This window comes from Podarcis melisellensis (assembly GCF_964234715.1).
Source record: "Podarcis melisellensis genome assembly, chromosome: 8".
Classification (NCBI taxonomy): Eukaryota; Metazoa; Chordata; class Lepidosauria; order Squamata; family Lacertidae; genus Podarcis; species Podarcis melisellensis.
The window spans coordinates 21,193,503-21,407,266 of NC_138540.1; the positions used below are offsets into that span (position 1 = coordinate 21,193,503).

The following is a 213,764-nucleotide window of genomic DNA, read 5'->3' on the forward strand; positions in this document are numbered from 1 at the left end:
AGAAAGGTAATTCCTTCCTGAACCCAAATCTTAATAAGCACCAAAGAACATCCCACCCTTCAGCTGAAGAGGCAGTGTGGTGCAGTGGTTAGAGTGCCAGGCTGGGACTGGAGGACCTGAGTTCAAATCTCAGCTCAGGCATGAAGCTCCTTGGGTGAACTTTGGACCCACCACCTAGCTTATACCACAGGGTTGTATCCAGGATAAGAAGGGTGAGAAGGAAACAATGGATACCACCTCCATGTTCTGGAAGGAGCTATTCACTGAGTTCATCCTGGTTTGGGGAGGGCTAAGAGAAATCTGGGTCTACCTTTTAGGAAATGGATGAGGGAAGCTGTGGTCCTTCAGATCTTACTGGACTACATCTCCCATCATCCCTGACCATTGGATATGTGGGCTGAGGCTGATGGGAATTGCTGTCCAACACCACCCAGAGGACCACAGCCTCCCCACCCTCCCTTTAGCATCTCTTTCATTTGAAGCTGTGTTTTCGTGTCCTGTTTCCAGCTGGGCCCAGGAGAGGAAGTCTAAAAATAATCCGAAATGGGCTGTTTGCATGGAACTTGAGCCCAAGAGGAAACATTTGGGGAGAGTTTCTGGGTGGAGAACATTACAACATTTCCATCCTGAGTCCGGAAGACCAGAGAACTTCCCCCACAGGGCTTTGCATTGAAGTGAACCAATCACTCACTGCTTACGGAGAATAAAAGGCTACCAGCCATGAAGGCCAAGTCCTCCCTCCAAGTGTCAGAGAAAAGGTGCCTCTCAATACCATCTGTTGGGAATCCCAAGTGGAGAGAGAGGCCCTGTGGAATTCAGGTCCTGCTTGGAGGCTTCCCATTGGGGCAACTGGTTGGCCAATGAGAGAACAGGTTGCTGGACTAGATGGGCTCTTCTTACATTCTCAAGGTCTATAACTATTGCAATCGAATCATTGTTCCCAGCTGCTTCTTCCATCTCTTTGGAGACCTCAAAACTCCAACTTTCCTTGCTGCTGAAAGAATGGAATACCAGTTCAAGGCATTGATGATGATGTATTATTTATACCCTACCCATCTGGCTGGGTTTCCCCAGCCATTCTGGGTGGCTCCCAACAGAATACAGTGGTACCTTGGGTTACATGCACTTCAGGTTACATACGCTTCAGGTTACAGATCTGATCTTCCAGTAATATGTTTAAACACTGTCTTGAAGGGAAGGCCCCTTGGGAATTCGAGAAGCCAGGACGGTCCCGGCATTTTCGGGGCAGTCGGAGGGTAGGACATCCAGACAAGGAAGAGGCACAATCAGAGTTCAAGGATACATTCCAGCCTGGCAAAAGCCCTCGAGGAGGGTGTGAAGCAGGACCGATGAGGGGTGTGACCTGGGGGGAGTCCCAGTGGTCAGATAGGGAGTCTTGGAAGGTTGCATCTGGTTCCCAGGCTTGGGGTTCCTCCTCTCTGCTATACAGAGATGGCCTTACCCTCGAGCTATAGTTAGCTGTCGGTGGGATTGGCGCACAGCAGGAAAGAATATTATTGGCACAAAGAATATTATTGGCACAAAAGTGGAAGCAAGAAGAATTACCGACAATAGAAGAATGGAGGATGAAATTGATGGACTATGTAGAATTGGATAAACTAACCGGAAGAATTCGAAACCTGCGGGACCAGAGATTCACAGAAGACTGGTGTAAATTTACGGACTATTTGAAAAGTAATTGTGATGACCAGATTACGTTTGTAGGTTTGCAAGAAGTTTTGTGAGGTAAATTATTTGAATTATTGCAAAAATGGTTAAAGAGGTGGACTATGAGTTAAGATAATTAAAGGCAATAGGAATTTAAGAAATGCAGAAGAAATGATAAAAATGGTGGATCATCAAGGTGCTGATGGAAGTCCAAAAAGATTGTATAAGATGTGAAGTTCTGTGGAATGTATAATAATTGGTATGTTGAAATTAATAAAATATTATATATATATATATGGAAATCTTCCTGCTCAAATCAGCAGCAGCTTCACGAGACCACGAGGTGGAGTGGAGTTGCGAACTCTCACCGGGCCTTTTGGCCACATCAGATTTTGCCATAGTCATGCGCAGGGACAAGGAATTCTTTAAAGGTTGCACATTCCAACCAGATTATCTGCTTTCACTGGATAAGACATCCCTGGGTTATGTTTAAATTGTGAATCAGAGGAATGGGATGCTAAAACCTTTCGGTGACTCAGGAACATGTTATATACATTCCCCATCTTTGCAAAATCTATCCAGCAAACATACCCTCACTCCCACCCCGTCTAAATCAGTCCCCTTTCGAGCTTGCTGCTTTTTTCTTTCTTTCACAAATTTGTCTTAAAGACTTGGGATAAACAGCTTTTATGGAAAGAGATTTCTTCTTCAGAAGCCCAGCTCACTTACGATTCTATTAATTTATTTGGATGTGATTGAAGAGTACGTACATAGCACCCCACTACCTGTTTTAAGGGACGCGGGTGTCACTGTGGGTTAAACCACAGAGCCTAGGACTTGCCGATCAGAAGGTCAGCAGTTCGAATCCCCATGACGGGGTGAGCTCCCATTGTTCGGTCCCTGCTCCTGCCAACCTAGCAGTTCGAAAGCACATCAAAGTGCAAGTAGATAAATAGGTACCACTGTGGTGGGAAGGTAAACAGCGTTTCCGTGCGCTACTCTGGTTCGCCAGAAGCGGCTTAGTCATGCTATACGCCGGCTCCCTCAGCCAATAAAGCGAGATGAGCACCGCAATCACAGAGTCGGTCATGATTGGACCTAATGGTCAAGGGTCCCCAGTGGCATAGCGTGGGTTGTCAGCACCCGGGGCAAGGCAAGTAATTTGCACCCCCTAACCCGTGGATTTGCGCCCCCTAACCCTAACCCCCAGATGTTGCGCCCGGTGCGGCCAGCCCCCCCTGCACCCCCACGCTACGCCACTGAGGGTCCCTTTACCTTTTACCTGTTTTAACCCATAATTCAATTTAGTGGTTCATCACATCGGACAGTAGCCTGCAGATTATATGTTCTCCACACCTCCTGGTTATCCATTCCAGCTGTCAGTGACCTAGCCCTTCCCTTCCCCCAGAAAAACATTTCCAAGAAACCATGCCAGTCCACTTTGCTTAGACTAACAAGCTATCCACAGCCTTGGAGAAGCCAAGTGGGAGATGAAATGAGGAATAAACACTCCTGGTGAGATAACCTCTTTGAGATGCTTTCTTTGCAGCCACTGATGCAAAAGGTTTTCTGTGTGCACATACAAGGTTTTCGTCCCCCTCAGTAGCAACTGATTAGCCAAGCGGAGGAATGTGAGGGAGGCTGTTTTGCATAGCGGCCCCCAGAGAGAGAGAAAGAAAACTATAGAGAGGAGGGGTTTTTTCCTAGGTGCCAAGAGGTATTTAACTCTTTCCTGTTTGGAGTTCGCCCTTTGGGCTAAACAGGGAGATGGAGGACTTCATCTCCCTCCTGCCCCGGCCAGCATGCCTAGTGGTCAGGGACAGTGGTAGGCAACAGGGGTTGTTAGATGACAACCGGAGAGATGGGGAAAATTTGTTCCTGTGCACCTTTTAATGGGAAATGATTTAATTCGCACTTCTTGAAATGGTACATAAACCAGAATGAAGCCACTCTTCCAAACTTGCACTTCTTTGAATTTTGCAATGCAGTTCGCGAACCAAGGGATGTGTTCAAAAATTCCTATTCTAGGGTAAAGCATGCTTGAAAATAACTGGCGGAAATGCCTCACGTTAAGGAAAATTGCCCTCCAATATGGGTACATTGGATAAAGCTTGCCTACAAAAATGTATATACAGTGGTACCTCGGGTTACATACACATCAGTTTACATATGCTTCAGGTTACAGACTCCGCTAACCCAAAAATAGTACCTCGGGTTAAGAACTTTGCTTCAAGATGAGAACAGAAATCGTGCTCCGGAGGTGCAGTGGCAGCGGGAGGCCCCATTAGCTAAAGTGGTGCTTCAGGTTAAGAACAGTTTCAGGTTAAGAACGGACCTCCAGAACGAATTAAGTTCTTAACCCGAGGTACCACTGTATATGGAGAAATAGGCACTAAAATGCTGTTGAATTTTTGTGAGGACTTTTGTTTTTAAAAAATAAAAATGGCAAACTACAGTGGTGCCTCGCAAGACGAAATTAATTCGTTCCGCAAGTCTCTTCGTCTTGCGAGTTTTTCGTCTTGCGATGCACGGTTTTCCATAGGAATGCATTGAAAATCAATTAATGCGTTCCTATGGAAACCGCCTTCCCCCGACCTCTTCTGGCGGGCGGCATTTTAAAATCGCCCGGGACAGCGGAGGACTTCTCCGCTGTCCGGGGCGATTGAAAAGCCCCTGGGAAGGCAGGCAGGGGGAACAAAGACTTTTGCCCCCCGCCTGCCTTCAGAAGAGGTCCAGGACAGGCTTCGCGGACCTCTCCGCAAGCAGCGGGAGCGCTCCTTGCGGAGAGTTGCCAGCGCGCCCAGGCTTCGCGGCCCCGCCGCCCGGCTTCGGGACATCGTTCCGAAGCCGGGCGGCGGGGGAGGCTTTCTCGCCCCGCCGCCCGGCATTGGGACGATGCCCCGAAGCCAGGCGGCGGGGGGAAGCTTTCCCGCCCCGCCGCCTGGCATCGGGACGATGCCCTGAAGCCGGGCGGCGGGGGGAGGCTTCAAAAGCCGTCCGGGGGCTTTTAAATCGCCCCGGACAGTCCCGGGGCGATTTAAAAGCCCCCGGTTAGACAGGCAGGGGGGGCAAAGACTTTTGCCCCCCCCTGCCTGCCTTCAAAAGCCGTCCGGGATAGCGGGAAGCGCTTCCCTGCTATCCCAGACCGCTTTTAAAATGCTGGCGGTGGGGAGCAAAGCCTTTCGCCCCCACCGGCCTTCCTGGACCTCTTCTGAAGTCCGGAGGGGGGGAGAAGGCTTTGCTCCCCACCGCCAGCATTTAAAAAAAGGTCCCCGAGATTTCCTTATGGGCTTTCGTCTTGCGATGCAAGCCCATAGGGAAAATCGTCTAGCGAAGCGTCGCAAAAACCGAAAAACCCTTTCGTCTTGCGGGTTTTTCGTCTTGCGAGGCATTCGTCTTGCGGGGCACCACTGTAATGTAGAAATGTGGAACAACTGAATTTAAGATGGTGCGGGGAGATGAGAAATCAAGGCCCCATCATGAAACAGCTATGGCTTCCCCCAAGGAATCCTGGGAAGTGTAGTTTGTTGAGTTGTTAGAAGGCCCCTGTTGCCCATCCATCAGAGTTCCCTGGGAAGAAGCAGTGACTGTTCAATGACTCTGGGAACTGTAATTCCCAGGGAACTCTGGGAATTGTAGTTCTGTGAGCTGAATAGGGGCCTCTTAACAACTCTCAGCATCAAGCAACAGTTCCCAGGATCCTTTGGGGGTGCCACGCCCATTTAAAGTGCTATCACAGTGCTTTAAATGTATGGTGTGAAGGCGGCCTGAAGGAAACCAGAATGGACAAGTTTGCCCACTCTGAGCTGTGGTGATCCTTTGAGTAGCCGTGCTTAGTTGTCTGTGTAGGATAAATATATGTGGTTGATCCACAACGTACAGTTGACATGCATCACCTGCACACTGAAAGCTCATGACTCCCCACAAAGAATTCTGGGAACTGTCGTTTGTTAAGGCTGTTCGGAATTGTAAGTCGGGGGGGGGGGAGAACCCGTAACTCCCAGGGTCCCTTGGGGGAAGTCACATGCTCGAAATGTGTATTGAATGCACTTTAACTGTACAGTGGTACCTCGGGTTACATACGCTTCAGGTTACAGACTCCGCTAACCCAGAAATATTACCTCGGGTTAAGAACTTTGCTTCAGGATGAGAACAGAAATTGCAGCAGCAGGAGGCCCCATTAGCTAAAGTGGTGCTTCAGGTTAAGAACAGTTTCAGGTTAAGAACAGACCTCCAGAACGAATTAAGTTCTTAACCCGAGGTACCACTGTAAGATGTGAATGTGTGCTTAAAAAGGGACCCTTTTGTACACTCTCGCGTGCTGCGTTTTGACACCGTTTTTGTCCCAAACCAGCAAACAATTCGCTTTGCAGCTTGAGGGGCGAAATAACTGTTTTGCTTCTCTTCGTTTCATGCCTGAGGTTCTGTTTACGGCTCCTTTAAAAAATCTCCCCCAGAGTTTCAGACACTGAACAAAAAAGTCACCGCCTACAATCTTCCTTTTTGTGTGTGCCTGTTGTTTGTTTGATGGCTTCAAGGATGTCTGGTGAGAACACAAAAACCAAGTGCGTTGTCTTGGAAAGAGCTTTTTTCCTTTCCTTTTCTTTTCACCGTTCAGTCTCCAGATGAGTTAAGTAGCATTGGGGAAGTCTCTTTCTTTTCTGAGCCAAGAAAGCATTTAGATGCTTAGTTCTTGCAAAACATAAAATCCCGATTGGATCTGAGGCGAGAGGAGAACGCCTCCAGGGAGCAACTGCTCTTTCTCAAAGGCAAGACAGTCTGAGCTGCTACTGCCATCGAAGAGGAAGGAGATTGCCACCTGCTATGCTTCCTGTTCGGTCCCTGCTCCTCCCCACCTTGCAGTTCGAAAGCACGCCAGTGCAAGTAGATAAATAGGTACCGCTCTGGCGGGAAGGTAAACGGCGTTTCCGTGTGCTGCTCTGGTTCGCCAGAAGTGGCTTAGTCATGCTGGTCACATGACCCGGAAGCTGTACGTCGGCTCCCTCGGCCAATAAAGCGAGATGAACGCCGCAACCCCAGAGTCGGCCACAACTGGACCTAACGGTCAGGGGTCCCTTTACCTTTATGCTCCTGGATCTCATGGCAAGAGGAGTTAGCTTCAAGGGAGGCACTGCTCTTTATCAAGGGCAAGAGAGCCAAATCCACCCCTGACATCATCTGTAACTAATAATAATAATAATAATAATAATAATAATAATAATAATAATTTATTATTTATACCCCGCCCATCTGGCTGGGCTTCCCCAGCCACTCTGGGCAGCTTCCAACAAAGATTAAAAATACATTAAAATGTCACACATTAAAAACTTCCCTGAACAGGGCTGCCTTCAGACGTCTTTTAAATGTTAGGTAGTTGTTTATCTCTTTGACATCTGATGGAAGGGCGTTCCACAGGGCGGGCGCCACTACCGAGAAGGCCCTCTGCCTGGTTCCCTGTAGCTTTGTGTGTGTAATCTAGAGCAAGGGCAGTAAAGTTGTTGTTGCCGTTGTTTTCAATCACACCAAAACAGCTGAGTGAACCAGGATAAATAAGGTGGCGGTGGTGGGAGCTTTCCTTCAGAGAACATTTGAGGTGTTCCCTCTTCCCATCCAAAATGTATTCCTGGAGAACTCCTCCAAAAACAAGCAAACATCCCATTGCAGAAGAAACCCGATTTGTACCTTTTCTCTTCAGGAAGTTGAAACGACACCGCCTAAGCCAGTGACCCTCACCATTTCTGGCGGCAGTGAGTTCCGCAAGTTAACTCACCTTCCTTGTTGTAGCTGACTCTTGACCCACTTCCTTAGGTTATCCCCTAACACCAGTTAGGGACAAAGGGGAATAAACCCCCTTCCCTCCACACAGAAGGAATAACGCCGGGATGAAAGGGAAGGGAAGCCAGAAATGGGTCCAATTTTCTCTTTGGACAGGTGCCTTTCTTTAGCATTAGTCATTGCCATGAATATATGTCTGTGTGTATATACACATACATATGATATATAATGACTTAACGGGCTGTGTGCCATTCATGTGATTTTTCTCTCCATAGTTTACATTCGGGGCTTGGAACGGCTAGTGTTTGCTTAGCATTTAAATGGCATCATTAATTCCAGCGCTGAGTCCCAGGCTGGATTTCTCCTCCCTCCCTCTCTCTTTCTCCCTCGGCCTCTGTGTGCGTGCTGTGCAGTAAGTAACTCCTCCATCCCCTCCATCTCTATCCATCAAAAGTTGCTCATGAAAATGCCGTCACGGACAGGCCTCTGGCCAGAACCGAGCGCTGTAATGAAAACACCATTCTTCTCCGCTCAGAACCTTGCCTCCCTCCGGTGCCTGGCTGATGCATTGGCTCTGACTGAACTCACTTTCAAAGCTCAGATTGCGGGGAAGCTGCCATGACGGGCGAGAGGCGACAAGACAAAAGTTCGTAAAAAAACAGGCACAGGGTAAACTTGAATCTCCCTTTCTCCTGGTGCCAGAACTCACAGGCACCCAAGGAAACTGATTCAGGGCAGACAAAAGAAAGCCCTTCTTCACACACCGTGTGAAACTGTGGAACTCAGTCCCACAAGAGAAGCAGTGATGGCCGCCAACTTGGACAGCTTTAAAAGAAAAATTCATGGAGGAGAAGGCTCTCAAAGGCTACTAGCCATGATGGCTATAATGCTGAAGCAGGAATGCTTCTGTTTGTCAGGATTCAGGTACATTAGAAAGAAACAGCCATTTGAAGGTGCTACAAACATGCAACACCAGATGGCGCCAAAGAGCAGGAAATTTTAAAACACGATTTTCCATAAAGATTTTTTTTCTTTTGTTATAGCAATCTAATTTCTGTTTTATTTATAGCGGGGGTTTTTCCTTTGTTTATATCCATCCCCAGTTGCTGGAAACCTATCGATTTACATTGTCAAAGCTACTCATTTTCCTAATCTTAATTCAGTTTTCTGCATTGCCACAGAAATTTGTGGGGGGTTTTAAAAATAAAAAACCCTCATGGAAATTCATTAGCATTTTAGTGCCAATTTATCACAATTAACGTATTTTTGTATGCAGTTTCGACTAATATACATACACCTCTGCATGCAATCTCCCTGAATACAATGCACTTTTGCATGTTCTTTCCATTAATATAATGCATGTTTATGTCCGCTTTACCCTAACATATGCATTCTTGCACACATGACGGGAAGGTGCATTGCAACATTTGGAGGAGCATGCATTTTAAAAGATTGCTGCGTTGCACTTCACACATTGTTTCAAGACATATGAGTTTTGGTAGGTTTGCCTTTAAAATGTGAACATAATCTAATTTCCCCCAATCTCAACATCTCAAGGGTTAACATGTGTGTGTGTATCCAGAATACTCATTAAGGTGTGTTATTTTTTTTTTTGTCCTGTTCAAGTCTTGAACAGAACAAAAGATATAGCACAGCTTAATAATTATAAGTCACTTCCAGGAGGTTCTACTTCCCTCCCCCGCCATCCCAAAAGTAGCCCATCAGTAAGAGAACAATTATAAACCTGTGAAGCCATGTAATTAAATAAGCCGTGAATGCTTTTTCTGCAATTAGCTTCCCTGTTATTATGGGGGTGGTAGCGTCATCCGTTTTCAGAGACTTCTTATATGCTGGATTTCAGCCAACCCATTTCCATATACTACACAACCTTTGCTTTAGCTCAGTGTTCCTCAACCTTGGGTCCCCAGATGTGGATGGACTACAAAGCCCATCATCCACAGACAGCTTGGCCTGATGCTCAAGGATGATGGGAGTTGGAGTCCACACTCACCTAGGGACCTAAGTTTGAAGAACGTTGTTTCAGCTTGAAGTCAAGGCTCCTTGTTTTGAGTCCATTGGCTGCTTTGGTTCACCTTCCCATCAGCAGTATCTTCAAATAACAACTTTGCTATCAGTTATGTTGGGCGAAGGCTTATGAATGGCCCGGGAAAACCTTTAGCCTGATTGGGGGAAGGGACACAGCTCAGTGGTTAGAACATCGGCTTTGCATGCAGAAGGTCCCAGGTTCAAATCCCAGTATCTCCAGGTAAGGCTGAGAATGCCCCCTGCCTGAAAGCCTGGACAACTGTTGCAGGTCCGTGTAGACCAGAGTTTCCCAAACCGGGGTTCCCAGTTGTTGGACTACAACTCCCATTATCCCTAGCTACCAGGACCAGCGGTCAGGGGTGATGGGAATTGTGGTCTCAAAACTGCTGGAGACCCAAGTTTGGGAAACCCTAGTGTAGACAATACTGAGCTAAATTGATGGTTGTTCTGACTCTGTATAAAGCTGTTTACTGTGTTAAGGTTTAAAAGACTCTTGCGGTGTACCCCTAAAGCATGTGATATAGTCCTTTCTGGCCTTTCCCGAACTAGACCACTTCAGAGTAAATGCTGCAGACTGCATTTTTCACATTTTCTCTGCTTGTGAAATCCTCTTCCCATGGAAGGCCCTGCCATCAATAGGACCCCATCCTGATGCCAAAGCTCTCAAATCCATTACGTCTGCCCTGGTGCCTACATATAACAACAACAACAACAACTTATTATTTATACCCCGCCCATCTAGCTGGTCTTCCCCAGCCACTCTGGGCAGCTTCCAACAAAATATTAAAATACAGTAATGCATCAAACATTAAAAGCTTCCCTAAACAGGGCTGCCTTCAGATGTCTTTTAAAGATAGGATAGCTGCTTATTTCCTTCACATCTGAAGGGAGGGCATTCCACAGGGAGGGCGCCACCACAGAGAAGGCCCTCTGCCTGGTTCCCTGTAACCTCAGTTCTCTTAGGGAGGGAACCACCAGGGGGCCCTCGGCGCTGGACCTCAGTGTCCGGGCTGAACGATGGGGGTGGAGATGCTCCTTCAGGTATACTGGGCTGAGGCCATTTAGGGCTTTAAAGGTCAGTACCAACACTTTGAATTGCACTCAGAAACGTGCTGGGAGCCAATGTAGGACTCTGGCTTGGTGCCAGAGGGCAAATGGGGGGCGCCCTCCCTCACTTGGCTGGTAGTTTTAAAGTCAATAGCCAGCATGGGCTAGAAGCAGGCAGAAATCTGAGAGTGAGGGCCATGCTTGATTTCTGCTTGAATCCAAGGCTGTTGCTATGGGAGAAGCAAGACCTTCTGGGCTGCCAATGCTGTGAGCCCCTGCATCATAGGCTCAGGTTGTAAAAGGTAAAAAAGGTAAAGGACCCCTGGACGGTTAGGTCCAGTCAAAGGCGACTACGGGGTTGTGGCGCTCATCTCAGGCCAAGGGAGCTGGTGTTTGTCCACAGACAGCTTTCCGGGTCATGTGGCCAGCATGACTAAACCACTACTGGTGCAACGGATACACCGTGATGGAAACCAGAGCGCACATAAACACCTTCCTGCCGCAACAGTACCTGTTTATCTGCTTGCACTGGCGTGCTTTCGAACTGCTAGGTTGACAGGAGCTGGGACAGAGCAACGGGAGATCACTCCATTGCAGGGATTCGAACCACCAACCTTCTGATCAGCAAGCCCAAGAGGCTCAGTGGTTTAGACCACAGTGCCCCCCGTGTCAGGTTGTATAGGTGTGTAAATAAACTATAGAGCATAAAGACACCATGGACTCTGTTGTCCCTCATTCCAAGGAAACTAAACCCTGGGTAAATACCTGGAACCCGTGAAATTTCACACCACTTTGAGATTGGAGTGGCATACAACAATATATAAAAGCTATGCTGTGAGTGAAACACACACACACACAGTGGTACCTCGGGTTACATATGCTTCAGGTTACAGGCGCTTCAGGTTACAGACTTTGCTAACCCAGAAATAGTACCTCGGGTTAAGAACTTTGCTTCGGGATGAGAACAGAAATTGTGCTCTGGCGGCGCGGCGGTAGCAGGAGGCCCCATTAGCTAAAGTGGTACCTCAGGTTAAGAACAGTTTCAGGTTAAGAACGGACCTCCAGACCAAATTAAGTACTTAACCCGAGGTACCACTGTCTGTCTGTGTGTATAGTGTCCACCCTGAATTTACCAACATTCAGCTTCTTTGTATATTCACAGATTCTAGTGTTATGAGAGAGGGAGAAAATATTCCCTCTGTCCACTTTCACCATGCAAGGCATCTAGTCTAGCATCTCTTTCTCATAGTGGTCAACCGGATGGTCCTCTGAGAAGACCAAAAGTGGGGCCTGAGTGCTCCTGTGCTCTCCCCACTTGCGATTCCCAGCAATTGGCATTCAAAGGCACCTTTCTCTGTTAATACCCTCCCTCTGGTTATCTTCCGCCCCCCCCAAAACCCTGCTACATTTATTCTCCTCGCTCCCCCTCTGGAGGCTGCGTCTCCAAGCAGTTCTGGGAACCCGTGGCATGAACTACTGGCCTCATAAATATTTGGAGAATAACAAGCAGCCCACAAGTAGGTGAAACTCTCCTTCCTTGCCAACCTGTGTCCTTGTGTTTTATCAGAGATCTGGCTTCTTGTTTCGCTGCTGAAGTAAACAAAAGCTCCCTTGAGATCTTCACGCTTGCAGGCTGTTTTGTAGCAAAAAAAAGGAGTGGGGCCCGCTCTCTCCGCAAGCTGCGTCATTTGTAAGGGGGTGGATGGAATAGCTCCTTCGCCTCATTGACATTTCCTTTGGGGACCAAGAATGACCCAGAGAGGCTCAAGAACAACAGATGCTTATGAGCAAAAGAAGCATGAATTGTCTGGCTTTTCCTTTGTGGGTGAGGTGGGGGCACCCAAAATTTCCCCTGCCAAGAGAATGGGAAACATTTTTCCACTCTGACATGGGGGAAAGTCAAGGTTCTTGGGAAGTTTGTGGTTTTGCGTTCAACATTGGTCCTACACAGAGTATTGTTGTAAATAAAAATTGCCCTTTTCCCTTATGGGGTATCCAAGAGCCCATATAGAGTCCTTACGTAGGTTCCCTATTGGTAGGAGAAAATGACAGAGGCCAACCAGAGAATATTGAGAAGCAAAGCAGCTAGTAAGCTTGATCTTTATTGATCTGTTGCAACAGGGTGCTCCCCTCACATGCAGGAAAGGAGGAGGACATAGAAAAATGGTGTGCAAGGTCTTATAAAGACTTTTGAAATTCCCACCCTGTAGATCAAGACCACCCCCAGAAACATCATACATACATCACAGAAGGGGTGTGACCTAAGACCACCCCACAGATACATCACACCTACATCACAGAAAAGGTGGTCCAAAATAGAAATTTTAATATTTTTTTTCTCCTGTCTGGCAGGTTACTTGATTGGATTTCCTGGGTAGCCTGGCCAGTCTTTTGTAATGATAAATACTTAGTTCCTGGGCCAAGTCACAGGCTCACACCCTATTCAAACACAGACATACCCTTAAGACAGGATTTGTGAAGGAAAAAACAATGGGGAGGCTTTTCCACTTTGACCATGCAGAGAAAACATTTGCTCAGTTTAGGAATCAAAATGGTTCCAGGTTGGCCTTCCTGTGCTGATCTATGTATGTGCTTGGTTGGTACACTTATGAACATTACCATTTATCTAAGACCTCAAAATTCCTATCACAATATACCCAATGAAATGAATGGGCACGGCCAGCTTGAACCCATTTCCACATGTAAATAACTTCCTCTGTCTCTCTAGCCCCAACATCAGCTTTAAGAGAACCTGTTTGTGGCAGACGTTGCTTCCCGATTCAGATTGCCTTGAACCCTCTCTGGAGACATAGACTTAAATGCCCCATTCAGGGGAAGCGAAGGAAGTCACAGTAGCCTCTCCGAAGGTACTCTATTTTTAACTTTTTGCAGACTCCTTCCTTCTCAGCTGGGCTCCTGGCTTTGCCAAAGGAAACACAGAATCTGTGTTGCATGCACTCCTCTGGGGCTGGTTTGAAAGTGAGCGAACAGAGTCTGAAAAAGGAACTGGGCATGCCAGCCTAATAAAGCAAAGTTCCAGGGTGCCAACAGAAAGCAAACTAAAAATGCTTTTGCAGTTCGTCCAAACTATCCAGCAATATCAAGTTATAGGAAAACTGGTGCTATTAACAGTAATCCTTCTAGTTGGTTAATTGGTTCGGCAACTTCCATGCACATGATGAGGGATGCTAATTATTTCCCCCAAGAGTTAGGTAAAGGGGCCCCTGACCATTAGGTCCAGTCGTGACCGACTCTGGGGTTGCGGCGCTCATCTCGCTTTACTGGCCGAGGGAGCCGGCATACAGCTTCCGAGTCATGTGGCCAGCATGACTAAGCCGCTTCTGGCGAACCAGAGCAGCACACGGAAATGCCGTTTACCTTCCCGCCAGAGCGGTACCTATTTATCTACTTGCACTTTGACGTGCTTTCGAACTGCTAGGTTGGCAGGAGCAGGGACGGAGCAACGAGAGTTCACCCTGTTGCAGGGATTCGAACCACGACCTTCTGATCGGCAAGCCCTAGGCTCTGTGGTTTAACCCACAGCGCCACCAGTGTCCCAAGAGTTAAATGATAGCTACCGGTAATCAGAGGCAGCTACAGGAGAGCTATGAGATTCAGGTGAAGGTCAGATGCCTTGTCAATCGCAGCAGGTATATCAGAGGACGACCCGGCCTGCCCAGGCTGCAGTTTTACTAGAAAATCAGAGGTTAAACTTTCCAGCCCTGGGAGGAGCGTGGGGAGTATTTGCGCGACACACCTGCACACTGCAGTTGACACATTAATGTGTCATGACACACACTTTGGAAAGCTCTGTTCTAGACCTCTCTCCCTGGTCCTAGGTGATTCTACCCAAATCAAGAGTCCCACTCCAAGCCACATTATTGACTGGCTTCCTTTGCACCTCACCTTGTGTGTTCCTGCCTGGTTGAAATGTGTCCTGAGAATACCTCTTGCTCGTTTGGATGGAGGATAGAGAGGGGCGTGTGAGCATGTGCAGAAACTTGCCTCCTGTACTAAGGTGAAATTTGCATTCCTTCCTCCACCCGTCTCCTCCTCAGGTGCCGCTCACCACTAGCATCCGGCCCTCAGAAAGTCGCCCAGAAGCAAATGCAGCAGCCCTCATGGTGGAAAACGTTCTCCCACCTGGAGTCATGGAGAAGAGTGGGGAAAGACAGAGGAAGTTCCCATCAGATACAAAAGAAAACAAAACAAAAGCTTTGGCCTCAAATAGCTCAAGAAGTTGAGCCTCAGACGCCCTGGAATCTTGGCTCTGATCTAATGGAGTTTCTGAAGCGTGAGGGGAACTTGGCTGTGCCTGAACAAGCAAGGCTCACCTGAATCAGGTGCCTGCCTTTAGTGTTCAGCGCCACAGCTGCACACACCCCTTGTCCCCGGAGGGGATTTACCTCATGCAGTTTCCATGACGCTCCCTGCTCGGGCCTGGGCACACAACCCATGTGCCTTGGCTTGGCTGCTGAGGAACAAGTTGGCCATTCTATTTTCATCCTGGCTGGGTCACAGCCCTGCTAAGCGGAGCAGGCAGGGGGGAGGGGAGAGAGCATGGAAAGGGGACCTTTTGCCCAGCCAAGGTCACACAGGGCATAGAGAAAGTTTCTGTGGCGTCTGAGCTTTGGTTTCCCAAGGGCATTACGTGGTCAGCTTCCAGAGCCTTCCTCTTCTGAGCAGAGCAATGACCGATGAGTAGTAGTAATAATAATAATAATAATAATAATAATAATAATAATAATAATAATAATAATTTATTATCTATACCCCACCCACTCTAGGCGGCTTCCAAAAGATCACTAAAATACAATAACTTATTAAACATTAAAAGCTTCCCTAAACAGGGCTGCCTTCAGATGTCTTCTAAAAGTTTGGTAGTTGTTTTTCTCTTTGACATCTGGTGGGAGGGCGTTCCACAGGGCGGGTGCCACTTCCAAGAAGGCCCTGTGCCTGGTTCCCTGTAACTTGGCTTCTCACAGTGAGGAAACCGCTAGAAGGCCCTTGGAGCTGGACCTCAGTGTCCGGGCAGAATGATGGAGGTGGAGATGCTCCTTCAGGTATACTGGACCGAGGAGCTGCTCCTCATTATGGCCAAGCACTTACCTGCTGTTTATCCACTCTCTTTGCATGCAGAAGGTCCCAGGTTCAATCCCAGGAATATTCAGGGCTGGGGGGTGAATCCATACCCCAAACCCTGGAGAATTACCACACAATAGAGAACTAGGTGGGCCAAGGATCTGACTCGATATACTTAATTAATTTTTATTTCACAAGATTTATATGCTGCTTGATTGTACAGTGGTACCTCGGGTTACATACACTTCAGGTTACATACGCTTCAGGTTACAGACTCCACTAACCCAGAAATAGTACCGTGGGTTAAGAACTTTGCTTCAGGATGAGAACATAAATCGTGCTCCCGCGGTGTGGCAACAGCGGGAGGCCCCATTAGCTAAAGTGGTGCTTCACGTTAAGAACAGTTTCAGGTTAGGTGATGGATTACATGGAACTGGCGGAAATGACTGGCAGAATCCGAGACCAGGGAGAAGAGTCGGTAGAAGAAGACTGGAAGAAATTTAAAGACTATCTACAGAAACACTGTAAAATTAAGGAATGTTAGAAGGATGCTGGAATGAAGTTATGTGGTTTTAGCAGTAATGCTATAAAGGGTTAAGTAATAATGGATTGTCAACAGCTCAGAATGTAAAGTTATAATATATTAAGATAAATTAGTAAGATAAAAACAAGGATGGAAAGGATTTGCTGAAATAACCAATTGAACTAGAATACAAAAAAGGGAGGTGTGAGGAGGTCAAGGAAACAAGTAAATGAAAGACAAGATATGGAAAGATGGATTTGTTTTTAATTGTTTCTATATATTTTTTGTATTTTGTATTTTCTGTTTTTCTTTTTCTTTTCTTTTTGTAATTTTTTGAAACTTTAATAAATATTATTTTATTTTTTAAAAAAAGAACAGTTTCAGGTTAAGAACGGACCTCCAGACCAAATTAAGTACTTAACCCAAGGTACCACTGTGTGTGTGTGTGTGTGTGTGTGTGTGTGTGTGTATAGTGTCCATCCTGAATTTACCAACATTCAGCTTCTTTGTACGGACCTCTGGAATGTATTAAGTTCTAAACCCGAGGTACCACTGTAGTAAAAACCTTGAAGCAGCATACAAAAAGATGAAATGACGAAATCAAGAAAAAAGACCACCATGCTTGAAAGTATACGGAAGTTAAAATACTAAAACCAGTTAAAATTGCCTCAACTTTCTAAGCATCCAGGGAGGCTTGTCGAAACAATCTTTTTAGCAGGTGCCTAAAAGAGTACAGTGAAGGCAGGCACTCAATTGGCAGGGAGTTCCAGTGCCGGTGCTGCCACACTAACCAATCAGATTCTTACATGTGACATCTTCCTGTGTTTCCTATACTCTGTGGGACTGGTAGGGCAGAAAGCAGACCCAAATGATAGGCAGGGCGGGGCCAATGAATTCTAGTTTTGTCCCCATTCTCCTCCTACCTGTCAGTGATCATTAGGACTGGTAGGGCATAAAGGCAGGAGGCCAACAGCAGGTGGCACTACAGCCAATGACTGACAGAGCCAAGTAATTCTAGTCCCCCCCTCCTCTACAAGGGCAACACTGAGGCTGAGGAGGAGGAAGCTGGCAGCCAGGGCCAGCCCTTGAACTGGATGTTCGCAAGAAAGCAGGCCAGTGAGGACTGACTGAGGGCAGACTGAAATTTCTGGGGCAGTGCCCCTTCTGCCCTAACGGATCAGCCTTCACTGCCGGCACCATCAAAATGGGGGAGCAGAGCAGGCAGGGAAAGAAAGGAAACATTCACCAGTAAACTGTGGTTGGCCCACACATTTGGGAGCTCTGAAGACTGTTGGAGTGCTAAACCAGGGTTAGGGAAATCAATGGCTTGCTGTGTTTTCTGAACTAAACCTTTAGACAGCATCTTAAAAAGCAGAGACATCACCTTGCCAGCAAAGGTCCATATAGTTAAAGCTATGGTTTTCCCAGTAGTGATGTATGGAAGTGAGAGCTGGACCATAAAGAAGGCTGATCGCCGAAGAATTGATGCTTTTGAATTATGGTGCTGGAGGATACTCTTGAGAGTCCCATGGACTGCAAGAAGATCAAACCGATCCATTCTTAAGGAAATCAGCCCTGAGTGCTCACTGGAAGGACAGATCCTGAAGCTGAGACTCCAGTATACTTTGGCCACCTCATGAGAAGAGAAGACTCCCTGGAAAAGACCCTGATGTTGGGAAAGATTGAGGGCACAAGTAGAAGGGGACGACAGAGGACGAGATGTTTGGATAGTGTTCTTGAAGCTACCAGCATGAGTTTGGCCAAACTGCGGGAGGCAGTGGAAGACAGGAGTGCCTGGTGTGCTCTGGTCCATAGGGTCACGAAGAGTCGGACACGACTAAACAACTAAACAACAACAGATCTTTTCTGCCATTGTTATGATGATTTGTTGGTTCCCTGACACCCACTGCCAACATTTGAGCCTCACAACTAGCTTGGTTGCATGACATGGGAAGGCAGAGTTCAAGCAGCATTCCTGAGCCTACTTCCCAGCTGACCATCCGTCAATCGAGGCATCCGTTTACATTCTTACGGCCCCGGTGCTGAGAAACATTCACTCAGAAACGGGGAGCCTCTTGCCAAGAATAAAGTGACACGCAGGAAACATTTCCTGTCGAGAGAGCCTCGGTGCTCATCAGCCCAGCAATTAAAACACGCAGATGTTCACAGCCTCGAGAAATTACGAGATGGGCCCTGCCACAATGAAATGCGAAACCAGCTTTGATTTCTACAAGAGGGTTTCCAGCATCAGATCGAGGTCAAGGCTGGGACTGAACATGGTGCCCTTCTCACTCTGCCTTCCCTGAGCCAACCCTGCTTTGGTAGGCTGGCATCCTTCCAGCCTTGCAAAGCTGCTCAGGGCTGACGTCACTTCGATGGCCAAGGCTGGGTTGGCGTATGGCAGTCTCCCAGCCACGGTGAACGCATGCTCTACCACTGGACGGAAGTGCTTTAGGATCCTGCTAGAGCCCTTTGGGTACCTTCTTGCCTGCATTTGGAAAGACATTGTGAATGCAGGGGTGGCGGTGGGCAAATTTTGGCCTGGCACATGGTGCCATAGCATACCTGCCATCCCATTTTTTCAGGCAAGAACGCAGTGGCCATTTTGAGTGCCGTGCTCTTGCCCTGAAAAAAAGCTCTTTTGGAGAAGACTGCGATCTCGTACAGCTCCCCCTAATCCACATCTTTGGGTTCCGTGTGAGATTTTGCCCCGAGAAAAGCACTTTTTTAAAGCCAAGAGCAAGGCGCAAGTCACGTGATTCGCTCAAGGGCACGTCCTGTAAGATGCACATCCAAGTTTTGGGTCTGAAAATGTTGAACGGTATGCCATAGTACCCAAGTCCACCACTGCTTGGAGATCCCTCTCTGGGAACCTAATGAGGAGGCAAGACTGTTGGAGGGTTCATGCTGGGAGCCCCTTCACTCTGTGCTCAGGTATTTTTCTATGTGTGTAAATAAGACCATACAGTGGTACCTCGGGTTAAGTATTTAATTCATTCCGGAGGTCTGTTCTTAATCTGAAGTACCACTTTAGCTAATGGGGCCTCCTGCTGCCGCCGCGCTGCTAGAGCACAATTTCTGTTCTTATCCTGAAACAAAGTTCTGAAGCACTATTTCTGAGCAGGGTCCGTAACCTGAAGCGAATGTAACCCGAGGTACCACTGTATATCCTGTTATAAGGAAAACTTTTTTTTTTAAAATATTTTTATTGAGTTTTCACATTTTATAGACATACACACACACAAACACAAAACACAAAACAAAACATATATAATGTTCATTACCCTCTTTCCTTGACTTCCCCACATCTCTCCTTCCCACATTCCAATTTCAATAGTTAATTCAGCAAGTTATTTCCTCTTCTCTCTATTGTATTGTTATCCTCTGTTCTTAATATTTGACATCTCTTGTTAGGCTCAAGTTTACTTATCCTATTTTTACACATTAGCTCCTTTCTCTAAGGTCGGCCTACCCTCTCTCCCACGAAATCCTCCCTTTTTATTAAACATATCATATCAAAATTAGAAAAAACAAAAATCATAAATTTTTACTATTCTACTCTCCCCCTCCCTCCCTGGCCCGGTTTCTGTCCCTTCCCAAATCACTATTCTAAAAGAACAGTTTCAGCCCGGATTTCTCACATCCGAGGCTCTCAAGCCCCAGTTAGTCTTTCTCCGTCTGTTTTGTTGCTTATTGGCCTTCAGTTCTCGAAGGAGTTGTGTCCCAAGTTCCGTCTTCTTTCCTTCCACCAAAGTCAGTAGCAGTTGCTGCCAAGGATCTGCCAATCTCCCATGCTCAAACTTAAAGAAAAGGTCCCAATCATGCTTGTTCTTTCCTTCCACCGAATCAGTCAATAGCAATTGCTGCCAAGGATCTGCCAGTCTCCCATATTCGAACTTGAGGAAGAAGTCCCAATCATGTTTGTTTGTTTTTTTGTATTCCAGTATTCCAGATATTCCAGGGGCTTCTTCCTTTGTCCTTCTCTCCTTTTGCAGATTTACGGTCCACTGGTCTTCTTCTTCAGTTCCTTTGTTTCCTAAAGCTGCAGGCTTTTGGTTGGTGCTTTCCATCTGAACCTCCTCTCCTTCTTCTTCTTCTTCTTTTCCCCCCATTTCCAAAGCTGTCTCTTCTTTTCCGGCTGCCAGGTTTTTTTCCAACTTTGTATCGTCAGCAGAGTAGCTCAGTTTCAGATTCAAGGTCACAAGTTGTTTACTCATATCTGCAGTCTGCTCTTGTAAAGTTCCCACGAGAAAAAACATCCTTTCTATCTCTGCCCATAATTTTCCTTCTGCAGCCATTGCAGTATCCTTTGTTCCCTCCAGGGGGATTGCCAGTCCAATAGTTCTTTTCCAGCAATTCGTTACTTTGTTGTTCAAAATACTTTGTTTCCAATCAGTTCAGATACAATATATCACCTTTAATCCAAAAAGAAATTTCTAAATATCACAGTTCCAGCCTCTAATCGCCCGTTTGACAGCTCTTTTGACAGCTGTCAAACTTTCTTTCTCTTTTTCCTCAGGCTCACACGCAGGACACTCTCGGGTCCAGAATGGGGGGGGGGATTACACAAAAGCTTCTAATATTCCTCTCTCCTCTCCAGCACAATAACTTTTAGTCCATTTCGTGCAAGTTGTCTTTCTAAACACAAAAGTCTTTCCACCTTAGTGCTCCTCTCCTTGCTTAAATCTTTTTGTGGGGGGGGGGGAGTGTGGACTTCCTTTTAGCACATCCCCCGGTCGTACTCCAATCAAAGGTAAAATTTTAGTGTCGAATTTTCATTTTACTCACGGGTTCTTTGTTTCAGTCCAAATTTCAGGAAGGAAGACAGCGCTCTCCGGCCATGGCTCGCGGCTTCGCTCCGCGGAGGTAGCGATGGACTCTCAGCACCGCGCCGCACCCCAGTCCACTCTGCAGCCTTTAAAAAGGCTCTTCGCGGGTCGGGGAGGGCGTTTAAGGTGCCCACCGAGTCACCAAGTCTGCAGGCTTCAGCGCCTGCGGTTTTTGAGGGTCCCCGTGTCGCCGGCACGGCAAGACCCGTCCTCTGCGGAGCCGATTCCCTCCGAAGCTCGGAGGGAATCCGCCATTACCGGATCGCGCTATCCCGGAAGTCCTGTTATAAGGAAAACTGCTCCCTTTTTCCTTATGGGGTATTCTGGAGCCTGTATAGAGTCCTTAAGTGGGTTCCTTATCGGTAGAAGAAAACAGAGGCCAACCAGAGTATATTGAGAAGCAAAGTGGCTAGTAAGAAAGAAATAAACTGTTGTAACAGGGTCCCCATTCATCGTACACAGGGGCGAGGAGAATCCTGAACAATGGTGTGCAAGCCCTTATGTAGACCTTTGAAATTGCCCACCCTCTAGCCCAAGACCACCCTCCAAAACATCATCCATACGACACAGAAGGAGGCGGTCCACAGCAGAAATCCTGTCTGCCAGGATACCTGACAATGGTCACTGATCGCATTACCTGGGCAGCCTGGCCATCCTTTTGTTAATGCTTTAGTTCCTGAATACAGACCACAGGCTCACCCTATTCACACACAAATACAGCCTTAAGACAGGATTTGCAAGCAAAAAGACGATGGGAAGGCTTTCCCCATTTGCCTCCCCTACTGCAGAGGAATATTTGAGGTCATTGGGAGAGTCAAAATGGCTTGAGGATCCCATACTATTTCAGACACATGGTTCATATATTTAGATATGTGTGCATTTATGAATAAAGGTAAAGGGACCCCTGACCATTAGGTCCAGTCGTGATCAACTCTGGGGTTGCGGCACTCATCTCGCTTTATTGGCCGAGCGAGCCAGTGTACAGCTTCCGGGTCATGTGGCCAGCATGACTAAGCCGCTTCTGGCAAACCAGAGCAGCACACGGAAACGGCTTTTACCTTCCCGCCAGAGCGCTACCTATTTATCTACTTGCACTTTGACGTGCTTTCGAACTGCTAGGTTGGCAGGAGCAGGGACCGAGCAACGGGAGCTCACCCCGTCACAGGGATTCGAACCACCGACCTTCTGATCGGCAAGTTCTAGGCTCTGTGGTTTAACCCACAGCGCCACCTGCGTCCCTCATTTATGAATATTTACCCTATATTTGAGACCTTAAAATTTTTAAAACAATCCTAAACACATCACAGCTTCCATTGACCTTCGTTTCAAGGAAACCAAATCCTGGATAGACACAGGAACCCTTTTCACCATTTGAAGATTGGGATGAGAGCAACATTATATTCTCTCTAGGCATTTGTGGGGCTGCGCGAAACACACAGCCCTTGTGGAACAAGAGTTCAGCGCGCTTGCACAATGCAGCTAAATCTTCCTTTGCCAAGAAGACAGAGGAATAAATAAGGAAGGCTGATCACCAAAGAAGGAAGCAGAACCGGCAACATCCCAAAAAGATCCCCATCTGGGAGAAAAAAATACAGTGAGCTGAGTCACTGTCGTAAGGCACAGAGCGAAGAACAAAGGATCCTGTCCCAGCTCTTTTGAAACTCCCTGATGTCTGGAGTTTGTCGCCAAGACCTGGTTCTCCAAGGTCCAGAAGGGTCTTGGGGAGGGTTCTTTCATCTTTGATATATTCCTTATCACAGCAAAATGACAATAAAATATTTTTTAAAAAAACAGAAGGAAAAATGTAAAGGTCACTTTTTGCAGGACCTGCCGATTTCATCCCCCCGGGGTTGGGTTGGGGCTAAATGAACCAGCTGCAGCTGGGCCTCATCCAGCCTGAGTAAATATTGAATCTGGCTGGCAAAAAGAGAGATTTCTAAGGTGTTGGTTGTTTAGTTGGCTAAATTGGGATGTGCCCTTGTGCCCTCTGCTTTCTTGGTTTTTTTAAAAAAAGAAGAAGTCTTTTTTCAGCCCTGGGATATTAAAGGCCCTTATTTGTCCATATCATGCAACCAAAGAGATTCAGAAGATATGTGAGAGATATGAGAGCCAGTGTGGTGTAGTGGTTAAGAGTGGTAGACTCATAATCTGGGGAACCAGGTTCGTGTCTCCGCTCCTCCACATGCAGCTGCTGGGTGACCTTGGGCTAGTCACACTTCTCTGAAGTCTCTCAGCCCCACTCACCTCACAGAGTGTTTGTTGTGGGGGAGGAAGGGAAAGGAGAATGTTAGCAGCTTTGAGAGTCCTTAAAGGGAGTGAAAGGTGGGATATCAAATCCAAACTCCTCCTCCTCCTCTTTTTCTTCTTCTTCTTTGTGACATCCTGGAGCTCCCTTCCCATCCTAATCCTTGGAAGACTTGCTTATTGGCCACACGTTAGCCAATCATATTGGAAAACTGCAGTGTGGTCACCAATAAGATCTACACGACCATATGGAATCTGCAGAGGCTGGTCCATTAGGGTGAAGGGAGCACTATCTCACCAACCCGTCTCTGACTCCACTACCACAGTCCCTCGTTGAAATTAATGGACCCAAGGTGGCTATGTCCATACTATCCACTGGGTCTGCTCTGTTACAGCCATAAAAGGATTTCAGTGGATTTTGACACTTACAGTCTACAGCTATTCTTATAGTTTTTAATTTATACATGACTCAAAGGGACTTGCAAACACAAGAGAAACACTAAAACCAATTACAATAAAGACAAGTGATAAAAAACCCCGGGGGGAAACCAACAGCTATACAAATAGGCTTAGCGTATCGTTCCCGGCAAATGAGTCCACAAGGACACTTCTGCACTAAGGAGGAGGTGGGGTTGCAGGCTTCACGGCCCCTCCACGTGCGCAGCGGCCCCACGTGATTGGGGGGATTCCTGGCCACGTCACCCCCTAGCTGGCCAATCGGCTGGCTTAGGGGCGGAGCCTGCCCTATAAAGGCAGGACGCGGCTGGGGATCTCCCTCTTTGCCACCCGTCAGCTGTTCCTGTTTATTTAAATACCCTTCAAACGAAGAGCCAAAAGCCCAGGTAGAAAGGAACGTTTTCAGCTGGTGCCTAAAACTGGACAAAGAGGGTAGTAGGCAAACCTCCCTGGGGAGAGCATCCCATAAGCTGGGAGCCTGCCCTGAATAGGCCGTCTCTCGTGTTGCCACCCTCCGGACCTCCCATGGAGGTGGCGCATGGAGAATAGCTATAGGTGATGATCCTGGGGTCTTGGTGGGTTCATATGGGGAGAGGCGGTCCTTGATGTGTTGGGGTCCTGAGCTGCATAAGGCTTTATAGGTCAAACGGAACACTTTGAACTGGGCCCAGAAACTAACAGGCAGCCGGTTGGGCCAGGATTGGCATTAGGAGCTAAGACTGTCTTGCCAGGTGAGAAACCCAGCTGCTGAATTCTGCATCAGCTGCATTTTCCGTACAATCTTCAAAGGCAGCCCCATGTATAATGCACTGCAGTAATCTAACCTGGAGGTTACCAGAGCATAGGCTACCCCTGCCCAGGTTGGGGAGTAGCTGAGCCACTTGTCTAAACCGATGGAAGGGACTTGTGTCACCAAGGCAACTTGAGCCCCAAGTGATAGGGAACCAACCAAACTATATTCCTTTGGAGGGAATATAACCGCATCAAGACCTAAGCCAAGCCCAAAGCCTACAATGAATGAAACCAGTCTGAAACCCTGAAGAGCTAGTGCCAGCCAGCACAGACTGCAATGTGGTATCCCTCCAGATGTTGTTGGGCCATTGGCCATTCTGGCTGGGAATGATGGGAACTGGAGTCAACAACATCTGGAGGGCACCCTGGTGGACAATTCCGTCCAAGATGGTCCAATGGTCAAGAAGTTTCATTTAAAATAACTTGAAATTATGGATGAGAAGAAGATATAGCAGTAATTATGAATCTGATCATGGTTCCTAATTTGGGAGAATTACATAAGGAGAGAGAGAAAATTCTATTGGGCCCGTCTAATCCATCCATGTTTGTGGTCTGCTCACCAACTCTTCTGGGAGCAAATCCCATCCTTTCCAGAAAAGGACAGGCAGCTGCCTGTGACTCCATCTTTTCCCTTCTCTCCTCTTTTATCCCAAGTTGGCCTTCATTGACACCGCTTTACCCTTGTACACAATGCACTGTTTGTCACAGGAAGTCTCTGTCACCAGCTTCCTCATATTTGAGAGCTGCCGGAGCACACCCAAAGGAGTAAACATCACACAGTCATCCCTCGATTTGTGCCACGTTTCCCGACATGGCCGGGTCATTTGTTGCCGTAACATCCGAGAAGGAGAACAATACCCCAGCATTAAAATCTGCCCTCCAGGTGACCTGCAGAGGCTGGGTGTGCTGGTATCCTGATTCTATATCTGCACACAGAGCACTGGAGGCTCAGGAGGTCTTCCAGGGTCTTCTAACGGTGGAGTCAGAAGATGGCACATCCTCTGGCACTGGCCCTTCCAGCTTCGTCTGGTAGCAGGGCCTCTGAGGAATAGGGATGGGAGGTCCTCACCCTCAGGTCTGGAGCCCTAACAGGACAAGGAATTTGACCCCTGACTCCTGATGCTCTCTTTGCATCATCATGATCATTAAATTATCTCCTGCCTTTCCCCCCATAACTCTACTTGCCATTGCTGCTGCTACCAGGGCCACACAGTAGCAGGAAATGAGACATCAGTTGGGGGCGGTGGGGGGGGCACCTTCCTGTTTCACCTCAGGCGCTGGAACAGAACAGAACCAGCTGAGCCAGGGCTGGGGCATGAGCCTGAAGAGTTCTCACCTGTTCTGGATCCTCAGGTGCAGGCACCAGCTGAGTCTGTTCTGGCTCCTGAGGTGATGGAGGACCCATTGCCTGCAGGTGCTCCACTCTCAGCCCCGTCAGGGGAAGCTGAGGTTGCCTCTGGGTCCGGTAACCCTCCAGCCTCTCCTGAGCTGCAGAGGCTCAGGGCAGAGAGGCGGAGGGAACTAAGTTCCCGCAGGAGGAGTGCTCACTTCCAGGCCAGGAGAGGCGAGTCACCTGAGGATCGGGGCTGCCCTATGTCTCGGGGCAGATAAAAGCCGGCCAGCCCCAAGTTGCAGGAGCAACATTGTTGGTTGCTAGTTCCTGCCTGAACCCTGTCCTGCTTTCCTGCCTGAGCTCCTGATCCGCCCTCGCTCCCTGCTTGCATGCCTGTTCCTGACTTCACCCAACTCCCTGCCCTGCACCCAGCCAAATTCCCGTCTCATCTCCTGGCCCCTGGTTTTTTGTTCTGAAGAGTTTGGCCCTGTTTCGGGAGACTTTCACTGCCTATTTTATAGCCTGTCGTCCTCTTTGACCGCAGGCATCTCATTTATCCCCGGGAAATATACCAAGATTTTTCTTATTCTTGCAAGTTGAAAGATTTGGACATGATCCCAGGGAACAATGGTTTGGGCTGCTGAAGAGGAAAGAGTCCCCGAAAGAAGCCAGTCTGCTGTGTGCTTATTTCAGAATCTATCTCCAACACCCCAGACAGCTCTTGAAGACACACACCACTTTCCCCCCTTTAAGTTACATCCAGATCATCCATTAAAAATGTTCAAACACTCAAGACTCACCTCCAAGGATCCTGGAAACTGTAGTTTGTTAAGGGTGCTGGGAGTTGCTGGGAGACTCTTATGAAACTACACTACCCAAGATTCTTGCGCTGGGGGGCCATGACTTTTATGTAGAATAAGAGTGATTTAAATGGATGGTATAGGTATAACCTTGAGGACAGAAAAACATGATACAGTGGTACCTCGGGTTACATACACTTCAGGTTACATACGCTTCAGGTTACAGACTCCGCTAACCCAGAAATATTACCTCGGGTTAAGAACTTTGCTTCAGGATGAGAACAGAAATCATGCTGTAGCAGTGCGGCGGCAGCGGGAGGCCCCATTAGCTAAAGTGGTGCTTCAGGTTAAGAACAGTTTCAGGTTAAGAACGGACCTCCGGAACGAATTAAGTACTTAACCCGAGGTACCACTGTAGCTCAGTTGGCAGAGCATGAGACTCTTACACAGGTCTTGAAAGACATACATTGGCTCCCAGTACGTTTCTGAGCATAATTCAAAGTTTTGGTTCTGACCTTTAAAGCCCTAAACGGCCTCGGTCCAGTATATCTGAAGGAGCGTCTCCACCCCCATCGTTCTACCCAGACACTGAGGTCCAGAGCTAAGGGCCTTCTGGTGGTTCCCTCACTGAGAGAAGCGAAGTTACAGGAACCAGGCACAGGGCCTTCTCGGTAGTGGCACCCGCCCTGTGGAACGCCCTCCCACCAGATGTCAAAGAGAAGAACAACTACCTTACTGTTAGAAGACATCTGAAGGCAGCCCTGTTTAGGGAAGCTTTTAATGTTTGATGCATTACTGTATTTTAATATTTTGTTGGAAGCCGCCCAGAGTGGCTGGGGAAACCCAGCCAGATGGGCGAGGTATAAATTATTATTATTAATTATTATTATTATTATTATTATTATTATTATTATTATTATTATTATTAATAATAATAATCTTCGGGTTGTGGGTCCAAGCCCCACATTGGGCAAAAGATTCCTACAACAGATTCTCCTTCCAACTCTATGATTCTATGAGAAGAGCTCTGCTGGATCAGGCCAAAGGCCCGTCTAGCCCAGCATCCTTTTCTCACAGTGGCCAACCAGATACCCATTATGGGAAGTCCACAAGCAGGACTCAAATGCCTAACTCCCCACTTGCAATTCCAATCAACTGTTATTCGAAAGGCACAAGGTCTCCAACTATGGAGGCAGGGCGGAGCCATCAGGACTAGTAGCCACGGATAGCCGCTGCCTCCAGGAATTTGTCCAATAATCTTTTGAAGCCATCCAAGTTGGTGGCCATCACTGCCTCCTGTTTGACTATGCATTGTGTCCTGTTATCTTTCCAAAATCTTCCAATATTCTGTTGGATGTCCCCAAGTTGTAGTGTTATGAGAGAGGGAGGAAAACTTTTCTCTATCCGCGTTCTCTATGCCATGCATAATTTTATAAATTTCTAGTAGCAGCTGCTGTGCTGAAGGAGGGAGAGGGCATGCCCCCCCAATTTGGGGCCCCCAATCTAACTTTGTTATTTTGGATGTCAGTGTGTGTTGTGGCTGCTACATTCCAACATATCTGGGGTTGCAGCCCAACTCAGAGCAGACCCACTGAAATTAATAGGCATGACCCGTTGATTTCAGTGACCCTACTCTGGGTAGAAATTCGCTGGCAACAATCCTTGGAACCCGTTTTTGACAACTGCGGGGAAAGTTTTAAGGGCGATAAATTAATTCTGATTTGTACCTCGCCTCTTTGTTTTGTTTCCACATGTAATTTTGAGTTCCATCAGAAACAAAACACAATTTTTTTGTTTCTGGAATACTTTTACGCTTCGTTTAGATGTATGTTATTTTGATATGCCCTATGGGCTAATTCAATAAGATTCTATTCTATCCAATGCTATTAATAGAAGGCTGTCATGTTAATTTTGCAGAAGCAAATTAGAATGTTTAGAGATAGATGCTGGAAAATAGCCAAGAAGGAAATGGTGCTCGCTGTTGGTTCAGAGCAGAAAGTTGGTGAGACATTCAGTTCAGTTCACAATTTAATGCAAAGTAATTCACATTTCTTGTTTTTTAAAAAAACGGCTGGGGGGGGAGGATATGCTCCTGAGAGAATTGTTTAGCTCAAATCCTGCTTGATGATGCCCTGTTCTTGCTGTAATGTTTACAGCTAACAATGCTTAATCTAACAATGTTTATTCTTAGGTTAACTATCCTTGACACTCTTTTAAACAATCAAGTATTCAAAATATCTTACATCCATTATGGTAATACTGTAATCCTTAAAACAACATTTTACGCTGAACTTGTAGTATCATTCCCACACTGCAGACTAGAGGCTGTGCCTCTGCTCACATTGCCTGCCAACCTTGCCTATCCCCCCCCCATGCCAAACCCCACCCCTTACATCTCACCAAACCCCATACCCCTCCCCTTACAGATCACCCAAACTGTGCTCCCTTCCCTTACAGATTACCTAAACGCCCATCCCTTCACAGATCACTCAAACCTTCACCTATTGGTGGCTATGCGAAATGCAGCGTGACAACAGCCTTACAGTTTTATTATTAAGTAAGATAGGGGGACTGAGAAAATGCCATCTTCATAGAATCACAGAATTTGGAAGGAGACCTTGAAGGCCATCTAGCCTAGTGAGGGAAAGCCAGTCTATTCCTCTAGGGTGTAGATGGGGAACCTGTAGCTCTTGACATGTTGTTGAACTCCAACTCCCATCAGTCCCAGCCAACACGTCCAATAGTCAGGATGGGAACTGTGGTCCAGCAACATCCAGAGGACCACAGGCTCCCCATACCTGCTCTAGGGAATTGGTTCCATAGTCCAACTGCTCTTACTGTCAAGAAACATATCCGAATGTTCAGTTGACACCTGCCCTCCTGCAGATGAAGCCCACTATTAGATCTAGACCTGCCCCCTGAGGCAAGTAGCAAACAAGTCACAAGAACATAATAAGAACCTGAAGGAGCATGCCTGTGTTGGTCCCAAGGGTTAACCGTGCGGCGAGGTCTGAGTCCAGTCCAAGGTCAAGGGTGCGGTATGGAGGCAGTCTGTCAAAAGTGAAGCTGGGTCCAAGGCAGGGAGTTGGGTGAGGTCAGGAGCTCCGGCAGAACAGCAGGACAGGGTTCAGGCAGGAACTGGCTACCAACAATATTGCTCCCACAACTTGGGACTGGGGCTGGCTGGCTTTTATCTGCCCTGAGGCATAGGGTGGCCCCGATCCTCAGGTGACTCGCCTCTCCTGGCCTGGAGGCAAACACTCCTCCTGCGGGAACTCAGTTCCCTCCGCCTCTCTGCCCTGAGCCTCTGCAGCCCAGGAGAGGCTGAAGGGTTACCGGACCCAGAGGCAACCTCACCTTCCCCCGACGGGGCTGAGAGTGGAGCACCTGCAGGCAATGGGTCCTCCATCATCTCAGGAGCCAGAACAGACTCAGCTGGTGCCTGCACCTGAGGATCCAGTACAGGTGAGGACTCTTCAGGCTCAGGCCCCAGCCCTGGCTCAGCTGGTTCTGGAGGCAGGGAATCCTGTGCAGGCTGGGATTCCTCAGGTTCAGCCTCTGAGTCCGAATCCCAGGCCATCACACCTGCCCTCCTGCAGATGAAGCCCATTATTAGATCTAGACCTGCCCCCTGAGGCAAGTAGCAAACAAGTCACAAGAACATCCTAAGAACCTGCAGGAGCATCCCAATGGCCCATTTAGCTCAGCAGTCTGCTCTCACAGTGGCCAGAATTTGAGTGCAAGAGCCCTCTCCCATCCTCGGTTGTCCAGCAACTGGTATTCAGAAGCATTACTGCCTCCATTCATGGAGGCAAAGTCAAGCTATCGTGTTTATTGGTAGCCCTCCATGAATTTGTCCAACCCTCTTTTAAAGCCATTCAAGTTGGTGGCTCATCACTTTCTCCTGCGGGAGCAAGTTCCATAGTTTAACTATGTGCTGTGTGGAGAAGTAATAGTAACAGTAATTTATTACTTGTACCCCACCCATCTGGCTGGGCTTCCCCAGCCGCTCCGGGCGGCTTCCAACAAAGATTAAAAATACATTAAAATGTCACACATTAAAAACTTCCCTGAACAGGGCTGCCTTCAGATGTCTTCTAAATGCCAGGTAGTTGTTTAATCTCTTTGACATCTGGTGGGAGGGTGTTCCACAGGGCGGGCACCACCACCGAGAAGGCCCTCTGCCTGGTTCTCTGTAGCTTTGCTTCTCTCAGTGAGGGAACCACCAGAAGGTCCTCGGCACTGGACCTCAGTGTCCGGGCAGAATGAGGGGGGTGGAGACGCTCCTTCAGGTATACTGGACCGAGGCCATTTAGGGCTTTAAAGATCAGCACCAACACTTTGAATTGTGCTCGGAAACGTACTGGGAGCCAATGTAGGTCTTTCAAGACCGGTGTTATATGGTCTTGGCGGCCGCCCCTAGTCACCAGTCTAGCTGCTGCATTCTGGATTAGTTGTAGTTTCTGGGTCACCTTCAAAGATAGCCCCACATAGAGTGCATTGCAGTAGTCCAAGAATTGCTTTCTTTTATCTGTCTTCAACTGTCCAACATGTCCAACTGTCCAACATCCAACCATTGGATGTCTGCAAGACTTTTAGGTTCCCCATCACTTCTCTAGCCTTTTCCAGCAAGGTTCCCAAGCATCCACTTTGCTCTCTCGCAGTATACCTTCCTTCTAGAAGCTGAGGTAGGAAAACACAGCCTTGCCAGGCACTCGCTTGGCTTCCTGCACCTTCTTGGGAGTCAGCCTAATCTATTCAGACAACGACTCGCATCTGCGGTGAAGAAGAGGAGGACATGGATCTGTTCTGACAGCGGGGCCCTTTACAAGTTCTACCCACTCAACAGGGCTTAAAAAATAATAAAAAATCACGTAGATGGGAGGAGGTGAGAGCTTCAGTGAAGCAATTCTCCGGCTGACCTGGAGAACAGAGAACCTTTCAACTGCATGACTTGAGTTCTCTTTGCTTTACGGCTCTTGCTCATTGTTTATTTCTCTTGATTTTCCCTAGTTTTGCAATAGCCCTGCAAGCATCACAGAGCTGGACCCCTGCTCTCCTGACGATGTAGCCACCTTCGTTTTTGGCAAACCATTGGTCCATCTGGCTCAGTATTTGGGGGACCATTTTCTAGCCCAAGGGCCAAATTCTCTTCTGGGCAACCTTCTGAGGGCCACATGTCAGGGGTGGGTGAAACCAGAGGCAAAAAGTGGGTGGAGCCAGAGCCAAAAGGTATTGGGCATAATATAAAATTTTCATCTTGGGAAAGGTTATGGAGGGAAGATTTAAAACCTACAGCTGTACGTTGAAAGAAAACTATATGAAAATGATATACCGTTGGTATCTAACACCTACTAAATAAGCAAAAATGCATAGAACTGCTTCAAATATTTGTTGGAAATGTAAGAAGAAAGAGGGCACATTCTTCCATATGTGGTGGATGTGCAAATTAACAAAAGCATTCTGGGGAATGATATATACTGAGCTGAAAAAATGTTTAAAATAACGTTTGTGGAAAAACCCAAAAGCTGTTCTATTAGGAATTTTAGGTGCAGAGATACCAAAGGGACAGAAAAGACTATTTATCTCCGCAACAACGACAGCACAGATACTTTTGGCCCAAAGATGGAAGGAAGATAAAGCCCCGACCAGAGAAGAATGGCTGATAAAGATGATGGAAATCAAGAAAATAGAAATTTTACTAAGGAATGGGGAAAATTTATAACTTAGCTTGGAGAACATTGTAAACAATTAAAAACTTTGGCAGGACCATAACAACACTTGTAATGTAGCAAGATCTATGGGAAGATAGGGAATTTTAAGAAAATGGAGAATACTATAAGATGCAATGGGAAAAGGGAACGTAAATGGAACCCATGGACGGGCAGAGGAAAGTCCAAGGATTCAGGGAACCCTTTATGCATATGATTATGATTATTATTTGAATATAAATGTAAACTGCAAAAATCAATTAAAAAATTGTAAATAAATTAAAAAGTCAGCAAGAGGCATGCTCAGAATTTAAGGGTGTGTTTCAACCAGGCAAAAAATACTATCGTAGCAGAAAGTACAGTGGTACCTCGGGTTAAGAACTTAATTCGTTCTGGAGTTCTGTTCTTAACCTGAAACTGTTCTTAACCTGAAGCACCACTTTAGCTAATGGGGCCTCCCGCTGCAGCGTGATTTCTGTTCTCATACTGAAGCAAAGTTCTTAACCCGAGGTACTATTTCTGGGTTAGCAGAGTCTGTAACCTGAAGCTTCTGTAACCTGAGGTACCACTGTAAGGCCAGTGAAGGGTCTGTCATGGATAATGTTCTGAGAGGTAGAGAGGCTGGGAGGATTTTGGCCACTGGCCTGGGGCTCCCTATTCCTGACCTAAGCTGACTGGCCACATTCTTTCCCATCGTTCCCAGTTCTGTCTATAGATGCCAGGAATAATCTGGGGTTTTCTGGGCACAAAGCATGTGCTCTACCGCTGAGCTTAAAGCCCCCTCCTTACAAATGTAGCAGCGCTCATTCTCTTTCGCCGCTTCATAATCCTTTTGCTTCTCTTTAGCAACAGGCTGTGGAGGTAAAAATGAAAGCGAGGAAACAACAGAGCGATGTAAGAAGAACCCCGCTGGATCAGAACAAAGGCCCGTCTAAGTCCAGCATCCTGTTCTCACAGCAGCCAGTCGGATGCCCACAATGGGAATCCTGCGAGCATCAATGGGCAAAGAGATCACATCCAGTTTGCCTCGCCTGTTTTCTCTAAATGTCCCTCAGATTTACAGACTCACAGAAGTCTCTGACTTCAGTCAAACTGACTGATTCACTGAGCAAGGCAGGAGAAAAGAAGCAAAGGGGAGGATAATTTATATATAGGACCAGTGCTTTTTTTCTTAAAAAATAAATAAATAGGGGTACTCTCATTTTGACTCAAGAAAATCACCATTTTATAGTTCAAATCGGGGAAAATAAATACAATAAATGGACAAAAATACAAAGATTCAAAAAATGTTTAGGGGTATGCGTACCCCTGTGTCCCGCCAGAAAAAAGTTCTGTGCAGTGGTACCTCAGGTTAAGAACTTAATTTGTTCTGGAGGTCGGTTCTTAACCTGAAACTGTTCTTAACCTGAGGTACCACTTTAGCTAATGGGGCCTCCCACTGCTGCCGCACGATTTCTGTTCTCATCCTGAAGCAAAGTTCTTAACCCGAGGTACTATTTCTGGGTTAGCGGAGTCTGTAACCTGAAATGTCTGTAACCTGAAGCGTCTGTAACCCAAGGTTCCACTGTATAGGACCATCACAGTATCTCACCCAGACACAATCCATACAAACCGATGATGTTGCCCTGTCAAAAGGCTCTGAAGATTCTGCCCCAAACTTTCAGAAGAGGTGTGGTCTTCCCCACTTCGTTGGAACTGAATGTGTCAATTTAGGTTTCGCTCAGTTTTCCATTTTTCCATTCTGAAGTTGAGCTCTCGACACCTCCACAACAGTTTGCAAAAATTATTATTTTTGAAGTCCTCATGAAAACTCACCAGCACTTTTAAGATAGATTTTCCCCATAATATAAACATTTTGGGATGCAATTTTGCCTAAAGTGCACATTTTTGCAAAGCGATTTCCACTAAGGCGTGCCCATTCAAATGCTTTGATTGGTAGAACTGGCGCTCCTGCAGCTGCCACATAATACCCATTCCACATCTGTAAGAACTCAATCATTTAGTGTGGCAGCATCTACTCTTTGGAACTCCCTGCCCATTGAGATCAAGCAGGAGCCTTCTCTGTACTCTTTTCAGAGCCTGCTAAAATCATTCTTGCTTAGAAAATCCTACCCAAATGCTTTGAAAATTGAGGCAATTTTAACCTGCTTTAGTATTTTAATTTATCTATGTTTTAAAATGTACTTGATTTTACTGTCTTATCTTTTGCAAACCACTTTAAGGTTGTTGTTGTTTACAATAAAGTGATGTATGAATTTTATGAAAAATTAAATATAATATAATGCACTTTTGTAGGTTGTTTTCAGCAACATATGCATTTGTATGCACACATTAACCTAGAATTGTTTTTGTATGCCCCACTGGGCTGTAGAACTACATTGAAAATTCAGAGAAGTGTGAATTTTAAAAGATGGCTGAGTTCAGTTTGCAAATCATTTTGGAGATCGCAAGTCTGGTAGGTTTGCCTTTAATATGTAGGTTTGCCTTTAATACATAGGTTTGCCTTTAATACGTAGGTTTGCCTTTAAATCAAATTTCTCCCCCACCTCTCATTGGAGCCAAGGCCTCCAGAACTGAGTAGGGCACATTTATGAACCAATAGCCTTTCGGGTGGTGCTGTGGTCTAAACCATTGAGCCTCTTGGGCTTGCCGATCAGAAGGTAGGCGGTTTAAATTCCCATGACGGAGTGAGCTCCCATTGCTCTGTCCCAGCTCCTGCCAACCTAGCAGTTTGAAAGCACGCCCCAAAGTGCAAGTAGATAAATAGGTACCGTTCCGGTGAGAAGGTAAATGGCGTTTCCATGCGCTGCTCTGGTTTCAGTATTCCATTGTACCAGAAGTGGCTTAGTCATGTTAGCCACATGACCCAGAAAAACTGTCTGTGGACAAACGCCGGCTCCCTTGGCCTGTAAAGTGAGATGAGTGCTGCAACCCCAGAGTCGACTGTGACTAGACTTAACTGTCAGGGGTCCTTTACATTTTACCTTTTTTAGCCTCAGCACTGGAGGTGGAGCTAGAAACCCTGACCTCCCTGCAGCCTGTTTACTGCCTCAGTCGGTTTCGAACCTTTGCTGAAGCAACATCTTAAGTCTGCTGCTCTTGGCTGCCTCCCTCCAGCCTGACTCCTGCACTGCTTTGCATGGAGCTGTCCATGGTCCTAAGTGGCCTCCAGAACTTTGCTGAAGCAACATATTCTACCTGCTGCTCTCAGATGCCTCCCTCCAGCATGATTCCTGCATATGGAGCTGTCTGTGGTCCTGTTCCCTCGCCTGAACTCTTTCTTCAGCTTCCTAGTCTTCCCTGAGCACTCTGCCAAGAACAGGATAACAACACAGGATGTTCACATGAATGCTCTAATACAGATATTGTTAGATTACAGCTCTCATCCTCCCTGACCATTGGCTATGCTTGCTGAGGCTGATAGGAGTTGGTTGTCACCTATGACTGGGGAGTACCACATTGGCTATCCTTAATTTAGATCACAGTCATCCAATGAAACCATTTGGTAGAAGATTCGGGGCAGAAAAGGGAAACGTCTTATTCATACAGCACAGAGTTAAACTCTGGGATTCGCTACCATGAGACGGGATACATGGGTTTCATACACACAGGGGAACTTACTTTTTACAGTGTATGTGGTTTCCCCTTTTCTCCTCACAACAACCCTGAAAGGTAGGCTAGGCTCTGAGAGAGAGAGACTGGTCTCAGATTACCCACTAAGGGATAGGGCCAAATGCAACCAAGAGGATTCAATTGTCTCCCCCACCCCATTATTTTATGTGTTTAATTAGGGTTTAAAATCCAGGGCTAGATCTGGGACAGTTGTCCTCGTAGCAGGAGCTGGCTGCAAACACTCTGCCGGGGATCTGCCCTCCTCCTCTCCCAATTAACCTCCATCTCCAGGGTCTGCCTCCATGACATCACCAGGGGCCACCCCTAGGTTTCAGGTTGGGCCCTGAAACTTCAAGGCCCAAGATGCTCCTCACCTCACAAGCCTAGCTGCACATTCTAAGACAGTGTAATCCTCACACTGGTTTAATGGCAAGCCAGTGATGTGGGAGAACTTCCTCCAGTGGTCACCCATCCAAGAAGTAGCGAGATCAAGTGTGACAACCCCAGCTGCCATGCACAAATCCAAGGCCTCATTTGTTCCAAACAATTTGCAAAAACCCTGGATCTTCTTCCAGGCTCTGCTCAATAAAGCAAAAAAACAAAACCTTATTCCAGCATGTTCAAATTCCAACTCATATAGACTCTTTGGAAGTTCTGGAAGCTGTTTTGCTCTGCAAACGCAGCATAAACTTGGCCCAGAGAGGCCTCCTCTGATTTGGGGGTTTGTTTTCTTCATAGGTCTATTCCCCCCTCCCACTTCCTCCTCCTTTGTACAAAAAGCCCATGGTGTCCTTTCCAGCTCGGAATGAAATCATGTGTCGCTCGCTCGCCTGCCTTCAAGGGAAGCCAAGAAAGCATCTGTGTCTGGAGGGGATCGTAAATATCGCTGGGCACGTCCCTCCCTGCTTTTGCCAAGCTCCTCTTTCTCTCAAAAGGACACAGATGCCATCCATAAATGCACATAAATTGCTACAGGTGGCGACCGGCCAACCTTGCTGCTGGAAAGAGACAATGGGGATGTTCTGGCATAAAAGGAACAATCTACACGCACAGGCCCCCAACAGCGGCAGACACTCTCCAAGTGCTGCAGTGGTGGGGGCTTCAGCAGAGATTAAATACTCCACAGTACTCCATTGTGAACCAATAAGGGACAGAGGGGGAAAACCAGTTCAGTTCACATTTAAGGGTGCACCGAACCTAATTTGCCGAACCTCCAATTGTCCTCATTTTCCATGGGCAGTTCCGGATTTACAGAAGCCGTCCTGGTTTCTGATTTGATCCTGGAATGTCCCACTTTTCCTTAGGACGTCCCTATTTTCATCAGAGAAATGTTGGTGGGTATGGAGTTATGTGACCCCTGAGACAAGGAGATAAGTACAGTGGTACCTGTGGCTGCAAACAGGATCTGTTCCGAAGCCCCGTTCACATCCTGAAGCAAAGGCAACCCATGACTGCACGTCTGCGCGTGTGCGGGTCGCTTTTTGCTGCTTCTGTGCATGCGCGTGACATCATTTTGAGCGTCTGCACATGTGCAAGCGGTGAAACCTGGAAGTAACACATTCCATTACTTCCGGGTCGCAGCGGAGCACAACCCGAAAACACTCAACCCGAAACTACTTCAACCCGAGGCATGACTGTAACTATACAACCTTTAGATGACATCTGGAGGCAGCCATGTATAGGGAAGTTTTTTATGTTTACAGTGGTACCTTGGTTTAATAACAGCTTAGTTTATGAACAACTTGGATTAAGAATGCTGCCAACCCGGAAGTAGGTGTTTTGGTTTGTGAACTTTGCCTTGGAAGCAGAACATGTTTGGCTTCCTGTTGAGTGTGTTCCATTTGTGAATTGAGTCCCCCGCTGCTGTGGGAAAGCACGCCTTGGTTTGAGAACGCTTTGGTTTAAGAACGGACTTCCGGAACGGATTAAGTTCGTAAACTAAGGCACCACTGTATTATGTTTTTATATGTGTTGGGTGCCACTCAGAGTGCCTGGGGTAACCCTGTCAGATGGGCAGGGTAGAAATAATAAAATCATTATCATGGAATATTACATCCCTATTTTCACTGGAGTAACGTTGGAGGGTATGAATTTGCAGCTCCCGAAACAATATACAAAGGCAGGTCCTGTGGAAATAAAATAAAAAACCAACCATGCACAGATTCACCTTAGCTCTTTACTCAGGTACCTGAGAGAGTGGTCTCCAACCCTGTGGAAGTCACAGAGTCCTCGGCACATGTAAAACGCAAGGAAGATTTTGTAGATTGTTTGACACTTGAGGTTCGACTTTTGCTTCCCCAAATTGTGCTGGAAAAGCACAAAGCAAGTTTCAACTCGCTTTCAATCTTTCCTTTAAAAAACTGCTCTGCATAGCTATTGCCTTCCTGTTCCAGGCAGTTTGCGGTTACACATGTAAGAACATTCTCCACGATATTTGTTCCTTTCACAGCTAAGTGGTCAACTTCACCTTTTGTACCAGATCACGCTGCTTCACATTTTAACTCCCCGTTTTAACTGGTTCAGTATCTTAAAATCCTCAATCCTAAACCAAATTGATTGATTTCCCTGACATAAGTTTTCAGTGTTGCACCTCCAGTCAGGAAGCTCTTTGTTCTTAAATGGTTCCTGCTCAGTTCTGGAGACCTTGGTTTCAATCAGGGCTGGGGGAGAAGTTTGATTCCATTTGCATTTTCAGGCAAACCTACCTAAATCACACTCTCTGAAATAATACATGAACGAAATGGAATATACTCGGAGTCAAGTGTGGATTTCATGCTCTTTATTCAGCTCATAGTGGTGAGGAGGAATGGAAGTTCCCCCAGAATGTCTGCTTTATATACATTATTTACACAATGGGCCCCACGTGATTGGCTAATTCCGGGATTCACCTGTAGGCCTATCAGGTTGCGGATTCACTACCACCTGGAGCTGGATTGGGTGGCTCCTGTGGACCAATCAGACTGCTGCATTCTGAATCCTATTATTCTAGGACCAATCAGACTGCTGCCTTTTTGATCCTATTCACCTCAGAACATAACACGAAACATAGCCATTCTTTGAAATCTGCATTTCTCCAAATTTTGCAGCGCAGTTCTGCAGCCATGTGATGTGTGCAAAATTGCATATACTGGGGTAAAGAATGCTTGAAAATACATCAGTCAGTGAAAATAATGTACAAAAATGCAATGTGCTGTGGGAAAATGGCTTTGCAAAAAAAATGTGTATCTGTTACGGGGACGGCATAAGAAAGAAATATGCATGTTGGCAGTATAATACTGGTGAATTTTCATGAGGACTTAAAAAAAATGTCATGAAACTGATGTGGAAAAGTGGAAAATTGAACTTAAGGTTGGAAATGTGAGAAAGTGAGAGAAAGTGAAATTGACAGATTCACCTGTGCCCAAAATTAACCTTACCAATGGATCTTTGGGCTGGTGGATATATAGTAAATAGATATCATCTCTACTCTTTTCTTCACTTGAATCAGACCAATACCATTCCTGCTACTTTCTATAATCAATCTATCTATCTAATCTATCTATCTATCTATCTATCTATCATCTATCTATCTATCTATCATCTATCTATCTATCATCTATCATCTATCTATCTATCTATCTATCTATCTATCTATCTATCTATCTATCTATCATCTATATCTATCTATCATCTATCATCTATCATCTATCATCTATCTATCTATCTATCTATCTATCTATCTATCTATCTATCTATCATCATCTATCTATATCTATCTATCTATCTATCTATCTATCTATCTATCTATCTATCTATCATCTATCACCTATCTATCTATCTTCTATCATCTCTCTATCTATCATCTATCTATCCATCTAATGTCAGCCAATTAAATAATGATAGGCTGTTTGTTCATCCGACATTCAAATTAAATGCATTTGCATATAGTCAAAGCATCAGCGTGGCTGCCCTTTTTGAAATCTGGAAGGGCCTGTGCAATCAGATGGAGGCTGTTTTGCCTAACACACCACTGGAAGGTCTGCCTGATCCAAAACTCTCCCCGAGGGATCGCTGCAGAATTGTTTCCTTGCCAGCTGTAAACATCTGTCTTAAATCTTGCACAGAGGGCAGCTGTGGAGGTCAGTCACAGCTAAATACTAAAACCCTTTGGACTTGTCAATATTGTGTCTTTTAAAGTGTTGGAGGATTAAGCTTCTCTCAGTAAGTGATTATTTTCCCTTGGCATTTTGGGGGGCTATGATCGCCAGCCGCTGTGCTGGGATGGGGGAGAGCATGTGGTCTTACAGATGTGGTCAGACTACAACTCCCGTTGTCCCTGAGCGTTGGCCATGCTGGCAATGGGCTGATGAGAGCTGGGGTCCAATCACATCTGCAAAGCTACAGGTCCCCCATGCCTGTGCTTCAGGAATAATATGGTCTCCTGAAGTCCAGGGATTATCAAATATCAGAATGTAAGAAGACTGATTCTGGACCGGAGCAGAGACCGGCCTAGTCAAGCACCCTGCTCCTCAGCCTTCACCATGTGAAGCCAGAACTGACATAAATATGCAATATTTCTCTTGGAAAATAAGCAAGGTCCCAACTAAAGAAAATGGCAACTTAAGCTGATGGTATATGCACAGCTCGCTGACTTAACATACAGAATAAGAGAACAAGAAGAACATAACGTTTAGAGAAGATTGGAAAACGTTTATTGAATATATGGGGGGAAATTGTGTGCACCTGAAAACGTTGGCAGCATTAAGATGAATTCAGCAGTGTGAATAAGTTTTGATGGATGTAATAGTGAAATACTGAAGGGTTCTGTTTATGTAAAATATGCAGGGATTTATGATATGCAAAATGAACCATGGAAAGAGAAGAAGGCAAGTCATTGATATTTTAAGGATGTTTAAATGAGTATTCTAAATTGTAAAAGAGAAAATTTAATAAAAATTACACATATAATAAATAAATATCCAAATTTTGTCTGCTTGTCTGGTCATCAAAGCAGGATTGCCCGCTGCTATGTTTTCAGGACCAGATTCAGCCTCCAGCAGCTACATAGGAACCCTGCAGTGGTGTGCAGTGAAATTTTTCGTAGGGGAACAGTTAGGGTCAGAGGCACCGGCTTCTGAGGGCAATGGGGGGGGGTGATGTTGTGGTGAGCTGACGTTGCATTTGTGAGCATCGTACCTTCCTCCATAAGCCAAGCAGAAGCTGCCCAGGCTTTGGGAAGAAGGCTCCAGGGGAACATTTAAGGAATTAACCTAGTCCCCCTAGTCCACTGACCACCTGCCACTGGAACCCTGGATTGTTGATAACACATGATTTGGGTCTGGATCCAGCCCTGGCTCCATCCTGACCCTAACAGAGTGAAATCTAGACCAGGCTTCCTCAAACTCGGCCCTCCAGATGTTTTGAGACTACAATTCCCATCATCCCTGACCACTGGTCCTGCTAGTTAAGGATCATGGGAGTTGTAGGCCAAAAACATCTGGAGGGCCGAGGTTGAGGAAGCCTGATCTAGACAAAGCTGGACCACAGTTACTTAGGGGAAAGGCTGTAGCTCATCTGCCCTGCATGCAGGTCCTAGATCAAATCCCTGGGTTCTCCAGGTAGGGCAGAGCTGGAGACAGGACTACTTCTAAATACCCATTGCTGGAAACCACAGGAGGGGGGGGGAGAGTGCTCTTGTGCTTGAATCCTGCCTACAGGTTTCTCATGGGCATCTGGTTGGCCGCTGACAGATGGGCCATTGGACTGATCCAGCAGGCTCTCCTTTTGGCTGGGGATACCCTCTGGTACGAACAGCTTCTCCCTGTCAGTGTAGACAGTAGTGAACAAGATGGAGCAATGGCTTGACTAAGTACAAGGAGGCATCCTATTGTGATGGCCTGGGAACCCGATTCAGAGGCTGAACCTGAGGAATCCCAGCCTGCACAGGAGTCCCTGCCCCCAGGGCCGGCTGAGCTGGGGCAGGGGCTTGAATCTGAAGGGCCCTCACCTGTGCCGGATCCTCAGGAGTAGACACCAGATGAATCCACTTTGGCTCCTGAGGTGATGGAGGACCCATTGCCTGCAGGTGCTCCTCTCCCAGCCTGGTCAGGGGAAGGTGAGGCTGCCTCTGGGTCCAGTAACCCTCCAGCCTCTCCTGAGCTGCAGAGGCTCAGGGCAGAGAGGCGGAGGGAACTAAGCTCTCACAGGAGCAGTGCTCGCCTTAAGGCCAGGAGAGGTGAGTCACCTGTGGACCGGGGCCGCCCTATGCCTCAGAGGAGACCCTGCCAGCACCCTGTCCTGCTCTTCCAGAGTACCTGACCGTGCCCGGCTCCTTGCCTTGGACCCCGCTTTGCCCTTGACGGACAGCTTCCATAGCCTCTTCCATAGACTCAGACCGCGCCGCACGGTAACCCCACCCCCCTCCCAGGACCAGCACACCCATGCTCCTATGTCTTAAGGGACAGGCTGTCACTCAGTGGTAGAGCCTCTGTTTTCCATGCAGAAAGCCCCAAGTTCAATCGGCAGATATGGCCAGAATTGCTCCCTTCTTGAACCCCTGGGTGCCATGATGCAAAACTCTGCTGAAAGTAGTGAATTCTCTGCTCACAAAGTGGTGCACATTCCATCAACGGTGTCACTGAAAAAATATCTGAAATTTTTTTACACATCACTTGGGAAGACAGGCAAACTAATGCCAGTGTACTGGAAGAAGCAAAGATCACCAGCCTCAAAGCAATGGTTCTTCAACATCAACTTCGTTGGACTGGTCATGTTGTTCGGATGCCTGATTTGTTGTTGTTGTTTAGTCGTTTAGTCGTGTCCGACTCTTCGTGACCCCATGGACCAGAGCACACCAGGCCCTCCTGTCTTCCACTGCCTCCCGCAGTTTGGTCAGACTCATTTTTGTAGCTTCGAGAACACTGTCCAACCATCTTGTCCTCTGTCATCCCCTTCTCCTTGTGCCCTCAATCTTTCCCAACATCATGGTATTTTCCAGGGAGTCTTCTCAAAGCAGCTGCTCTATTCCGAACTTAAAAATGGAAAGCGTAACGCTGGTGCTCAACAAAAGAGATTAAAAAAAACTCTCTCATGCCAATCTAAAAAAAAAGTAGTGTAAACACTGATAACTGGGAAACACTGGCCTGCGAGCGCTCCAGTTGGAGAACAGCCTTTACCAAAGGTGTCATGGACTTTGAAGACGCTTGAACTCAGGATGAAAAGGAGAAACGTGCTAAGAGGAAGATACGCTTGGCAAATCCTCACCTTGATCAACTCCTGCCCGGAAACCAATGTCCCCACTGTGGAAGGATGTGTTGATCCAGAATTGATCTCCACAGACACTTACAGACTCACTGTTTAAAACCATGTTTATGGAAGACAATCTTACTTGGCTAAGAGGGATTGCCAAAGAAGAAGAAGAAGCACATTTTGCGGAGTGTGTGTTTGAGTGCAAAACTGCCCACATTTCCAAGAACGTAGCCATTGCCTTCCTCTCCTTTGGAGAGAACCACCTGACACTTACTTCATCCTGCTTCTTCTCATTATCGGTCTCCTAATCTGTTCCAGCTGGTGGAGGGGGGGGACAGAGAAAAATCAGGCTGTCAACACACTACTCTTTCCTGGCCTCCTCACAAGCTTCTGTCTTGGGTTGTAAATATCCCCGTCTATTTTGAAATGGAAATAAAAAGCCTTTGCATTATTAATTTTTTTCCCAAAAAAAAATAGTGTGAAGGGGAGGAATGCACTCATCACAACCTTCCATTCCGTAAACGAAACATCACAACTCAAATCAATGTATATATTTTTCCGTTGCTGGGCCCAGAGGGGCTTGTGGAAAAATGTGATCATTCTATATAGGCTGTGTGACTGCTCAAGACTCTCTAAGCAGGATGCAAGGAAGAGATGTTTGGGTGGAACTTCGAGATTTTCTCTCCATAGGCAACAAATTAAACCTTAGGTCACTTCCTAGCCTCAGGAAAACAGACAATTTGCTTGGCTGTCGCACCTTGGGAAGCCGACCTGAAATGTGGAGTCGATTTGGAAGCACGTAAAAATGAATCAAGGAGGAATGGAACAATAAACACGGATCTCACCATTCAAAGCTTTCTGCAGCCAATATCCCCCCCCCCCGCACTGAGACGTGAGAAGTTGAGAACAAAGGTCCACCTACCTCTGAGTTGAGAACTGCGTGCTGGACTACAGCTAGGAAGGGGGAGACAGATTCGATTCAGCTTCCATTTAAAGGCAAACCCAAGTAATTCACACTTTCTGAAACATTGTGCAAGTGGAAATGCACATTGCAAGAGGCCTGGCCTACAGGGCCTTTCGGTCCCAACCCTACATTTCTATGAAACGCAGCTATCCTTTGAAATTCACGCTTCTTCAAATTTTGCAGCCAAACAAATGGATGCAAAAATATACCAGGGTAAAATGTGCATATAAATTCACCCATTGGTGAAAATAACATACAAACGTCCATTGTATTAGGGGATGTTGCTTTGCAAAAAAAAAATGTGTGCATTAGGGGGAAAGTGCATACAAAAATTTGGTGGTGGTGGTGGTGCTAGGGTGGGTGAAAATTCAGAAGAAAAGCAAATTACAGCCCCAGGAAAGGGTGGGTCCTGAAAACACCTCTCAGGTGTCAAAGGCCAGGTTAAAGAGGTGCATCTTTTTAATGAGGACTTCTTGTTGTTCCTTTGTCTTAAGGGGAGGGCTGTAGAGTATCTGCTTTGCATGCAGAAAGTCTCTGATACAATCTCCAACATCTCCAGGTAGGACTAGGGGAGACTCCCTGTCTGATACCCTAGAGAGCTGCTGCCAATCAATGTACCGTAGACCAGGGTTTCCCCAACTTGGGTCTCCAGCTGTTTTGGGGGTGTGTTTTTTCAAAAAAAATATTCATTTTCTAACACAAATAAAGAACACAAACAGAAAAACAAACAATACAAACAAATTCTTGTCATATCCTTATTTTCCTAAACATTGTTAGGTAGGCTTCCCCAAGTCCCACCTATTTGATTTTCATTTTACTTAATCTTTAGCAGTTTACAGTGGTACCTCAGGTTACATACACTTGAGGTTCCATACTCCGCTAACCCAGAAATAGTGCTTCAGGTTAAGAACTTTTCTTCAGGATGAGAACAGAAATCGTGCTCCGGCGGCGCTGCGGCAATGGGAGGCCCCATAAGCTAAAGTGGTGCTTCAGGTTAAGAACAGTTTCAGGTTAAGAACAGACCTCCGGAACGAATTAAGTACTTAACCCGAGGTACCACTAAACATATATCATAGTTTCTAACCATCTTTTTTTTATTATACTTAAATTAACTTCACATTTTATCACTTACAAATAATATCATTTTAAAATACACTATCTTCTGCTTCTAACCCTACAGCCTATATCCACTTCCAAAGCTATTCTAAGATTTAAATATTAACATTTTTTTTTCAAATATTCCTTAAACTTCTTCCAGTCTTCTTCCACCGTCTCTTCTCTCTGGTCTGGGAGTCTCCCGGTCAGTTCGGCAAGTTCCATATAGTCCATCATCTTCACGTGCCATTCTTCAATAGTTGCTAAATCTTGTTTCTTCCAATTCTTCGCTAGCAATATTCTCACAGCTGTTGCGGCATACAGAAAAAAGTAACATCTTTTTTTGGGATTTCACCCCCCCCCCCACTATACCAAGCAAAAAGGCTACCAGTTTTTTAATAAATGTGTTTTTCAACACTTTTCCCAGTTCATTATAAATCCTTTCCCAGAAGTCTTTTTACCTTGGGGCACGTTCACCACATTCCAGCTGGTTTTTTGGACTACAACTCCCATCATCCCTAGCTAGCAGGGATGATGGGAATCGTAGTCCCAAAAACAGCTGGAGACCCAAGTTGGGAAAACCCTGGTGTAGACAACACTGAGCTAGATGAACCAACTGTCTAACTCGGAATAAGGCTGCTTCCAATGTTCCTAGGGAAAGACTCTTCCTTATACAGTGGTACCTCGGGTTACAGATGTTTCAGGTTACAGACGCTTCAGGTTACAGACTCCACTAACCCAGACATAGTACCTCGGGTTAAGAACTTTGCTTCAGGATGAGAACAGAAATCGCGTGGCGGCAGCGGGAGGCCCCATTAGCTAAAGTGGTACCTCAGGTTAAGAACAGTTTCAGGTTAAGAATGGACCTCCAGAACGAATTAAGTTCTTAACCCAAGGTACCACGGTACCTGTCGATTCCTTCTCTCTCTGTGCTTATCCCACCTCCATCCCAGCGGCTCTGGCGTTCCTTTGTGACTCAAAAGTGGAACGTGATTTCTCTCCCCCCCCCCCCCGCTTCCCCATTCTTCTTCCCCAGCTCCCTCGGAATGCCACGTCACTTTGGGTTTTGCCACTCGCCCTGAGTGGTTGGCATGGTGCGACAAGCTGGCTGCCCTCGGGCGTCCTCAAGTGGCTGGCACTCTGATCCAAAGCGATTTTGCGGACCCGCCACCCGGTGCCAGAGGCAAACGGGAGACAGGAGTGAGCAGGCCTCTGTTCACTTTTCTTTGCTAGGGAGTCACTCAAGGGGAAGCAGAACTGTAGAAGTGTCCACCTAAGATAACCCCCTTTTCAAAAACTATGCATCTTATTACTGCTTCCTTTACGAGGAACCAAAACCCAGGTGGGCTTTCTTAGTAATTTTACAATACTTCTTAACCCCTACCCTGAACCATTAAGCTCACGGAGTGGCTTGTAACTAAAGACAGGGGAATATGTCAATTTCAGCTTTTCATTTTTCCACTCATAATTTTGCTTTAAAAAAAAAAAGGTTCAAGAAGTCTTATGGACATAGAAAGTTGTCTTATACTGAGTCAGACCTTTGGACTATATACTGTATTTTTTGCTCTGTAAGACTCACTTTTTCCCCTCCTAAAAAGTAAGGGGAATGTGTGTGCATCTAATGGAGCGAATGCAGGCTGCGCAGCTATCCCAGAAGCCAGAACAGCAAGAGCTTTTCGTGCTTTCGCTGCACAGCCATCCCTCTTGTTGTTCTGGCTTCTGAGATTCACAATATTTTTTTTCTTGTTTTCCTCCTCCAAAAACTAGGTGGATCTTATGGTCTGGTGCGTCTTATAGAGCGAAAAATACGGCACCTCAGTATTGTCTACACCAAGGCCCCATTTGTGACTAGACATTTGATGCAGTATCTTCTTCTTCTTTCTTCTTTGGCGACCACTCATAGCTGAGTAAGATTCTCTTTCATAAACACGGTTTTAAAAGCGTGTCTGCGATTCTCCAGTGTTTTGACTTCACCCCAAGAAGCACACTCCATTGTCTTTCAATAGAAACAGGTGCCAACAATACCTCTTTAAACAGTAATGGCTTCCCCCCAGAGGATCATGGGAGCTGTCCTTTGTTAAGGGTGCTGAGGGTTGTTAGAGGACCTCCATTCCTCTTGCAAAAGTTGTGTACACACTATACATTTAAAGCAAATTCTTTCCCTCAGAGAATTCTGGGCACTGTAGTTTGGTTAAGTTGTTGGCAATTGTAACTCTGTGAGGGGTAAACTGCAGCACCCAGAATTCTCTGAGAGAAAGAATGTGCTTTAAAGGTAGAGTGCATAGAATTTTCAATGTGGTTTAATGATCAACCCCTCTTCCAAAGGAACTCCAGGAATTTTGGCTCTGTGAGAGTGAACAGGTAGCCTCCTAACAATTCTCAACACTCTTAACACACTACACTTCCCAAGATCCTTTGGGGGAAGCCATGACTATTTAAAGTGGTATGATACTGCATTAAATACATAGTGCAGATGCAACCTACGCAAACCCTCCAACTGTGCCTATTTTCCAGGGACAGACCCAGATTTGCAGAAGCCATTCATCCCAATTTCTGATTTGATCCTGGAATGTCCCGCTTTTCCTTAGGACGCCCCTACTATACAACCTAGGGATGTGGGTGGCGCTGTGGGTTAAACCACAAAGCCTAGGCCTTGCCAATCAGAAGGTTGGCGGTTCGAATCCCCGCAATGGGGTGAGCTCCCGTTGTTCAGTCCCTGCTCCTGCCAACCTAGCAGTTCAAAAGCACGTCAAAGTGCAAGTAGATAAATAGGTACCACTCCGGCGGGAAGATAAATCGCGTTTCCATGTGCTGCTCTGGTTCGCCAGAAGCGGCTTGGTCATGCTGGCCATATGACCCGGAAGCTGTACGCCGGCTCCCTCGGCCAGTAAAGTGAAATGAGCGCCGCAACCCCAGAGTCGGCCACGACTGGACCTGATGGTCAGGGGTCCCTTTACCTTTACCTTTACTATACAACCTTTAGAAGACATCTGAAGGAAGCCTTGTTTAGGGAAGTTTTTTTATAATGTTTTATAATGTTTTTATATATAGTGGAAGCCACCCAGAGTGGCTGGGGCAACCCAGTCAGATTGATGGGACATTAATAATAATAATAATAATAATAATAATAATAATAATAATAATACACTATGATGTCCCTATTTTCATTGGAGAAATGTTCAGGGTTCTCTCCTAACCTACTTAGATACACTGAGAGTCGAACCTGTGACCTTCTATGCAGAAAACAGATGCTCTGCTACTGAGCTACAGCCCTTCCCTTATGACATCAGAAGACAGGAAGCTGCCTTATAGTGAGTCAGAGGACTGGTCCACCTGGCTCAATATTGCCTGCACTGACTGGCAGTGTTTCAGGCAAGAGAGCTTTTTGTAGCCCTGCCTGGAGATCCCGGCAACTGAACCTGGAACCTTCTGCATGCAAAGCAGATGCTCAGTCACCACCGAGTGACGGCACTCCCCCCTCCAGTAAAATCAGCCATAAGGGATGTACAACGTCATTATTTGGCTTGGAGGTGTCTCAGGGCATCCGCAAGCAATTAAAAATAGCTTTGGTGGACCAGCCCAAGAGTGCGATCAGAGTCAACGCTGTTTCGATGGTCTGAGGTGTCACCTTTCAAACTGGTGCCCCAGTGGCTTGTGGGGGAACTTATTTCATTATTTACGGCAGAGTTGGATTCCACGCGAAAGTGATGACAAGTGACCTGCCTGGACTTCGACACTTGCTGCCAGAAACATTGCAACCTGGTTTTCACCCTGCTGTGTCACTCCCTGGGTGATTAGTTTACAACTAGGTTGTCCATCATTAGATATATACGGACGTACAATTTATTTCGTATTTATTTCAACTGTTTATATACCAACAGAGACTCCATCTCCTCAGAGTATTGCGAAAGAACGATGTCAATCAACAACTGATGATCTCCTTCTACCGGTCCACAATAGAAAGTGTCCTTTCCTACTGCATCACAGTGTGGTACGCTGGTTTGACATCAACTGATAGGAAGTGCCTACAGAGGGTGGTGAATACAGCACAAGATATTATGGGCTGTCCCGTGAACCCACTGGATGAAATAGCGGAAGAACGTTGCCTCAGGAGAGTGAGGAAAATTCTCAGGGATGATTCACACCCTGGCCAGCACTTTCTTGATCTCCTGCCCTCAGGCAGAAGATATAGAAGCATGATTAGTCACACCAACAGGGTAAAGAACAGCTTCTATCCCTGGGCTGTTAGGCTGCTGAATGAAAAAATAACAACAGGGCAACTGACTTTCGGGTTTGGTGGGTGGGTGTCAGTAAATTAAGGGAATTAAGACTAAGAGAGCTGAGTGGCGGGTGCTCGTTTAATCTCACTGTATACAAGTTGTACAAGTGACAATAAAGTATTTCAATTTCAATACTGCTTAATGCCGGCATCCCTTGGCTCTGCATGATAAGTTAATGGGAGATACAATAAAGATGCAATCAGTTAAAATCAACCAGAAGATCAGAAAATTTGCTTTAAATGCCTGCGGAAATCAAAGGGCCCCTACAGATTGGTCCAGATTGACTGGAAGTGGGATTGCATATATATAACCAATATGCTGGGTATGTGCCTTAAAGGTAAAGGGACCCCTGACCATTAGGTCCGGTCATGACCGACTCTGGGGTTGCAGCGCTCAACTCGCTTTATTGGCCAAGGGAGCCGGCGTACAGCTTCCGGGTCATGTGGCCAGCATGACTAAGCCGCTTCTGGCGAACCAGAGAAGGAAACGCCGTTTACCTTCCCGCCGGAGCGGTACCTATTTATTCTACTTGCACTTTGACGTGCTTCCGAACTGCTAGGTTGGCAGGAGCAGGGACCGAGCAACGGGGGCTCACCCCGTCGCAGGGATTCAAACCGCCAACCTTCTGATCAGCAAGTCCTAGGCTCTGTGGTTTAACCCACAGCGCCACCCACATCCCGGTGTGTGCCTTACCTTGTTGTAAAGCGTGGAGGAGGAGAATTATGTGTGGGCCACCTTGAACTCCTTAGAGCAGCAGTGGGAATCAAATATAAGAAATAAATACCAGTACTACATGTGAGATTCCCTGTTTCTCTCTCCCCTGTTTAACCCTCTCTCGATAGAGTGCTTCCTTAAATTTGTGGACTTATTTTGGCTGGTCTGAATGAATGGGCATGTGAGTCTGAGTCACTCAGATAGTATTACTGAACTCAACATTTGACCGAGCCAGCTGCAACCCTAGGCCAACTTTGCAACCTGCCATTGACTTCGTATCATAACAACCAAAGGACAGGGCGCTTTTGAGTGCCACCGATTATTTGGTTTCCATCTTTTATGGGCTGCCTCAGACATGCCCATGAGAAGCTTGGGAAAGATTTCGGCAGCTCAATCTTTGGCACTTAGGCTGCAATGAAAACCTGCAGTTGCCAACTTTTCCACTGGACTGAAATTGCATCTCTCCCTCTCTCCAGAGCAGGTTGTGTTGTTCTCTGTATCCCATCCAGGAATCTGGATTTGGCAACCCCTACCTGGATCAGGCCACGGATAGCTTGCAGATGGTACTGTGTGTATGCCAGTTTATTTCCAGGGACTTGCCCTGGATTGCAATCCAGTGCCTAATTTTCTAGAAATGTTCTGGTGTCAGTGTTTACTAGCAGATCCCCCGGGGACTGTGGGATGCCCACACTTCCACCCTAAAGTCCAACCCATACTTGAGGGAATTTAAACACTTAAAAAAAACCAAAATACCCTGAAACAAACCCTTTCATATTCTCAAAACCAGAAGGCTTTTAAAGGGGGAAAGTCAGTTGTTAAAATTCCTCTGGAATTTAATACCAGGAAGTTTGTGTTGACAAAAATGCCATTGGGGTGTGTGCGAAAATATGATCCGTCCGTAAGGCCTTAATATGTTTTTATGAAGGGAGGAGATAGGAAATTATGACAACTCTTTCAATGCCCAGGATGGATTTGCGTGGGCTGTGAGCAGAGTTTCTTTTAATGGGTTTTCCACTGGGGAAAAGTAACACGGAATAACAAGCCGTAGATATGGAAAGATTTCTCTCCTTTAACGGAGAGAAGGCTTCACTCCCAGGGAGATTATCAATTTTGCCCAAAATTCTACCAACTTTTTTTCAGAAAGGGCTCCGGTGCATTAAGGCAGTTGTATTGCAAGCAGAAACCCATCCTGTACCCTCACTGTGTCTCCATGCCAGGAAAAGCTTCACCTGATGAGTAACACTGACTTCCCTAGGTGCTGAAGGCATAGGAGCTTTGCCACAGGGAAAAGTTGGCAACCTCAGGACCGTGATGACACGTGTAGTCTCTTGGGAAGTAAAACCCCACTGAAATCAGTGGGAATATACCTCCAAGAGAAGAAACACTCTCTCTCACACACACACACACACACAGGTTTCAGTTGCACCAGGTCATGTTGTAGGTTTGCCACCTTTTTCAAACCAGCCAGGTTCCTGTGTATTTAAAAGTACCTGCTAGAAGTGTAGCAGGTAGAGTAGTGCAAACAACATCAGGGAACTTCACCAGCTACCAATTTTTTTAAAAAAAAATAAATCCCTGTGTGTCTTAAAGGCAACAATTGCCAACTTTTTCAATTGCTAAAGGCACTGGAGCTTTGCCAGAGGAAAAAGTTGGCAACCATTTGTGAACCTTTCTTGCAGAGGAACAACAGCTGGGTTTACAGCATTTAGCAGGTGACACTTTAAAAAAAAAAGATTTTCCTAATGCAATTTAAGTACCCCCCCCCAAAAAAAAACCATTAAAACAACCCCTGAAGCACAGACATTAATTGCCTATTAATTGCCTCAAATCGAGCCGCTGCTCCAGACACAGCTACAGAATCCAGGGGGGTAGTTGGCAACTCTACTCAAAGCGCAGGAACTTTTTCTCTTTTTTCTTTTTCCAAGGCTAGCATCCCAAGGGACTGGCCTGACCATGCCTGCTTTTTAGCTGTCCGCAATTCCGCGGAGGCTGGCCTAACTTTTTTTAAAAAAAGAAAAAAAAGTCAGCAGCACCCACAAGAGGAGAAGGAGGGGGTGTGTTGTTCTGCAAGCCACTCCTGTCAGAAAGGATTTACGACTTGGAAAAAGAAAAGGGGAAGAGAGCGAGGGAGAGAGAGAGAGAGACGGAGGAAAAAACTGACTTGGATATTTCGCAAGAGAGCAGGGAGATTTTTCTCCTCTCTCTCTCTCTCTTCGCAAAGTCTGGGGAGGGTGGGCATCTCAGCTCAAGGCGAGAGTGGCACAGCAAGCACCAATCTGAATTCTCTCTGCGTGGTCCTCTTAACATGACTGCGCCCAGACTTCCCTTCTGTCTCTCCGGCGGCGGCGTCAAGGTTCTGGGTTTAAGGTAGCTGCGCTCGCAGGAGTTGCTATGAGTTCCAGAGCCCTGCTCTTCCTTCTCTGGCTTCATGTTGCGCTGGGACAAACCCTCCTTCAAAGAGGTGAGTGAGTGGCTGGCTACGGAGACAGTCTGTTTTCCTCCAGCTCTGAGTTTTGCTGCTTCTTTACTTCTTTATCTCGGTTTTCGTGTGTGTTTTTTTAAAGAAAAAGGTGCGTTGGGTGTTCTCCAAAGTCAATATTAACTGGAGTTGCTTTCGCACACACAATTGAATTTGTGCGCTTTCTCCCCTAAGAAATGCCAAGGGGAAGAAAGGGTGCATAACTTCTATTATTTATTTGTTTATTGCATTTATATACAGTACCTTCTTTTCCTGCAAGGAGACCAAAGCAGCAAGCATGGTTCTTCCCCCCTCCTCATTTATTTTATTTTTCAATTTTTAAAATACTTTTCAAGTTTATACATTTCACTAATTTTTCAATCATTTGAACATTTCAAAACTTGACTTCCTCCCCCCTCTTTGTGTGGTTCCTTAAATTTATTTTTAATAACCTCTGCATATCCAAATTAACTCAATTTTCTCATTTATTCTTCTACTTTAAATATATACTCTTATAAAACTGAAGGGTGTTACAACATGGTGGGATTATTCTCCCTCCTCATTCAATCCCCACAACAACCCTGTGAGGGAGTTTCAGCTGAGAGGCAGTGACTGGATTCCAGTGAGCTTCAGGTCCGAGTGGGGATTTGAACCCTGATCTCCCAGGTCATGGGAATTGTAGTTCACCCCCTAACAGAACTGCAATTCCCAGCACCCTTCACAAACTACAGTTCCCAGAATTCTTTGGGGGAAGCCATTAACTTTCAATGTGCTGTACAGTGGTACCTCGGGTTACATACGCTTCAGGTTACATACGCTTCAGGTTACAGACTCCGCTAACCCAGAAATAGTGCTTCAGGTTAAGAACTTTGCTTCAGGATGAGAACAGAAATTGTGCTCATGCGGCACGGCGGCAGCGGGAGGCCCCATTAGCTAAAGTGGTGCTTCAGGTTAAGAACAGTTTCAGGTTAAGTACGGACCTCCGGAACGAATTAAGTCTTTAACCCGAGGTACCACTGTATTTGTTTATTACATTTATATCCCATCTTTTTCTCCAAGGAGCTCAAAGTGGCATACGTAGTTCTCCCCCTCTTCATTTGTCCCCCACAACAACCCTGTGAGTTCGGCTGAGCTGAGAGTCTGTGATTGGCTTCCAAAGTCACACTCAGTGAGTTTCATGGCCTAGTGGGGGGATTTGAACCCTGGTCTCTCAGGTCCTAGTCTGACACTCTAACCAATGCACCACACTGCCTCTTCTTGAGACAGCCTCTTCTTATTTTCCTAACGCACACCCTCCTCTCAGTGCACCCATGCTCACAGTTAGGAGTGTAACACTCTCAGAGAAACCGAGATGAAAAGATGCTGTCCGTTATTCACGCAGCGCCGGCCACATGCACACATGTGCAGAGAGTCACATAGGCAAACAAACAAACAACAAACCTCTGCCCCAGTGAACTTACAGTCTCTGCTTCCTTGGTTCCCACCACTAGAGGAATGCAGGCCAATGCAGTGACGTGTATTTTACAACTTTGTTTCGGTGGGTGAGCGTTAAGAGGGTTGTGTCTCGATGGGAGACTCAAGGACGCTTCCAGAGACTTGATGCTATTTTGCAGGTGTGATTTCATCACGTCTCAGGAAAATTTAGGCTGTGCCATGAAAGTTGCTTTGGTATTTCCCCACCAAAACTGTTTTTTTTTTTTCAATAAGGAAAGTGATGGGGAGATGTGCGTTAAGGTTTCTCGAGGCAACACTGTTGAACCCCTTTGCAAACATATCTGGAAAGAACGCTTGGTAAATCACCCATGGAATCTGACCGGCAAGTTTTCTGCAAGTGAATCGGGCTGAATTCTCAGTCAACAGGTCGTTCCGAAGCACTAAGGTGCTTTTTAACAAGCAGTTTCTGAACATTTGGCAAAGTCCCTTTCAGTTAGTCCAAGCCAAACAGTTTGCTGCCGGAAGATCAGTCCCATCTGCTGTGGAATTTGACATGGCCACATGTTGTTTTGTGGGTAAACCACCGACAGCACCACAGCTACTGGTAAACAAGACATCCCTGCTGGGATGGTTCCTGCTAGGAATTATAGCCAGTGTGGTGTAGAGGTTAGACTGCCGGACTAGGACCTGGAAGACCTGGGATCGATTCCCCACTCAGCTGGGAAGGTTGGGCCAGTCATGATCTCTCACCCTAGTCTACCCCACAGGGCTGTTGTGAGGATAAAATGGGGGGGGAGGGAGAACCCCAGGCACCGCTTTGCACTCATTGGAGGAAAGATGAGCTATAGATCTATTGAATCAAAATAAATTAAGAGACATCGAGAATCATAGAATTGTAAAGTTGGAAGGGACCCCACGGTTCGCCTAATCCACCCCCCTGTGATTCACGACTGCTTGAACACGTAAAGAGAATAATATCAATAATAATAAATGTTGTTAATAATAAATCTAAATCATAATAATGGGTTGTAGCCGATGCTAGTCCTGCTGGGAGTAGATTACAGTGGTACCTCGGGTTACATACGCTTCAGGTTACATACGCTTCAGGTTACACACTCTGCTAACCCAGAAATAGTGCTTCAGGTTAAAAACTTTGCTTCAGGATAAGGACAGAAATTGGGCTCTGGCGGCACGGCGGCAGCAGGAGGCCCCATTAGCTAAAGTGGTGCTTCAGGTTAAGAACAGTTTCAGGTTAAGAACGGACCTCCGGAATGAATTACCGTATTTTTCGCTCTATAACACGCACTCGACCATAACACGCACGTAGTTTTTAGAGGAGGAAAATCCATAGGCATGTCACCCGTAGGCATTCTCTCCATAACACGCACAGACATTTCCCCTTACTTTCTAGGAGGAAAAAAGTGAGTGTTATGGTGCAAAAAATACGGTAAGTACTTAACCCCAGGTACCACTGTAATTGAAATTAAGGAACCTTAGTTAGTAAGGACCATTGATTTCTATGTGACTGAAGCTGATCTCAAACTGACCTCAAACTGATTTTAAATAGTATGGCTTGTATTCTGGTCCTAGTCAGAGTAAACCCATTGAAATTAATAGCCATGACTCACTTAAGTCTGTTGATTTCTGTTCTGACATTGGATACAACCCATGTAAGAATAATGTAATCATGTAATAAAAATAAAACAGAAGGAGACTCTGCAGGTGGTGGTGGGAATTGAGAACAACTCGTTGAACGTGCAAAGTTGGACAGGAGAAGTTCCTGCTAACTCTCACCATTTAGAGAGAGCTTTTTAATTTGGCATTCTATGCATTTTGTTCTCCGTGGTTCTCAAAGACTTTGAGGCTACTCAGCGCTATTTTTCTGGGAAAAGAGGTGCTGGAACTCATCAGGAACATCTCACTTGCTCTTTTAGAATGGCAGTGGCTCCCACCTGAGAGGTGCAGGAACTGAGTTCCTGTGAGTTCCGGCCGACAAAAAGCCCTGGGGCCGCCACTCCCTTGATGCCAGAAAGTCATCCTCACTGGCCCCTACGCTATAAAAAGCATTATTCAGAATCGCAGTTTGGACAACCTGCTGAGGGAGATAAGAGCACAATAAAATTCAAAACAGTCACAGTTAATTGCGCACTTATTCAGAATCCAATTAAAACTATTTAGTTTAATGAATTCAGCCAAACTGAGGGACTTGATCCAGTGATACATGCTTTCCAAAGTCTGACAGTCGTTTACACCTCCAATGCCCCCCTGCCACCCACTCGCCTCTTAGCTGCCCCCTAAATAACCCCACTGCCCCCCCGGCAGGTAGTACTGCCCCCTTTGGGAAACACTTTCCCCCCCAAAAAATTGTTTTATTCATTTTATAGCACGACTAAACAACACAAACAGAAAAACAAACAATACAAACAAATTCTTGTCTTATCCTTCTTTTTTCTAAACATTGTTAGGTGGGCAAGTCCCCCGTCTGATTTTCATTTTACCTCATCTTTAGTAGTTTACATATATCATAATTTTGAACCATTTTTTTATCACGCTTACTTCTACCATAAAATCTTCACATTTTATCACTTACAAATAATACTATTTTAAAATACACTATCTTCTACTTCTAACCCTACAGCCTATATCCACTTCCAAATCTATTCTAAGATTTAAATATTAACATATGTTTTCAAATATTCTTTAAACTTCTTCCAGTCTTCTTCCACCGTCTCTTTTCTCTGGTCTGGGAGTCTCCTGGTCAGTTCGGCAAGTTCCATATAGTCCATCATCTTCATCTGCCATCCTTCGATAGTTGGTAAATCTTGTTTCTTCCAATTCTTTGCTAGTAATATTCTCGCAGCTGTTGTGACATACAGAAAAAAGTAACATCCTTTGGGGGGGGGATTTCACACACACCCCCGGGAAACACTTATTGATAAATAAACATGTGGTCATTTAACTGGAGATAGCAAGGAATGGATTGACCTTGGGGCCTTCCTTTTCCAAAGCATGGGCTCTATCACTCAGAAAAATCCTTCAAAGGGGTCTGAAAGGTCCTCAGATTTATCAGAGACTGACCTGGAGGTTGTGACCCTGATATAAGGCAGGTCAGTTTTGCACACAAAGCAACACTGGTTCTAATATGCAGCCAGACCCCTTTTTTTTGCAGTGGGGAAATTCAACTTATTTTGCAACCGGTGATGCGAATCACAAGGAACTCGGTTGTGTACTTAAAGCAGACTTTGACAATCTGGTGCTGTCAGGGTTTCTGGGAGAGAGGAGGAGATGACAGAGGAGACGGAGAGCGAGTGGGAGGAGGGGCAGAAGGATGAGGAAGAAGATGACGGAATTCTGAGGGAATCCACGAGTCTGAGCAGCGAGTCAGAGGATTCTCAAAAGGGGGTTACCTTAATCAAGCAAAAGGGAGGAGAAGGGAGAAGCGGAGAGGAGCCCAGTGGAAGACAGACGCAGCAAGAGGCGTCTCAGCCGGAACGGAGTAAAGGGGGTGGAGTCGTCAGCCTCTCGGAGGGAGCAGGATTAGGAGAGAACAGAGAAAGGGGGTTGGAGCAAGGTGTTCAGCCGGAAAGGGTGGAGAGCAGAACAAGGGGTGGTGTAGCGGTCGAAAGAAAGGTCAGCAGCAACATACGCGCGCCAAGTTCAAACGTAGAGGCGCGCGGAAGTGGAGAGAGCTCAGGGGAGGAGCCCGGCCCTAAAGCCAGAAGGAGGGGGGAAGAGGCGGCAGAGGATTCAGCCTCAGGCGAGTCACGGAGAGAGGGAACCCAGGGGGGCAGGAAGACCCTGCGGAAAAGAAAGGAGAGGAAGAGGTGGTCTAGAGCCAGGCTATTAAGTTGGTGTGGAAGAGGGGAGGAGTCAGAGGGGACTTCAGCGGTCTAACGTGACAGACGTACGGCCACGATGCTGAACTGTACGAGAAGCAGAAATCTTCAATAAACTTTTCCTGTAAATAAACTGCAACGGAGTGAGGTCTCTTGTGAGCTGGGACCCGTCCTGGGTGGCCGTGACAGTAAGTCCCCTCTCAGAAAGCAAAAAATTTTTTTTGCGAAGCTCACGAACGGGAGCAGCCATGAGCGCTGAGGAGCAGCTGGTTGCACTGCGGGATCAGGTTACCGCTCTCACATCGGCAGTCATTGCTTCGCAGAAGAAGAATGACGACTTGGAGAAGACGTGCCAGGATTTGCAGGCAAGGTGGGAACACGCGGACAGGGCGGGGGCCCCAGGTTCCAGAGCGGAGGGCATTGCGCTTGGACGGAGGGGGGGTGCCCTGGTTCCGCATTTTAATGGCAACTTGCAAGACTATCCCAATTTCAGAGCGGACGTCGTATATGCACTGCATTTACTCCGTCACGATTTTAAAGATGAGGAGGAGAAAGTGGGGTTCATTGTTTCGCACCTGCATGGGGAGGCCAGGGCTTGGCTACGCAATCTGTGGCGCGAAGATGGACCGGCCCGTCGCAATTCAACTGCGTTCATCAAAGCGATGGATTCTTGTTTTCAATCCTCTGTGGATGTGGACATTGCGCGCCGTCAAATGCACGGGCTGAGGCAGGGGAAAGCGACTGTGCGCCAATACCACTCTAAATTTTTTGCATTGCTCACCGCCTTAGATTGGCCAAAGGACAGTAAGCCGGTCAGAGATCTTTTTTGGGAGGGATTGAGCCCCCCATCAAGGATGAGATCGCTAGGGGGGACAGACCCCAGACCCTAGAAGACGTGGTGCAACGGGCTTTAGCTATTGGAATTCGACATGAGGGACGTCCGTGGCACGAGGAGGACGGGCCCCAAGCGCGTGCGCAAGCGAGGACTCTCCCTTTTGTGCACAGGGATTTCAGCCGTGCGCACCCCTCGCCAATGGGGAAGGACAGCGAGGAGCCAATGGAGATTGGTGGTGCTAGGGCTCAGAAGCCATCCCAGAGCCCTGTCCCTGGTGCAGCCAAAGCGAAGCCTCCTAGAGGAACCAGGAAGTGTTACATCTGTGACAGTGCGCACCATATGGCGAAAGAGTGCCCCCAGAGGCTCCAGAAGCACACTGCAGCACTGGCAACTGTAACAGCAGAGGTGCAACCAGGGGAGCAGCTTCAGGGAAACGACAGTGCCTGGCTGGAAGCAGAGCTACTGGGGCTCAGCCAGGCGGATCTGTAGACAAGCCCCCAGCATCACTGCAGAGCGTGGACCCTTTGCCTCCCAGACCGGCAGTTCTGCTCACAGCAACACTCCAGTTGCCTGATGGGAGACTCCTCGAGGTTCCAATAACGATCGATTCGGGAAGCAACGCCGACTTCGTGGGACTGCAGTTCGTTAAGCAGCACAACATGGCGCTCCTGCCTGCAACGACGCCTCTAAACGTGGTCACGGTAGACGGCAGGAAGTTGCTGGGGGGGCAAGTGGTGCAGCAAACCCCTCCCATGATGATGCAGATTGGCAACCATCGAGAACTTATTAGTTTCAATGTCACCCACTTATCGGACACACCCATCGTGTTAGGCATGAGTTGGCTGGAGAGGCACAGTCCCGCGGTTGCGTGGTACCAGCGGCAGATCACCTTTTGTTCATCGTATTGTGCTCAGCATTGCTTTCAGACCGATCAGGGAGGAGAAGCCGAGCAGCAGTTGCATCTGGGTATGGTGCAAACAGTGCCTCACAAGTACCAGGACTTCTTGGAGGTTTTCTGTGAGAAGGAAGCTGACAAGTTGCCGCCTCACAGACCTTACGACTGCGCGATTGATTTAGTGCCAGGGGCGCAACTGCCTGCTGCCAAGCTGTACTCCATGTCGGAAGACGAGATGCAAGAGCTTCGGGAGTTCATAGACCATAACCTCAAGCGAGGTTTCATCCAGGAATCTAAAGCAGCGGGTGGCAGCCCTGTGTTCTTTGTGAAGAAGAAAAACACGCCCCAAAAACGGCTTATAGTGGATTACAGGTTCATAAACAGCTTGACTAAGCCCAAAGCTTTCCCCATGCCCAAGATTGACGACCTTTTAGCGACCGTCAGGAGGGGCAAGATTTTCACCAAGCTGGACCTACGTGGAGCTTACAATCTCATCCGCATCCGGAAAGGAGATGAGTGGAAGACCGCCATGTTCACCCCTCTGGGCACATACGAATACAGAGTCATGCCTTTCGGTCTCCAAAATGGCAGCCACGTTTTTCAAGCATTTATGCACCACGTGCTAGCAGGTCTCCTCTACAAGAAGTGTGTCTGCTTTCTCGACGATATCCTGATTTTCTCGGAATCGCCGGAGGATCACGATAAGGACGTGAGGGAGGTCCTGCAGAGGCTGAAGGACCACAGGCTGTACGCCAAGTTGGAAAAATGCCAGTTTGATGTCAGAGAGGTTGATTTCCTTGGCTACAAGTTGTCCGACGAGGGACTGGCCATGGACAGGGCTAAGGTTCAAGCGCTGTTGGACTGGAAAAGCCCTCGAAATCGGAAAGAGGTTCAGAGGTTCATCGGCTTTGCCAATTTTTACCGCAAGTTTATTAAAGGTTTTGCGAACGCGACGGCGGCTATCACTGACACCCTCAGTTCCAAGAAGAAGAAGTTCGTCTGGACCGAACAAGCGGAGCGGTCCTTCCGGACGCTTAAAGGTCTTTTCGCCTCCGAAGAGCAGCTGCTCCACGTGAATCCCGGCAGACCCATGCGGGTAGAGACCGATGCGTCAGACAGAGCGGTTGGGGCCGTTCTTTTGCAAGAGGATTCACAAGGCAACTGGAGACCGGGTGCGTTCTACTCCCGGAAGCTCAGCAAGACGGAGCGCAATTATACCATATGGGACAGGGAGTTGTTGGCCATTCATGCAGCTTTCAAAGCGTGGCGACACTTCTTAATAGGAGCCAAGCACACGGTGCAAGTCCGCACGGATCACAAGAACTTAGAGTATTGGCGGACGGCTAAGTTACAGACCCAGCGACACATGCGCTGGGCGGAGTTCTTTGCGGATTTCGACTTCAAAATAGAATACATCCCAGGAGACTCCAATGTTATTGCAGACGCGCTGTCCCGAAAGCCGCAATACTTGGAGGAAGCAGCTCCAATCGCAGCAAAGCACATTTTCGCACCGCAGGCGTGGACGTGCGCTACCATCGCAGTCGACCTGGACGCGGTGCGACGCGCGTTGCAAAGGGATCAGTTTGCACAGTCCAAGATGGAGGAGCTACGCGGAGGGTCGCGAGACAACGATGAGTTCCAATTGCAAGATGGACTTTTGACTCGTAAGGGTGCCCTTTACGTGCCCACCGACGATCTTCGAGCCAAGGTTCTGCAACAATTGCATGACGCCCCTAGTGCAGGCCATTTCGGCAAGGAGAAGACGATGGAGTTGGTGGCTAGAGACTTTTGGTGGCCCCAGATGAGAGGAGAGGTGGCGGACTACGTCGCCAGGTGTGATATCTGCCAGAGGTCCAAACCAGTGCACCAGAAGCAGGCGGGATTGCTAGAACCGCTGGAGACACCGCAGCAACCGTGGGAGAGGGTAGCGTTGGACTTTGTTACGGACCTGCCCAGCTCCAGAGGTAAGACGGCGGTGTTAGTGGTGGTGGACTTGTTCACCAAGATGGCGCATTTCATCCCTTGTGCCAAGGTGGCGACGGCAGAACAGACCGCAAAGCTCTTCATCGATCACGTCTTCAGAGTGCATGGACTTCCGCAGTCCGTCTTGTCCGACAGGGGGCGCCAGTTTGTTTCCACTTTCTGGCGAAAGCTTCTGGGCATCTTGCACGTCAAAATCAACCTGACATCGGCGAGACATCCACAAACCGACGGTCAAGCGGAGAGGGTCAACGCGATCATGCAGCAGTACCTGCGGTGCTACGCCAACCAGCGACCTGCGGCGTGGGTGGACTATCTGCCGATGGCTGAATTCGCCTACAACAACACGAAACACGCATCCACCGGGGTGACGCCTTTCTTCGCGAACAATGGCCGTCATCCCAGAACCTTCCCGAGATTTGCGGCACCAGGAGGGGGGGGGGCCTCAAGATGCCGACCAGTTTGCAGCGGAGTTGCAAGAGGTGCACGAGGAGCTGCGGAGACATTTGGAGCTGGCAAAACAGGCGTATAAGGTGCAGGCCGATAAGCACAGGAGGGCGGGAGAGGACATCCAGATTGGGGACTGGGTGTGGTTAGCAGCCCACGCGATGCCGGCCAGGTCATTGGCCAAGAAGAAGTTAGGACACAGGCAGCTAGGGCCATATCAAGTTGAGGCTAAGATCAATCCGGTGGCTTTTCGTCTAGCCCTTCCGGAGGGTTCCAGGGTGCACCCGGTCTTTCATAGGTCGGTGCTCACTCCCTACAAAACCCCACACAGGTTTCAAGAGTCAGGAGCACTCCCAGAGCCACGTAGGAGGGCGCCTGAGGGGGGGGAATCGCCAAGACCAGAACCTCTTAACGAGGTCACAGAGATACTGGACTCGAGATGGGGGGAGGAGGGAGTTGAATATTTTCTAGCCAGGGAAGGCACTCCGGCCTCTGCCAATAGCTGGGTGCCGGGTTACGCGTTGGACGAACCCCTGTTGAAGGAGGAGTTCCATGCACTTTTTCCGCACAAGCCCATGCCCGAGGAGTATTTTGATGATTGGCTTTTCACGCCCACTTTGTCAGACAGCACGTTCGAGGGTTTCTCCTCACCCGAGGGCCATACGCCCGAAACAAGCCCGACCAGGGATCCGAGACTGGGGGGGGAGGAGACAGGCCCTTGTTGGTGGGTGGATCAGCCAAGGGAGGCATGGAGTCAGAGATGGATGGTAGGTCCTTGGCAGGCAGCGCCAGGAGAAGCAGTGATGGAGGAAGAGACTGTGATGTCTGTGGGTGGGGAACCCGAGTTCGAACACACATATACGGAGATGACAGAGGAGAACGTTGAAGGGGACAACTTGTATCCTGAACCGACCCCGGAAGAACCACGTTTTCCTCAACCTGCACCCGGCGAGCGGGAGGGGGGAAGGGGGGGCTTCGAGGGGGGGATGGATGTCAGGGTTTCTGGGAGAGAGGAGGAGATGACAGAGGAGACGGAGAGCGAGTGGGAGGAGGGGCAGAAGGATGAGGAAGAAGATGACGGAATTCTGAGGGAATCCACGAGTCTGAGCAGCGAGTCAGAGGATTCTCAAAAGGGGGTTACCTTAATCAAGCAAAAGGGAGGAGAAGGGAGAAGCGGAGAGGAGCCCAGTGGAAGACAGACGCAGCAAGAGGCGTCTCAGCCGGAACGGAGTAAAGGGGGTGGAGTCGTCAGCCTCTCGGAGGGAGCAGGATTAGGAGAGAACAGAGAAAGGGGGTTGGAGCAAGGTGTTCAGCCGGAAAGGGTGGAGAGCAGAACAAGGGGTGGTGTAGCGGTCGAAAGAAAGGTCAGCAGCAACGTACGCGCGCCAAGTTCAAACGTAGAGGCGCGCGGAAGTGGAGAGAGCTCAGGGGAGGAGCCCGGCCCTAAAGCCAGAAGGAGGGGGGAAGAGGCGGCAGAGGATTCAGCCTCAGGCGAGTCACGGAGAGAGGGAACCCAGGGGGGCAGGAAGACCCTGCGGAAAAGAAAGGAGAGGAAGAGGTGGTCTAGAGCCAGGCTATTAAGTTGGTGTGGAAGAGGGGAGGAGTCAGAGGGGACTTCAGCGGTCTAACGTGACAGACGTACGGCCACGATGCTGAACTGTACGAGAAGCAGAAATCTTCAATAAACTTTTCCTGTAAATAAACTGCAACGGAGTGAGGTCTCTTGTGAGCTGGGACCCGTCCTGGGTGGCCGTGACAGGTGCGTTCCAGATATTGAGGAGTACAGTTCCTGAAAGGTTTTTTTCTGCTCTCCTGCAAATCTTGGGGGCTCCTTCTGTTAACAACACCACTTAAATTACCCAGACAGTGCCCAGAGAGAAAATAAACCCTGAGAACGCTTTACTGAGGAAACAGAACAAAAACAATATATACTGTGAGGGGAAAGGAACAAAAAAAGGGTTTGCATTTCTTAGCTCAGGCCTCAACCAGACATGCAGAGGAAGGTTGCAGTGCAATTATTCTCCATTCAAGCAATGTGTACAGAAAAGTATATATTAGGGGGAAATGTGCATATAAATTAGTGAAAATAGTGAGGGGGGAATGTGCATATTTGTCAAAACTGCATACAAAAGTGTGTTTATCTGGAGAAAATTGCAGTGAAATTCTTAAGAATTGCAGTCATCATCATTTTATTATGTATACCCGGCTTTTCCTTAACATGAAGTTTCACTCCACAGATGAGGAACATTTCTTAGACTGAGGGCCGCATTTCCTTCTGGGTAACCTTCCAAGGGCCACATGCTGGCAGTGGTTGAGGCCAGAGGCAAAAATGGGTCGAGCAACGACTGTGAAATTCTTACCTCTGTACATTGCTCTCTCTCCAAGCAAGAGTTCAAGGGCCCATTCCAGCCAGGCAAAAACCTTCAAGGAGGGTCCAGGGCAAGGCCAGTTAGAAAGGTGTGGCCAAGGAGGGGGTGTGGCCTGGGGAAGAGTCCTGAGGGCCAGCTAGACAGGTCTGGAGGGTGTCATCTGGGTGCTGGGTCTGAGTTGCAAGGAAAGGCCAACAGAGACTGAGCAGAGGGTTAGGTTTGAATCCTGACAAGACAGAAGTACTATTTTGGGGGGACAGGGGGTGGGCAGGTGTGGGGGACTCCCTGGTCCTGAATGGGGTAACTGTGTCCCTGAAGGACCAGGTGTACAGCCTAGGAGTCATCTTGGACTCACAGCTATCCATGGAGGCACAGGTCAATTCTGTGTCCAGGGCAGCTGTCTACCAGCTCCATCTGGTATGCAGGCTGAGACCCTACCTGCCTGTGGAGTGTCTCTCAAGAGTGGTGCATGCTCTGGTTATCTCAGGCTTGGACTACCGCAATGTGCTCTATGTGGGGCTACCTTTGAAGGTGACCTGGAAACTGCAACTAATCCAGAATGCGGCAGCTAGAATGGTGACTGGGAGCGGACACTGAGACCATATAACACGGGTCTTGAAAGACCTACATTGGCTCCTAGTACGTTTCCGACCACAATTCAAAGTGTTGGTACTGACCTGTAAAGCCCTAAACAGCCTCTGCCCAGTATACCTGAAGGAGCGTCTCCACCCCCATCGTTCTGCCCGGACACTGAGGTCCAGGGTCCAGCGCCGAGGGCCTTCTGGCGGTTCCCTCACTGCGAGAAGTGAGGTTACAGGGAACGAGGCAGAGGGCCTTCTCAGTAGTGATGTCCGCCCTGTGGAACACCCTCCCATCAGATGTCAAGGAAATAGATAACTTTCTGAATTTTAGATGACATCTGAAGGCAGCCCTGTTTAGGGAAGTTTTTAATGTTTGATGTTTTATTGTGTTTTTAATATTCTGTTGGGAGCTGCCCAGAGTGGCTGGGGAAACCCAGCCAGATGTGTGGGGTATAAATAATAATAATAATAATAATAATGACAACAACAACAACAACATATTATTATTATTATTATTATTATTATTATTATTATTATGTGCCTTGGAAACCGAGCTGCTTCTATGCTTGTTTTCTGACACCCAAGAGGGGATGGAGCACACAGCTCTGGCGCTGTGCCGGGATTCCTCCCGCCTCTGGCTGCCCACATTGCTGTTGCATTGTTGATTGCCCTCTGCCACCCATTTGCCTGCTATTATGGAAACGCAGAGCACTGGGCTGACGCAGCTGTGTTTTGCAACAGAAACCCTTGGCCGGGCAGCAGAAGTACATTACACATACAGAGAGAGGGAGAGAGACAAAACTGAGTTGCTGCACCAAAACTATAAGGGCTAAACAAGACTTCTGTAGCAGCAGCTACAAAATTACTCAGCGTGGCACTTATGTGAGTGGAATTGACTGCAGGATTTTTTGTTATGTAAACTTCAGCTGCTGGGGAAGCCTGAGCACCCTCGGGACTATAGGGGTGGGGGGATGAAGAGGGCCGAATTTAACTCTTCCTTTCCTTTACATGGTCACAACAAATATTGCCTCTCCAAAGCTACTGTCTGCACTTCTTCCCACATGCTTGAAAGGCGGGCAGCAGGTCATGGAGACAATTGATAGTGTGTCTCCCTGGCAGGTAGAGAGATCTGCTCAGATTTCCTCAGGACTATTTCTGTGGTGGTTTACAGCGCTGGACTAAGTTCTGGCAGATCCCCCGCCCAGCTGGGTGACCTCGGGCCAGTTGCGATCTCTCAACCTAAACTACCTCACAGGGTTGTTGTGAGGATAAAATGGGGAAGTGGTGGGAACCATGTACACCACCCTTGAGCTGCTTGGACGAAAGGCAGGGTGAAAATGTAATAATAAAAATAATAATTAAAAAGATTACAGGAAAAAGCAACACATTCCTGCAGCTAATGTTGTGTCTGGATGTCAACTAGAGAAGCCACCCGTATAAGGTGCACTTTTAAAGTGGTATCATACCACTATGAAAAGTCATGGCTTCCCCCCCCCCCCAAAGAATCCTGGGAACTGTAGTTTGTTAAGGATGCTGAGAGTTCTTAGAGCTACAATTCCCAAAGTGGCTTAACAATAAATACCTCTGAGAATTGCAGTAGTGTGAGAGGATTGGTGGGGGGAGGGGTATCCTGACCAGCAGAAATGAGAAAACAAAGGATGAGTACAGCCCTCCGTGTCTAATTGAGCTTCGATGGGTGCCTGGATGTCTGCAGCTTGTCTTTCCCCGGGCACTGGCAACCCATGCTCTGTCACTGAACAAAAGTCCTGCTGGATCAGAGCAAGTCTCCATTTCCTCCCACTGTCCTATTTCCCACAGTGGCTTCCACGAAAGAGGCCACGAAGGCAGCCATCCTCTCCTGCTGTTGTTCTCCAGCAATCGGTATTCAGAGATAGGCTGCCTTTGAACATGCAGGATCTATTTAGCCATCCCTGGCTCACAGCCAGAGCTGCACTTTTCATCCTTTTTGCTTTCCTCTGCTTGATCTCGGCCGCTTTTGCCACGCATCGCAAAAGGGAGGCCCACAATTAGATAAATTATTGTTCCATCCGCCTCGCTCTTTCAGATCAGCTGGCAGCATCGGATCAGATCTGGCTCCGCTATGAGATAGTTGTCAGCATCAAGCATCATTAGAACAGACCCAGCTGCTTCTGTTTGGGGGGCTTTTTGGAAAACCCGACCGTTCCTTCTGGCAAGGCTGAACTCCAGGACTGGGATCGTAAAGCACAGCTCCAAAAAACACCAAGAGCCAATTGGCTCTAGGTGCACTTCGCAGAGCAAGAGACCGCTTTGCCCCCTCTCTATATTATTATGGGGAATGTGACGGTTTAATTGGCAGCCAGCATCCTGGAATCATAAAGCTGGGAGATGGAAAGCCAAGACATTAATGAAGTGGGCTTTTCATCCTCCAGAATATCCCCAAATTAGGCCCGTATAGCAGCTTCTAGTCAGCAAGTCTGGACTTCCAACCCTATAAAAAAGAAAAGAAAAAGGAAACTTTCGCTACTGGAGCCACAGAACAACTTATCTCCCCCAACTGGGGTCTGTTTTGCTTACAGCATGTTTACATGGACAGATGTACCACTGCGTCAGCTACAGTGCATCTGCTTTGCATGCAGAAGGGCGCGGGTTCAATCCCTGCCATCTCCAGGTAGGGACTAAGAATGGTCCCCTCTCTCAACATCCAAAGAGCTCCTGCTGGTCTGTGTGACGTTGGCTACGACTTGCCATGTTAACCCACAGACACCTTCGTTCAGTAGATGAATCAATTAACCCACTAAGCCTTGCAGAATTGGTCAAACGATCTTTCATCCCTCCTGGTTTTTAAAGCATGTCATTGTATTGATCGGGGAAGTGATGGAGGTTTGAGGTAGCTTTGGATACGACAGAACAGGAGCGGGCCACCTTTTTATAGACAGGGGGCCACATTCCCTTGCAGACAACCTTCCAGGGGCCATTCACCGCTGGTGGGTGGGGCCAGAGGAGCAAGTGGGCGGGGCAGTAAATGTCAATAAAGGCTGGTTTCTACGCACCCCTCTTTCTATCCTTGCAAGCAAGCAAGCAAGAGGCATTTAAGGACATGTCCCAAGCACTCAAGTGGGGAAGCAAGGCCGTACCGTAAGCGGTGGGCCACGGGGAGAGTCCTGAGGGCCAGACAGAAAGCCCTAGAGGGCCAAACGTGGCCTGAGGTTCCTCTTCCCTCTGACAGAACACAAATTTGAATTGTTTTTGAGTCACCGCTTCAAACAGACCCTGCCTTCCAGCAGGCAGAGGTGGCTGCGATAGCCCGAGGCAAGGATGAAACAGCACCTTCTGAGGTTTCCCGATGGGATATCAGGCAGTTTGTTTTCTGTTCTTCCTCCTCCTCTCCCTGCTGCTCCCTGCGGCGCTTTGTCACGTAGCTGGTATGCCTCCCTCCCCATCCTTTGATGATTAAGAGACCCAACCTGGAAAGAGGTTAATTAAATGGCTAGGTGGGGCAGCTTCCATTGCCTGAGGAGGGTGTGCCATTAACCGGGGTGGGGTGAGGAACGGCATTGCAGTGATCCCAAGACAGCTGTGCTTTGGGGGTCAGTATTAGGAAGAACTTTCTGGTGGTGAAAGCTGTTCAACAGTGGAGCAGATTCCTTCGGAAGCTGGTGAACGCTCCTCCATTGGAGCTATTTTAACAGAGGTTGTATTCTGTCAAGGATTCTTTAGCTGTGATTCCTGCATCGCAGGCATTTGGACTAGATGACCCTTGGTGTCTCTTCCAACTCCACGATTCTGTGATTCTGTGAATGGGCTATTCTTTATTCCAACTGCAAGCTCTTCACCTAGAGCAGCCTTTGTGAGCCTGGTGGCTTCCAGATGATTTGGGACCTCAGTGCCCGTTACAGTGGTACCTCGGGTTAAGAACTTAATTCGTTCCAGATGTCCGTTCTTAACCTGAAACTGTTCTTAACCTGAAGCACCACTTTAGCTTATGGGGCCTCCCACTGTCGCTGTGCCGCCGTTGTGCGATTTCTGTTCTCATCCTGAAGCAAAGTTCTTAACCCGAGGTACTATTTCTGGGTTAGCGCAGTCTGTAACCAGAAGCGTATGTAACCCAAGGTACCACTGTAGACCCCTAGGCTCCTCTGTAGATTAGAGAGGCAGAACCTGAAGAGAAACTCTTTGGTGGAGAATTTGTTCTAGCTGGTTTCGCCTGCATTCAGCGAGTCTGCTCTGGGTAGGGCTAGCATTCATTGGACACAAACCACTGCCTCCAACATTGCTTGGATCCTGCTTGGTTGGGGACTACGTGGGGCTGCTCTTGAGACTGACCCAGAAACTCCATCGGGTGCAGAATGCCGCGGTGAGACTCCTTACGGGGTCCTTGCTGTGGGATCACATTCACCTGGTGCTACCCCAGCTGCACTGGCTCCCTGTGGAGTACAGGATCAGGTTTAAGATGCTAGTTTTAACCATTAAAGCCCTATACGGCCTAGGACCCTCGTACTTACGGGACCGCCTCTCCTGGTATGTCCCACGGAGGACCTTACGGTCTTCAAATAAAAACATCTTGGAGATTCCGGGCCACAGGGAGGTTAGGCTGGCCTCAACCAGAGCCAGGGCTTTTTCAGCTGTGGCTCCAATCTGGTGGAACGCTCTGTCACAAGAAACTAGGGCCCTGCGGGACTTGACATCTTTCCGCAGGGCCTGCAAGACAGAGCTGTTCCACCAGGCCTTTGGCCAAGGCACAGTCTGACCCCCTCCTTCTGTAATCTTCATAGAACTCTAGCCCAATGGTTGCCATTAATTTGATTTTAGAATGAGTTGATTTTAGAATCCATTTCAATTAATTGATTGTGATTTTATGTAAATTATGTTACTTTTATTGCTGTTAGCCACTCTGAGCCTGGCTTCTGCTGGGGAGGGCAGGATATAAATAAAATATCATCCTCATCATCATCATCATTATTTGGTTGGCCACTGTGAGAACAGGATGCATGGCTTGATCCAGCAGAGCTCGTCGTATGTTCTTATGAAATTGGAAAGAGAGCAAAACCATTGCTGGTCTCTTAAGCAGAACAGATGAACAGGGCCTGCTTCCCTTTATTTCCTCTGCTGCCAAGCCTGATGGAATAGCTGCTGGTATGGCCACATTCTAAACATGCAAAGGATTGCGATGATTTAATGATGAAACCAGCACTTTAAATTTTGCTGGCAAACTGATAGCTAGCAAATGCAGATCTTGTAAGACCAGGGCAATGAGATTTGATCTTTGGACCTCATGTAACAACGTGCTGCCTGCATTCTTCACCAAGTTGACATTTCCAGGCTACTTTTCAAGGCTGCCCCACAAGAAAGCAGAGAGATCTTATCTTTGAAAGGTCAGTCACACGGTCTGAAGAAAGATCGGAGCGGCTGGGAAGGCAGGGAGTGCAGGCAGGTTGCAAACTGGGTCAAACTTTCAGCAATGGGTGGTGCAGAGGAATGGAATTTTGGGCTCAGGGAATGGAGGCACCCCCTGGCCTCTCTTTCCAGATCTTGGGACTCCCTACAAGCGATGCTCTTTGCCAGTCTGCTTTCCACCTGGCTGGAATCTCTTTTGAACCACAAAGATGCCCCTTGCTTGCTAGTATGAAGGATGTGTAGCAGTTGTGTAGCAGTTTCTGACTTAAGCATGGTCTACTATACAAGGCAAGGGCGGAGAAGAAATTCAGTTCCGTTCACACTGAAAACTGAATCTCTCAAATTCACACTTTCCGGAATAATATATGCACAGCCCTCCTTCGAAATTCTCACCCATCTGAATTTTGCGACCCAATTCTCCAACCGAACGATGTTTCTAAAGGTGCATTTATCAAGGGAAGGCGTGCAGAATTATGAAGATATTAGTGAAAATAACTGAGAGAAGGAAATTCTATCAGGGGAAATTGCTTGCAAAAAGGTGTACGTGAATCAAAGCCACCTCTAAAATTGTGTTCATTGGGCAAAATCTGCATGAAAATTGCTGTAGGAATATGGAGAACTGAATTTAAGATTGGAAGAAAATGAGAAAGTGGGAGAACTGAAGCCAAGAGATATCTTCCATCCCTTGTACAAAAAAAGAGTTGCATTTGTAGTTGCTCCACCCACTTTTGCCTCAGGCCCCTCCCACCATGGACATGTGACATAACAGTGGACGGTGTCCCAAGAGGGTCACCCCCTGCTTCCACTTGTGAAAGGTTGAAGGGTAGATTGCATTTCTCTTTCCCTCTTTCTTCAGCTGCATTTTTTCCCTCTCATAGTTTCTCCATCAAATGTAATTTAAGGCCCCTGAGAGAGTCTGAGGTTTTCTTTACAGCTGCGTATGACCAACCACCCATTTCACAACTGTGGTCAGTTTCCTTCATCTTCCTCCTCCCAGCACACACATTCTTGGCATGGTAAAACTGAGTCAGTTGCAATGCCAGCGCTGAAACTATATCCCTGTTTTCCTTCTCTCCATCTCCTAGTGAGGGGTGAATCTATCCGTGTGTGTGTGTGTTTGTTTCTGGGCTTTTCGTTCTTCCAGTTGTAAGTTCCATTTTGCACACCAGCTTGCCATTTTTCTGAAAAGTCCTCATAAAAACGCGGCAGCATTTGAGTGTGAATTTCTCCCGATACACATAAGAAGCTGCATTATACTGAGCCAGACCACTGGATCCATTTGGTTCAGTATTATCTACACCAGGGTTACCCAACTTGGCTCTCCAGCTGCTTTTGAACTACAATTCCCATAATCCCTGATGACTGGTCCTGCTAGCTAGGGATGATGGGAGTATTAGTCCAAAAACAGCGGGAGATTCCCAGGGTTTGGGAAACCCTGATCTACACTCACCAGTAGGAACTGTCCAGGGTTTCAGACAGGCGACATTCCTGGTTCTAGCTGGAGATACTGTGAATTGAACCCGGCACCCTCTGCATGCTGAGCAGATGCTCAAACACTGAGCATTTCCCCCAAATTATTCAGTGCAGTTTCTTCTAACAGGCTCGTTTTTGCAATCTATTTTTTCTAGTATAGATGTCTGCCTACACACTTTGCCCTAGAAATATGCATTTCTGTACATATTACAGTGGTACCTCGGTTTAAGAACAGCCCTGTTTACAAACTATTCGGTTTACGTACTCCGCAAAACCAGAAGTAGTGTCCTGGTTTGCGAACTTTACCTCAGTCTAAGAATGGAAGCCGAATGATGGAAGGGCACTGGCGGTGAGAGGCCTCATTAGGGAAAGTGTGCCTTGGTTTAAGAACGGTTTCAGATTAAGAATGGACTTCCGGAATGGATTAAGTTCGTAAACCGAAGTACCACTGTACTTAGCTGGAGAACTGCACTGCAAAATTCAGAGAAGTGCAGAAAGGTGGCTGCTTTTCGGTTCGCTTGCATTGTTTCAGGAAGTGTGGGTTAGGGAGGTTTGCCTTTTTTATCATCTTTTTTATTTGATTTTTAAAATACAGCTTTATAACAAAACCAAATACATTTCCATATACAGAGATTTCTCTGCATCTCATGACTCCCTCCCCATCGCCTCAGTGGGTCCTAATGTCAGCGTTTTCAACTGCACATTGTATCGTAATCTACATTTTATATCTATCCATATTATCCATATTATCCATCGTATTTGCTACACTACAAGGGTTATAATAATCCTGCTAATGTTTTCATCTGCTTATAGTGGTCTGCTAAACAAATTATATAAAAATATCCCAATCTTTCTTGATGTTTTTGTCTTCTTGTCTCCTGAGCTTTCCAGTCAGCCTTACCATTTTGGCGTAGTCCATTAGCTTAGTTTGCCATTCCTCTCTGGTAGGGACTCATTCTTCTTTCCATCTCTGGGAGGTTTGCTTTTCAGTAGGATCTGAATCAAATTTCCCCCTCAATCCCTACTCTCAGCCAAAAAGGTCTCTGGAGTACACCCCAGTGCAGGTAATACCTTTTGAGTGGCTTCCATGTCTGGAGGAAGGAATTACAGTGGTACCTCAGTTTAAGAACAGTCCTGTTTACAAACAATTTGGTTTACGAACTCTGCATAAACCGGAAGTAGTGTCCCGGTTTGCAAACTTTACCTCAGACTAAGAATGGAAGGGCACCAGTGGCAGGAGGCCTCATTAGGGAAAGCACGCCTCGGTTTAAGAACAGTTTCAGTTTAAGAACGGACTTCTGGAACGGATTAAGTTCGTAAACCAAGGTACCACTGTATTTCTATTTCTCCTTAGAAAACTCAAGCAAAACCTAAGAGAATCCTCTTTTGACTCTGGCATTTCGACTCTCACAGTTGGCATGCAATGTTCGAAATTTGCCAGGCTCCAGGCGCATTTTGAGCCAGGCTATTGGCCACTTGGGACGTGGGTGGCGCTGTGGGTTAAACCACAGAGCCTAGGACTTGCCGATAAGAAGGTTGGCAGTTCGAATCCCCGCGATGGGGTGAGCTCCCGTTGCTCGGTCCCTGCTCCTGCCAACCTAGCAGTTCGAAAGCACGTCAAAGTGCAAGTAGATAAATGGGTAACGCTCCAGCGGGAGGTAAACGGCGTTTCCGTGCGCTGCTCTGGTTCGCCACATGACCCGGAAGCTGTACGCCGGCTCCCTCAGCCAATAAAGCGAGATGAGCACCGCAACCCCAGAGTCGGTCACGACTGGACCTAATGGTCAGGGGTCCCTTTACCTTTACCTTTATTGGCCACTTGCAACCTCAGGATGCTGCCTGACATCTTCACCATCTGGAGACGTATGCCTGGGGAACATTGGATCTTGACTGTTTTTACACACCAACAACACATCCTGTAGTATTCTCTCCATGATAGTTTATGTGCACAATCAGAACGGATTTCAGGAACCCAAAAGTCATATAGAAAAATAAGACTTTCAAACTGTCTGGCCCCAAAATGGCAACTTGATATTATTCCAGTTTGGCGACTGTAACCCTGGTTTAAGGAGCCATTTGGTGCTTAGCTTATATATCTGAGTTTCTCACACTGCTGACATGTGGTCCCCAACAGAAAACAAAGTTGCCCACCCATAATCTAAAGCAGCATTTCTCAAATATTCCCTGGGTGGAATGAGAGAGTTTCAACTGGCAGAAGGTGGAATAATTTATTTATTAGTTTTTTTAAGCTGCAGAAAACAATTCACAGTATTATTAGAACTACCCCCAAATGTTGGTGACACTACCCCTTCTCAGGCAAATATAATTTGGGGGTAGGTTTTCCCATATCCCGCAGCAAACCCTGCTTACAACTGGAGCAAATTGACTTTAGCTGCTTCTCTCCCGTTGACACACAGGATGAGGGAACATATTCCCAGCTCGGGACAGTCCGTGGCCCAGCCAATTTCTTGCCTCCGGCAGAGTATGTGAGAGGATATATGCCAGGAAGTTTACGGCTGGAGACTTAAATTGCCTTTCATCGCTTCCAGGCACGATTGTCTAGCGCAGAGGAGGAAAGGGATTAGCAAAAGCAAGGCACCTGTGGACACGACTTCCTCCAGACTCTGTCTGTTATTCATTGACAAGGCCTCAGTGTTGGCTAAGTCATGAGAGCTATATTGTTCTGCATGGTTCTCCACAAGGCTATACCAGATCCGTTTCCTTGTGAGAAGACACGTGCTGGATATGTGTGGCCCTTTTTTCGTAATACTATTTTTGTTTTTATTTTGAATAATAGATATTTATCAGAGGTGGGGAACTTCAGTCCTGTGGGGCCAAAAGTGGCCCTTTCAAGTCCCTCGATCAGGCCCTCAGAACTCTCCCCAAGTCACACCCAAATCCCATTTTGTACCCTCTCTCAAGTTTTTTTTCACCTGCCTGGTGAACTCTAGTCATGTCTCTATCCTCCTGGATAGAGGATAGAGAGGGATGAGTGAGTATGGCTGGAGAAACCAGCCTAGAGGGCAAAGGTAAAATTTGCATTCATTGGTCCACCCATTTTGTTTGTTTTTTAAAAATATATTTTTATTTGGTTGTACATATTTAAAATTATAATCACACCACAACATATCCACAGTTAAACGATTCCTCCGAATCTCTGGACTTCCCACCTTCCCCTCCACAGGTTCTCTTGTTAAAGCTTTTCTACTGCATTTTTTTTCAATAATCCAAGTTTTTTCTAACTCCACTATGTCTATAGTTCTTGTTACATTACAAGTGTTATTGCAGTATGCTAGTGTTTTCATCTGCTTACAGTGGTCTTTAAGGTAAATTATAATTCCTCCCCATCCTTTGTTAAAGTATTGGTTTTCCTGGTTCCTGAGCTTTCCAGTCAGTTTTGCCATCTCGGCAGAGTCTATCAACTTAATTTGCCATTCTTCTCTGGTAGGAACTTTATCTTCCTTCCATCTCTGGGCTAATAACATCAGTGCAGCTGTCATCCTTTTCTGCTCTCTTGGAATTTCAGCACCTACAATTCCTAATAAAAAGCCTCTCTTTTTTTAAATAAAAGTTATTTTAAACATTTTTTCAATTCATTATATATCATTTCCCAGAATGCTTTTATTACACGTCCACCACATATTATAAAAGGTGCCTTCTTTTTCTTTACATTTCCCGCAGATATTTGTACCTGTCTTAGACATTTTTGCTAACTTACTGGGAGTTAGATACCAACCATCCATCATTTTCATATAATTTTCTTTCAACGTACAGCATGCTGAGAATTTTAAATCAGCTTTCCATAACCTCTCCCAAGATGAGAGTTGGATATTATGCCCCAAATCCCTCACATTGCTCTGCCCATTTTGACCCAGGACCCTGCCCACTGCCACCATATGGTCCCCAGAAGCTTGCCCAGAAGGGAACATGGACCCCAGCCTGTCAGAAGGTGTCCCCCCCCCCCCGTTTCAAGGATGAGAGTTGGAGAGGAGAGAGATTTTGTCCCCCGCTTTGCCCCACTCTCTACCCCTGAGAGCTTTCATGAGGGAAAACACTTGACAGGCTTATTGGGCTGAGGCTTAAAAGATTTCCTCTCTTCCAATGCAGTGTCCTGACTCTCTGTTGATGCTACATGGTGTCAGAAGTGAGATATCGCTTGGGGAGGGGCGTGGGCAGGGAAAAGTCTTGAATGGCCAGGCAGAGAGGCCATGAGGACCACATTCTGCCCCTGGGGCCTGAGGTTCCCCACTCAGAAACAATAATCCCCCCCCCAATAAACAGTCGGAGAGTAGGTTGTGGTGGGGAAGGAGTTAACGTTGTCTGGAATGGCAATATGTCCAAGGGGGTAAAAGCAGGTGGAATAGGGAGCCTGATTCTCTAACAGGGGAAGGAAAGACTAGGTCATAGGCAAGGAATCACAGCAGCAGCAATACATCCAATCACTGCAGTTGGGAGCGAATTTTCTTTGGGGGGGGGGATATTTTTTATTTCATTTTATGATGTACAGTGGTACCTTGGGTTAAGTACTTAATTCGTTCCGGAGGTCCGTTTTTAACCTGAAACTGTTCTTACCCTGAAGCACCACTTTAGCTAATGGGGCCTCCAGCTGCCGCTGTGCCGCCGGAGCACGATTTCTGTTCTCATCCTGAAGCAAAGTTCTTAACCTGAAGCACTATTTCTGGGTTAGCGGAGTCTGTAACCTGAATCTATGTAACCTGAAGCGTATGTAACCTGAGGTACCACTGTACATACGTAAGACAGAGAGAACAATTATAACAAGAGATGAAAATCCAAAGACCAAACCCAAAAAATATGCACATATAATAAGTGCAATTTCAACATGAGTTAAGTAATGGAGTCTGAGCAATGAAAAAATAAAGAAGGAATATTTGTGCTATTTGATTGAGTACAGTTCCAGATTTTCCAGACTTGCGGCGGGGGCTTGAAAACGACAGTTCCGCTCTATATGTGATAAAGCAGTCATATTTTAAAAGCGTCTGGAGGTTCCAGGCCTTGTTGAAATCTAAAATTATGCGTCATTTTCTCCATTATCACTATATCCCAAAGCGAGTGGTAGCTGGGAACGATTTGACCCAGGCAGACCACTTTGCAACAGTAATGACGAAAGATGTATTACATTTAATGCATGAATTGAGGCAACCGGGAACCTCAGATGGTTGGATTGTTGTTGTTGTTTTTTTCTCAATCCCTAACTGAACTTCGGATTGAGTGGGTGAGGGAAAAGGTTTGATTCGAGGCCCAAAATCGAATGTGTAAAATTTAAGATTTGTTGCTCAAATGGAGCAAAGGTCCTGCGCATGTTTAGTCAGATGTAAACCCCCTTGATCTGACTCCCTAGTAAGATTAGATCCTACATGTAATTTTTTTTAATGTTCTGCTTCATTAATTCTCTTACGATTATGATTATTTGTAAAATATTTTTTTATTAAGTTTTATGTTGCAAATTTAAATTCAAGCATTAAACACTAACATTTAGGTCATTTAGGATTCTCTGAATTCTTTGATTCCCCTCTGCCCTGGTTACTATTATCCATCTTTTTTCATCTGCTTCACTTATTTTCTGTTTTCCTTAAATAACCCATTTTTACCTGAATTTTTAGTACATTACAAACGTTACTCAAATCCCGCCAAGGTTTTCAGTTGTTTACAGTGTTCTCTAAGACACATTGTAAATTTTCCCTGTTCCTTCTTAAAGTTCTTCTCTTCCTGGTTTCTGATTTTCCCGGTCATTTTCGCCATTCCTGCCCCATTAATTCTCATCCTGTGCCTGTTCTAGGTCCTCGTCCCATCGCTCCGGATTTAGAAGGGGACCTTCTCTTCCTCCTGGACAGCTCTGGTAGCGTCTCCTACTACGAATTCTCCCGGGTCAAGGAGTTCATTGCAGACCTCCTCAGGCCGTTTGCCTTCGGCCCGCACGATGTCCAGACTGGGGTTGTCCACATCAGCACCATGCCCACGATGGAGTTCCCCTTTGACCGCTACCTCTCCACCGGGGCGGTCCAGCATGCCATTCGCGGCATCCAACAGGTGATGGGCGACACCAACACCGGCAAAGCCCTCTCCTTCGCCAAAGACATGCTTTTCAGTGGGAAGGCCGGGGCGCGGGCTGATGTCCCCAAGGTGATGGTGTGGGTGACTGACGGCTTCTCGACAGACGACATCTCCCAGCCAATGCAGCTCCTGAAGGACATGGGAGTCACGGTTTTCATCGTCAGCACGGGGCGTGGGAACTACTTGGAGCTGTCCGCCGCTGCCAGCCAGCCTCCAGAGAAGCACCTGCATTTTGTGGACGTGGACGACCTGACCATCATTACCAAGGACCTGAGAGACTCCATCGCAGGTAATTGGGTAGCGTGTCAAAACAAGCAAATGCCCGACCAGATCAGAACTAGATCCGTTGGGTCTTGTCTCTGGCCTGCCCAAGTCCCAGAATGCAGTTCAGCGGACGTCCCAGTACATTGTGGGTACATTAAATTGACACATACACAAAGCCTCCTATAATATATAAAAGGTAAAAAGGTAAAGGACCCCTGAACGGATAAGTCCAGTCAAAGGCGACTATGGGGTTCATCTCGCTTTCAGGCTGAGGGAGCTGGCATTTGTCCACAGACAGCTTTCCGGGTCATGTGACCAGCATAACTAAACTGCTTCTGGCACAATGGGACACCGTGATGGAAGCCAGAGCACACAGAAATGCCGTTTACCTTCCCACCTATTTATCTACTTGCACTGGTGTGCTTTCGAACCGCTAGGTTGGCAGGTGGTGGGACAGAGCAATGGGAGCTCACCCCGTCACGGGGATTCGAACCGCCAACTTTCCAATTGGCAAGCCCAAGAGGCTCAGCAGTTTAGACCACAGTGCCATCCAGCTCCCTTGGCCTGAAAGCAAGATGAGCACTGTAACCCCATAGTCGCCTTTGACTGGACTTAACCGTCCAGTCCTTTATCTTTTTTTACCTTGTAATACCTAACTATGAATTAAGAATGACTCTCTCAACTTCATTCCTGCAGTTCTGCTTTGAGAGAAGAATCCCATTCATGTCATCTACTTAGAGGTAAATTCCACAGGGTTATCTTCAGTTAAGTCCAGCTCAGAGCAGACCCATTGAAACGGATGAACCTATAATAATAATAATTTATTATTTTTACCCCGCCCATCTGGCTGAGTTTCCCCAGCCACTCTGGGCAGCTTCCAATCAAGTGTTAAAAACAATACAGCATTAAATATTAAAAACTTCCCTAAACAGAGAATCTAAGTTAGTCATGTCCATTAACATCAATGGGCCTACTCAGGATCAGCATCCACTATACCCCATGGTTTCCAAACTGTGGGATGTATCCAATGCTAGACCCATTGGAATGCCAGAGTTAGGCCATATTCACACCATACTATTATGCCACTCTCAACAGTCACCTTCATCATCATCATTTGTACCCTGCCTATCTGACTGGGTTGCCCCAGCCACTCTGCGTGGCTTCCAACATATGGCTTCCCCCAAAGGATTCTGGGAGCTGTCATTTGTTAAGGGGTGAGGAGAGCTGTTAAGAGACCGCTTTCCCTCCCCTCCCAGAGCTACAATTCCCAGAGTTCCTTGGGGAAAAGGAAGGACTGTTAAACCACTCAGGGAATGCCAATGGAAACAAAAGCAGGGTTGGAAATGGCCAAACAACAAACATGATCAGCGATCAATCTTGTCATTGCTTTTAGTCCGCAAACAAGGCACCCACCCACAATTTGAATTACACATCCTTTGCTTTGAAATGAATGGGGCAGAATAGCATGACAGTGTCGCTTCCATGATCCGTGACTTGAGTTACATGATTTCAGCACAGCAGATGATGAGATGAATAAGCTAACTTTTGGCAGAAGACAAATTGCAGCAGAATGGAAACTGGGCGCTGAGCGCAGGGCAGAACTGGAAAACGATGCCTTCTTAAATCCCTGTCTCTTAAGAGGTCCGTCTTTCGAGAAGGGAATCCAGCGTGCTCCAGATCACAAGCCTCGTTCCCCAAGCAAAGGCCGAAACCCCTTGATCCGGCTTGCTTGCATGTCTATTACCCACAAGGCACCTCTTTGCTCCTTTATTGCTTTCACTCTGGCCATTTTCCCCACAGCTGCAGGCAGTTCTTGGGGCTGCTAATGGTTTGGAAACTCACGAGGGTTACTATGGAGCTGGGAAAGCTTCCACCCATTCCTTGGCAACTTTGCACTCCTTAATCTTAGGGGATGGTTTTTATTTCATGCATTTTTATTTTATTTTTAAGTCCTTTCTGCATCTTGAATAGTTGCTTAGCACTAAAGTCTTTCCTCAGCCTTGTTTTGCTCCACAGCTCTGGCACAAATTCATTTTGCCAATAATAATAATAATAATAATAATAATAATAATAATAATAATAATAATAATAATAATTTTATACCCCTCCCATCTGGCTGAGTTTCCACAGCCACTCTGAGCGGCTCCCAACAGAATATGAATAATGATGATGATAAAACGACAAAACATCAAACATTAAAAACTTTCCTAAACAGGGCTGCCTTCAGATATCTTCTAAAAGTAAGGTAGTTGTTTATTTCCTTGACATCTAATGGGAGGTTTGTTCCACAGGGTGGGTGCCACCACCAAGAAAGCCCTCTGCCTGGTTCCCTGTAACTTCGCTTCTAGCTGTGAGAGAACCACTAGAAGGCCCTTGGAGCTGGACCTCAGTGTCCGGGCTGAACAATGGGGGTAGAGATGCTCCTTCAGGTATACTGGGCCAAGGCCGTTTAGGGCTTTAAAGGTCAGCACCAACACTTTGAATTGTGCTCAGAAACATACTGGGAGCCAATGTAGGTCTTTCAGAATTGGTGTTATATGGTCCTGGCGGCCACTCCCAGTCACCAGTCTAGCTGCCACATTCTGGATTAATTGCAGTTTCCGGGTCATCTTCAAAGGTAGCCCCACATAGAGCGCATTGCAGTAGTCCAAGCGGGAGATAACTAGAGCATGCACCACTCTGGCAAGACAGGGCACAGGCAGGTCAGCCAGAGAGACCAGATGGAGCTGGTAGACAGCTGTCCTGGACACAGAATTGACCTGTGCCTCCAAGGACAGCTGTGAGTCAGTCATGGGCCAATTGGGGCCCACTAATCTTTGCCTCTCCAACCGTGTCGCTGGATGATGATGTCACTGGGTGATGACAGCCAATGTGACATCAGCTGATGGGTAGGGCTCACTCCTGCTTGACCAGCAAGTTTGGACTCTCCTCTCGTCAGCTGGGTAGTGGAGGGTCTAAATCCTGCTGGGTACTGTGGGAAAAGCACTTGGGAGTTAGACCCCTCCCTCCGTCCCTTGGATCAAGTCTAACAGATGAGCAGGAGTGCCCACTGATTAGTCAGCCAGCCAACTGACATCATGTGGCCCTCCAAGTCTCCCTCTCTGGCCCTCAGATCTGTACCCAGGCCACACACCCTTCCCCTCAGCTCCCTACACCCTCCCTGCCCCACACCTCCAGTATGGCTTTCATGAGTGTCCTGGAATTCTGCTCCTTCTTGCATTCAAAGCACTTATAAACCGTTTGAGATTTAAACATCTCTCAGCAGCGTACAGCATAAAAAGAAGGGACGGCGTCGTTAACACAGAATGACAGCAAAAATACCAGCAAAGTAAAATCATGCAAGAATAAAATGAATTGGAATTTAAAAGGATAAAAAAAAAAAAAATCTTGCTTGTTTGGATGTAGGATAGAGACCGGAGGGGGGTGTCAGTCTGTATGAAAAGCACCTTATTGCCCTAAGGTAATAATCAGATTTGTTGCTCCCCCCGCTCCGCCTTGGATGGAGAAAGGTTCCAGGAGACTGTTCTCTGTCCATTCAACCACTCTGTTCAAAAAAGGTCAGGCCATAGGAGGTTAACAATCTCCACTGCCATGGAAACCTCTGTGGCCCTTGATTCCTTTGTAGCACATGGCTGCGGCCTTCAGAGCAATGGCGGGGGGCTTCCATTTTTCACCCCAAGGCCATTCGCCATCTTGCACCCACTGGCACCCATCAGGACTCCTCTGAGCAGATAAAGCCAAACTGGTGCCCTCCAATGTTTGGTCTCCCAAACCCCCTGGAGGGCACTAGGTTGGCGAAGGCTGCTGCAAAGCCACAGATCAGAATGATGACCAGCTTCTGAGCTGCGGGGCTGGGAGGGCGTCCGAACCACCCAGACTTGGCTGCCCGGGAAGACGCCCAGAAGTTGCACTATGATATCATAGGAGGCCTTTTTTTCAAAGGCCCCCTTTGTCGAGAGGCACAAGACGGGCATTGTTCCGCCGAGCTGGGCTGGTTTCTCCTTGAATTCCCCGCATCTGCCAGCAGCTGGTTGGCATTGCCCGCAGGGCTGGCTCAGCTCAAGCCAAAGCAATGCTTCCTGGCTGCCCATCCCTCCCTGCCCCGCCTCCGTGGACTCCCTTAACCTGGAAGAGGCAGAAAGGAAGAATTCTCCTCGGCTGCATATGATCTGCGCAAAGCAGAAAGGGCAGCCTGTGCTTTTCAGAGATAGATACACCACGGGGTTTTGGCCTTCGATCAGAGCTGGATTTTGGAGAGCACAACCAGTTTGCCCGTACTGGGTGCTGAGCTGAGATGGCGCCGTAACAATGACAACAACGGAAGGCGAGAGGCAGGGGGCACCAAATTTTGGCGTCGCAAAGCGAGCTGCTGAAATTTTCAAGCCCAAACTCTGTCATTGCTTCCATTCCAGGGTGCAGGATTCCCCCAATACTTTCTTTTTGCTGTCCCACAGGTGCAAAGAAAGAGAGGGAATGACAGGGCATAGAATACAGAGGGTTGTTGAACTCACAGGCTGAAATATTATTATTTTGAGATCTGGGCAGTGGTGCCCTTTGGGGCTGGTAGGATGGAAAGCAAGGAGCATGACAGTAGGTGGCGCCAGAGCCAATAAAAGGCAGAGCCTACTGGTTCTAGTGTTGTCCCTCTCATCCTCTTCGCTGCTGAGATCCACAAGGGGCAGCACTGAGACTGGACAACATCTTGGACGGGTTGTAAGAAGGCAGGCAGGTGGTGCAGAACCTTTAATAATAATAATAAAATAAAATTTTATTTATATCCTCCCCTCCCCAGCCGAAGCCGGGCTCAGAGCGTCTAACAACAGTAAAAGTAACACAGTTTACAGAAAATCGCAATTAATTGGAATACATTCTAAAATCAGCCTGAGGGCCACATCTCCTTCCAGGGGCCACATGCCAGTGTGCGGAGGGCCAGAGGCAAAAGTGGCGAAGCAACCAATATTGCAGCTGTCAGTCAATCTGAACAACTGTGAACGAGGTGCCCTTGACGTGGTATTAGATCAGATCTATGCCTTAGATTCGTTGAAAGCATGTGGCTTCTCCCAAAGACTCCTGGGAACTGGATTCTGGGGATTGGAGCTCCAGGCATTTGCAGGTTTCTAAAGGAGCCATGGGACGCGGGTGGCGCTGTGGGTTAAACCACTGAGCCTAGGGCTTGCCGATCGGAAGGCTGGCGGTTCGAATCCCCGCAACAGGGTGAGCTCCTGTTGCTCGGCCCCTGCTCCTGCCAACCTAGCAGTTCGAAAGCACGTCAAAGTGCAAGTAGATAAATAGGTACCTCTCTGGCGGGAAGGTAAACAGTGTTTCCGTGCGCTGCTCTGGTTCGCCAGAAGCGGCTTAGTCATGCTGGCCACATGACCCGGAAACTGTACGCCGGCTCCCTCGGCCAATAAAGCAAGATGAGCGCCACAACCCTGGAGTCGGCCACAACTGAACCTAATGGTCAGGGGTCCCTTTACCTTTTTAAAGGAGCCATTTCCTCAGTTTGTGAAGATTGGCTGCAAGCAGGCAAGCAGGCCACTCATGTTGTGTCCAGGGCGCCTGCCAAGGTTTGATCACCAAGTTGACAGGGAGGCAGGGCGTGTGTCATGCCGAGAATGAGGTGCAGCAGGAAGGCACGGTCTGAGGTTCAGATGCCAATTGCACGTTTGACAACCTGGATTCCACACACCCCCACACACTTGTAGCTGCTTCTTCTCAGGCTGAGTGATGTCACATTTCTTCCCCGGGGCTGTCCGTGTCTGCAGCAACAGGGCTGAGCGACCACAGACAGGAACGGTGCAATCTCTGTTCCCCTTCCTTTTATAGCAGGGGAGCCCCCTTCATCCTGAGAGCCACCTTCCCTTCTGGGCAACCTTCTGCAGTGTGGGCGAGGATGCCAGGGGTGGGTGGGGCCAGAGGCCAAAGTGGGCGGGGCAAGAAATGCAAATGTGGATTTTAAAAACATAGTAAACTAGTTTCTACACACGTGGTCCTTCGCTCCTCCTCATTCTTCAGCCAGGCAAGCGAGGGACAGGATGAGAGTTCTAGCCAGGAGAAAACACTTAAGGAAGTTGCAAAGCGTGTCTGACGAGGGGGCGTGGCCTGGGGAGAAAATGGGTGTGGCTGGCGAGGGGTGTGTGGCCTGGAGAGAGGGGCGTGGCTGGTGAGGAGCCATGGCATGGGTCAATATTAACTCAGCGGCAAGAGGGAGGGAGTCTAAAAGCCAAATAGAATGTCGAGAAGAAAATGCCCTAGAGTTCGGTTTTTTAAGAGATGCTTTGGAAACAGCTACTTCAAGGGAGAGAGAGCTGCTCACCAGCTCATAGAGGAGAAACGGCACAAGAAAGCTTTAAGACAATGAGGGTTTGAAGCAGAAAGAGCGAGGATGCTATCAGGCAATGGTGGGGAACCTCAGTTGTTGTTGTTGTTGTTTAGTCGTGTCCGACTCTTCGTGACCCCCTGGACCAGAGCACGCCAGGCACTCCTGTCTTCCACTGCATCCCGCAGTTTGGTCAAACTCATGCTGGTAGCTTCGAGAACACTGTCCAACCATCTCGTCCTCTGTCGTCCCCTTCTCCTTGTGCCCTCCATCTTTCCCAACATCAGGGTCCTTTCCAGGGAGTCTTCTCTTCTCATGAGGTGGCCAAAGTATTGGAGCCTCAGCTTCAGGATCTGTCCTTCCAGTGATCATTCAGGGCTGATTTCCTTAAGAACGGATAGATTTGATCTTCTTGCAGTCCATGGGACTCTCAAGAGTCTCCTCCAGCACCATAATCCAAAAGCATTATGCTGCTTTTGAATTATGGTGAGCCTCAGTCTGAGGGGCCAAATCCGGCCATCGGGACTCTCCCCAAGCCACACTCTTCAGTGGTCTGGCTCAGCACCCTCCTTGGGTGTTTTTGCTTAACTGGAATGCATGCTTGAACTCTGATCATGCCTCTTGCTTGTCTGGACAAAGGATAGAGAAGGGTGTGTTTAGAAACTAGCCTATTAAAAACTTATATTCATCGCTCCGTTCCCTATTGCCTCTGGCCCCATCTACCACTTCCACACTTTTCATTGCAATTCCCTGATACATCCCTTCCAACAAAAAATAAGGCGATTCCCCACCCACCCACCCACCCAAAGCATTTTTTTATTTTGATCTTTTTTGCACAAGAGCACCAAACCCACTTTAACTGAGCAACCTGCATTTATTTGCCTGTAGGCAGTTGACTCTCATCTGCAATGCAACCACAATGTGGGTGTACCCATTTTGCAGATGGGAGGACCGAGGCTAAGAGAGAGGAGAGGGACAGGGAGAATTTATGCATCGCCTACAGCTAGCTAGGAAGCCATTAAGATCCGATTTCCAAATCTCAGCTACGGAAATGAATGAAGCTTTCAACGTTCTCAAGTTTGTCAGAGGGCTTGCATCTGTCTGGACACTTTGGGCGGGGAGCGACGTGATCCTGCGCAGTTCTAGCAACCTGGCGGCCCTCTGGGGTAATGTCTGTACAGTTTCAAGGCCTGCCGAGCGTGCTGGAGAGCTTTCCGTGCCTTGGCAGGGCCTGGCTTGGGATGGGCTGGAGCCTGTCTCTGTACAGTAGCAAGCAGAAAACTGGCCGGGCCAAACACAAGGAGCTCACACGCCCCTGGCCTGCCTGGTGCCTGATTTTTATTTTTTAACTGAAGGCAAAGCAGACTTAAAGTTTCCTCCAGACCTGCAGCAAGCCCCTTCCTCCCTCTTATCGATTTCCCTCTTTCACTGACAGCCATCAACAGGCCTGCTTAGGAGCCTGGCAGCTATCGGGGGTGGGGTGAACAGAATATGTCCTTTAAGGGGCACCATAGGGCAGGAGTTTGAAGCATGAAACTCGGTCTCCATTCAGCAGAATAAGAAAGACATCCCACCTGCCACTATGGCAGGGCTGCCTTACAACGTATGGTGTAATAAACATTGCTTTGTTGTATCCAATGCTAGACCTTCCCAAAGTAGACCCATTGAAGTGAATCGGCATGCCTAACAGAGCTCCATTCATTCAAATGGGTCTACACGGAATGGAACATCCCATCGCCACCTAAAACGAGTGAGGGACCTTTTTCACCCCTGCAGATCAGGTCCTTTTCTCTCCCACCCCACCTCTTGAAGGCCGAGTGTCACTGGTGGGTGCTGGGCTGCCCACCTGTCAATCAGCTGGTGTCGCACTGATGTCAGCCGACCTTTTTGTCACATTAAAGTCTGGTTTGCTGGACTCTCCTGGTGCCGCCCTCATAACCAGGAAGGGATTTAACCTGGGGGTAAATCAAGGTCTTGCTTGGATCTACAGGGAGATGTTCATGCAATTGAATAGGAGCCAAGGATGAACATCTGGCCGTTCACTCCAGGAGTTGGGAACATCTAACCCTCCAGATGTTGCTGAGCTGCTGTTCCCCATCAGCCCCTGCTATCGAGGTCCAAGGCCAGAGGGATGCTGGGAGTTGGAGTCCAGGAACATCTGGAGGACCACTGGCTCCCCAACCCAGTGTAGTGTAGTGTAGTGGTTAAGGACGGTGGACTTGTAATCTGGTGAACCGGGTTCGATTCCCCGCTCCTCCACATGCAGCTGCTGGGTGACCTTGGGCCAGTCACACTTCTCTGAAGTCTCTCAGCCCCACTCACCTCACAGAGTGTTTGTTGTGGGGGAGGAAGGGAAAGGAGAATGTTAGCTGCTTTGAGACTCCTTCGGGTAGTGATAAAGCGGGATATCAAATCCAAACTCCTCTTCTTCTTCAAACCTATCCTAGACCCGAGACTGAAATGGCAGTGATTTAGGAGTAGCTCACAGCCCCAAGAATAGTCCCTAAAATCCAATTCTTGGGCCCAAGCTTAAGATCTGCAAACCCTGCCCCCTGGAATATCCCCAGGCGTTTATTTATTTTTATTTCATTTGTTGAATTTGCATATTGGGCATTCTCTCCCTAATAAGAAGGGAAGAGACCCACCAATTTCTTTTCTTTTTTTAAAGTAATATTTATTAAAGGTTTAAGGATTACAGAAAGAAAAAAAGAAAAAACAAAGTTAAACAAAACAAAACAATTCATTACAATAAAGGGGGGGACAGAAAACACTACTTAACAAAACAAAAACAAAAACAGAAACAATTAAAAACACATCAAATATTCCCATAACTTATCTTTCATTTACTTGTTTCATTGACCTCCTCACACCTCCCTTTTTTGTATTCTAGTTCAGTTAGCTATTTCAGCAAATCCTTTCCATCTTTCTCAGTTTTTGTCCTATAATTTGTCTTGACACAATCTAACCTTACTTTTCCCCCTTTAGCCCATTAACAATCTGTTTTTACTTAATTCTTTATAACATTTCTGCTAAAGCCATATAACTTCATTCCAACATCCTTCTAACATTCATTAATTTTACAATGTTTCTGTAAATAATCTTTAAATTTCTTCCAATCTTCTTCCACCGCCCCTTTCCCTGGTCTCGGATTCTGCCAGTCATTTCCGCCAGTTCCATGTAGTCCATCAACTTCATCTGCCATTCTTCCCGGGTGGGTAGATCTTGTGTCTTCCAGTGCTTTGCAATAAGTATTCTTGCTGCTGTTGTAGCATGCATAAAGAAAGTTCTATCCTTCTTTGGCAAGACCCGCTAATTTCTAACCTTCAAATTGCTCACACTGATGTAGATAATGTTGTCTCTGCTTCCACCTGCTGGTCTTGGAGGAGAGATGCAGAGAGCAGAAACACACTTGGGGGGGGGCATGTTTGACTCACCTTAGCCTCTCCTTTTACTTAATAAGTACTTTTAATCTAAATATAATATCAAGTTGTGGGGCTGTCTGCAGCACTAGTCCTATTCAGAGCGGACCTTCTGAAGTTCATTGCTATATCGGGGTCTGGAAATGTAATTGAATTGGTTTCTTTAATGCAGTGGATCTCCAACTTTTTTTCCTCTGGGTCACACTTTAAGAATAAAAAATTTTATTGATAAGAAATACATTGGAAAACAAAAAGAAACGACTCCCAGCAGTGCTTGATTTATAACAGAATACAACTACAGTACTTTACAATATGTAGTCGATATGGGACATCGATAAAGTATAAAGCAATTAAGTTACATAAGAACACAAATCATTCCCAAAATATAATTATAAGCAAGCCTCTTACATGTGCACTTTAGTATGTATACAAACTCAAGGAGAGGTGTGAGCTTATTTTGCTGGGTAATTTCATTTATATTAGGTCTAATTTGAGACAAACATCTCCTCATCAACAGAAGGAAACCTTTCTCTTTTCTGATCTTAATAATAGTAGTAATAAGTATAATAATTTATTAATTGCATGCCACCCACCTGGCTGTTGCCCCAGCCGGCTCCCAACAAATTATAAACCAAAGTAAAACATCAAACCTTGAAAACTTCCCTATACAGAGCTGCCTTCAGAAGTCTTCTAAAAGTCAGATAGTTGCTTATTTCCTTGATACCTGTCAGTTTGAAAATCCCTGTTCGCAACAATATATCATGGGAAACTGCAGAAGAATAGCCAATGTGTGGGTGCTGTTTCTGGTTGTAAATCCAAACAAGATTATTTTGATACTATAGTATCAGTGTAGTAACCCTGAAATGTTTAAAAGTTTCTTTGATTGTCCTTCAAATTTTCCACCACACTTTCCATCCTCTCCTTTGAGAACCACTGGTTTAATGGCACAGTTAATTGGTTGAACAAATGGTGTCTGAGAGGAGCAAGTCGGTTTTCTTTTGCCTAGTTGTCTAATCATATTATTTCAATACTCTCCTGTTGATTTTCATTTGTCACATTTTACAGCTTGTTTTGAGGCTGTTTTCTTTCCTTGTTTGCCATGAATTTCCCTTGCTTTCGCAGCCGATTCTTACATGCAATGTTTCTTTTTGTACTAAAGAAGATGCTGTACTGTACTTAATTGTGCTTCACGAAATGTAGAAACCATCTGATATTTTTGGATGTTTGCTGTTTATTTAAGATACCTTAGCCTATGTTGCAAACTGCTCAGAGTTTTGTTTAAACAGAAGCAGTGTGTAAATCGTCTAGATAGGAAAATACAGTGGTACCTCTGGTTAAGAACTTAATTCGTTCCAGAAACTGTTCTTAACCTGAAGCACCACTTTAGCTAATGGGGCTTCCTGCTGCCGCTGCGCCGCCGCTGCACGATTTCTGTTCTCATCCTGAAGCAAAGTTCTTAACCCAAGGTACTATTTCTGGATTAGCTGAGTCTGTAACCTGAAGCGTATGTAACCTGAAGCATATGTAACCCGAGGTACCACCGTAAATCATTTCATGGACATGTCTAACCCAGAGAAACTGGAATGGATATATTCACCCTTCCCTACCTAAGAAAAAACATTGATCAATGAATCACTGTGCCTTTCTCCACTCCAGGTGTCATCCAAGCCAAGCGTCTACGTGCGACTGATATCTCAACAAGCAGCTTCCGCCTTATTTGGCCCAAGTTTTTGACACGCGAGACGGGTTATTATGTCCTGGAGTATGCCCCGACCGGAGACCCCAGGCGGAAACTGACCAAGCAGCTGACAGGTGACCACACCAGCTTCCTGGTGAGCAACCTGGTGCCCCAAACCACGTATGAGGTCGCCCTCATTCCCGAGTCCAACGAGAGATACATGCCACCCCAAACCACCAGGGTCACCACCTTGGAAGGTAAGACAAAGAAGGTCTGGAGGGGGTGGGCACAATGGAAAGCCATCCTAACTGAGCCAGCGGCCAACTGAGAGGCCGAAGTTCTCTGGCCATTTTTACTGCTTGGCTCCTTGTTCTTCTGTCTATCTTCACTGTGGTCGTGCAGTGTGGCATAATGGTTAGAGCAGTGGTTCCCAACCTTTTTTTGGCCATGTCCCTCCTAAGCATCTCTAAAATCCTGATGCACCCATCCCCCCGATATATATTCTTCTTATTCAAAAAGTGAACTCCTATTCATATGGTAAAGGTAAAGGGACCCCTGACCATTAGGTCCAGACATGGCCGGCTCTGGGGTTGCGGCACTCATCTCGTTTTTTTGGCTGAGGGAGCCAATGTACAGCTTCCAAGTCATGTGGCCAGCATGACTAAGCCACTTCTGGCGAATCAGAGCAGCGCACGGAAACCCCGTTTACCTTCCCGCCAGAGCGGTACCTACTTATCTACTTGCACTTTGACGTGCTTTCGAACTGCTAGGTTGGCAGGAGCAGGGACCGAGCAACGGGAGCTCACCCCGTCGCAGGAATTCGAACTGCCAACCTTCTGATCGGCAAGTCCTAGGCTCTGTGGTTTAACCCACAGCGCCACATGGAGGGAGCCTAAAAGGCCATTAACTGTTAATAACTCATTCTTGAATTGCCCCCCTTAAAAATCAAATTGCCCCCTTGCGGGGCGTGCGCCCCACATTGGTAACCATGAGTAAGAGTGTCCAGCTAGGACCTGGGAGACTAGGGTTCTAATACCAACTCGGCCACAGAGTTTGCTGGTCACTGCCACTCGGCCTAGCCTACCTCACCTTTGTACAGTAGGCTGGTTTACACACAGAGAGAGACCCCTTTCTTTCCTCCATCCAGGCAGCTAGGCATTACCTCCTATCCCTGAACTATGAAAGGCGGTCTTTCGAAGAACAACTGCTTAAGAACTGGTCCCATGTTTGATTCCCTTCCCTTTTCCCTTCCTTGTTGGTGGTTGTTGTTGTTGTTTAGGTAGTAAGTCTGCAGGAAGGGTCTGCCTCGTTTAATTGCATGTCAGCTAGGACTGCCATATTTCAAGAAGTCAAAAATCCAGACACAGTTGCTCAGCTTTTCTGAGCGACCGTCCAAAGTCGTTCAGCTATTTTAGGGCGACCGACAGCAGCAGACGGCAGGGTGGCGAGCGGACTTATGAAATCGCCGTCTGGGAGACGACCAGGAAGCAATCGCTGCACAGCGCTTCCTCCTGGGAACAAATGGAATCCCAGACATTTGTTATTAAATTAAAAATTCTCCCTGGGCATCAATTTTGCTCCTACCCCACCCCATACATTACTGGAATTTTCCTGTTTATATGGCCACCCTATGTAAGCCAACCTGGGAGCCTTTGGGGCTGAAGAGCAGGGTTCAAATGCTCTGAATAAATGTTGTTGTTATTTAGTCGTTTAGTCGTGTCCGACTCTTCGTGACCCCATGGACCAGAGCATGCCAGGCACTCCTGTCTTCCACTGCCTCCCGCGGTTTGGTCAAACTCATGCTGGTAGATTCGAGAACACTATCCAACCATCTCGTCCTCTGTCGTCCCCTTCTCCTTGTGCCCTCCATCTTTCCCAACATCAGGGTCTTTTCCAGGGAGTCTTCTCTTCTCATGAGGTGGCCAGAGTATTGGAGCCTCAGCTTCACGATCTGTCCTTCCAGTGAGCACTCAGGGCTGATTTCCTTCAGAATGGATGTGTTTGATCTTCTTGCAGTCCATGGGACTCTCAAGAGTCTCCTCCAGCACCATAATTCAAAAGCATAAATTCTTCGGCAATCAGCCTTCTTTATGGTCCACCTCTCACTTCCATACATCACTACTGGGAAAACCATAGCTTTAACTCTGAATAAATAGTAATGAATAAAAAATTGTCAGAGTTCAAGGATACATTCTAGCCAGGTAAAAATACTCTAGTAGGGGCAAAAGAGGATCAGTGAGTGTGTGCAGTCTGGGGAGATTTTCAAGGGCTACTCAGAGAAGCCTGGTAGGACACATTTGGTTTGACATGAGGTTTCCTCCTTCCCCAAAACTAGATGGTCACATTATCTGATGGGACATAAGGGCCTTCCAATGTTCCTATGGGATTAAAAAAAATAAATCAATTCATCCTTCCCAAGATTTGCTGACCCATGCAATAGATGTGGAAGCGATTCATCATGTTTTCCTTTCATTCACTGCAATGACAGCTCCAGGATTTTAAGGGCCGAGAAATTATTACCTCTGCTTCTACCAGAATAAGCAGGTTTTCACGTCAGGCACCTAATTCTTGCCATTGGTGAAACTCCTCTCAGTAGGGAAAAAAACCCAGGAAGCAGATGGTGAGATGAGGCTTGGCACAGCTCAGTCTCCGCATTGTGTTGGAAACTGCTCTTAAGGGGGTTATTATGCGATGCTAGTGCCATTCCACTTTGGAGCAGCTCTTACACTTTGTTCGCTTATGTCACAGCTGGGATAGATAAAAGGAAGGACTTCTTCATGCAGCCAATAACCTAAGTATGGAATTTGCTGCCATGAGAGGCAGCGAAGGTCTATAACTTTTGGATGGCATTAAAAGAGGGATAGAGAAATTCACGGAGGAGGAGGAGGCTGTTGGTGGCAGCCAGCCACAATGGCTATGATCTGCCTCAACTTTCATTTATACCTAGTTTGGGAAATAAATTAATAATAATAATAAATTTATTAATCATATCCCGCTATCTGGCTGGTTTTCCCCCAGCCACTCTGGGGCAGCTACCAACATGTACAAAAACATAATTAAACATCAACATTGAAAACTTCCCGATACAGGGTTGCCTTCAGGTGTCTTCTGAAAGTTGTGTAGTTCTTAATCTCCTTGACATCTGATGGTAGGGCATTCCACAGGGAGGGCACTACTACCAAGAAGGCAACTGCTGAAAAGTTGTCACAGGAACCCCAATATCAGGAGTCCTTGCTGCTGGTTCATATTCTACAATGTCATAGATTCCCTGAGTTAGAGATCTCGCCTGTGTGAGAAGACAGGCTGTGGCAGCAGACAAGACCAATATTGGGTCCAACGGACAAGAAGGCCTTTTCTGCACATGCTGTAGAGCAGCGGTTCTCAACGTGTGGGTCCCCCAGATGTTGTTGGACTACAACTCCCATCATCCCTGACCTCTGGCCTTGCTAGCTAGGGGTGATGGGAGTTGTAGTTCAAGAACATCTGGGGACCCACAGGTTGAGAAAGGCTGCTGTAGAGGGAAGTGAAGGGCAGATGGGGCTCATCAACCTGGGAAGGGAGCCCATCTGAGAGAAGGAAGACTCAGGTTCTAAACCTCCACTGCCTTGCGAGATATCTTTGGGAGAAGAAAAGGCTAAGAGTAAACCTTACACAAATCCAGAGTGGAGTCCCTAAGATGGTTGGATGGTGCCTTGTATGATACAGTGGTACCTCGGGTTAAGTACTTACCGGTAATTTGTTCTGGAGGTCTGTACTTAACCTGAAACAGTTCTTAACCTGAAGCACCACTTTAGCTAATGGGGCCTCCCACTGCTGCTGCATGATTTCTGTTCTCATCCTGAAGCAAAGTTCTTAACCTGAGGTAATATTTCTGGGTTAGCAGAGTCTGTAACCTGAAGTGTATGCAACCTGAAGCATATGTAACCCGAGGTACCACTGTAATAATAATAATAATAATAATAATAATAATAATAATAATAATAATAATAATAATAGTAATTTATTACTTATACCTTGCCCATCTGGCCGGGCCTCCCCAACCACTCTGGGTGGCTCATTCCGCCCAGAGTGTATACCTCATTCCAGCCAAGCAGGTGGCAAACGTTACTCTGCTTTCCTTTGGTCTACATCACTGAGACTGAGGGGAAAGGCTTGTTTTCTGGGCAGCCCGGGAGCCCCTTACACTGCCCAGGCTTGCACCCTGCTGGGGTCACTAATACAGGTTTGACTTCACCCCCGGAGGCGCACTCCATTGTCTCTCGAGACAAGACAGATGCTGAGAACAATAGGCAGGGAATGGCCGAGGTTTGAGCCCTCCTTCTGTTGTTGTTGTTGATGTTTTTGTTGTTCGGAATAAAACCTTATTCAATTGATACCACAGATATGGCCATGATTGCCCTGCTCCCATCTTAACTGAGGGAGTGTGTCAGAAGTTGCCTTGCACCAGATCTGTCTGTGCCTGTCAGGCATGGAGAGTCCTCCCCTCCCTTCAATAACTTCGCAGATAGGCTTTAAAAAAGTAAAGGGACCCCTGATCATTAGGTCCAGTTGTGACCGACTCTGGGGTTGCGGCGCTCATCTCGCTTTATTGGCCGAGGGAGCCGGCGTATAGCTTCCGAGTCATGTGGCCAGCATGACTAAGCCTCTTCTGGTGAACCAGAGCAGCGCACAGAAACGCCGTTTACCTTCCCGCCAGAGCGGTACCTATTTATCTACTTGCACTTTGAGGTGCTTTCGAACTGCTAGGTTGGCAGGAGCAGGGACCGAGCAACGGGAGCTCACCCCGTCGCAGGGATTCAAACCGCCGACCTTCTGATCGGCAAGTCCTAGGCTCTGTGGTTTAACCCACAGCACCACCCGCATCCTTTTGTTGCAGCATCATGTTGCGAGCACAAATACACAGCTCTCCACAAATAGGGCAGTTGGCTAGTCTAATCCGACTTCCGACTTCCACAGCATTTTGGGCACCAAGGAGAAGTTCCTCCCTCCCTCTGACTCCTTTGCTCTTTTATACGTTCGGACCACCAAGTCCGTGGTGAGTGGGGGGGGGTCCCCCACTCTCTCAAGAGACGTCTCAACTAGCTGCTCCCTCCCTTCTGGTTCTTTGGTCATTATCTCATAACTGGGTAACTCCTCTCTTCTTTTTGTTAGGACGTTTATTAATTTTCCAATAAAAGACATCCAATTAACATATCAAATCATAATCCAATAAAAATAAAAAACTAAATTAAAAAAGTTCAAATTATCTCCAAACTTCTTTGTCTCTGGCTCTGCAATCCTCAATCGTGTGAGAAATCAGATAACCTTTCATCCGTCGAGTGCAGATTTGTTTGTGTAATGTACCTTTTCGACTGCTTTTTACCTGAATTTTGGCACGGCTGGGGTCCGGTCTTGTGGGAATCAGCCATTTCCCGCCACCAGAAATAGGAAGTCTGCGTAACTCCTAAGCTATTCAGCTTCTCTCTCTCTCTCTCTCTCTCTCTCTCTCTCTCTCTCTCTCTCTCTCTCTCTCTCTCTCTCTCTGCTTCTGAACATGCTGTGGACAAGGAGGGGGCGACTCTTTCCCCGTCAGCTCTCCATCAGCGAGAAGCTGGTCTTCATTCCCCAGTCCTTGTCTTCAGACCATTCTCTGACAGTGCCCCCTTTCCAATCTGTCTACCTTCTCTCCACAGAGCCCATCAGCCCAGCAAGAGTCCTCATCTCAGATTCCAGGCCCCACAGCATCCGGGTCAGCTGGGCCCCCACCCCGGACAGCGTGTCCGCCTATCAGGTCCTCTACGGGCCCCTGCCTGGGAACGCAGTCAAGCTGGTGGAGGTCGATGGGAGCCTCAACTCCACCATCTTGGATGACCTGACTGCCAACACCACCTACTTGGTGACTGTGTCTGCCATTTATAAATCGGGCAAAGAGAAAGCGCTGTCGGCCAAGGCATGCACGGCAGAAGGTGAGGCGGTACCCACGCCCTCCACAGGGACAAAATTTGGAGACAAGGGAGGAAGGGTAGTGCTGATGAATTAAACTGGTGGCACAGGTGCATTTTCTATAGGCTCGGAGGCCCCAAACCAAAAGGGAATGTGTCTCAAGATGCTGAAGAAATGTGGATTTTCCCCTTTCCAAAATAGCCCAACGTGTTCTGTCTAATATGTGGCCACCAAGGCCATATAACACCAGTCCTGAAAGGCCTACATTGGCTTCCAGTATGTTTCTGAGCACAATTCAAAGTGCTGGTGTTGACCTCTAAAGCCCTAAATGGCCTCGGCCCAGTATACCTGAAGGAGCATCTCCACCCCCATTGTTCGGCCCGGACACTGAGGTCCAGCTCCGAGGGCCTTCTGAAAGTTCCCTCCCTGAGAGAAGTGAGGTTACAGGGAACCAGGCAGAGGGCCTTCTCAGTAGTGGCACCCGCCCTGTGGAACGCCCTCCCATCAGATGTCAAGGAAATAAACAACTATCTGACTTTTAGAAGATATCTGAAGGCAGCCCTGTTTAGGGAAGTTTTTAATTTTTATCGTGTTTTTAATATTCTGTTGGGAGCCGCCCACAGTGACTGGGGAAACCCAGCCAGATGGGTGGGATATAAATAAATTATTAATAATTGTTGTTGTTGTTGGTATTGACAGATCTGCTTGTCCCACGGCAAAATGGGTGTGGTTCATGAGAAGGGGTGGAGCTTTGGGAACCAGGCTGCCAATAGCATATAGTTATTTCTGTTGACATTTGCTGATAGAAATCCACTGTCTTTATGCTCTCTTTCTTCCTGCTGAGCAGAGAACTCCAGGATAAAGCACCTGCGCTTCGAAGACTTGAGCCCCACCACCGTGAAGGCCTCGTGGGAGCCTGCCGACGGCAGCGTCCTGGGCTACCGGGTGAGGTGCCGGCGGCAGGCCGGCTCTTCGACCCTCCTCAGCGTCTCTCCGCAGATCCACAGCGTGCTGCTATCGGACCTGGCGGAGGGCAGCACCAACAAAGTGTGCGTCAAGCCTGTGTACAGGAACCAGCAAGGGAAAGGCGTGTGCCGGATGGTCCACAAGCAGCCGGGTAAGCTGTGGGGAGACTGCGAAGCCCTCCAACGTAGATGGCCTTGCCTGAGAAGGGGATAAGATGGGTCCATGGAGGAGAAGGCTGGCAGCATCTACTAGTTGCAGATGCCATTGTTGGAGGCAGCTATGCCTCTGATCACCCGTGACTGAGGAGTCACGATTTATTAATTCATCCTGTAAAATTCACACACCCCAATTTGCTTGAAACTTTGTGATATTAGTATATTAGGTTTGATTTTGGTATGGAGATCTGCTCCTATGTGCTTAGCTCTAGAGATCCCCATTTCCTTAATTTTGTTTGGCATCTGTTACTATACTTTGTTACACACATACAGAGGTCTAGATGTACGTACATGTTTCACAAAGAGAACAAAACAATAAAAATATCAGTAAAGTAATAATAATAGTTTTATTATTTAAACCCCTCCCATCTGGCTGGGTTTCCCCAGCCACACTGGGAGGTTTCCAGCATATATAATAAAATGTAATAACATGTCAAGCATTAAAAACCTCCTGGTACAGGGCTGCCTTCAGATGTCTTCTAAAAGTTCTGTAGTTCTTTATCTCTGTGACATCGACAGGGAGGGCACCACTGCCAAACAGGCCCTAAAAATCATAAAGCAAAAGATATAATCAGCAATGAACTAAAAACAGATTAAAGAGTACATCCGTATTCTACATAGTCTGCATAGGTTGGTCTAAGCAAAAACGTTCTGGGCAGTCACTGAAAAGAGGACAATGGATGTGCCAGCTTGGCGTCTATAAGCAGGGAGTTCCAGGGTGTGGGTGCTGCCACACTAAAAGATTGCTTTCTTACAAAAGTGGAAAAGGTATTACGTGGCAGTGACAGTTCCGCCTGTCAGCATGACAGATGTCAGGGACCATGGGAGTTGTAGCTTAACATCTGGAGGGCTACAGGTTGCCTACCCCTGTAGGCCAGAAGAGCCAAACAACTACCTTTCTTTTTTCATTTTACAAAAAGTTTTGGGCCTAATTGCCTGCCTGTTTCTTTTGCTTGCCCCAGGCGAAAGGCCGAATAGCTGTTTTGCATGTTCATCGACTGCCAGAACTAACCTCCTGCGCTTTATCCCGTTTCCAGCTTCGGCAGTGGGAAGCTACAGGCACAGACAGAGAGCGTGAGTGTTAAGAGACTCGAGGAGCCCCTCTGCAGAGCAGAGGGAAAGACTGGACAAGGAGGAAGGCCGGAGGAACCCGTACGAGGTGGTTGCCCTCCCAAGCCTGCTCAAGCCCCCCCTGAAGCACTCTGGCTCCCTCCCCCCAGCAGCCATCTTGCCTACAAGATCCCAAGCTCCAGTTTGGTGTTCAGAAAAAGGGCTCCACCTGGAAGATGAGATTCCGCTGCAGGGATGAGCCAAAAAAAAAGACTGGGACTCAGAATTCCTCTTTCCTTACTGTATTCTATTTATTTGTGTTTTAGTATGTGCTATAGCTGGGGAAGAATGTCACAGGACACCCCTCCCCTCCCCTTTAAGCCAACACTTGCTATATGATGTGCTCCTTAACTGATACAGCTGCAATTCAGTCGGAGGCACGCAGTGTAGAGGTGCGAGGAAGATAAAGATGGATTCCATTAGGACCTAGTTAATGCCAGAGTTAATTAAGGATGGGAGAAGGCATCGTTTTCCATTCTGCCCTGTATTCATTGCAAGCAGCACTGTTTTCCTTCGGCTGCAGTTGGCCTTCCTCCAAACTCTACATCATTCATCTCGCTGTCTGCTGTGCCAAAATCCCGCAACTTCTCTAATTCGCGTAATTAATTATTACATAGGTTACATTGCCGTTACTTTATCCCGCTCTGTTCATTTCATTGCAATGGAAACACAATGCAAATGGGGGAAATGTAATCAGTTTCATACAATTTGCGGACTGAAAGCAGCAGCAACAGCAAACGCCTGATAGTATCGGGATTGATTTCCGTTCTGGCCATGGGACAGATAAGATGATGTCAGGCCTCCAAGGCAGATGTAAACCCTCATACCATGTATTCCATAAGAGCTCTTTGGAGAGGACGACCTGGATTTTCCCTGCATCAAAAATGTCCCCTTCCTTATTCTTTCTTGTAAGCCGGAAAGCGTTTCACTCTTTTGCACAACTCTTCCATGTGTTGTTTTGCTAATGTGGTAGAGATTGCCTCTCTGTCTCCTTATATTGCATCCCTTTGGAAGTCAGTGAATTAAACAAGAGAACAGATGACATGTTTGATTTGGAAGGCATTTCCAATTGGGACCTAAGCTAGGTGCCTGCTGGGTTTCCCCCCCTAGCTTTCAAATCCAGTATTTTAGGGGAAATATATTTTGGAATAGCATGGTCCATGAAAATGATTAATCCAGGGCTCTTGGATGGTGGCAGACAGGGGCAAGGAGAGGGAACAGAGCCAGCCCAGATTACAGTAGAATCCCAGATGAATAAATTGCTGCACTCTAGCGCCACCACTGCAGGTGGCCACAGGGTAGTATTGCAGGTACCAAATTATTACGATTATGATTTGGGTACAGTGGTACCTCTGGTTGTGCATGGGATCTGTTCCGGAGGCCCGTTTGCAACATGAAAAGCCCGCAACATGAAGTTGTTCTGCACCGGTGCGCGGCGTGATTTGGTGTCTGTGCGCATGCGCGAAGCACGATTTAGCACTACTGCGCATGCGTGAACAGCAAAACCTGGATGTAACCCTTTCCAGTACTTCCAGGTCGCCGCGAGACGCAACCCGCAAAAACATAACATGAAGCAAACGTAAAATGAGGTATGACTGTATTTATTACCCATCCTTTGTCTAAGGTCCCGGGGCAGGTTACAGCATTAAAACGCAAAATTAAAAACCACTTTAAACAACTTACAATCACTTACTTACAATTAAGGTGGGTCCTAAAAATATACACCTCAGGTGACAAAAGCCAGGGTAAACACATGCAGCTTCAGCATTTGCCAGGAGATGTATAATGAATGTTCTATGGGGAGGGAGTTCCACAGGTTAGGAGCTGCCACTGAGAAGGCCCTTTCCTAGACCACGGACACCCCTGAACTGCCAAGAGGGCCCACTCTGCCCATCTCAGCACCTGAGGGTCTGCAGAAGTTGTTCTTTTAGATATTGAATAGGGATCAGGTGATATGAAGGAGCAGTAGTTCCAATAGTCCTATAAAGCTTCTGTTTTTGGCCTTGTTCTTCAGAGAGGCTGGACAGCTGGGCTATCCTATCTGCTCAGTCATTCATCTAATGAGTGATTTGCCCATTCCCCTGTTCTGTGGTGTTGCTACTTGCCTAGTAAGGGGTTGTGGGTACCTGTTTCTCTCCTGAACATCCTCCTCCACAGGCTTCTCAGTGGAATGGGTATAAAATATAAGACAACTGGTCAGACTATTTCAGGTCATTATTTTGCTTGCACTTTCTTGGGCTGGAAGGTTCGTCATCCAAGTCGCCTTTCCAGTGGTTCAGGATGAAATCAATGCGTGTGAAATCCCAGTGAAATGGAGGACTGGCTTCTCAACTCAACAATTGTGAGGTGAAGAGGGAACAACCACAATTATTCAACCAGAAATCTCAACTTTGGATGAAACTCGGCTGACCTGTTAGCCCTGAAAATAATTGACTTGCACAGTGCTGCTACAAAGACACCTTGGGGGAATCTTAAAAGGCACATTAAAGGCTGGCTTGCTCATTTGTTTATTTATCTGGAGAAACTGTACCCCGCACTTCAGCCGAAAAGGCTCCCAGATCAATTACATACAGTCAAAACAAGGCAGTCCTTACCTGCAGGCTTACAAGCTTAATAAACACACACATACACCGCAACATAGAAGGGGAAAGGGACAATAAGGGAGGAGGAAAATGAAAATGAAAAGCTCTAGCAACCATTTCTGAGCAGTTTTCATAGAATTGTAGAGTTGGAAGGGACCCTGGGGATCATCTATCCCAGGGGTTTGCAAACTTTTTCAGCAGGGGGCCGGTCCACTGTCCCTCAGACCTTGTGGGGGGCCGGAATATATTTTTTTTTGGGGGGTGAACAAATTCCTATGCCCCACAAATAACACAGAGATGCATTTTAAATAGAAGCACACATTCTACTCATGTAAAAACACGCTGATTCCCGGACAGTCCGCGGGCCGGATTTAGAAGGCGATTGGGCTGCATCCAGCCCCCAGGCCTTAGTTTACCTACCCATGATCTAGTCCAATCCACAGAAATGCAGCTGTCCCTTGTGAGGATCAAACCTGTGACCTTGGTGTTCTCAGCACCATGCTCCAACCAACTGAGCTATCCAGCAGTAGTCAAGTTGTTCCCATACTGACCAGTCTGTACAGTTCAGGGGCAGGAGGTGCCTGGTGTAGAAGGAGCTCCATCAAAGCTGATGAAATGAGCCTTCTGCTTCCTATCTCTCCCACGGAGGCAGCCTGATGGAGTAGCTGCCTCCAAGTGACAGGGGAGGGGAGGCCCGATGGGTCTGGCCTGTCGATGCAGAGTTGATGCAGAGTGTAACTCTCCTGGTATCACCCTCATAACCAAGGCTACGTAAATACTAACCGCTTTGCTGCACAAAAATGTAGCTTTGCGCAATCCAAAATCATTTGTGCTTGACCTCAACCTGCTGTTTTTAATCAAAAATTGGTCATGCCACCAAGGTGGGTGTGGTTGGCTGAGGTCAGGTCAAGGCATTGGCTGGTTCCCCCAAAGATTAACTTTGTTTGCCTATCCCAATTGGTGGCCCTCTAAATATTTTGGACTCCCACCAGCCAGCATGGCCAATGGTCAGGGGTGATGGGAATTATAGTCCATAACTGCACCATTCAACACAGTCCCCTGCTGCAACGCCCATCCTCCCTGTCAGGGAACTGCCATCGGAGCTAGAGGCGGAGGCAAGGCTCCAAAGTGATGCTGGAGAAGGGCCCAGCAGGGAGAGAGGCAGCTCATCGGCTGGGGAAGGAAATCAGCGTAACACCAGGGATAAAGGGGGGCAGATGGGGGAATCGGCAAGGGGGCTCCAGGACTCCTCGCCGGAGACCAGCGGGGAGAGCACAGGTCCTCCGCTGCCCACACCCACCCTGCGCAGAAGACTTCCGCGCAGGGAAAGTAGATGTAGACTTGGCGTCAAAGAACTTCTGGTGCCCTCCAGGAACTTGCTGGAAGAGGTTCAAGAAACGCCCACTGACGGATTCTGCTAGCGACTGAACTGCCACGAAGTGAAGGGCTGTCCAGACAGAAAAGGTTTAACCAGGCAACCTAGCTAGGAGTGGCAGCAACTTACACACGAGCAACCCCTATAACCATCACACTCCCTAACCGTGAACTATGTTGTCTGGGGATGATGGGAGTTGTAGTCCTCAACTTCTGGAAGACACCTCATTGGTCCAAGGCACCTGGAGGGCACCAGTTTGGGGAAGGTTGACTTGCCCACTCTCCGTTGGACCTCCACCAGCGACAAGGAAGACAGAATCAAGATCCTCACCCAACAATGCAGGTTTATGAAGACTGATCTTTATCCATGGGATTCCAGGTGGGTGGAGCAGGGCTGCTGATGGAACTCTTTGGAGGCTGCTGCCAGCTCGTGCCTGTAGTCATAGACGGACTGTACATCCTGGCTGTTTCTCAACAGTTCGTTATTCTTGCGGGCTTCGTAGTGGAACTGAGAGTTCCGCATCTCGTACCTTGAGAAGGGGGGGGGATAGAGAATTGAGTCACTTAGTCTGATCACAAATTGGGGTTTCCTGAGGTTAATTCATGCAAAGTCTGATGGTCTGGCTGATGGTCAGGGAGGCAACCATGCAGGTGAGAGGCATGGAAAGGCAGCCCAGATCATTATACCCGTCGGGTGTCAAAGTAAGCCACACAAGTCCAAGCCACAACAGTTGGAACAATAAACCCAAAGAACTGAAGTTCCAGGAAAGGCCTGGTGCTTTGATGTAAAGGTAAAGGTAAAGGGACCCCTGACCATTAGGTCCAGTCATGGCCGACTCTGGGGTGGCAGTGCTCATCTCGCTTTATTGGCTGAGGGAGCCGGCGTACAGCTTCCGGGTCATGTGGCCATCATGACTAAACCGTTTCTGGCGAACCAGAGCAGCACACGGAAATGCCATTTAACTTCCCGTCGGAGTGGTACCTATTTATTTACTTGCACTTTGACATGCTTTCGAACTGCTGTGTTGGCAGGAGCAGGGACTGAGCAATGGGAGTTCACCCCGTCGTGGGGATTCAAACCGCCGACCTTCTGATCAGCAAGTCCTAGGCTCTGTGGCTTAACCCACAGCGCCACCTGCGTCCCTTGCTTTGATGTAGGGAGGACCAGAAATGAGAAATGCTCCTCGTTTGCGTAGCCCCGCCTGTGAAGCAAGTGGGAGGAGCACCCATTGTCCACCACAGAAAGAGAAAAAATGAAAGGGATTGCAGAGGCTCTGGCTACACGTTTCCTGGGTTCTTAAAAAATAAATAAATCTATGCTTATATTCTCACTCCATCATCATACACATCTAATCTCTCTAATTCAGGCAAGAGAAAGAACAGGGGCAATTAGCTACAAAAGTAAATAAGGATAGCATAAACTGGACATGGGAAATGGTGGCTCATGACTCCAAAATCTCCCCCAGATTTCTCTGCCTGCCTCTTGGGTGGCCTTACAATTCATCAAAGGCAAAACCTGACTTAGATACTGCTAGTCTCTATGTGACTTACGCCAGCCATCGCCTAGGAATTTTAAGAAACCAAAGAATCAGTGCAGTTCTGAAAACAGTGGTTAAAATAGGTGAATCAGTGGAGTTTTGAAAAGTACAGTCCGCCATCTTAATTCAAAATGGCACCCAATTGTATCCAGGATAGATGAAATCCAGGGATAGATGGTCTCAGGAACCATCATGCACAATTTTGGTTACAATATCTTAAGTGGTGTCCAAATGCATACTGTAGTGACCAAAACAAATACATTGCAACCTGTATGGGAGCTATAACAATGAACCTCAGTCCGTACCCAAGAAATAAGTTGTTCTGAAATGAGGAACCAGTTAGAATCTTTATAGCTCCAAGTGGCTTTCCTGCAAAACGGGAAGCCGCAATAAAACTGTCTTCCACAGCAATTGCAGCAGAGAGCAAACCAATAGCTCCCTCTGCTGCCTAGTGATCTACCTGCCAGATTCCCTTGCTTTTAGACTCCGCCACACCTTACCACTCCCCCACAGCCGCACCCCACAGCTTGACAACCACCACTTACCATTTAGGCTTGGGACCCCGGGTCCGTTCCAATTCCTGCTGCCTCTTCTGCTCTAACAACCACGCCTCTTCCATACGCAGACTCTCGAGCCGGAGGCGAGCCAGCTCTCGCTGGTACGGAGACATCTCAACCAGGGCTCTGCCGACATCACCTTCAGCAAGAGTCTGCAGGAACCTGTGGAGCCAACGAGGCCTTGTTGCGGTTTCTGCAAGGCCTCCAAGCAGCCTTGAAAGCATTTGGCGCAGATTTGCCAGGCGAGTGACTCTTTTCAAGCCTGCTTTCAAAGCCATCTCCTAAAGTAAGGCGGGGATATTTTGCTGGGTGAATTGTTTGTTTCTTGTGGGTGATAAATGACTAATGCAAGCTAGGGGTTTTTCCTTGGGGTTGCCAGACCCTCCAAGTGTCCCTATTTTCCAGGGACATCCCTGATTTAGAGAAGCCGTCTCGGTTTCCTGGAATGTCCCACTTTTCTTTAGGATGTCCCTATTTTCCTTGGAGAAATGTTGGGAGGATATGGGCTGCTGGGGGTTAGTCAAATGTTTTCAGGCCTGACAACCTATTTGCTATGCTCTCCAGAGGGTTGAAGAGAGGGGAGTATTTCACAGATCAAGGAATTCCCCAGGGGACTTTCCTTTCCTTTCCTGGCTCTCTAGGCATCTCTCTCTTTGGCCCTTGGGACTATCACTGGCCTTGCTTCACACTCCACGTGTTTTTGCCTGGCTGGAATGTGTCCATGAACTCTGATAATGCCTCTTGTTTATATGGATAGAGAATGTAGGCATGGCCAAACTTGGCCCTCCAGATGTTTTGGGACTACAACTCCCATCATCCCTAGCTAACAGGACCAGTGGTCAGGGATGATGGGAACTGTAGTCCCAAAAATATCTGGAGGGCCCAGTTTGGCCATGCCTGGAATAGTGTGTGTGTTTAGAAATCAGCCTGCAGTATGAAGGTAACATTGGCATACATTGCTCCACCCACTTTTGCCTCTGGCCCCACCTAGAACTGCCATGTGGCCCCCAGAAACTTGCCCAGAAGGGAATGCAGCCCTCAAACTGAAAAAGGTTCCCCAGCCCTGGTTATACAGCTAGATAATTCACCCTCTGAACCTCTCAGGGAGGGGGGACATAGAGATGGGCCTCAGATGACAAGCACAGAGTCCGGCTCAGTTTGTATGCAGAGAGGCAGTCCTTAAGGTATTGAGGTCCTAAGGCAGGTTGACTGCAGATGCTGACTGCTGCTACCATCAGCCAGGAGAGGCAACAGTAAGGGATGATGGGAATTGTAGTCCAGCAATACCTGGATGACCACGATTCCTCATCCTTCCTTTAGGGCATCATAATCTAGACTGTCACAAGAGCAGAATGGAGAACTGTTGAGGGCTAAAGCCGACTGGGCATCATGGCAAATGTTTCCACTTACTGTTCATTGAGCTCCTGGGCTGTGGGTGAGGAAATGGCAGCAGACGGCAAGCTGTAAGGAGTCCAAGGATTGCTCCGAGCTCCCCTCTCGATTGCCTTGCTGGGAATCCAGGATCTGGAGGCTAATGTCCCTGGCCTGTATATCCTCGACCGTGAACGCCTACTTGACCCGTTTTGGCTACCATTTTCCCTGGACTTGCCAAGCTGAGGTGGGGGCTGCGCACAGGCATTCGCCTTGGCCGAGTTGGGTCTCCAGACGGGCTTTGGAGACTGAGATCGAGATCGGAGCCAGCGGGTGCGTTTGTTGGCAGGCTCACGGTTGGTCCCAGAAGAACCGAGACTGAGCGAACGGCCTCTGTCGAGGGACGAAGAGGTCCTTTTCAGCAAGGATGCTCTGACTGGGGTCTTCGGAGGCAACAAAGACTTGACGCCGATCACATGAGGGGCTCCGAGTTTCAGAGGGAAAGCGAAATCCGCCGAGGGGTGCAAAGAGTTTTGACTTGCAATCTCGCTCCCCAGCAGCCCTGCCAGCCGGTTCACTGGGGACGTGGTAAAGGTTGGAAGGCCCAGGCTCGTCAGGGCTGAATACTCTCCTAAGGATTTGAGCAAGTGTTTTGGCTTCAGGAACCACTCCGTCTCCACCGGGGTCTTGGCTGGGCCTCCAACACCTGACTCCATATAGCTCCCAGCAGGAGCCGCTGGCCACCTGGAACTGAAAGGACCCGAGTCAGCTGCAGGGTGCAGGTCAACGGTGCGTTCGTGATTTGGGTGTGAGCGGAGATTGGATTGGATTGATCTTTATTACGGCCATTGGCCCATCACACGACAGTTTCCCATACCACCATAATGTACTTGAACCTCCAAATTTAAAACCTCCAAAACTTACAAAAAACTGACAAGAACCAAAGAAAAACAAAAACAAAAGACCAACATCATACATTACAAAATTTGTAACATAAACATCGCCCACTGCTCATAAATTAATAGAAGACATCAATGGTGATAATACCTAATTACATCCTAAAACATAGATCATGGTTTAAAGGGATTATCCGAGCCACACAAGAGTCCGTTTCTCTTCTTTAGGGATAGGACGCTGATCAAGAATCTGGCAACCATGAGTGATCTTAGGGGGTCATCATCATTTAATAGATATCTCAGTTTGGCTTCAGTTGTATCATCGGCAATTCCCTTAAGATATTGAGCAAGAAACTTGCTCCTGGCCGATAAGTGAAAAGCACAATCAAGAATTATGTGATGCAACGATTCCGGTGCCCCACAATTACAATCACATAAGAGCGATATCTGTCCATTGGAGAATCTATTTCTCAGCACGTTTGATGGGAAGGTGTTGAATCTTGCCTTTACAAAGGCATATCTATGAGCCGAAGAAGTTAAGGAATTCAAATAGTTTGGGAGCCTTAAGAGGGGTAATAAACCAAGGTTTAGAGGTGAGCAGGTACCGTTGCCCAAGACCATTTTCTGCTGCAAGTCCATCTCCTCTAGTTTACAGGTTACTGTTCTTTTAGCTGGAACTATGTCCTGCTCTAGTAATTTGGATGGGGAGATTCCCAATGCTGTAATTTTCAGCTGTAATTTTTTTACCCATGGGCTCTGGAAATCATCTCTCCACATACATTGTATCAAGTACAAGTTTGGGAGATTGTGCCATAGAGATAACCAATGACAAAGTATGTGCTTCCACAGAGCGTTTTCCAGGGATACAGTGTTAAGTTCCATGCGTAACGCTGTATTACTTACACAGTTGGGCAGTTTCAATATCCCTCTTAAAAACTGATTTTGAATAACCTCTAGGTGAGATAGATTGACAAAAGTCCCCCAAATTGAGATGGCATAAGCAATTGTCGGAATCACCTTAGCCTTGAAGACTTTCAACGCCGATGGGATATGAAGGGCCCCATCGGTGAAGAAGAATCTCAAGATCGCCAAGGAGATAGCTTTGGCTCTATTTGTAACATAGGCTACATGGGCCTTCCATCTAAGGTTATGTTGTAACCAAACTCCCAAATATTGGAATTTATAGACTTGTTCGATGGCTCTCCCATCAATTTTCCAATTATGGAGTTTCCGGCTCTTTGAGAAAACTAGTATCTTAGATTTCCCATAATTAATTGTAAGGGAATTTGCGTTACAATATGATCCAAAAATTTTCAAGGCCCTCCTGAGACCTACTCTAGAAAAGGAAAGGATGACTGCGTCATCCGCATATAGTAACAAGGGGCAGCGATAAAGTGCTAGGCGGGGTGCATGAATCCTTTCTTGAGCCTCTATTAGGGGAGTCCTCATGTCGCTTATGAACAAATTGAACAGGAATGGAGCCAATATACAACCCTGTCGGACACCTCTGTTAATGGGAATTGAATTGGTGAGATCACCCTCCGGGGTGAATCTCACTCTAGCCGCTGAGTTCTCATGGAGTTTGATTATTAGCCAGAGAAGCCTTCTGTTGATGCCCCAGCGGGTGAGTTTTTCCCAGAGGATGTTCCTGGGGATACTATCGAATGCTGCCCTTAGGTCAATGAATGCCACACAGAGTTGGCCACCCTTTGGGGTGGAATATTTCCAGGCAAGATGCTGTAAAATTAGAATATGATTAATTGTTGACTGTTTTGGGCGGAATCCAGCTTGTTCGGGCCCAATTAATTTTTTCTCTTCGGACCACTGGATAAGTCTGCTCAGCAGGAAGCGGGCATATAGTTTCCCCACTATTGAGAGCAGACTGATATTTCTGTAATTCCCCGGGTCATCTGGTGAGCCCTTTTTGTGGATTGGAACGATAACAGCGTCCTTCCATACTTCCGGGATCATTCCAGAGTTGTTAACGGCATCGAAGATGGTCGCCAGGACTTTGGCCCACCAGTCCGCGTGGTATTTTATAGCTTCTGCCGGGATCAGGTCTGGCCCAGGTGCTTTCCCTGTTTTGAGTTTAACGATCAGATCATGGATGTCTTCCGGATCGGTGGGGGGCCAGAGGGGAAGCTGATCTTGGAATTCATCTCTTGTGTTAGCAATACAGTCAGTTGTGGCAAAGTAATTTTTTAAGTAAGATTCCCAAACCGGGGCAGGAATAATAGTCAAAGGGTATTTTTTAGTTCTTTTATTTACAAGGAGCCAAAATTGTCTGGAGTTCCGTGATGATGAGGCTTCTATGATTGCCCGCCATTGATTCGCTTGCCATTCCTGTCTGGCTTCCTTTTGAATTTGCTTGTAGGCCGATTTTGCTTGGAAATATTCTTTTGGCAAGACCGTTGCCCCGGAGGCTTTATACTCTTTGTAGATGTTACCAAGAAGTTGTCTAGCCTGTTTACAAGCACTGTTAAACCACAATGCACCTATCTTCCTTTGTGTTCGGTTTATTTTATGCGTCGGGACAGAGAAAAAAGACCTTAGATCTTCCGACAAATTCGAGAATAGTCTTAGAGTTTGGTCATAATCATCATAATCCTCGATTAAGCCTGAATATGCTTGTTTTAGTCCTTGTTGAAAATATGCTGAGTATTTTTGGGCCTGTAGTTCGGACCATTTGACACTTTTGATTTGCAATACTGAGTTCGTAATCAGATGTGTTGGGTGTCTGTCTCCATCTGGGGTCCAGTCTATAGTCATTATGGCGACCAACGGTAGGTGGTCGCTCAATTGAATATTTTCAACTTTAAAATGGGAAAATTTGGGGAATATATCATGAGATACTAACATATAATCCAGGACACTGTTTGCAGAGGAGCTTATGTGTGTAAACTCACCCGGTACGTCAGGCGGGCAATTCCCGTTTAGAATCACTAGGTTTAGACGTAGTACCAATTGGTAAAGAAGGGTTCCTGCTTCATTTACCCTTTTGTCTTTGGAAAGTCTTTGATTATGGAGGGAGAGGTCATTAATGAATTCTGGGCTTATCCACCATTTGGCTTTGATTAAAGACTCCCAGTTGGTTGCAATGCGAGCATTGAAATCCCCTGCTATAACATTGGGTATATTGGGGTATTTGGAGTGACAAAGAGTAAGATGTTCCTCCAAGATTCCCCATTTATTGTATAAATCTGCAATGTTGCCTCCAGGAGGAAGATAAACATTTGTTATAACAAGTTCAAAGTTTTTCCCCGTAACCAGGGCTGTAATTGCAAAGGTGGAAGCGTTTACAAGCGTGAGTTTTGCCTGTATTTTCAAGGAAATTGCTATAACTAATCCTCCACTAGGCCGGCCTCCTTTAGTAGACGGGCATGCCGGTAATGATGTAACATCAAAACCATTAATATCTACTCTCCCCTCTTCCCATGTTTCCTGCAAGAGAATTACTTGGTGTGAGTTTATTAGTTTTACAAAGTCCGGGTCAGATTTTTTTCCCTTCCAACCTGCTATATTCCAGCTTAGAAGGGAGAACGGGGGAAGATTTGACTGAGGTTTGGGTAGTCACAATGGAGAAGGGGGGAACGCTGATCTTGGTGGGTTGTCAAATTTAAAGAAGTCAGTAATTTTCCTTTGACTAATGGTAGATGACTTCTCTCCTTTTGGCGCAGGTGTGCCTCTTGAGCTATTGTGAATAGAGATAATATTTGACGTTTTTAGCTGTCGGGCCCAACTAGGCCCTGAAGAGGCTCCTGCCAAGTCCACTGGGTCCGTCCTCTTTGGGGATCTAACCAATCCACTTGTGATCATTTGGTTTATATGTCCTGCTGGGTCTTCAGTCCACTCTGTGGTGACTCTCGGCATTGTGGTGTCTTCCTCACACGATTGTTGGATTTTTGGTGCAGAAGCCTGGCCTGAGGTGGCCACTGCCGTCTCAGGACGTGGATGGTCTTCGATGTATGTTGATTCCAAGTCCGGCATGGAGGGGTGAAGGGACAACAATTTATCCAGGGGGGTGTTATCCTGAGTTCCATTCTTGGATTGGTTATTCACGGAGGGAACAGATAAGTCTATTAAAAGCAGGGATGAGTTACCAGCGTGAAGGGGAGGAGAAGAGTCTGCCTCCAGCAGTGGGACCTTCCCATCCACTGCAGAAGGCACCTTATATGCTGGGTATTGGGGAATTGTTGTTTCCACCTCCATTGGGCATGGCACTGCTAAATTAGAGTGGGTATCATTCGTAGGAACTCCGTTGCAGGCGATCCTTAGGAGCTGAAGTTTAAGTAAATCCAGTCTATTTATAATTTCTTGTTGCTCCATCGCTGGTAACTCTCCAAAGGAGGCGATAAGCTCTCTTTCCTCCTGGGGTGTCAAAGAGTTACCGGCACACTCGTAGTGTTTAGTTGTAGGAGTGGGGGTACCATGAGACTGGCCCAGACATGGGGTGTACAGCTCAGCCCTCTTTTGTGGTTCAGGGCGGGAGGGTTGTACCGTCTCCTTGGTTAATCCCTCTGATAGGAGGGGTCTAATTTTGGAATCCATGAAAACTCTCGTTGGAAAAATACCAAGATTATTCAAAAAAACTTTTTGCTTAATAATAAGAGAGGGGATTTTTGCAGAGTGGAAAGCCAGCATCATTCTCTGATATCTGTTCTGGCGGACTAAGGGAAGCACAGCACAAAGATCTATTTGTGATGCCTCGAGTTTTAGAAGCCATCTGAGGTGCTCTTTAGTCCCATGTAGCGTTGTCCAACTTAGGTCCCTTTCCCGGAAGGTTAAGGAAATCTTCCTTGGATGTAGAATCAGGGATTGGCGATTCAGTGCAGGGTTGAGATTGTATTTGCAGTTCTTCATACGATCAGTGTTTGGTGGAGCTTTCTGCCGGCGCAATGGAACATCTACTGCCCCATCTTGGGCTGTCTGTGCCGGCAGGTCATCCAGTTTTTGCTGAAGGCTATGCAGCTGAAGGGATAGGCCGTCAATTCTCTTAAATATACAGTTTAGAGTTCTAATTATTAGATGGAGTTGCTCGCATCCTGTGCAGTCCGATTCAGCTACCAACTCCTCCTTCGGATAGGGACCATCCCCATTTGTGTTACCATTAGCGTTTCCAATTTGTAACGTCTCAGGGGCCTCATCTTCTGATGTTGTTTGAAGTACAGTTAGAGGATCGAAACGATTTTGAGTTGCTATTGAGTAGGTACATTCCTCGGGGCCTCTCCCTCCTTTAGGTGAGCCCTTTCTTAATTGCTTAGGCCTCGGAGAGGATAATGCCTCGTCAGAGTCTCTTGGACGTTTTCCATGACCCATAAATCAATTTTGCAGGAGAACTGTCGTGGGCACTGTGCTGGGGAGCTCCTTAAATCCTTTAGTCTTCCTCACAAGAATACTACCACTTCCAGGAGAGTGGTGCCATAAAATTACTCACAGTAAGGCAGTCAGTTCAAGCCTCTTCCTTCCCCTCTTCCTTGTTCCTAGGGTTTTCGAGAAAGCTCGGTTCCAGCAGTCGGGCAAAATTCACTTCGTAGTATGCAATAAACTAAAAGCTAAAGGAAAGAGCTGGTCGACAGGGCAGAGGATTTATGCCCAGGAGAACCTTTCACTTATCTCTCCCAGTTAGGGAGGCGGCGGCAGCCGTGGCAGCAAGTCTGGGCGTCAGAGCAACCCAGATAAAAAGAAAACAAAGATAAAACAAGTAGCGGGATACTAAAAGATACTAAAAGACAGCCAGCACAGCCAGCAGATCATTAAAACTCACGGATAAAAACAAGGGAGGATAAAAACCGCTTAAAACCACTTAAAACTTTGATAAGGGTAAGCGAAATTACCCGGAAACTACCTTCGCCGCCATGTTGGATCTCCCACCCACTGAGATTTCCTTCATCCAAAATGCTTTTTGCAGGGAGCAGCTTTTTGGCCGTGTGAGCGGAGACTGGAAGCCAAGCTATCCACTTGGAGCTGAAGCTTCCGCAAGCTTTCTTCCAAGTTGTCAATGCTGGGGATCTCCCCCTTGCGGTGAGATGAGTAACTGCCTAGGTGGAAGGAAAAAACATTTATTTAGAAGAAGCAACAACCAAGAAACGGTCAGCAGAGCAAACCTGACACTGCCCCCAAACACCTGGTTTGCATAACACCTAAGCCATGGTTTATAAAACATGGTTTAGTTAACCACAGTTAAAAATTATTGTCCAAACCCAATGGCTTAACTATGCTTTACTAACTGTGGTTAACTGGCATTCATTAACTAAGGTTTGTAGTTAATTTAGCCATTTTTATTCAACAATATGAGAGGGGAAATAATTTTTGATCACAGTTTTGCTTGTAAAGGAATATGTGTGAGACTACATGTTAATTTCATAGATGTTTTGTTGCATCATTACATCAGAGGTGAGCAGGTTACAAATTGGTTTAAAGAGGTATGGCAGATTGCACTATTACAAAAATTGACAAATAATTCAAGACTTGCATGAGGACAAATAAAAAAAATCACTGCAATCTGGGTTAACTTTATAGATTTTATGACTGTAGTCGAACATGGTAATCTTCTGGCATCAGCTCTTCATATTGTGTGGTTGACATAACATTCCTAACTTCTGCTTCTTTTGTGAGCTAGGCTCACCTATGGAAAAAATAACATCTCTTATACCGCTAGGTGGTGCTATAGTTATGTAAATATTCTGAATTAAGGTTTCATTATTTTTGTTACTTCAATCCATCTCAAAGCATTTTTTTTTATTTTAAAATTTTACACTATGGTTTGGTTTGGTTTCATTTTCTATGTGTATCGTGATTTAGTATATAATATTATTAGTTTGATTAGTTTCTCATATTCCTTTTTATTTATTTTGTAAGCTACACTGGCTTAACAACAAATATGGTGTATGTTACTACTAGGGAATTCCAAAATAAGTTTTTTCCAGCTCCTATTTTTGATATATGATGTATTGTTAAGAATTTAATAAAAATATTTAAAAATACAGTACAGTAAATATATTAAAAAGTGAGTGTGAACTCTAACGTAGCCCCAAACAAAATAATCAATGCACAAGAGAGATCAGCAAGCTTGAGGGAACCCCAGTACAGTGGTACCTCGGGTTAAGTACTTAATTTGTTCCGGAGGTCCGTTCTTAACCTGAAACTGTCCTTAACCTGAAGCACCACTTTAGCTAATGGGGCCTCCTGCTGCTGCCGCACTGGAGCACAATTTCTGTTCTCATCCGGAAGCAAAGTTCTTAACCTGAAGCACTATTTCTGGGTTAGCAGAGTCTGTAACCTGAAGCGTATGTAACCTGAAGCATTTTCAATCCGAGGTACTTGTGGAAGCAAGGCGGGGAGGGACTTTAGCAGGGAAAACCCTGAGGGATGATGACCCAAAAACAGTTAAAGGAAGACAGTGAATTTTCATTGGCAAAGAACTGTGTTCATCTAACTTACTATTGTCTATAGACTAACAGCAGCTTTCCAGGGCTCTCTCCCCCAGACCTACCAGCAGATGCCACTGGGAACTGAACCTGGGACTTTCTGCATGCAAGGCAGATGCTCTTCCAATGAGCAATGGCCTTCTCTCCTGTCAGGCTAGAAGAATAAACCCCACCCCCTTGACTTTTACAAAGCAGGCTGGCAGGAGAGGGACCCCCACCTCAGCACAGCTCTGTGAGGTAGGTTAGGTTAAGAGATGATGACTAGCTCATGCTCATCCAATGCCCTTCATGGCTGAGTGAGGGATTTGAACCTGGTTCCTAGTCCAGTCTTCTTACCATTTTCTCCTTCAACTGGCGATGATCTTCCCTGCTTATCAGGAGCCTGGTATCTCCCTAGGCTTGAGAAGCTAAAGTTCTGTGTAGTGTTGGTTCTTTGGCTGTTGCTAAGGCACACTTTTGGCACCTCCCTTTAAAAGAAAAAACAAACACTGTTCACCAACAAAGTTCACCAACATTTCCTGTCATTCTCTTGTCACCGTAAAGAAACTACTATTTGTATTAGTTTTTATAGTGCTTCACATACTTGCCCCGTCTCCATGGGGTACAACTGAAAAAGCCAGCCCATGTATCCCCAGCCAATGGACTACTAAAAGGGTTTACCCACAGATCTTTAACACAGTGGCAGGAGGATATGGTATTTCATTACCTTGGACCTAGTTCATTTAGAGCTTTAAATGACAACATAAGCACCTTAAATCTGGCCCTGGATATCTGTATTTAGACCATCCTAATTTAAATTCTGAGCAGACATACATAGGACTGCATCACAAGCCTTGGTGTACTCTGTAGGTTGCAGCCAGTGTTAGTTCTACTCAGAGTAGACCCAGTGAAATTAAAGGAAATGGCTCATTTTGGTCTATTAATTTCAGTGTGTCTACCCTGTGTAGGACTTAGTTGGCGGCAACTGGGATTTACTTCTAAGTAGATGACGTACACGGGATTCCACTCTCAAATCGGAACTGAAAGAATGGAACTGAGAGATCAATTCCCACAATTTCCCCTTAGATTTAAAGCCTCAAATTGGGATAATGTATCCCTCCTTCCTAAACCAAGTCCCATTTTTTTTTTAAAAAAGGGGGGGTGTCTTTGCTTGTAATTTTGAGAACTGTAAGGGCATGTGTTTGAGTCTGCTTTCCCCTCTACCCTCCTATTCCTATTTTCCTCATGTGTCATGACTTTTTAAGACTGAGGGTCAAAAACAGACCCAGGAGCTGATTTGTAATACATCCTGAGAGCCATTTTGGGGGTAAATGCAGTAAATATACATAAGAAAACAAAACTTACCCACCTCCATTTCTCCAATTAATTTATTTAAATACATAAATAAAACATACAATAAATAAAAGATAGCCTTCCCAGACTCGCCCGTCCCTCTCCCAGCACCTGAGGGTGACTCCACTGCCCCGCACCCGCAAAGCTCCAGCCTCCGCCATGCGCGCCCTTCTCTGCAAAGCATCACTTGGCATCCTCCTTAGCGACAGCCTCAACATTCCCGTTGCTAAGGAGAAGGACCGCCTCCTTCTTTGCTACAGGTTGAATTCCCCTCCCTCCCTGCCTCTCTCCTCAGGTCCCACCCTTCTTTTCAGATCACCCAATCGCATCACAGTGCTGAGAGTCAATAAAAGATGAGAAGAGTCAAAGGCACGTGATTTAGGAGTCCCGCCTTCTGCTTCTGCTTTAGCCCAATAAGCATTCATGAAAGGGAGGACCTGCAGAGATAGTAAAAGTATAGAGCAGGCATCCCCAATCTCAGCCTTTCAGATATTTTGGGACTTCAATTCCCATCATCCCTGACCACTGGTCGTGTTAGCTAGGGATGATGGGAGTTGCAGGCCAAAATCATCTGGAGGGCCAAGTTTGGGGATGCCTGGTATAGAGTGACATTGAATAAATTGCTATGTTGTTGTTGTTTAGTCGTGTCTGACTCTTCGTGACCCCATGGACCAGAGCACGCCAGGCACTCCTGTCTTCCACTGCCTCCCGCAGTTTGGTCAAACTCATGTTCGTAGCTTCGAGAACACTATCCAACCATCTCGTCCTCTGTCGTCCCCTTCTCCTTGTGCCCTCCATCATTCTCAACATCAGGGTCTTTTCCATGGAGTCTTCTCTTCTCATGAGGTGGCCAAAGTATTGGAGCCTCAGCTTCAGGATCTGTCCTTCCAGTGAGCACTCAGGACTGACTTCCTTCAGAATGGATAGGTTTGATCTTCTTGCAGTCCATGTTACTCTCAAGAGTCTCCTCCAGCACCATAATTCAAAAGCATCAGTTCTTCGGGGATCAGCCTTCTTAATGGTCCAGCTCTCACTTCCATACATCACTACTGGGGGGGGGCGGAATTGCTATAAATATATCTATATTTCTTTCCCTTTCCCTTTCCCTTTCTCTTTCTCTCTCTCTCTCTCTCTCTCTCTCTCTCACACACACACACACACAGAAAAACCTGGTGGGGCGCACATTCTCTATCCCTCCCCTAGCCTTGCTAGATTCCAAGTCCCACCGGCATGGCCGATGGCAAAGGATCCATGGGAGTTGTAGTCCAGCAAATACTCACAGGACTTCCGTTTCTGCGTCCTTGGCTCTAAAACTACACTGTACGGATGGAGCAGGAACGAGCCCGTATGTCCCCCAACTCTATGGTTCCTCACGCTCTTTTTTTTTTTTTTGGCGCGCGTGTTTCCCACCAATGGCAACGCGCCGAAAACCGGAAGGGGCGGCGACGGCGCCTGCGCAGTGTGAGCGGCGCTGGGTCCGCGTGTGCACCGCTGCTTGCTGCCTGCCGGCTGGGCTGCAAAGAGGAGAGCGGCGCTCATGTCGTGGCTCTTCGGGCTGAACCGCGGCGGCGGCGGCGGAGATGCGGGGCTGGGAGCTCCCCCCGGGGCCCCGCCGCTGCCGCCTTCCCCGGCGGGGGCCTCTGGGGAAGGGCCGGGCGAAGGGGGCCGCGCCAAGGACAAATGGAGCAACTTCGACCCCACCGGCCTGGAGCGCGCGGCCAAGGCTGCCAGGGAGCTGGACGCCTCCCGTGAGTCGGAGGAGGGAGGGGAGGAAAGCCAGGGCCGCGGGCAAACCTAGCCCCTACTCAGGAGTAGACCCGCAGAAGTTAATGGAGGCACGGCTAACTGGGGGCCATTGATTTCAGTGGGTCTACTATGAATAGGACTTAGTTGGATGCACACACACACAAAAACCTTTTAAGACGTGGGGCATGAATGCATGAGCGTGTGGTGGGCAGGTGCTGGGAGTGTATGGGTTCCAGATGGAGCAGGGAGCTGACTGTAGTGTAGAAGGAAGGTCATGTGTAGTAGTAATAATAATAGTAATAATTATTTATTTATACCCCGCCCATCTGGCTAAGTTTCCCCCAGCCATTCTGGCCAATGAGATGTTAAAAACAGTACAGTGGTACCTCAGGTTAAGTACTTAATTCGTTTCGGAGATCCGTTCTTAACCTGAAACTGTTCTTAACATGAAGCACCACTTTAGCTAATGGGGCCTCCTGCTGCTGCCTTGCCGCCAGAGCACGATTTCTGTTCTCATCCTGAAGCAAAGTTCTTAACCTTGAAGCACTATTTCTGGGTTAGTGGAGTCTGTAACCTGAAGTGTATGTAACCCGAGGTACCACTGTACAGCAATAAATATTAAAAACTTCCCTAAACAGGGCTGCTTTCAGATGTCTTTTAAAGATAAGATAACTGCTTATTTCCTTCACATCTGAAGGGAGGGTGTTCCACAGGGTGGGCGCCACTACCTAGAAGGCCCTCTGTCTGGTTCCCTGTAACCTCACTTCTCGCAGTGAGGGAACCGCCAGAAGACCCTCAGCGCTGGATCTCAGTGTCCGGGCTGAACGATGGGGGTGGAGACGCTCCTTCAGGTATACGGGACCGAGGCCGTTTAGGGCTTTAAAGGTCAGCACCTTTGTAAGCGGTGGTGATAGGGCTGGTTGGATCTACAGGGCTGGAGTGCTTCTTTGAAAAGCAGGGTGTGAGGCAATAAGTGTATGTGTGTGTAAAGGGTTAACTGGATCTAAAGGATGCCCACCTTAAAAAAATCCCTTCTTTAAAACGCTAGGGAGGCAAGAGCCACATGCGACCAGCATCCGCAAGGTCCTCTCTCGTGTGCCGCAGAAGTTCGGTTTTTACAGGACAGAAATGGGAAAGCCATAAACCAGGCTCCAGAAACTACTTCAAAGTGCCAGGAATGTGAGTCTGAGGGCACATTTCTGAAGCGGCGTTTGTGCCCTCATGTTTCAAACTCTGGAGAGCCGTGTTGCAGTTTCCCCAACAGTGGTTGCATCAGTGCTCAGCCGAGGGAGGGTTGCCCTTTGACCTTGCAACAGTCATGTGACTCCAGCAGGCTCTGTAAATGTTCACCAAATGTTCAGCAGCTCTAAGATCTCTTTGTTACAGCAAAGGGGCTACGTCACCCCAAAGTTATTGCTGTTATTATTTTATTTATTTACTTTCACCCTTCATCATAGGATCACAGGGCAGTTCACGATATAAAAACACAAAAGCATGTAACATAGTAACAAACAAAAACCCAAAAGGTTGTATGGAAGAGAATGAGGCCCTCGGGTCAAAATTTTTCTGAAACTCCTGATTTATAGGTTTGGTCCATACTTAGTCATGCTTAGAGTAGGCCTATTGGAGTCAGTGGGGCCTGGGAGAAACCTGCTCCATCTTAACCACAATTATCTTATTCCTTGTTATTTCTGCTGCCTGAAAACTGTGCCTCAATGTCTGAACTGCAGATGAGAGACAGTGTTACAACTCCGCTCACCTGAAGCCCAAATAGTTGACCATTTGCAGTACCTACCTTGAAGGGGCAGCGCAAGCTTCACAGAGGAGCTTTTGTTCCTAAGAGAAGACTGTGAGTTAGGCTCGAATTAGGCTGTATCTGCACCTTACATTTAAAGAGCATCATGCCACTTTAAACAGTTGTGACTTCCCCAAAAGAATCCTAGGAGTTGTCGTTCATTAACGGTGCTGAAAATTGTTAGGACACCCCCTATTCCCCCTTACAGAGCTACAATTCCCAATGTTCCCAGGGAAGAGGGATTGATTAAACCACTATGGGAACTGTAGCTGCTTGGTGGGGGGGTCTCCTAACAACTCTCATCTCCTGTGGGAAGCCATGCAGTGTTGATACTCCTTTTAAATGTATAAAGCAAATGGCTTATTGGAATTGAACTGTTGGGGGCGGGGGGTCTGATCAGAACCCTTGCTGTGCTCACACTAGGCTGTGGTCACCCAGCTCTTGTACAGAGGGATGCCAGGTGGCGGGGGGTCAATTTCTTTACAGCTTAAACGGACTAACTGGGACACACTCTTTTCTAGGACATGCAAAAGAGGCCCTCCACATGGCCCAGATGCAGGAACAGACCCTCCAGTTAGAACAGCAGTCCAAACTGAAGGTAAGGCCAGTTCTGGAAACCAAATTGCACTGTGTGATCGCCTTTACCCTTTGTTGTTGTTTCTTTGTGACGTCGTATCTCCGTGCTAGAGGCCATGCTCCCAGATTCTGTGTCTGGCATCTTCAGTACCAAAGATCACAGCAAGGCCATGAAAGACCTTTGCTTTAGCAGACAATAATAATAATAATTTATTATTTGTACCCCGCCCATCTGGCTGGCTTTCCCCAGCCACTCTGGACAGCTTCCACAAAGACCAAAAATACACTAAGATGTCACACATTAAAAACTTCCCAGAACAGGGTGTCTGTTGATGTGCAGAAGATCCTGGGTCTAATCCCTGGCATCTCCAAGTAGGGTTAGGAAAGATCTGAAACCCTGGAAAGCTGCTGCCATTCAGCATAGACAATCCTGATTCAGTATAAGTCAGCTTCCTACGATTCGACCCTCAATCGCTTTAAATTTTGGCGGAAGGGCCATAGCTCAGTCTACGGTTTAGTCCCCAGCATCTCCAGGTAGGAATGAGAGAGACTCCTGGCTGAGATCTGGGAAGATGCTGCTGGTCAGCGTAGTCAATACTTGAGTAGATGGACAAAATAGACCAGGCATAGGCAAACTCGGCCCTCCAGATGTTTTGGGGCTACAACTCCCATCATCCCTGACCATTGGACCTGTTAGCGAGGGATGGTGGGAGTTGTAGTCCCAAAACATCTGGGAGGGCCGAGTTAGCCTATGCCTGAAATAGACCAATAGGGGAAGGGCTGTAGCTCAGCAAAAAAGCACCATGTTGCATGAAAAATGCCTCAGGTTCAGTCCCGGACATTTCCAGGTAGAGCTAGGAACATCTCCGTCCAAAACGCTGGAGTGTGGCTAGCAGTTAGTGCAGACTATACTTGGTTAAAGGCAGCTTACCCTGTTCTTGCAGAAACCCTCAGAGCTTTTGCCAGTGAGAAAAGACACCACACAGTCTGGTTGAAGATAAAGCATTTCTTATTTATTTCACTGAGCTTTCACAGAATATTTTTATCTCATATTGCTTACTCTGCCACCAGTATTTTTGTTTCCTTTTTAAGTTGACTTCATTAGTTTTTTGTTTTTTTTAGTGGATTAAATAAGTTAATGTATTTTATTATTTCTGCCTGTGTTTGTCGATTTGGCATACTTGTATCCTGCTGTCGAAAACGCTTGCATGACAGTTACTTAAAGCAAGACAGCCCCCACCCTCACCCCGGCTTAACAGACTAAAAACTACACAACGCTAAAGGAAAAAGGAATGAGGAGGGAAGAGGAAATAAACCTTGGTCCCAATTCTTAAAAGTTAAAACAGTACAGTGGTACCTCGGGTTACATACGCTTCTGGTTACAGACTCCACTAACCCAGAAATAGTACCTCAGGTTAAGAACTTTGCTTCAGGAGGAGAACAGATATCGTGCTCCGGTGGTGCGGCGGCAGTGGGAGGCTAAAGTGGTCTTCAGGTTAAGAACAGTTTCAGGTTAAGAATTCTTAACCCGAGGTACCACTGTAGTAATTTTAATGACTAGGTGGAATGAATATAGTTCAGGGACAGGAGGAATCTGATGGGACTGCACTTTTTCCACTGTGGCACCCTCCTGGAATTCCATATTATCATTTATATGATATATAAATGAGGTTTCTTCAGCATTTCGAAAGGAAAGGCGGCGGTGATGACAATGGTATTAAGATAATTGGCACCTGTATTGGGTGCTCCAGTTTTCAAATCCCTTCTAGTGTATTATTTAGTTGTAATTCTTACAACCACCTTGTAAAGTAGATCAGTATTCTCTCCCCATACTGCAAATGGAGGGACTAAGAGAGAGCGAGAGCACTTTTTCTATGACCACCTAGAAGAGCAGGTGTGGGGAAACCTTTGACCCACCAGACATTTTTTGCTGAAGCACAACTTCCACCATCCCCAGCCATTGAATAGGCTTGCTGGGGTTGATGGGAGTTGTAGTCCAGCGACATCTGGAGGGCCAGAGGTTCCCCACACCTGACCTAGAGAGTTCATGGGAGAGGCAAGATTCAAACAGGGAACTTCCTGATTTACAGCTTGTTAGCCTCCAAAATTATCCTTTTTTCCAGTGGCGCCCCTCCCCAACTGGAAAACTCAAAGAATCCTTGGGGTCTTTTCAGAGGTTCGTCATTGACTAGGACCATAATAGTAGACAAGGTTCCATGAACAGGCGGTGCATCTCCTACTGATCTTTCTCTCTTCCTATCCTAAGGAATATGAGGCTGCCATAGAGCAGCTGAAGAACGAGCAGATCCGTGTGCAAGCTGAGGAAAGGAGGAAGACGCTTACCGAAGAGACAAGGCAGCAGCAAGCGGTACAAGGCTGGCTTTTGTTTTTTATTTCTTTAGCAGCATGGATAAACTTTTATATTTGTGTGTGTGTGTAAAAAAATCAGTGTGTAATATATTTATACACATGTTTGTTAAAAAATACAGTATCATTAACTCATATGGAATGGCAGACGGGAGTAAAAGAAACCATTGATAGGTATTTTATTTTATGTAATGGCTGTGAAGACAGGGGTTTTTTGTACTTAACAAAATTAATTCATATTGCTATTTTGATTTAATCGTAAAGGTTTGAAAAATTATATATAATTTCATAATTAAAGTTTGAAAATTTATTTTACCTTCATAAAAAACATTTGAAAATGATATATAGTCCATTGTTCCAGAGGTTACTTCGCAAAGCCCTGTTTGCTTGGTTCATTGTGTTCTTGTGTATGGAATCGATTTTCCATGTATGTTTTTTTTTCCCCCCTACCACCATGAAGAGAGCGCAGTACCAAGACAAGCTGGCCAGGCAACGCTACGAAGACCAACTGCGACAGCAGGTCAGTCCCGTCCGTCTCCTGAAAATTTCCTCCCATTTTTCCGTTTGTGCTTAGACTGCCATGAGTTGCAGGGACAAAATCAAAGCTTTCATTGCCGGAAAAGGGGGAGGGTCTAGAATTCTTAATTGAAATATGCCTCTAGAGCTAGCAACCCTGAACCCATCTACTTCTCCTTTGAAAACATTGTACAAATAGGGTTCTCTGCCATTTATCAGCATTCTTTGAGTCATGCAGTCACTCACGCAGAGATGCGGCAGACAGCCTCCTTTCTGAATGCAGTGCTATTTGCAGGATTTAGATGCTGTTTCTCTTTTTTTTTTATAAAAATTTTTATTAAGATTTTTTACAGATACATATTTAACAAACAGAATAGGTTTAATAACATCCTTTCATTCTATTGTGGACTCCCTCACGTCTCCCGCTTCCACTTTCATCATTAAAAACGAATTTTTCCAAGCAAATTATCATCTTGTTTATAATCTTAAGTGCAGTATTTAGGTTAAACTCAAATAAAAAATTATAATTTAATGGTAGACAGTTATTTCTGCTCTGGCTTCCTTGTTAGGATTCAACCAAATTACAATACTTTTGTAAATAAATCTTAAATTTCTTCCAGTCTTCTTCAACCCTCTCCTCTCCCAGGTCGCGGATTCTGCCAGTCATCTCAGCTAGTTGCATATAGTCCATCAGCTGCATCTGCCATTCTTCCAGTGTGGGTAGATCTTGGGTTTTCCAGCTCTTAGCAATAAGTATCCTTGCCGCCGTTGTAGCTAGATGCTGTTTCTCGGGAAGACTTCACAAAGAAGTTTCACCAGATTACGAAAGGAAAGCATCAGTTTGTTTGTTTTTTAAAGAAAGTTGCAAAAAATGGAAACGATAAGTTGTTTGTTTAGAAAAAAGCTTTTACTGTTGTTGATTCTCCTCAAGGAAGGACAGTCCTTCAGGTGGCAGTTGGGTGAAGAGAGAGGCCACGATGGGAACTGGTTGGCAACAGTTCCTGCTCCCATTAGCCTTTAGTCTTGGGATGGGGGAACCTTGCCCCTCCAGATGTTTCTGGACTCAAACTCCCATCATCCCTGACCCCAGGAGCCATGCCAACAGGGGCTGATGGGAGATGGAGTTCAACAACACCTGGAGAGCAACAGGTTAGGAACATATGAAGCCCCCTTTTGCAGAGTAAGGCCATTAGGCCTGTCTACACTGACTGGCAGCAGCTCCCCAGGATTTCAGAAAGGAGCTCTCTACCAGCCCTACTTAGGCATAGTGTGGATTGAAGCTGGACCCTTCAGCATGCAAAGCAGATGCTCTACCACTGAGCTGTGTCCCTCCCCGCCCACTTTAAATGGAATCCATTTAGCGCCTTTCCCTCCTTCAGTCTTTGAAACGACACTAAAGGCTCTCGTCTTAATTCAGAAAATATGTGCTTCTGCTGTCAAGAGTTTGGGTAGCCCTGGATTCGCATTTTCCACTGACTTTTCAACTCCTGTGACAAACTTAGAGCCCACGAACAAGTGCCTATAAACGTAGACTCGCCGTGCACAAATTTAACGACACTTGGAATTCATTTTTTATAAACACTGTATTAGGTTACGTCAGGGGTCAGCAACCCTTTTCAGCTGTGGGCCGGTCCACCATCCCTCAGACAAATTTCGATGCCCCACAAATAACCCAGAGATGCATTTTAAATAGAAGCACACATTCTACTCATGTGAAAACACACTGATTCCCGGACCGTCGGCAGGCCAGATTGAGAAGGCGAGTTGGCCGAATCCGGCCCCCGGGCCTTAGTTTGCCTAACCCTGGGTTACGTTTAGGTAAACTACAATAACAATCATGTAATGTTTATAAGTCCCCCCCTTTTTTCACATCTTATTTTACCTTGTGCCCTTATAACTTGGTACTTCTTATTTCTCAATAAAGAATCTAAAAGAAAACCTCTTGGTTGACCCCATTTTGTGGTTTCTCTCCCTCCCTTCAGCAACTCCTAAATGAAGAGAACTTGAGGAAGCAGGAGGAATCGGTTCAGAAGCAGGAGGCAATGAGGCGTGGTAAGTGTCAACTCTTAGGAGTGGGTCCCCTTTTGCGGCTACCAGTCACAATGGCTATATGCTTCCATATACTAGCTGCTGGAAACCACAGGCGAGGAGAGTGCTCTTGTGCTCAGGTCTTGCTTGTGGGCTTCCAATAAAAGGCGTCCAGCTAGCTACTGCAAGAACAGGATTCTGAACCAGAGGGGCTGGGCTATCCTTGCATTCCGATGACGCTGGAAGCAAAGCAATAGGACTCCTATAGCCACGCAAAGAGACACCATTTGCTCTTTCAGTTATAGTGTGGGGGCGAGGGTGTGCCACCCACATTTTCTGAGCCATGAAGAGCAAAGAGCCCCCCACAGGCCCAAGGAAGGCAAAGCTGTTTCCTTTTTTCCTTTCCGGGGTGGGGTGGGGAGGGACAGCTCACACAGGCTAGTAGTTGAAAAACCACCTTTAGCATCCTTGGTGGATGAAGGCAGAGTCCCCAGATGCTAACGGTGTCTCTGTCCGCCGTTCTTCCAGCTACTGTGGAGCGGGAGATGGAGCTCCGGCACAAGAATGAGATGCTGCGGATCGAGGCCGAGGCACGCGCCCGTGCGAAGGCCGAGCGGGAGAACGCCGACCTCATCCGGGAGCAGATCCGGTTAAAAGCAGCCGAGCATCGCCAGACGGTGCTTGATTCCCTCAAGTACGTTTGAACAAACCCATTTCATTCCATTCCATGCAGGCCTGTGGTTTTGCAACTGCAGCTTCTTTCCTTTCCAGACACCCCTCCTTCCTCTTCCTGCTCCTCCCCATCTCCCATAATTGCGAGCTGCCCTCTTCTCCACCGTCAGACTCTTTACAGTCGTACCTTGGATCCTGAACGCCTTGCGAGTCGAACGGTTTGGCTCCCTAACACTGCAAACCCGGAAGTGAGTGTTCCAGTTTGCAAACGTTCTTTGGAACTAAAACGTCTGATGGGGCTTCCGCGGCTTCTGATTGGCTGCAGGAGCTTCTTGCAGCCAATCGGAAGCTGCACCTTGGTTTCTGAACATTTTGGAAGTCGAACCGACTTCCGGACTGGATTCCGTTCGACTTCTGAGGTACTACTGTATTCACTATTATTGATTAATTAAATTTGTATACTGCCCTGTGCTCACAAGTCTTGGGGCAGTTCACAACATTAAATCACAAGATAAAAACACAAGATATGTAATAATAAATAAATAAATGTACAACCCAAGGTTCAAACCCTTGACTGAAATGAACTAATCAAGCCATTCCACCTTTCTCTCAAGCTTGGATTCAAGGTGGCCTACAGCATTTAGGAACACCGGCTATAAAATGCAGAGTAATGAGAACGAGGTAGTTGAGAACAATAATCAAAGTAGATTACGACGTATCTGATACCAGGAATTAAAATATAATTTGCCCTGATAGCAGCCCAGAGACCAGCATCGTCTGAACCTTAGTTTCCCATAGGCCTGTCTGAACAGGAAGCTCTTAGGTTGCCAGTGGAAAAAAATAACAAAGAAAGAGCCAGTCTTAAATGTTTTTGGGAGAAAATTGCATGTTCTGGGAGCGGCCGCAGAAAAGGCCCTGTCTCATGTCATCACCAACTCTGCTCCTGGTGTTGATGGGGCCGAGAGGAGGTGCTCATTTGAGGATCAGTTCCAGCTTGCGGCCTGATGTGAGGGTGATGGTAGCTCTCTTTGCCTCCTTCTTGACATCTCTTGCTTGTTTGTCTCCCTAGGACTGCTGGGACGTTGTTTGGAGAAGGGTTTCGTGCCTTTGTGACTGACTGGGACAAAGTGACAGCTACGGTGAGCCAGGGTCTGGTGGGCAGAGGCAGAGGAACTGTGCAAATGTGCAAATACTCGGTTTCTCTCTCTGTGGCCTGGGAGTGGGAGGTGACCAGGGGGCTGCTGAAGTAGAGAGAGAAGGGAAGCAGAAAGAAATGGGGAGGGGACGTAGCTTACTGGCAGAGCACCCGCTTTCCATGCAAAAGGTCCCAGGTTCAATCCCCGCAGCATCTCTCCAAGTAGGATTGGGGAAAGCTTCTCTGAAACCCTGGAGAGCTGCTTCCAGCCAGTGTAGACAGTACTGAGTTAGAGGGTATAATAAGTTACGAGAACACTCATCAATATACTTCACTGGGAATACTTTGAAACGTTTATCTAGTTAAGTTCAGTGTAACAAACTTTATTCCTTCTTTGTCTCTCTGTTTAGTTTTTGTTTTGCATTGTCTTTGTATTATTGCAAAAACAATTTCATGGTGGGTGGGATACAAAATGCCTTTATATTAGAATATATACCATTTATTAGAACATATAAACATGCACACAAATGCACAAGATCTGACACAGTTTTGCACAGAAGGTAGGCCATGGCTGGCCCTCCTGTTGTAAGAAGAGCAAAATCTTCACACAGAGAAATAAACAGTCCATCTGTTCTCAACCAAAGTCTTTCCCACTTCTTCCTTTGGCTTTTCTTTAACTCATCACACAGCATTAAATCCCAAGCTTTTGCACAGGGTAATGCAATATAATAGTTTCACCAAAACATTGAAATACACGCAATTAAAATGTGCAATAAAAACCAGCCCGTTGCAACAGTGCAAGGGTTTAGAACAGCAATTAAAACCATTAAAGCAGGAGGATTTATGTTGGGAGATCAGGGAGATGCTTGTCTGAACAGGTGCATCTTCAAGAGCAGATGGGATGTCGGTAATGTATTTTCAGCCGGGAGAGCTTAAAGAGCCTGTTTAAAAAGATGTAAAAGGCTGGGACAGTCACAGGATCAAGTGTTTCCTTAGCGTATGTATAGTTCTGGGTTTTTCCTAGCATGCTGCCCTTATGGCGGAATGAAGTCAGCCTTTCCAAACGGGGCCTTGAGTCTTCCTTGAGACGACATTCTTTATTTTATATCCTGCCTTTCTCCCAGTGCAGAACCCAAGGCGGTTTGCGGTATAAATTAAAACGAATACAGCTAAAGGCACATCATACATATTTTAAAAGCAATAAAATAAGTAACTCTATGAACAATAATAACCATTGGAGCAGCACCCAGGTAAGGCCTAACAATGAGGGCCTGACTCTACCAGGCCTCAGGTATTGGCCTGATCAGAGCCAGAGTAAAATTATCTTTTTACAGATGGTCACTGATAAGTCTTGGACAGAAAACATACCTCGTCTGCCGTCTTAGCATTTATTAATAATAATAATTTATAATAATAATAATAATTTATTATTTATACCCCGCCCATCTGGCTGGGCCTCCCCAGCCACTCTGGGCGGCTTCCATAAAAACCAAAAATACAGTAAAATATCACACGTTAAAAACTTCCCTGAACAGGGCTGCCTTAAGATGTCTTCTGAATGTCAGGTAGTTGTTTATCGCTTTGACATCTGCTGGAAGGGCGTTCCACAGGGTGGGCGCCACTACCGAGAAGGCCCTCTGACTGGTTCCCTGTAGCTTTGCTTCTCGCAATGAGGGAACCGCCAGAAGGCCCTCGGCGCTGGACCTCAGCGTCCGGGCCGAATGATGGGGGTGGAGACGTTCCTTCAGGTATACTGGACCGAGGCCGTTTAGGGCTTTAAAGGTCAGCACCAACACTTTGAATTGTGCTTGGAAACATACTGGGAGCCAATGTAGGTCTTTCAAGACTGGTGTTATATGGTCTCGGCGGCCGCTCCCAGTCACCAGTCTAGCTGCCGCATTCTGGATTAGTTGTAGTTTCCAAGTCACCTTCAAAGGTAGCCCCACGTAGAGTGCATTGCAGTAGTCCAAGCGGGAGATAACCAGAGCATGCACCACTCTGGCAAGACAGTCCGCAGGCAGATAGGGTCTCAGCCTACGTACCAGATGGAGCTGGTAAACAGCTGCCCTGGACACAGATTTAACCTGTGCCTCCATGGACAGCTGTGAGTCCAAAATGACTCCCAGGCTGCGCACCTGGTCCTTCAGGGACACAGTTACCCCCTTCAGGACCAGGGAGTCCTCCACACCTGCCCGCCTCCTGTCCCCCAGAAACAGTACTTCTGTCTTGTCAGGATTCAACCTCAATCTGTAAACCACAAACCTCACATATTGGACTGATCAAAGCAGGCATTAGCCTGAGAGCATAGGAGCCAACTCCTAGGGGCCGAGGGGTTTTCATCCCCCCTAATATATTTGAGGGAGCCAGCGCCTCCCCAAAGTTGATGAGCGTTGCTATTCAAATAGTGTGTGTGCACTGCATCATGTGATTGATTATGTGGGGTGGAGCTTACCTAGCCCCCTCCCCCAATATTTTATTCAGCTTGGCACCCCTGCCTTAGAGTAATATACAGTCTACAGGATAGACATTAAGCACTACTTGAGAATGTGGGCCCAGACCTCCAGGCTCGGGATAAGGTGGGGCGGAGGACGGTTTCAAACTGGCTCCAAGCAGTCCCTGTTTCATCAGATATTACGCTGGCGGGAGCTCTATATTTTTGGGAGCGCTAATCAAATGCTGGCTGGTGAGACATAGGAAGAGAATTGTGTAGCAAGCAGCTCTTCCCGGGGTTTTATATAGGAATAGAAAAAGGCTCCCAAAATCCTTCCATGCGTGTTGGAAGTTATTTACCTGTTACAAGGGCATCGGAAGCCATTGGTTTGCCTAGTCCAGCATTGCAACACTGACTGGCAATGGCTAGGGTTTCAGGCCCAGAGTTTTTCCTAGCCCTAGCTCTGGAGATGCCAGAGATCTTATTTTATTTTATTTTATTTTATTTGAGATGCCAGAGATTGAACCTGGGCTCTTCTGCACACAAATCAGACGCTCTACCAACTGAGCTGTGCCCTTTCCATTCACACTTCCTCCAACGAGTTCAAAACAATGTGCAGTCGTACCTTGGAAGTTGAACGGAATCTGTTCTGGAAGTCCGTCCAACTTCCAAAACGTTCAGAAACCAAAGCGTGGCTTCTGATTGGCTGCAGGAAGCTCATGCAGCCAATCGGAAGCTGCGGAAACCCCGTCGGACGTTCGGGTTCCAAAGAACATTCACAAATCAGAACACTCACAAAACGTCTGAGTACCAAAGCGTTTGGGAGCCAAGGTATGACTGTACTTGGTTCTCTTCCCCAGCTCCCTCTCCTCTTCTCAAGAACCCTGCAAGGTAGGTGAGGTGGACTGTGACTCCCAATAAGTCATTTGATGAGTTTCATGGCCGAGGGGGGGAAATTTGAGCTTGGGTTTCCCTGGCTGCAGTCCAGCAATCTTAACCGTTATACCACACTGGTGGTCTCCAACAAACCTTCTTTACACTGGGGCAAAAAAAAAGGTTTGTTAGAGCTTGTATTTTGCCTTGCGGATGGGACACTGAGAGAAGCATTCAGAGATATGACACTCTTAAACAGGCTTCCTCAACCTCGGCCCTCCAAATGTTTTGAGACTACAGTTCCCATCATCCCTGACCACTGGTCCTGCTAGCTAGGGATCATGGGAGTTGTAGGCCAAAAAACATCTGGAGGGCCGAGTTTGAGGAAGCCTGCTCTTAAAGATGGGAGATCATTGGGGTGGAGAGACATGGTGCGATCTGATTTTTCTATCCCTCCCTGCATTGGGTTTTTGATACAAATCGTAATTGCATTTTAGGCACACTAGGTAGCGCCTTTGCTGTTTTAGTGGCGCGATCCACCTGAACGCAGTCACTACTCTCCCCCCCCTTTTTTTTTGCCACTGCCAGCCTGGTAGTGGAGCTTGAATCGTGCCTTTCGGCTTGCAACTGATCATCAGCTGCTGCCGCAGCGGGAAAGCTGTTGAAGCAACGCTTTTCCCCTCTCTCCCCAATGCCAAAAATATAGCCCTTGTGTAACACTTCGGGCATTAAATGGAACAGGCATCTCTTGAGACTGCTGGTGTTTCGGATCCCAGCTCCTTCCCAGCCTGTTTTTGCCGGAAGCCGATGGGCAAGGGAGAGAAGGGGGCCTGCCGCAGTTGCCAGGCAACCGCCAGAGGATTTTCCGCAGCTGCTTCTTGGCCCAGGAGACGGTCCCTGGCTATTGTCTGTTTCCAGGTGGAATGAGAAATCCCTTGTGGTGGGAAGACTCAAGCAGCCTAACCCCAGAAAAGGCCAAGAACGGCCTCAGCAGTTTTCTGGGAAATGCACCGTGAATCTCTTGTGTCTCCCCCAAAGGTTGCAAGATTCTCAGGGCAGGTCCCCTCTTGCTTACGTGACTTTGCCAGGCAGGAGTGGGGAGCCTCAGGCCCGGGGGGCAGATGTGGCCCTCCAGGCCTCTCTGTCAGGCCCTGGTAACTCTCCCCCAAGCCACACCCCTCGCTGGCGCTTTTTTCACAACCAAAGTGCTTATTAAGCCTGGCGGGAATGCAGCCTGGTAACGCTGATAAGGCCTCTTGCACATTCGCAAAGCTAAGCAGGGTCCGGTATGGTTTCAGAGTGGATGGGGGACCGTGTGTTGAGATCCCTGCGTTGCTGGGGGTTGGACTTGATGACCCTTGGGGTCCGTTCCAACTCTACAATTCTGTGATTCTTTTTAAAAAATACAATTTTTATTAAGTTTCCAGAATTTCACAAAAAATTCAGATCATGTAATTACATCTTCGTTCATAGATAGACTTCCCACCCATACCTCTGCAGTGTTTTTATTCAAACCCTTTTCTACTGCATTGTATTTCAAGCTCTTTATCAAAAAACAAGTCCCTCTAATACAATTATTTTGTCATTTTTCTTCCCCTGTTCGTATCACGAATCATGCCAGTGATTTCATTTGACTACAATATTTTTTTTAATAGTCCACAAATGGTCTCCACTCTTCTCTAGAAAGTTCATCATTTTGATCAATTAATTTTGTTGTCAGCTTTGCCATTTCCGCTCCGCCCACTTTTGCTTCTGGCCCCGCCCACCACTGCTATGTCATTCCCTCCCCCAAAGGCTGTCTATCACTGCTTTGCTGCCTGTGATTTAGCAACTTGTTTCTAGCCACGCCCTCTTTTCCCAGGCCACACCCCCTTCTCACATTTGCTTCATGCCCTCCTTGAGAGTTTTTGCCTGGCTGGAATGTGTCGTTGAAGTCTGAGCATTTCTCTTGCTAGCCTGGATAGAGGATAGGGAGGCTTCTGTTGTTCTGCTGTGCAAAGCTAAAACATAAGCTCATTGTTCTGCCCAGACTACATGTGTCAGTTGCCTGATCCAGCAGATCTCTTCTTATTTTCCTAATGCAGTCCTCGACCAGGGGGGCGAAAAAGCATGCATGTCAACTTTATATACTGTCTTCCAATCCGTAATGTGCAAGTTGGAAGCACGTCAATACAGACAACAATAAAACAGCAGTATGAAAATCCCCCAATTAATCCGCAGTAACGTATAGAACAGGGGTCAGCAAACTTTTTCAGCAGGGGGCCGGTCCACTGTCCCACAGACCTTGTGGGGGGCCAGACTATATTTTGGAGGGGCGGGGAGAACAAATTCCTATGCCCCACAAATAACCCAGAGATGCATTTTATATAAAAGGACGCATTCTACTCATGTAAAAACACGCTGATTCCCGGACCATCCGCTGGCCAGATTTAGAAGGCGATTGGGCCGGATCCGGCCCCCGGGCCTTAGTTTGCCTACCCATGGTATAGAACAACGCAACACACTGTTCATAACTGGCAAGGACAGGTCAGTGTCGAAAGCCGTCTGTTAATCACCTCTGCAACTTATTTCTTTGGAACTATGCAATGAAAAGTATTCCTAAGCAGGCAAGGAGACACAAGTTTCGAGATAATTAAACAGCAGCAATCCCTTTTCCGTTTCATCAAAATATGGCGGCCAGCTTCTTCCTCCTTAGTCTAAGCATTGCCCTTGCAGAAACCGGCAGGAGGATGGGGACAGAACTAGAATGAGTTGGCTCAGCCCTGTCTGTGGCTCTGGCATCATCTTACCATTGGGGTCCCTGTTTTCTGAATATCAGATGCGGGAAACTGCAGGAGTAGAGAATCTTGTGCTTCAATCCTGCTTCCAGGCTTCCCAGGGACCTCTGGCTGGCCACTGCGGGAACAGGACACTGGACCATTGGCTTAATCCAGCTCTTTGTATGTTCAGTCTGACCATTGGGGGGCAGATGGGATTTGGAGCCCATCAAATCACAGTGTCGTTTTGCGCAACTTTGCTGTACTGTTGTTTTCCCCCTCCCCTCTTTTCCATACCTCCTTTTGATCCGGTGTGTATTTTCCTTTAACGAGTGCCGCTGGGCATCAGGAACCTTGGCAAGGGGAGAGAGTTTTATGTAGCGGCAGCCAGCCTGAGACTCTTTGATGGCATCGGAACTGCCCCTAGCGAAACAAGGGAGGTCAGACACCCCATCGAGCCCAGCCTTGCAACCCCTGTGACAGCCGTACCCTGGAGGCGGGTTGAGGAGAGAGGGGGCACGGGTTCATTTTCAGCGTGCCGTGGAAGGAAGCGGGAGACCGTGTTCCGCATCGTGCCTGCAACTCTGGTGAAGTTATTCTGCATAACTCAACAGGCACTGCGAACATCCTGCCAACTGGGACCCTCTGCCTGCAGCTGTAATTTGTTGATGCTTGTGTTAAAAGGGAAGAGAGGAGAGGGAGAGGGAGAAAAGCTCTTAGCGACATCAAAATGGCCCATTAATCAACCCTGGCCTCCCTTTGTTTTTATTATGATTCCTTCAGCTTGAGCAGAGAGGCAAAGAGCATCTGCAGCGGAGGAGCCTGGCAGGTTTTTGTCCTCCTAAAGGACAGGAACTGAGATGGGGAGGGGGGGTTAAGGGGCCTTGCGGCATGCGTGTCTTGGAAGCAGAACGGGGGGGGGGGGGCAGAGCAAGGGCTGTGATGATTCATCCACGCAAGAAACCCTTAAGCCTATCATTTCATGCACACACCAGCAACTCAGGATTGGCCGGCTTAGATTGGAAGTCTGAGGATCCTAGCGTTTTGTCTTTGTCTCAGGTTTCTAGTCCTCACTGTTGCGGTGCAAAAACATAAAACCTAAGAGGGTTCTTCAGGGCAAGACTTCCACCGTTTCGAACAGAACCGCCTAAGGAGAGCTTTTACAAACAGCCCAATAGTTTCTTGTCGCATTGCAGGGAGAAAGGTGGGGTGGAATAATTATTATTATTTATTAATACTATATCATTTATTGGACTTATTAGTCACATTTTAAACAAAATATAAACTCAGAGCAACTTGAAACATAGAATAGGTTTTATCCATTGGGTGGTATCGAAGTTCTGCTCAGCATAGATCCACTGACGTTAATGGACCTAAGTGAATTATTCCAGTGGGTCAACTCTGGGGGGTGCAAGGCAAACTCCAGAATTCCCCACTCCACCCCAAAAGGAAGGCTTTCATTTAGTTTGTATGAAATTCAGATTTGTCAATATCTGCCCATGCCACCCCCAAAAAAGTCTGATTTAAAACATGTTTGTTTGTTTTTTAAAAAACCAACCATCAAGCAGGTTTGGGGGTTTGTTTGCTTTTTTGTAAATTACAGTGGTACCTTGGGTTAAGAACTTAATTCATTCCGGAGGTCCGTTCTTAACCTGAAACTGTTCTTAACCTGAAGCACCACTTTAGCTAATGGGAACTCCTGCTGCCGCCGCACCACCACCACGATTTCTGTTCTCATCCTGCAGCAAAGTTCTTAACGCGAGGTACTATTTCTGGGTTAGCGGAGTCTGTAACCTGAAGCGTATGTAATCCGAGGTACCACTGTAACTTTGAACAAAACTGGCAAATCTTCTTTTCCCTTCCTTCCTTCCTTCCTTCCTTCCTTCCTTCCTTCCTTCCTTCCTTCCTTCCTTCCTTTCTTTCCTTCCTTTGACAGGTGGCCGGCCTGACCCTCCTGGCTGTTGGCATTTACAGCGCCAAGAACGCAACTGCGGTCGCTGGCCGGTACATAGAGGCCCGCCTGGGCAAGCCGTCGTTGGTGAGGGAAACCTCTCGTTTCACCATCCTGGAAGCTCTCAAGCATCCCATTAAGGTAATCCCTTCTAACGTACCGCACGACTCCTCTCATGAGGTAGTGGAATAACCAGGTGGAAGGTACATTCAGCCACATCACAACCAAACGCATTTGTACTTAACTTATTTGTGGCATTTATATTCCACCATTTCCCCAAAGATTTTGTCAAGTCCGTGGCCATGCCCTGCCACTACAGTTACAGGCAGGAATGTGCCTGAATACCACTTGCTGGAGCCCTTAGGAGCGGAGAATGCTCTTGTCCGCGTGGTCCTGCTTGCAGGTTTTCCCCCACACAGTTGGTTGTCCAAGATGCTAGACTACGGGCTTGATCCAGCAGGACAGTTATGTTCTCAATTTTCAAGCCCAGGGAGATTCTGAATTTATAAACAGAAGGGATTTTACGGGCTGAAACCAATGCACCTGTTATTTAGTTCTATATATGCATGGAGTCTTCACTCCGGATTTGTGTAGGTTTGCTCCTTAGCCTTTCTTCTCCTGAAGATGTCCCTCAAGACAGCAGGTACATACCGTATTTTTTGCTCCATCAGACACACTTTTCCCCTTCTAAAAGGTAAGGTGAAATGTCCGTGCGTCTTATGGAGCGAATGTGTGGTCGATCACTGGCTCCTTTCTGGCCCTGCCCCCTTGCCCAGGCCTCCATTGCTGAATGTTCTGCAGACAGAGGCTGTTTGTTTCCCCGGCAACATGCGACTGGCTGATTAGATTATCTGTGTGGAAACTGTAGAAACGGCTCCCTTTCCTTTCCTAAAGAAGCTGCAGAACTGTGAGTTGAACCCCATAAAACCAGGATTTTTTTCCCTTTGCAAAGTAAGCTCAACAACTTTGAGCTAATCCTCAAAAAACCGGGGCTTTCCTCCTCTAAAAACCAGGTGTGTCTTATGAAGCGAAAAATACGGTACCTCCTTCTGGCAACTCCTGCAGCCAAGCTGGTGCCAAATGTATTGCTCTGTTTCCCTTTGGTCCACATAAACAAGGCCAAGAATGGGGTCTTGTAGTTTGGGCAGCCCAGGACCTCCATTCACAGCACCCCAGGCTTGCGCCCCAGATAGGTCATTTTGGTGCTGCTAGTGTTGCAAAAACAACATGGGAGGCAGCAGCTACAAGTTATCCATCTCTGCAGCCGCAGCAGGTGCTGTGATCCTCAAGCGGCTTGACTTCACCCCCGGAGACTCAACATAGAATCATAGAACTGTAGAATTGGAAGGGATCCTTAGGATCATCTAGTCCAGGCATAGGCAAACTCCGGCCCTCCAGATGTTTGGGACTACAATTCCCATCATCCCTGACCACTGGTCCTGTTACCTAGGGGTGATGGGAATTGTAGTCCCTAACATCTGGAGGGCAGGAGTTTGCCTATGCCTGATCTAGTTCAAACCCCTGCCATGCAGGAATAGGCAGCTGTCCCATTTGGGGATCGAACCTGCAACCTTGGCATTATCAGCATTCTCTCTGGAGACAGACAGATGCCAAAAACAACATATATGGAGATTAGTCCTGTCCTGCCACAAATACCTTTCGGTATTCATATCGCCTATAGATATGTTGACAATAAAAACTGAAGGGGAAGGAGCTTAAGATACCATTTACGTGATTGCCACCTAGTGGCCAAAAGGTGAAATGTTATAAACTGAAGGGGGAGGAGCTTAAGATACCGTTTACGAGATTGCCACCTAGTGACCAAAAGATGAAGTGTTGTCCTGGGGGGGGGAGTTGGAACTGAGCATGCTGCATAACAGAAACTTAAGAAATTAAAAGCGGGTATTGGTGTAGCCTGCATGCGTTACAAAATTCACAGGGTGGGGAGGTACTGGCTATATTCTACCGCCATTGTCGGAGGCAGTGTGACTCCGTAGACCAGTTGCTGGTGCAAATGGCCAACCAGATGCCCCGTTTGGAAGCCTGCGAGCAGCAGCAACTGTCCCCACCGGCAGTGACCAGTAGCTGGTATTCAGAAGCATCCTCCATCTGACAGTGGAGATAGAGCAAAACTATCATAGCTCATGGCCACTGGCAGCCTTCCGTCCCATGAATTTGCCTAATCCTCTTTCAAAGCCATCTTGGTTTGGGGCAGTGTGTCCCCCCCAGTGGGAAGGAGGCTTCTCCCATGCCCTTTATCCATTGCCCACCACAACAGGTAACCTGACTGCCTTCACTTTGTTTCCTAGCTTGGCAAGCGGCTCACCAGCAAGGCCCAGGATGCCCTCGAAGGAGTCATTCTCAGTGTGAGTAAAAAATTATAATAATTAAATTTTAAAAGACTATTTGCATAAAGAAGGGATGGCTAACCTGTTGCCCTCCAGGCATTCCTGGACTACAGCTCCCATCAGCCTCAGCTAACACATCCAATGGCTGGGGATGGATTAGGTGGGCCATGGCCTGATCCAGCAGGGATGCTTTTGTGTTACATTTTTTGGTCCCTGCCCAGAGCGGTGTGATGGGGAAGAGGTGCCAAATTCCAACAGTACCTCGGTTTTGGCCGAATTCGAGCCACATCTGCCAAGGGGCCATTGGGAGTGCGCACTAAAGGCTTTAATTTTCCTGTGCCTGCCATCAGGTAATTCGCCAGATGGTGTGAATTGGCCCCAATGGCCACAGGATGAAGTTTTCCCCACCCCAGTAAGTGCTCAGCCAGGACGAGATTTGAACCTCGGCTTTCCGCTTCAACTGCGCCAACTTCTGAAAGAGGAGTTGGTCTTCTCCTTCTGCTCCCCTTGAAGATTGCAAAAGCAGCTTCCTCGGGGTCAAAAAAGCGTTTCCCAGCTTTGTTCATTTGCCAAGACTGTTGGAGAGAAACGTCGCTCGAGAGGGGTCGAGTGAGTCTTTACTCCGAGCCAAGAATCCACATGTGGGGAACCTTTGCTCACCTCCGCACAGCAGCCAGTGAAAAATCCCTGAGTCAGCACTCGCAAGCTTTTTCCCCTCCTATGCCAGCACCTTAATGGGCTAATAATTTCTGCCTGGGCGCCGTTTGTCGTGGATAATTGTGGGAATAACGCCACAGTTCGACAACTCTCTTTTCCTAGCGAAAAAGCAAGCTGGTCAAAGTTGAGGCTGCCCTTTGCTCTCACTTTGTTGTTTAGTCGTGTCCAACTCTTCGTGACCCCATGGACCAAAGCACGCCAGGCACTCCTGTCTTCCACTGCCTCCCGCATTTTGGTCAAACTCATGCTGATAGCTTCGAGAACACTATCCAACCATCTCGTCCTCTGTCGTCCCCTTCTCCTTGTGCCCTCAATCTTTCCCAACATCAGGGTCTTTTCCAGGGAGTCTTCTCTTCTCATGAGGTGGCCAAAGTACTGGAGCCTCAGCTTCAGGATCTGTCCTTCCAGTGAGCATTCAGGGCTGATTTCCTTAAGAATGGATAGGTTTGATCTTCTTGCAATCCATGGGACTCTCAAGAGTCTCCTCCAGCACCATAATTCAAAAGCATCAATTCTTCGGAGATCAGCCTTCTTTATGGTCCAGCTCTCACTTCCATACATCACTACTGGGAAAACCATAGCTTTAATTATATGGACCTTTGTTGGCAAGGTGATGTCTCTGCTTTTTGTCTCTCGCTAATGGCACCTTATTCAGGAATTTTGCCATTTCTTCAAAAAGAGCCATGTGTCTACGCTTAAAAGCAATGGTGGGCACTGGGTCTGGCTGACGGATCGGATGGTTATCTCCCCCACTGCTCGTGGGCCACTTTCGGCAGAATGGCATCAGGTGTCTGGCCGGATTGTATGGATCACTTTGCTATAGGGCTTCTCAATTGATTGTTGGGTCTTGCAGAGCACTTTGCAAGAGGCTCCGCAGGATCCAACCACAATCAGCTGACTGCTCAGGGGCTTGGCGAGACCCTCCAGTCATCTGTCTTGTCAGAATTTGTGCCTACAACCTCCGTTCTGGCTGACCTGGTGTCAAGTGTAGCGGGGCGGTCAGCCCGTGGTTTGGTCAAAACGACCTTGCGGGCCAAATGCGGACTGATTGAGCCTGCCATCTGGAGGGTCCCCACCCCTGGCTAAAAGAGCCTTGGGCATTCCTTTTGCCAAAAAGCTCCAAGGATGCTTTGCGGGAGCATCACGCCCAGGAGCCGGTCCCGCCACACATCAGCATCCACCTGGGCTGTTCAAACCACCCACAAGCAAGCCTGCGCATTCACAGGAGTGAGTAAATGTAAACGAGGCCATAGGCAAGAGCATGCCATCTGTTCCCAGCATGCACCGGGAGCTGCTCATCCCACACGCTAGCAAGCAACGAAATGCAAGCATGTTCATCTATTTTTTTACTTCGTGAAAACTGTGTGCCCCTCGATTGTAAAGAAAACTGCAAGGTCGTTTACGGAAAGAACAAAACAATGCAGTTGCTGGGGAAAACAACTATTTAAAACTTTTTTTTCCAAAGTTAAAATCAGTTATAAACTACACACAGATCAAAACACGTTTTTGAGCAGTATGGTGGCGACACCTGCCTGGTATCAGTAGGCAGGGAGTTCTAAAGCGAAGATGCTGATGCTCTAAAAGAATGATTTCTTACAAATGCGGTGTCATGCAGCTGCAATAACAGCGCCAGATCCACAGATCAAAATGGTCGAGTGGGCAGATATGGGGGAAAGCACTCTCACAGGTCCCAAGTTGCTCAGGGCTTTACCTATTATTAATGGTAGCAGCTTAGTAGCAACGAGTATTCTGTGTGGGTCTCTGAGCACAGCTATTCCATGCCGACCAGGTCTCTCTCCTGCCGGCAATCGTGCTGCAACATTCTGCACAAGCTGCAGCTTGCGAGTCAAGCACAAGGGAAGCCCCACGCTGCTTCTGGCATGCATCACAAGAACACACGCGTGAGCAAGCACCAAAGATGGTTTCCTCCATGCCCTGATTGTGGGCGTCCCAGAGGCATCGTGACGGAAACAGGATACTGGGCTAACTGGAAATTTGGTCTGAGTCCGAGGGCTCATGCATGGGTAGAGTCCCTGACCCACCCGCTGTTTATTCCGTGTCTTGTTAGTTCAAGCTTGCCTTTTTTCTTTTTTTTCCTTTTGCAGCCAAAGCTGGAGGAGCGAGTGAGAGACATTGCCATTGCGACACGGAACACGCGGAACAACAAAAGCTTGTACAGGAACATCCTCATGTACGGCCCCCCTGGGACGGGGAAGACTCTCTTTGCCAAGGTAGCCCCAGTGGCATCATCGTGATGTGATCACTGCCAGCAGTTCAATTGACAGCCTCTGGGGTCACCACTCCTGAAGGCAGGGGAGAGCTCTTCGCATCAGGGCACACTTATAAATCCTGCTCTGGTCAGCATCAGACCAGAGGGTTGGGGCCCTCTGGTCGGCTTAAAGTTGAGGGTCGGAGGCTTCAAGCTATTTCGAGTCACTGAGCCTTTGATAGGACCACCTGAGTATGTTTCTGTGACCTTTATTCATGAGGGCTAGGATGCTTTTCTTTTTTTGTAAATGATACTTTTGGAATTTGGGGTTTTGCAATAGATTCTACAGAGCTGTGTAAACACCATAGGGCAAATGTTTATTATTATTATTAATATTATTATTTATTAAATTCGTATACTGCCCTATACCTGCAGGTCTCAGGGTGGTTTGCAAGACAAGATCACAATATAAAAACACAGACTACATAATCAAAATAAAAACAAAAACAGTCCAATAACTCCCCCTGCCCCAACACATTTTTAAAGGGCATTGGGTGTCAATGTTTATCATTGCTTGATTTTCTTTCTCGCTCCTCTAGTTGCTGAGCCTTTGATGGAGCCCCTGAGTATGTTTCTGTGTTGTTTAGAAATGAGGACTAGGAACCTGCTTTTTAAAAGTATTTTTAAAAAATATTATTGGGAAGATAGTTTGTGTACAAGACAGTTAATTTCAGTCGCGAACAACTCTGGGGTTGCGGCGCTCATCTCGCTTTATAGGCCGAGGGAGCTGGCGTTTGTCCGCAGACAGTTTTCTGGGTCATGAGGCCAGCATGACTAAGCCGCTTCTGGCGAACCAGAGCAGCGCACAGAAACGCCGTTTACCTTCCCACCGGAGTGGTACCTATTTATCTACTTGCACTTTGAGGTGCTTTCAAACTGCTAGGTTGGCAGGAGCAGGGACCAAGCAACGGGAGCTCACCCCGTCGCGGGGATTCGAACCGCTGACCTTCTGATCGGCAAGCCCCAGGCTCTGTGGTTTAGACCACAGCACCACCCACGTCCCTTTATTTAAATACCACAGGGCAAATGTTGATAGTTATTTAATTTCTCCTACCCCACCCCACCTCCCTCTTTTCTCTGCTCCAGAAATTAGCCATGCATTCTGGCATGGATTACGCCATCATGACTGGTGGTGACGTCGCCCCCATGGGGCGGGAAGGAGTTACTGCCATGCACAAGGTCTTTGACTGGGCAAATACAAGCCGGAGAGGGTAAGCTTGGATCTATTTCCCACGACTTTCTCGGATCGAGAGTTCCATCTTGCTTTTACACACACACACACACACACGTCCCTTTTGTCTCAGTGCACAATCTGTTGCAGTTTTCAGTTGCTTCATTTAATCTCGGTGTGGTCTGGGCAGCTTCCAACAGAATATTAAAAACACAGTGAAACATCAGACATTAAAAATCACCAAGTGGTGATTGCAGAACTGTTCATGGGCCGGATCCAGAGGGCAATTGAGCCGGATTCAGCCCACGGGCCTTAGTTTGCCAACCCCTGCCTTACACCGAGTCAGACCAATGGTCCATCTAGCTTGATTCTGTCTACACTGACTGGCAGCAACTGTCCAGGGTTTCAGGAAGAGAGTCGCTCCCAGCCCCACCTGGAGATACTGTTCAGGATTGAACCCGGACTCTTCTGCGCACACAGCGGATGCACTGCCCCTGAGCCATGGCGCTTCCCCGAAACATAAAGCCTACTGTGCAGAGGTTAAGTTGACCTTCTTGGCCCCGCCTACTTTTGCCTCTGGCCCCGCCTGCTGCTCGCATGCTGCCATCAGGTTGAAAGAGATTCTACATTCCTGCTGTTGTGGTGCCCAGCATGTTCTCTACAATACAGTGGTACCTCGGGTTACGTACGCTTCAGGTTACAGACTCCGCTATCCCAGAAATAGTGCTTCAGGTTAAGAACTTTGCTTCAGGATGAGAACAGAAATTGTGCTCCGGCGGCGCGGCAGCAGCAGGAGGCCCCATTAGCTAAAGTGGTGCTTCAGGTTAAGAACAGTTTCAGGTTAAGAACAGACCTCCGGAATGAATTAAGTACTTAACCCGAGGTACCACTGTAAAGGGAAAGCAAATACCTTCCGCAGTGATGGTGCTGTTTGGCTCTTCGTCTCTTCTCTCCTGCACCTCCAAGCGTCTCCCAGAGACCCATTAAAACCGAATAAGAGAAACCGGGGGTCCGGCGCTGTGTGCCTATGCCGTCCTATTTTGTGGGGGGTGCCGAAGGAGGGAGGTTCGGGGATGGCGCTGAGCGTGGCTAATTGATGATATATGTGTCCCTTGATTGGCTCCGACAGACATTCGCTCCCTTTGTCCAAACTGATACGCAGCCACATTCATCACCAGAATGTTTCTATTTTCCACCTTTTTCTTTCCTTAAAAAGAAAGGGGGGGGGGAGAGACAGAGAATGGAAAGCCACCCATGAAATGAAATATTTAGAGCACGGCAAAACAAACTTCCTTTTGCAGAGGGTTTTTCGTGGCCCACCTTTTTGCGGGGGGAAACGGCAAGAAAAGCTGAAACGCTGCATGTGTTTAAAAATGCATTGGCGGTCCATGTTAAATTATTCACCGGCCGGGGGGGGGGGGGGAGAGAGAGAAAGCCAGCAGAATTGCAGATCCCAGAATGTGACAAAGCAGCCTCTCATAGCTCCCTGAGTGACTTCTGAAACCCTCCTCCCCTTTGGTACTTTGCAAGCCAAACCCTAGAGCTATGGTGTGTTTTCATGCTATTCCATCCTTAAGGAGTCTTTTTAAAAATAAGAAAAGCATTGTGGTTTGTATGCCAGGGAACATAGGAACACAGAAAAACATATCCATGGTTTTATTAGTCTAGTTCACACCTGGCCATTGGACATGCTGGCTGATGGGAGGAGTTTGTTTTTGGACTACAACTCCCATCATCCATGCCTATCGGCTGCGCTGGCAGATGCTGATGAGAGGAGCTGTTGCTACTGTTGTAGTCGCTTTATTTATTTACAGTGGTGCCTCGCAAGACGGAAAACCCGCTAGACAAAAGGGTTTTCCATTTTGGAGGTGCTTCGCAAAACGAATTTCCTATGGGCTTGCTTCGCAAGACGAAAATGTCTTTATTCAGCTGATCCGCTAAGCCGCTAATAGCGCTAAGCCGCTAATGGGCTTGCTTCGCAAGACGAAAAAACTGCAAGACGAAGAGACTACCGGAACGGATTCTTTTCGTCTTGCGGGGCACCACTGTATTTGAATTGTTTCCGTGCATTGTTGTCGCTGCTGCCGCTGCTGCTGTTATTTAATCTCGAAAGCTGTTGACAACCCAGTTTAAAGCACCAAGTTAAAAAATTACACAATATCAGAACAAAACCTTAACAGACAAAGCTTGCGTATGTAATGTGTCTTTAAAGCAGCATAACGGACAAGAAAGCAAAATTCTCTCTTAAACCATATCATGGATAAAAATCGAAGGCTTTCATGCAGTCCTCAGAACTGACCCATGGAAATTAGCAAACCTAAGTTACTCATGTTAAATTTTAACGGGCCTACTCTGAGTAGGACTGACTAACGTAGGTCACAGCCCAAAAGCAATAGATGCCACAAAACCTACTCTGAGCAAATGCGTTGAAATGAATGAACTTGTCTAACTTAGGTCCTCCGGTGGGCACGCTTCGAGAAGCTCTTGGTTAGGCACAATCCCATATTTGTTATTTTTTTACACCGAAGCGTCTTGGGTGAACTTTGGATTGGTGATGGCCCAACTCTGCAAGGATGGTGGGCCCATTTGCTTGACCCACTGCTCCTGCCAAGCTCACCCAGGTTATTCATTTTCTTTAACAGCCTCTTGTTGTTTGTGGACGAAGCTGATGCGTTCCTGCGGAAGAGGTCGACGGCAAGTACTTCACACTCCCTTCTCTCTCTCTTGCATGTTGTACGCATGTGTCAGGGGTTCAGGAGCAGAGGCACAGGGGAAAGAGGAAGCGGAGAGCGAAGGAGAACAATCCGAGGGCAGCGTAGGTGAGGATGACAGTGGGGGAAGAGATTCCATGAGCCTGTCCAGTGATTCGGAAGATTCCCAGAAGGGAGCACCGATAGCCAGAGCAAGGGGGGTCCCGGGAGGGACGCACCAGAAGCAAGGGACCAGCGGTGACTCCCAAAGCAGCAGCTGGAGATCGGGACCAGTTTCCCCACCAGAGCGTAGCGGGGGGGAAGAGTCCCATGTGTCAGGACCGGCTTCCCCTCCAGGGGAAAGAGAGGATGAGTCAGGGCTGACCACGCCCCTATCGTTGAGTGAGGGAACAGAGGGGAAGTCAGATCCAGCGAGCCCCCCCGAAGGGGGAAGCAGTGACAGAAGCAGCGTAACGGTCAGGAGGAAGGTTACCGGCTGGGCGCGCGCGCCAAGTTCAAATGCACAGGCGCGTGGGACAGCTGGGAGCGAGGATTGGGAGCCAGGTCCTAAAGCACGCCGGAGGCAGGGGGAAGAATCCGGGGACTCTTCAGCATCAGAAGAGTCCAGAAAGGGCAACACCCCGGCGGGCAGACGGACCCAGAGGAGAAAGGAGCATAGGAGGAGGTGGAGCAAGCTAGGGTCTTGAACTGGTGTCTGGGGGGGAGGAGATTCAGACGGAGCTTCAGCGGTCTAGGGTTGAGATGTAGAGCTGCGCGCCGCGGCTTTGGAATCAAAACTGAACCTTAATAAAGACTTTTGTATATAACAAGAACTGGCGTTGGTCCTCTGTGAGCTGGGACCTTGGGCAGCTCTGACAGTATGCTATCGTTTAGTTTTTACTGAGTATTTATAAACCGCTTTTCGTGGAATGTTTCGCAATCGTAGGGTGGGGAACCACGAAATAAAATAATTAAAATATGGCTATACAGAAAACACACACACATTTAGTTAGTTTCGTTATTCCCTGCTTGGGATTCTGGAATATTCCATGAAAAGCAGGTTATAAATACTTGATAATAACAAACTGAAGGAGTATGTGTTTTCTGTATTTTTATATTTTAATGCATGGTTAATTTAATTGTGATTTCTCCTCCTTTGCAGGAAAAAATCAGTGAAGATCTACGAGCCACGTTGAATGCCTTCCTGCACAGGACGGGGCAGCACAGCAACAAGTAAGATTCAGGGGAAACGTAAGAGCCATCTTCCAATATCTGAAGGTGTGTCATGCAAAAGATGAAACAGACTCTTTGGGTTGTGTCCAACATTTGTCCTACTCAGATTAGACCCACTGACTTGCAAGGTCGCCTTACCTCCATATATAGCCGCTCAACCACTTCAATTGGTGCCACATAATACCAGTTAAGCATCTGTAAGAAACTGGTTATCTTTGGAACTCCCTGCCTATTGACATCAGGCAGGCACCTTCACAGTATTCTTTCTGCCCCCTACTAAAAGCATTTTTGTTTAGGCGAACCTCCCCAGATGCGTTGAACGTTGACACGTGTATTTAATCAAGGTTTTAGCTGGTTTTAGCTTCTTGTTGAGTTTAAATTCTTTGCTTTTTCCAGTGTTTTACATACCGTATTTTTCCGTCTATAAGACGCCCCCTATTTGGGGGGGACTCAGATTTAAGAAAATGGGGGGAGATGTGCCCGTGTATAAGACGCCACCTAATTTTTGACATGTTTCAAAAGGGGTAAAAACCTAGTCTTATACATGAAAAAAATACGGTAGTTGTTTTTAACATTTCATTTATTTTTTGTTAATAATTTAATTCTTTTTATAAAAAAATCAAGTAGTATATAAATCTTGAGAAATAGAAATAAGTAAATGGAAGTTTATTCATTCGTCCTACCCTGCTCTGGAGGGTAGGACTCGAACCCATGGCTTCAAGTTACAAGAAAGGAGCTTCCGACTAAACGTACAGAACAACTTTCTGACAGTAAGAGCTATTCGACAGTGAAATAGTCTCTCTCGGAATTTGTGGGCTCTCCTTCCTTGGAGGTTTTTAAGCAGGGGTTGGATGGCCATCAGTCATGGATGCTTGAGTTGAGATTCCTGCATTGCAGGGGGTTGGACTAGATGACCCTTGGGGTCCCTTCTAACTCTTATGATTCTATGAGCCTAAACGTGGTAGGGATTGGGGACCTCAGGCATGGGGAACAGGGGGAAATGTCCCTCCAGGCCCTTGGTGCTCAGCCAATCTATACTTTTCACCCTCCTTGAGTGTTGTTGCCTGACTGGAATGTGTCCTTCAAGCACTGCTGATGCCTCTCGCTTGTCTGGATTGTGGCCATAGCATGGTGCTTGACAACATGTGTGTAGAAACTTAACGTACTGCACAAAAGTAAAATTCACATTACTTGCTCCACCCACTTTTGCCTCTGGCTCCGCCCTTGTGGCCCCTGGAAGGTTGTCAAGAATGGAATTTGGCCCTCAGGCTGAACAAAGTTCATACCATAGACATACACATTACTCTTGGATTTTGAGCCTTCTCTGGGCATAGCCAACCCATTTTGTTTTAAAATAAATAAATGATGAAATGGGATACTATCTCAGCGTTCCTTTCCACTGCAGAATTCCTTATTGCCTGCAGGCCTGGCTAATTATACATTTGGCTTCACTCTAGTTATCCTGTTTTGACGGTTCTACTCCCCCCCCCACCCCCCAAAAAGCAAATTTGATTGGTGCATATCTTCATTTAGGGAATAGTTCTGGGTTCCCTCTTAAAAAAACAATGTTCTGCAGAGCCTGTAAGGAATTGACTTCAGTCACTCAACGCCACAATAACGTATGCGAATCCACCAATAATGAGCCCCCCGGGAGACAGTTAACTGGCAATTCTGCCTTCTGTCAGAAAAATGTGTGCTTTTAAGTAGCCAATTTTACACTTCTAGCAAACCCTTCAGGAATGCCGAATCCTGGACGTTCAGAGTTACTGTTTCCAAGAGCAACTGGTTGGGTCCAAGATGGCTGCCCTCTCGTCCTCTTCCAAAATGCCTGCCAGTTCTCTTATTCAGAGTCCCCCCAGAAGCGCAAACGGGAGACGCCTCTCATTCAAGCTTTTTTGTGCTTGTGAAGTTTGGTTAAGGTAAAAAGGTAAAGGACCCCTGGACAGTTAAATCCAGTCAGAGGCAACTATGGGGTTGTGGCACTCGTCTCACTTTCAGGCCAAGGGAGCCGGTGTTTGTCCACAGACAGCTTTCCGGGTCATGTGGCCAGCAGGACTAAACCACTTCTGGCACAATGGGACACCGTGATGGAAACCAGAGCGTGCGGAAATGCCATTAACCTTTCTGCCGCAGTGGTACCTATTTATCTACTTGCACTGGTGTGCTTTCAAACTGATAGATTGGCAGAAGCTGGGACAGAGCAACGGGAGCTCACTCTGTCACGGGGATTCAAACCGCCGACCTTCCGATCGGCAAGCCCAAGAGGCTCAGTGGTTTAGACCACAGCGCCACCCGCTTCCCAGAAGTTTGGTTAAACCACCATTTGGCCCCTGTAATTCCTGTTTTTGTTTTGCTCTGTGCATTTTTACTTTAGTTTGAGGAGTGAATCTGAGGTGGTCTGGGGAACCTTTATGAATTTTAAACGTGATAGAGAAATTCGGTCAGAAAAATAGTAGTGTAAGAAGCTGTGTCAGACAGGCTTGTGTACACACCATGTATTTAAAGCACATGACATTCCCCACCCCCAAGGATCCTGGGAACTGTAGTTCGTTAAGAGTGCTAGGAATTGTAGCTCTGAGGCATAAACTACAATTCCCGGGGTTCTTTGGGGTTGGGAGTCATGTGCTTTAAATGTACGGTTGTATACGTCCTCCCTAGTCAGAATTGGCCCATCTAGCTCAGTATTGTTCTTTCCTTTCAGATGTTGTTGGACTCCAACTCCCATCAGCCCCAGCCAGCATGGCCAACAGTCAAGGATGATGGGAATTGTAGTCTAGTGACATCTAGAGTTGGAGAAAGCCAGTCTATGTTGATAGACAGCATCTTCCTAGAGTTTGTGGTCAGGGTCTTCCTCAGCCCTGCGTGGGGATTTGAACCCTGATCCACGGCCCTCCTGGTACCTGCTGTTGAAACCAGCCACTCTGAGGTTCTTCATTTCAGGGCCTGCGCTAGGAGTGTGCTAATTGTGAAGCGAAACAGCTCCAAGACAGTCTAAATAGTTTTCTTGCTCTTATACTTTGCCTTAGGCTTGGAAACATTAATTAATAATACCACAGATTCTGCTTATTTTGGTTAGGAGGGGAAAGGGCGGACGTTTCCAGTTTGTACCAAATGTGCACATCCCTAATAAACTATTTATTTATTGGCTGCTGTATAAGCCAAGCTATATTTGTGTCCATCTTGCCACGGATTAAATGGAACAAAATTTACAGTAAATCAGTATAATGCAGTTTATACACCTTATAATACGCCTTGTAAAATAAGGTATCACTATAAAAAGGCAGAAGAGAAGGAGATTTTTGTCGGGTTAAAGCCATTGAAATGAAAAGAGGAGAAATAAAAACTCAAAAGAGCAGCCTTTGAACTGTAATAATGCTTCTTGCTTGCCTTGTTTTTTGTGTGTGTGTGTGTGTGTGTGTGTTCTCTTCCACTCCAAGTAGACTAACATAGAAATATTAATTTTGTCTGCTTTGAGTAGAACTTAGCTGGATGCAGCACTAAGATTTCTGCACGAGTTGTGCATCGGCAAGGGTCAAGTCCATGGCTCCACCAACTTTTGGCTCTGCCCTTGCCCAGCCCTGTTATGTGGCCCCCACAATGTTGCCCAGAGGGGAATGTGGACCTCGGGCTGGGGGAAAAAAGTTCCCTACCCCTGAAATAAATAAATACCTTCTGGGGTTTATTGTCATTATCGGAAATATTCTGTTAAATATTGTGCATCTTAAAAGGATTTTATTTAAATACCGTATTTTTCCGTGTACAAGACAATCCCCCCCCCCATTTCTTTTAGTCAAAAATTGGGGGTCGTCTTATATGCAGATTTATACGGTAAGTCTTGGGTGAGCTGGCAGCTCCTGAGTCACTTGAGTGCCAGAACAACTTTTTGGGGGGCAATTTTCAAAAGAAAGAAAAAGCGATTTGGGGCGATTTCTTAATTTTGGGGTCCCCAAAGTAGGGGTCACCATATACGTGGGGTCGTGTTATACACGGAAAAATACGGTAACGGGTAAGAAACTGCCCCCTTTTTTGTCATTGTTGTCTGGGAAAGCATTTAGGGCTCCGGGTCATTGTGTGTCTGTCCCTCTGGGATCTCATCAGGGCTGCGTAGCCGCAAGCCAGGCATGGGGCAATCTAGAAAAGTAGCCACTTTCCGAATGAATGTGGAGATGTGGCACCCCCGGCCTTTTCTCCCCCGCTGACCCCAGGGGGGCCATCTCTGAACAGATGGCGAGAGTGTCGCCGCCAGCGCCCATTAGGAAAACAGGCTGATTCAAATCATAATACGCCATTAAATCAGGGCTTATTGTCAGTCGGCAAGAGAGAGGGCCGGAGGGGGTTGCAGGTAGAAGAGAGGCGGCAGGCGCTGGCTGTGAAGCGAAAGGATGCTTAAAGCTGTGCGTGAAGTTTTGGGAAGGAGCTGGGAGAGTTTTGAGAGAAGTAAAGGAGGCAAGAGGCAGAAGAAGGTATTCCTTAGTCTGCGGTGCTAAACACACAAGTCCTGGGAAGTGAGACCCATGGGATATAAAATAATGAGTAGATAGGCGTAGGATTGTTGCTTTTAAGCTTCACCAGCATATACTCATTGTGTGTGTGTGTGTGTGTGTGTGTGTTTGTGTGTGCGCGCGCTTGCGCTTTTTTGGGGGGGGAACCACTTTGAGGGGTTTTTTTTACCCGATACGTATCCAGAGGTATCACTGTATGTGACTATATAAATTCTTTTTAAATGCCATTCAATATATATCAAAATATATCATTCTATAGACCAACATGTCATATAAATGAAACATATTATGAGAAATTAAAGTCCAGCAGATTCATCAGGAAATACAGTCTATTCAGTTCTTATATTGGCAATATCCACAGTGTGGAATTCTTATATCAATCTTGTAGTGTTCCACGTCAAGATGCTTTTAAGAATTCTAGCGTTCCTTGTCTGCAGGTACTTCGTCTGATTTCTGTTGTTACCAGTTTTGTATTTATGTGACAAAGGGTATGGTAGTGTTTTGAATGAGTTTTGGGGGTTTTCTACCAGCAAGTGGTGTATAAATTTTAGGAAATATATAAAAATACTTTGATTCTGCAGAAAAGCGGAATGTGGTATTTATTGGTTAAGAATGAGGGAGAAATTCGGTTTGATTTGCATTAGTGTGCTGCCAAAACTTTCTGCAGTGGGAGGAGGGTGTGTGTGTGCGCGCATGCGCGCATTTATTAGGGACTGCCTTTTAAAGAGGGTGGGGGAGGTTCTTCTGAGAGCAGTTTTTGGAAGCACCTCAAACCCTCTGTTAGGCCTTCCTGCAGCCTTGTATAATCGAGGGGACAGGCACTTCCCAGAGCAGTTCGCTGCAGCCACATGAATTGCATTTTTATGCCTCTATGAGGATGTTATGGGTTGTACCCAACCAAGTCCCATTCAAATCAGTGGACCTAAGTTCGTGAACTTCAGTGGATCTAATCTGAGTAGGGCTGGCATTGGATACAAGCCTACACACACACACACACACACACACACACACACACACACACACAATGCATGCCTTTCTGTATTGAACGAATGAGCATTGAATGGTTTTATGGTGTTTGGGGATGCACACTTGATCACTGGTACAGTCCCTCAAAGTATTCCCACCCTCCCTGCGTGCACAACTCTTGTTTGAAGTGGAAGGGGTTGCGCATGTGGAGGGGGAATCCCAATAGAACTGCCTTGCTTTATAAGAGAGCGGGGAAATGATGGTTCTCCTCTTCTCTCCCCAGGTTCATGCTTGTCTTAGCCAGCAACCAACCGGAGCAGTTTGACTGGGCCATCAATGACCGGATAGACGAAATGGTTAATTTTAAGCTGCCAGAGCTGGAAGAGAGAGAGCGTCTGGTCCGGATGTATTTTGACAAGCACGTCCTGAAGCCGGCCACTGAGGGAAAGCAGTCAGTATATTTACTTATTTTTAATTAATTACCATATTTTTCCGTGTATAGGGTTTACCCCCCCTTAAAAATAATGTCAAAAATTAGGCATCTTATACATCTCCCCCCTTTTTCTTAAATCTGAATACCTCGAGTTACAAACGCCTCAGGTTACAAACGCTTCAGGTTAGAAACTCCGCTAACCTGGAAGAGTTACCTCAGGTTAAGAACTTTGCTTCAGGATGAGAACGGAAATTGTGTGCTGGCGGCGCAGCGGCAGCAAGAGGCCCCATTAGCTAAAGTGGTGCCTCTAGTTAAGAACAATTTCAGGTTAGGAACGGACCTCCGGAACAAAATTAAGTTCATAACTAGAGGTACCACCGTAGTGGCATGAAGTCAGGAGAGGGTAGGTGAGCAAAAGGGAACGACAGCAGTGGATGCAGAGCAGCATTTTGTCACAGGCCTAGCTTTGAAGGTTGGCTAATGTTACTACTGGGCCCTGCTGCTCCCGAATATATCCTATTTGGGTTATGAAATCTGTTGAGAACATGAGTCACTTGTCATCGTTTGCAACTGAATAGCGGAAGCAGAATAGACAAGAGGATTCCCTCTGTATCGGGCAAAGATCTCTTGCAACAGGGAGCACATCTTAAACCTTTTCCGGTCCACTTCATTCAAGATCCCGCAGGAGTGGGAGGAGGGGTGGCCTTGTCAAGCTCGTCTCCTGCAATCGCTTGGTCTACGCAGGCAGATTTTCATTTGTACAGGGCCGGAGTTGGCTTGGCATCAACCCTCCCTATCTGGGTAGCTACAGCCTCTTGTGGGAGCGAATCCCATCGTTCTAACTCTGCACGAAGAAGTACTTCCTTTTGTCTGCCCTGTATCAAAAAGCAAGATGATAAAATAGAGTTCCCCATGAATTCAGCTGGAGGACAGCTGCTTGGCATGCAGAAGGGTCCGGACTCAAACCCCAGCCGCATCCCCAGGAGAGCTGCTCCCATCCAGTATAGGCAATACCTAGGAAGGTGGACCAGTGAGCCTGAGTTGGTATAAAGCTTCTTCGCGGTTCCTCTTTTGTTAATCCTCACAACAGCCCTTAAGGCGGGTCAGTCTGAGGGAATGAGGAGCCAAGTCGTCGCAGACTGAGCAGGGGTTTGAACGTGGGTCCTAACCGAACTGCTTCACTGGCTAGCAAATCATATACCCGTATTTTTCGCCCCACAGGACGCACCGGCCCATAGGGCGGGGAATAATATTTGGGGGGGGGGGGAATAAAGAAAAAGTCGTGCCGGGCTCCCAAGGCTTGCGGAGAGCTGCCCGAAGCCCGGGGCACACTCCGCTGCGTTCCCCGGGTTTCGGGCTGCAGGCTGCTGTCCGCAAGCCTTGGGAGCCCGGAGGGAACTCCCGTGGGCTCCCAAGGCTTGCGGATAGCTTCCTGAAGCCTGGAGAGCGAGAGGGGTCGTTGCGCACCGACCCCTCTCGCTCTCCAGGCTTCAGTGAAAGCCTGCATTCGCCCCATAGGACGCACACCCATTTCCCCTTCATTTTGGAGGGGGAAAAGTGCGTCCTATGGGGCGAAAAATATGGTAATAGTTTTATTTACTGGATAAAGGGTTGCATCCAGCGCTGGCCCTACTCAAGTGTGCTTTCATAAATTAATCAAAGTGATTTAATTTTGCCCATTAATTTCAGGGGGTGAACTCTTTTGATGGGTACGTAGTTGAATACAACTTACAAACCTTAGACCGGGGTTTTCCAAACTTTGGTCTCCAGCTGTTTGGGGACTACAATTCCTATCATCCCTGACCACTGGTCCAGCTAGCTAAGGATGGTGGGAGTTGTAGTCCAAAAACAGCTGGGTACCCAGTTTTGGGAAACACTGCCTTAGACCCTACCTACGGTGTTGCAATAAATATAACATGGCAGTGTTGATGCGAACTGGTGTGCTTTTTCCTGTCCAGGCGTCTGAAGCTCGCCCAGTTTGACTATGGGAAGAAGTGTTCAGAGATCGCCAAGCTGACCGAAGGCATGTCTGGCCGAGAGATCTCTCAACTCGCCGTGGCCTGGCAGGTAAGTCCAGCATCCTATGAGAGAGCCGGCCCTTCGACCGCAGTCTTGCCTGCTCAGACCAGTCTGCTTGGTTTCAGCTAGCGCTGGCTGAGCTCAGCACTGGGGAACCTTTGGCCCTCAAGATGTTGCTGAGCATGCTCTTTCTTCCCTGTAACCATAACCCCACATACACCTGGGATCAGGGGAAATGGCTTCTGGTAGTCCACTTCGCAAAATCATTGTGATGATGGAATGGAGTGGGGAGAGCTGGGTTCGCTGCCTTGACCTTGGAGGAAAAGCAAAATATAATTGCAGTAAATGCATGGATTCAACACAGGAATGGGCTAAGCACACAGACCGGATTCCAGGCAGCTTTGCATTTTTGTTGTTGCTAACTCGTTGCCTGGAGGGAGACTAGAGACGGAGTATTTATTTATTTTTATTTTGCTGTTTATTAAATTTGTATACCACCCTTCACCCCTAGATCTCAGGGCTGCTCACAACAGAAAAACACAATGTGGGGGGGGGGGAACACAAAATACATGATCAAAACAAAAACAAACCCATAGCCTCCACACACATTTAAAAGGGTATCGGGTGTTAAGCAGCAAAAGGCCTGGTTGAAGAGTAATGTTTTCGCCTGGCGTCTGTAGAACCCCGGTAAGACTGATGAAAACGTTCCATGCAGTTTATAAATACCTTTTGGAAAAAAAAGCAAGCCTTAGGCAGGGCTGGTGCTCCCACACCTCATCCAAAATATTGAAGGTTTTCTGTTTGAGATTTCTGTAAGTTGTGCGAGCTTGCAAATTTGCTTTGCGCAAGCTTCAGTTGGTCTTTTTTAAAAAAGAAAGAAAACACTGCCTTGGCGCATCCAGCCCCTTGGGACCGATTAAGGCAGCCGCAATAAAATTGCCCATTGACTCCTTTTTCCAAAGAGCCTCGGGTTGCGTAATGCCTCCTGAAAACTCTGCTTTTCCATCTCTTGTCGTATGCTGAAGACAGCACCTTTTTACTCTGGCCTTAGACATGTGAGAGAGGAGTTTGTGTATATATATATATTCTTTATTTTTAATATTTTGTTATTAGTTTGCAAATTGTTATGGAACCACAGGGGCAAGTAAACAATAACAAAAATTCAGCATGGATATAATGACTGGGCATACCAATGTACCTGAACATATTAAATAATAACACCCAATCTAAGACCAGAACAACCATATTATCTCTAAAAATAAATCCCCACCAATCTGGATATTTATTTATTTCATTCATATCCTGCCTTTTTTCGTCCAAGGAGCTCAAGGTGGTTTTCCCCCTCATTTAATCCCCACAACAACCCTGTGAAGTAGGTTAGACTGGGAGAGAGGTGGGTTCAGGCTGTACTTTCAAGTTAATGGTATAATTTGTGTGTTTTATGTTGTAGGTCACTTAGAGATTTTTAAAATATTAAGTGATTTACAACAATTACGAAATATCAGCAAAAAAAGGACAATGTGGGCCAGATAAAACTGTATAATTAATTTTGAAAAATACATTAATAAAACAGCAGCTTAAACTTCAGTAAATAAGACATGACACTACAACATTTAGCATTCTCCCAGGGCAAATTTGTTTTTAAATAACCGCTTGTGTTGTCGGGGGTCAAACACCAGCCACCCCACAGATACGCACAGAGCTTGTGAGATTTCACACGCTTTCAGGCAAAACTTTGCAGATGCAAGGACTGCTTTTGAAAAGAAGAGAGAGCTGACATTTTCTACAAGTTCATTTCTTTGCCCCGTGTTACGCTATGTTACACTGCAAGAGAGAGAGCACTTGTGAGATTTCACATGCTTTCAAGCGGTCATAAGGACTGTGAATGTCGTTTTGAAAAGAAAAAGAGAGCCAAAACTCTTCATAAGTGCAATTTTGTGCAGTTTTCGCTTCTATGGAATTGCAACACACACAGCTGACTAGTGCTGAGATGAAATCCCTCCCAAATTCATCACCCCATTCACAACCGTGGGGAGAATGGGGTACTATTGGTGCTGGCGGGGAGCTCACAAAGAGTTTCTTATGTGGTGACAGGAATTCTTGCCCCCAGTGGGGGTGTCTCTGGCAGCATTGTTGTTATCCTCTGGGGGTGAGGGGAGAGAAACAGCCAGCCATCATCAGGAACTGTGGCAATTATATATATAGAATTTTGGGGCACCCCTTAAGAACCTAAGATGAGCCCTGCCAAATCAGACCAAAGGCCCATTTCATCCTCCATCCTGTTTTTACAAGAGCCAAGACCCTATGAGTAGAACCTGAGCACCATGGCACTTTTTGAGGGGTTGTGGTTGTTTAGTCGTGTCCGACTCTTCGTGACGCCATGGACCAGAGCACGCCAGGCACTCCTGTCTCCCACTGCCTCATGCAGTTTGGTCAAACTCGTGCTGGTAGCTTCGAGAACACTGTCAACACTGTCCAACCATCTTGTTCTCTGTCGTCCACTTCTCCTTGTGACCTCCATCTTTCCCAACATCAGGGTCTTTTCCAGGGAGTCTTCTCTTCTCATGAGGTGGCCAAAGTCTTGGAGCCTCAGCTTCAGGATCTGTCCTTTTGAGGGGAGGGGAGCCTAAATCCATAAGGGGAGGGAATTCAACCCCTGAAATTTGGTCTTAACCCAAACCCATAAGGTGCTGGGTTGGGGAGCCTAAGCCCTCCAGACATTGAGGGACTACAAAGCCCATCATCCCCGCCTTTTGGGTCCAGGCACATCTCGAGGGCCACAGGTTCCCCCAGCCCTTCATCCTAAGCCTAGCTAGGGATTGAATTTAGAGAGGGAACCAAGGCTGTTCTTTGCCTCTTCTGAGAACGCTGGACATTGACGCCCGCCAGCTTGTGACGCGATTGGGTGGCGCAGAGTGACTTTGTCACCTTCCCAGGTCCTTTTCCCTCCTTGTGCTTGCGTTCCCTGATCTTGACAAACAGCAGCTGTGGCGAGCCAGGTGCGGCTGTGCGCATCCTTCAAACAGCCTTGACGCAAGTGGATGCCTCGTGGAAGGTGTTTTAGAATTCCTTCCCCTGCCTCAGAGTCTCTCTCTCTCTCTCTCTCTCTCTCTCTCTCTCTCTCTCTCTGCCTGCCTGCCTGCCTGCCTGCCTTGGTCTGTTTCCGACAGCCTTGGGGTGGAGAAGGAAGGGCACTGTGGTGCTTTAAAAGAAAAGAGTCTAACCAGGAATGAAAGTTCACAACCTGTTTTTTTAGCCAGCACCTCAGGACAGCGAAAGCCACGATTTCTGCCTCCTGGAGCCAAACGATTTAATGAAGCAATTTCTCAAACCTTCCCTTGGTCAGAGCACCTTCAATGTAATCCCAAAGGGGGCAGGGGAGGCTTAATTGCTGCTAACGACTGCTGCTTAATTCACCTCCAATTCGTATTTTCAATTAGTTTGCCTCGGCACCATCCACATTGCAGCATTCTCTCTCCCCACCTCATTTTGCAGGCTTAGAAAACCTCTCTGGCAGACTACAGTTTGGTCCTACTCTATGTAGGTTCATAAAAGGGCAGCCAGAATTCTCAAGGGACGGGGCGGCACTTCTGTACGTTGCAGCATCTGGGACTTTTTAGTTTAGAGAAAAGGCAAGTGATGTGAAATAAGTTCACTGAAATATGCATATTATGGAGAAAATGGGTAGAGAAAGGTTATTCTTCCTCGTAACGCTAGACCTCATCGCCATCCAACGAAGCTGAATTTTGGGATGAAATAAAGTAACGTATCTATGCATCCCATGGTAGAGTTGCCATATGTCCTCTTTTTATGGGACATGTCCTCTTTTTCATGGGTGTAATCATAGCAATCCATAGTTAAAAGTAGAAGTCGGCAGATGTGTTCTCTTTTTTGCTCTTCAAAATATGGCAACCCTACCAGTTAAAGTTTTCCTTAGGCATCTCAGCCGCTTTGAGAACAGGACAGTGGATTAGGTGGGACCTTGGCCTGATCCAGCAGGTTCTTTTTATGTTTATGTTCTTTGGCAACTAGGGACGTGGGTGGTGCTGTGGGTTAAACCACAGAGCCTAGGGCTTGCCGATCGGAAGGTCAGCGGTTCGAATCCCTGTGACGGGTGAGCGCCCGTTGCTCGGTCCCTGCTCCTGCCAACCTAGCAGCTCGAAAGCACGTCAAAGTGCAAGTAGATAAATAGGTACCGCTCCGGCGGGAAGGTAAATGGCGTTTCCATGCGCTGCTCTGGTTTGCCAGAAGCGGCTTAGTCATGCTGGCCACATGACCTGGAAGCTGTACGCCGGCTCCCTCAGCCAGTAAAGCGAAATGAGCGCCGCAACCCCAGAGTCGGCCACGTATGGACCTAATGGTCAGGGGTCCCTTTACCCGTTACCTTTACCTCTTTGGCAACTAATTCCTACTCAGAGTAAGCCCATACGAAACAAAGGAACGTGACAGACTTGGGTCCATTGATTTCAGGCAATCTGCTCTGAGCAGGGGCTTAGTTTGAGGCAACCCATTGAAACGGATTGATTTCAATGGATCTGCTTTGAGTGGGACTTAATTGGGTACTGTGCCTGTCCATCAAAGCTGGCCCATGGAAAGGGTTGAAAGAGACATGGATGGGTGGCACAGCAGAGCCAGTTCCCTGCTGTGAACCCTCGGGGGGGCGGGGGGGGCTGCTGATAACAATGTGCATTGGATGTTGCCGTTGTTTCATTGCACGACATGTCAACCAGACCAGGAAATCTCGTATGATTTATTTATGATTCCTTTTTTCTATTCCGCCCTCCCTCCCAGAGGAGCCCTGTGCGGGGAAGGCTCAGAGTGTTCAAACAATGCAATTTTAAAATAAAAAGGTAATTTAAAACATTTCAGAACCATTTAGAACCGTTTGACACACGTCAAATGCATCTTAAGAAAGCTGCCGCGTGCCTTCACAGTTTCACCATTACAAAGTTGCTCTGTATGGTATTTTGCAATACCTTTTCCAGATACCTGCCCATGGGAAACCCACAAGCAGGACCTGAGCAGAGCAGCAGCTCTCCCCTCCTGCCACGCTGACTTTGCTTCTTCCTCCACCATGGGCAATATTTCTGAATATCAGTTACCAAAAGTCACAAGTGGGGAGAGTTGCTTTTGCACTCAAGCAGGCTTCCCATTGGTATCTGGTTGGTTAGATGAGCTGATGGCCTCATCCAACAGGCTTCTTGCTGCTCAATTTGCATACTTCATGCAGGCCTAAATGTTCTGCAGTTGCAGAATACCTCTTTCTCGCATACATAGTACAGAATGATGTTCTTTGGGGAAAACATTACAACCTTTTACTCGCGGAAGAGGCGGTGGTTGAGGAATTGGAAGCCAATGGGGCTATTGTTCTGTGTTCCCACAGTTCCTCTGTGCCACACAAAATCTAGCTTCTTGAAAACACAGCTTTTATGGTTGTTTCTAAGTTTCTAGCCCTCATTATTAGGACGATAGAAGTAGAAGGGAGGGGATTGTTGAAATGACAGGATAAGAAGTCCCAGAGCCTTTTTGTCTCAGTGAGACGTCCAGCCTGGTGAGTGGTGCGGTGTTTGCATCTTAAAAAACGGTGAAAAAGCCCGGTGTGTTCAATTTCAAGGAGTTAAAGCTCCTCCTGGAAGGGGCATCTGCTCTCTCCCACTCCTTTCCTGACAGTCGGGGCCCCAGGCAGATCTATTTTTAGAAAGTCATTGAGAGAACCAGCCAAGCGTGCATCGCACGGCCCCAGCTGGAGTCTTCACAATAAAAATTTGCAGGCGGTCTGGCCGGGGGGGATGAAGGTTGCACCCTTGTGCACACACACACCCTGCCAAAAACACAGCAAAGGGAGAGCACTCGGCGGCCATTGAACAGACACTGGATCCTTCCTGGCGCTGAGCCCCGTCTCGCCAGGGAGCACCTGCATTTTGCAGTTCCATTAGTGATGGGCACCTGGGCAAGCTTTGAGCATGCCAAGCCATCAGTGGCTGCCTGCCCCCGGGCATCTTGCATTGTGAAGTGCTCTTTTGAGGCAGCGGCTCCCAAGCATCATTGGGCTGTCACTCCTCTAGGTGACAAATCCGGGATGTAGAATTCTACAAAATGTTGCATTGCAGAGTGCCCGTAGCCCAGGTTCCCCCTAGCCATACCCTCTCATGGGCTACTCCAATCCATTCCTCCTCCCTCTCCCAGGCTACTCCATTCCATTCCTCCCTCTCCCAGGCTACTTCATTCCATTCCTCCTCCCTCTCCCAGGCTATGCCATTCCATTCTTCCTCCCTCTCCCAGGCTACTCTATTCCATTCCTCCTCCCTCTCCCAGGCTACTCCATTCCATTCCTCCGTCTCCCAGGCTACGCCAGTCCATTCTTCCCCCTTCTCCCAGGCTACTCCATTCCATTCCTCCCTCTCCCAGGCTACTCCATTTCTCCCTAGTTTTCTCAGATGTTTTTCCTCCCCCCCCCAACAGTTGGTATGAATGTCAAGCCCGCTGAATGCCTACAGACCTCAAAGGGATTTTTCTGGGGTTCCCACCCTTTAAGGCTCTCTTTGAAAAATGGTTTCAATTTGTACTTCTCCAAACCACCTCCCGCTTGCGTTTCATCTACACCAGGATCCATACACTTGAGGAGGAGTTCGCTGTTCGTGTGCAGCAGAGTGGGAAGTGGTTTTCAGCCTGAGAGCCACATGCCAGTGGTGGGAGGGGCCAGAGGGAAATGTGGGCGGAGCAATGGATGTAAATGTTGCCTTTGTGCGCTGCGCAACTCGAACCCCTCTCTCCATCCGGCATCCAGGCAAGCAAGAGTCGCAAGGATACATTTTAGAGAGGCATGAACACTCAAGGGAGCGTGCAAGAGCTAGGCCACTGTGGGGTGCGGCCTGCAGAAGAGATCCGAGGGCCAGACTGAGAAGCCTGCAGGGCCATTCCCCCTGCTCTGTGTTGGGGGAATGGCAGCTTTGCAAGTCAGCAGTGAAGGATCCTGGGACAGAAATGAGGCTCACTTAAAAGCGGGGCTGTCGAAGAACCAATTTACCCATGCCATGCAGAAAACGTCTTTTCCCACCTTGCGGTGCCAGTCAAGGAATGACCAAACCACGTTTATTTCCCTCTCCTCCTCTTCTTCAGGCCGCAGCGTATGCCTCTGAGGACGGCGTCCTCACGGAAGCCATGATCGACGCCCGGGTGGCCGATGCCGTTCAGCAACACAAGCAGAAAATGGAGTGGTTAAAAGCTGAGGGGGTGGAGCCGGGCAAGAGCCAACCGTTACCTCTCACGATGGGGAAGGGCCTATGAGGAAGCTTTGGGGGCGGGAGAGGGAAGGACAGGAGAGAACGGGGAGGACGCAGCAGACCATTGCGACGTGTGGAGCAAACGATGCTGGGGAAACCGACTCTCGCCTTGCAGCCGCGGTCCAGCTGGAATCATGGGGTTATATATATATATATATATATATATATATATATATATATATATATATATATATATATATATATATATATATATATACACACACACATACACACCTCAGGGTGACACCTTGAATAACCATGTGTGTGTATCAACCAATACATTAAAAAAAAGAGTTCTTTTTGCCAAACGGCACCCCACCTCAGCACCTTGTGCTTCTGTGTATCTGTTTCTTCTGAACATGACCGCCGTGAACCATCATAAGCAGTCTTGGTTTAGATCCTGCTTGGGAAACAAAAGAGGCATTTTCACTCAATAGATTTTTATTTTTTTCGGTCTTTTCGTTGTAGACTAAGTCTTGGAGGAAATTCATGGAGCCACAGCAACTATATTTTTCCCTCCTCTGTTGGAGGCAGTAAATAGAAGACATCTGAAGGCAGCCCTGTTTAGGGAAGCTTTTAATGTTTGATGCAATGCTGTACAGTGGTGCCTCGCAAGACGAAATTAATCCGTTCTGTGAGGCTCTTCGTATAGCGGTTTTTTCGTCTTGCGAAGCAAGCCCATTGACAGCTTAGCGGATTAGCGCTACAGCTGTCAAGCGGCTTCCAGCGATCAGCTGTTAAGCGGCTTATCAGCGGAACAGCTGATAAGCGGCTTAGCGGCTTTAAAAAAGGAAGAAAAAAGTGGGGGGAAACCGCGGGGGGATGCAAGATTTTTTTCGTCTTGCGAAGCAACCCCATAGGGGAATTCGTTTTACGAAGCACCTCCAAAACGGAAAACCCTTTCGTCTAGCGGGTTTTTCGTCTTGCGAGGCGTTCGTCTTGCGGGGCACCACTGTATTTTAATATTTTGTTGGAAGCCGCCCAGAGTAGCTGAGGAAGCCCAGCCAGTTGGGCGTGGTATAAATATTATTATTATTATTACCTCTGAATGCCAGTTGCATTCAGAGATCAGCTTTCGTGTCCTGTATGAGAGCTTCCCGTTTGGGGCATCTAGCTGGCCACTGTAAGTGCTGGACTAGAAAGGACACTGGCCTGATCCAGCAGGGCTTTTCTTCTGTTCTTAGCTTTCTAGCCAGGAGCCCTGGAAGCAAACCAGCCAAAGTGGCCACACAGTTAATCTAGCTCAGTTTTATTTACAACAACTGGCAGGATTTTCCAGCCCTACTTAGAGGCCTTGTGATTCCGCCTGGGGCCTTCTGCACACAGATTTGCAGCTCCCTCCCCCCAAATTTTAGGATCGCAGCACCAATACATAGGAAGCAATCTTCTGCCGGGTCAGACGCTTGTTCCCAGTAGCTCAGCATTACCTACGCTGACTGGCAGCACCTACCTGGAGATCCTGGGGGAGTTGAACCTGGGACCTTTTTTTCTTTTGCATGAAAGCTAGATGCAAACGGGATCCGTTCCGGAGCCCCATTCGCATCCTGAGCATTTGCTGCTTCTGCGCATGCTCATGACATCATTTTGAGCATCTGCACATGCTCGAGTGGCGAAACCCGGAAATAACCTGTTCCGTTACTTCCGGGTCGCCTCGGAACGCAAGCTGAAAAAACTCAGCCTGAAGTGTCTAAACCAAGGTATGACTGTATTCTGGGACACGGGTGGCGCTGTGGGTTAAACCACAGAGCCTAGGACTTGCCAATCAGAAGGTCGGTGGTTCGAATCCCCCGTGATGGGGTGAGCTCCTGTTGTTCGGTCCCTGCTCCTGCCAACCTAGCAGTTCGAAAGCACGTCAAAGTGCAAGTAGATAAATAGGAACCGCTCCGGCGGGAAGGTAAACGGCGTCTCTGTGCGGTGCTCTGGTTTGCCAAAAGCGGCTCAGTCATGCTGGCCACATTACCCGGAAGCTGTACACCGGCTCCCTCAGCCAATAAAGCGAGATGAGCACCGCAATCCCAGAGCCGGCCACGACTAGACTTAATGGTCAGGGGTCCCTTTACCTTTACCTTATGACTGTATTATGAAGCTGTCATACCAGTTCAGACCACCTAGCTCAGTATTGCCTTTGCTAACTTAAGATTGGCTCTCTGGCTATTACAGTTTTCAAAGAGGTAATCATTCATAGTCTTTCCTGTGCGTAATGGCTGTACGGAACTGCCACGTTCAGTGTGCCTCAATACCAGAGAACAACAGAAGAAGGTGGTTGCCCTCATGTCCTTAACAAAGGCATCTGTTTGGTCTCTGAAAAAGAAGATTCTGGACTAAATGGAGCTTTCAGCAGGGCTCTTAGCATTGATTTCTTGAAGCTGCAGACATGTCCCTTTGATGTGAGGGCGCTTAATCATTCCCCTCTGGACTAACAGCCTCATAGGCAGCTGTTTATGTGTTGCAGGGCAGGTTAATAAAACAACAACTACCTCTTAATTTGGAGTTGAACGCAGGCTGACCCAAGAGTTCCTGGGGGAGGAAGGCATGTTCCTTCTTTTCTGCCCATGCCATGCAGCTTTTTATGTTTACCTTCCTTACCTCTCTGCCTCCCACACACACCTGGCATCAGATTTTAGACTACTACACTAAGTGACAGGGTTCTCTGCTCTGGCCACTTTGCTGAGAAGTGCTGGACAGCTCTGAGGAAATTGGCCTTGACAGGAGCTCTGGAAAGAAGCGAGGAGGACAGCCGAGGGCAAGTGGAAATAACTCATTTGGCACCTTTCTTGCATAATCACAAAAAGTAAAAAAGTTCCACTCTTCTCCACAGCACAGAGCTTGCTGTTCTGGTTATAACATTCTAAGAAGGGATCTAAACTAGATCATACATGACCGATATATCCAACCCTTGCTTAAAAACCTCCAAGGAAGGAGAGTTCACCACTTCTTGTGGGAGTCTGTTCCAGTCAAACAGTGTTTACTGTTCTTCCTGATATTTAGTCAGAATCTCCTTTCTTGTGATTTGAATCCGTTAGTTTGGGTCCTACAGGCTAGCTTCCCATGAGGCAACCCTTCAGATATTTGAATCAGCCCTGAGTGCTCACTGGAAGGACAGATCCTGAAGCTGAGACTCCAATACTTTGGCCACCTCATGAGAAGAGAAGACTCCTTGGAAAAGAGCCTGATGTTCGGAAAGATGGAGGGCACAAGGAGAAGGGGACGCAGAGGACAAGATGGTTGGACAGTGTTCTCGAAGCTACCAGCGTGAGTGTCCAAAGTGGGAGGCAGTGGAAGACAGGAGTGCCTGGTGTGCTCTGGTCCATGGGGTCATGAAGAGTTGGACACGACTAAACAACAACAACATCATATCATCTCAGTCTTCTCCAGGCTAAAGAAACCCAACTCCAGACCTTTTTTCATCTTGGTCACCCTCCTCTGCACATGTTCCAGATTGTCAACATCCTTCTTAAGTTGTGGAGCCCAGATCTGAACACAGGACTCTAGGTGTGGGCCGGCCGAAGCAGAATAGAGCAGCACTATTGCTGGTGGCGCTGTGGGTTAAACCACAGAGCCTAGGACTTGCCGATCAAAAGGTCAGCGGTTCAAATCCCCTCGACAGGGTGAGCTCCCGTTGCTCGGTCCCTGCTCCTGTCAACCTAGCAGTTCGAAAGCACGTCAAAGTGCAAGTAGATAAATAGGTACCACTCCAGCAGGAAGGTAAACGGCGTTTCCGTGCGCTGCTCTGGTTTTCCAGAAGCAGCTTAGTCATGCTGGTCACATGATCCGGAAAGTTGTCTGCGGACAAATGCCGGCTCCCTCGGCCAGTAAAGTGAGATGAGCGCCACAACCCCAGAGTTGGCCACAACTGGACCTAATGGTCAGGGGTCCCTTTACCCTTTACCTTTATTGCTTCCCTTGATCAAAACACTAAACTTCTGACGATGCAGCCTAGAATAGCATTAGCCTCTCTTGCTGCTGCATCACACTGTTGACTTATGTTATGCTAATGGTCTACTAAGAACCCTAGATCCTTTTTGCATGTACTACTGGCAAGCCATGTGTTCCCAAAATTACATTTGTGCAGTTGGTTCTTCCTACCTAAGTGGGTCCAGTTTCTACATAATGCAGAATGTACCTCCTGATTCCATGGTGTCCGTATGAGGCTCTCACCTGCAGTGATCAAATGGAAACATAACATGAGATTAACTTTCACGGCTCTGTGTACCAAACGCAGCACCTTGAACTTAGCTCAGTAGCTCATTGGCACCATCTACCTTGGTCAAGGTGAGACATCGCCACAGATTCTTGCTCCTCTGGCCGTCAACTAATATTTTCAGGGGGCCCTCACCCCCCCCAAAAAAATGCACCAAGCATCCTTCCAACGAGGCGTCACTTGGCACCTTAGAAATAGGCCGGTGTTGACCTGGCTTTGTGTTTCTGGCTTCCTGGCACCTGCTACAGCAACAGATTGCCCATCTTTTATACCTGCCAGCGTTATCCCGAGCAAAATACAAGCCTGTGATTGATGGCGAAGCCGAGAGGTGGCATGAGAGAAAGAGAACCAATTAGTCTGTCTCCACGATGTGATGCTATCCCATGTCAAAGGTACATTGAGCTGGTATTGGTGGCGACTGCTTGTGATGGATACTCTAATTTCCCTCACCTCTTCCCCACATTCAACCAGCTGGCAGGGAATACAGTTATAATAGGCTTTCTCTACAAGCTCGTAAGTCAAATCATGTCTCCAGATTCAAAGAGTTCTTTCTCTCTCCAGTCCTGGATTGCTTCCATCCTTCTACCGGGCCTGCTTATTTGGTAGTCAATTTAGCACCCCGTTTTTTAAAAAAATTGAATCCAAGAAGGAAAAAAACACACCAAGAAATTAGACCTGCTTGGATAATTTCCGATCCAGCTAAACTGGAGGGAAGGAATGTTAAAGCTACAATCCTTCAGTGCCTGGAAGACGCAGCCTTTGCTGGGCAAAAATGTAGACTCCCAATATTTTAGTAAGCAGAGAAGGCAAACGGGAATTTGAAAGGTTATCGGCCTGGGGGCCACATTCCATCATAGGCAACCATCCAGGGGCCGCATTCTAGTGGGGGTGGGGCCAGGGTGAAGTGGGTGGAGCAATGGATGTGACCTCAATGTTATAGGCTAAATTTCAACCACACACAAGTTGGAGAGATCCATACACACAGAGTAGGGACTCTCACCCCCTCCCCCCTCCACCTGGCCACCTCCTTCCTTTACACCTGGGGGGGGGAAACCACCTCCCTTTATACCTCACCTTTCTCTTCACAGCTCTCTCAAACCTCTTTTAAGGAAGGGGGGAGGCGCTTCGGAGAGTAGTTTGGCAAACAGCTCTTTGAAAATGCCTTCGCCGCTTGCCTGGGTTGCCTGCTACTGCTTGCTCTCTCACCTGTCATCATGCTGGAATAGAGGCGGCTGCGTCGTGGCGGCCGCATGAACTGCTGTGTGACGACAGCCTTGCCTTTATATATATATAGGCAGATAGCGTACTAGAAGAGCATCAAGCAGCACTTTACACAGGCTTCCTCTGGATCGTCGGGGATCGGAGTTGCTCAGCCTCACTTATACACACACAAGTGCCTGTGTTTTTAATCCTGCCACTAATACCCACTTCCCTCAGGAGGCTTCGCGACCTCTTAGGAACGTGGCTAGGCTTGAAGTTGGACTTGAGATGAACACCACTACCAGAGGCAGGATAAATTTACAAGTGGGCTTATTAAGGGGATCTTTATACACCAAGGGAAAAACTAATGTCCATATTGGGGACTTAGATGGCACTTTCCACATACTCAAGAGCCACTGCTACTGACTCTAGCCTCTGAATGTCTAGTGCCTTAAACTAATACTCCACCTCAGCCAATTAAGTTCTAAACCTCCTCTCTCCAACCGGGCATTGATGTTCAAGGATGCCCTCCTGCCAAGCAAAAGCAATAGTGTGCTGCAGGTTGGGTGAGGGGTCTGGCCTGGGGAGACGGAGGGCAGCCCAGGGAGAGATGGAGAGGTTTGCAGGGCCACATTCAACCCTTGTCTCAGAGCATTGGAGTTTTCTCACCTGCTCACTGCAAGAGCTGCATCCTCCTAGTGGCAGCAGGGATGCAGGTGGCGCTGTGAGCTAAACCACTGATTCTTTTCTGCTTGCTGATCAGAAGGTCAGTGGTTTGAATCCCCGTGACAGGGTGAGCTCCCGTTGCTCTGGCCCAGCTTCTGCCAACCTAGCAGTTATAAAGCATGCCAGTACAAGTAGATAAATAGGCACCACTTTGGCAGGAAAGTAAAGGTTTCCATGCGTTCTGGTTTCTATCATGGTGTCCTGTTGTGCCAGAAGCGGTTTAGTCATGCTGGTCACCTGACCCAGAAAGCTGTCTGTGGACAAACGCCAGCTCCCTCAGCCTGAAATGAGCACCGCAACCCAATAGTCACCTTAGACTGGACTTAACCATCCAGGGGTCCTTTACCTTTTTACCTACCTCCTAGTGGTGCACCAATGAAACTGCTAGCACATTTGCGAAGCTAAGCAGGGTCTGGTGGGGTTGCAGATTGGATGGGGGACCGTGTGCGTTGAGATTCTTGCATTGCAGCGGGTTGGGCTAAATGACCTTTGAGGGTCCCTTCCAGCTCTATGATTCTGTAGGCCTGAATGCACAAAAGAAATGACTTCTTAACACAGCACCTAGTTAAACTATGGAACTCACTCCCACAGGAGGTAGTGATGGCCACCAACCTATGCTCTTCCTACACAGTCAGAGGCGGTATGTTTCTGAATACCAGTCGCTGGAAACCACTGGTGGGGAAATGTGCTCTTGCGCTCAGGTCCTGCTTGTGTGTTCACTTTTAGAGCATCTAGTGGGTTGCACTAGATCAGAGGTCAGCAAACTTTTTCAACAGGGGGCCGGCACACTGTCCCTCAGACCTTGTGGGGGAGGGCAGACTATATTTTGAAAAACAAACCAAAATGAATTCCTATGCCCCACAAATACCCCAGACATGCATTTTAAATAAAAGCACACACTCTACTCATGTAAAAACACCAGGCAGGCCCCACAAATAACCCAGAGGTGCATTTTAAATAAAAGGACACATTTGACTCATGTGAAAACATGCTGATTCCTGGACCGTCCGCGGGCCGGATTCAGAAGGCGATTGGGCTGCATCCGGCCCCCGGGCCTTAGTTTGCCTACCCATGCACTAGATCCATCAGGGCTCTCCTGCCGAAATCACCTTCCATCACCCCCTTTTTGATCCGCTCCTCGCTCTCGTTGCATCAGAGCACTTTTAATGTGCCGGGCGTTTTCTTAATCCTCTTCGAGGAAAGCCAGTTCCTTCGAGGCTGCCTTCAGAATGAAAATATATGTACTTCCTTATGACTATCCTTGGAACCAAGATCCTCTCCAAGCAACATTAAGGAGAGCTCACAGCCTGGGCAGGCAAAAGGGGCGAGTTGGCACAAAGGCCCTTCCCTGGCCGCCAGGGAGCTGGCACACCATCGCCTGCCCGTTCAGGTTGCCAAATCGTGACGCTGTGGAACAATCGTATACCTTGAAATCTCCTAAGAATGGCAGCAGGCAAATTGGTGGTGGTTTCGCCTGCCCATTCCCTCCACAGCCAATGCACCTGGAGAAGGGTAGCCGCACAGATCTGCATAATATTTGTGCATGTCTTGATGTGTATATGGAAGCACTTGCCATCATGTAAACAGAAGGGCAGTAAATCTCTGGGGAAGGCATCCTTTTTCTGTGCTGAAGGAACAGGCACTCTCACCTGCTCCCCCCCCCCACACGCACACCTGGCCGGCTCCTCCCACCATTTGGCCCCCAGAAGCTTGCCCAGTAGGGAATGTGGCCCTCAACTATTTTTAAAAACAAGGGTGCTGTTCGAAGTAAGCCCTGCAGATGGAACCAAGAGGGAAGCAGGTCTTCAGACATGTCCCCACCTTCTCCTTCCAACCTGTTGCTCCACACTGCCCTTGTGTTCTCTTTCTGTTGCTGAAGCTTTTTGATGTTATTTTGGGTGTCTGTGTGTGTGTCCCCTGTGATCAAGAACTTCTGGGCTCCTCTGAAAGCAACATTCACCCCAAGGCGAAGGAACTCTCCTGCAGAAGCAGAGAAGCATTTTTCTGCAGGGCCTCTTGCAAGAACATAAGAAAAGCCAATGGCCCATCTAGTCTAGCATCCTGTTCTTACAGAGGCCAATCAGATGCCTCTGTCGGAAAGCCCAAAGCCCGACCTGAGCACCACTGCATTCTCCCCAACCTGCATTTTCCAGCAACTGGTGTTCAGAAGCATAGCTGTCTCCCACCATGGACCAGGCAGAGCACGGCCATTGTGGCTGGCAGCCCTTGAAAGTGTTACGTCTCCATGAATTTATCTCATCTGCTTCTAAAACCAAATCCAAGTTGGTGGCGCTCCTGCAGCAGCGAGTTCCATGGTTGAACTATGTGCTACATGAAGAAGTCCTTTCTTTATCTGACCAGAAACTTCCAACTTTCAGCTTCACTAGGTTTCCACAAGTTCTGTCATGAGGAGAGAGAAAAACTTCTCTTCTCACTTTCTCCAAGCCATGGTGCCGGCCTGTTTTACCTCTAGAGCAGCAATTTTAAGGAGAAAGGTTCGTGGGGATGTTAAGTGGATTTTCCCCCAGAGGAGCAAGCCCTTATCTGACAGAATGCCTGGTTTTAATAAATATTCTAATTGTGGGATGTGTTTTATTTTGTAACGTGTTTTATTTCGTCTTATGTCTCTGTCTCTCTTTTTGGGGGGTAAAGCCTTCGGCTACACAAAAAACCAATATTTTTATTCATACCCTTGCCATACATAAGGTTGCAAACTTCTATGGTGCCCTCTCAGTGGCATTTAAAGTGAGCTTTGAAATTCCAGCGGTGTGCCCTGTGCAACACCAGAAATTTGGCGCAACCCCCAACCTCTCACCTTCCATTGTTTATCACTGTCACAGTGTCCTCTCGGCTTGGCACCAAGTGTGGGAGAACCAGTTCTGCACCCCTAAATTCGCTTTTGGCCCTCCTTCCCTCGTCTTTTCTCTAAACAGAAGAGCCTCAAATGTTGTAAGGTTTCTTCAAAGGAGTTGTTCCACCCCCTTGATATGTTTTCCCCGTTCCGAACCTTTTCCAGCTTTTTCCCCCAAGGCGGCTTCTCAGCAAAATACCGTCCTTGCCGTTGTTCCCTGACAACTATATTCAGTGGCAATCTGTGACATAGGCTAAGCTGAGAGAGACTGTCTGGCTTGTGAGGTCACCCAATCAGGTTCATAGTTTAGCAGGAGGATTTGAACCCCACTCCCCCAGGTTACAGTCCCGACACTCTAACCACTTACACCCCCCTGGTAATAATGTGTAGATAAATATACATATAGGATATCAAGAGACGAAAGAAAAATGTAGCTTTTGTGCAACGGGTCGCATATAATTCTACTCTGAGCAGATGGATCAGAGTTAATGGGCATGGCAAACATGGGTCCATTCATTTCAATGGGTCTAAATCTGGCCTGGATACAACCCCAAACCTTTGGAGTAGCCTTCCACATCACACACACATTCACAAATCCGCTCTCTGACAGGAACCATCGAATCAAATGAGCCGTCAGATTCATGGGGTTAACTTTGGCAGTAGATTTCTCGTGTTTCGTTTTGTTTTTCCTTTTAATCACAGACATTGCAATCAAACAATAGAGTAATCACAGACATTGTCAATATTTTTTTCAGAAGGAGGGTCTGTCCAATTTCCCCCTCCCCTCTTATTATTATTATTTTTTTTGGTAACATTTAACAAGGGGGCAGCTTCTCTCTCTTTTTTTTCAAAACACAAAGCCTGCAACATTTTAAATCATAATAACAATGGTGGGCTTTCCCTCTCCTTTCTTTGCCGTGTCTACTTGAAAGTGAGAAGGGTGGAGAATTGGGTTTCTGGCGCAGGGCCCTGATCCTAAACAGATTTCACTTGGAAAGTCCTTTGTACTGGACGGACCTTACTTCCAAGTAAAGCGAGTGCACAATTTAGATGACGAGAGTTAAATGTGCTTAAACCAGAGCAGCCACCGGGTATATTTAATATTTATTTGGCATTCCCCTTATCAGGTGTTTGTCTTCAGCAGACCAGGTACTTTGACACAACGAGAAGATTTATTTTTACCAAATGTATCAGCCCGCTAGTCCTGACTGGTGCATCTCTGTCCTCTGGAAATATGCAAAGAATGAGAGGTTGGACTCTTCAGAAGCAAAACAGCCCCAGGCAGAGAGACCCATTGGATAATTTTCTTTAAAAAATAAAATAAAAGCAAGCCCCTTTCGCTCTTCCTATTGCGCTGGTTCAATCCTGCAACCTCCCAAAGTCTTTCCTAGGTTACTCATCCCCACACCCAACCACACAGAAACCAGCTCCGTTCCTACTTCCATGGCAAACCTCAGATTTCGTACATTAACACTGCCGCCACCCCTTCGTGGCAAGAGTGTGTACACTTGTTGCTTCGGAGGGCATTTGTGTACAACAGCCGCAAGCACAGGCACACAGACCGTACACTCATTGAGCACCAACGTGCAAATAACTAGGGGTACACAGCTCGCACAAACTCTGTTCGCAGATTGTACACAGTTTGGACGTAAGGTACAAATACCCCTCAGTTGGAAAGCCGTCGTTAGCATTTGCCAGGACACACGTAAAGCCACTCAAATCAAAGGCTTAAGCACACTCAACTCTGTGTCAGATCAGGGTCTTCCCCTCCCCACCCCCCCAAAAAAAACCCAATTCCCCAAATCAGCACAGAGACAACATTCTCAATAGTGCCTGGCGAGGATGTTCCTTGTTTTAACACGGGTATTCATCCGCACTAATGCATGCATGCAATTCCGTTTGGATTATTATTGATTTTTTTTTCTTTTCTGTATAATTGTAAGCCACCTAGAGTCTATATTTTTATATATATATAAAAAGAAAGAAAAGTTAAGCGGGGTATCGTTTCAAATTTTAAAAATAAATAAACAGTCGAAACGGTTGGCTGGTGGGACATTTGGAAAAAGGAAAAGACGACAGATGCAAATGGCTTTGTCTGCATTCAACATGGGAGGAGTTTGTGCCTGGCAGACAGGAATTCAACAGGTGCAGCTGCTTCCGCTTCCGCTTCCTCTCCCCCCCCCAGCAATGATGGATGAGTCAGCACCTGTTTGATATCTGCCTGCCACATAGCTCTTGCAGGTATGGCAGCAACTTTAATGTCTGGCGGTGGGATTTCTGCCTCGTAACAAAGTCCCGTGCCCCTTTATGAGCCAGAGCAGTCAAGAGACCACCCCTTGGTTGGATGAGGCCACCTGACACACAAAATGGACCAGGCCTTTCCCCATAAATACACATTAAAAAAATAAATAAATCACTCTTCATATGAATCCTGGTTGGTGAGTTAATAAACAGGCAGCAATGGAACTGGGAGTTATCTCCGCATGCATGAAAATGGCAGGTGCCCACTTCATGCATCCAAAAGAAGACATGAGGGCATAAAGTGTCAGAGGACCAGCACCGTTCCTAAAGTCCTCACCAACTCCACCTCTCACCTTCCTGTATTGAGCAAGGAATCTGGCTGAATGAGCTCAGAAGCCGCCTTGCAATTGAGCAACTGACTGAGGATGCCGGGAGCCCTGTGCCACCAAGGAATGAACAGATCTGTCCATTTCCACCCTTTCTCCCCGGCTTTGGACACCCAAAGATTTATATTTTTAGGACCCAACTTATTCTCTGCGGCTAGAAGCTGCTTTAAACACGTTTTAAACATTGCATTCCCATTGTTGAAACCCGCCCTGCAGGCTTAGAAGGTGAAGAGCAGGTTGTTACTATTACTATTCTTAAGAATATTGAGAATTAGTAATTTCACTTCGCCCAATTTCTGCTTTTTCCAAGCCTAAATTCAGTTCTCCACATTTTCTGCTCCTGTTTACAATTGCGATTATTATTTTTAAATCTTCACGGAAATCTGCAAGTCTATAATCTATAAGTCTATAAGTGGCTGGGGAAACCCAGCCAGATGGGCAGCGTATAAATAATAAAATTATTATTATTATTATTATTATGAAGAGATGGGCAGGGTATAAATAATAAATAGTAAAATTATTATTATTATGAAGAAGAAGAGAAGAGTTTGGACTTAATATCCTGCCTTTCACTCCCCTTAAGGAGTCTCAAAGCGGCTAACATTCTCCTTTCCCTTCCTCCCCCACAACAAACACTCTGTGAGGTGAGTGGGGCTGAGAGACTTCAGAGAAGTGTGACTGGCTCAAGGTCACCCAGCAGCTGCATGTGGAGGAGCGGGGAATCGAACCCGGTTCACCAGATCACGAGTCCACCGCTCTTAACCACTACACCATGCTGGCTCTTAAGTCTTTCCAAAATTCATACGCAATTTCCCCTGAAATTTGCACGCAAATTTCCTTGAAATAATGCATTTTGGTGGGTTCTTTAAAAACAAAAACCCTAATATTTGCATTTCCCCAAATGTACACATTTTGTTATGCACTGGAGAACTGCATTGCAAATTTTCAGAATTCCGAAAATTTCAGCTGTGTCTTGGTTTGCATCCTGTTTTGGGAAGTCCGAATCAGGTAGGTTTGCATTAAAATCCTAAATGAAGCCAATTTCGCCCCCGCCCTTCATTTTCTCTCTCTTACACATACACCCTCAACACACTTGGTGCCTCACATGTCCTTTTGAGTGCATGAAAAGGTCTACGGCCAACTCACACGATGATGGTTTGTTCCTTCAACATCCTTAAGCCACGGCGGAGTTAAGCCTTGGAGGTAGCCGGTCTTAGAAATGCTACAATAGTTAGAGATGGGAGTCCCTGACTGTCTGGTCCAGGCGTAGTCACAATCTCCAGCTCCCATCAGCCTCAGCCAGCATTGCCATTCAGGGATGATGGGAGTTGTGGTCCAGAAACATCTACGCTTGTTGGCTACGCCTGGACTCGGGGCCCCATTTCCCATCCAAACAGAAGATTCCAGCTATGGTAAGCTGAGAATCACCATGGTCTAAAACAGGGATGGGGACTCCATGGCCCTCCAGGTGTTGTCGGACTGCTACAGGTTTCCCCACCCCTGGCCAAGAAGACCTTCTGAATCTGGCCAGCAAATCTCTACTTAAAACAGGCACGGAAAAACTTTGGGCCCTCCGGGTGTTGCGGAACTACAACTCCCATCATCCCTGGCTCTTGGCCATGCTTGCAAGGGCTGCTGGGAGAGTTGAGAGTTCAGCAACATCTGGAGAACCCAAGGTTCCCCACCCCTGCGTGAAAAGGACAGCGTGATGGTGAAAACCCTTCTCTTCTTGTGACCCTGAAGAGTGGCTGCCAGTCAGTGCAGACAATACTGGGCTGGATGGACAAAGAGCCTGACTTGGTATAAAGCAGCGCTCTCCATTCTCAAGAAACATATTCTAGCATTGTAGGGAGTTGGACTAGATGCCCCTTGGGCAGGCATAGGCAAACTCAGCCCTCCAGATGTTTTGGGACTACAACTCCCACCATCCCTAGCTATCAGGACCAGTGGTCAGGGATGATGGGAGTTGTAGTCCCAAAACATCTGGAGGGCCGAGTTTGCCTATGCCTGCCCAAGGGGGTCTCTTCCAATCCTACAATTCTACGATTCTACATTCACAACACACACACATATACAGGGCTCAATGGTTTCACCATGCACCCTGTCATGTGTTCTGGACAAGTGGTTAAGGTATTACAAACACCAACAAATGCCGTTTGGGAATCGACGCGTTTTGAGCTCCTAACGGATTAGCGACGCAACATTTATCAAGGGATAAATCATTCTCAAGGCAGGGTGATGTGAACAGTTGACAGAGACACCCAGGGGGCTGACATGGTCAGAGATAAGCGTCAACAGGCCCTCAAACACATTCCACAAAAGCCGGTGTCCTTCCGCCTGGCTTCTAACAACTTTTTTTTCCACGGCAAACCAGCATCGGTCGCTTCTTCCGAGCTAGTAAAAAAATCCGACAGGATGAACTACAGATCCCATTAATTTAAGAAACAGAACAAAATTGTAAAAATGGGGAGGGAGAGGGTGTCGTGACACTAAGCTAGCAACTTGATTCCAAAGGAACCAAGACGGGGCGCCGTCTATTGTATGCAACAGAGCTACCGGGCGTTATGAACCTCAAGCCAAATCTGCAACTGGAAACGAGACGCGTTCTGCATCAGGGAAGGGTTTGGGGGGTGGCAGCCGGCGGCGGCAGGGCAGGGGGGTGGGACATGGACACACTTTAGGCTAAACATTACATCTTCTGTCCAAACTCACCTACGAAGACTTTGAACAACAACAGATTTCCGGAAAAGAAGAAGAAACACCCCCCCCCAAACAAATAAATAACGAACAAAACGCAAAAAGGGTACATCGGCGTTGCAGGACACACCATCGAGGAGCTTGGTGGGCTGCGGAAGTACAATGCAAATTCTCTTTCCCGTTTTGTGTTTGTTTTCTTGTTTACATATATACAGGAGTCCACCAATAAAATGGTAACCACAGTGCAACGTCCCGGGAGCCTCGCAGCCGGGACAGGATTGGATTGTGCATTTTCTGGGTGTGCCGGGCTGACACACACCGATAAGGGTAACTAAACGCAAGTCCTTAAAGTGGCGTCCATTGAGGAACGGGCGGGGCCCCTCGACAGACGGCAAAAAGGCCAAGTTCTACAACCCCTTGACAGTCTTGGGTTTCTTAGAGGTGTCTGGGGCTGGGGTGCCCATTATGGTACAACTTCTGTTTGATGTGCACCATGTTCCCGGTCGGCTCGTCGTACTGCCGGTGGTGACGTTTCCTGAACTCCTTGAAGTTACAAAATTTTGGAATCCAAGACCAAGTGGTGTCTGTCAACAGAAAGAGAGAGAGAGAGAGAGACTTCAGCAAAAGCTTAGGTAAAGGTAAAGGGACCCCTGACCATTAGGTCCAGTCGTGGCCAACTCTGGGGTTGCGGCGCTCATCTCGCTTTATTGGCTGAGGGAGCCGGCGTACAGCTTCCGGGTCATGTGGCCAGCATGACTAAGCCACTTCTGGCGAACCAGAGCAGCGCACGGAAACGCCGTTTACCTTCCCGCCGGAGTGGTACCTATTTATCTACTTGCACTTTGACATGCTTTTGAACTGCTAGGTTGGCAGGAGCAGGGACCGAGCAACGGGAGCTCACCCTGTCACGGGGATTCGAACCACCGACCTTCTGATCAGCAAGTCCTAGGCTCTGTGGTTTAACCCACAGCGCCACTCGCGTCCAAAAGCTTAGCCATGCTTAAAAACCCAGCCCACGATTGTTAAATTTGGTGGTAGACTTTGAGAAGCATTTCTTGTTTATGACTACTTTTGTAAGTTTGTAATAGGGTTTTTTTCCCCAGCTGGAACTATTATTAATTATTATAATTATAATTATAATTATTTATTACTTATACCCCACTCATCTGGCCGGGCTTCCCCAGCCACTCTGGGTGGCTTCCAACAGAATATTAAAAACATGATAAAACATCAAACATTAAAAACTTCCCTAAACAGGGCTGCACTCTAGAAAGAGTGAAGAAATTCCTTGCTGATATACATCAAATTATCCACTGATCTACCAATAGATCCCGATCTATGATTTACCTATCATGATTTATGGAGTTTGGGGCTTTGAAACTCTCCTTTAATTTATATGCAAATTTAATCAATTAGCTCAATTTAATTCCTACGATTAGTTAAGATTTATTTAATCAGGCTGTCCGTCCTACTTTGAACTACAGAGTCCCCAAAGAGAGGAAATACATCTCCAAAAATCAAACCCACGGGTTTGAATAAAAATTTTATGGACTAATGTACATGTTTGCATGCTAGACTCTCTCAGTGTAGAACACCAGAGATCTGCACTTGTGGCTGATTTGCTACTGATCTAAGTTACAGGTGCTACTGTGGGCATAAAAAAGCCCTTAACAGCTTGGGACCAGTTTATTTCTGATTTGCTGCACTCTTGATGGGGTTATATTCCCTCTGAAGGAGCAGGTACGTAGCTTGCGGGCTCAGCTGGCCTCAGTGTCACCAAAGCCTTCCATCAGCTCCGGCTGGTGGCCCCACTGCACCCCTCTCTGGGCAGGGATAGCCTAATTTCTGTTGTCTATGCTCTGGTAACCTCTAGGTTAGATTACAGCAATGCACTATACATGCCTCTGAAGATGGTGCAGAGACTTCAGCTGGTGCAGAATTAGGCAGCTGGGTTGCTCAATGCGGCAAGACGGTTTGAACATATAACGCCAATCCTGGCCCGACGGCACTGGATGCCAATTAGTTTCCAGGCCCAATTCAAAGTGCTGGTTTTCACCTATAAAGCCTTAGATGGCTCAGGACCACAAGCACTGCCTCTCCCCATATGAGCCGCCCCAGACCCCGAGATCATCTTCTGAGGCCCTTTTTCATGCGCCTCCTCTGCTAGAGGTCTGGAGGGTGGCAACAAGTGAACGGGGCCTTTTCTGCAGTGGCTCCCCATTAGCGGAATGCTCTCCCCAAGGAGGCTTGCCTGGTGCCTTAATTAGACATCTTTAGGTGGCAAGAAAACAAGACCTTATAACCTCCAGCCCTTAACTTTCTGTGGCATTTCAGAAGTGGGTGGGGTGTTTTTTAGTGCATTTCTTTCCCCACTTTGTCTTAATGTATCTACGTGGTGTTTGGGGGGGGGGCAATTGTTTGGTTGTAAGCTGCTTTGGGTGGAAGTTGTTTTGGGTTGCCCTGGGCAAAGTCAAAGGGCTAACAAATTTAATTAATAAATAATAATAATAATAATAATAATTTTGTTTTTTAAAAAAATCGCTTGCTGTGACATTGGGTAGTTGTTGCTTTTAATTAAAACCAAACAGGCAGGCAACACAGAGCAGGGTCACATTCTATGATTCTGCGCCAAACATAATTTTACACGCTTCTCCCATGTTTTCCCTTCTCTGCCCCCCACCATCTTTTCTCTAAATCTAAAAGCCCCAATAAAATAAAATAAATACCGGTGCCATAAATTTGCCATAAATTTGCTCACCCACATGAAATAAATGGACATGAATAACTTTGGCCCACTACTGTATTTTTCGCTCTATAAGACGCACCAGACCACAAGACGCACCTAGTTTTTGGAGGAGGAAAACAAGAAAAAAAATATTCTGAATCTCAGAAGCCAGAACAGCAAGAGGGATCACTGTGCAGTGAAAGCAGCAATCCCTCTTGCTGTTCTGGCTTCTGTGATAGCTGCGCAGCCTGCATTCTCTCCATAAGATGCACACACATTTCCCCTTACTTTTTAGGAGGGAAAAAGTGAGTCTTATAGAGCAAAAAATACGGTAATTTCAACGGGTCAGCTCTGAGTAGGGCTTTGCTGGAGGAGACAACCCTTCGTTTCTGCTGGACATCTTTGAGCTCAGAAACTGGAAAGGTGGTGTTCACCTGGCTTTCCTTTCAACATAAGCACATTTTCACATCTTTGAGGACTAGAAACGTGATCCTCAAAATGGGGACGAAAGCTTGAGGAGCAGAAACGAGGTACCCAGAAACCACGAGGAACCTGCTCCCTCTGGGGAATGTGAAAACACCTCCCCTTGGCGCATCGCCAGTGACAGCGAACCCCTCCGGCAACAGGCCGGTGAGCACTCACTTACCATACCGTCGGCTTGTCCGCCAGGCCCGTACGGCGTAGTGGAGAACTCCATCCATCCACACCAGAAACCAGCTTATGCAGAATCCCAGCAAGAGTCCCAGCATCAGGTCGATTTCCTGCTTGGTGACATTGTCAGTCACAAAGTAGTTCTCCGACGAATCCACCACGGACTGGTCTCCGTCGTAGGGGATGACGTAATGAACATGGTGCCTGTGAGGTTAGGGAGGGAGAGAGAGAAAAGGAGGAAAGCATCAAAGATTGGAGGGCAAAAAAGGAGAACAGATGGATTTGCAGCCATTAGGGATTCCGCCCAGGTCCTAGGCCGGTGCCATCAGGTGGAATCCTTGAGCCCTTGTCTGGGCTCTTGCAATGAAACAGCCCAAAGCTGATCGGTAGGATACTGGATCTGGTGGGGCATCGTTTAAAAACATCAATGCGTGTTAAATTCACCCCCTCTGCTGGCTCACTGGCCAATACTGCCTCGGATACCTAAACAGGGCTAAAAGGTAAAGGGACCCTTAACATTTAAGTCCAGTAGTGAACGACTGTGGGGTTGTGGCACTCATCTCGCTTTACAGGCTGAGAGAGCCAGCGTTTGTCCACTTCTGCAAACAGTTTTTCCGGGTCATGTGGCCAGCATGACTAAGCTGCTTCTGGCGAACCAGAGCAGTGCACAGAAACGCCATTTACCTTCCCGCTGGAGTGGTACCTATTTATCTATGTGCACTACGTGCTTTCATACTGCTAGGTTGGCAGAAGCTGGGACAGAGCAACGGGAGCTCACCCCGTCATGGGGCCTTGAACTGCCGACCTTCTGATCAGCAAGCCCAAGCGGCACAGTAGTTTAAACCACAGTGCCATCCGCATTCCTGGCTACCTACATCTAAAGCATTATGAAACAGTCATAGCTTCTCCCAAAGGATCCTGGGAGCTGTAGTTTGTTTAGGGTTCCGGGATGTGTTAGGAGACCCCTGTTCTCCTCACAGAACTATAATTCCCAGACTGGTTTAGCCATCAGTCTCTCTTCCCAGGGAACTAAGGGGTTTGTAGTTTTGTGAAGGGGAATAGGGGTCTCCTAACAACAATGACTTGCTTAATTTCAAGAGGTTTGGGGTGTGCGTGTGACAGAGAGAGAGAAACAGAGAGAGAGAATCCAAGTAGCACCACCCACAACTAACTAAACAATATGGTCTGATCCAGCATATTTCCCTGCAGGAAGCATCTCAGTTCAACGAGGCTTGCACCGGTAAATGTCCAATTGGATGGTGTCCCCTTAGCAGAGCTGGTCACAGGGCTCAAAGTAGTTACAGTGGTACCTCTGGTTAAGAACTTAATTCGTTCTGGATGTCCGTTCTCAACCTGAAACTGTTCTTAACCTGAAACACCACTTTAGCTAATGGGGCCTCCCGCTGCCACCACACGATTTCTGTTCTCATCCTGAGGTTAAGTTCTTAACCCGAGGTAATATTTCTGGGTTAGCAGAGTGTGTAAGCTGAAGCGTATGTATCCTGAAGTGTCTGTAACCCGAGCTACCACTGTATCTTTATTTTATTTACTGCACGACATAGTTGTGTCATATCTTCCTATACACATGAAAATGTAAAATGCTGTCACGCTGCAGTTCTTGCGGCTGACAGAAGGTGGCCGCTGCAACTGCAGCATGCTGGATAGCAGGCATGCAGGCAAGTATTTCGTGAAACATGCCTGCTGCGAGGTTTAATGGAAGGAGTTGTGGTGGGATATGTGAGAGGGGCTGTGAATGGAGCGTGTGTTGTCCCATGTGGGGGAAGGGCAGCAGGTAAAAGAGTGAGAAGTGTTGATAAGCACAGCAAGCAGGGTTGGCAGCCCTTTGTGTGTATGTGTATCTCAAAGCCACCTAACCAGGTAAAATACAAACAGGGAAACATAAAAGCCAGAAAAACATAATGTACAATGCAAATCCATTAAATGGATCATACAATCATAGAGTTGGAAGGGACCATGAGAGTCATCTAATCCAACCCCCTGCAACGCAGGAATATTTTGCCCAGCGTGGGACTTGAACCCACAACCTTGAAATTAAGAGTCTCATGCTCTACCAACTGAGCTATATGGATTGCTCAGGGGTAGGCAACCCGGGAGCCGGATGCGGCCCAATCAACTTCTCAATCCGGCCCGCAAATGGTCCGGGAATCAGTGTGTTTTTACATGAGTAGAATGTGTCATTTTATTTAAAATGCATCTCTGGGTTATTTGTGGGGCATAGGAATTCATTCATTCCCCCCCCCAAAAAAAATATAGTCTGGTCCCCCACATGGTCTGAGGGACGGTGGACCGGCCCATGCCTGAAAAAGGTTCCTGACCCCTGCTCTATATCATCCAACAACCTTCCGCCCACTAAAAAATGAGCAGCACAGAGTAGGAGAGGCTAACGTAACTACTTTAGGTAAATTACTGGGGAGGGGGGTGAAGAGAGGAGGCCATTTTAATGCTACCCCTTGCAGGTTTTGCAAGTTTACAGGGGAGGCTGCAATTTGGCAGTGGGGTGGGAGGGATTCAGGGGTGGGGCTCATGGGTACCATTAAAGGGACCCTGCCCTTTCCCTCCTCCCCAATAAATTGGGCCAAATGGTTCAGGGTGAGGCCGTAGCTCCGGGACAGAGTATCTGCCTTGCACACAGAAAGTCCCAGTTTCAATGCCTAATGTAGGGTTACCAGATGTCCCTGGTTCCCAGGGACAGTCCCCAGATTTGCAAATCTGTCCCTGGACAAATTCCGTCCCCGGAATGTCCCCAGATTTGCAAATTTGTCCCCGGGAAACGTGGCAGCGGCAGCCTCAGCAGTCCGGAGCCAGCCTGGTAGCGCAGTGGGCTCTGGCTGGCTTCAGGAGCTGCCCGCTGCCCTGGCGCCCACCATTTTTCCTTGCTGGAACTTCCGGCAGCGAGCAGCTCCTGAAGCCAGCCAAAGCCAACTGCGCTACCAGGCTGGCTCCGGACTGCTGACTACCACTGCCGCCACCACTGCCAAAGGGGAACCGGGGATGTCCGGTGGTACAAATCTCCTTCCCCCTTTGTTTCGACTGATCGGGGGAGGCTTGGGAGTTGCAAGCGAGTGGCTGTTGCCCAGTTTTTTAAAAAAACTCTGTGCATTTATGTTTCACAGGGTGTGAAAGAAGGGCTTTGCACCTTGCCTGGCAGAGAAACCACGTGCCTTGCGCCCCTCTTGGGCAATGGCCACCTGCCCTTGACTCCTGAGCCTCCCCCAATCTGTCAAAACAAAGGGGGAAGGGAGCAGGAGATCGGGGAAGGCTCGGGAATCACGGGCATGCAGCGCGCCGTTGCCCAGTTTTTTAAAAACTCTGTGCATTTATGTTTCACAGGGTGCGAAAGAAGGGCTTTGCACCTTTATACAATATGCATGTGTGCTTGGGCCCAGGGTCTTTTGCCTCACCATCCCCACTACTGACTCCCTGTTGCTACTCAGCTTCAAAAAAAGAAAAAGAAAAGTGTCCCTGAATTCATTGAAAAAAATCTGGTAACCATACCCTAATGGCATCTGCAGGTAGAGCTGGGAAGGTCCCTTATCCGAAACCCTAGAGAGCTGCTGCCAGTCCGTGCAGGCAACATTGTGATCTGACTCAGCACGATCCCTGGCATCTCCCTGTAGGGCTGTTTGAAAGCCTGGACAGCAGCTGCCAGTCAGTGCGGACGACACCAAGCTGGATGCACCAATCAGCTGACTCCGCATCAGGCGCCTTCCTAAATTCCTGCGCCTAAGTGCCTTGTAAACGGTGTCCAGAAACGCTCCGCTGAAGCAGCTTTGTCACCTTGCGTCATGCCACAGCCGCCTCGACCGCAAGCCCCGTTTGGAGGCTCAGGCATGGCTGGGAGGCATGCTGTTTTCCCTCCCAAGCCGCCGACCCTTCCCCGGTTCCCTTTCTTCTGCGCTCCCGGCCTCTTCCCTCTGTTCACCCAGCCCCTGGGACCACCCTGGCGGAGCACCTCGCTCTGGCAGCTGGACAGCCAGGCTGCAACAGAGAAGAAGGACGACCAGCATTCCCCACATCCCCCTCGGCAACGCAACAGCCCGCATCGAGACACTGCAGAGTCAAACTTGGTCACTGCAGCAGCAGCAGCAGCAGCGAAAGAGCACATCTCCCGATTACTTCCAAGCACAGCGGCAGGATATCGCTCCCTCGACTCTTGCTCCCTGTTTTGTCAGGGACAGGCGCCACTCCTCTTTGCGCCCACGGTGGAGAGATGCTGGGGGGGGGGGTCCCTTAAAATAATGGAAAGTGTTTCCGCATCTCCATATGAGCACAGAGCTTCTGTATCACGTCACAACCTTGCCCAGATGTCAAAGAAGTTAAGTTTCGGTGGAGTGGGTGTGCGTTTGCAAACCCTTCAAGTCTTCCTGTTTTCCAGGGACAGTCCCAGATTTAGAGAAGCCGTCCCGGTTTCTGATTTGATCCTGGAATATCCCGCTTTTCCTTCGGATATCCCTGTTTCCATTAGAGAAATGTTGGAGAGTAAGGAGTTATGTGACCCCCGAGCCAAGGGGGTATACAAGCTTTAGAAGAACATCTGAAGGCAGCCCTGTATGGGGAAGTTTTTTTTAATGTTTAATGTTTTATTATGTTTACAGTGGTACCTCAGGTTAATAACTTAATTCTTTCCGGAGGTCCGTTCTTAACCTGAAACCATTCTTAACCTGAGGTACCACTTTAGCTAATGGGGTCTCCCACTGCTGCCGCGCCACCACCACGCGATTTCTGTTCTCAACCTGAAGCAAAGTTTTTAAGCCGAGGTACGATTTCTGAGTTAGCAGAGTCTGTAACCTGAAGCATATGTAACCTGAAGCGTCTGTAACCCAAGGTACCACTGTATTATGTTTATTATGTTGGAAGAATGGCTGGGGCAACCCAGTCAGATGGGCAGGGTATAAATAATAAAAATATTATTGTTATTATTGTTATTGTTATTATTGAATAAAGGTAAGGTAAAGGTACCCCTGCCTGTACGGGCCAGTCTTGACAGACTCTAGGGTTGTGCGCTCATCTTACTTAAGAGGCTGGGAGCCAGCGCTGTCCACAGACACTTCCAGGTCACGTGGCCAGCGTGACGAAACTGCTCTGGCGAGCCAGCGCAGCACACGGAAACGCCGTTTACCTTCCCGCTATAAAGCGGTCCCTATTTATCTACTTGCACTTAAGGGTGCTTTCGAACTGCTAGGTGGGCAGAAGCTGAGACCGAACGACGGGAGCTCACCCCGCCGCGGGGATTCGAACCGCCGACCATGTGATCGGCAAGTCCTAGGCACTGAGGTTTTACCCACAGCACCACCCACATCCCTATTTTCATCAGAGAAATGGCGGAGGGTATGCATTTACCCAGAGGGCTCCTCTAGATAACCCGTTTCTTGAGCCTTCATCCCAATTTGCTCTCCCAAAGCTTACACGGAGGTTATCTGTGCTTATGGTGGTTACAGAGTGGTTCGATGTGGGGATACTTCTTCGTTTCCAATCAGTGTCTGTCCTGTAACTTCCTGCTGAAATAATTGTTCTGGCTTATTTCTCATTTTAAGAGCCTAAAAAAAGAGCCCGCTGGATCAGACCAGTGACCCATCTTGTCCAGCATTCTGTTCTCACAGCACTGGCAGACTTTGGGCTCTCAAATTTCAGCGGCGCCTTGTGCTGCGCTAAAATCCTGTGCCCCCTGCCTCTCTCGCTCCATTCCACAGTACGGTTGTGGCACCCCCTGCAGCATGGCACCCAATGCGCCCGTACCAGTCACGCCACCCTAAACTGCCTTTGCTCACAGTGGCCAACCAGATGCAACCATAGGAGGACCAAAGCAACTCTCCAGCAACTAATATTCAGAGGCAAGCTCCCTCTTCTGGTGGAGAATGAACATAGCCACTGAGGCTCATAGCCACTGATAGCTTTGTCCTCCATGAACCTGCCTAATCCTCTTCTAAAGCCATCCAAGAATAGGAATAAGGCCTGGTAGCAGTGGTGTAGCATGGGTTGTCAGTACTCGGGGTGATGCGGAGGGAGGGAAATGGGCAGAGTATGCATGCACATTCAACTGTCTGCAGCACCCAGGAGATCGCAACTGCAGAGATAAGAAAAGAAGAGTTGTTCCATTATCTGGAGAAGTCACTTCCTTGTTTGCATGGATAAGCATGCAGCTGTATTGAAAGTTTGTGCCCCCTAACAATATTGCACCCCGGCCCCACCAATATGCTACGCCACTGCCTGGTAGATCGAGCCAATGGCCCACCTAGTCCAGCTTCTTATTCTCACAGTGGTCAACCCAGATGCCTGTGGGAAACCCACAAGCAGGATCGGAGCAAAAGAGCGTTCTTCCTCCCTGTGGTTTCCAGCAACTGGTATTCAGAAGTGTATTCTGACTGTGGAGGCAGAACATGGCCATCATGGCTTGTAGCCCTTGATAGCTTTGTCCTCCGCAAATTTGTCTCTCCCTCTTTCGAAGCCACCTAAGTTGGTGGCCGTCGCTGCCTCCTGTGGCAGAGAGTTCCATAGTTTAACAATGCATTTTTGCCAAGCCGCGATGCAAGAGTGCTCCCCTGGATGGCAATCACGCAGTTATACGGAGGAAGCATCGCAGAACAAGTAGTAGAGCAGAACGCTGTGTGGACAGTCCTGAACAAATCTACTGCTAATACGCTATTATCGCGGCAATGGCATGTTGCAGAATACGCCCACATTAAAAACCCCAGAACTGGAAAGACACTATGACTGCTCCTTATCAAGCCTTCTTTCTGATTTGCTTCCACTGTGAATCGAGTGAACTTCCATTTCCTTGGTGGCCTCAGCAGTTCACTCCTCCTAGGCCAGGGGTCAGCAAACCTTTTCAGCAGGGGGGCAGTCCACTGTCCCACAGACCATGTAGGGGGCCAGACTATTTTTTTTTAAAAAAAGAACAAATTCCTATGCCCCACAAATAACCCAGAGATGTATTTTAAATAGAAGGACACATTCTACCCATGTAAAAACATCAGGCAGACCCCACAAATAACCCAGAGATGCATTTTAAATAAAAGAACACATTCCACTCATGTAATAACATGCTGGTTCCTGGACCGTCCACAGACCGGATTTAGAAGGTGATTGGGTCGGATCCAGCCCCCGGGCCTTAGTTTGCCTACCCATATCCTAGGCACACATTTGCAGAAACTCTGAACTGCTGGAGAGAAGGGGCAGTACACCGAGATCTTTGATGCAGAAATACGGAAACATTACTGGAATGTATTTTGAGGGTCAGCTGTTCTATAGCAAAGACCAACTCCATTCTGGGATTCAATGTTCTATGAAACCTCTCTCTCTCTCTCCTAATAGAAAAAGGGAATTGTCAGGTGAACTAAGGCAACGTCCCCTGCTTCAAAGGCTGGCTCAGGACAGGCAATTGGTGAGTCAATGAACAGAGGCAAGAATGGGGAACCTGTGGCCTTTCTGGTTGCCGCTGAGATTTCAGCTCCCACCAACCCCAGGCAGCAAAGCCAACAGTCAGGGACGATGGGAGTTGTAGTCCACATGTGGGAGCTTCCCATCCCTGGAATAATGCCCAGGTGGAATAAAATTCAGAAGGTCCCAAGACCACCCCTTTGCCTTCTGAGACCTTAGCGGGACTTCTTGCACATTTTCTTTTTTTATAATACTTTTTTATTCATTTTCCAAACATTTTTATACAATCAACTCATATTAACCCTCATCAATTTTTGACTTCCCTCAGTTTCTCTGCCAATCTTTCGTTAAAGTTTCTATTGTTAACGCATTTCTGAACTTGTTATTGCCTTTAACCGTTCCTCTTTCTTTCTCCTACTTTCTTTTTTACAATATTTCTTAATTTTTCACAGGACTTCTTGCACATTTTCAAGCATAAGGACTCGATACTTGGGCTTTTTTCAAAAAAAAAAGAAAGCTGGGATTCCCAACAACAAGAATAAATAGGATTCAGAAGGAAGAAGAAGAAGAAGAGTTTGGATTTGATATCCCGCTTTATCACTACCCGAAGGAGTCTCAAAGCGGCTAACATTCTCCTTTCCCTTCCTCCCCCACAACAAACACTCTGTGAGGTGAGTGGGGCTGAGAGACTTCAGAGAAGTGTGACTGGCCCAAGGTCACCCAGCAGCTGCATGTGGAGGAGCAGGGAATCAAACCCGGTTCCCCAGATTATGAGTCTATCGCTCTTAACCACTACACCACACTGGCTCTCACACTGCCTTCTATCAGTTCAAGCCACTAGCCTATCTAGAACAGTACTGTCCACACTGACTGGCAGTAGCTCTTTGGGGTTTTAGGCAGCGGTTTCCCCCAGCCCTACTTGGAGATGCCAGGAATTGAACCCGGGACCTTCTGAATGAGAAGCGGATGCTCTGCCGCTGAGCTACAGCTCTTTCTCTACAGCCTGCCAAAGTCCTTGGAGAACCCCCTCATTTCTGATGACCCTTGGAGCCCCTTCCAATTCTATGATTGTATGATTCTATTTACAGGGACTGATACATTTTGCCCGGGGAGCTATTAATGGAACAGAGACACTGGTGGGTGGACAGGGGTGGGGGGAGAGGTACAGTCCTGGCTCACACCAAGGGAATCTGATTATGGAAGGTGGAGTTTGCCAGCTTGCATTGGCAACCAAATACTTCCTTATGAGCAGGGAGCCCAACGCACAAATTCTCCCAGCCAGTTTCCCATTTGCTTAAATTAGCATCGTTGGTGAGAACTGGACCCATTATTACAGGGGCGGCAATGGTACTTCTTGCTTCTTCAAAGCCTACCCATTCACTGCTCTCTTTGGCAAGAGTTGGTGGGGGAAGAACCGCAGCTCAATGGAACAATCGCCTGCTCTGCATGCAGAAGTTCACAGGTTCAATCCCCGACATCTCCAGGTAGGAGAGACAGAACTCTGCCTCAAACTCTATACAGTGGTACCTCGGGTTACAGACGCTTCAGGTTACAGATGCTTCAGGTTACAGACTCCGCTAACCCAGAAATAGTACCTCGGGTTAAGAACTTTGCTTCAGGATGAGAACAGAAATTGTGCAACAGCAGGAGGCCCCATTAGCTAAAGTGGTGCTTCAGGTTAAGAACACTTTCAGGTTAAGAACGGACCTCCAGAACGAATTAAGTTCTTAACCCGAGGTACCACTGTAGAGAGTACAGACAACACTGAGCTCACTACACCAATGGTCTGACTCGCAATCAGGCAGTTTCCTTCGTTTCCAATAGCCTTTTAGCGAGCTTTGCAGAGCCTTCCTCATCAGGAACAAGTTCCACTGCGTTTAATCCTTCCCAGAAAGTGTGTTTCAAATTGCAGTCTTCGTTCCCCTTTCTACAAACGTACTCAGAGCAACGTTAGATCTCCATAGCACACGGCGCTTTAACCAGTGATATTAAAAACACAAGTCCTTGCCCCGAGGAGCAGAGAAACTCAGAGGAAATCAGCTTCCAAGGCAGACTTTGCAAACCCAAAGCACAGAAACTGCCACAGACATCACACAGGTTCCAAGTGCAAGCGCCGATCTCCCCACTTGTGATTCCCAACAACTAGTATTCAGAGGCATTTACTCTCTCCGATGCAGGAGGTAAAGGTAAAGGGACCCCTGACCATTAGGTCCAGTCGTGGCTGACTCTGGGGTTGCGGCGCTCATCTCGCTTTATTGGCCGAGGGAGCCGGCGTACAGCTTCTGGGTCATGTGGCCAGCGTGACTAAGCCGCTTCTGGCGAACCAGAGCAGCACACGGAAACGCTGTTTACCTTCCCGCCAGAGTGGTACCTATTTATCTACTTGCACTTTGATGTGCTTTCAAACTGATAGGTGGGCAGGAGCAGGGACCGAGCAACGGGAGCTCACCCCGTCACGGTGATTCAGCAGCCCTCAATTGCCTTCTCCTCCCCAAATGTGATCCCCTTTCAGAGCCACCCAGAAGCTTCAAACAGCAAGAAGCTGCTTACATGAGCTTCATCTAGGTCTATTTTTTTGGTTTAACCCAATGGATTCACAGTTGTCGCCAAACTGATTCCCAGAAAGTTCTATCTGAATATGAAAGTTATCCATCGGCGGAAGCCCAGTTGAAAAACCAAGAGAGGGAATGTCAGCATTTTACTTGGGCCACCCCATCTGGAAAACAAAACAGCTCCATCCAATCAGATCAAAGAGGTGGCGGGTTGATGCTTATTGGAAAAGCAGAGATTCCTGCATTGCAAGGGGTTGAACTAGATGATTCCCATTCTATGATTTTGCATGAAAAGGAATCTTCGACAAAATGCCGCAACCCTGCAGTGGACCATGTCGTAAGAACATTAGAAGATTGTGGGTGATGGATCAGGCCAAAGGCCCACCTGGCCAACCAGGTGTCTGTATGGGAAGCCCAAAAGCAGGACCTGAGAGCAACAGCAACGGTCCCCACTTGCAATCTCTAGCAACTGAGGTTCAGAAGCACATTGCCTCCATCGGTGGACGGAGAACATAGCCATTAGGGATAGTAGCCAATGGCAGTCTCATTCCCCGTGAATTTGTCTAGTCCCCTTTTAAAGCCATCCAGGCTGACCACATAGCACCTACATTGGCTCCCAGTATGTTTCTGGGCACAATTCAAAGTGTTGGTGCTGACCTTTAAAGCCCTAAACGGCCTCAGCCCAGTATCCCTGAAGGAGCGTCTCCACCCGCATCGTTCTGCCTGGACACTGAGGTCCAGCGCCAAAGGCCTTCTGGCGGTTCCCTCACTGCAAGAAGCAAAGTTACAGGGAACCAGGCAGAGGGCCTTCCTGGTGGTGGTGCCTGCCCTGTGGAACTCCCTCCCACCAGATGTCAAGGAAATCAACAACTATCTGACTTTTAGAAGACATCTGAAGGCAGTCCTGTTTAGGGAAGCTTTTAATATCTGATGAATTATTGTGTTTTAATATTTTGCTGGAAGCCACCCATAGTGGCTGGGGAAACCCAGCCAGATGGGCAGGGTATGAATAACAAATTATTATTATTATTATTATTATTATTATTATTATTATTATTATTACCACCACAGCCTCCTGGGGCAGTGAGTTCCATAGTTTAAGCACTGTGGAAAGAAGTCTTTCCTTCCACTGGTCCTGAATCGTCCAACATTCAGCTTCGCCAGATGTCCACTGTTTCTCGAGTTACAAGACAGGGAGAAAAGCTTTTCTCTGTCTGTTCATACGCTTCTGTCATGCCTCCACTTTTGGCTAATTTCCAAAAAGCCCCAAACTTTTTCTCACAGGGGAGTCACCCCACCTACTCAATCAGCCTGGTCTTCCTCTTCTGAACCTTTATAATATCCTTTTCTGAGGCAACCAAGTCGTTCAAATGACAAATGCGCCAAATGCACCCGTTGACAACAAGGTTGGAGGGGGAGCAAAATGCACAACGTCCCAAAAGACGAGGTGAATTAAAAGGCAATAGAAGTTTCCATTGCTTTTTAAAAGGGCCGATCGATGGGATAATTTTCCTAAGTTGATCGCTGCTGATAGCAGCAAAAGCCAGCGCATTAAGACAGGCTGGGCACTGCCCGCCTTCTCCCTGCGCCAGGCTGCTAACAAGGTCATTGGAAAGACCCCCACAAGGCTGTTCATGCTCCGTCGTGTTATGTGGCGATTACACAAATCCATTAGTGGCTGCGCTTATTCGCAAGGGGCTTCCCGGAGTCACCCTGCTTACAGATCTTGTCCTGCCTCTCTCTCTCTCTCTCTCTCTCTCTCACACACACACACACACACGAGAAAAATAACAATGATAACAATTCCATAACTGGACATCTGCAGCTCTCCGCTGCCAGACAAATCGAGCATCTGTCCTACCCGGAATGGAGTATCCGGTGAGGAATTTGGCACGCAAACAACCTCCAGTGAACCTCCCTAAATAAGTTTCTAGTCCTTGTGGCTTCCAACTTTGGGCACCTGTATTTTGCTTGCCTGGATAGAGGATGGAGAGGGTTGTGTTCAAGCTTATTGGACAAAGGCAACATTTGCATTTGTTGCTCCGCCCACTTTTGAGAAGGGTGGACCAATGGTGAGGCAGGCGCTCATATCCACATGCCCCCTTACCCCGGGATCTGACTCCTTTTTCACCATTGAGCCCTGTATTAGCCACCTTGAACTTTTAAGAAAGGCAGGACAGAAGAGTTTTCAAGAAATCAGTGCCCTCTGTGCCCAGCTGGCAGCAAGAGGTCGCCATCTTTCCTACCACTTGGAATTGAACCAGGGAAAATTCACATCCAAAACTGACTCCATGGCCACTGCCTCTCTCCCCTGTGCAGAAAGATGCCTTTTAACAAGTCACACTATTGGGCCATCAGGCCCCATACTGTCTACACTGACTGGCAGTGTTGCTCTCTGGGGCGCAACCTCCTCCTTTGATGAGGAAGGACTCTAATGCAGTAGTTCGAGCAACTAAGCATAGAGAAGGTCCCAGCATCTCTAAACAGGTCTGAGAAAGAGGCTGTCTCTGAAACGCTGCAGAGCTGCTGCCAATCTGTGCAGTCAATACTGAGCTCAATGGCACAATGGTCTGACTCAGTATAGTTACAGGCCGCGGGCTGGGAAGTGCCCCTCTCTGAAAGGCAATGAAAGGCATTTATTAGTTGATTTCCCAAGGTTTAATGTAGCTTGAGTTTATCCTTTAAAACAAAACTTAAATAATACAGAAAACACAGATATAACAGAAAGACCCAAATAGACTAACCAGCCAAGACAGAAGAGATGTAAGTGGGTTATTGTTTCGATGTTTCATTTTTAATTATTTACTTGTTTTTATCCTGTATTTTGTTCTGTGGACCGCCCTGAGACCTCAGGATGAAGGGTGGTCTGTAAATCGAATCGATAAATAAAAGTACCGTATTTTTCGCTCTATAAGACGCACCAGGCCATAAGACGCACCTAGTTTTTGGAGGAGGAAAACAAGAAAAAAAATATTCTGAATCTCAGAAGCCAGAACAGCAAGAGGGATTGCTGCGCAGCAATCCCTCTTCCTGTTCTGGATTTTGGGATAGCTGCGCAGCCTGCATTTGCTCCATAAGATGCACACACATTTCCCATTACTTTTCAGGATGGAAAAAGTGAGTCTTATAGAGCAGAAAATACGGTAAATAAATAAAATAAAAAACCATGGAGAGAGACACTGCCAGTCCATGCAGGCAATACCAAGCTCAAGGCACCAGTCCTCTGACTCTGCACAAGGCCGCTTCCTATGTCCCTAGAAGCAGGCGAGCCTTTTGCAAACCCGGCAGCGCGACGGATGCCACCGTTTGTTGCTCGCAGGGAACATGCCCCTCCATGTCACTCTGAGAAGATGCTCCCATCACAGGTGGCTCTGAGGACCAGCAGATCGTTATCGCAGCCACTTTGCCAGATTTCCCCAGGAGCAGGGATCCAAATTCGATATTATTATTTTTCCAGAGTGCAAGAATGTGGAGAGAGAAAGAAAGAGAGACAAACCACCCAGATCGGCTGGTAGGCCTCTCTCCTGACACACGGGTGAGCATAACGCCAACTGACAACGCAAGATGGGGAACGCGCAAACGGTCTTGAATTCATTAGCTGGGGGAAAGTGTGTCACTCTATAGAGCCGGGCCGGGAAGACAAGAGACGAAATCAGACAAGGCTCCACACACTTCCCTGCTTCTAATTCACTCCCTTGTCATCGCTCCTGCCCACCCTCCGGGTTTGGTCTTTTCTGGTTCTCGGGAAACGTCTTGATGCCGCCCCAAGAGAATATGCAGGCCTCCGCGTGCGGCACTTGACACAAGGCTAGCCCGGCTGAGCACTGAGCCAGGCGAAATCCACACTCCGGCACTGAGCGACAGTATAAGCCCTTAAAAACAGACTGAGGTTCTAGTCCTCATGGTTCTGAATCCAGGGCAAACGTCAATCATCTGGGAAGATCATACCCTGCAACATTCCTCTGATGAAAATAGGGATGTCCTAAATAATAATAGGGATGCGGGTGGCGCTGTGGTTAAACCGCAGAGCCTAGGGCTTGCCGATCAGAAGGTCGGTGGTTCGAATCCCCACGACGGGGTGAGCTCCCATTGCTCGGTCCCTGCTCCTGCCAACCTACCAGTTTGAAAGCATGTCAAAGTGCAAGTAGATAAATAGGTACCACTCTGGTGGGAAGGTAAACGGCGTTTCCGTGTGCTGCTCTGGTTCACCATAAGCAGCTTAGTCATGCTGGCCACATGACCCAGAAGCTGTACGCCGGCTCCCTCGGCCAATAAAGCGAGATGAGCGCTGCAACTGCAGAGTCGGCCACGACTGGACCTAATGGTCAGGGGTCCCTTTACCTTTTTAAATAATAATTATTATACCCCACCCATTTGACTGGGTTGCCCCAACCACTCTGGGCGGCTTCCAACATATATCAAAACCTAATAAAACATCAAACATTTAAAAACTTCCCTAGACGGGCAGTTTTCAAAATTCCCATTACTCCAGGCGCATTTTGCAACAAGGAATTTCATTAGCACAAGCAGTTTCTGAGTTCTGGGCACCTAAGATTTCAGATTAAAACCGCGGAGTGGAAGAAAAGGAGAAGCTTTTTCTGCCTCCCCACTTCCAGCTACTCTCTGAAGACTAGAGAAAAGACCCTCTCAAGAATATTAGAGGAGTGGGCAGGGGAAGGACTAGACCATGTGAAAAATGAACATAATATTTTAGCTGCAGTTCATTCATCTTCAGCTTTGTATTCTTGTTACAGAAAAAGCACACCTAGGCATTCTGTTGTTGCGTCCATAACATGGGTTTAAGGTGCCGTTTAGCTCCTTGCTTTCATAGCTCAGTTTCTAACACTGTAAACAATGCTGCCTTCAGATGTCCTCTAAAGGCTGCATAGCTATTTATCTCCTTGGCTCAGGGGTTGCATATCTCCATCCCCTCCAACCTTTCTCCGATGACAACAGAGACACCCTAAGATTGCGGGATCAAATCAGAAACCGAGACAGTTTCTGTAAACCTGGAACCGTCCCTGGAAAATAGGGACACTTGGAGGGTCTGGAAGAAGCCTGGAACTCAGCTGCAAATATAATGTTTAAATGCATTATACAAACATGACGCTAGATGGCGATGGTTAGCTTATGGCAAATTCAATATATATTTTAAAGGTTTTTTTAAAGCATTTTCACAGCGTTTTTTATTTGTGTCTAGATTCCACCCTAGAGGACTTGCCGATCGGAAGGTCAGTGGTTTGAATCCCCGCGATCGGGTGAGCTCCCATTGCTCGATCTCTGCTCCTGCCAACCTAGCAGTTCAAAAGCACATCAAGTGCAAGTAGATAAATAGGTACCACTCCGGCGGGAAGGTAAACGGCGTTCCCGTGCGCTGCTCTGGTTCGCCAGAAGCGGCTTAGTCATGCTGGCCACATGACCTGGAAGCTGTACGCCGGCTCCCTCGGCCAATAAAGTGAGATGAGCGCTGCAACCCCAGAGTCGGTCACGACTGGACCTAATGGTCAGGGGTCCCTTTACCCTTTACCTTTAGATTCTGCCCCAGTCAGTAATGACTGTTAGCACTTTAGAGGCAGCCCTTCCTGGACAGACTGGAGATTGAACCTGGGATCTTCTGCCTGCCAGGCAGCTGCTCCAATCCTGATCTGCAGTCCTTTCCTGGAGACAAAGGAGCATAGGAAGTTGCCTTATCCCGAGACAGAACACTGGCCCAACAAACTTAGTATCACCTACACTGAACGGCAGTGGCTCTCCAGGCTTGCAAATCGGGGGCAATCCTTGCTCTCCTAGGAGGTGCCAGGGAATTGAACCTTCTGCAGGCATAGCAGGTGTCCTACCACTTGCCTTCTTTAATCCCCCAATCGGCAGTGAAGCTCGCTGGGCAATCATGGGCCAGTCACTGTCTCTCAGCCCAGCCTACCTCACAGGACTGTTGTTATAGGGATTAAAGAAGAAACAAGAAGAACTTTGGAGGACGTGCAATACATTTACAGACGCTTCAGGTTGCATTTTGGGGGGGGTTACAGACGTGCCAAAACCCGGAAGTACTGGAACAGGTTACTTCCAGGTTTCGGCAGTCACGCATGCGCAGAAGCACTAAATCACACTTTGCGCATGCGCAGAAATGCCGAATCGCAACCCGCACGTGCGGAGACGCGGTGCTGTGGGTTGCGAACGTGCCTCCCACACAGATCACGTTTGCAACCCGAGCGTCCACTATACAGTGGTACCTCGGGTTACAGACGCTTCAGGTTACAGACTCCGCTACCCAGAAATAGTACCTCGGGTTAAGAACTTTGCTTCAGGGTGAGAACAGAAATCGCACAGCAGCGGTGCGGCGGCAGCAGCAGGCCCCTTTAGCTAAAGTGGTGCTTCAGGTTAAGAACAGTTTCAGGTTAAGAACGGACCTCTGGAACAAATTAAGTTCTTAACCCGAGGTACCACTGTAATGAATGAAAGAGCCTGGGAACGGGGGAAGAAACTTCACCAACTTCTAGGCCAGACTTCACCAACCTAGTGCCCACCAGCCAGGTGTTTTGGGCAGGCAGTGAGGGCGCCAGGCATAGACCTCATCCAAAAATCCAGTACGGAGGCTGCCTAGGCCAGGGTTTGTGGAGCTGCACATCGACTCCATCTCCCCAGCAGGGCTAGGGATTTACTTTTATTCAACAAAATCTATATACCATGACTGTAAAACAGCAACCACAGCAACCAACAAACCACTAAATGGTTTACAAAAGCTTTAGAATCATTGATTAAAATGGCCAGCGCAAAACCAAATATTTAGAACGATCCAGAAGATGGTGAAAATCAGCAGAGATGGAGATAAAACATCTATATGTCTGGACAGACTTCCCTAAACAAAAATGTTTTTTAAGCCAGCACCAAAAAGAAGATTGAAGAGGTGACCGTGAAGGGACAGGAAAACCCTGACAATTCCTATTTCTCTCAGTTTCTAATATCTGAATCTTATACTCATCTTTCCACAACCCCACACCTGTTTGCATTCTGATGCGATTTTCTCACCTTTTTTCGCATGCAGTTCTTGCCCAATATTCATATTGTTGCAAAGCAATTTCCCCTTACGTAATGCATGCCCAGCTTTTTTAATTTTTACGAATATATGCATTTTTATGCACACCTTATCCTAAAGATGCAATTTTGGTACACATTCATCAGCTTGACCTGCATAGCAAACTTCAGAGAAGCACAGATTTCAAAGGTTGGGGCACTTTGGTTCTTGTATTTTTTCCAAAAAGTGCATGTAAATTCACCTCTCAATGGGAACTCAGTCAGATTTCTCCCCCACCCCTAAAACACGGGCAAGGGTCAAGGATGGCAGTAGTTGTGGCCCTTTCAATATTGCTGGACTACAATTCCCATTTTCCTCCACCAATAGTCATGCTGGCTTAGGGCTGATGGTAGTCGGAGTCCACCAACATTCAGAAGGCAATATGACTCTCATCCGACACCTAGACCTCCCCATACAGACTGTGGGAGTCTTCTCCTACGAGGGATGCAAAAGCCACAAGGTCATTTGGTTCTTTCGGGGAGAGATATTCCAAAGGGGCGGGAAACAGGGTGCTTATGAATGACGCACCATGTGCCCGGGTTGCCAACAGATCAAAACAAACCTCGCTAGCTGGAAAAGTAGTCGTGAAAATGATGTATAATTGGTTCCTAACTCCTACGAAAATAGCAAAAAATGTATAGGACTGCTACAAATATCTATTGGCAGTGTAAAGAGAAGGAAGGCACATTCTACCACATTTGTTGGGCGTGCAAGATGACAAAAGCATATTGGGAAATGATTTATAATGAGTTGAAGAAAATGTTTAAAAAACCAGAAGCCTTTTTATTAGGAATTTTAGGTCCAGAAATACCAAAGGTCCAGAAATACCAAAGGAATAGAAAAGTCAGTTTATGTACGCTACGACAGCTGCACAGATGCTGGATGGAAGGAAGATAATGTACCAAAGATGATGGACTATGCTGAAATGGCAAAAATGACCGGGAAGATCAGAAACCAAGAAGATGATAAATTTAATAAAGAATGGGGAAAATTTATAAGTTACTTAAAAGAACTTGTAAACAATTAAAAACATTGGCAGGATTTTAAAAACACTTGCAATGTACGAAGAACTATGGTTAAGAACTGAGTGTTAAGGAAATACAGTGGTACCTTGGGTTACATACGCTTCAGGTTACAGATACTTCAGGTTACAGACTCCGCTAACCCAGAAATATTACCTCGGGTTAAGAACTTTGCTTCAGGATGAGAACAGAAATCGCACAGCAGCGGTGCGGCAGCAGCAGGAGGCCCCATTAGCTAAAGTGGTGCCTCTAGTTAAGAACAGTTTCAGGTTAAGAACGGACCTCCAGAACGAGTTAAGTTCTTAACCCGAGGTACAACTGTATGGAGAACATTATACAATGCAGTTGAGAAAGAATAACTATGGAACCCGTGGAGGGATGTCAAGGGATTCGGAGAACCCTATGTGTTTGTGATGATTGATTTACGTGTGATTCTAATTGTTAAATGTAAAAACTGAATAAATACTTATATATTTAAAGGAACAGTAGTCACGTCAGATGTGCGCACTGACATCTGTGTGCAAATGCCGGCTTTGGGTTTCAGAGGGTTTGGGGGAGAGCTCTCCTCAATGGCTGCTTAGCGGGGGTCTCACTGTATGTCCCCCCTCCCTCAGTCAGCAGGCCTACCTCCTCCATGCCGCCACAGTCGCCAGCTGCTGCTCCCCCTTCTGCTTGCTCCTGATGCCACCCACACACTGGCCGGATGACAAGGCGGCAAACAAACAGATGGAGGACGCTTCTGTTCAGCCCCCACCACCATCGCCCCATCGCTGCCATTCACCTGCCCACCCAATGGGAGCCAGAGGAGGAAGAGCAAGCAGGCAGGGACTGCAGTCCCAGAAGGGTCCCTGTTTTCCAAGGACAGTCCCAGATTTGCAGAAACCGTCCTGGTTTCTGATCCCAGAATGTCCCACCATTTTCATCAGAGAAATGTCAAAGGGTATAGAGTCATGCAGCCAAAGAGATAAGATATAATAAAAACTTGAGAAGACATCTGAAGGCAGCCCTGTATAGGGAAGTTTTAAAATGTTTTGCTATGTTTTTATATACAGTGGTACCTCGGGTTACATACGCTTCAGGTTACAGACACTGCTAACCCAGAAATAGTACCTCCAGTTAAGAACTTTGCTTCAGGATGAGAACAGAAATCGTGCTCCGGCGGCGCGCTGGCAGCCCCCATTAGCTAAAGTGGTGCTTCAGGTTAAGAACAGTTTCAGATTAAGAACAGACCTCCAGAACGAATTAAGTTCTTAACCTGAGGTACCACAGTATGCTGGAAGCTGCCCAGAATGGCTGGGCCTTCCCAGAGAGATGGGCAGGGTATAAATAAAATGATGATGTTGATGATGGAATAGGACGTCCCCATTTTCATCAGAGAAATGTTGAACACGCCAGCCCAGCTCAAAAGATTGCCTCAGTTTTCCAAGCGTTTCACAAAAGGTTCCATTCCCGCTCCCCCAGCAAAATCTGCTGCTTTTGTTTGTTTGTTTTGGCAACCTTCTTCGGCTTTGAGACTAGCTGTTCATTTGCAACGTGAGATGTAATTGGCGCCGCCTCGTTTCTCTGCTCAAGGATCACAATCTGCTCTTGAGTTGCTTTGTAGCCAGCGGCAGAGCATATGCCCATGCTGCCCAGAGTGGGCACGCTCCCGAGGGGGACATGGCACGGAGGGTGCCCTCCCAGGCGCGGGATAGCTGCTTGGGTGCCCGGCGCGGCGTGCGTGCCCTGCAGCCAGGGGTGGAGCGAGCCTCCGATGGCGGACATTTGGCACACCGCTGCCCGCAACTCCCAAGCCGTCAAAACGAAGGGGGAAGGGGGATGGCTGTTGGCAAGGTGGCGCAGCTCCGCCCCTTCCCCTGACAGTTCGGGGTAGGCCTGGGAGCCACGGGCAGGTGGCGGCCGAATGACCCCCTCTCAGTGAGGGCACCCGGGGCGGCCCACCGCCCCCCTTCCCACACCTCTGTTTGTTTCCAAAGGTTGCTATTCTGCAGCGGGGGCGGCAGCAAATCTCAGACCTAGGACAGGGGTGGAAATTCGGTCCTCCGGGCTTCTCTGTTCGCCCCTGGAACTCTGCCCAGGCCACACTCCTCCCCAGCCCTGCTATGCTCCCTCCTTGAATGTTTCAGCGCTTGAACACTGACCATCTCGGCTGCAAGTCCTGGAAGACCTGCAGGCCTTTCCCCACCTGGCCTGGGAGGGCGGGGCCCAGACTGACTCCAGCTACAAAAAACGGAGGTTGCTGAACAGACTCTTGGGCTGCGGTATTGTTTAGGGAGGGTTGTTGGGGTTTTTTTCTTGGGTTACCGATATTAAAAAATTTTGCATCTTTATGTTTGGCTCTTGCTGTTTTCTGTGGAAAGTGTTCAATTTGGTGCACCTTTCAGTGTGTTTTATTTATTGCTTATGGCTCCTTTTGCAATCGTGTAATTCTTTTCATAAGGGACGCAGGTGGCGCTGTGGGTTAAACCACGGAGCCTAGGACTTGCTGATCAGAAGATCGGAAGTTCGAATCCCCGCAACAGGGTGAGCTCCCGTTGCTCGGTCCCTGCTCCTGCCCACCTAGCAGTTCGAAAGCACGTAAAAGTGCAAGTAGATAAATAGGTACCGCTCTGGCGGGAAGGTAAACAGCGTTTACATGCGCTGCTCTGGTTCACCAGAAGCGGCTCAGTCATGCTGGCCACATGACCCGGAAGCTGTACGCCGGCTCCCTCGGCCAATAAAGCGAGATGAGAATCGGTCATGACTAGACTTAATGGTCAGGGGTCCCTTTACCTTTAGCTAATTCTTTTCATATTGCAAGCCACTTGGAGCACGGTTTTAACTATGAAAAGTGGCATACAAATGAAATTTTGAGGCTAGAGAGAGGTGTGAGTGCAAATGTGTATAACAACAAACCTAATAATAATAATAATAATAGCAGCAGCAGTATACTGCCCTTCATATGTAGTTCTCAGGGCACTTCACAACATAAAAATACAAGGTAAAAAAGAAAAATACATAATAAAGAACAAAAGCAAAGCAAAATAAAAAAATTCTTTCCAGTAGCACCTTAAAGACCAACTAAGTTAGTTCTAGGTATGAGCTTTCGTGTGCATGCACACTTCACGAAAGCTGGTCTTTAAGGTGCTACTGGAAAGAATTTTTTTATTTTGTTTTGACTATGGCAGACCAACACGGCTACCTATCTGTAAAAGCAAAGCAGTAAGCTACTTTACAAGGGTAATTTACATGCCTCGCTTTGTCCACATTTGCGTCTAGCTCTGCTTACCACTGACATGTGGCCCTTGAAAGGCTGTGCAGCATGGAATGTGGCCCTGGGAAATGTTCCCCATACTTGCCAAATGAAGGGTTGTCACAGAAGCACAGATTTGTAGAGTTGGAAGGGACCACGAGTGTCATCTAGTCCAACCCCCTGCCATGCAGGAATCTTTCGACCATCATGGGACTCAAACCCACAACCCATGCTCTACCAACCAAGGTGTGTTCCATCGCTGAGAAAAGCAGGCATGTATGAAGACACTGCTGTATCGTTAGGAACGCAGAAAGAGGCCTTATATTGGGTCAGACTAATTGTCTCTCTACCTTAGTGTTGCGAATTTGAACAAGACTTGGCTAGGTTGGATGTGGTTCTCCCTAGCAGGGGTGGAAGGACCTGTCAATTTCACTTCTCCCCAGTAGGGGTAGAAGGATCTTGTCCATTGGGATCCTCTCCCTTTCTCATTTTTCCAGTCTAAATGCAGTTCTCTACATTTCTGCAGCAATTTGCATTTTTTTAAAAAGAAATCCTCATTTAAAAAAGTATTGAGCATCCGAGAACAAATTTATCCTGGGTACAGTTTTGTATACATTTTTGCAGGCAATTTCTCATAATATATTGCATTTTCGTATGTTTATTGCCACTAATACATTCCTATCTATGCATGCTTTGTCCTAACAAATGCATTTCGGGTTAACCTTGTTTGGCTGGCAAACTGCATTGCAAAATTCAGGAAAGTGCCTCTTTCTTTAGAGTGGCTGTGTTTTGATTCTCATGTTGTTTTAGAAAGTGTGCAATTGATAGATTCAGCTTTTAATGCAAATTGAATCTAATTTCAGTCTTTTTCTTCACCTGCTTCTAACCTAGGGGCAGGGAACTTTTATTTTATTTTATTTTATTTTATCCTGCGGGCCCTGCGGGATCTGATTTCTTTCCACCTGGGGGCCAAACAGAGTCCTGGAGGGCCGCATTCGCCCTTCCTCCCTCCCTCTCTCAGTTGGAAGAAATGGAGAGAAGTGAAATTGACAGATCCATCCCGGGAACAAAGTTATTTTATCCCCCATACAGTGGTACCTCGGGTTACATACGCTTTAGGTTACAGACTCCGCTAACCCAGAAATATTACCTCAGGTTAAGAACTTTGCTTCAGGATGAGAACAGAAATGGTGCTTCAGGTTAAGAACAGTTTCAGGTTAAGTACAGACCTCCAGAACGAATTAAGTACTTAACCCGAGGTACCTCTGTATTAAGCACCATATCATACTCAAAATCATGTGCCGGTGTGTGTGTGTAAACTACAGTCTACATGTGCACAGGGTAGGGGTAGGTGTGCAATCCCTAACTGATCGTGAGAGGCAGTATGGTCCAATGAGTAGAGCTTGGGAAAGGAGGCACTAGATGGGGGGGAACTGTCACTCTCCATATGTCGTTGGACTCCATCTCCCATCAGCCTTAGTTGGAACAGCCATGGATCACGGATGATGGGAGGAGGAGTCCAGTAACATCTGGAAGGACATTGAGCTACTCATTCCTGTGCTAGGCCAACCTGAAACCTGCAGTTAATTGTGGAAGCATCACTGCAGGACTTAGGCAAAATTGTGCACCACACAGATATTTAAGACACTAGCCTGGAATTTTCTTTCTATCCTGCTTTTGGCAGGGTCTCTCTCTGTCTGTCTCTCACACACACACCCCAGATCTGAAGTTCCTCACCCCTATGTAACCTGATCCTCTTTTAAACTGGAAACGCCAGGGATTGACTTTCTGTTCTCTGAGCGATGGTCCTTTCCCCCAGGTTTTAAAGAGCAAGGAGACCACATCACAGGACCATAGGTCCATCATAAGCTATTGGTCCATCTAGCTCAGCATTGTCTACACAGGCCGGCAGCGGCTCTCCAGGGTTTCAGACAGGAAGCTCTCCCAGCTGAGATTTGCCAGAGCTCCTGGTGTGACCTGAATTCTCCATCTGACCGGCTGGGGGTGGGGGGAGCTCGACTTTAGTGGGGGTGGGAGAGAGCCCCTTTAGTAAACATATATATTTAATAAATACATATGTGTACTAAGAAGGCTGTACATGCAGCTTGCAAGCTATAGATCCGCAGGAGCCATCTGCGAATTACATGCTCCTCATTCCCAATTAACCTCCATCTCCAGGGCCTACCACTGTGAGTTACCCCTAGGTCTCAAGTTTGGGCCCTGAAATCTCAAAGTCTGCGATGCTCTGGGCCTGCCTGGCAGACCTACTTGGAGATGCCACTGCGTTGTGAGCCTGGGACCTTCTACATGCCAAGCATGTGCTCTGTCACGGAGCAGCCCTTCCTCACCCCTTTGGATCCTGATCTCCACATACATCTGTATGCCTCTCTCTCTCTCTCTCTCGTAACGCAGATCAAAACGCCTGCAATGATTTGTTACACGAGGCCTGTGTGTGTGTGTGTGTGGTTTTCTTTGGCTCGTTCAAAGAAATTAATTGACAATTCCGGTTTGAGGGAAGTCAGAATTGGCTTGAAAGACAAGTTTTCCTCCTAAAGGCTTGCGAGCGACATCCATAAAGGTAATAGAAAAGGGGAAGGCACTTGGCTCTCAGTGGGAGAGCTATTCCAGGAGACTACGAGGAAACAATGGAGATTTAAAAACATAAAATAAAACAGTGTGTCCTCCTAAGAAAGCACAGATGGTTAGAGCAGGTCACCTCTACATGGTAACAGGTAAAGGCAAGGAACCGGGGGTCTTTCCCCCTTTAAGCTGCCCTCACACACCCCAAACATACACACCCAGAAGGGTGACAGAATATGTATTTCTCATCATGATTTATTTTTTGGAAATAATTGGTGCTCTCAAAGAGCTTCAAGTCTACTCAGCTTATGGGAATGCTCTGAACATTTTTTTTTCAAATACTGTTTTACCTATTTAGAGAAACCGCTTCATAGAATCACAGAATTGTAGAGCTGGAGGGGAACCCAAAGGCCATCCAGTCCAACCCCCGGCAATACAGGAATGTGACAGATGGCCACCATCTAACTTTATCCATCAATAAAGTGCTCCAAGCGTCGTACAAAGAAAGCAACCTTCTACGATCACTTCTTCCTCACGGTATGGCTGGCCCTTCACCATTATTTTTTTTTAAACGCAGCACGTGTTCGTCCGGACTTTGAGTTGCATCCAATGCCAGTCCTACTCACGAGTAGACCCACTGAAGTTCATGGGCACGACTAACTTAGGTGTGCTGACTTCAAGGGCTCCGCTTTACTGAGTAGGGACTTAGGCCTCAGCATTGTGATGCTTCGCAGGTGTTTCCCAACCCTGGGTCTCCAGCTGTTTTTGGACTACAACTCCCATCATCCCTGACCACTGGTCCTGCTAGCGACAAGCTCCCCTCCCCCTTTGCCTCCCAGAACTAGCAGAGGACTGAAATGAGCAGAGCAGCAGCAGGCTGCACGCAGGCGCAGTCTCAGACTGCTTGGGGGGTAACCCTGGAGTGGAGAGGACTATGGGAGGCAGGGACCTTCAGTCTCAGCAACTGCTTCATGGGGGCAAGATCTAATGCAGGCATAGGCAAACTCCGGCCTTCCAGATGTTTGGGACTACAATTCCCATCATCCCTAGCTCACAGGACCCAGTGGTCAGGGATGATGGGAATTGTAGTCCCAAGCATCTGGAGGGCCGGAGCTTGCCTGTGCCTGATCTAATGAGTTGCTGTGCTCATTAGGCCTGCACAGATCCTGCTTTTGCTAATAAAGGGTTAACTCCAACATGCCTGGTGTGATTTATTGCTGGCTCGCTCCTGACACCGCTGGAGATTGAGCCTGGGATCTTCTCCAGGCAAGGCAGATGCTCTACCTCTAAGCTCCCATTGAGACCACAATGCCCATGTATAAGACAAATAATAACTGTTGGAAATGTAAAGAAAAAGAAGGAACATTTTATCATATGTGGTGGGAATGTAAGAAAGTAAAAAACATCTGGGAAATGATATACTGTACAGTAGTACATCGGGTTACATATGCTTCAGGTTACAGACGCTTCAGGTTACAGACTCCACTAACCCAAAATAGTACCTCAGGTTAAGAACTTTGCTTCAGGATGAGAACAGAAATTGTGCTCTGGCGGCGCGGCGGCAGCGGGAGGCCCCATTAGCTAAAGTGGTGCTTCGGGTTAAGAACAGTTTCAGGTTAAGTATGGACCTCTGGAATGAATTAAGTACTTAACCTGAGGTACTACTGTATAATGAGATGAAAAAGATGTTGAAATATACATTTTTTAAAAAAAAGAAGAAGCATTTTTACTTGGTATTATAAGTGAGGATATTAATAGACAAGATGTTAAATTGTTTTTATAAGCAACAACAGCGGCAAGAGTATTGTTAGCCCAGAAATGGAAGCAAGAAGACATCCCGACGAAATAAGAATGGCAGACAAAATTAATGGACTACGCAGAATTAGATAAAATGACAGGAAGGTTTCGAAACCTGCAGGACCAGAGATTCACAGATTGGAAGAAATATACGAACTATCTGAAGAGCAACTGTAATCAACAAATTACACTAGTAGGACTACAAGAAGTTTTGTAAAGAGAAATATATGAAACATTGTAGAGAAAGAATAGAGATATTAGTTATGAGATTTAAATGTAATAGTGAAAGTAAGAAATGTATATTAAGTGAATAGATAGATGGAAGTCCAAAAACTGTATAAGATGTAAAAGTATGTCTGCCGTATTTTTCGCTCTATAAGATGCACCAGACCATAAGATGCACCTAGTTTTTGGAGGATGAAAACAAGAAAAAAAATATTCTGAATCTCAGAAGCCAGAACAGCAAGAGGGATCGCTGTGCAGCGAAAGCAGCAATCCCTCTTGCTGTTCTGGCTTCTGGGATAGCTGCGCAGCCTGCATTCGCTCCATAAGATGGACACACATTTCCCCTTACTTTTTAGGAGGGGAAAAAATGAGTCTTATAGAGCAAAAAATATGGTAATTATTGTTGAAAATGGTATATTAAAAAAAAAACCTAATGAAAATTTATATATGTATAAAAAAAAGAGACCACGAAGCCTGGAGTCCAAAATGACCTTACCGCACCCCTGAAGCTGGCAAACCTACCAGGGCTGGATCATGCCATCATTTACCATTGGGTAGCAACACCCGGCCTGGTAGCTGAGATCAGAAACCGGGAATCCTCTTGATTCCCCTTCAGATACACAGCTGAATTGTGTCCGGGCCGAGTGAAATTGACTGTGTGACCGTTTACTAATTTGGGGGAGGGGGAAAGGCTTTGGGGCAACCGGGACACATTTTTGGCTCTTGCGGGAAACATTACGGCAATTGGCCCAGAGAAGGAGGGCGAGGAACGGGCCAGGTATTATTTTCCTAGCCAACTGGCCAGCTTTGGAAAGAAAGGACATGCAAGCAGCCAATTCACACAACCAAGCTGGCAAGCGGAGGATTTGGGTGTTGGGCAGAGCGGTCCTCGGGGAAGCCGAATGATATATCGGCCTCCTCTTCACCCCACATCTCAGAATTGAGACACAGCGACTACAACTTTGGCCAAGCCAAGCAGCTGGACTTGTAAGTAGCCAGGCAGGCAGTTCCACATTTGGCCTCGCCTCCGAAAGGTTATCGTGGAGTTTTGGCAGTCAAAATGATTCAGGGGATGGAAGACTCTCCTATGAGGAAAGGCTTCAACACTGGGGACTTTATAGTTTAGAGAAAAGGTGACATGACAGAAGGTTATAAAATAATGTGTGGCAGGGCGACCATGGACAGAGGAAAGTTTTCCTCCTGCTCTCATAACACTGGGCACCCAACAGAGATGAACGTTAGAAGATTCGGGACAGGTAGCCCTAAGGACTTCTTCAAAGTTAAACTGTGGAACTCACTGCCAAAGGAAACAGTGATGGCCACCGACTTGGGTGGCTTTAAAAGAGGACAGGGCAAATTCACAGAGGCTACCGACCATGACGGCTATGCTCTGCCTCCACATTCACGCCTGGACCTAATGGTCAGGGGTCCCTTTACCTTTACCTGGGACACAGGTGGCGCTGTGGGTTAAACCACAGAGACTTGCCGATCAGAAGGTCGGTGGTTTGAATCCCCGCGACGGGGTGAGCTCCCGTTGCTCGGTCCCAGCTCCTGCCAACCTAGCAGCTCGAAAGCAAGTCAAAGTGCAAGTAGATAAATAGGTACCGCTCCGGCGGGAAGGTAAACGGCATTTCCGGGCACTGCTCTGGTTCGCCAGAAGCAGCTTAGTCATGCTGGCTACATGACCCGGAAACTGTACGCCGGCTCCCTCGGCCAATAAAGTGAGGTGAGCGCTGCAACCCCAGAGTCGGCCACAACTGGACCTAATGGTCAGGGGACCTTTACCTTACCGGCCACAATGGCTATGCTCTGCCTCCACATTCAGAGGCAGCAATGCCAGTTGTTTGAAACTATAGGGAGAGGGCTCTTGTCTTTGGGTTTTGCCTTTGGGCTGGCCATAATCGGCATCTGGTTTTCCACTGTGAGAACAGGTTGCTGGACTGGTTGAGCCACTGGCCTGATCTAAAGGGACCCCTGACCATTAGGTCCAGTTGTGACCGACTCTGGGGTTGTGGCGCTCATCTCGCTTTATTGGCCGAGGGAGCCGGCGTACAGCCTCTGACTTTTTTTACCTCACAAGATTGTCGTGAGGATTAAATGAGGAGGGAGAAAGCCCGGCATGCTACCGGGAGCTCCTTGTAGAAAAAGGTGGGATATCAATGCATAACAAATTAATTTGATCAATCAAGTAGCACATAAAAAGTGGATATTTTTAAAATGAAATAAACGCAGACATCTCTGGTTCAGGTCCCACAAATCCGCCCACTGTACCACACTGCCTCTCCCTCAAAAAGGACACGGGGTCCGTGGCTCTGCTCTCGTTCAACTTCCTGAGATAACTCCGCCATGCTGCTTCCCTTGAGGAAGGCTGCTAATTGCTGCAAAACTTTGTCCACTCCATACATTTAAAGCACATGGTTCTCTGCCAAAGCATCATGGGAACTGTAGTTTGTTGAAGGTGCCAGGAGGCGCAAAGGTAAACTGCAGTTCCCAGAGCTCTTTGGAGAAATGTATGGCATGGACACAGCACAGCCAGAGTCCAAACTTTACATGATGCGCGTCGGAGTGCCAACTTGAATAAAATATTTTTTTGGGGGGGAGAGGTACGCCCTGCCACACATAATCGGGAATAGCAGTGCTGATCAACAGGGGCCAAACCCTCTTAAATATTTTATTGGGGGGCCCCAAAGGGACCTCGGCCCCTAGGAATTGGCTCCTTGGCGGCTCGCATGAATGTTCCTTTTCTCCCAAGCGAAAGGAGCACAATGCGCCTGACGCACAGCTCTGTAAACCACCTCCTCACTTAGGTTTATTTGCGGTGCATTTTTCATCGCTCACCTTAAGTTGAGCACAACATGACAAGAAGGTTGAATGATCACCACAGCATCACACGATCTCCTCTTCAAGCCCAAGAGTTTTCCCCCAAAGAATCCTGGACACTGCAGCTTCCAAAGGCTGTTAGGGGTATACTACAGTTCCCAGGATTCTTTGACGGAAGCTTTCAATGTGTTTGAAATGTACAGCGTCGCTTCAGAAGGCAGAGCTAGAGCAAATGGGTGGAAGTGACAGGTTTTGGCTAAACGGTTGGAGGCCAAATTTCAGTCACCATACCCAACATACGTTTAAAGTACATGGTGTCCCCACCAAAGAACCCTGGAAACTGTAGTTCTGCAGGGTCAAACACCACTTCTTTGGGGGGAAGTTATGTGCTTTCAATCTATGGTTTGTACGTAGCTGTAGAGAGTCTTGTAGGGAATGTACTTCGCCCCTCCAGCTTCAGCAGGAAAATCAGACACCAGGGCAACCCCAATCGGGGTGCCCCGGTGCCCGTTGCAACTGTTTGGGCGGAAGGCTGGGAGCTGAACAGTAGGTGGCACCAGAGCCCACAAGAGGCCAAACCAACGCAGTCCAGCTTCATTGCCATCCTTCTCTTCCCTGCTGAGCTCTACAAGGGACAACCCTGAGAATTAGAAGGAAGAAGCTAGACTGGATCTTAGTAAGATGGCAGGCAGGTGGGTCTAGCTGAAGTTGGCAGGGCAGGACCCCCTTTGCGCTAGTGCACCAGCCTCCACTGTCCCAGCCAAGGAATGCCAGCCTGGCTCAATGAGGGATCATTCCAGTTATCAAACGGCTCTCACCACCTCCTAAGATTCAGCCACATACTGCCCTCTGGCAACTTGAGCCCATTACAGTCGTACCTGTGCCCTGTGGCAGCAAAGGCCCAGCCTTTGTCCTCCTCAAGGCCACAGTGCAGCATACAGAAGGCTGCGGGTGCCTGCATCTGAAAGGGAGGGCTTGGAGAGACCCTGGCGAGCTGCTGCCAGTCAGTGTAGACAACACTGTGTTACATACGCCAACAGTCTGATTTGGTATAATGAAAGGGACACGGGTGGCGCTGTGGGTTAAACCACAGAGCCTAAGACTTGCCGATCAGAAGGTTGGCGGTTCAAATCCCTGTGAAGGTAAACGGCGTTTCCGTGCGCTGCTCTGGTTCACCAGAAGCGGCTTAGTCATGCTGGCCACATGACTCGGAAGCTGTATGCCGGCTCCCTCGGCCAATAAAGCGAGATGAGCACCGCAACCCCAGCGTCGGCCATGACTGGACCTAATGGTCAGGGGTCCCTTTACCTTTATGTTCCTATGCTGTTGTTTCATTGGGGAGGGGCCTTGGGTACAATAGGCGCCATCTCCAAGGAGGTCTGAGAGAGACCCCCATCGGAAACCCTGGAGGGCTGGCTGCTGGTGGTCAGTGTAGACAGCACTGAGCTAGATATGTCAATGGTCCGATGCAGTACAAAGGTAGCTTCCTGTTCGAAAAAAGCTCATGTCTTAGAAACACGAGGACTAGGAAATTACTTATCTTTAAAGAAAGGGATCGTAGGTTTGAGGCAGAGACCTGCTTTGGCTCCAGGTTTCACCCCCAGCATCTCCAGGTAAGGATTCCCATCTGAAACCCTGGACTGCTGCTGCCAATCAGAGCAGACAATACTGAGCTACTTAGAGTCCCAGGGGTCAGCAAACTTTTTCAGCAGGGGGCCGGTCCACTGTCCCTCAGACCTTGTGCGGGGCTGGACTATATGGGGAGGAATGAATGAATTCCTACGCTCCACAAATAACCCAGAGATGCATTTTAAATAAAAGGACACATTCTACTCATGTAAAAACACGCTGATTCCCGGACCGTCCGTGGGCCAGATTTAGAAGGCGATTGGGCCGGATCTGGCCCCTGGGCCTTAGTTTGCCTATCCATGAATTAGACCAACCAATGACTCATAAGTCATTTTCCTCTGTTCCTATGCCTCAACACTTTAGGTACGCAAGTCCCCTCAACTCTTCCCCAAACCTAGTTCCTTCAGCCTAAGACTCGTTGGCCGTACCCTTGATGAGCAAAGGCTTTTGCCTTCCGAATCTTGCTAGGCTTCAACTTTCATCTCCTCTAGCCAGCATGACCAATGGTTAGAGACGACGGGAGCTGGCACCTAGCAGCACTTGGCGATGGGAAACAGAGGCTTCTGGCCTCCTCTGAAACCCATTTCACTTCACCTCTCTCTGCTCTGAAAGGGCATCGCCTGCATTTGAATTCTTAAAAACAGAAGCTTGTCTGTTCCGACACCTCCTCCAGCACCACCATCAAAGAAAGACACCACTAAAAATGTGAGGAAACTGTAGATTTTGAAAGTAAAGCCCTAAAATGGGAGCAGAGAGAGAGCCTAGGAGCCAAGATGCTCAGCTGGTGCCAAGAGCTTATAAAACACAGCCAAAGGCTGTAGCTCATTGGTAGAGCATCGGCCTTGCATACAAAAGGTCCCAGGTTCAAATCCCCCCAGGTAGAGCTGGGAGAAGCCTCTGTTTGAAGCCCTGGAGAGATGCTGCCAGTCAGTGTACACAGTACTGAACGAATGGTGTGACTCAGGATAAGGCTACTTCGTACATTCCTGAGCAGCTCCCGATTCTAACTTCTCAGATATCCACAAAACACCTTTAGGAAGTGACACGGTCTTTGAACTATTGGGGGGGGGGACACCAAGTGTTTTCAAGGGAAATTCAGCCTCTCTTTCACCACCACCACCGCCCCATTTGTGCGCCTGCTCTTATAAATCAGGCTTGTCAAGTCAGATCAAAGATCCACCGGGTCCCTACGTCCTGTCTTCCAAGAGCGGGAAGTCAAGATGTCACTGGGGAACTCGGAACCAAAAAAACCGCAAAGGGGACAGCCTTCCCTGATTGGCCGTCCCCCGTAATTCGGCGCTGGAGGGTAGACTGCTGCTGGCAATGCAGGTTCCATTTCCTCCTCAAAAGTAAACAGCTGCCGATTTATTCTCAACGAAGCTGCTTGATGTCCCCCTCGTGGGTTTTGTGGGGGTTTTTTAAGTCGTCTAAGCTGCCAGCCATCACCACAAACCTTGCAGAGGTATATCCATACGTATATATTTGCACATTGGTGGATAGGTTAAATGATGAGAAACTCAGCAATGGGCACCCTAGCAGCTGAATCTCACCTGAGGTAAACTCGCCAGGTAAGGCCTCCCCCCCAACAACACCGCCCTTTCCAGACTGCAGTACAGACACTGCCATCGCGACCTACCTCACAGGGTTGTCGTGAGGAAAAACTACAAGGGAGCGTACGGCAGAATGGCTAAGGGTGATTCCTGTGACCGTTTGAAACATTCAAGAGATCCCTGATGACATCCACTTTCCAAGGCAACGGATTCCCTGGAATTTGGCAAAATACCCAAACAGTACATCCCTCATCCTTCCTTGTTCTGCGTGACCACATTTCTCTCTGCCTCTCTCTTTCTCACCCCCACCCCTGCACTCCCAATGGGAGGTGAGAAATGCAGTGTACAAACTCCCCCCCCCAAAAAAATGGGATGGGATGGTGCATGGCCGCTGGCCGCTGGCCTTACCTTCCACAGTTGCAGTGACAGACTCTGTCTTCACCTCTCAAATGCGGTAAGATATAATTGTGAAATCGGTCCAAAAGTGCGTTCATATCCATCAAGCACGCAATTGCCTGTTTCAATAATAACAATAATAATAATCACACAACCCCATAAGGCTAGAAGTGTCGGAATAAAACATTCTCTCGTGTTTGATTGCTAATATATATTAAAGGAAACCTAGGCCTATGAAAGAACGACTTGCCCTCAGAATTATATATTACACACACACACATACATTGAAATGGGGCACACAGATCAAACGTTCCACAACCGCACCTAAGAATTTGGGGAAGGGGAAGACGAGAGAGAGAAGGAAATAAAGAGGAAATCGAAGTGTCTCCTTACCATAACAATTGAGGCCCCCAAGATCATAAATATCATGGTGTTTGTATTCATGGACATCAACTGGAAATGGACAGCCGCTGTGTCACTACCCCCCAGCCCACCCCCCACCCCCTTGCCCAGAATGAAAAAGGAGAGAAAGGGGTGCCAGCTTTTCCTATAGAGGTCAGAGATGGTCAGGTACAAGGTCTTCAAACCGATCTGCAGTCCTGAAGGGGGGGCAGGCTCTTGGCCCCCCCAATTTCCAAGCATACACAAATGCACTCCTCTATTTTCTTATCCAAGCTGAACCTTCCGGCTGGTTTGTTGGTCTGTTTGGGTCTTTTGCTTTCCACCCCGCTCTCCTCCAACTCCTCCTCCTCTTCTTCTTCTTCCTCGGATTAGTCCAACATATAACGATAGATAGAAAAGATCGGCAGGTAGGCAGAAGAGAAAGATTCCTAGGGCAAATCATGCGATCCACTCAAGCCGTCCAAGCGAAAGGTCGACCACATCACAGCAGTGCACCGCCAACACCAGGCAGAGGAATTGATCCAGCCCCAAAAAATAATAATTTGTGGGTTTTTTTTTGTTTTTTGTTAAGAAAAGCAAAACACGAAACCAAGTAAGAAATGAAAAAAAAATAATACCCAACATGCAGAGAGAAAGAGAGGAGGAGGGTGGAAAGGAATGATAAAGAGTAGATTCTGCTTCTGGGGCCATCAGATGACACTCTGGAGCTTCACAGCACCCTCTGCTCAAAAGAAGGATCCATCCTTTTTTTTTTTTGGAGGAGGGAAGGTATGGGTGAGCAATTGGTGCAAAGAAGCCTGGGAGAGGGAAGGCTGTTAAAAATTGCTTCCCCCTTTCTGCTCTCTTTTCTCTCTCTCTCCTCCACTCCCCCCCCCCCCTTAGCAGGGGGGAAAATGGAAGAAGGCGGCTGGCAAGATGAGATGTTGGTGGGCACGGGGTGGCGTCATGTTGGAGTCTTTCAAAAAGATAGTCGCCTGGTCTTGTTCCATTTGCTGGGGAGGAGACCCATCGATGGGGAGGAAAGGCACGCGCACACGCGAGAGAGAGCGCGCGCGCGCACACACACACACACACACACACACAGAGAGAGAGACCCCAGGCTCTGCTGCTGCCTGCCTGGAACTGCTGCTGTGTTTTTTCCTCCCGGGGGGGTGGGATGGAGAGGAGGAATCAAAAACCCCACAAAACGTGACCTGATGATGGATTTCTCCATCCACCCCCTTTTCCCTCCCTCCTTCCCTCTCTCTCTCTCTCTTGGTGACATTGAAGCTGGAATAAATACTCCTGCACCATCTAAGTTAGATGCATTTTTGTTTAAAATGTGTGTTTTTTTAAGAGAGACATAAATTATTATTTTTTTAAAAAAAAGACAACAACAAGCTAGTGCTTTTGCAAAGTCAGCATGAACGATTCCAACCCCCACCCCACCCCCCAAAATCAGGCTCTTTAAATCATCATCATCATCATCATCATAATTAACCATAATCATAATCGTAGCCCTCATTTCCCCAGCCCACCCACCCACCCACCCACCGCACCAAGCCAGCCCCGCCCCGCCCCGGGACTTTAAGATGTGGGACGGCAGGGTGGGTGGCACCCTCCTTTTGGGTTGGGGGGTGCTCTCGCCGCTTGCAAGAAGGGGCTTGCAACTGGGTCTTGTCGATTTCATCCTAGGAAATTAGCAAGGTGGTTTTTTTGCTCCCCCTGCTCGCGCGCACTCTCTCTCTCTCTCCCCTTCCCACCCACCCGCTTGCATAGAGAAAGGATTTTTTTACCTATTTGAGGTGGCGCCGCTCCATCTTAAAGGCTCGTTGCTTAAGGAGGGAGGGGGGTGGGTGGGAGGAGGGACAGAGGTGGGGGGGAGAGAGGAAAGGGGGAAAAAAACCCTCCACGCTGCAGATCCTGTGCTCTCTCTGTGTGTGTTTACTAACCTCCCTCCCTCTCTCTCTGCACAAATTTCCCCACTCTCCCTTCCTTTAATCAAAATGGTGCTTGATCAAATTTGGAATCCTTCTTCCTGCTCTCTCTCGCTCTCTCTCCGCTCTGCCTTTTTTTTTTCCAGGATCTCTAGTTTGGTATTAGCACACACACAAAATAAAGGGGGAGAAAAAGCCATCACACCTCTCCTATTTTGCCCTGGAAATCCCCGGTGGAAAAGAGGCTCCGTTCATCTCTCTCTCCCTCCCTCCCTCTCTCTCGCACAGATCTTCAGTGACACCTCTTACCTGGGGACGGTAGTGACCCCCCCACGCCCACTCCACACACCCACAAAAGTGATTTTCACTATCAGGAAGGGCTAGATTTGTGTGCTGTTGCTGTTGTTGTGAAAGGGTGCAGAATTAGAAAAGGAAGGAAATTTGAGTCGGGGGGGGGAGATGGTTGGAGGAAGGAAGGGGGTCTCGTTTATGGGTGGAGAGTGTCTTTCTTCCTCCCAGAGGAGAGCTCTCCATTGCAAAAGTTGCGACCCAAGTGCGAAAGGACACGAAGCACACCTCCGCTCCTTAGGCAGGGACCTGAGCGACCTCTCCCCATAAAGCTGAGAAATTGAGATTACCAGTGCTGCTCTCGTAAGCGTCCTCTGCTGGACGCTTTCGGTACGCTCAGAGATCAGGCTCACTAGAAAAGAGCTTGCTAGGCTAGAGATGGGAGCATATCTGGCCGGTCTGGGTTCCTTTCAGTCATCCCCCCCACCCAACAACCGATCCAATATTAAGTTCAGGTTGCTTCATTTGTACATCAGACGCTGTGGGTTAAACCACAGAGCCTAGGACTTGCCGATCAGAAGGTTGGCGATTCGAATCCACATGACAGGGTGAGCTCCCGTTGCTCGGTCCCTGCTCCTGCCAACCTAGCAGTTCGAAAGCACGTCAAAATGCAAGTAGATAAATAGGTACCGCTCTGGCGGGAAGGTAAATGGCGTTTCTGTGTGCTGCTCTGGTTCGCCAGAAGCGGCTTAGTCATGCTGGCCACATGACCCGGAAGCTGTACGCCGGCTCCCTCAGCCAATAAATTTTCATTTCAATTTCAAAATCTTTTTGTTCGGAGCTATGTGCCCATGATTGCCACGGGCCTTACGCCAACCCAGGTAAAGAATCCTTAGGATTTACAGCCTAACACAGCAATCCTGGGCAAGATCATTTGCCAGTGAAGTCCCACTGTGTTTAATGGTACTTACTCCCAGGTAAGATGCTGGAATAGGGTGGCAGTCTCTGCATAGCAGGCCCAACCCAACCCTAGAGAGCTTAAGTGTATTGCCAGTGCTGGCCCTACCCAGAGTAGACCCACTGACCATGGCTAACTCAGCTTAAGTGGGTTTCTTCGGAGTGTTGCTTACACAAGCCAGAGGCCTCAAATATCTGAAAGTCTGTCTCCATCCGTACTGACCTTCTTAAGACTGGTAGAGGAGATTCTCTTGGTAGCACTGCCACCCACAGAGGTTTGGGGATTGGGAACACAGGATATGGGCTTCTCTGCAGGAGCTCCCAGGTTGTGGCACTCTGAACCCACAGAGGTGCACCTTGCATCTACCATGCGCTGAAGACACACCTCTTTGACACTTAAGGTTGTGTGTGTGTGTGTGTGTGTGTGTGTGTGAAAGAGAAACACCTCTTCTGCTGAATTTATTGGGCTGCGTTATTTTGATTATGTATTTTGTTTCTATATGATTTTTTTTATGTTGCTACCGCCCAGAGACCCGTGAGTATAAAGCGGTATAAAATTTTAATAACTAGTAATAAAAAACGTCAATCCTACTCAAGAGTTAAGTCATCAAAATTAATGGACAGGACTAATTTAGGTGCATTGCTTCCGAAGGCTGTGCACTTAGTGGAAGAAAACAAAGAATTGTTCTGTTCCATTTTGAACCATTTTATTTGTTTTGACGATTATTTGTATTTATTTGCTTTGTTTAAAAGCATTTTTTAAACCACCTAGTAGATTTTAAAATCTCCAAGTGGTGTAGGCTACATGCAATAGAAAAGCAAGATCCATTTCAACAACAACAACAACAA

The 213,764-nt window shown here is 47.4% G+C and overlaps 4 protein-coding genes and 1 long non-coding RNA gene across 8 annotated transcripts in view; 3 read left to right on the plus strand and 2 right to left on the minus strand.

The window, feature by feature from the left end:
* Window positions 1–34,266, plus strand: part of LOC309377037 — a 55,667-nt gene extending 21,401 nt beyond the window's left edge. Inside the window, exons 2-3 of the long non-coding RNA XR_014171395.1 lie at window positions 28,513–28,597; window positions 33,159–34,266. This is a non-coding gene — a long non-coding RNA (uncharacterized lncRNA). The remainder of the gene's footprint in view (window positions 1–28,512; window positions 28,598–33,158) is intronic.
* Window positions 34,267–52,253: 17,987 nt separating this feature from the next.
* VWA1 (von Willebrand factor A domain containing 1) lies at window positions 52,254–98,889 on the plus strand. Its single transcript, XM_081923689.1, has 6 exons — window positions 52,254–52,659; window positions 77,680–78,243; window positions 89,613–89,891; window positions 95,307–95,579; window positions 96,404–96,673; window positions 97,775–98,889. The coding sequence occupies exons 1-6, from the start codon at window positions 52,590–52,592 to the stop codon at window positions 97,813–97,815; spliced, it is 1,497 nt and encodes a 498-aa protein (XP_081779815.1). The 5' UTR covers window positions 52,254–52,589; the 3' UTR covers window positions 97,816–98,889.
* On the minus strand, window positions 97,060–115,237 carry LOC309376828 (uncharacterized protein). 3 transcript variants are annotated; one of them, XM_081923694.1, is made up of 7 exons: window positions 115,062–115,235; window positions 113,929–114,059; window positions 112,091–112,203; window positions 105,309–106,075; window positions 103,887–104,060; window positions 102,135–102,333; window positions 97,060–97,281 (listed from the first exon to the last, which is right to left on the minus strand). In XM_081923694.1, exons 1-6 carry the CDS (start codon window positions 115,106–115,108, stop codon window positions 102,165–102,167), a joined length of 1,401 nt encoding a protein of 466 aa, XP_081779820.1. In that variant the 5' UTR covers window positions 115,109–115,235; the 3' UTR covers window positions 97,060–97,281; window positions 102,135–102,164. The 3 variants fall into 3 exon arrangements, with proteins under 3 accessions (XP_081779820.1, XP_081779819.1, XP_081779821.1); XM_081923693.1 differs by having other exon boundaries at window positions 115,036–115,183; XM_081923695.1 differs by lacking the exon at window positions 113,929–114,059 and having other exon boundaries at window positions 115,036–115,237.
* Window positions 115,238–116,406: 1,169 nt separating this feature from the next.
* Window positions 116,407–159,532, plus strand: ATAD3A (ATPase family AAA domain containing 3A). The gene is made up of 16 exons (XM_081923638.1): window positions 116,407–116,672; window positions 118,987–119,063; window positions 121,308–121,409; window positions 121,869–121,928; window positions 123,907–123,976; window positions 124,481–124,646; window positions 125,694–125,763; window positions 133,756–133,911; window positions 136,080–136,136; window positions 138,941–139,066; window positions 140,191–140,315; window positions 142,918–142,969; window positions 144,128–144,198; window positions 149,950–150,117; window positions 152,058–152,166; window positions 159,238–159,532. Exons 1-16 carry the CDS (start codon window positions 116,462–116,464, stop codon window positions 159,403–159,405), a joined length of 1,788 nt encoding a protein of 595 aa, XP_081779764.1. The 5' UTR covers window positions 116,407–116,461; the 3' UTR covers window positions 159,406–159,532.
* A 13,572-nt stretch (window positions 159,533–173,104) lies between these two features.
* TMEM240 (transmembrane protein 240) lies at window positions 173,105–211,915 on the minus strand. Of its 2 annotated transcripts, none has more exons than XM_081923883.1 (4): window positions 211,530–211,915; window positions 209,365–209,471; window positions 177,075–177,283; window positions 173,105–174,287 (listed from the first exon to the last, which is right to left on the minus strand). In XM_081923883.1, exons 2-4 carry the CDS (start codon window positions 209,454–209,456, stop codon window positions 174,139–174,141), a joined length of 450 nt encoding a protein of 149 aa, XP_081780009.1. In that variant the 5' UTR covers window positions 209,457–209,471; window positions 211,530–211,915; the 3' UTR covers window positions 173,105–174,138. The 2 variants fall into 2 exon arrangements, with proteins under 2 accessions (XP_081780009.1, XP_081780008.1); XM_081923882.1 differs by lacking the exon at window positions 211,530–211,915 and adding an exon at window positions 209,746–210,858.
* Between the last annotated feature and the right edge of the window lie 1,849 nt (window positions 211,916–213,764).

Excerpts from the sequence above, each read along its gene's own strand:
- LOC309376828 (XM_081923693.1), bottom strand. The coding sequence starts at position 115,142 with ATGTTGAGGCTGTCGCTAAGGAGGATGCCAAGTGATGCTTTGCAGAGA. Across the intron at positions 112,204-113,928 it reads GCCAGTTGAAGGAGAAAATG|GCAGTTACTCATCTCACCGC; the intron begins GTAAGAAGACTG and ends CCTTCCACCTAG. Across the intron at positions 104,061-105,308 it reads GCCCAGGAGCTCAATGAACA|GTTCCTGCAGACTCTTGCTG; the intron begins GTAAGTGGAAAC and ends TTGGCTCCACAG.
- ATAD3A (XM_081923638.1), top strand. The coding sequence starts at position 116,462 with ATGTCGTGGCTCTTCGGGCTGAACCGCGGCGGCGGCGGCGGAGATGCG. Across the intron at positions 123,977-124,480 it reads GCAGGAGGCAATGAGGCGTG|CTACTGTGGAGCGGGAGATG; the intron begins GTAAGTGTCAAC and ends CCGTTCTTCCAG. Across the intron at positions 136,137-138,940 it reads TCGAAGGAGTCATTCTCAGT|CCAAAGCTGGAGGAGCGAGT; the intron begins GTGAGTAAAAAA and ends TTCCTTTTGCAG.
- VWA1 (XM_081923689.1), top strand. The coding sequence starts at position 52,590 with ATGAGTTCCAGAGCCCTGCTCTTCCTTCTCTGGCTTCATGTTGCGCTG. Across the intron at positions 89,892-95,306 it reads CAGGGTCACCACCTTGGAAG|AGCCCATCAGCCCAGCAAGA; the intron begins GTAAGACAAAGA and ends TTCTCTCCACAG. Across the intron at positions 96,674-97,774 it reads GATGGTCCACAAGCAGCCGG|CTTCGGCAGTGGGAAGCTAC; the intron begins GTAAGCTGTGGG and ends TCCCGTTTCCAG.
- TMEM240 (XM_081923882.1), bottom strand. The coding sequence starts at position 209,994 with ATGCTTGGAAATTGGGGGGGCCAAGAGCCTGCCCCCCCTTCAGGACTG. Across the intron at positions 177,284-209,364 it reads TGTCACTGCAACTGTGGAAG|GCACCATGTTCATTACGTCA; the intron begins GTAAGGCCAGCG and ends CTAACCTCACAG. Across the intron at positions 174,288-177,074 it reads GCGGACAAGCCGACGGTATG|ACACCACTTGGTCTTGGATT; the intron begins GTAAGTGAGTGC and ends TTCTGTTGACAG.